Below are 288,358 nucleotides of genomic sequence, written 5' to 3'. Positions count from 1 at the left end.
GTTACAAAACAAAACAGAACTCCTTGAGTATTATCCAGAAACTGACCATTTCCTTCAGCATAGCACATCCAGAATATAACACGGCATGTGAATTACACCACTGCTACGCTAGTAGAAGGTCAGCAGTTTTCCAGGAGGGTTACAGGAATTGAGATCAACAAAACATTTACAGCCTGTTTTCAAAACAAACAGAAATGAATGAGGGGTGTTCTGTTCCACTGGTGCCTCAGCACTGCACATTGTGTTATGATTTGCTGTGCACATTATTGTCTGTTCTATTGATTTTTAATTGAGGAAACATTTCTTAAGTGTTCACAAACCTTTGAGTAAAAAACTAAAGAAATAAATTAAGCCAGACCCTGAGTGAGTGCCACAGTAAATTAGTGAAGCCGGTGTGTGCACATGGTATATTTTTCCCCCCAGAATTTAATTAAAAAGAATGAGCTGGGGCTCAGTGCTGATTCACTGGCACTGATGCAAAGTCTGAGCATCTGTTTCCCTTTCTGGATCCTCACTGGGGCACATGTTTTTATTGATAGACAGAACCACACATTTTTATTCAGGAAGAACAGCCGTCCTGGTACTGTGCAGCAAAAATCTTCCCTACTTCACTGGTGTGTTGCTATAAATTATTGATTTGGGTTGGAAATACTTTCTTTCAGCTAAAATCAATAAATAATATCATACCAAAGAACTGCTTAGCTGCTTTGTTTTCTTTCACATCTTTCAGTTACTACCTTATTTTTCTCTATCTTCTTTAAACCAGTTTTATTAAACTCCTCCTGCACAACTGTAGACATTTAAGAATAGTGTCTCAGATGTAAGATGACATGTGCATAAACAATGTCCTGTACACTACAGTCCCGAATTATTCTTTGAAATGATAATCAGAGATGAGGAAAAGCAAAAAAAACCAACTCCCAGCGCCTCCCATAGCCCTGTTGGAGGTGAGATTGACACGACTGTCATGACAGACTTAGGTTTGCCTGTCCTGTAGGCTTGAGGAATGGAAGAGAGGGATGCAGTTTGGGGGCTAACATTATTGTCTTTAGATGGAAGCTTTGAGACAGACTTCATTCAGTGTTGTTCATTATTGGGTGATTGTCATCTATTGCACTGACATGACATTTCCTTGAATAATGGCTTGGTTGCTTCACTGTGATTTTCCTGCAGGTGTTGTGGCTAGGCAGCCTTTTAAGGCTCAATATTTACCTGGGGTTCAGAAATCAGAGTAGGAGTTAAAAAAATGTGAGGTCAGAATGGGGAAAAGGAAAGACGTGATTAGCAATACACTGCTTGAAATCTGAGCGAGAACGAGTCTGAAATCTGTTGAGTATTCTTAAGAAGAAAAATAAAAATAAAGAATCTCACAGAACAATTGAGTTCCAGCAAAATTCACTTAGCTGAGCAGACCTTTAAAAAATTTACCAACTAAATGATTATCTCATTATTATGCAGTACAGCAGTATGTTTATTTTCTCTGGAGTCCTTAAGAGAACGCATTCCTCAAGACAGCTGAAAGAACCCAAAATAGGTTGGTCATGTTGTGCTGAGAAACTCATAATTCTGAGTTTTGTGGTCAAAGGGGACTTAACAACCTACAGAGAGGCGATTATGGAGGATCAGCTAGCAGTCCCTGTATCAAATTTATGGAAGTAGGGCCTGTCAATAAGAACAACGCAGTAAAATGGAGTATTCTGAAGCGTACTGAGGTGTCCAGCTGGGAACTTGTACCACCAAAACCCAGTTTCCACTTCACTATCATGAAAAGCTTTGCATTATCAGGTGTGCTGTTTCAATAAGTTATGTATGCCATTTGTCCACTGCGTGGAGTCCTTAAAAGGAATTTTGCTGCATATTTTACTAGGTAAGTTTTCCATTTTTAAAAGGATGCCCTAAATTTGAGTGCTGACAGATTGGAGTCTCCTGATTAACAGATTTCCACTATGTTGGAAAAAGGCAAAAAATGTATTTTTTCCTATTTATTATTTGTGTAATCAAAATTGTAGACCCTTTATGTGCCTTTTAGATATTTTTATATTGATTTGTGTTTCAAATTCAGCTGTATGTTTCGGGCTGATAATAGCCTTTGTTTCAAAAACAGATGAAAAGAAAATGATGTACCAAGTGTAGACTAGAAAGGTAATATCTCATATCTAAGAAAAAATGATTATATCATCTTGGTATCATTCACAATCATTCAGAAACGCAGGAAAAAGCTATTAGTGTTAAGTCAGACTGTGTGTTTACTGGTATGAGTGTATTATTCTTTTATTTTGCAAATCTTAGGGAGATAGTAGGAGGGGGAAATTATTTTCTCAGATTATGATAATGCAGGAAACTTTTCTTGTGTTTTGTATAAATATTAATAGGAAAAATCCAGTAATGTGGATTTGGAACAGAGTGAAGATAATAATTTTGCATCATCTACTCTTCTAGTTTTTAATAGAGTATCTGGCTAGGCTGCATAGGTAATTTCCTTTCATATTAAATTAAGAGGCTTTATAAACAGTCCTTGCTGTATTTTGGGGTGGCACATCTCAATCTCTAGGCAATAAATTACCCAAAGTGCTTAAACGATTTTGACCAGGTTGGGTTTGATTTATGTTTGCATATGAAATCTTTCATTGTCAATTTCATCAATAGCATTGTAACTGCTGGAATTTTTTAAAAATACGCATCAATACAACCTGTTAAAAAATGATTTAATGAAATTTGAGATAGTGCTAAAACATATACAGTTTGGTACTTTTAATGATGGTTTTGTCTGAAATGTTCTTTTGCTATTCCACAGCAATGCCACATCTGTCCTTCCTCCTCTCCTTACTCCCTACAAACAGTAAATCCCATTTCTATCGATGTGTCATCTTTTTGTCCCTTTCCCTGACAGTGAGCCTTCTTCTAGTTAATGCACATGTTCACCTAAGTCAGTATCCCCTTGACCTCTCTCTTTTAACAGCCTTTAAGATCTGACTAGCTGCCTTGCAAAACTTTGGGGAAGGTTTTCCTAAACAGGAGGTAAAACGGTCTGTGGGTGTGTACACTTCTGTCCTCCACAAGCTGATTGAAGAGCACTGTAGTGTGTTACTTTGTGGGAATAGCTTGACCTGGAATGTGAATTGGGCACTAGACACTGCTGAAGTTTATGAGCCTCCTGTCCTGTAAGTAGATCCACATGGACAGATCCCTGCAACTGCTCAAAGCTCCCATCAGATAAGTCCTGTTATCCATGTGGGTTTTCCTGCAGCATCAAAGCTTTAGACAGAAAATGATGGTGCTTTAGGTATCTGAGTTGTGGATGTGTATATCTGATCTAGGGCCATCTTAGGCTGCAGTGGTTTTAGTGAAATAGGTATATCCAGGGTGCAGTCCATCTGTCCAGAAGGAGACCTCAAATTATCATCTTAAATAATGAATTATGCTGTCGAAATATTTACTGCTTTCCACTGCATATAAAGTATCCCCAATCTGTCTCACTTAGAGAAAGATACCTGCATTTGATCAGGTGAACCCAGGCACAGAGCCCCAGACAGGGAAATAGCTTTTTCTTACTCTCACCCTTCCTCTTTCAGGCTCCAGATGCTTGAAGCCATCTGCAAGCACTGGGAAGGTCCCATCAGCCTGGCACTGTACCTTTCCGATGCAGAAGCCCAGCAATTCCTTCGCTACGCTCAGGGCTCAGAAGTCCTGATGAGCCGCCACAATGTTGGTTACCACATCGTGTACAAGGAGGGGCAGTTCTACCCTGTGAACCTGCTCAGGAATGTGGCCATGAAGCACATCAGCACACCATACATGTTTCTGTCTGACATCGACTTCCTGCCCATGTATGGACTCTACGAGTACCTCAGGTAATGGACTGTGAGGGAATTCCCACTGTCACCTGTGATTTGAGCCTCTCCACACCCCACTCTTCTCACATACTCCCAAAACAAAGCAGTTTGAGCAGATCTGGAAACGGCAGCTTATAAATATTTGAGGTGTTACAATGCCCAGCAAGGCACAAGAGCTTTTGGAGTAGAAGAAGGGACTGTAACTGGAAAGTAAAGCAAAATGGTTATGAAAGAAAAAACCCAGGTCTGAATGTGAGCCTCGATAGCCATTAGAATAATCCCCTCAACGCAGCAGGAGAGCCAATTTGAAAGTTGAACTGGGTTAAGTATTATTAAATGTCCAAGAGCATCGTTCATTAGCAGAGATGTGAACCAGGCAGTTTCTCTAAACACTTCTGGTTCTTAATGTCCGTGACGGAAAAACATGCAGAGCATTACTGAACTTGTTGTCTGTGTGACACATTCTTAAACCAGTTCCTTATCTTGAAAAGAGGGTGATGAGTCTAACCAGCTCAAAAATATGACTGCAGTGCCAGCGCCTGTCAAGGCAAAATAATTGTTCTAAGGAAACTGGGAGGAGTAACATCAATGTGTATTGTATCATACTGCATGTGAGCAGGTTGGGCTGAGCAAACTACAGACTTCTGATCCATTAATTGGGCTTTTTTTTAATGAAGACCTTTTTCCCCTGCAGAGGCTGGTCATCTGAGGCCAAAGCATAGAGCAAGGAGGACACCCTGTGGCCAGACAGGAGGATGTCAGTTCCTTTATCCTGACCAGTTTTGCTTTTCATCTCTGTTCTAATTTGGTAAAAGTTGATCGAAGTGTTCCAGTGAGGGCCTGCCTGTAGGTGTTCCCTGTCAGTTCATAAACCTGGGGCTTTGGAATGTAAAGGAAAATATGCCTTCTGGTATCATAAACTTATGGAGGAGTTTCTTTGTTTCAGGCTTAACTCAGTAAGACGTGTACAGGGCCAAATTTAGTATGAAGAGGGGTGCAGTACCTCTCCTATGAGGAAGGGATGAGAGAGTTGAGGGTGTTCAGCCTGGAGAAGTGAAGGCTCCAGGGAGACCTTGTTAATGGCTTTCCAGTACATAAAGGGGGCTTATAAAAAAGATGGGGGCGAACTTTTTTGGCAGGACCTGTTGAGATAGGACAAGGGGGAGTGGTTTTAAACTAAAAGAGGGTAGATTTAGATGATGCACAAGGAGTAATTTTTTTGCCATGAGGGTGGCAAAGTACTGGTATAGGTTGCCCAGACAGGTGGTGGGTACCCCATCCCTGCAAACATTCAAGGTCAGGCTGGATGAGGCTCTGAGCAACCTGATCTAGTTGAAGATGTCCCTGCTCACTGCAGGGAGGATGGACTAGGTGACCTTTTGAGGTGCCTTCCAACCCAAAGCATTCTATGGCTTTCAAGATGCTGAATTTCAAAGTTGTATCATTGAAGTATTAGCATGCTGTGTCAGCTTGTTTCCCTCTTACTTTGTTGAAGGCTTTTCAGCTTGTGCTATGAGCACTCCAGAATTATTCTGTCCATTGCACACGTTAGCTGTCTCTAGATACATGGAGGAAGAATTGTTCTTCATTCCTCTCTTCTTCTGTGTCAGTGTTGCATACTGGTACATTTCTTCAGATCGGTGCTGGACACAGTAAGGATGGCAGCTGTTGATACAGGCATTTAGTGCTAAAAAAGGAACTTGTTCTTCCATGCTGCTTCACAGTGCACAGATGGGAGCCAGCAATGAAAGGGAGAGAAGACAGAATGAAGTACCACCATTTACTTGAGATACTACAACCACAGAAATAATTCTCATAGGGCGATATTGTGTTACAGAACTAAATGCACCATGCTGCCACCATTGGTGATGCTTCAGGAGAAAAAAGAGATTCTCTCTGAGAGCTGTTGCATCTGAGACTTTGTGTCACTCTGCCAGCCTTCTTTAAGGCCCATACCACCTTAGCTCTGACTGTGAGTCTCTCTTGCCTGGGAATATTGAAGTTGCTAATCTGCTACTACCAGCTCTTTAAAAAATTATTGGATTTTTTTTTTTTTTTTTTTGCACGTGGACTAGAGGCTTTTGTTGCTTTTTCAGTAATGATTTTTCTAAGCAAAGTAGCAGGGAGGTGAGATTATTTTAAATATGGATACCCTGTGTCTTTCTGCATTGACTGTTCCCACTGCCTCTGCAAACAGCTGATTAGTGCTATCTGTCTGAATGGCAGCAATTGTTTGTTAGAGAGACATAAAACATTTTCATCCTCATTTCCTCAGATAGAACAACCATAAACAAACAGAGATAGTGTGGTATTTCAGGCATCACTTTGTACAGGATAAGCCAGGCAAGTCCCTCTCAATGAAAGTTTGCTGATTTACATATACTACATATTGTGTCTCTGCAGATAATGTATTCTCAGAAAGAAAGGAATTTTGAAAAATATTTTCAACATATTTTGGAGGTGTCATACGTGGAAGGTTACAACAGTTTTGAAGGAGAAGCTGATGGATCTAGTGGTTACCTATCCCTTTATTTATCTGTTGCTTTGCACTTAGATTTGCATTAATTGAGCTTTTTCACAGCTGCTAAGTAAAACCATTTCAGGGTTTTTATCTGCATTAAACATCCTTTTAGTCCTGCCTTAGTCTTCTGTGAAGTACAAAAGGAAAGAAATGTATCATGCTAAGATTTCCTGTTTACTGTAGTTATTAAGGTTGTCTTGTCATTGCCCCAAAGGTAAAGGCTCCTTTTAGTTGCTGCAGGTAAGGTGTTTGGGTCATCCTACAGTGACTTCTAACATAAAACAGCCAGACAGGCTGCTCATCTACAGGTGTCACAGCTAGCACTGAAGTTCTTTCCTGACACATTTGTGTGAAAAGTGCCCTTGGCTTCCAGTGACACATTGAGCATGAAGTGGGACCCGGCATCCAGTCTCCATCCACAGGTTTTATACCTGTCCCCTACAACACTGTGCAGTAGTTCTGCTTATTTTTCAGCATCTCAGCAAGGGAGATAGTTCAGATTATGCCTATTGGGGTTTTTTTGTTGGTTGCCTTTATAGTCTATGAATTCATTGCTTTTGCAGAGAAGAGCATTCTAATGAATTTGACAGTGGGCTGACAACTCTCCAGTTCTTACCACAAGCTCAGTGATTGCCATATTTGTTACCTCCAACCAACCACTTACCGAGTCCTGATGGTGGAAGCAAATTTGAGTTAATGGACTCTTCTTTTTTTTCTTTTACTTACTGAATGCAGTGCTTTAGGATTAGGTTGCTGACTTTTCTGTGTCAGAGCTTCTCTATCCTCCAGAAGTGGGAATGATATTAGTATCTACTTCCATGAGGATGAGAATTCTGTGTTAATTTTTGAAAAGAACTATGCAGATGAGAAGATTGATATCAACATGCTGGAGTTCATTCAACCCGTGAGGAGACTCCTGTGATTTAAGATTCATTTCTTCACTGCTTTGTGAAAAATACGGTTGATTAGATTTAAAATTTAACCCAACCTTCAGTGTGTCAGAATGACACACATCGGATCTGAACACAAAGGTACCTGGGAAATGGTTTCCTGGACAACACTAGCACAAAGAGAGCTCTTCATAGTCATAAATCCTTGTTTTGGGGCTTGGGGGAAAAGGACAGAAAAAGAAGGTGGATACTGAATCCAGAAAACAGCCCTCATAAGGATAGTGCTACATGGTTTACCCAGTGCTAGCTTGCAAAATACAGAAACATATTCCCTACATTGTGATCTGCATATCTGGCAACACCAACAGTGAAAATATTTCTATTCCTAAAGTGTAACAGAACCAGTCAACCAGCAAATAGCACTTCCACTCAAAACAGGAGAAAAAGTCACCCCATAGAAAATGAGAAGGTAGATTTGCTTCCTGTGGGAACAAGTTAGATTTTCAGCTGTTTGTCCAAGGAACAGACCACCAGCCAAGCTATCAGAAGAAAATGGAAGGCATTTTTTTCTCTACCAAGTCCTCCCTGCCATTATCACAGTTTAAATGGCCTCTCTTGTCCTTTGTCACTCAGGTTCAACATCTGGATGTCAGCACTGATTCCTTCTTCCCTTTGCATCAGTCGTGTATGTCACCAAGTCCACATCAAGGGCAGGTGATTCTACTCAGAGATCAGTGCTGCTGGGCTTCTTGTCTGAGCGTGTCTCAACTCCCAGCTCTGCTTTGGAGAGCCCCTCCGCTTTGACCTTACCACCTGTGCTGGTTGGGGCTGAGCAGGAGTTCCTTTCCCCACAGCATCCCCCACAGTGCTGTGCTTTGCATTGGTAGCTGGAAAGGTGTTGGTAACACCCCAGTGTTCTGGCTGCTGCTGAGCAGTGCTGGCACAGCATCAGCGCTGTCTCTCCATCAGTGTGCCCCCCATGTGGGAGTGGGCAAGATCTTGGGAGGGGGCACAACTAATACAGCTGAGCCAAACTGAGTAGAGGGAAAATCCATGCCATATGATGTCAGCTCAGATATAACAGCTAAAAAAAGGAGGAGGAAGGCAGGGCACTGGTTATTTAGAATGTTTGCCTTCTGGAGCAGCCACTACATGTGCTGAAGCCCAACTTTCCTGGAAGTGGCCAGACATCACTTGATGGGAAGGAGAAAATAAAATGTTTTATTCTTCTCTTTGTTGGTGCACACTCAACCTTTGAGTTTTGCTTTAGTAAACTGCCCTATTGCAACATATGAGTTGTTTCCCATCTTATTTTCTCTCCCCTATCCAGCAGAGAAGGAGTGCTGAGAGTGGCTTGGTGGGCATTTGGTGTCCAGCCAAGGTCAACCCACCACACTAACATGCACCTCAGATGCTCACATGTCTCTTGAAAATATTTCTGCAGAGAATACCCTGCTACTTTATTTCACTTTGGAAGTATCCCCACCAGTACTTTGTGTTTGACTGTATGCACTTCAAGCATCCGGTTTCCAGGCCTCTGTTTCTCTTCACTTACCTCACTTTTCATTTTGACCTTTGACAGTGCAAGTGATTTCAAGCTCTTCTATCGGTTTGTTCCCTCTGCCTTTTGATTTCTTCATGAAGGTACTATCATTTATTCCTTCCAATAGTTGCCAGGCATTGACAACTGTACGAAATTTGCAGGTGATGAGAACAGCAAGGGAGTGTGCAGAAAGGATTGCTCGTATCAACAGCATTTTTATGATTATATCCCATATCTTAGAGAAGTCACGTTCAACACTAGTTTCAACACAGGTTGCTCTGTCTGACAGTTTCTGCTGCTACTTGTGCTTGATAGCTGTGCCTGCTTCAGCTTTGGTCAGCTTCAGACTGTAAACTTTGGTGGGCAGGATTGTTTCCTACTCTTGGACAGTGCCAAGCACAGCAAGGCCCTGAATTTTGCCTGGGCCTTTTGAGCTCTCCATAAAACAAAGTTATAGTAACAGCCATAAATGGAAGCTGCTGTTTCCTTGCAGAGCCCAAAGGATGAGCATCACTACAAATGTTACCTGCTCCTTCCTAGAACTGAATCCCCAAAGCTGTACTGCTCAAGGCTGATAGATTGCACAGAGACCAGAAAGCCTTCGATTTTGGAAAAGAAACTATATTAGTATCCCCTGCTCTCAGAGAAGTGTGAAAGGGAAGGAACATTTAAAAGCATCATAGAGACTGGCACTGCTGGCACTGCTGAACAACTCTGGAAGGTCACAAATGCTGATTGTGAAGGAGTCATCTATTGACGTACAGGTATCTTGGCCTTTAGTGATGGTGAGGGAGAAGCTAGTGAAGAAAGTACAAAACCAATTATGATAAGATGCTGTTAGAATCCTTCAGTTGTGAAAAGTTAACTGGAATGTGTCAGGGGCTCTTCAAACAATGCAAACTTTGCAGTAAGGAGCTGAGAACAGATTGCTTTTTATAGAACAGGCCTATAGGGTGGTATGAATTCCCTAAAATTCAGATTTCATTAAGTAGTCATGCTCGTGTTCTTTTTCTCTGACAGCAGTATAAATGAATTCTAGGTATTCTGGGCCTAGAAAAATGGTTTGTTTCGTCCTTCTGTTATTAGGACAGTGATCCCAATTCCTTCAACTTAAAAGGCTGTAGAGAGTTTGCTGCTTGTCAACATTGTCCTTGATTGCTTGTTGCAGTAACATAAAAGTCAGGACAGTGAATCCTGTTAAGGGGAACTGACTTTGACAGGGAGAGAGAGACATATTTCTGGTATGAAATATGGAGATAATGAAAGGAAAATTGAGACAGAGTTATTTCTAATGACAGGCATAGTAAGATTCAGTTGGGGGATGGAAAAGTAACTTCTTTTTCTTTGAGTTTTAGTTTGTTAGGAAATAATAGGCTGAACACCTCTGGCAGGCAGGATGAGAGGTTGCTGAGCTGCTCCTCTGCTGCAACAGTCGTCCCAAGGCCCCTTCCTGGAAAAGAGCCCTGCTGTGTGAAATGCGTTTGTGCACACACACGCACGCACCGAAACAGTCTCTGCACTGGACAACTTGCAGCGCAAGGAAGGAAAAAGAGAGGTGTCCCAGTCCATCCAGTGTACAGCTCTTCTCTGCTGCCAACACTCTCTGTCAGGGCAGCATTGATCAGTCAGACACACAGGCCCATTAGGAATTCTGTTCCTCTCCCTGCTCTTAGAGCAGCGGACCAAAAAGAGAAGAAAATTTGAAGCACCTGTAGGAAAAGATATGGGCCATAGTTATATTTGCAGTATCTAACTGCCCATTTTCTGCACTTTATTTTGAAAAGCCCGGTGATTTGTTCAGTTGAAAATTTTCCTGCTTTTGTTTGTTGTTTCTCTTTGCCAGGAAGTCTGTCATCCAGCTAGACCTAGCTAACACCAAGAAAGCTCTGATTGTACCTGCCTTTGAGACTCTACGCTACCGCCTCTCCTTCCCCAAGTCAAAAGCAGAGCTGTTATCTATGTTGGACATGGGAACCCTCTTTACATTCAGGTAATGGAAAGTACTCTTGAGCCTGTGGTCATTATCTCTGTTTTTTTATGTTCTTCTCTCTCACTGTCAGCTGCATTAAGAAACTTTTTGGAATTTTTTTCCCTTTTCATAGAGAGGCAGTGAACAGAATCACATGGATATATTCTGTCTGTAAGCTCAGCATTTTATCTCATATTACAGTCCTCTACTGAAGGACTTCACTTGTTAAATCAAATTTGTTTTATTTTCATCATTTTTTTATTGTGCTTCAAAATCAGCATGACCGTTACACTCAAGTGCGTGTAATTTACTTTTTGGCTGCCAAATACTGTCTGGGTAGCTGTGTCTTATTATGTGACTAAAAGCAATGTATCTCTGCTCATTGGTTCTCTTCCTTACTGGAAAAACAAATGCAGGCTTGTCTTATGCTCTTTTAAAGTGTGAAACAGCTGCTTAAATACCTAGAGTTCCTCCATGCAGAGGTAAGAGAGTACTCTGACTAGAGGCTAAGAAGCAGAGAACACCTAAATTTGGAGCTCCTCTCTGAAGCAGACTCCTTTTGTGGCTGTGAACAAGTCACTTCTATTACCTGCCAGACTCTTCAGTTTTAAAATGCAGCTACCAGGGGTTAGCCATCTCTTGGGTATGTGTGGTAAGGTCTGATTAGCAGACATTTGTAAAGCATCTCAGTGATGGGAAGAGTACAATATGGCCTTATGATGTTGCACAGAGAGGGGGCTTAGGAGACCTGCGTTCTCTTCTCAGCTCCACTGCTGCCCTGCTGAGAGGTGCTACACGAATCACTTTGCTTTCTTACATCTCTGTTCTCCATCTCTGAAATACAGGTAACAATGTTCACCTCTCCTTTTTGTGGTATTTTGAGATCTAGAGATAAAAGCCATGAAAAAGCTAGGCATTATCCATGGCTGGAGGAGCTCAATATCATACCTCTCCCATCCTTCTCTTACTTTAGAGCTTTCCTCACACTTTTCCCATTCCCTATATTACACATCTCTCTTGTTGCAGCAGCCACCCTTCCCTCATATGGTTGCATGCACATGTCATAGCAGACATGACTGAGTCTGGAAAACATAATTCTGACCAGTGTCAGAATTCTGCCAGTGACTGCCTTAAATAGAAACTTGAGGCGACGGAGAGAGGCATGCCTCTGGAAAATTACTTGAGGATACTGATAGAGCAAGCACCTTTCCCTCTGCCATCATTCTTTAACAGTCAAAAGACATAAAAATTAACAAGACATCTGTTGGTAGAAAATAGTTGTCTCTCCCGTAGTTTAGAGAACAAGTCCTTCTGGTGGAAAATGACACCCTCAGGATTTTCAGATGTTGCATTCCACCAGTATTCAGCTGCACAGTGGTGGCCTTCCACTCCAGATTTCATCTTCAAGCTATACAGCATGTTGGTGTGTTATGTACACAGCTGGATTTGCAAATCCTTTCTCAAGTCTCACTCAGGCAAAAATGTCTTCAACGTCAGTGGGAGTTTTTCCAAAGCAAGGTTAAATAAGAATTGAAGGACATGCAGTCTGTAAGTGGTGTACGTATTAATGTAGGATACATTTTACAATTTGTTTGTTTTGGCTCATTTCGTTGCTCAAATCTATCAACAGCCACAAAGCAGCTGCGATCTGGGCTGAGAATTTCCACTTGCACCTTCAAGGTGCTTTAATAACGCTGCAATTTGACGCTGAGCAGGTGGGAGTGAGCTGGGGAGGACTGCTGTGACAGTGATTGCTGAGAGTGCCTGCAGCATCCCACTCCCTCACACCACACCATAGATTCCAATCTTTCCCTCACTGAAATTGCTTTTGTCACCTCTTTTCGAAATGGTGACCTTTTTTACCTCTGGGCAGCTAAGAAGTACACAACGGCTCTCAATTACATCCCTCAGTCACCAGCAGAAGAAAAGAGAAGACAAGTGAGCATCTGTGGCTGGCAAGGTGTGCTGTGTGAAACCCTCTGCCACAGCGGGGGCTCTGTGCTGGCTTGCTGGCTCCCTTGGCAGCTGGTGGCTGGGTGTGTGCTGCTGAGGATGTGCCTGCTCAGGGCCTGGGTAAGAGCTGATGAGCCACAAATGTATTGCCCACACACATCCAGGCACAGGAGAAACCGCATCATCATATTGAGAAAACATAAAAAGCAACAACTGATTAAGTAATTAACTGATTGCATCCACAATCCAGCAAAATGTTTAAGCATCTGAGAACAGAACTGGGAAAGTTCTTCCTTCACCAAATCGTCTTTCTCACTGAAGCAGGAAGCTTAGGGGGACAAGGCCAGGAGGAAGAACACTCTGAGAAGAATAACTACTTCATTTTGCTAGCTTTAGCAAAGTTTGCTATAGTTTTGACATTTTATTTAAAATAAAAGCGATCAGTAACACAAATAAAATGAAACATTGGATCCAAAGTGGAGGAGGAAGGCATGTGGTGTGTTCCAGTTGTTTTCCATGAACCGTGGGAAAGAAACTCGTTGTGATTTTAGGGAGATTGAATTACTTGGTTTGGATTTGTCAAAATAGCCAGTGTAGTGAAAAATATGTTGTTCACAATTTTCGCAAAGTTCTCCAGGGACTCAGTCAGATTGAGTGTGGCCTTAAAATTCAGTGTGTATTTATGTCTTGAGTGAAAAGGGCCTGAGCAGAAAATTACATTTATTCATTTGTCCTGTGAGATGGAAGACCAGTATACACAGTGAGCCTCTTCTCACAACTGCATCACCGATAGTAAAGTCTGTTGGAAATGACTCGTCCTTTAATGGGAGCTTCCTCTCTATGGACCTCCACGTCCATAGTGGAGGCACCATAGTGGTGCCTGCTTATCTTTCTTTGCAGTACAGTTTGTGTAATTAGCCATTGACCAAGACCTAGTTCCAGCAGATTATCTGTGTGTGAACCCATATATACTGTATGTACAGATATGTATGTAATCCGATAATCCTCGCACAAGTCTTGTTTTCAGTCTAATTACTCTTCTGGCACTACTGTGTGCACACCTCATTTGAGCATCCTGTACTCATTTACCTCTTTGTCCAGACCGTAGCCGTCCTTTTGCCTTTCTCTTTCCTTCCACTCACATCAATCACTCTGAAGAGGCAAGTAAATAATCTCTTGTTACTCAGTTTTGTACAATCAAGTCTACTCCTTCCTTTCCGCTTTGTTTTGTCCCTGCAATCCCAGTTCCATATTTTCCCTTAATTGTCTCTTCCCAATTACTTATTTTTCCTTGCTAGTTTGCTCTCTTGACTCACAGAGGTTATACTTGAGCTGCTATAGGTGCTTACACTGCTATCTCCAAAAAGGGTGGAAAGAAATTGAATTCTTTTTATGGTTAGTATCCTGTTACCCCTGTTTAAATCAGTGGGAGAGTGTTACTAAAATAACAGCAGCATTTGGCTGTTTCTCTTCAGGAATCTCTCAATTTACCAAAGTTTGTATGGGGCTTTGAAGATACAAATCACTTCATAAGTGTTTAGCAGTCATTATTATTATTAGCATAATTAATTTCAAAATGCCGGAGGTAGGATTTTAGAAGATACAGCACCTTCCACAATCCTATATAATTTTAAACCCCATATTGTGACTGCTGGAGTTTTTTTTTTCCAGCATAGATAGCTGCACACTAGTGACTGGGTAGGTTAGCCACTCATCTCCAAAAGAGGCCAAGAATAGGGATAGATTTTTGGTGATGATTCCAAAGGGCATTAAGGATTATAAGCATCTTTGTGAATCTGGCACTGCTTTCTAATAATCTCTGGAGAATTATTTCACTGCCAGTTTTTTTAATACAGAAGGGTTTTGTTTTTCCTGGTCCCCAGGCGAGATACCTGAAAGTGATGCAACCTGTTTACAGTTTTGAAGTGCAGCATACAAAGGACCGTACATTACTTGTGACCCTAGTGCCATCCTAATAATTCAGTCTTCCTGCACTGCCCTGAACAGGGAGTCAGGAAAGCTGAACACCTCTGATTCTGCTGTTACAAGCCATACAAATATGTCCAAATGAAAACTCCTAGGCTATGATTTTATATTCCTGTTTTTAGCAGTGGCTTAGAATGTTATGAGAATTTCTGGGATGGAAACATTACGTCATGTTGTAATTTTGCAATATTTGATGCTCAAATCCCTTCACTTTCAGCATGTGAGTCATCCCTCTGAATTCAATGTACCTTACTTTACAAATTGGCAGGACATTGGTTTTGTCCCTTCTGCTGCATATCTATCTCAGCGTTGTAATACAGATACCTGCTATGCCTTTGGTTCGTTAATTAATCTGTGAATCTGCAGAAAGAGCTTGTCTCATTGATTTTTGGAGAAGTGGTAAAATAAGTGGGCGAGAGAGTCATTGACCCTGGCACTAATGGGGTGCATTCAAGCTGTGCTAGGAAGAGACCTGCTGTGACCTAAACAAGATTAACAAAATATAAAAGGATCTTTTTCTGTAAATCAAATTGATTATGTTTCTGAGGATCACAGGAGTACTTCCCACAATGTAGAATTTATAGCAGAAAGCCTTTATGTAATATTGTACTTATTAAGGTAATTATGCATCTTGGTTCCTGCCGTAGTAATAACTGTAATTAATAAAACGGAACATCTATCCAGAGCTGCAGGTGTCTCTCATGCAAATTACAAAATTGCCTATAAAACAGATCGTGAATATCACCATGGTGGGGAAATAGCTAATTTTAAGGACCTTGTCTGAGCTGCAGATTTCCACACCAATTTTAGAGCACCAACCGATGCAGCTGCTTGGTTGCTAGGAATAAGACACAGCACTTGCAGTGCAGATGAACTGACAGGGTACTGTGTAATTGTTTCGCACATTAGCATGAGGTACTGTCTTCACACTATCCTTCACCAACTAGGTGTGTTTAAGCATTGAGCTCTGGGAGGCGTGCTGGAAATAGTTCTAGAAATTGCCTCCAACGGCAGGCATCATCCTGAAAATGATGATGTGAGCTGTAACCTCATGTCCTTATTTTTGAACATTTCATCTAGCAGGTAATATTTTGTTGCCTCGCCAGGATGTTTTCTATCTAATTGCCTCCCCACATCCCTGCCGTTTATATCTGTTTCAGGTACCACGTCTGGACGAAAGGGCACGCGCCAACAAATTTTGCCAAGTGGCGAACAGCCACCACCCCCTACCGCGTGGAGTGGGAAGCAGACTTTGAGCCATACGTCGTCGTGAGGAAGGACTGCCCGGAGTATGACAGGCGCTTTGTTGGATTTGGCTGGAACAAAGTAGCTCACATCATGGAACTGGATGCACAGGTGAGGAGATGACACGCGAGTATCTCACCCAGGGCTCTGCAGCAGGGTTGTTACGAGATCTGTGTCCTGTACGAAGGTGTCGTGCTTTGTATCACCAGAGTGTTCATCTGGCCTTGCTGAGCTCCTTAATGAGTGCTTCTTCAGTTGGGAACACTCAGTTGAATGCTTGTCAAGTATTAAATGAAGAACCCAAGTCTGAGTTAATTTATTTGTCAGTTCTAAGAAATTCATTGTTTTGCAGAGGCACAACCCTGTACTGCTCACCTCCTGACCAGAGCACTGCAGCAGTTGTTGCCAATCCCATCACTTATTAGGGAGCGTGTAGACCTTGCTGGATTTTTTTCAGTTAAATAGAGGTTTATGAGTCCCGAATGCTAATTTAGAATTTGAAAACCAATCTTGAGTTGAATTCAAGGCAAGCATCTTTAATTTCTGGCTGGGATTTACAGCACATTTCTACAAAGCCAAAGTCTTTACATTTCCAAAGTCTGGGGCTGTGGAGCAGACCCTAAATGATCCAGGTACTTGAACCTTGGGCTACCTGCTTCTTGGATCTGTGACTTGGGATGAAGCTGCTGGGCAGAATTTATGAGAATAAGGATGCAGAGAAAGCTCAGGAGTCCCAGACTGGCACCAGAGCTCTCAGAGTTGCCAAGGTCCTTCCTGCCAAGCTAGATCTTTGAGGCTGGCAGTGACTATGGCTCCATGGGAGCCCAATGCTGCTGCTCACTGAAATGGCAGGATTTGCATCGCCCTGCTGTTCTTGGATGGGGAGCTACCCACTGTCCTAATCAGCAAGGTCTGGGTCATGGCATTTCTTTTTAGTTTGGGTTTGTTGTAGTTTTTTTCAGTTTGGTTTCAAACCCAGTGTTTGAACTAGTAGCATATCATGCTAACCAGAAAAATAGGTTTTGATGATCTGTATCCTCCTGTGATAGCTTCTGCTGTGAATCCAGAACACAGAGGATCCTTCTCTGCTCAAGTCTTACCAGCTTATGTGAAACACAGCAGCGCAAGGCTGAGAGCAAGTTAGTGGGAGACTGTGTCTCTGGGGTGTGGCCTACAGTGTATTTGTGTGCAGGCATTTATGGGAGGAATATTTTCTGCCTCTGCTTACAAAACCACATGGTCACCTTGGGCTGGCAGCCGCTGTTTGCCCTCTGTTTGCCGAGGGCATTCCCAACGAATTTGTACCTACTTGTGTTGAGAAAAAATTATTACAGACTAGAAAAAAAGTATCCGTTATATTAATGTTAATAATCCGGTGCTCTGTTATAGCACTGTAATTTTCCAGTGCATTTTCCAAGCACTAATCAATTAACCATCAGTTGTGGAGAGTGCCAGGATAATGGTTTATTATTTGTTAATATGGGTAACAAGGCTTATGTTCCCAGTGGCAGCTCTTATGTAGCACTCAGGATTTAACTCTTCTGTTCAGAGGTATCTGCCCAGCACAGAGATTCACACATGGGAAATGGAAACATTTTTCAATGTTGATCATAGCACAATTATTTTAAATGACCATTAGGTTGGAATTAACTCTAGAAAATTGTTTTTCTTGCTCTTCCAGCCTTGAATACATTATCACATTCAAAAGAAGTTTCATTTTCCTCTGTAGCAGCATGGATATTGGCAGGTTCTCCCACAAAATGAGCCTGGAGGAGACATGGGATGGCACAGCTACTTCCCCTGTGGCATTCCTGTGCTTTGGGGTGTGCACAGATCAGGTTGCTGCCAGCTGCTGGGCTGGCTTCATTACCAGCAGGCAGAGCAGCTTCTCAGTTATTTCACTGCTCCTCACAACTGCAGAGTCTGTCGAGAGGTCTGTTGCAGACCCCTTTCCAAGAGCTGTGCCACTACTGTCCCTCAGAGCAGGACATGGCATGGAGATAATCGTCACTGTGGTGCTGGGAGCATGCGGGCGTCCGCTGAGCTGGATGCTGTGCAAATACACAGATAATGCCAGTCTCCATCTAAAGAATTGGTCATGCAGCAGGTGGGAACAGAGGTGCATTGCCTTCTCAACAAAAGTTTCCATGTCGTAGGGAGAGGTCATTAGGAAACCTTTCCCTACTTTTCCAGTGACTATGGAACTAGACCATGAGCATCCCATTTTCCAGGACCCTAGCCCAGTATATTTCAAAGGGGATTATTAGCGGCAGAATCACAATTTTTTTTAAGACTTTTTGTGCCTGAAGGCCGTTCAGAGGGATGGGAATGCTGCTGTGCTCTACAGTTTGTGCTGCAGAGTGTAGGCAGTCCCTGACCTGCAATATTACCGACTTGAGATGCAAACAGAGAACAAAGAAAAGATTGTATGAGGGGGATGCATCTTCCTCTGCAGCTCCAGCCCGTAGTTTTAAGGTCTCTTGGAGACATTTTCTGTAGTTTGTAGTTTATAGCTCTCCTCACTCCATGGTGCCAGCCTTTGTTTTTGCATTTGGTTCCCCATTAGTCCTAAGCATCTTCCAGCTAAACAAATTCTGCCTGTGAGCATCAGACCATTTTCCTCTTGCTGTACATTTTTCACTCCAGACAGAAGCTCAGAGGACCCCCTTCCCATGTATGACAACACTGTAAATTGGCACAAAGATTTACCACTTTAGCACTGTCAGGGAACAGGCACTCATAAGGAGGAAGGAGCTGCATCTGCACTCAGCTATCCAGCACATGCTGCTGCTTCATGGGTGTCTCTGGGGAGGCACTGCAGCCTGAACTATACTTTGGGCTCACCAGTACCGCTGCCTGAGTTGCAAAATGGTTCCACATTGCCCCTGTTCATTTCTTGTCCATCCTAATTGGCTTCATTTTTGGCTCTATAGCTCAAATATTTGTTTTCTGGTAGCATTGTAACCCAGCAGCTTTCAGTCTCCTCTGGCTTCATCACAGGTGGTTAGGTAAAAAAAGACTTGCAGGTGAAACACTCAGGTTTACCAGCACAAACACAAGTGTGTTTTTTCCCCATAAATCTCTTTCCCTACTGAAATATTTAGAAGTATTCTGCCTCTGCTGCAGATACTCTTTGTCTCTGCACAGACTCCTAAATCTACAAGTGACAGGACCTGGCAAACCAGGGGAAGTTAGGCACCTCTTCCTGTAACGCCAGCAGCAGCTGTAGACAGAAACTGTGTGAGAAAATAGGAAATTTTCCTGTGGAGGCTTCAAAGTTTCTTTGTAATTTGCATCCAATACAACTCAGGTTTTTTGAAATTCCATATGAAAAAAGGAATGCTTGGCTACAGAATAATGAGGTTCACATTCCTTACCCAGTTCCTTGCAGAAGATACCTGTTTGTTGCATATCCTACACTAATGAACTTTCAGCTTGTAATAGGAATCAGGCTTTTTCTGGCTTTGCTCTAATGATCATACACTTACCTATAAAAATTGAAAGAATCTAACAGGAATAATTGAGACTTCAAGTAGCCATCATTTTTTTAACAAAAAAAATTGTCAAAGAACTTGGTCAGATACAAACAGAATTAGTGAAGTGGTTTTACAGGAGGAGGAGAGTTAGCACAGTATCTCAAACTTTGTGAAGGAGATCTTAATTTGCGTAAAACCATCTCAAAGCATATGGAATTAGCAGCTTCATTTTCACACATCGCCTATAAATGATATCATATTCTCCCCTTATTTCAGGTTTATAAATAGTTTTGGACAGTTTTCTCTCTGTAAGTATATTAGTCTATAGGTAAAGCAACATATGCCGTGCAGTTTTGCCTTTGTAAATGTGGCTTATTCCAGGATCCCAAGCAAGATAATTTGTAGGGGCAAAGCCGTGTTTTTGCATGGACACTTGAGACTTACGCTGTGTAGTCACAGCTGTGTTGTTGCAAGCACACTGCTGAAGAATCTGTGTGGCAGACATGGCTTCAGGCGTGCCTTTGGTACCATTTCCCCATTATTTGGCTTATGTGGAGTAAAATATTTTAAAACGGTTGGGTTTTTTTACCATGAGGATAGTAAAACACTGGGGGAGTTATCCAGAGGGGTGGTGGATGCCCCATCCCTGGAAAACACGCAAAGTGAGGTTGGATAGGGATCTGACAACTTGATCTAGTTGAAGATGTCCCTGCTCGCTGCAGGGAGGTTGGTCTAGATTATCTTTAAAGGTGCCTTCCAACCCAAACAATTCTATGATTTTTCAAAAAGAGAAAGTAGATCTTTCACAAAACCAAGAAAAAGCTGCTTGAAAGAAAAAGGCAGCTTATTTGAGATCCCTGATGGGTTTGTTGTTCCTGAGACACAAACTGTGCTGTTACATGGTGGAGCACGTTTGACTGTGGAGGTGCAGGAGGGCTGGGATCCGCCTCACAGCCCTGTCTTTGTCCCACAGGAGTACGAGTTCACGGTGCTGCCCAACGCCTACATGATCCACATGCCGCACGCGCCCAGCTTCGACATCACCAAGTTCCGCTCCAACAAGCAATACCGCATCTGTCTCAAGACGCTCAAGGAGGAGTTCCAGCAGGACATGTCGCGCCACTACGGCTTCGCAGCCCTCAAATATCTCACGGCCGAGAACAACAGTTAGCACCATGGAGCCCGTGTGTGGCCAACAGGGACACCGAGGCAAGAGCCGCTCAGCGTCTGGGGCCCGGTCTTCAAACTCCAAACTGAGAAATACTTTCTGGTTTTATATCATACTTGGCAGTTCTAACAGTAGAAATTTGAAGTGACATGTCTTCGGACTATGCTCATTCATCCCTTCCCTGACTACCCCAGGCCTGTCAGCTTTAGCATTCGTGAGGTGTTTGCGAGTGGGGCCGGCCGGGCGCCCTCCAAGCCACCGAAGGTGGGGACTGGGCAGGGGCTGGGATTGCACTCCGCTCTCTTGACTGCAGAGCACAGACAGACCTTCAGAATATAGGATTTCATGTTGCTATTTAATAATTTGACATGCTTTTTATCTGTAAAGGAAGATCTTCGGGTCGCTGTCCTGTGAATTTCAAATCTGCACTACTCTAAAAGGGAACTTTCACCTGTGAACTTTCACAGGGGCCCTGTTAACATGGATGACCTTGTTAATGCAGGATGAGCCAAAGGTCTGAATTAGCCTTGAAAACACAGGGGACGCTTATACAATACTGCACTCCTGAGAAGGTGTGTTACTGATTCAGTTGTATACATGATATCGGTTGGTCTTTTATTCTCAAATTAATTGTTTTATCAGGAAAATCCCCTATATCCCATCCTGCCTTTGCCCCACTCCTAAATGCTGCTCCTTTCCTTGCCAAGGAAATATCTCCCTTGTGTTTCTTTGCCATCTTCAGTTTGGTGGTCCAGTGAAGAAGATCAGTAGCTCTGCCAGAAAGTGAACAAAACTTGTCGGTTTAAGGTCTGTTTTCATCAGAGCAACTTGTTCACATGTGTCTCATAAGATAAAGGGCCCAGCTCTAACTCTTTATCTTTTTTAGGCAAGAATTGGATTTTACCTATAAGGCACATTGTACCAGGGGAATACTGATTTGTAGGCTCATTTCAGTGCTGCCCATCCGTGAAGGCACTGGGCCTTAGGCTTTAAGTGGACTTCTTTGCTGAACAGGGAATATAAACTAGTAAAAAGGCAACTAGCGTCCTTGGTGCTCTCCTGCTGCCTGCTGCAAGGTCTCAGAACTACTTCGTTAAAGGAGTTTATAATTAAAAGGAGCAGAACTGTTAGGAATAAACTCCCCATTGGACGGGGAGAAAAGAATATGTTGGGAATCTGAGTGAGTGTTTGCTTGAACGTGGACTGGTCAAGTTCACAGCATCGGTACACACAGGAGTTCGCTGGAGGGCGAACAGGAACCTAACAAGCAAAATGCAGAAAACAAGACACTGGACTTTTTGCCATTTTCTTTATCTTCAATATTAATGTTGTGTTTACATGGGAGGAAGAGATGAGGTGCACTACCCCTTGCAGGGCTATTTGTAATTTCTGTTGCAATGTTAATAGAGAAAGCAGAAACAACTCAGTGAGAAATGTGTCTGTCTCCCTACCCCAAACCCCAAGCAACCCCGTGTACCAATACCACTGCCTGAGCTGGGAAATGGATCTACATTGTGTTCTGCTCACGTTTTTCCATTTTGTTTTTCAGCCACTGGACCTTCTACTTTCCTCCCCACCTCATCCCTCTAGAGCTTGGTTTTATTTCTAACCTGACATTTTGTGAGAGCTTTCTGTTACGGTGGAAACCACGCAGTTAAACCAGACATTTAAACTACAAATATCAGTTCATCATTCTGTGTATATATAAGAAAAGCCAAAAAAGGCAATATCTTTGACAAGAAATAAAAAGGGGCGGGAGGCTGTGTGTAGTTTTCACTTTTTCCCCTGGGAGTGTTGGCTGCATAAGAATATATCACTGCATAATTTTCCAAAGAGCTTTTTTTTTTCTTCTTAATGGCTTTATGTAAAGATTTACATAAAAAGCTGGAGAGAGCTGGGAAGAAGTGAAATTAGTGCTCAGTTCTGGCTAAGATACATTCTTTTAAAAACATCAAAGTCTTAACTCCCCAGGTCCTGTATTACCATTAAAGGCACAGGTCACTGTGCTGATTGAGAATGAGAAGAACCCTGCAGCACAGAGACTGTTGATTAATTAGTGTGCAGAAAGATCCCAAAAGCTGACCTAAGAGAGGCTGACACTCATCGTACCTACATAAAATCTCCAGTCAGAACTTCAGTGTGGCCACCATTATGCTCCATATGTGTTAAAGATTTTCATTTCCAGATGTACATTTCCCCTTGGCTTAACAGCGTTGCCCAAGGATGGGCTGGATTGCCCTACAGCAGCATAACCTGTACATTATTTGGCTGTACCATTATCAGCATTCTCCTCATGATTCTCTTCTCAGTGGTCACATGATGAGGATGGGGAAGCAGGGAGGTAATAATTTGCTACTTGCCTGACTATACAGTGAGTCTTGGGACCTCCTGGGTAGGCTTAGGTGTGCTGGCTGGTGTAACCAGCTCAGAGATTGGTAGTAGGTACACAGAGTCCCTTTTTTGGTCCTTATAGACACTGTACTGACTTGTATCTGTCATGTCATGTTTGTGCTTCATAATTCGAGAGGTGTGGGGCTTGGGGGTTTTTAGCACATTTCAAACAATTTACCTGATAGCAAGTTAGGATTACTCATCTGTCTGTAACTGCCAGGGCTCCTCCAACACCGTGAAAAAATCCACCACCAACAACAAAAAAAATCCCTGACTCAGTTATAACACTGACTGTCTTCCAGTCCTCTGCTGTAGTAAGTATTTGCTAGGAACTTTGTTACTTAATTCTCAGTTTCCTCCTGAAATCTTCCAGAAATAGCAGATAAACTTGGTGACTTATTGCCTTTGATTTATTGATTTGTTCCACCAACTTCTCTCTTGAGTCTTCAATCTATGACCTCTCCTTATCTTTGATATTTGGAAAGTGTGAGTCTCTCATTTAGATACCACTCCAGCACCCTCTCGGTGAAGACTGATGCAAATAAATCATTTAGATTCTTGGCAATGTCCTTACTGTCTTTAATTGTTTCTTCTACTTGTTTGGGGTGGCCTGCCGGTTATCTCCACTTTCTGCTTTTGGTGTACTGAGCAAATGTTCATTTTCACTTTTAACTTCCTACTGTTTACTCTTCAGATTCCCTCTTAGCGTCCTCAAACTCCATCTTAACTATTACATACTTTCCTTTCAGCTTTACACAGTTTTATTTCCATTCTCTGAAGGTTTCCTATTTGGCCTGAATAACTTACAAAATTTCCCATTTAGTCATAGCAACATTTCCTTGTCTTTGTCTTCCATTCATCCAAGGGGTACCATACTCCACGGCTATGAATCAGCCCATTCTGTTTTAATCTGAGGATCTCAGTTTTTCTATTCCTTTTATTTAGAACCACTGATTCTTTAAAAAGAAAAAGAGGTTTTTGTTTTTAAATTTACATTGAATATCACCCTACTAGGTTTTGAGGGTATTTTTCTCTTTAACCTTTCTAAATGCTCACCTTTTCTTAATCAGGGGATTAGAAATAAAATATTACAAAAATTGGGCTCTTATCTTGACACATTTTGTTCTGTGTCTCCCTTTTCCCTCTCCACTACAAAACATTGACATTTAGGAGTCATTGCAAACTTTTCAAGTCCCAAAGCCTGAACTATGTATTTTCCAGCACCTTCTGACATCCCACCACATTTCAGACATAATTATTATTCCAAATAATAACCTGCTGCCTGGCACCTAGTCCTCCTATTTTTGTTTTCATGCTTCTCCCTATGATGTAACAGGCTCTGCAAGTTCAAGTTTTGGGCAAAACACTTACTTAATACCTTGTCATAAGCTTCTGATATGTTTCCATGATTTTTCCCTATTTTCGTAATAGAAAGATATACACACACACACATATGTATATATGTATACACGCCTTCAAAAGTTTGGCTATAGTTTCCATCCTATCATTTTCTAGCTAAGGATCATCTACCATTTGCCTACCTGGCAGACCTAGAAAATGTCTTTGTTTATCCTGGGTAGTTCTTAGTATCTGTCAGGTTTTTTTTCCTAGTAGTTCCTTCTAGCCTTGCTAGTTTCCTATGTGCACAGTCTGGTCCCACTTCACAATTTGCTGTTATTTTTCTGTTTGTAATCATCATCTTGGACTCCATGGCATAAAGGAATTAGCAGCTGTACCTGCAGTTCCATCGCCTTAGACTGAATATGACATATGCTCCCATTACTCCTGAAGTACTGATTTTTTATCTGGTTGGCTTCATGTGTTTTGTTGGTAAATCGTAAGCTGCATTTTCCTTTTACTGCAACAAGCAGAGGCACTTTGTAGTGTTATTTGCAGTAGCTGTTGCAGCGGAGTAAACCCTGTGTTAGAGGGAAAAGCACAAAAACCTCGTCAGAATCATAGCTGCTGTTTCTCTCCACAGGGGAAAATAAGGCCCTAGCACAGCTGAGCAGTTTTATAAATGCCCTGCACAAAGCACATTGCACATTATTTTCTAGTAGGCGTAATCATACATCGTCCAATTAAGTATGAAAAATACATTTTTAATGTTCTCATTTTTATGTGCAGTTCTACCCAAAAGATAATGCATTTCCTTCTCTGTCTTGCCAGTTTCCCCCATTACTCCAGCCTGCCTAATAGCCCCATCTGTTTTCGGCTGAGAAAGATTAATGACCAGAAGCACTGGGAGTCCTGGCAAATCAGCAGAGATATTACTCTTAGGCATTGCTCAGGACATTCCTTCCTACTCTGCCAGATACTGTATGGGTGTTCCTCAGGTTTCAGGGCAGCAGCAGCAGAACACAGCAAGCTCAGCAAGTGGGGTGGGTGTCATTATTTATGAACTTCAGCCAGGTCTAACACATTTAGTGGTGGGAGTGCTAGAAAGAGAATGCATCATTGTTAGCTCAAAACATATTTCAATGTTAGGGAAAAAAAACCAGCTGAGTTTCTGCAACTCCACTAAGTGAGACTGGAATAAATAAGTCACTAGTTGACAATGTCAGCCAATAATCAGGTATTTCCACTGCAGTATTGAAAATGCAGAAACATTGATAGCTCAATGAAGTCATTTTTACAGTAGTAATTAATAATGTATATTTAGATGGTGTGTTTACATCCAAACACTTAGGTGTATTGGGGATTATTTGAAGATTGTTACTTTGTTGCACGATATAAAATTGCTTGGGAAAGCTGCTGCTGGCTGTGCACAGCAAATTATGGCTCAGGAAATGCTTACAAACCTGGATTTAGAAAAACCTTGCTTTTATAGGAGTTTGGTTGTATCAGCAGTTATACATTCCCAAAACAGAACACAAAGTCCTTGAGAATTTCAAAAGGAGCTATGTATGCATCAGATGGCTGGAACATTTTCCTCTTACCCCTGCTTGGCAGTTGGGGTTTGTTTACAGAGTAGAATTATGGTGATGAGTTGAAAATAATAATCTGGGAATTAAAAAGCCAGCCAAATATTTATTTATATGTTCAGTCATATGAACATATTTGTTCAGACATGTTAGTGAATGCTTCAGTGGAAGTGTTAGCTCATTGAGGGTGTCAGGATGCAAACAATCTGAAGCCCAGGCTAAGAGTTGGATATCTGTTCAGTCATTTTGTGTAGTTTCCCCTCATATGGTGAGGACAGCTTCCTCACTCCCAGCAAGTTGCTGTTTCTGTAGGGTTAAAGTGTCTTAAACCTCTGCAATGTGAATTTGTGGAAGTCACTGCACAGGTAGCAAAGGCTGCATTTGAGAGCTCCATGGTCCATCGCCACAAGACACAAGATTTCATTCCAAATGAAACAGTTCTGACCTGAGGGTAATTGTCTGACCAGGGATTTAGACACCCTGCCCTCACCAGATATGTTCAAGAGGAGGTCCCCAAATACGTTAATACGTCAAGTAATTCAAGCCAAGCTTAGCCTATTTCTGAGTGTTATGGCAATATAATTGTGACTTGACAGATGTGTGAATTTTCAGCATTAACCATTATATCACAAGGCTTGTGATAAGGCTGCAGAATCAATCACGTGGAAGTTAAAGGATCTGAAATTTCAAGTTGCTGGTGTAGCTGGTGATTTGCTCATGCAACTTCTTTCTGTCCTCTCACACATACGTAGTAGGACGTAGTCTGTACACAATTCTTTGTTCAAGTTTTTTTGGAGGAATTCTCTCATTCTAAGCGCAGAGTGGATGATATGTGGGTGGATGAAGCAGCTGGTTGATACTTCTTTTTACTTCTCCTTTCATTGAGTTTTTCATAATATAGCAGCCTTGATTTTGAGCAAAGACAGACTTTTTTCCCCCCCAAAGGATAGGTATAAACTGTGATTTAGGAAAATCAATTATCCCCCGTGCTCTCAGGCTTTCTGAGCAGAACACGTGCAGTTCCGTTCTACAGGCTTTTCTCATGTGGAGGGGATCCTATGAAGCTGATGGAAATAACACATCCAGAGGCCTTGTGGCACTCACCCCCAGCCTACAAATTCTAGCAGCTGAACTTGCAAGAGTGATGAATCCCAGCTGTGTCCAAGTATGTCTGCTCCATCACTGGGAGCACTCTAAAGACTGTCAGCAGTCTGTCAGGTAAGCAAAGAAAAATGGAGTAAATGATTGGAGGTGGGTGTATGATGGGTTTGTTTTAAGTAGCCAGATTTTCAGAGGAATGATGAAGACCTAAGCATTTTGAAGTCTCTCGCAAGATCTGTTCATAGGATATGCTGGACTAAGCTCATTATGGGTTTGTGGCCTTTCTTACCCACCACTGGCCAGTGTGGCCCACCTGCAGTAAATTATATGGATTGTAAAATTCTTGGAAGTCAGTACTGAGATTAAACCGTTCTCAGCTCAAAGATGTTTAATTTGTTTCAGTTCTTTGGATTCCCACACTGATCCTTTGGTGCTTTTCAGAAAAAGGAAAGAAAGAAAAAAGATAATAACAGCTTGATAACAGTAGGAGTCTTGACTATCCAGCCTTTCTTAAATTGTCAGCACCGAGGTCAATGGTCGGGGCAAAGCTAGAGTTAGTGAGGTTCATAGAATTTCTTCTTTTGATCTGCCTGTGGAACTCTTTGTTCCAGTGGTGCTCTCCAGTGATGCTAAAAGGGAAGGAAGAGCTGTCCAGCGCAGATTGATCCATGAACTCCCCATCCAGTCAGACCTAACCACCAGCAGCAGGAAAGAAGCAGCACCACTGCTTTTGACTGTTTTTTAGATGGCAGTAGTGAGTTCAGTATGAAATCTGTTATTCTGATGATAGACTTTGCTGAGCTTTTCTGCATTTTAGATGTACACTTGCTGTGAGTGACAGAGGCCCCTTGGGTTTAGGAAAAGATGGGATTCAGCAGCTTGCTGGTGCAGAATGAGAACAAGAGATGTGTGTATTTTCCCTTGACACCTTGCCCGGTGTTCACTAATTATATTAGCACCAATTAATCCAGCTGACCTGAGACTCAGTGTTCAGGCCAGGCAGTAAGCTTCTGCTGTCTGTGTTGATAAGAGAATAGACAGATAAGTGAAATTATGTTTTCTGTCCATAACATCTATGAATATTTCCATATGGGTTCAAATGGCTCACGGAGAGTTTACATTTTGTATTTCTCACTGTTAAGGCTTATTCAAAGAACAGCAAAGGCAATTAGAAAAAAAAAAAAGCTACTGAGTACTGTGAGGACCCACAAGGATTTAACATTCTCAGAGTCATCAATATAGAGTATCCACCAAGTTAACCTGCCAGCTTTTGTCATGAATGCAGAGAATACAGGCACTATCATCATCTTCCTGTTTACACTTCATAGAGCAAAACAAAGGCATGTACTAAAAACAGCTCTGTGAATCAGATCACCCAAGACACAAATACTCTCTAAATTTTATTGCTTTCATTTCCATTTTCATAAGTGAAATTAAAAGTTTGCAAAATATTTTTTTTTTATTCATAGTGTTCAATTGAGATATTTATATTCACAGCTGAACATGAGCCAGCAGTGCCCTGGCAGCCAGGAGGGCCAGGCGTGTCCTGGGGGACATCAGGCACAGGATCACCAGCCGGGCAAGGGAGGGGATTGTCCTGCTCTGCTCTGCACTGGGGCAGCCTCACCTCGGGTGCTGGGGGCAGTTTTGGGTGCCAGAATATAAGAAGGATCTAAAGCTGTTAGAGACCATCCAGAAAGATGCTGAAGGGTTTAGAGGTGAAGCCATAGAAGATATGGCTGAGATCATTTGGCTTCTTCAGCCTGGAGAAGAAGAAACTTGAGGGGAGACCTCAGTGCAGTCTGTAACTTCCTCATGAAGGGAAGAGGAGGGGCAGACACTGATCTCTTCTCTGTGGTGCCCAGTGACAGGACCCCAGGGCATGGCCTAAAGATGTGTCAGGGGAGGTTTAGGGTGGATATGAGTAAAAGGTTCTTCACCAGAGGGTGGTTGGGCACTGGAACAAGTGTCCCAGGGAAGTGCTCACAGCACCAAACCTGACAGCGTTCAGCAAGCATTTGGACAATGCTCTCGGGCACATGGTGTGATTCTTGGGGCTGTCCTGTGCAGGGCCAGGAGCTGGGCTCTCTAATCCTTGTGGGTCCTTTCCAACTCAGGACATTCTGTGATTCTACTCTATTTATTTTAATATGTTGCAGCTTTCTTCTGCATCTGTCAGACTTGAAAACATTACAGCATTGTCTGTGGAGGAGAACAGAACTGAGGGGTTGTTGAGTTGTCCTCCATGTTAGTGTAGAGAAAATATTTCCTGTAGCCTGGGGGTTTTTTTATTCCTTTGTGCTATCACAGGCTTTATTTCTATCTTAGCAGTGTCTCTTCCAGTAAGTATGAAAGTCTACTGGTTTACACTAGACCACTGCATGAGTTTATTACTGGAGCAATGTTTCTCACAGGGCACCTGAGCCTCCACACAAATTTATTCTGCAGGGTTTTTTTTCAATTTTAATCTTCAATCTTATACCTGAGAAAAACCTCATCATTTTAAAGCTGTAAAAACAGGTTCACTATGTTTTGTTTTATTTTTAACATACTCAGTTTGTTCAGACTTTTCTGTCTACTACACCCGTAGACCCTCCAGGAAAATACTGTTTTGAGCGGAAGAGAGCCATTCTAAATAGTCCAGTGAGGCCAGAATCAGAAGCTTTTAAGAGGGTTAGCAATCTACTCAAGCCAGAAATTTTAGAACAGGTTTCTAATATTTACAAAGTTCCCCCTATTTCTGTAGGGTTCAGTTTCAGGATCCCTCTTCAGCCAGCCCATTCTTGGGTTTTCCACTTTTTCTCCATGTTACCATCTGCTGCAGCCCTATATCCATGTTTGTATCAGCCTTAGGCTGGTGTTGACAGGTATTTTAAAGACAATATAGATAACTTCCACACTGCTGAGATCTGATTATAACTATTACACAGAGAAAAGACATCTCTCCATTGCTGTCTCCCTTAAACTATCAAAAACATGTTAAATAAAAAAAAGAGGAAAAAAAATCCTTGGGCTGCTGGAGGAGAGGGGAGGAGAAGAATTAGGCCTCTAATGCCATTAATGCCAAAATGAGACTTGATCCATATCTCCCTAGGGTATGCAAAACCTGATGAAGGGTAGCACCAAAGTGCTCTGAATGCCAAATAAATCTCACAGTGCCAGAATCCTTAGTTCTTAGGTGCCCAGCTGGAACCATTCAGGCCCTGATTCAGCCCATGCAACTTGGCAGCTGTCTGACACCCATGGTGTGGGAGTTGTTCAGAGGGTCATGGAATCACTTAGGTTGGAAGAGAAATCTACAATCATCAAGTCCAGCCATAAACCTAACACTGCCAAGTCCACCACAAACCATGTCCCGTAGTGCCACTTCTGCACGTCTTTTAAATTCCTCTGGGGATGGTGACATTTCCCTGGGCAGCCTGTTCTGGTGATTGACATCCCTCGCAGCCCCCTTTGTTTCCTTTGAGAGTCAGTGGAGTGAGGAGGACTTCAGAAGAGGGCATTTCAGTTCACCTCAGCACCGCATCACCCTTTGCTCTGTGGATAGTAGAAAAGGTTACAGTGCTGGTGGTGCTTCAGGTGTATACACATAACATGGGACAAATCTGGGCCAGTGAGCATCAGTTTTAGAGCTACCACCTACTCAGTTAAGATTGTAGGTGTCAAAATCCCCTGGAAACTAAGCAGTAAGTGCTACAAGGCCTTATACCCAATATTAGCTGACAAACTTGAGAACAACAATCCATATGAAGGAAAAGGTGTGGGTGGATCAGCCACAGGAGGGGGGTGATTTGTGGACTCCAGAGACTGTGCTGAATGTTGTGACAGACAGTTTGTGCTAACAGCCAGGAAAGCACTCATTTTCAGCACAGAACCTGTGGGCTTCATAATGGTGGTTAAAATATTACCCCCAGCACTGCTGGTTGGGTTGTGCGAGGTTTGTTGATGTGTCAGCCAGCACAGGTAAGAAATTGTGAGAAAGAAGGGTTTTTCTCATGAGTTTCTTCTCAAAACTCAAACCTCATTCTTTTTCTCTCATGGCCAAGGTGATTCTACATTCTCCAGGGGAAAACAGGAATGCTGTGACCTTTAGGGTGAGCTATGCGTGAAACAAGGCTTGTCATTTTCTTGCAAGGCTTGTGGCACTGAAGGTTTTGGATCTCCAACTCACCACCTTGCATTTCCCCAATGTATTATCTGACTGGTTGTCCTTCTGCTTCAGCTAATACTGAAACTCTTCTGTTTCTCTCCACAGCTTGGGGAAAGATTTTTAAGTAGTGTTTCAGGAAAGAGAAAAGAAAAATGTTTCATCTTTCCTTATGCTGCCCCATCTCCCAAGCACCTCCCCCTCCAGACTGAGGCAATTTGCATTTAACACAAACCAATTAATTTACACATATACTTCAGTCCGTGTGTAAGTTTTCTAGGTGACAGTTTTATCGGGGAAAATGCTGTTTAGATTGTGTGTGCAAAGTAAATGGCTTGTAAATATTAAAAAAAAAAAAAAAAAGTTAATTTTCAATTGTGCAATAAAATTGTGAAATAATCCTCTCAATTCCTTTCCAGCGTCTGACTTGACACATGCTGGTTTTAAGAGGACACTGTTGTTTCTTCAGATGGGAACAAAGAGAGAGAGGTCATGAGCTGTTTTGCTTTCAACTTTAAGCTTTTTATTACTTTTTAGTTTTGCATTGTCATTCCCTTTAAGTTGTTTTATTCCTCCAACCCTGGTTCAATCAGACACATACAAGTCTGTTCCCCCTGAAGACAGGTGAGTCATCATCTGCTCAGAGTTAATCATGTTTATCTGCTTTACTTGACCTTGACCTTCTTCCTGCTGGTGTCTTTCTGTAACCGAAGACAAAACTTTGGCAGGTGGGGGCAATTTATTCAGTTCCTATGTAAGTATGAGAACCAGCAGATGGGTGCTCTACGATGGATGACAGCTCACCACCACTGTGGCAGCAAATCCATCTAACAGGTTAGCATTGCAAAGGCTTTATCTGCTATGTGGCAGCATGGATTTTACATTATATAGGAGTCTTTCTCTTGGCAATAGAAAAAAACTAACCAAAAACCAGGAGTCTTCACTTTTCTATTACTTAACCCTTGCTGATGAGTTTTTCAGGTGCTCAGAGCTGCAACTGCCCCTCCCCTAATATAACTTACAGCTGGTATATCCTTTAGCAGTAATAAGCAGAACCATGCAGCTGTAGCTCTCTCCCTTCCAGCTTCCTTTCTACTTGGTGGCCTACAGCCTCTCTGCAGAACTTCATTATCAAGAAAGGAGATGGGGGCAAGAATGGGATGAAAGGTCAGCTGTATAATCCTTTGTGGTTTGTGTTGGTCTTCTTTTAAACCAAAATTCAAAGTAGATTCTACTATAAAAGCATGTTTGCTGAGGATGACAACACAGAATTTAAATTCATAGGGATGTCATAAAAAATTGGGTGGCCCTGGATGTAGGATATGGAGCCTCTCTGAAAGACTGAATAGAGTATGAAGAAAAATTAGTGTAAGTGGGGAAGGTAGCTGAATTTTTTGGGTGCTTTTGGATAATTACAGAATCAAGTAGATTTTTTTTTGTGGTGCATGAATAGGTTGGGAGTCCAGCAGGAGTTCGAAAAAGAGGGCTTTGGATTCATTATCAGAAACATAAATACTTGGAAAAGTATATATACATATAAATAGGTGGAAAAAGAATTCACAGAGAAGGAAGATGAAGGACTGGAAATGTACAAGTGGGAGTTTTATAAGCTGAACTCTGCAATCATTGCAGAGAAAAAGAAAAACCTGCAGGTGTAGCCCCCTTAAATTCCCTGACTTTGCAGCAAGGCAAAGCTGGCTTGCACTGGGAAATGAATGATTGAGCAGGTGCAGGAAGTGAATGGCATTAACTGTGTAAATAGCAGCCGCTTTTCAATAATCAGGCTCCCAGAAGGGATCCTCTGCCTATGCCATTTCCATATTACCCACAACCCTTCCAATCCATCCACCTCTGACGAATCAGAAATAAAGAACAGTGCTTCCTTTAGGATTTATATTAAATATTAATACTCCAGGACAGGTGCAGTAGGGCAGATTACAGTGTGTTTAGCCTGGGCTCAAAAGTTACATTTCATCAGAAGGGGGAAGTTGAGTTCCCTAGATTGAAGTAGTGATGGGGCATTCTGTGCCAAGTCTCTTCCAGGCTTTCTCTCTCTGTGTGATTTCTGATGATCTTTGTGTAACTACATTCATCTTTAAGCTGGTTTAAAAGAGGAGTTAGCTGGTGACTGGAAAGGACAGACAGATGCAGGATGTGTGTGTGCTTGCTGCCTCGGGGTATGTTATGCTGCTCAAGAGCCAGGTGCAAGGCTGGAGATGTTGATGAGAATTTTGCCACACATTTAGCCATTAAAGTGGCGTGAAAGAGGGTTATGTATCTCCCTAATTTGCCACTTGAGTTTCCATCTCAGGTTTCCACAGCCCAAATCTGATTACAGTTCCTTCATTTTCCTGCCACACAACAGCACAGTCAGTGATTTCCCTCCTTTCTCCCCCTGCCCAAATTATACCTCAAGAATAACTTGCATGATGGTAGTCACATGCTCTACCTTGACCTGTAGAGTAAGGTACCCAGTGCCTGTGTGGAAAACAAAAATCAAAACCTTATTCACATGTCAAAATGTGGGTTTCGTAACCCAGATGCTGGGATGTCCTGAAAACTTGAGCCTCAGTAATTTTGTGTTTGAGCATAAATAAAAGCATAGTTTATTCACAGCAAAGCCAAAAAGAGGATGTCAGTTGTACAAACGCAAATACTGCCTGTGATGAAACCACAGCTATCAGCTGTTCACTGAATAGCCTTTGTATACCAGGAGAGAAATAGCATTTTTCTGACATTCACCCCCCAGTCTGGCTCCAGAGCTGGCAATTTCAGGTGGAAAATGGCAACAACCCCTCAGAGTTCTTGTTTTAGGCTTTTGCTGATACGGCACCTTCAGTTATGTTTGGTTCTGATTTTGAAGGTTAATTTTGCAATTATAACTGCTGTACACATTTTGTTGAACAAAAGCCACTGTTTAGAAGTGGCCACCAGAGAGAAGATTGAACAACTCTAATGGGTTCAATTCATCCTCTGCTTCAGGGCATAACAACATTTCTTAGAAGCAATTGTTCCTCTTTCCTGAACTGCATAGGAAAGTGTGAGAATCCATATACAGTTGCCTCTCCTTTATCATGCCCTTGGATTTTACTTACACTGGAGAGCTCCCATGTATTTCTGAGAAGAGCTCTTTCATGTTGTTTTCAGGGAGCAGCCCACCTGTTAAGACCCTGTTAGTCTCATCACTGCTCCTAGAGAGACCCAAGTCCTTGTCCTTTCTTCACCTGGTTACTCTTTCTCATTTCTGGGGGAGCACATGTACACACCCACACATCTGCTCATTACCTTCTGAGCTTGAGCAATGTTTGCAACAAGTGGGAAACCTTTACTTAGGTTTGTGGTGAAGAAATTGGGGGATCTGTACTACTGCTATACCTTACTGATGTGCTGTTTTGTAGTAATCCAGAGGAAGTTTGTCAAGTCGGGTTCATCTGTCAGGATTGCCTGGACAAACCATAAGGGAATCTTAAAGGAACAAAGCAACATTGAGGCACTCACAGGCAAACCACTGATTCAGACTGCAGGCTCATCATAGGTCTGTCAGTCCTCAAAGGATCAGGTAAAAGAAACATTGATGAGATGCTCCCCTAACACAAATCAGTCAGCTCAGTTCCAAAATAACTAAACAGTCATAATAGTATATGAGCATCACACTCAGAGGGCTGCCACAGTGCTCCATCAAACAGCAGAGACATCTTTCAAGGACCAGAAATCTCACTTTGTAGTGACAGCATTTATTTATTCATCTGTTAAAATTTTTTTTGAACCTAACGCTGCCTATTCTCAAGCCTTAAGTAACATTCTTCCTTGGAGCTCATTTCTTGTTTTAGTGACACTGCTTTCAGCCTTTCTTCACTTTTTTTTTATTTTTCCATTATGCAGTGGCTCTGCAGGTAGTGAGTCTGTGTGCTCTCATATGGGTAAGCTGGAAGCCTACAAACCACAGGACATTTCAAGCTGGGGAGAACTGCCACAGCAAATTCCTCCTAGCTCTCTGTGTGCTATTGCGCTCACAGAGGTGATTTTTGCACGATATCCTCCGAGGTGCTCCAGGCTGGCAGAGAGTTTGGGAAATCTTGGGTTATTTCAGTGAGGCTCCATGGTTTCCTTAGGATTACTCAGAAGGGAGAGAGCAGAGGCACAGAGACACAGCAGAGGCACAGTGTCCCCACACTGAACCCATTAACACAGCAGCATCATGCTTTTCTCTTCAGCACAGATGGGGGGGTTGGTACCATACGTTGAAGCAGTTTGTGGATCAGAACTTCTTTCTCTTTCGGGGAATTGTCTTGCTGTAGGAACGTCTGCCAATGTGTGATCTGGCTTAATTTCATTGTATTCCCCCTGCAGAGAGGGCAGTTTTTTTCTGAGCAATAGAAACAGTCCACCAGCTCTGTTGATTGCAGTTGAGCATGAGGCATAGGACCTTAATGTCAAACATCCTTTAAAATAACAAGATGCTTAATTTTCAGCTGGAGCCTTTAAAAGTCGTTCTGCTGCAGTGCTACAGCTACTCCCCTCAGCTACAACACGACACAGCAGAGACCCAGCAGTTCATCTGCCCTTCCCAGGCACACTGAGAAGCAGCCACAGCCCTGACCCTGAGCTGAGTGGCTGCTTTCTTCACATCTCTGGCTGTCAGGAAAGGCAGGAACCAGGAGCTGGAGGCCCCTTTCAGCTCAGTGTCTCGAGTTCTCTGGTTATTTAGCACATCTGAAACTTTGTGAAATGTCTGTTTCACGAGAAACAGATTTGAATTGGATGGTTCATTGATTTGATTAAGAAAAATGATTAGTATGGCAGTGAAACCATGTCAGTCAAAGATTTTTAACCTAGCTGTTCTGTGGAAAAAAAAATTGAATGGGGTTCTACTGCAGATTCCAGCAGTCGGTGCAGTTTGCTTTACAAGCTGTTGTGAAGCTGAAGGCACAGGAACTGGAGCATTTGGTTATTGACAGGAAAAATATTTCAGCCTGTGTCACATCTCTGCTTGACTTTGACTAGAAGAGAGAGGTGCAGGGCTGTGTATGTTCATGTGTTGTGACAAGATGAGAAATGCATGACTGGATCTCCTTTTGGGGCAGAGATGCCATGCCAAATTTTCCAGGAAGCAGTGGTCTGCTGACTGCCAAGATGGGAGTATTGTGGAGGGGGACTTTGTAGGTACTTTCATTCCTGTACATATCCCAACTGCAGAGTTCAGGAGATGGGATCAAGGTGAGAAGAAGCAAATACTGAAACCCTATGCTAAAGGCTGTAATATTTGGTGTCCTCTGAACATTCAGCCTTTGCGTAGAGTCCTTGATGTAGGAAAGAGGGCTTAGCCCATTTTAGAGCCGAGTTATCTGAAACAAGTTGAGGTTGTGGCCTGTAAATGTGTCAATAACTAGAAAAAGTCTAACTAGCTGTGCCTCAGTTATACTAAAAATCTATATTTGACATGGGTGAAGTGTTCCTAAAGTTATCTCCAGGCTGTTCTACATTCTAGAAAAAGCAGTCTTTGCCAATGGGTTACTGAGTTTTTTCAGCCTGGTTGCTTTCTCTTCACCCTCCAGAAAAGATTGGTGAGAAAGGTAAGGAAATGGGAGGAAGGAAATGGGTAAGGGGCTCGTCCAGCAGCCTCACCAGACACCTGAGGGTATGAAGCCCCTGTTCCTGTGGGCCAGCCTCTGCTGAGCAGTTGGTGCAATGAAGTGGTTAATGGATCGTACTTCACCTGGAGGCCAGAGACAAGTGGAGTAGTGCAGGGGTCTTTCCTGACGTTGCCTTGTTTAACAGCTTTATCAGTGACTTGGAGGAGGTGACAAGGTGCATGTTCATCCTAAGTACAGCTCCCTTGTCTCTAGGAGAAGCTTGTAAAGGAGCCAAGCTCTTCTCAGAGAGAAGAGAGTGGCACTGGAACAGGCTGCACAGAGAAGTTGTGGATGCCTCATCACTGGAACTGTTCAGGACCAGGTTGGATGGGGCTTTGAGCAACCTAGTCTAGTTGAAGGTGTCCCAAACCACGGCAGGGGGGTTTGAACTAGAACTAAACACCTTTTAAGCTCCTTTCCAACCCAATTATTTGATTAATTTAAACTCATTCAACCCATAGAGAAATTCCTGCAACTCTCACCCATAACAGCCTTGCTCTGCCCAAGCACCTGCCTGAACTGCTTCCTTGTTGGCACCTCAGTCCCGACTCCTTCTGGGAGTCCAGCAAGTCCAGGCACTCCCCTGCTCTTTCAAGTGCTCTCCCTGCACACCAGCACTGCTGCCCTTGTCTCTCTTAGCTGTGCTCTGTTCCTATCACTACATAAAGCAGTCCATCTTGCCGTGGCCTGAAGTCTCTGGTCATACATAGGCAGTGTTTTCTTATGTAATGCCTGAAAACCCTTGCAACAGTACAAAATTTGACTGCTTTGCTTTGGGGAAAAAGTGACGGGAGAGGCAACAGCCTGAAGGAGTGACCATGGCTGTAGCTCCGAGGTGAGTTCACACCCACCTCTGTTCTGTGCCCTGTTAGCTGGGACTGCAGTTCTGCATGGCACCTTTCTGGAAGGCGTTAAGGATGTCAAGCTGCGCAGCCCAGTGTCAAGGGCTCAACCAGGCATACTTTGAAGTACAGAGAAATCATGCAGCACAAAACTGCTTATCATTTACCTGCCTCATAGCTGAAAGGCAGCAGATGATAGCTCAGACCATTGTGCATAGCAAGTGGTTCAGGAAAGCCAATTGCACAGCTGTGAGGCTGATGAAAAATAAAAGGGTTTTGTATTGAATGGGCCAGACAGGTCCTTCCAGGTCTCTGTTTCCCCACGCCATAGCACACAGAGCTGCTCAGGGCTGCATCAGTAAAAGAGCAAGCGCAAATCAGTGCTAGAGTGCCACAGGTCTGCAAAGGGGAAATATCCTATTTAATTCACAGTTTTCAGACAGTGTTGGGACCCCGGCTGGCAGACAGGGCCACCCTGTTTGCATTTGGAGTGGTGTGTACGTAGGCTGGCATTGCCCTCTGCTGGCTGCTGCCCCGAGTGGGTGATGATGGGCATACGGGGAGACTTTGCCCGCTTTCTTGTTCTGCTCTTCAGTCTCTCCTTCCCTCTTTATGATACGTAGCCTAACAGCAGTTGTGCTTTCCTGCTCCTCTGGTGGCAGCTGGGCAGGGTCCAACTTCACCCCATTGTAGATGACACTTTTTCCCACTTATTTTTCTCCTGTGGGAATAGTAGTGGCCTTGACTTCCTCTTCTCTCTCTCAATATGAAAGTTATTGACCCTCTGTGTAAGGAACATCATTGGTACTGTCCTAGAAACTGTGTGGAAGTGCTAGCAAGTGTTTTTAACAAGTCATCTAGCAAATTTTAACCATTGCAGTGTAAAATGCTGGATGAACAGGGCAGGAGCCCTGTGGAGGGAAAGAATCCAGAAGCTGAAAGCTTTTTCTGTTTTACTTACAGTGTACTGATTAATGATTTTTCTGCTCTTGCCTAAGTTCCTGGGACACTACTCCCTGATGGGCACAGGCCCATTGCCTTTAGAGGCATCATGTTAAATAAGAACAAAGCTCACATCCCCAGCAATCCTAAGAAGACTCTTTAGTGCTCTTTCCATATTGCATTTCAGACACTGCATTTTTCTGTTTCTGCACTGCTTTCAGCTTAGCTTCCCTTCCATGGTTGTCTGTGTGACATGGGTGCCTGCAGAATCAGATGGAAGATTCCTCTCATGCTAATCAGGAATGAGCAGTGTTATTTTGCACTTACAAAGATGCTTGGCAACAACAACAAAAATATAGATGGTAAATCATGTAGAACTTGAGAAGCTGCTGCCCTGAAACTTTACTCTGAAGGGTCATCAGTAGAGTGATGCTAATCTAGTCTGAAAACAGCTGTTCCTCAGGGAACAGAAAATAATGCTGTTGGAGAAATCATGAGTATGGGTTTTTTTTTGGTTTTATCTGAAACTTTATTTGCCTGTTTTACATTTGGGGTTGGTTTTTGTTTTCAGCAAAGACAACAGTTTGGTCTGGAGTCACACTTCAGTGCTCACACTTATGATATGCATTGCTGTGTTCACTCTGAGAGCAAGGGGGAGAAGGAGGGAAAACAAGTTATGGTTAATTATAGCCACTGTTCTGCCACTAGAGACTCCTGGAGAGTATCAGTCACCTTCCTGAGTACCTCATAGCAGTTACAACTGGTTTAACAACTCAAACAAGGTGAACGTCTGTATCAGGCAGTGAAATCTCTGAGGGCGCATTGGAAACGCTTGGAAGAGGGTCAGGAATATGTCAGGCTGACGTTATGGTTGCAGATAAGGTTAACCGAGAGACATCCTTAGCAAAGGACCCAAGGACTGAACATCTGTTCCTCTGGGAGTGTGGGCCTGCTTTCTCTCAAGTAACTGGTAGCTTGGGAAGCCCAGCCTGGAGCGTGGAGGTGGCGAAATGAACTTCAGAGCTTTTGTGCTTGTGCCCGATGGTTCACAGAGCATAACGCTTCCTTCTCTTCCCGTTTACTCAGGCCAGAGGACAGAAGTTCTGACGTTAAGGCCTTTGAGAGTTGTACCCACCAGGGGGTGGCAGTCCCATACCAGTCGCCTTTGGAGAATTCCATGCCGGGATGAGGAGGATGTTAACCAGAGCAGTTTGTGCTGCTGCTTCTTGTGGTGGAAGCAAAGGAGAAGAAAAAGTTTTGCCAGCCAAAAGTTGTTCCTTTGAGAACAACTAGTCTGGAGCCTTGTTTTGTGGGAATAAGAAAGTACTTAGAAATGGGGTTCAAGATGTGCTGACCAGGGAAGTCTTTGCAGAGCCTTGTCTCAGTTTCTTCTCTCTGAAAAAGAAAAGGGGATCAGGTTCAGTCCCTCTGCCTATCGGTGTGTCTTACATGCTTTGAGGCACAGGGACAGCACACCTCTCTAGGTCATGGTGTCTCAAGCTCTTTACATCATTTACATCTCGGTTGATTGGATTATCAGCAGACACCATAAAGCCACGGGTACTTTAAGCAGTGATTGCAACATCTTTTGCACAGGTTATTGAGGAAATGCTCTGGAGGAAATGGAGCCAATTGGGATTTTCAACGAGCCAAATTAACAAATTCCAGTCTCCACAGCCAGACCAGACCAGTATATAGCACAGCTGTGTTAGCTTGTACAATCGGCAGAAATTTTGCTCATGGTTGAAAGACACGAGTTCTGCAGTGGGCTTGGCTGAAGGACATATAAGAATGGGAATGTAAATATGCTTTGTGGTGCTCTCTAGTGACTTGCATGCCTAGAGTAAGTAAGCTGAGGTAAGACAGGCTGTGAATCTAAATTGCATTTTTGGTTCTGGACAATTCTGTGTGTGGCCCAGTGTAATCAATGTTTTATCTCAGACCCAGTTTGCTTTCTCTGCCTGCACAAAAGTCAGTACCCTTCTAAAAAAAGGAATGTTTAATTCTATGTGAAACAACCTGATGTTTTTAACTGAGGTTTCCACTTCATTTATCACAGTGGGCTCTCTATCACTCTGTCCTGGCAGAGAACATCATTTCAGGAAGACAAAGTTGTCTTAGGAAGGCATGTCCTTTTGCTCCAAATGCTGTAGTTAAATGTCACCTCTGGAAACATTGTAATTCAAGTTAGGGGGCTATCTGGGAATTTTTGTGAGAATTTGATTTGTTTAAATCTGTATTTGTGCCCATAATCTCAGATCCTAGCATTGCCCTTTCAAAATGCCAAATGCAACAGCTTGGATCATTAGCACACTTTGAATCCTGTTACTTGGGTCGTGCAAATGTGACTCTTGTCCTTTAGACAGGCACTTTCATGCTGTGGGGAGAACAGGGCAGGGAAGAGAGGATAATATTTAAAATACCATAGGACAATTCTGATCTCATGTACAATGTTGTAAGTCCGATGAAACCTAATAGACCTATCCCAAGCTTAATTGACATGAAAAATTTGCTTGGGTGTGAGAGGTTTATCACTAACCCATTTCTCTCTTTGAAGTTTCATTTCCCCTGCAATATATCTTATCAAGTTTGCTCACTACACACTCGACTTTGAGTTGTATTTCTTCTCCAGGAGCCTAACTTTCCTCTGGGTAATTCCATACAGAAATCTTATTGAGGAGGAAGAAGAGGCAGAGCTCTGGGCAGCCTCCTTGTAGTTTGCACAGGCTGCACGATTGCAAGGGCTGCAGGTAGATGCTTCATTAAGCTCCCTGGTAATCACAAACCCTCTTGGCCTCTGCTATCTGTTGTTTCTTCCTCTCTTAGTTTGCATCTTCCCTCAGTTTCATAATGCAGTTTGTAATCAAAGTTATGCTAATCTGTTGCCTCAGTTCTTGCCATTTAAATTGGTTTTTAACAGAAGATATTGGGCTGTGGAAGTGGAAGGACATTAACGGGGCTCTTGCAGAGATGACAGGAAAATAACACAGTAAAGATTAAATGCATATGAGGAAAAGAGAGGAGATAGGTTTTTTGAGGAAAAACTGGAAGCATGTGTGAGGAAAAAGCAAAGAGAAAAAGGAGGCAGGACAACCAGAAGGGATGAAAGGAGAGGAGTAGAAGAAGAAATATAGAAATCAATAAGCAGTGGTATGGGATGCCACAAACATGGCAAAACAAGTGATCCAATAGAAGGAAAAGCAGCATCAGGATGAGTTAGTAAAAAACAAATTCTAACCAAGTTGAATGCCAAAGTGCTACCAGTCATTGTATCTAACTCTACTGAATGTTGTGTTGCTTTCTGTAGGTGTAACGTATCCAGGGTGGATACTTCCTGCATCATTTTTTATCACACATCCTGAATACTTAATTCTTTGTCTGTAGAAAAGTTTGGGGATTGTGGCTGTTTAGGCTTTTGGCCAGCTCTGCTCTCAGCCCCACGAGTGAGTCTGTCCCCTTTGTATGTACGTGGTGCCTTGTATGTGTGTGTTGACAGAGGGAGAGCATTTGCTCTGCTGCTGCCATACACTGTCCTGAAATGACTTGTCATGGTTGCAGAGTACCTTGTAACACACTGCTCAAGCCCAGAGAGTTGTGGTGAATGGACTTAAATCCAGTGATGAGGGTTGTTCCCCAGGGCTCAGTTTTAGGACCAATCCAGTTTAATACCTTCATCGATGATCAGGACAAGGGGATCAAGTATACCCTCAGTCAGTTTGAAGATGACATCAGGTTGGATGGGAGTGTTGACCTGCTGGAGGGTAGGAAAGTGTTACAGAGGGATCTGGACAGGTTGGATTGATGGGATGAGGCCAGTTGTGTGAAGTTCAGCAAGGTGAAGTGCCAAATCCTGTACTTGGGTCACAACAACCCCATGCACAGGCTGGGGCAAGAGTGGCTGGAAAGATGCCCAGCAGGAAAGGACCTAGTGGTGCTGGTTGACAGCAGCTGAACATGAGCCAGTGTGTGCCTAGGTGGCCAAGAAGGCCAATGGCATCCTGGCCTGTACCAGAAATAATGTGGCCAGCAGGACCAGGGCAGGGATTGTCCCCCTGTACTCAGCATTGGTGAGGCCGCACTTCAAATCCTGTGTCCAGCTCTGGGCCCCTCACTACAAGGGCGACACTGAGGTGCTGGAGTGTGTCCAGAGAAGGGCAATGGAGCTGGGGAAGGATCTGGAGCACAAGTCCTGTGAGGAGCTGCTGCGGGAGCTGGGGGTGTTCAGCCTGGAGAAAAGGAGGCTCAGGGGAGACCTGATCACTCTCCACAGCTCCCTGAAAGGAAGCTGTAGCCAGGTGGGGACTGGCCTCTTCTCTCAGGCAAGTAGTGACAGGACCAGGGAAAGTGGCTGGAAGTTGCACTGGGGAGGTTCAAGTTTAGGAAAATTAGGAAAAATTCTGCACTGAAAGAGTGGTTAAACACTGGAACAGGCTCACCAGGGAAGTGATAAGGTCACCATCCTTGGAAGTGCTCAAAAAATGAGTAGACATGGCACTTCACAATTTGGTTTAGTTGGTGTGGTAGTATTCAAAGGTTGAACTTCATTATTCTGGAGGTTTTTTCTTGCCTTAATGATTCTGTGATTGTACATGCAAATAGAGACGTCAAACTAAAATTCTAGCTATACCCTTAGTTTTGAAAATCTCCAGCTTTCAAATGCTTGAATTTGCAGCCTTGATAGTTTTAACATAGACTTTTCTCTGTGATTGTAAATAATACTTTGCATTTCTCTGATGTGTTATGCCCAAGAATTTGATAGTGTTCTATAAACATTTTTTGTGATTAGTCATGACAGTGGCCTTTTGAATTAAGAAACTATTACCATTATTTCAGCTTTTGAAATGAATACATGTGGAGATCATACTTTACTGAGCATCAAACAAAACGTTGGTAGATCAGAACTGAGAGTCTCTTAACTTCTACATCCTGACCTGTGTTTTGACCTTCATCCACACTTCTTTTTCAGCTGAAAAAATCCTTTTTATGATCACAGAATTGCTTTTGTGACTCTGCCTAAGGCCATCTCTCATCCACAGTAAGTCTGAACAGGATGTTCATTAACCATCTCCAGTCAGCCTGGGGTTCACAGCAAAGGGTCAGATGAATAGTTTATGAATAATAAAATGGTTTGGAAAAGTTTGGATAATGCAAGTGATGTCTTTTTTAAGAGCTATCTGAATTACTAATGACAGCATCATTAAATTCTTGTTACCTGAGTTTGAATTTGATCTCCTTGAAATAGTTTCTTATGTGTCCATAGTAAAGGTCTTCTGTGCATCATGTTGCCTTTTGATTGAGCAGTCTCTGCCTGTTGGTAAGCTAATTACCTACATTTTCATCCTGCCTGGTAAACAGATCTCCCCTTGTTCTTACTGCAGTTCATGCCTCGCTTGTTTTCTGGTAGACTGCTTTATTTCTGCTGTCAAGCTATAAAGGCCTCTTGCTATAAAGGCAAGAAATAATAAGCGTTAAAAACAAGCACAGACTGAAACTTTATAGTCCTTTGGATCTCTGCAGACAAAATACTTCATTAATTCAGAGCAAACAAATCTTCATTCTGTCTGCACTCACTCACCTTTTCGCTCTGTTCCTCTCTCTATGGCCTCACATCTTACTTTTACTGGTTCCAATTTCCTAAGAGGTATCTATAGTTTTTCCATCTCTAAATGCCTTCACAGAGCTTTTTCAGACCACTTTCCTTGGCTGTCTCCCAGCACAGATCTTTCTCCTCTCTAGACCCAGCCAGCTTGGTTGGGCACCATCCCTGGAACACAGGGCAGGGTTTGAAGCCCCTTTGAGGAGCCAGTGGTGGTAGCAGCAGCAAAAAGAACTGGGCTTCATGTCCTGTGCTTTTGGCTAGCATGAATAATTGGAGTGTGTGTCACCTCAGCCCCCAACCAACAGCAGCCCTGCACCAGTTACAAACTGCTTTGTCCAAATTACTCCTCCCTCACACCTCCTCAGAAACAGACCTTTCCTGACATCCTGTCTCTTCCCTCCTCTTTGCATCGTCTATCATGTGAACTGGACTGATAGATAGGCTGATGGTGTAAAGCAGCCTTTGCTGAAATAAGGGGTAGATTGAGGTGTAAAACCTGGTGTCAGGATCATATTTCTACCTATGTGCTTTGGAGCTTCTGTCTTTGCTTGGTGATGAACGGCATGAGGAGGCAATAGGAGGTGTGGGAAGCCCCACTGCTTTCATTAGGGGGAGAATGCTTAGTGTGCAGTAAATTTCTCATATTTCCGACTCATTCTGGAGCACGTTTGCCAAGATTTAAGAGTTATAGGCCCGTAAGTCAAATATCTTGCGAAATAGGTGTTATTATTATCCCATTTTTCACCAGAGCTTGTAAGTAGGTCCCCATATATCTTTGGGTCACTGTGCAGCACAGATTTCTTCCATGTTCTGTTCCTTATGTCAATTAAATTCCAGCAGGGAGGTGATGTATGAATGTTATTCATCAAAGTAATCACATCCAGAGCCTGGTGACGGTGCTTCCATGGAAGTTGTGTCACAGATAAAGCCTGCCAGGTGATGTCATCAGAACTTACTCTGGCTGTGCCCAGCAGCTCCTACAGGCAGCCCTACAGCTGCTTCATCACAGCAGAGATCAGCAGCTATCATGTGAGACACATGGCCTACACTGAGTGCTGTAGGTCCCTTCCAAATGACCTTCTACTCTACTCTTCCGTTGTGAGTGTGGTTGGCCACTGGAACAGATTGCCCAGAGAGGTGGTAGAGTCTCTACCCTTTGAGATGCTCAAAACACAATCAAGCATGGCCCTGAGAAAGTTTTCTGCTCTAGTCTGGGTGGGGAGGCTAAACAAAACCATCTGCAGAGGCACCTTCCAAACTTAGCGGCTCTGCCCTTCTGTGGGTCATGCAGAGCTCTTGGGCTGGGGTCTGGCTGCAGATTTCTTCTATTAAGGGTGAAGCAACCTTAAAACTGCTTTGATTTTCTTAGAAATGGGAGACAGCAGTGTTGTCCTTCAACACAGTCTTTGCTTGCTTTAGGTAGTTCTGTGTTTCTAATGTTAGATGAAAGCTTATGGCCCAGCATAGGCACGGATCTACTGATCTTTAGTGAAGGTGCTGAGGGGTTTTTCTGTACTGTTATGGCTGGTGTGGAAATATCCATCTTCACTGGCATGGTGTGCTTCTCTGAACTTTGTGCCTGACACAAGGTCACATAAAGAGGGGAAAACGCTCAGTCAGATCTTCTATGTGCTCATGGGCTTTTTAGCAGGTTGTGAGCTGAATATCAAGTTAGTTCCTGCTGTACTCTCTGCTACTATCCCAAAACAGCACCACAGTTTTTTCTAGGTGCAGTGACTTTTTCAGATGCCTTTTAGCATTTTTCTACTGTACCAGCTCTCTGAGAGACCCAAGACAGGTAAAATGGCTTCATGATGAAGACATGTGAAAAAGAAGTGCTTGCATTACCATAGCACTGTATCATCTTGTCTCATCTGATAGCCTTCAGCCAACAGGCGGTACCACTTGATCAGCTGGTTAAATACTCTCTTTCAAGCCTACGCTACCCAAAGTGAGTTGTTAAAAGACAGAAGAAATGAGAGACAGCCTGATGCCTGCTGTTCTGGTGGGGGATAGGGTGGGTTTCCTCCCAGCCTGGCCACTACCCACTTTCCCAAGCGGTGGCCTGTGAGTGTTGATGCCATTTTGCTCTCATTGACTTGGTAATACAATGTCACTTCCTGTATGGACTCCCCAAGGCACTTTCAGGCCAGCATTCCAGCTGGGGATAGGCAGGTACGAGCATGTTCCAGCCGGATTCTCCCTTTGCCCCCATCTGCAAATGCAGTGCCAAGGGCACTGTGGGGTGTGCACAGGAGCAACCCTTGCCCACACACACCTTCTGGGTCTTCCCTACTGAAGGGTTAAAGAGCAGGACTGAAAACCTGTCCTGAAACAGGGGCTGTGTTTCCTGACATCCAAGAAGGGCCATAGTCATCCCTTAGACATAAGAGTCTGAGCAGCACTTTGCTAGGGCACGGTATCCAAAAATGGCTGTCTAAAGTCAAGCTTCTCAGGGTGTGCTTAGGCATCAAAAAAAGGGTCTTTTTTTAAAAACAAATGTAGAATACTCAATCTGATGTCTTCGTAAGCCAGGCACCAGAATGAAAAATAAGTTTTGAAATAACACCATGGTGTGTAAAGCTCTCTTACAGGCTGAGGTGAAAAAATAAATTGAGGTTAACAAGAGAAGTCAGCAAAGGGGGAGGCAGGAAATTAAACCTTACCATTCTCAGCACTTATTTAGAGAAAAAAATTAATAGCATTTTGGTTTTGAAGCAAACATATTTCACAGTGGTTCCTATCAGCTATCGGCCACAGATATATTGCTTTGTCAGAAAGCTGGCAAGCATCGACACAAAGAGCCCAGATGGGAATGCAGAGATGGAAAAATAAGCAAAATGTATTCTGGCTTGGATCTTAAGTATGTGTAAGGTATACCCTGGTATCTAGTTATAGGCTGTGCAGGAGGTAACAGCTATGGTTAAGGTTTCTTGACATTCTTATCTGCATGTCTTCTGTTGCTTTCAGCATCAATAAATTGTTTAAGCTGCTGTTTTCCATAGTGGGTACCTGCGTCTGGCTGAATATACTCCTGACAGAATCAGCCCAACTATTTCAACTCCTTTGCAGAAGAGTAGGGGAGGCAATCCTGGACCTGTACTTTGCAATCCTATAGAAACATCTGCAGGATTTGGGTTTTTTTTTTCAGTTTTGGGGTTTGGGGTTTTTTTCAATCTGAATTTAAAGATATACCCTTATTACTTTTGATGTTACAGTTACTGAAGTAGTCCTGCTTTTTACCACAGTTTAATACTAAAAGAGGGCTCCCAGCATAATCGTGGTGCAGACACATGATCCCTGCCAGTGTGGAGGTGAAAGCCATGCTAGTGCCTGTCAAGAAGCCAAAGATGGAGTCATGAGCTCCCATTCCATAATCTGTCTTCCTCCTGTCTCGAGTTTGGAGACAGCCACTGGGCTCAGCTCTCACACTGGCACCATCCAGAATATCTGTGCTCCTCCCAGTCTGACTGTGCTGGGATCCTGCCCTTGCTGATCACAATGGCTGACACTGAAGGGCTCCTTGCAGGCTCTAGCAGGGAGGCCAGTCTGACTCAAGGCAGGTCAAAGTGTGGCTGTGGTGTTACCCTGGTAGTTCAATAATTTTGGAATGTTTCTTACAAAAACCTGATGAACCAGGGAGAGTGCTTCTAGTGCAGAATCTGCAGATGACACTGAAAAGAAATGAAAAATTTATATTCATTGTTAAAGGTGAGGAAACACCGTTTATTTTTATATTCCTTAAATATATACGTCCACAGAATGAAAATGTCTTTGGAGAGACAATATAAAGAGTAAAGGACCTGATTTCTTCTTTGTGGGGAGAGTAAGGGCCAGAGTAAGAGTGCTGGTAGCTGACTGTACAAAATGTCAGTGCCAGAAAAGGGTAAACCACTGAGAGGGGAAAAGTGACAGAGAGCTCCAATGTATGCACACAAAACCTGCTTGGTTCTGCACTGAGACACAAAGTGAGGCAAATGCCTGCACCCTTCACCCTTTTCTTGGCTCAAGCATTACTGAGAGAAGCTGGGCATTATTGTCCCTGGGTGATAGGAGAACACCATATGTAAGCAACTAAGTGTGAAAACTTTGTTTCCAGTACCGTGCAGGGTCGTGTAATTATAGAGCAGTATGTTTTCTTCAGCTCAAGAAGGCTTGTATGTGAAATACTCACAGCTATAAAAGGCAAAGGCAGGGGGGACTAAAGAGCCTGTTGTGTGGAGTGCTTTGGATGCAGGAAAAGGTAACTTGTTTGAGTGCTTATAACTAAATATGAACTGCAAATACTAAGTATTAGGTGAGGTGCAGTTTCTTACTTTGTATCAGCATCTGCTTTTTTGGTTTTCCTCAAGAGGGATAGGATGAGGAATACAAGTAGCTGTTAAAGGGGAAAAGTTGAGGCTTTAAAAACAATAGCAGCCATGTGGTCTTCATACTGAATTTGCATTAAATGGCCACATTATGAAAGGGAGTTGCTCCTTTTGACAAAACTACCTGGGTTTTGGTGTCAGGATCTGGTATGAGAATCCCACTTATATTCAAGCCCTTGTCTTGACAAGGGAGATCTTGGGTCTAGGAGAACCATTTATGGCTCTGGAAGCCAGGGCAGGGTCCAGGAGTAACATTCCAGTGCTGATCTCCCTCAAATGAACACCCAGTTTTTATGAAGCTTAGTTTAGTCTAGAGCCTGTCTGTGACGCTGGTGAGTAATTGCTTGTCAAACCTCTTTCTGCAGGGCTTCCTGTCTACTCTGTGTTAGGCTTCCTTCCCTGTCTGGAAGGAGGTGGAGGATGCTCACTTAGCAAGAGGACACAAACTGCTTCTGTAGGTCTCAGAACCTGTAACTAATGAAAGCCTGGGTTTCCTAGACACCACTAGATGGTGCCTCCGGATCGTGATTGCTGGGAAGGCAGTGATGCTAATCCAGGGAAACGAGCTGTGTGGCCAGCAGGCTGAGGGAGGGGATTCTGCCCCTCTATTCTGCTCTGGTGAGACCCCACCTGCAGTGCTGCATCCAGCTCTGGGGCCCCCAACATAAAAAGAACGTGGTCCTGGGGGAGAAGGTCCAGAGGAGAGCAATGAGGATGATCAGAGGGCTGGAGCACCTCTCCTGTGAGGAAAGGCTGAGAGTTGGGATTGTTCAAACTGCAGAAGGGAGAATCTGGGGAGATACTATAGCGGCCTTTCAGTACTTTAGGGACTGGTAAAAAAGATGGGGACAAACATTTTGGGAGGACCTGTTGCAATAGGACAAGAGACAATAGTTTTAAGCTAAAAGAGGGTAAATTTATGAAAGGAATCCTCTTTTTACAATGAGGGTGGTAAAACACTGCAATAGGTTGCTCAAAGAGGTGGATGGATGTCCCATCCCCGAAAACATTCAAGGCCAGGTGGGAGGGGGCTCTGAGCATCAGATCTTGTTGAAGATGTCCCTGTTCATTGCAGGGCAGGGCTGGACTACATTACTTTTGAAGGTCCCTTCCAACCCAAACTGTTCTGTGATTGTATGGAGGTGAGTGGGGTGAATTGCTCAGCTGATGGCTGGGGCAAAGGGCTTGGCCCTGCCTGGGCTGCACGGGCAGGCAACAAGTGAGCACCTGGACAGGCAGAGCTGTCCCTTGGAAAGGCCAGTGGAAATTGCTTTGTTTTCTTCCTTAAAAGATGCTGAGGCATTAACTTCTGTTATGTGTGCTTCCCCAAATCAGAAAAGATGCTGTAGAGAGAAGAGAGAACTGTTGATTCTGTGTAAACTGTGGGGTTTTTTTCCTTTCAGCATAGAAGGAAATTCAGTAGCTCATACTTGCAAGAAGACCGTGCAATTAGGTGAATCACAGGGGCAGAAGTGATCCCTGGATCTTGTGGCTTGTTAGTGATCTGAAGGACTTAAATTATTCCATTAATAAGCCAGATGTAGGGAGAAGCATATCCAAAAGAGCTGGGATACACATATGTATGTAGTAACAATATTAGCTAAAACAATGAAAGCAAAAAAATTAGGAACATCACCTCCATCAGGAAAAAAAACCCCAACCTACTTCTGAGCATCTTAAACATCACCCTACACATTTTTTAAATTTTAAAATAATATTTTTATTTCCTGCACCCATAATCTTCCATCATAGTATGTGTTTTGTCCTTAAAAAATTCAAGGCCTAGAATCTTTCTTTGTTAAAATAAATAATAAAATTGAGGTCAGAGTAGCCCAGACTTGTGTCTTGGATGCCTATTACACATCTGACCTTCTGGCTGTGAGTTTACTTTCCTACAGTCACTGTCCCCTTCTCCTCTGTGGCACCGTTGCCAGCTTGTGTTGTCTTCAGTAGTGGAGGAAGCAGGGATGTGGAAGTGGAAGAGTGTGGAACTGGAGGAGCTGCATTGCCCTCTGATTTGCGGCTCATATCAGGTCTGCACCTGCCTGAGGACTGGTGTATTGTCAGAAATACCTCTTAAATGCTTGAAGGACAGATTCTGGCTTGTGCAAGTCTGGGCTTACCTATATCAATGAGTATATTCAAAGATTAGGAATAAAGCCAGACTGGGGCCTGTCATTGACAAGTATATCTGCAAAACATAAGTATTTGACCATGGTCTCACTGCACCAGGGCTCAGCTCTGTTCTGGATCTCGACTTATTTTTTCCTTCTCCTTTTCTTCTCTGGTGCTTACTCTCCTGCTATTGTAATCATGCTGCTAAAACAAGTGTGTGTTCTGCTGGGGGATGAAAGCCTCTGTTCCAGACACGTCATGCTCTGCCACTGTGTTTCAGTGCTGTGGTTTATGCCAAGGCTGGTGGGGAGGAGAAGCCAGGTCTAGAAGCCCTGGAGGGAAGGGTGTGCTCTTTCCTGCAGTACACATGCAAAGACAGGATGTTGCTATGTTTAGCTTGGGTTCCTCTTGGCAATAAAACGTTTTCCATAAAATATTTTACACAAACTTCAGGTGGAATGTTGCAAACCCATCCACAATACTGTAATTCCAATAAAAGCATAGTGAAAGGTCAATCTACTGTGTAGCACGCTGGGAACATACAATGTGAAAATGCATAAAGCTCTGAAAATCAGTTGGTTTGGGCAGTGAGAGGCAATCCTGCAATTAACAAGCCAGTAAAATGATAACCTGTAAAACAGTAATGCTGTCACCTCTCAAGTCCCTGAATGCTTTCATTTCATCAGTCTATGTTTCCTACATTTCAGAAAGGGTAATTGGTGGTGGAGGAGGTCTGGAAAGGTTCAGAAAATGTTCGAGGTAAATTCAGGAAAACGTATGCAGCAAAATCCACACTTAGTGTGCTTATATGAAAAAGGATTAATATGCTGTTGGAGTCTGCAAAGTGAGGAGTCCACTGCTAGATGGCTCTCTAACCCAAGAGAAAATCATGATGCAGAGTGGTTGGCACCTGAAGTGAGACAAAGTCTAAAAATCGAGTTCCAGCTCCCAGCAGTGAGGATAATTGGTTAATGGGGTGACTAATTGCAGGGAGGGCATGAGGTCTGTGACTTAAATCTTGATTAAAATCCTGGCTCTCACTCTCAAAGTGCTTTGCATCCCAAAGACTGGGCTTGGGCTGGATGCAGAAATTTCCACAGACGTTTTAGGTCTGCTCTGCAGAGGGCGAACTTCAGCCTCTGAAATAAAGCGATTCTAGAAGAACGACTTCAAAGGTGGTAAGAAATGTGGTTGTGTAGACCACTGAGTAGGAATAAGGGATTATGTGACATGGATGAGGCTGAGATGGGGTAAATGAGCTTTGCCCTGTGACACCAGCCACTAAAAGTGTGTGCACAGGGGTGTTCCCTGGAGCTGCTAACGCAGAGGAGGCAGTGCAAGGTTTCTGCTGTGCCTTGTTGGTTGTGCACGGGCATCCACTGGCTGCAGGAGGTCAGCTTAAGATCCCCACTCTGGATTACAGGCCTGCACCATCTCTGACTCTGGTCTTTCACAGAACATGAAGTACCAAAGGGACCTGCTGTCATCTGTGGTCTGATGTGTCATTACAGGTTGGCACTGTTCTCTCTCCATTGCAATGCCAAGTATTATTTTGGGAGCTCACTGGTTTGGATACCTATTTATGGTAGGACACTTACATCTCTCCATGCACCTCGAGGGCTATGTTGATGCCCAGTCCTACACAACTGTAGTCAGTGATCTGTTTTCATCCACATTTTCTTCCTTTCTGGAGTTCAGAGCTCCTTGCTTGCCTCAGATAGGTATCTGTAGCTGAGTTTGCACACCTCTGGTTATAAATAAATGTCATGGCATATCCCAGAGAGGTTGTATTGGCTTGCAAAGAGTGGTGGGATTTACTGATCAGGCTTTTTTATACAGCTGCTTTCCTCAGACTAGAAATGGAGGCAGGGTTTCTCATGCAGAGTTGTGGTGGTGTTTGGAAAAATCAGCTGGAATGAAAGGAAGCTATTGCAGTCTATGCCACTTTGAGGGATATCATCTGAGGTTCCCTGAAAAACTGTCCTCTTGGCTCTGCTGGCAGCAATTCAGAGCATCTGCCTGCTGAACATGGCTCAGTCTGGCTTGCTCAGAGTCCTACTGTGTTTCTGCAGCCCATTCTCTGTTACACTCTGTGGCTAAACCAGACAACTTTTGTAGGGAACTTTGAGGCCTAATAGATGCATCCATGTAGGATGTTACTCTGAAGAACACCAAGTTCAGAGAGGAATGGAAGGGATGACTGTGATAGGTGCAGGGCCTGCTTTGGGTGATGGAGTGATGAAGCACTCAGGATTGAGTGGTGCTCCCATCGAATAGAACCCTGTAATTGTTGCAGGAGAGCTCCGCTCTGCAGTTGTGAGCAAGTGACGTGATACTTCCAGACTTCTTTAAAATTCCTACTCCCAAAATAACCTCTGAAGCGTTTCCTTTGCAGGTGTACTACCTTGACTGCCCTCCCATGTAATTTTCAGAGACCTGAGCAGTTTGTCCAGCTGTTGACAGCTAGATGATCTCAGCTGTTAGAATTCCTTGAGAGACATAGCAAAGACGTGCAGCTGTCTGCTGAAGCTGCTCTGAAGGCTAGCTGGGATCTTTGGAGAAACTGAGAACCCCTGGCCCTTCAGCTAAGCATAAGTGACCACAAAAGACCTGTTGTGATGCAATAACCACTACATTAAATGGATTTTTCTCTGGCATGTCCTGCAGAATAACAGATACAATGACCAGACACCTGAGATGTGAACTGCATTGCTTCTTTCTGATGATAATTACCAATAGTATCCTGGGCTGCATCAAAAGTGCAGCTGGCAGGTTGAGGGAAGGGATTCCTTCCCTCTGCTTTGCTCTGGTGACACCCCAGAGTGCTGCATCCAACTTTAGAAGGACATGGACCTGCTCAAATGAGCCCAGAGAAAGGCCATGAAGATGATCAGAGGGATGGAACACCTCTCCTATGAGGAAGGGCTGAGAGAATTGCAGTTGTTAGCCTGGAGAAGAGAAGGCTCTAGGGAGAACTTACAGCACCTTCCAGTACCTAAAGGGAACTACAAGCGAGCTGAAAAGGAACATTTTAGAAGGGCGTGTAATGATAGGACAAGGGAAATGGCTTTAAACTGAAAGAGGGTTGTTTCAGGTTAGATAATAGGAAGAAATTCTTTACTGTGAGGATGCTGAGGCACTGGAACAGGCTTTCCAGAGAAGTTGTGGATGCCCCATTCCTGAAGTGTTGGATTGGGCTTTGAGGAATCTGGTCTAGTTGAAGATGTTCCTGCTCATGGTGGGGGGGTTGGAACTAGATCAGCTTTAAAGTCCCTTCCAACCCATCCTGTGATGGTTTAAAATTTGCCACAACAATGTTTCTAAGCCTCTCTAGCTTCCAGATGATGTAAGCCTTATCTATTTGCTCACAGGAGTATTCAGTGGATATCTTTTATATTTAAATATCACACACACACTCTCTCCATTGAGTTTATGAACAAGCCCAGCTTCTGAACCATTTGTAGGCTTCATCCATCTGCAAAACACCTCGTTGGAGAGACTCTGCTCTCTCCATGGTATGAATAATGCAGAAGAATTGCTCTGTTGAAGCTGGCTTCATTGTTAGTTTAAGCTGAACATGAATAATTGAACACATTTTCTTTTCAGGGACAAGAACAGCTGCCATCTAAGCTGTTTAACCCCATTTGCCTTCTCACATTTCTCCTTAAACTTGCTAAAGCCCCTCTGCTTAGCCATGCCATATAGGAATGCATCAAATTCATTTGGGGTTTTTTATTTGCTTGAGGTTGTGTCACAAGTGATCTGCTATGCTCGTTAAGCAGGCCTAAACGAGGGCTAGTTACAATTATTGTGTGTGTACACCCGTCGTCTCCAGCTTTAACCCTTTGGTTGCTGCCTTCCCACAGGACTTCTACAGCAGGGTGCTGGGCAGCTAGTAAGCACCTCCAGAAAGCTGAACCTTCAGTATCATTAAGAGGTGTCAACAGATTAAATATTTAAGCAGCTGATGTGGAAAATATGGAGCTAATAGCCTGTCAGTTTAGCCTTCAAAGCTATTACAGACTTCCCCATGGAGTGTAGGCACCATGGTCCTATCAAGTGAAGGAAGAAAACCCCTGATGCCTCTTCCTGTGTATTTTTTTTTAATAGAACTTGTCCATTTGAAATCATGGGAGCAGGCCTGTTGAACTGAACACATCTGTTCATTGAGAAATTCGGTGTTTGTAGTTATCTATTCTGAAACAAAATTGTTTATGCAGGGGTAGCATGATATTCTGATTAGATGGGGAAACCTGAAGGGAGGAGGGATTTTTTTTCTGGAGCCTGATCCAGGTGCATTAGGAAGTCAAAAAGGACCTGTAAAATGTTCATTCTAAGAACAGTGCAAGAGCATTCAAAGTAGCCATGTCATAAAACTTCAATCTTTCAAAATGCTTCATAATTGCCCAATTATATTCCCTTTGATATAGTAATTTCATCTAGATGCTTGCAAATGCTATACATCACAAGTGTCTACAACCTTGGGAGTGTACTATGCATTATAATAAGCATATATTAAGACATGTTCATATGTCTTAACTTTTTCCTCAGAAGTCTTTTTTCTTCTTGTTTAATAAATCCCTCTTAACTTGTGTTTATGAAGCATTTATTTCAGTGCAAATTTCCTCTTTATTTTTTTTAAAAAGTCAGCACAGATTTTTTTTTTTCTACTTTCAACATATTTCACTCCATAATAGAGGCTTTGTCCAGCAAGAAATGCACTATGGTATGAATGGGTAATTAAATTCATAAAACCATGATTTGCATATAAAAGTTTTACCTAGTGTTAGTGAGGGAGCTGTTCTGCATATTACGTGTGCTGACTAAATTATACCCTATTTTTCACATACTTAAAGCAATGGAGTTTGATAAGAAAGTAGTCAACTACAGTTTTTTAAACTGTCCCTGAAATAGTTTTCCTGAAGGAAGCCAGGGAAGGTGGATGTGGGTGGGTCTTCATCCTTAGAGAAATGCACTTCTAGGAAGAAAATGTTTTATGTTTCGGGTACCATAGGTTGTATGGATTCTGTGGAACTGCTGGCACATATCATGGCAGGAGGCAGACTGCTGTGTGGTGTTACAAGAAGCAGAAAGAGCTCTGTGCAACTGGCTGTGCAGTGGGTGTTGGAGCAAAGCTGGAATGTCTCTCAACCTGCCTGTTCCTTGTGTCTTACACTGCTCTTCAAAACTGCAGAGTCTCTTGGCAAAGGTTCCTTTCCCTGCAGCTGTGAAGTTGGCTCTCACCTTCCAGCTTCCAGATTGGATGTGTTTTAGTGGTGTCATGGTTCTGACCCTGTGAAATTATTAGTACAGCATGAGATTTCTGCTTTTAAAAAAATCTGAATTCCTGAACAAATGTGCTTCAGGGTAAGAACTAGGAGAAAATAGCAGGGGACCTGGGATGATCTGGGACCCAGTACCTGTGACTGGGGATTCAACCTTCTGCATGTGACCTGTGCTTTGCTGGTGGCATGGCCATGGTGCATGCGGGTACTGCTGACGTACCCGGAGTTACCAAAGCTGACTACAACCACACAGGAAAGATCCTGCGTGTGATGTTCACTTTATACTCAACAGGGCTCTGGTGAGAAGAGCCAAGCTCACAGCTTCCTCTGCAGGAGGCTCCAAAGGACTGTGGCTCCTATCTGTAACATTTTTGAAAGGAGTCTAGAAAAGGCTCATTTTCCCACTGAAAGATTTTTGTTTTCCACCAGTGAGGAAGAATCACAAAAACCTCGAAAACTGATGGAGCCATTAATTGAACATACTGGCTTAAAGCTTTTAAAAAAGATGTCTGTCCAAAGCCTTTTCTGTGGAGGTGCCTTAGCCTTATCCTGACTTAAAAGTTTCAGCTAGTTTCCAGTAACCCATTTACTGAAAGCAGTAAACTAGCTGAGCAAAAGCAGTTAGGAATTTTGTGAGAAAGATAAAACTTAAATGTGAACACTTTGGTCCTAACTTCTGAATAGTAAACAGCCCCAATGAGACCAGGGCAATTTGCCTCTTCAGCAGTGTGCCAGTGAGGCAGAGAGATAAGTGTAATTCAGCTGGGCATGTTGCAGGTCCAAAAGTGATTTTCAGCCCACGCTGGCTGAGCTGTCTCTCCAACTCTTGCTGAAAGGTCCCTCTTATTTCTTTTGTTTCCTTTTTTTTTTTTTTTTTTTTTTAGGTAGTAGTAGGCAATGCAAAAATGTGTTTTTGCTGATCTTCAGAAAGTGCTCAAGTTGCTACTTGCTAGTCAGTAAATTGGCAGGAAGTGAATGAAACAGCAGAAGCCATCTCACATAATATAAAAAGATGGGCTCCCAAAGCACTAGGGAAGCAGTCATTGCCACAAGCCAGGGTATGAGAAAAGTTCTTCCCATGGCTGTTTCTTTGTTCTCTCTTTAAATGTGAGGTTATGCTTTTTTGATGTATAATGCCTGTTTCTACTCTTTGGCTTCCATTTGTGTTTAACAGGCTAGTTCAGTTCAGCTGGGGGGAAGCCACCTGAAGGCATTGCTGCTGCAGGTTGGATAAGGTAAGAACTCCTTCACAGTTCATCTCTTTTCCACTAGATGGGAAAAGTCTCAGAAAGCCCAGTCTGATAAAGGGGTCAGAGGTAACAGCTGGACTGTTCAGCAAGAGAAGTTTTTGAATTTTGGATGTGGTCTTTTGGACAAAGTAGTAGTAAACATGGTACATTCATTTTTCACAGGCTGCATGTGGCTCAGTGTTTGGTTGCCTGTCCGTGGCTGTACAGCAGGTCTGGTGTGACCAGCACTAATATGCGGTAGCTAAATTGCAGGAAGGAGATGCCACAAGTTGAAAGGATAAATCTCTGGATATTCTGAAGGTGTTCAAGACCTCTCTAATCTTTCTGATTGGATGAGAACAGTGTTTAACAGCAAGAAAACTTTAGCTTTCCTTATGAAAAACCTTCTAGGCTGAGCTGTGCTCTAGCAGGGAGGCAGCAGTATGCAGGGAGCTATGTTTGTAGGCCAGGTGAAAACATCTGTTTGCAGCTGAGTTGACTCCTTCAGAAGAAAGTCCTACTGAGACTCATGAATGCAGTGCCGGAGTATCTCACTTTACAGGCCTCTCAGTTACGTAGCGGGGGCTCTGAGTGGCAATGCAGAAAGCAAACTGGACACTAATGTGGGATATGACATGAACAGGCTTTCTGTCTCCAGAACTGCCCTTTAAAGCTCTCTGTGATGTCCTCTCGTATGGGTGGAAGGGGACAAAAAGTGAACAGCAGGGCCTCCAGATCTGCTGCGCTGAGAGCTGCACCAAACTGCTTGGTACCAGTGGCAGAGCTCTGACAGACTGATCTGACACTGCTCTCCCATGGCAGGCTCAATCTCAGGAGTGAATGATGATGATAATCAGCCCCTCGCCCTCATACTGCTTGGACCACCATTTGAAGTGTGGGCATTTCGCCAGGAAGGGTTTGGTAAGAGCTCAGCTTAAACTCCTAAGGCCAGCCTTGCATCACTTAGTCTGAAATCCTTTTCCTTACAGGCTGTTGGGCTTCACTGCTCTAAGCTCAGACAATACACTGAATATCAACTGGTGAAAACAGTTTTTATCTGCGACTTTGAGCTACTCAACCTCATAAACAATGGGTTTTACACTTGGATTTGCAAACAGGATTACCAGGGAACTGCTTTGCCTTATCCATGCTCTCAGTAGCTGCTCATGAGGCTGTTTTCCTTTTATTTGGAAAGGTTGGCCTCCAAAGATGACCGTCTTTTTAAAGGCCATGCCTCCAACATTTCATTTCTTTCCTTCCACCATGCTCTACAAAAATCAGTGGATTAAAGTCTGCAGATGTATTTAAACATGTGCCTTGATGCAAAGTGCATGAATGCCCTGGCAAGAGGTAGGCTTTGCTAATGAAGCCTTTCACACTGACCCAAGTGTGAGTCAAAGAATTTTCCTCATGCCTGATTTTTCTCTGAGTTGATAGAAGTCATCTAGAACCAGCAGAAGCAAGCCAGGCTGCTGAAACCAAAATTAGAACATTATCTCTTTCTGATTCATTAGGGGAGGGAGGCACAGAAATTATTGACCTGTGTGTCTCCTCATTACAGCTAAATGTCTATGTTTTCGTGACATTCAGCAGCTCATTCCTCATGGCAGCAGCAAGCTCTGACTCCCATGGTGTTAGAAAGGAGGCAGCTCTGTGAAGTCTGCTCAGTGCTAATTTAATGAGGTGCAGCTCAGTTGTGCAGTACAGGCCTTCAATCACAGTGAGAGGCGAGGAATCCCCTGAAGGCAAGCTGGGGGAGTCTGGCTCTGGCAGTGGCATACTTCCAGCTGGGAGATTAATTTTCTCTGATGGGTTCCATGAAGACAAATGAACCAAAATAAGTAAATATATATTGCCTGTTTGGCAACACATTTATCAATAGGTGTGATTTCCATTGCAAACCCAATGAAAGAAAGACTAGAATCTTTTTTTCTAGAATTTTTTTTCTACCCTGCTCCCCTTTTCCCATCAGTGGTGCAAAAGTGTTTTGTCCTGGGTGGGGGGAGAGAGGAGTTATCAATTTCCTTCTTGTCATTCTATTGAAAAGTCAGGCACAGGTAGACCTTGACAGTGATACTTAAACAGTAGCTTTGAAGTATGGAGATTGCCCATTTTTAGCTGCTCTGTCTGGGTGCATGTGTAGAACACTGTTCTCCTCTACTCTCTCAGTTCTTGTAGCACCCCTGGATGTAGGCATGCTCTCTTCTTCCCCTTCCCAGCAAGAGCTAGCCCTCCACACACCCTGTTCCTCCTGGCTAGCTTGACTCTGGTCATGACATAGGCAGCAGCTCTGTCTGTTCTGCTAATCCTGGCATGTTTGCTGCGCTCTCCCATTCTGGCTTGTCCCACCAGTGGTCAGCAAAATATACCCTAACTGCAAATAGTGTCTAAAAATGTGGGACTGTGTAACATGTGATATTAATCCCTGTCATCCACAGTTTATATTTGTATTCCCATAGTACTAAATTACCACCCAGACTGGGAAATATGCAGTCAATGCAATACGGCAGCACAAGCTGGGAGGAAGAGCTGATGCACCTCTGGCCTCCAAGGGTGAAGCTTTAGGTGGCTGCAGAAACCAATTGCCCAAAGCCAAAGGGTATCCCGAGTGCTGTAGCAAACTGGAATTCTCTCCTCAGGCACTCAGCTCTGTGTCCTGCTGTCTTACTGTGCTGAGAGGGTCTCACTGCCTGGAGATGTGTACTTCAGGTGAGCCTGATGGTGTTTGATTTCCCCTTCAGGGACTCAGTGTGGGAACTGATGAAGAAAGAAAGAGAAGGACGTTGTACCCTGCAAATGAGAAGTCAGATTCTCAGAAGCATAGAGGGACTTAGAAGCATCCGTACAAAATGAGTCTGACTAAAGTGAAGTTCAGAATTTAGTTAATATGTCTAATTTGAAATCCATGAAAATGTAACTTAGTGCCCAATACTTGGAGAGTGGGTGAGATTGGGAAACTTTCAAAAATCTGAGAAATACATTTTCCTTTTTTTTTTTTTTTTTTGACATGTTCTGTTTATCTGATTTGCACATCTCTTTCAAGGAACTTGATCTGAAGATTTATCTTGATCTGAGTATCTAAAGCTCAGAGCAGAGGAGGTACCTGGCACTGAAATGCTCAGTAGCTCCCTCTGAAAAAGGAGTTTCTAAACAACATCTTCTGGGGGAGCTTCAATTTAAGGAAAAGGTACAGCATATTATTTTGATTTGTAAAAGCAGCAGTAGGAAAAAAAGTTAATCACAGTCTCAAAACCTTCTATGGCCCTCAAAAACTTTCTACTTGTTTTATTACAGCAAATTCTGCTCACACCCAGCTGTTGTATCTTCAATGAAGTCCAGCTGACCTGGATTATCTAGCTGATGTGACTGACCTAGAGTTTCAATAACTCATTTGAAGATCACTTTATTAGTCCTCGCTCTAGATTTTTAAGATTTGATTAATAACATAGTTTCAGGGAGAGCATGCTTTTAGGTAATGTTTTCTCACCTAGCTGTGGGAGTAGAGTATGGAGATCTCACAATTTGCACAATTTTCTATACCCTCTCTAGCAAAAGAGAGTAATTAAACTCCTTGTAGTAATTGAATTAGGCCAGGATTCAGTCTTTTAATCAAACTGGTACCCTAACCGTGCCCACAGAGTCCACCAGAATGCATTAATGTAGTATTTTCTTCAGTTTCTTCATCATTAATGACAATATCAAACATATGCTGAAGCATTTCTGCCCTCTGTCATGTTTCAGAACAGTAAAAGAAGTTTAGAAAATATTGCATAAAGATACAGAAAATTTTCCAGCCTAGAGCCTGTGAGAATAATTGTCTAGTCTGTGAAATTTATTTTTCTACTTAAAATTGGAATGCAGCCAATTTTCTTCAGGCCTTTTGCAATTTAAATTTTTATATGTGTGTGTGCAGCCCCACATAAGCTCTATTTTTCTGTCTTCTGGGCAGCTTACTAATGATGCTTCTGCAAAGATAACATTAATCTCTCTGCATATAGCTCTAAAATGGAACACCAACACATTGTGCTGTGACAGCAGCTTTGTTTCCCCTCTTGGGGAAGGTAAAAAATGCCCTTGCCTGAATTCAAAATTCAACGTGTATTTTATTAGATCTCCTTTTGACACAAAGTTCCTCTGGGTTTTGTATGCGACTGTTGCTAATCTTCTGTAAAAGTCTTGCAAATAAACAGATATGGAGCTTTTTTGTTTTTCAAATTCCCCCTGATTTTGGTGTGACACTGTTGGGCAAGTGATGCTCCAAGACTAGACCAAAAAAAAAAAAAAAAAAAAAAAAAAGAAGAAGAAATCAGCCCGAGCCTTCTTAAAAGACATGCACATCAGCAGCATGAAGTGATTTCCTGAAGGACAAAAATGCCTTCACTGCTGGTGGTCCCTGCCGTGCACGTAGCTCTTGTCAAGTATGGTGAGGTTTCTCTGGAAATGCCCTGACTGTGCTGATGAGACTCCAACCTGCCCTCCAGGTAGTGGCTAAGTTCTCCATATTTCTTGCAAGTAAGTTATAGTAAACTGCTGAACTGCCATGGGATTGAAGGTTTTGTCAGATCTCTCATCCCATTTGCTCAATTATGCTATTTGACCATATTGCTTTGCAGGTTAATAGAAAGGCACATAGTCTGAAAGCAGTTCTTCAGAAAAGCAAATCTTTTAGAAGTATTTAGAAGTATTTTTGGTCTCCACTTCAGTGGATGGCAGCTTATTGTGCTGTGTTGTGGTACATAATGAGGAGCTATTCCTGTGGCTAGGCTGGTGCCTTCAGTTCAGTAGGCTCCCTCAGAGAATGTCCTTCTGTCCTAATAATTACCTTCATTAGTCTGTTCGAGAGCTTAAAACATTTGTGTGGTCTAATTTCAGACTGCACATTGCTCATTCAGTGCAATTTCTTAAGTATATGAATTGGTACTTGTGATGGAAGGTTAATTGTTCCTCTCTAGTGAATGAGCCAAGGTTTAAAAATACAGGCCAGACTGTCAAAACAAGTGGGTCTTTTTTTTTTCTTTGAAGAATGCTAACAAAAAAAAAAGAGATTGAGACACCAAAGAAATTCTAGAGCACTTCAGTGTGCTCTTTAACTGTTTTCCTGGGAATTAATTGGTTCTGAAGGCCTTTTGACTTAGATATCACCCATCCACTGAGTAGATTATATTAGTTGCTTTCCTTCTTTTTTTTAAAGCTCATGTTATCACTTTGTTCAGAAGTAGTACCTCTATGACTACACATGCCTTAATTGCCTTTATCTTTTTTATACTGCTTATCCTTGAGTGGACTTAAAACCCTGGCAACTTTTCACAGCTGTGGTGGTGAAGTATTCTTCACCTCCCTGCCTCTACATTGTAGCTGTTAAAGGGTCTTACTAAACCTGGCGACTGCGTTCATATTTCATCTGCTTTTTCTCTCCTTACTTACTCCCTAACACCTTTATTGCTAGTGTCAAAACTCTAGGACTTCTTGTAGTCTTCCTGACCAAAAAAAAAACCTCACAGGTTGCTGTCTTTTAGGAAGAAGCACCACTTGGTTCATGTGTGTGCTCATCTGTGGGAAGGCAGCTGCTTGTCGAGGACCTTTGACTGACTCACCTTTGTTCCCCCACCCAAAGTGGGGAAGCTGCTTCATGGGGTGCTACCTGAAGCCAAATCCTCACTTCTGTCCATCAAATTTGGGAGTCCTTTGCCCTACTCTGTTTTAACATTACCCATGAGTGTTTAAGATATTGAAAGAAAGGTATTAAGAAAGGTCTTAATCAAAATCCAAAAATTGCCGTTTTCTTTAGTATGAGCTTATTTCAGGGCTAACACAGCTGAATTTGAGGTTCAGCACCATTGGTAACTTCAGCTAACAATTTTCTAAAGAGTTTGCTAATTGCTAGGGTGAGCAAGATAAGGCGGAGGGCCCCTTTAAGATCCCTGCATTTTTATGATCTTCAACGTGAATGAAGCCCTGCCATGTGAAATAATCAGCATGTAAGTTTCAAAGTTCGATTTAAACATAGAGGATTTCCAAGACAACTTCAATAAAAATTATATAAAGCTCCTTTAATGCTTTTTGCTTGACATTTCATCATATCCAATCTCCTTGTCCATCGAAAACTTGAACAGGAAAAACACTTATTCAACATCAAATAGGTCCAAAAGAAAATTTTGGCTATTTTAATGGAAATCTTTTTCTTTAGGGCTTCTGAACTTATCTGAAATGCAGACATGCCTTATGGGAGCAGCAAAAGAGGTGTTTCATGACAACATACCTCCTGAGTGGATTGAGTGTCTTGGCCAAATTGATTCAGTGAGGCACATTAAAGATGTCCTACCCTGACAAAGTGTTGAAGCTGTTCCTTTTGAGAGGGAATATATCTGGCTTAGATCTTGAATCAATGATCTTGGATTTCTTTATTGGCCATCCAGTCTATACATTTGGCAGAACCCTTTGCAGTGGTTGAGGAAAACTCTTTAAAGTGATGTCTGTGAGCTGCTTCTGATCCAGGAAAAGAAGGTATAATGTATGTTGTGTTAAAACTGACTTAATGCAAATTTTGTAGATTTGTCACTTCTGATCTCAGCCTACAGACTTTGTCAGGCATTTAGCATCAGTCAAAAGGAATTTGCTGTAGAACATATCTATGTGTTTTAATGACAATTTAAGAAACATAGCCAAGCTATGCTTTTCCTCTTCCCTGAATATTGTGGATAGAGGGAGCGGAGGAAATATCCTTTATTCCTCTAGCCAAGCAGTTTTGATTTTAGAGTTGAGACTGCATCATGTATCTTTTGCCAACTTCATGCTGTGCTAATATAATTTACCAAGCGCACAATGCTAAGGAAGAACAATACAATCCAGAAGAAAATCAGCTCTTTTCTCGTTTCTGCAAAAGAAGTTGCAAAGCACAGTTTATTTCAAAATGAAATTAAAAGTCATTTAGTTCTGTTCCTTCAAGCAACAAATTAATTACAGGAGAAAGAGGTAATTGTACAACAGGATTACCCTTTGCTTCTGTAGACAGAAGAGCAGCAAATCAGGATGACAGAAATGCTGTGAGGAAAATGGTAGGAGAGTCAGCAGATGACCCTTTTTCCTACCAATGCATTTGCATTAGCGTGATCTCATAATTCTCTTTTGTTGGATGGAATTATATCACACAGTGCTGGCCCGGGATTTGTTCATGCTTCTCTCTGTAAGAGAGGTGGGGAATGACCTCAGACACATAACAGAGTAAGACCTAACTTCCTGCAGGAACTGCCTCGCCCTTCTTGCTACTGAGATGTGAATTCCTCAAAGGCGGGCAAGCAGTTTACATGGTTTATTTAATGCATCGTACTTCAGGGGAAGCTATCTTAGCCTAGTTTTAGGTGGTGGGTCATTTTCTTAAGTGAAGAATGAAAAATAATATCTGCTGCAACTTTATCCTTCCTAGTGTTATAAGGATTGCCTTGCCAGTGGCAGGGCTTGAACCAAGGCCGTGGGGCCCTGCAGTCTAGTTTTGCCAGAAGACCATTGAGGTGTAGCAAGTGACCTATTCAACCTACCACTTTTCCCACAGCAGGGAACTACATGGGTTAATAATGGATTTGTATGGATTTGGTTTTTTTGTTTAACTGTAAAACGCTCTGGTCAATGAGGTCTTGTTTCAAGTGAGAGCTGTGTCTGTTGAATACCCACACACCCTCCAGGCACAGTGCAAATGGCACAGGACAGCTGTTGAGGAATATTTAATCCACCCCATCTCTGCTGCCCAGCTCACACTGAGTATTTTCTTCTAGTACATTATGGACTGCTCTTCTGTTGCAGTACTGTGGGAACTGAAATATCCAGATGGCTCAGAACAGCAGGGATCAGCCTTGTGGAGACATTCTGAGGGTAGGAGCAGGAGAGTTATCTGTATGCATGCCTAAACAACAAACAGCCAAGATATTGCTTCTTGAGGGATTCAGTGACCTACTAAGGGCAGCGCTGCCTTCATGAGGGAACAGGATGGTCAGGGAAGGGGTGATGGCTGTTTAGGCAGGCTTCCTTCTCCGTTAGCTGCAACCTGCTCACCAAGTGTTGGAGTGTACCAGAGCACTTCACCAACAGGGCTGAAATAAACCTTTACTTCAGACACGGTGATGCAGCTTTAGTTTAACATTCAGTGGTCCCTATCCAAACCTATAGACTTCTGTAAGCCCCCCTGCCCACTTTTGCCCTTTTATGAGAAACCTTCTTCACTGTTTCCCCAGCTGCAAAGGGGAAAAAGGGCAGAGAATTACTGTACTCCTTTTCCATGGCATTGCCCTTCAATCTCTAAATGTGTTAAATGTTTCAGACTAATTGAAGTACTCATAGCACTTGTTGTTCAATGTACGTACATGAATGCTTACCTCACATCAGTGTATATGTTGGACTAAATCTTGGCTGAACCTCAGCACTTTCAGCTAATGGCTAGGCATATTTTATGATCTTTAAAGGACTGTTGGAAAAATGGCCATGCTGCAGAAATGCCAGTTTGTTCTATGCATGTCAGCTGTTCGTTCACCTCGCAGCTCTTTCCTGAGCTGTGGATTAGACATTTGGTGCGCAGCAACGGGGACTCTCCGAATAGCGTGTCAGAATTGATGACTGCCTGGCAGCCTGCTGCAATCTCTCCTCTGGAAAAATTACCAACTGTTCCCCTCTGTTGACGTGAAAAATACATCCTTTCAGCTTTAACAGCTATAAACTGGGGCTGTCCTTGTGTCAGGCACGTTCAGACTCAAGAGCCGGTGACAGGACAGGGTTGATAGAGGCGGCAACCATCTTGCCATCTGTCATTTCTGATGTAAACCCTCTCCGTTTGGTGGCAGCCCTGTGTGATGTTAAACTCCATGACCAAAGAGCAGAATTAGGCTGGCTTTTTTCTGTGTACCTGGAAGGTGATTTGAAAGCTTTTTCTTGGCACAAAGATCAAGTGGCGCACAACATATTAGTAGAGCTGCTCCAGAAATAGCTTCCATCCCTGGAAAGCTTAAACATTTAAAAATTAGCCTCTCCCTTGGGCCACAGAGGCAGAAATGTACTGAGAGAAAACTCTTTCTGAAAGTCTTCAAATTAGAGATGCTGAAATCTTTTGATCAGAAATTACATCTTTCATTCTGACATAGGAAAATTAAAGGGTTGTCACTTCAAGTCTTCCTATATACAAGATTGAAAAATTGTACTTTCAAACTCTTCTGAGAATTTTCTGTACTGTTAATGCAAGACTGTTGCTTCTATCGAGGCTTCAACCTAAATTTCAGTTGTTAAAAATCCCCAAGTTCCTAATGTTTTGACATACTGCATGTAAAAATTCAGAAACCATTTAGGATCAAGATTAAGACTGTTGCCAGGAAGAAGTAGAAAGCCTTTAAAGCTCCCTTCCAACCCAAACTATTCTATGATTCCATGATTTTTCTGTTATAGGTGGGGGTTTTTTAGGTTTATGCTCTGTGAAGTGGATTGGAGAAGCAAGGGGATTTTTTTTTTTTTTTTGAATGTGCTGTAATGATAACTATAGTGAGACAATTAGAGATTCATTGTGGATTAAATTCCAGGCTGACTTTTCACAGTATCATTTCTAACCTTATTGCTCCAGAACTGCTCCTCATTTACAGCTAATGATATCAGATCAGGAAAAGTTGTTAGATAATCTCAGGGCTTACCGTTCTTTTTTCAGGGTTGAAGTGTGATTTTGAAAGTTCATAGAAGCCTCAGAGCTAGGATACCAATAACAAGCTGAACATCATCTGACATTCATGAAAACATCTGCATTGTTTACAAATAAGGGCAGAGATCTCTTCCTGGAACGAGGTAGAAAAGTGCCAAACCCTGTGGTGTATGCCCAAGTAAGTTGTGGAAGACGTCGGGAAAGGGAAAGGATACAAAGGTGCAAATCTGACCCTTGTATCCTTGCAAGCCCGAGCTGGTGAGTGTGCTGCAGCCCTCTGTTGTGGGAACAAAACTTGCCACTGTCACCAGTCTCCACACCAGAAAAGTTGCAGACAAGAATGGCAATGGCAATTGTTCTAACTGTTGTCTGATCTTACCTGTTGGCTTTGCTACAGTACATTCATAATCCAGAATAGTACAGAAAAGCCTCGTTAGTACAGTTTTAAAATGTTATACAGAAAATTGTGTATGTGAGGGGAGAAGGGTGTAATGAGCTGCCAGAGTCCTCTGGTTTTCTCCAGGAGGGCTGTGCTGTTTCTAGTGGCTATTTACTCCTCTCTTTTAGCTATAGGTGCATGGCGTTGGTAGCTTTTTCTTTCTTAGTCTTGGGCCCCTGTTTGGTTTATTTTTTAATCATTCTTTCATGCTCTCTTTTAATTGTTTTCTCTAAAACTTCTCCTACCTGAACAATGGGAACTCACACTTCCAAAGTAGCCATGTAATGTTCATTTGCTGGTGTTCTCTGGGGACTTGGTGCAGGAAAAGCTGAGGAACACCCTGCACTGCCAGTGGCTCTTCACAAGGGAACCATGCTCTGTGTTCAGCAGAAACCCAGAGGCTGTTGGTCACAGGCAGCCATGTGCACAGTTATTCAGCTTGTTCTTGCTTGTTCAAGTAGAGTCATATGTCTTGCCTTGTAGTCTTGATGCTGAAACAGATTCAAGCTGTAAAAGCCTTTTGATGTCAAAGCAAGGTGACAGCCGAAGTTCTACCAGCACTGTATTTCAGCTGTGTTGTTACCTGAAAATGGCTTGCAGACCAGGAAATATTTAGAGGAGTCTGAATGAAATAAAGTGAGAGTTGAAGTGTTTGGATTAAAGGAGGTGAATTAGGCAGCCAGAGGAATTGAGCTGCTCACCCAATATGTTGGCAGCAATAAACTTACTGAGTATTGCATGTTGCAGGCAGCAAAGTGCAGCTGCCCTGCCTGCTGGCAGGAGGGGCAAGGGCAGCAGAGCTGTGTTCCTGTTTGGAGCAAAGTGAACCCTCAGGGGCTCTGCAGTCATCTGTGAGAGTGTCTATACATCAACAAGGCTCTTTGCTTACGCTGCTTGTGTCTGGTTACCTTGCATGCTGCAGGACAGGGCGGTGAGTTGGAGCGCAGTGCCTCTCACCTAAGTGACAAGTCCTGCACAGGAAGCCTTGTGTGTGCAGGATTAGGGGAGCAGGCTACTGACAGCATAGAGGTGGGGAAGGGCACACACAACACATAGAAAAAACTCTTTGTTTCTCCTCTAAACGAAAGTGAAAATAAACCAAGGTTGAGTGATGGTTGGTTTCCTTGTTGCTAGAACATCCTAAAATAAGCTTACACTGGGACAAGTCCAGACAATTCCTGAGACCCTGTGCTGTCGGAACAATACAAAGTCTCTAGCCTTTAAGTCACAGCAGGAAAAATCACATTTATTGGGTGTTACAGCAAATCTTTGTCTCATGTCTGATGGGAAAAATATCCCTTGTGATGTAAGTATACTGCTCAGCATCAGCATTGCTCTCTAACAGGACCTTCTCTGTAATCTAGTCAAACAGGCTTAGTGTTTCTTTTATATCAACTCAGTCAGGCCTCATTATTTCTGCTTATAAAACTCTTTCAAGCTCGAACATAAAAGTGATTTCTATGTTTGCACACCCCATTTGCAATTGCCTTATTACACCCACTCATCTTTTCCTTTTTTCCTAACACTGGCTGCAATGCAACTTCCATGGCCAGAGAATAAATGTTTAGCAGTAGCTTAGGTGCACATCAAAATTACTTTTTGAACGACCCCGGACCTTCAATTATATCAAGTCCTTCTTCTTGTGTGCTGGGAGCACTGCAAATCAAAGGACTAATCTGTTTTCACAAACAATGCTTACCATGAGTGGCAAAATGACATTGTGTGGCAGGAACTAACTGTTAATGAAAGAGCTTTGTGCGATACAAAGAGAAGCAAATGCTTGGTGTGTTCTGCTATACCCAGCTTGGACTGCACCCACACAACAAAACCAGTCCAAAGACTGGAGGAATAGTAAGACTTGAAGTGCTGTCACCTTCATGTGTGAATCTTGGCAAGGGAAACCTTGCCATTTGACACAAGGCAGGAGGCTGGTTGGGTGAATGATGTGAGCTGATTCATGACAAACAGAATATCTTTTTCATCAACCAGTAACGAGACTCCTAAAGATCCGTGGTCATTGCCATGAGCCAGGATAGACACTGGTAGCTTCAAGCTATCAATATTAAGGACACAGTGAGTGAGAGCTGCTGTGGCTGTGCTCAGGGCTGTGCTACCCAAGGAAAGTGCACAACACCTAAGGGAGAGAAAATGTGCATTGTGAGAGGTGGGTGGGACAGCAGCACAGTTCCTCAGGAAGACAACTACAGTACTTCAAAAACTGCTTGGAAAAGGAGACTAACCAGCAGCTTGGGCTGCAAGATCTGGATTCAGTGATTCACAGGATCAAACATCTGTGTGGCTGTGGATAACCTGTGCTTAGCCTGCCCTTTCTTCTGTTAGACTCCGCTTTGCTTTGTTTGTTTTTCTGCCTATCTTAGTGCCTGGGAGAGGCAGGAACTTGGACAATTTCATGTGGTCATTTAAAATACTTCTGTCATGCTGTGTGAAGCGTGATGATGGTACTGCTGGCCCAGAAAAGACGGTGTTCAGTAAAAAGAAGTTGAGATTTGGCCCCTCACCTCTGTCCATCTGACTTGTCCATGCCTGCTTGCCAGCAGGCAGATGCCTGGAGCCTCAGACTTGTCAAGAAATTCCCCTGCTTGCACATCCTCGAGAGATCAATAGAGCCTCAACATAAAGCAATTACAGCAAATTGGAAGAAAAACCCTGACAGTAAGTCAACAACAGTTGGGAGTGGGGGAGGAGGAAATCCAAGTTATAAAAGTATAAGGAGGGGGTGGGATGGGGTTGCCTGCTGGTATTACAAATAGCAAATGATGATATGACTGGAAAGCTTTGTTTTGGGTACTAATGTGACTGGGCTTGAATGCTTGAATAACCCTTAGACAAGTGTTTCATAATCCTTTTCCAAGACCCTGCTCTGTAAACATGACTTGAAACTGCTCAGACGAGCCTCCTGGTTGACTTTGAAAGCTGTTGATATTCTTCCATGTCTTTATTGAAGTAAATAGCCTTACATGAGGCCAGGTTTTATGTTTACAACAGTCCTACACAAAAAGCTTCTTTTCATTATCCTGTGGCTGAATTCCCAATTCAACAAAACAGTTACACTCTGAAGTGTTTGGCCAAGTCTCAACTTAAACTGGCCTGGAAGAGCATGAGTTCAAAGCAGTTAGGAAAGCCATCGTGCACCTTTGGGCTCAGGGGATTGAACTCCTCATTGATTGATTGATTGACCATTGTATGACCGATAGATCAAAAACTTGGCTTGCCTGTAGAATTGTGAGGATTATTCAGTTTGCCTTGCTTACAGTTACCTTCTTTGAGTGCCCTTGATCTGCTTTCTTGTGTGACAAGGAAATTTATTGACTGGCTTCATGGCAAAAGCCACATCTCGATTACACATGGGAGGCACCAGTTAAAGGGAAGTTCATTAGTAGGTGCATTTATGGATCCCACCCAACTTGAGATATGCTACAATTATAGCTACAATAGTCTCAGCTTTGTAGTGATGAAGAAGCCATCCTAGAAGGGAGGTACATGTGCTATTACATATGATGGAACCAGAGAATGTTCTAATTCTTCCTATTTCTCATCGAACTGCCAAAGCTTTTGTCTGTAACGAAAACACATGCGTTAAGTTTCCTTTGTCTGTGTTACCGTGACAGTCTAGCATCACTGATGACAAATGGAAGCAAGATGGCATTTGCATTAGTAACAGATTTAATTACATTTTTTCTGATGTCTGAAGACAATACCTTGAAGCACCTTGTCACGTAAGAATTTTTCCCTTCCTTCCTCTTCGGTGGCCTTTTTCTGCAATACTTCTCTTGATAAACTGGTAAATTTGCTGGATGGAAGCTCATTGGCTCCTGCTGCTCATTCTCCTGATATAAAATTGAGTTTTTGCTTTAGTGTGATAAACATCAGGCAGGTCTTCTCTCACCAGCTTTCTCCCACTGCAGCTCCATTGATTTACAACTCAGTAGTTACCTTAATTTAGAGCATGAGAGAAGCTTTTGAAACTACAGATTAAAATCTGGACTTGGTTGACTTCTCCATTCTTTCTGAATAGCTGTTTTCTCTTGCATATAGTTTTCTGTGAGGTCATTTCAGTTCAGGCTTTCTGAAAAACAGCTAAAACTCTGAAAGTCTGTCAGTACTTGTGTAGCAGTCAAAGACAGCATTGTTGTTTCAGTTAAAAAAGCACAGACCCCAGTGGCCTTTACCAATGACTTCTCTGTCCTGTTCTTGGGGTACCCATAGAATGTCACCATAAATCAAAAGGTGACTGCACTTTGTTATTGCTACAGACCCTACCAGAAAAATTTTGGTTGAAAGACTTCATGTAAAGCATTTCTGTTCTTTATCCATGAGGCAACAACAGTTGCTTTGCTGTTAGGCCTTAGTAGTGGTTTGTCAGCTAGAGCTGGTCACTGCAAGAGCTGGGAAAGTATATGCATATTCTCATCAGCATTTTATTTTGGTCATGGTGACTGCAAAAGAAGCTTTAGCAATGGTAGTTGTAGCTGCAGTCCAGTGGCAACAATTTGGCACGCTGATAAAAGGGTCACTTGGGCCAGCACACCTGAGACAGCTGTGTAGGTACTTGTAGCACAGTTACATCCAGTTTAATGAATTATACATGTCCAGGAGTTTTCCTGGGTACTGAGGCCAGCTGGCCTGGAGTGGCCTAATTCTGTGACAGTAAATACTGCTGGACTATAAAACAGCATGGCTTGTACAATCTGCCTGTTGGGAACACTCCCAGCAATGCCCTCATCTCTACCCAGGCACAGGGATGGCTGGTGAGTATCCTAGTGCAGTTTCCAGGCAAGCTGGATGTACAAATATCCTCCCCTCAGGTCAGAAAGGTCCTGCCTGTGCCCCACTTACCTCATCACAACTGACCTGCTCTGATTATGGAACATCTGCACAGGGCTACCTGTGCCTCCACTGCAGCCCTGGAAATGGGGATCCCAAACATTCGTGAATATTGAACTGCAGTTATTTCTTGAGATGAAAAAACTGTATTCATTTTGAAAAATGTTGCACTGTGAATTGTTTTCTCAGCTAAATTAAAATTTTAAAAGCAAGAGAAAGAAGAAGCATGGTGTGATGTAACTGACAGAAATACACACTGAGAACTGAATGGTGTTTCCCAAAATATATTGTGCTTGAAAGAAGAACAGAGAATAGGGGGATGCTAGGAACCAGGCTCTGGAATATCTTGCTTTCTTCTGCAGTTGGTGTTGTTCCCCCTTTGTGTGACAAAGCCTCATGTCAATGAGTGAGTGAGAGATCCACTCCCCCTGCCATCTGCTCTCCTGTGTGAGTAATTAGAAGGAGGAAACTGGCCCAGCTCGGGAAGAGAAGGAAGCAGAGAGCAGGCTAATATGGGGAGAAAAATATCCCATCAAAACTAGCGGCAGGCTGGGAGGAGGGAGAAGGAGGAAGATGAATTTCCAGCCTTAGGCAAGCGCAGCCTGCAGTGAATGAGGCTGTTCACAAAACAACCTGCAGTGCTTGGAGTGGGAGAGCTGTGAGGGAAGGGAGCAGCGCTCTGGTTCCCGGAAATGCTGTCCTCACACACGCTTGGGTGAGCACTGCCGAGGATGCTGGAGTTCTCTAGGCTGTCACTGCAGCTCAGGATTTCTCTGTGTGGTCTTTGAGGTACCCTGCACTGGCCAAGCAGGAGGACTGAAGATGTGATCCCCTTCAGAGCAAACCTGCTGTCAGTGTGCCCTGTTTTTACCATCTGAGTATCTCAGTCTTGCATTTAGTTGATCCAGTTCCTTTTGCAGTTACCATTCTCATGTCATCCTTTATTTCTCAGTGCAAGAGACTTGTATGCCACATAGCCTTGTGGGAAATCCAGAAACAAATACCAAAAACACCCTCCCTAACATAACTGTCTAATGTTGACTGTTCACACAGAGGGCAATATTAGGAGCATTGTGGGGTGTCTGACCTTCCACCTGTAGCTCTGGTTTGTGTTCTGTGGCTTCACATCTAAACAATGAATCTTTATCACCTGCATCTCTTAATGTAAAACCATGATTCTTTTGAGGAAACCTAGAACCACAGAAATGCAAGAAAGAACACAGATGTTCTTCTTGTGCTTCCAGTGAAAAGATTTGCAGACCATTTTACAGGAAACTAAGGAAGGCAATCACTATTCCAGCACTGGATTCTGCAAAATTCCTCAGGCTAGCTAGTCCTGCAAGTATATAGTCAGCAATTTCATAGCCTAAACTCAGTATTATGGCTTTTTCCCAGTAAACCTTTAAATGGAAATGTGAAAAGTAGCACTGAGTGAGTTCTTCTTGGCCATCAGCCAGGACAGGGCACAGCTACCGAGGCACGTTACTGCCGTTGTATGTAGTACATCATATACGAGGTACAGACTGTGCCATGTCCTCTGGTCTCAGAGCTGTGGTAACAGGCAGGGAATGCAAGACTGAAGACATTGGGCTGTGGGAAAGGCTGTTGTTATCTCTTGTTTGAGGGGAGATCTTTGGATGTGATGAATGCTGGGATGCTTGGATGTGCAGGATGCTGCTCCGTGCTGCTTTGTCTCTAGGAGCTATTCCACTGCAAGAGAAGAACCTCACCTCCACTTGTGCATGCCAGGCAAGAAAATGCTTGTGTTCACTTTCCATCCTCTAGTAATGACGTTTTCACCACTTCCCTCAGTCACGCACCTTCTGTATTTAAACACACACACCTCCTGCCCATGCACGCGCACACAGTTTTACCACACGCCATTTGGGAGCCTTGCTTCAGCAGGGAGGTTTCATAGCAGGGTTTCTTTGGTGTTTCAGGGGATTTTTAATTCTGTAATTGCCCCCTTGATGGCAAAACTTTCCTCCAAGTCTGCAACTGCCTTTTTCATGTGTGACATACCTGTCTTGGAACAAGTTGTGCAATTCTGTGTATGTATCCACTCTTGCTAGCCATGGTTGATGTGTCTTTATTTTTATTTTGTTCCCTTTGCGTAAGGCTGGAGCAGTTTTTTATCAAAATAAAAGACTCCTAGAAGTTGCCTCATTACAATTCTTTTCTTCTGCAATAACACACTCCAGCTGAATTTCTTATCTTTTTGTTTGGTAGTAATGGGGCCCACTTTGGCCATCACCAAAGCAGAATGTACATATTTTATCTTCTCTCTCACCTTTACCTCACCCTTGTGGTTTCTGGTGATTATTTGAACTTTTATATCATGCAGTAATTAATGTGCTGTAATAAATTAATTCTTGGCTTTCTTTCTTCCTTCATTAATGCAGGAAATGCTTTGTAGTTCAAAGAGGTTATATGTCTGCCAGATTTCACACAACTCATTAAAAAGGAGCTTTAAATACAGCAAACAAATCAACCCTCAACTCACACAACATGGAAGGAATATGGAAAAGTGTGGTGGCTCTACTTTCGTATGAATCTCACCCTTTTGCAGAGGTAAGATTATAGTTTTCCTTAGTGACATTCTCAAGATTTGACTTTTTCTTTATTTTTTATTTGTGATGTACGTACTAGAATCAGAGATCTTTAATTCAGGGCACAGGCTGCTCTGCCCTCACTTCTATAAAATCTAAAAAAAAAGGAAGGTAATTGTCATAGGTTAGCGACCGAACCTGCGACAGTAATGTGTTTTTTTCTCTGTCCTTCCTTGAAGAAGAAGGTGTTCTGTTTTGGTTTTCTCCTTCTTAACAACTGGCAGTACATAATCTGGGACAGTATCTGTCTGTTTAGTGACCACAGTGAACTTCCTTGTATTGTAGTGGTTTGAAAGCCTGGAGGACTCAAAGATATGTTAGAAGTCCTTAAAATATAGAGGCTTCATCCACCCACAGTGGTTCCTGTTGATCTTTTTAACTTTTGCTACAGTAAAGGATCCTTGGGTGTTTTCCTTCTCTCTTTAGTAAGAGCAGACAGAAGACTTCTCTGAGGTTCTGTGTCTGTTGAATTTCACATATTGTTTTGTTTGAGTAAACAGACCCCATGGAGAAGAAGTCTCAGTACAAATAAATTGTTGCAGCTCTTTTCTGAAAATATAAATCTCTGTGTTTTACTGGTAGTGCTTAGCATGTAGCTGCACTGGGAGGATATTGCAAGGTGTTTCTGAAATTCTGCTCCAAGTCCAATGCTGACTAATGGAATGGGAATCTTTTTGTCATTGTGTCATTTAGACAGGAAGTCATTTAAGCAGCTGCAGAAGTAGAAAGAATTAAGAAATAGGGAAGACCCCATGGTAGAGACCTGTGCCAAGTCTAACTGAGCTGTAGATACAAAAAATCTTCTCCTGTTCAGGAGACAGGATTACTGTGTGATTCTGCTTAAGTGTATTTGTGGGATGGTACTGGTGAAAACCAGTGAAAATTTATGATTTATCATTACCCCTCACTCACAAGCTTTATAGACACCACACATAGCCCATTTTTTACTACTGAGGCTGTAGACAATATTAATTTGCAGCAGTCCCTAAAGCCAGAGCTGCTGCCTTATGGGAACATGGAAGTGTACTTGCATGGCACAGAGCACCGTTCTGCAGACACAGAGCTGGGGCTGCAGCAGCACCAGAACCAGGAATACCTGGATTGCACCAGTGTGCCCTTCTATCTAAGGGGGCTGGCCCTGCTTCTCACACAATAACTCAGCTGGAATGAGATGCAGACCTGAAGGCACCCCCACAGGGTTCTGAGTGTTTCAAAGACGTAGCCTAAGAAATGTTAGGGATGACTGATTTACTCAATCCCAGACAAATTATCCTCAATGAAGAACAGGTTATTTCCCAAATAACTGTGAAGTCACACTCTTTATAATAACCCACAGGAGACACCAAAGGTACTGAGAGGGAATAGTGGTCAATATCTGTGCTGTTCTGCTGTGTCATTTGGTCCTAGCCATTCTCTCTGGTGCTGTAGCAAACACCCAGCTCTCTAAGATTCCTTCCAGCCTGCTGCCACAGTCTCCTTCTCCTTTGACATGCTCAGAGAAAGTCATTTAACCAGCAGTGTTTAGAAATGTGTTCATATTTTGACTCTCATTATCAGTCAGCTAGTAATTCTAAATTAAAATGTGATTTTCTGTCCACGTTTTCTGTGTTTAGTTTCACAGCCTTAAGAGTATTTGATTCCCATACCCCTGCTAAATGACCTGTATTTAAATGCAGTCATTTCTTGCCCACTGCAGACTGCTATTTGAAATACTCCCCTAGGATCGGCACTCATGAAAGAATTTATTCCCTCATCTTTCTTCCACACAGAACAACTTTAACCACTTCAAACAAGAGGAATCTGCATGGCTACACCAGATTCCTTCCACATCACCTGCCTGCCACTCTACTTGTTCACCATCCACTCCCTTCACAGTTTTCCCCCCGGTCCCTTGTATTCCCCCTCCTCATTGCTCTTGCCTCAGCCTGCCTATTCCAACACCCTGGGGTTTGGGACAATGTCAAATCTGCTCCAGTCCAGAGCCCAGCTGGGCCACCATGGCTGCGGTTGCTGCACAGGAGTACATAGTTGAGGTTTTTGTATCATGCAGAAAAATTTGTCCATACATCCTACCACCCATTTCTTTCCAGGAAATCCTTTCATACCTTGTTTTCTTATTCAAGACATTTCTCTCTACAGCCAGTAAAGGGACAGACCATTTTAAAAAACAGCAATGTTTGATTGCCAGTAGTCATAATTCCATCCACACCCTTCTCAGAATAATAGCAGGGACACCTTGAGATTAAAAAGCTGAAATGAACACCTAATTAAACAGCTGTTTTGTTTTCTACTAAATTCGAAAAAAAAATTTTGAAGGAGGAAAAGGACAAGTCAGCAAAATATTTGTTCCTAAATCCTGCTTTCCTTAATCACTCTAAGCTTCCATTTTCTACTCCAAAACCTGCAAATTTACCATTGGGATTTTGTAATAGAATACTGCTTTGTATTTCAAACCTCAGCAGAAAAGACAGTGAGCCAAAATGTGACCTTGGATGTGACAGGAAAAAGCAAAAAACAATCAGGAAAAAAACTGGCTACCTGTATTGCACTGCTAAAGAACTGAAGGAGAAACCTGCTTCTCATGGCTGATGCAAGGGGTAAACTTGAGGACTGGATGCAGTTGTTTAAGAAGGTCTCAAAGAACAACAGGACCCAGAGTGGGACCTTTGCAGTTGTGAAATTATTTTGTTGCTAGTAAAACTCAACCTTGGTTGAGGTATAGGTGGAGGAGGAAAGCACTTCTCCTTTCCACTGAGAGCCATATGTGAGTCTGTTCAGGACCAGCTCATTTACATCAGTAGTAATTAATGTTTGTGAGCTATGCAGAAATAGCAGGTGGCTGCTCAAAAGGGCTGGGAGGGAAGGAGTATTCCTGGGGGAACTGTGAAAATTCCCAAGATATGTGGGATACTTGCTTAAGTGGATATGTGAACTGTGACTTCAGAGTCTGTAGCTAATGCTGTTAGGTAGAATGGCCTCAGGGTACAGCCTTTATCAGATTAGGCAGCACAATAGAAAATAGAAATGGAAAACTTTGCTTGGAAAAGATGGCTTTTCTGGCATGATATATGGAGGTGGGATATAAACTAGATTTTGGAGTGCCTTAATAAGTCTCAAAAATATGCTTGAAATACTATGAAGCATCGAGAATTCAGTGGGATTACAGGAAATGAAAAGTGATACTGAAGTTGGTGAAACAGAAAGTTTCAACTCTTGTCTTTCTTTCTGGATTCAGTCATACAGGAAAAGACTTTGCAAATTAAGCTTGTTTTGAAAGTAAGGTCATAGGTGTGTGTATCCAATCTTCCAGGTATTTTTTTATCTGACTTTATACCTCTGGTTACTTCATGCCACCGTTTTTAAAACTAAATTACATTTTAAAATACTAATAGTTCCAACCATCAGATCCCAAAGTGGGGGCGTTATTCATATACTTGAGATTTATCCCTCAATTACTAGCCCTGTGGAAAGGAAGCTAGATAGACAGCTAGATAGATAGACCTGGGAGAACAAGACAGCTGCTCTCACATCAAGCAGGCCAAAGGATTTCATTTCCATTTCACTTTCTAGTGGTTGATCTCACTTAGACCTCATCTAAAAGTCTCTGAGCTGTTATGAGCAAGCACATTTCTGGTGAAAAATGTGGTGTTTCTCTTGCATTAACCCTATGGGGCACACTGTTAAGTCAGTGCTGTAAACATGTGGCCCTGGCCAGCTACAGCGATGATCCTCAGCTCTATGGGGTATCTGTTACTGGGAAATCTGCTGCACAGGCTGGAGCCTTCCGTGCCTGAGCTCCTTAAACTACTGATCTGTGGAATTGATGGAGGGCAACTGAGCCACAGAAAAAGCTCAGAAGCAAGTTTCAGGTCTGTGAAGGCATTTATTTTGGTAATTATGGATATACATCACTTGCCCCACGACCAGTGCTCATGCAAAGCAAGGTTTCAAAGCGAGATGTTGCCTCCAAAGCCAAGGCCACTTTGCCCTGGAGCATTTTGTGGGAAAGAAAACCCAAACTTGTGTAGTGTCCTACAAGGTGGTTTCCTCCAGCATGCTCTCTGGTCCTTTTTGTAGTTGCCTGGCAACCAGGGAAGGGAGGAGGAGGAGGAGAATGTGAGAGCATGAAGGCATCTGAAGAAGCAGTTTATCTGTAGCAAACCAGTCAGCCAGATCAGGTCTTGTTTCTCTTGAGCTACTCCATTGCAAGAGGTCATTCCTACCGGCCCTCCTTGGATGGCTGTCTGCCAAAGGTGAGGACCATGATTCTGCTTTAATTTTATATGAGTTTCATCCCAGTATGAATCCTTTGGCAGTGCCAGAACTCTTCTTCTCCAGTGGGAATAAGTCAGGTAAGAAAAGAGTTTTGATCCTTGCACAGAGCTTCCCTGTGTTGTATTAGGTACACTCTGTGATTGAGCAGTGTCCCTTGGCTTAGAGGAAGCCAAAGAAGAATTCAGCTCAGTTGTCCCTTATCAACGTGATCTTTAACCTCAGATCTTGTACATGATATTTTCCTTACCCGTCAAAAGGGCTAGAAACTCTAGAAGATGAAGTAGGTTTTTTGATTCAAGAAAGTAAAGAAACAGAAAAGCAGACCTTTCCATCTCCAATTAAATATGTCCAGTGCAGGATTTGTTGTTTGGATGAAACTAATCTTAGAGGCAGCAGGAATGTAGGAGAACGAAGCCAAACCTGTGCTCTGTGAGCTACAAGCTACTGACTGAGTGTCACTTTCTGATGAGTGTCTTGGCCATCAGTCGTCCATTCAGTCTTGGCCCAGCATTGCAGAGTCTCCATACAGTAGAACAATTTCTGTAGGAAGTGTAACGATAGTCTCTCCTCTGAATAGCTGACAAAATCTTGGTGCAGTTACTTTCTGCCCTGGGGAGGACCCAGAGGTGAATCTCCTGTTGGCTTTGTTCAGGTTTGGGCCCTCTGCTTCCTGCATCCTAAATGAGTACTATAACCTTTGGGTTATTGCCTATGCTGACATGGAGTTAGGGCAGGTCTCTCTCTTTACTGATCTTTGGGAGGGGAAAACCTGTACCACCAGTAAACAGGAACACTACTTTTGCTTTGGAAAACAGCCTAAAAATGGTGCAAAATATGCAAAATATGGCTCTTTTTTTTTTTCCTTTGCAAAACTTGGTGAAAAAGTGATGTATTTTTGAAGTTGATTAAAGCTATTAAATAGATTCTCACTCAAAGAGCCTCATGGAAAAAAATTGGTATCTGTGCTTTCTTGTGTAAGAATAGCATAGTGGGATAAAACATGCCTTTTTAAGGCCTCATTGCTACTGTCTTTGAGAAAGCAAGAATTCACTGCAATGAATAAGCTAATTATAGAAAAATGTTACTGAATCATGGGATCCTTTGGGTTGGAAAAGGCCTCTAGGATCAATTCCAGCCATTAGCCTCACACCGCCAAGTCCACCGCTGAACCGTGTCCCTAAGCACCACACATATACGTCTTTTAAATACCTCTGGGGGTGGTGACTCAATGGCTTCCGTGGGCAACGCGTTCCAGTGCTTGACAACCCTTTCAGTGAGGAATCTTTTTTTCCTAATACCCAATCTAAACCTCTTCTAGTGCATACAACTTGAGCCAATTTCCTTTTGTCCTATTTCTTGTCACTTGAGAGAAGTGACCAATCCCCACCTGGCTGCAGCCTCCTTTCAGGCAGTTGAAGAGAGTGATAAGGTCTCCCTTGAGCCTCCTTTTCTCCAGGCTAAAGCAGCCCCAGCTCCCTCAGCTGCTCCTCACCTTTACTTACTGAAGGAAGTAAAGAATGCCAGTAGAAAACTTACTTGCTTTTCTTTCCCTAGATTAAGACATGATACGTAGAAGTTCCTGAAAAGTTTATTTAAATAAGTCACAATTGCTGAAGAATGAAAAATTATTTTATTTAAGAACATGTTTAAGATAACAAAACATGTTTTCAGTGGCATGGTAATACCCTTTTATAGAGACCACCATACACATATGCAGTAGCTGTGAAGCCCCAGAGCAATGCCTCAATCTGACTAGGTGTAATAAATTCAGCTTGTCCCAAAGGCATGCCACTTCAGAAAATAGCATCCCAGACACTTCTAAGGAGCCCACTCCTCTTCTGCTATGCATTGCTCTATTCTTTCTATCACCCTGTTCTCTGTTCCTCAGGTTCCTCAGATTTATTTCTGCAGAACCTGCCCCTCAAATTCCTCTGCTCCTGCCATCCCACGAGCACATTTGCCAAACTGACATCTGCTAAAGAGGCTGTCACGATATTAAAAAAAAAAAAAAAAAAAGCTCACTTCAACCTCTTGTCTCTGCCACATATTGTGGGTCCAAAAGAAGCCTACATGGCTTGTGTGCAGCCCAGCCTCCTCCTGCTGCTACAATGTGAACACCTAAAAAATGTTTTGTGCAAGACTTTGGCAAAATAGCAGGGAGGAATAGCCAGTCTCATTTCCAAGTAGATAACGAATTAAAGCCTTGTTTTCTAGTCAGTTATAATTAATCAGACATTGGACACTATTAGCAACCTGTGTATGTGATACCCAGGCACCGGGAAGACGACACTCTGACTCAAGGTGTTGAAATATTGCCACAACATCCCAGTAAGGCAGACTGACAATCAATTTTGGGGCTCAAAAGATGAACAGGATGTCAGATATGGGAACATTTGAAAATACCTAGTTTTTATTAGTGGAGTTTTGTCATCATTTCTTGAACCTTTGGATCCCTATAGTATGTGTGCTTTTTCTTGGCAAGTATCCTACTTGGAGCGTAATGCTCACTACAATACAATCATTTATCTATCCTTTAATTTCTCAGTCACTTCTGATTTTCATTGCTAAACACAGTTCTTCATCTGGGCATGAAGAGGGGGGAAGAGAAACTTCTGCAATTTACTCCATTTGTCTGTGTGACTATTTTTCCCTAATTTTGGATGTGCTCCTACTTACTGCTGCTACCCTCCAAAAGGGGTTTATGCCCAGTTAGGCATCATTTCAAAGGAGAACACCAAAACTTCCACTGGCAATAAACTGATCAAAAATAATTATGAGGAAGGAGAGATCTTCTATGAACACTACAAAACTTTCTGGAATTTTTGCAAAGTAATGTTCTTTGTTTTCAGCCAAGAGTACCGCAGCTATTACAATTGAGAACCAAAAGACTCCACTGAAAAATTTCTATTCAAATAATGATTTTCTTAGAAGGCTTGCAACAGAAAGAATGTTCAGCTAAAAGAAAAAAAAAATTAGAGAACCAGCTTTGATGGAAAATATTCAACAATCCTATGAAAGATTTAATTCCTCTCAAAAGAACTGTAGTGTAGTAGCCTGTCTTCCATTTGCTTAGTTTGTCAGTTTCCTCTGACACCACTGATCCTGTCATTTTTTTGCTTTATCTCATTTCTTGGGGTTGGCAAAAGACTTTGCTCAGTTTATTCCAACTTCCAGAGGGTTTCCACCAGAGGTGGCAAGGACCCTTCTTCTTTCTCCTCCCCTCCCTCTCCTCTGTGGAAGTTGTCACTCATCTTTGCTGCACCACGGAGTCAGGATCTGCCTCTCTCTTCAGTGCCTGTCTGCAGTGAAGCCCCTGCCCCTTCTTCCACCCTGCCTCATGTGTGTTCCTGTAGGAGTGCTGCCACCTCTGTGATTGCTCTGTGGACCTCACAGCTGAGTACCTCTCACCAGGATGAAACTCACATTAGTGCTGGGAGGGCTGGTTTGTTCCCTCTCTAGCCAAGCTCTGCTCCCAATTATTAAAGCCTTTGGTAGGGAGGCTTTGATGCTAGGAATTAACTTGAAAGGAATTTGATAACCAAGGGCCATATTCATGATGCAGAGGTCTCCACTGAAGAGCGCTCCCCAGCATCTCCTGAATTTTGAGCAGATTCTCCAGTTGTCATGGCAACAGCCTAATTTGCTCTCATTTTGTGGTTTAAGTAAGCATCATGTAAAAGCTCCTCAATAAATGATGCTGAAACATCCTGAGCTTTGGTAGTGACATTGGGCAACTTGCCACATGGCTTAGTTTAATTGCTCTGAAGCTACCACCAAGTGCATAATTCAGTGTTTCCTTTAACACAAAAGCTCTTAAAAGTTGGGATGGCTGCAAGGGAAGGAGGAGGAGGAAAAAAGCAGCTGCCATTCTTCAGAAGTGAAGCATCTTCAGGAGCAAGAGGGCAGTTTTGTCCCTTTTTGTGGCAAAGAAGTCCATAACAGAGAAAGACAAAAACTTGGTTGAGACTCTTACCTTTTCACGCTTTAGATCACTTTGAACTTGGTGGGAAGGGCAAAAGCATCCACTGTTCTTGTACTCTATTCTCCTAGGGAAAGCAGCATGGCTCGATCTCACTTTTGGACTGAGACAGAGGTAGATAGCCCAGCAATTTAGGAGGTGGCAATCCCTATGCATTGTCCCAGCTTCCTGCTAGTCTTTCAGTATAAAGGCAGTGCCTAAAGAGAGACACTGCCTTTAGGAAAGCTTCTGGTCTGTCACCAGTGATCTGCCTTTGTAGCTTTGCTGGTACGTGGGTTTAACTTCACCCTGGTGTCCTTACTGGCTCTGGAGGCAGAACTGAGGCTACCCAGCCTGCCAGGCCTGGGAGAGGAGCCAGACTGAGAGCTGGTGTGGGAGTTGCTTCAAGGAGTTTGGGCTCTAGTGCAAATTTGAACCTCTCATCGTTGTGGTAGTACATATATAGACTTTACTGAGTAAATATTAGCACACGGGAAGCAGAGTGCAAAGGGTGTTCTTGGACTCTGTGGGAAGAATTGCAGCTCATCCTGCCTGTTTATTTTTCAGTTATGGTGGAATGATACAGCTGTTTGTAAATACCGTGCCCACAAACATGTATTGAAAGCAGTAGCTTTCAGTATTGCAGTGAATTGTCATTAAAAAACCCTGTTGGCTGCTTGGTCTGTTCTGAGGGTACAAAAGGGTTGTTGTCCCGCTGAGTTCCTCCACTTCCGCCATTCCTCCCATAACAATAAAACTCTTTAGGTAACTGAGGCAGCCTGAGGTTGCTGTTGAGGGAACCTGCAATGCTCTGTAACTCTTCAAACAAAGCATCACCTGAAGAAAAAGAGCAGTGTTAATTTTGGGACCAAGTACTTCTTAGGAAACACAAGTATAGATAGTTGTCACTGCAAATTTCTAGTCAGGAATAAAAAAAAAGCCAAAACAGAACAGTTTAGTCATTTGGTCTGGGGGAAGACTGCCACATTGGTGTGGGATTTTTTGTATAGGGATTCAAACTCCCACAGCGGACATGTGAAATCACAGTCCCTGGGTAGTGTGTCTATGAACCTTTCCCTTTCAGAAACCATGGACTTGCATCCTCTGGGTGTCTAAACTGATGGGATGACAGCACAGTTGCTTTACAGAGGATACTGTGATACAAGGCAGACTCTCCCTTTTCCTCCTGATCTGCTTGTCTTGTCACTCCCTTCTCCAAAACAGCTTCATTCTTTTCTCACTTACTGCATTTAGGGAAGAGGCAAAGTGTTTGATGTGCTGCAGTATCACTTTGCCTGGACAGAAATCTCTGCATCCACTGAGATGGTAATGACCATTCACAAGGGAAATACTGTATTGTGGGCTGAGGATGGAGGTGCAACAATAAAATGGGAATGCCATGGCTTAGGGGGAGGAGGACAAGAGGGGTGGAATGGGAAATACAAGAGGGTAACCTAAGGTCTCCTTTTCAGGAGTGACAGACAGATTCTGGTTTCTTTACCCACCTCTCTGATAAAAGCCTGACGGTGGGGGTGAAGTCTGTGACACCGGAGCCTGCACACCCTTGTTGTTTTACTAAATTATTCATTCCTGTTCCTGTGATAATATAGTTATAAGGAGGAGCCTAATTGAATTTACTGTCTGGCATTGGCCAATAGGGCGATAAGGATCCGGCAGAATGGGATGACGGTGAATCCTGCTGGTGTGCTGTGAATGTGAAGCAGGACGGACTGGCAGTTTGTGTGCAGGAGGGAAAGCGAATCAGTCCAGGGCCCCTGGATTAGCAGAATAAAGAAAGGAAAGGTAAGGGAGCGGGAGGGAATGGGATTTGCCTGAATCCTGTACTGACCCTGTGCTGAAAAGATGTTTTTGTTTGTAGGAAAGCACTCTGCAGGCAATGTTTTCCTGCGGGGTTTGGAGGGAACAGGAATGCATGTGGTGGCACTTGCTCAGTGCATGTAGGCTGTGCCTTTGTCTTTATACGTGCTGCAGGGCTATATAACGCTGCATGTTCACTGAGTGTGTCTGTACAGAGATTCCTGTGGTTTGTGGGATCCAGCAGCAGCATATGGAGCCTGTGCAGCATAAATGTAACGAGGGGAGTCCAGAGGGAGGAATTACCTCATGGGCAGAGTGGGGGAAACAGTAGTGCTTTCTGGTTTGATTGGAAATGAAAACGCCGAGGCTCTTAGTGAGCTGTTTGCAAACAAAACAGAGCAAGTGTGTGTGCATCTGTCCGTGTATGTACTGGATCTGCAGTGAGATGTTAAAATGGGAAAGAGGAGATCAGACTGGAGTGTTAGGCATCACAGGTGGAGATAAATTGCAGGCAATCTGTGTAATCAGATTCTTCAACATGGAGAATGCAAGTGAGTACGAAAGTGGATTAATCCTATCTGCTGAGCTGGCTACACCTGGAAAGGGGGAGATGGGCTGGGAATCAGGACAGGTAATGTGACTGGTTAGAGAAATTGATGCTCAAACCATCCTGCCTGCTGTGCCTGCTGCTAAAGTGGTAGCTTATTGAGTTTCTTCCACAGATTTGTTATTTCCCTTTCAGTGATGCAAAGAAAAGGTGAGCACCTCTGAGGATCAGGTTAGAGCCCACAAATTAGTGTTACCTGGAAGAACAGGACCACATCAAGCAAATTAGCCTTTGCCCTTCCTTTTGTTTCACTGCCTTTGCTCTGATAGCAAGTGACTGCTGAACAGACAGGGCAGATGGGGGAAGATGGATTACAAATGTGGCAAGTGGCGTTAAGCCATGCAGACAGCGAATGTCGTTTGCAGTGATGATGTTATAATCACACTTCTTCAGCTTACATCTTTGCAAGCCTGTAAGACAAGGCTGTCCCGAACTGGGATAACCTTATCCCAGTCACTAACTGGAGCAGGAATCACAGCTCACTGTGTAAGGCACTAAAATTTTTAGCTGTTTCTCATAGGGTTTCACCCCCTCATTCTTTTCAAGCTGGGATCCAGAGGAAAGTGTTGTTGAGACAAAGACGTTGCTCACCTGTGGATATCTCATCTCTGTTGGAAACTCATTCTCATGGTGAGTGTGGGGGGAGATACACTTTTTCTGCTTGCTCAGAAAGCAACAGCCAGAGGCTCACTCCTAAAAGAGAAATAAGGCAGAAAGCCCCATAGGAAGAAGCAGCAAAATGGCTTATTTGGGATTAGCCAAACCGTTTTGCCCATATAAGTTCTCCTTCCTCTGTGACACCAAATTTCTTACATCAGGGGTCAGGTTTTCTCTACCCAAACTTCTTTCCTTCCTGTGGTTTTCTCACGTGGCCTGAAGATGAAGAAAATGACTGATATGCCCATCAGAGAGCACCTCCTTGCTCATGTCTATGCTCTGCCCATGGCATCTCCTGGAGCCTGAGTTGTGCTCCTCAGTGGTGGGCTGAGTCTGACCCCCTCTGTCTCACAGCTTGTGCATGCACCCCAAGTGAGACCAAAGGGATACTCACTTGGTAAAAGTAGGAAAAGGTTCCGCCTTGCAGAGGATGTTTGCATTTGGTGATAAAAAAAGGCAATGTGTTGCAGATTCCCATAGGATAGATGCAGGCTCTCCTCATCTCACCTGGAATAGCTGACTAAAAAATGGATCTAACACAGGGCATATGGTCATAGTTGACCATATAGTTTGACTCCAGCTTTCAAAGCACCCACAGCAACAGAGTGAGCTAAGAAATGAGGAAAACAAGCCTGGCCATCTGAGAATAAATTCCCCAGTATAGTAAAATTCTTTCCTTTTTCCCCAGAAACAGAGGAATGTTTAAATAACTTGCTTATTCACACACTGCAAAAAGCTGTACAGCTCCCAGGTGCAGAGCAGGAGGTTCTCCCTTTCTAAAGAGTGGGCAGATACTCATCACCCCTGGAGAGTCCCCCTCTCTGCACATCAAAGGAAGTCATCTTTGGGAGTCTTCCCTGGGAGGTGCACGCAGGGAATTGGCAGGAGAAGCATCTCTCTGACGCTGCAGCAGCAGCAGCCTGGTGTTGGCTTGCAGCAGTTACTGCTGGTTGGCTGCCTACATTGTTTGCTTCTACCCTCAGAGTCAACAGGGAGGCTCAGGAATGGGCAAAATGCCAGCGTATTCCCAGGGAAGCTGACGTCATTGCCAATTCACTGGTGCCAGACACCGTGCTGGAAACCTGAGGTCGCTTTTTGCCATTAATTGCTCAGATGATTAATTCATGCAATGATATCATTTTCTTGGGTGGAGGTTAGGAGGTTATGTACTCTAGTAATGAGAGGCGTGATGGGATGCAAAACTTGCGCTCCTCACTGATGTTAACACTGATTACAACAACCTGGTCACTGCGTGCTCCACATCATCCTTCCTCCTCCAGAAAGGGTACCTTTCTTCTTGGGTTTTTCAGAGGGGCTGAGGGGGAGGTGACATAGGATGTGTGAGCAAGTGTTCTTATGGGATTTGCAGTATTGCAAATTCTACACGAGAGGACTGAACCGTAATGCCCTTAACTTTCACAACTACTCTGCAACAAGGATTTTTGCTTTAATTATTTTAATGTTAACTATTTCATTTATGTCGTTTACATTGCACTTTCCAACAAGAAAAACAGTATTATCCTCATTAAAAATTAAAAAAAAAAAAAAGAAAAAGAGAAAGAAGTGAGTTTGTTTCCTATTGCACAGTGACTGGTGTGTTGTACCATGGTGTTCTCCCCTCAGATGGTCCTGCTCTGTCTATAGGGCTGTAGGATCAGTTTTTAGTTGGTATGGAAATTCCACAGAATGTCAGGTTTTGCAGTAAATATTCTAGGATATTTAATTCTTTTTGGATGTTTTTAGGCTAAAGATCCCCTTCCTGTCTCTCTAATAGCTAAGCAAATAAGCCTAGAATTCCCAGGTGGGCATTACAAAGAGCTGTCCTGGCCCAGAAACAATTAATAGCTGATAAAGTTGCAGCAACTCGATCTTATAATCTATTGGTAGGTGAAAGTGCTAACTTGAAATGTCAAACAAACCACCCAAGGCATTTTCAGAGCTGTTGTAAGAGCATTTTGTGCTCTTACAACAAGTAAGTTGATGTCACTGCTCAAGTGATGTCACTGCTCTGCCACATGTATCCCTCCCTCTCACTCATTCCAGTGTTGTTCTTCTCACTTCAGGCCTCTGTGGTTTTGGCTGATTTGTGTCCCCAGAGGTGTACAAAGCCCTGGATCATAATTTTTCAAACACACTTGGTAAGACCAAGTGGAAATCTTCCAATTTCTAAATAGGCCTTTTATTTATGGGATAAAATGGTTTCCTTTCTGTTTAAGCAGTGGGGAAGCCATGCTCTCTCTCCATTCTGGATAATTCTTCACTTCCTCCCATCCTTTGTGATTCGTTGTGATATTCTCCTACCTCATCTAGAGATTTGAAAATGTCAAGGAGCTTTTTTGAATGCTGATAAATAACAGAGATTTGATTAGCAACTGTAGCAGATCATTTACCAGTCCAGTACTGTAGACTCATATATATTTATAATGCAGTTATCAAGGAAAATGAAGTGATTATGCAGAACCAATGATGTCTGTATTAATGGCTATCAGATTCCAGACACTCATCTCTTGTCTGTTTAATGAGGAATAATTCTTCTGTGTCTGGGCAGATCAAAAGCTAAAGCAAGGGTGCATTTTGGCTCTGCTGCCTTTAGCAGATTACACTGGCCACAAGAAAGGTGGCCCAGGGCATGTGCTTGCAATTTAGACCCTGCCCATAAAGGGGAGAAAAACTAATGACAAGGCCTTGGAGAAGTAGGAGGAAGAGTCTGTGGTGTGGCCTTGGGGTAGAAATTATCTTTTGTCCTGGTGGCAGCCTTCCACTGCAAAGGGCTGAATTCTGCATTGCCAGCAGAGTGACAGGAAGGGGAAGAAAAGATTGTCTGCTTCTCAGGATGGTCTGTGATGAGCTGGCATGGGGAGAGGGGGAAAAACTGAATTGGATGGGGTAGGAAAGACCCTTTTTCTAGGTTTCCTGAAACTGGGAGTATTACCTTCATATCACATTGAGAGAGTAACTACAGTCGTTTTTAAAAGCACATTAAATTTTTCTCTAAATTATCAGACTGGGATATGTACAAGACAGAGAACTGCTGTGCTGTGTCATACTCCAGCCTGAAGAACACAAACAGCATTATTTTCCTGTGTGTCTGAAAAAGAAATCAGAGTCCATGTTAAAGGGAGGAAAAAGGTAGGACAAAGGTAGGGCTGAAGAGCCATGTGAAAAGCTGGACAAAATAAGAGAGAGGGGTGTGCCTTTCTTTGGAAGAAGGAAATTTTGGATTCTACCAAGCTATACGGGTTTTGGTTGATTTATTTCCTGCTTTCAGCATGAGCCAGAGCCAACACTTCTTCCCTGTATGCTTCAACTGGGAACTGTGGGAAAGCATTGGCTTCCTTGTTTCTTCTCATACACAGGAGCAAACATACACATACCAACTCATTTTAAAAGATGGCAAACAGTGTCTGCAGCCAGGTCTTCATGGCTTGAAATGGCTGTTTGCTGAGCTCCCTCGAGTTTAAAAAGTGTGCTACTTCAAGCCCTATGTTTTAATTTACAATTTAATGTTATGTATCATTGACAATGGCACAAGAGGGAAATAGTATTTTAACTTGCTGGTTCTAGCCCTTTAAAACCACAAAGCCATTTAAGAAAAGATACTAATTGACCACTTTTTGGTAAAAGACATAGCTAAAGCCGCTCACATTATTTGTAGTCAAATAAGGAGTTTACTGATTCCCATCCAAGTGAATGGAGAAAGTCCCACTCCTCTGCGACTCAGGACTTCCAAGCCTGCTGGAAAAAACCAGCCAGAAATGCTTACATCATCCATTTTATGTAGCCAATGCAAAATATTTTTAACCTAGAAGGACTGGTAGGCTTTCACCAGCACTAAATTAAGTTTATAAGCAAACACAAGCATATTTACGTAGAGCTATTAGAAAAGCAAAACCAATAGCAGCAGAACATTCAGCTCCATGATGATTCAGACCCTTAAAATCTGTTGTTTAAAATATAGTAACACTCCTTTTTTAGATAAAATGTATTATTTTTAATATAGGGTATTCTGGTCCTGTGTGGCTGTGTTCTTTTCTAAAATACAATGAACACATCCGTTATGCCATCATCTTTCTCCCCCACTTTTGTCTGTACTTCGCTGGGTTTACAGTAGGGCTGAACAGCCCTGTAGTGCACTGCAGCCCAGGAACATGTCAAAGACATTCTTGGCTGCAGAAACACTTTTTCCTGACTGCAGAGCAAGCTGATAAACTCCAGAGGACGATGCTAGAAAATACAGCTCCTTCTTGGAGAAGGAAAATCAGGAGTTTTCTCATCCAACTTACCAGCACAGCGCAGTTGTTTATAACCACTGCTGTGACAGTGAACAATAAAATGGAAATCTGGGATAAAGAATGATCATATGGTGCCAGAGGTGATGGTACCATGAGTCACCACACACACTTCTGATGCACTGTGCCCATCACTGGCAGCTGCCGGGGGCTGTGGACACAGCATGTGGGCAGGGAAACACACTTGGCACACGGCTGTTTGCTGAAGTGGGCTTGACAAAACCTAACGATGTGACAAGCTAGGAAGCATTTATTCTTTTTTTAGCCCCAAAGTTTTTTGGTTTGCTGCTTAAAGATGAGATTCAGTGCTGGTATTTCCCTTTATGTGCGCTAAAGCATTGATTGCACTTTGGAAAGACAGACGGGTTGGATGAAACACTGCGCTCCCTCCAGCAGCTCAAGGCTGCTGTATTTAGCTTGATGCTTCTATCTAAAATAGGCCTGTGTGTATTTAGTTATCTTTTGAGCAGGCTTTCTTACTTCAGCAGCCTTGTGAAGTTTCTTTTAGCAGGAGAGAGAGGAGTAGGCGAGCTAGGGGGTCGCTGCTTTGTAATAAAACTGAAAGAGGCTGACAGGAATTCACACGAAGGTTACCTTGGTTTACTCTGGGCAACCTTAATAATTCAGCAGAGCCTTTCAGTCAGGGCTTCCCACACTGTTCCCCACAGGGTCAGTTTCGCTTATGAGAGTTTCTTGAGGCCATTCAAGGCACCAGCTACTGAGAAACACAAGGCATAGGAGAGGATGGTGCCTGTCAAGAGCTAGAGCTGAGAGTTCCTATTAATGTGCAGGGAGGCTTTTCCAGGGAAGATTCTTTGATGTCTCTGACTCTTGGTCACAGTTCACGGGCCTCTGGCTTTACATGTCATGCTTCTTTCTTGAAGGGAAGTGCCACCTCTTTCTTTTGCTGAGCCCCGTGGTCAGACTGTCCCCTCCTTAGGCTGACCCTCAGAGCAGAACAGTGCATGTAGCCACCCAGGGCAGACTCAGACCTTGTGAAGTCACAGCTGACATCTCCCACAAAAGTCATGCCGGACGTGCAAGATCGTCTGCCTTCCACCATCTTCAGGAAGGCAGAGGGATCACTTCTAAATCCCAAAGATTTTTTTTTATTTCAGAGAGAATCCTTTAGAAATTGATGAGAATTTTGCTGGAGCTAGAAGGGAAGGAATTGACTCTGCTTTCTGAGATAGTTTCCGGTTAAATAAGTAGCATTGCTACAGTTTTTCCGTAGGCCCTGTTCCACTAATGGAAGCAATAGCTGATTGCTTCACACAGTGCTGTAAGACCAGTATATTTTCCAAGAACAGAGTAGGTGGTGAAGAATAAATAGACTCTTTAGCTGTCTAAATTACTAAGTGCATGTTTTCATGTTTAGTGATAGGGCATCAAAGGCTATGGGTGGGTAAGGAAAACCCTGATTTTTTAAAGAGAGCACAGCACATGCCTATTTCATGGTATGGGCAGGGGTAGCACCTGGTGGGGGAGGTGAAATAATAATAATAGAACCATTGCTTGTCTTGGGTTGGAAGAGACCTTTAAAGATCACCTAGTTCTAACTCCCCCACACCATGGGCAGGGACACCTTCTGCTAGGTCAGGTTGCTCAGGGTCCTATTCAATAATCATCAGAAATAACTAACAAACCAGCTGCCATCTCCTGCACTGCTTGGCGATATTTCTTATCCAAATTTCAGGGCAAAATCAGCTCAGGTAGGATTGCTGCCAGGCACTGCCTAGCCCTGCAGATGATGCACTGTCAGCAGCTGCTGCTCAAGATCTAGCTGCCCAGGAGAGAGCTTCTGGTTTGCAGCATGAACATCTGAGCTCTCCTGGGATGCTTAAGCAAGTGTCATGTGGTCATGCAGTCCTCGCTGAAGTTGGGAGAAAACACTGTTTTCTTCACTCAGGCTTTTAGGGAACTGTTGCTTTGCTCTTGCTGCAGGGACTTTGGCTTAGCTACACAACTGGTTTGGACCAGCTGGTGAGTATTTACAAACTAGCCTTGGAGTTGTTTTTTCAATCAGAAATTATAAACTCATGACGGGAGGAGATGGGAGAAACTACACAAGCTGCAGTAGTGGGAGGACAAGCTCAGTAATCCTACTCTTCAAATTCATTTGATTTTTACAAGTGCTATGCAGTGCTTTAGTGCTAATTGAAGAGATCCAAAGCAATTATCCTCTTTCAGAAATGAGACACTAACGATGGAGAGCTGAAGCAAGACAAGAGCAAGTGATTAAGCTGATGATAGTGAAGGACTTCTATACATTTGTTATCATGCAGTTTACATTATTTGTGTTTGCAATTTGGCCCTCTCTTGTCCTGGTTTTACATTTTTATTCCAATATGAAGAGATTTAACCAGGGTTTCTTATGCAACTCTTAGGAAAACACATGTGGATGTGCAGGGCCCGCCAGGAACATGTGAAGGTGATTCAATACTTTGATGAAGTTCAGTGATGATACCAGATTTTATAACCCCATCATTGGGACATGTTTGGTTACTGTTTTTGCACTGAAGTAGATAAGAAAGGGGACAGAACTCCTTGTGTCTAACCTGGCTTACTTATAAAAGATCATTCATACACTACTTTTGTACACATTATCTTCTTCTGGGCATCAACAACTTTTTTTTGCTGTAATCAGCTCTGAAAGTGGGCTCCAGTGAGATTAGCAGTACTCACTTGAGTGGAGAGCTCTGTGTATCCTTCTATGTTAACAAGTAATAGGTTTTTCAGGTAGATTTAATTTTGAACAGTTGCTGTACTTACACTGTCTATTACTGAACACCTCTGCAATCTGTATTTATATCACTGCACAGATCAGTCTCTCTCAAACGTGACCCAATGTAGCCTTTCCATGCTTTGTTTATATAGTTAGTGACTTGCTTAAAGTCCTTTAGAAATAAACAGAGAAAGGAACTGGTCTTTCGGTCCACAAAACCCAAAGGTTAGTTTTCCTTTGTGTGCAGTCTTGAGTAATGTTTCATGTGTTTTAGAGAACTGACTGCTGTACTGCAACATGCAGGAATATCAGCTCTACCCTTCCACTCAAACCTGTGGAAAACACTGCATATGCGTCAGCACAGGCAGATTTTGACTCGTCATCTTAAGAGGAAGAGGCCAGGGTGAGTGCCTCTGCAAAGCTGCAGGGAATAAACACTTCCTCAGCCTGCTTTATTTAACAGCTGTCCATCCATGCCAGCCACCGAAATCTTGAAGCTAGGAAGTCATACTCTGGAGTTTGGTTTGGTTTGGGTTTTTAACCAGTTCTGTGCCTCCATAGTGATGACAAAGAGATGCAGTTGTTATCAGGTGGCAAGAAAGTTTCAAACTTTCTGACCTTTATGATCCTGAGAGCACAAGCACTCTGTCAGGGCAAGAGCTGGAAATAAACCTAGCAGAGCAAGGCAGCCCTCCAGCTGTTATTCAGATCTCTGTGCAGTTTGTTTTGGATTCTTCAGCTGATCTTGCAGTCTACTCTTGGGCACATCTTTTTGTTCTGTAAGTGCATATCCAGAGTAAAAGTGGCTTTTGTCTGTAAGCTTCAGTCATGTGGGACAGCACTACTTAGGTCTGACAATACATTTGTATACTGTCCTGGAGGGAGTAGGAATACTTTGCAATGCTGCTTCTATCATTACCTGTATCATTGTGTAAATACCCAAGTAGTGACTGCCCCCCTGTCCCGCTAGTCAGGACACAGATGTGGAAAGGAGTGCTCCAGTGTGGCTCTCAGATAACATCTCTGTGAGGTTTTTAGGATGTCCCCATTTCTGCTCTGCCTGCTGCAATGCTTGTGCTCTCTGTAACCACTTATTCACACCATGCTTGTGTGTGTACCCAGCAAGAGCTCACATCAATACGTGCGGCTTGAGCTCCTCTCGCAGCACTCTGCTGAGGCTGCCCAGCTGCAGAGCTGCTACATGCTCCTCTTCTCCTCTTCTCCTTCCTTCTCTCTTTTCCTTGAGAAAGAACTTCTCAAAGCACAGAAGGAGAACCTAAAATAGCTGTGCAGATTCATCCTTCGTGTTCCCTGTTACAAAACTTTTCTGAGTGCCACCTTTTTCCTCCAAGAATGCTTTTTCATTTTTTCCCCCACTCATGGTGGCTACATACTCTCCAGGTCTTGAAAGGTTTAGTGGTCGGTTTCCTAAATAAGGCTGACCACTTCTGTAACCCTTGAAAGCTTTGTAATTCAGCTATTGATCAGCAGGGGAAGCAGAGCTCTCGAAGCTGCCCATGCTGGGCTCAGAGGTGCAGCATGGAGGTGTATCAGCTGAGCCTTGCAATATCTCTGCACTCTGAAAAATACAGCTTGTCTTCTGAAATGGGAAACCGAGGCACTGACACTGCGTGACCTTTCCCCAGACTGATGGCAGAAGACTCTGTTAAAATCATGCTGTGCTTTATTTCCATCTCTGGGCACAGCCCACTAGCCTGATCTCTGAGAACTTTGTCTGGGTCCAGGATCTAATCCAGTTCCCACACTCACATATTGTATGTTCTGATGCTTTTTTGTCAAAGCCTAGTATCCCATGTTTGGAGCCAGTTATGGAGGGCTCCTACACCATACAACTTCAGTACAAAGACTGGATAGGCAAGCAGGCAGAACTGGGAGAGAAGACAACTAGATAAAGGAGGGTTAGTGAAATAAGGTGGTGATATAATTTATCACTAGCTTTTTAAAAGCTACTTTCTGATTTTAGAAGTGCACCTCTGGTGATGCAACTCTTTGTCAACACAGTGTCCCTACAGAGACAACATAAATTCATAAATGGCATTCAAAACCTATCCAGATCCTTTATTATAAGGGAGCTAAGCACCTACCCCCTGACTGTCCTGCAGAGCTTCTTGTGGGCCCCACAAATACATTTGGCTTGCATCTCCAGCCTGCAGCCATGCTAGAGCAGGATCTTATGGACATTTATGAGGTTGCAGCAGGAAAGCAGGCACTAGCAAGGTCACGAAGACTGGAGTGCTCAGTCCAGCTCTAGGATAGGGGATTGTACACTTACTGGGGTGAGAAGTGTGTGGATACATGGTGGGAGCAAAAGGGACATGTTCCTCAAGCCCACACATCTTTTCATGTGTCTCCATGTGATGAATACTAAAGATGCAAAAAAGTGAAGAAAAACATCTCCCACATAAGTTCAGCATGGTTTGAGTTGGCTATCACAGAGCTTGAGACAGACCCCTGCAGTGCTCCAGTTGAAGGTCTACCAATCCTCATTTTCTCTGTCTCTTTGGCAGGAATAGTCCAGCCAGTCAATCTCCCACCACTTCTACATCACGTGAAAGAATTGGCATCAAGCTGTCTTACAGCTGTGTCAGAAATCTTGTCAATCATGCCCAGAGTGCAGTAAAACATTGTCTTTCTCTTCCATCATCAAACTAAATCAGTAAGCGAGCTCAAATTCTTGGCTTAGTATTTTTTGCTACATGAGGTGGGCAAGTATGGTTAGAAAGCAAATGAACTACACAAAGGCAAATTACAGGTCTTATTTCTCCAGGTATCTGCTGTTCACACCATCAGGTTAAGTAAATCTCAAGTACATGATAAGGGGTTCCTTGCCATATGGGGAAAATCTGGGAAACTGGAATATGGTGGTGCCTGGAATGATGCAAGGGGAAGAAATGAGGCAGATGCAAATGGCAGAAAAGCTTAGATGGAATATATTAGTATTGCAGAGGGTTTAGAGGATTTTAGATATTTGAAGGAAGACTTTTTAACCCCTAGAAGCACAGAACATTTGGGAAAGAAATTGAATTTTTTTGGCATCTTAAAATGAATTAGAAGCGTAGATGCAAGAATTATGAAGTTGTGTTTGAAGATTTGTTATTTGGAAATATGCAACAGATTTTTGTCTTATAAACATATCAAAAGTAATATAATTTGTGCTCCAAACAGAAGATCCTTCTTATCATTATCAGTTAACTAATAATTATCTATTTCATGTATATGATAATCTCTTACTTAATTGTTTCTTCCTGTTTCACAGCCTGTAGCACTTTTTTTTCCCACAGCATATCTAGTTTACTCTATGGTAATGAAATATTTTGTTTACAAGCATTTTTAATAATCAGTCTATTGTGGCAGAACTGGAATAGAATAGAAAGAAAATGGCACAGAAATGAGGAGGTGTTTGTGATCACAATCAAGACATGAGCCCCATTAGCACTGGGCAAGCTGCTGCAGTTTCCTCTGAGACTCTGGGAGTTGTCAGTCCCTGAGGCACCTCTTATCTGGATAAGCCCTAATGCATATTGGCAGGCCCTACATATTAAATACACCCAGCTTCTTGATTTTATTCAGATCAGCACTCTTCAAAGCAGCACGCCTCTCAGCTGAAGGAAATCCCTGCTCTATTAATGGCGTGTCTGGTGCCACTTTCACTCTTATCACCATGAAATCAGGACTTGTACAGTTGCTGCAGGACGCTTGGAGCATGTCTCACAACACACAACATGAACTGCATCAGATCCAAGACTGGGAAGGAAAAAGACAGGGCCTTCCGAGCCCTGATTGCTTCCTTCTTGCAAGTTCATCTACTTAATACGCAGAGCATTTACCTCTACAAATTCTCTGGTTTGTACTGCTGTCTCCAGCTTTCCTTTACTACCACTGTGAGGAGCCACTTTGGCATGTGTGTAACTATCAGCCTTAATGGAATCATTAGTGTCGCTATTGCTTGGGGTAGGAATGACCACCGTACTCTTGGGAAACAAGAAATGGAGCCAGGATGCAAACTCAACTGACTTTCAGATGGAGATGGCTCTGTGGCAGTCAAGGATTAGACACACTGCCTGCTCCAGTTGAGCTGGGTCTGGCTTTGATGATAAGCAATTATTGATGTTGAACAGAGGCCATGAAAGGCTTCCATAAGCTCATTGACAAGAGCCTATTACCACTGAGACAGCACCACAGCTATTAGGTGCCAGTAGGATTTCCAAAGTGAGACTAAAATGAGGAAGTAATACATTGTTTCCAAGAAGTAGCACATCGTAATTTGTTCTTGGGGGATATTAAAGCCAGAGAGTATTATCATAATAGTCAGATTTATTTTTCACTAGAAAATTTTTCACTATTGTTCATGGCTTTGGTCATCTTCCCTTGCAATCTACGTGAAAGTCTGATGATCTTACAGCAACATTTTGTCACTTCAGATTGTTTTTCCCCATCTTCTTTTCCTCACTTGCCATTATGAAATTATAGGTAAAAGAGGAAGCAGACTAATTCATTAGCTGTGCAAATGAGGGTGTAGCTCTTGGGAAGTGGTCCCATCTGCACTTGGTTTGATATGCACACCCCCACTATCTTCAGGAGATAAGGCAACCCCCCTACCACAAAACTGATACGTAGGAAGCCCTGGCAGCTTTGCGAAAGGAAGATACAAATAAGATTTGTGAAACCCAGACTTCCAGTTAAATAGCCACCCAAGCAAGCAGAGAGGATTTTTTTAAGCTCTACAGGAATGCAGCAATAAGAGGATGGAATTATTGCACCTTTATATGTTTCAGTGGCTTAATGAAGCATGTTGAACATTGTGATTATCTTCTGACAAAGAGATGTCCTGCCATCTCTGACAATCTCTCTGTTTGAACAGAGAAATCGAATGCTCAAGAGACTGACTTCTTGTGAAAATCCACGGCAGGGTGGGTGGAACTAGATGATCTTTAAGATCCTTTCCAGCCCAGGCCATTCTCTGATTCTGGTGATCTGCTGTCTAACACATAGCAGGAGGCTTGGGCTCTGTGTAGGATTATTGTCCTGATAACTGTTTCTGCTCCCCTGCCCTGGCACTCCCTCCAGCTGCAGGCCCCTGACTTCTTGCAACTGCCACAAAAGACACCCTATGGCTCTGCTGGTGTCAGTGGAATTTGTGCTGTAGTTTTACATACTCTGGAAAATTTAAACCAGCGTCTACATTAGGGCTGTGTCCTGTTGCTGGTGTTTGGGAAAGCTGTCTGCAAACTGAAAACCAGCATGGAAACTCTGCTTCCCTCTGTTCTTTCGGCTGGCATACAGTCTTTTCAACTCTTATGCTTTTTGTAGGTGCTTCAGGTTTACAAAACGTGGAATATTTGGTGGGGTATCCTTTTCCTTTTCTTATTCTAACCCGTATTTTTGTAATTTCCTGATTTATGGAATTTCAGCTGTTGCTGAAAAATACCAAGAAATGTTTAAACATGTGAACCTCTTGAATCCAGGACTGTAGCAATTGAATCAAAAATCTAACAAAAATTCTAATCAATTTCAGAACAATTTGCTTTATTTTATTTTCCATTCTTCCCAAGAAATGCCAAGTTATGCCAAGCTTAGGAATGCTGAAGCCATTCAGGGTGAAACACTGAAAGCTTGACAGTAATAAATAATCTCTTGCTTTCCTCTTTTTCAAAATGTACTAGAAATGTGGGAAATACACTTTTTAAAAATATGCTCTATGTGGAAAGCCGTCCAGCTGGATTTTGAGTTTCCTAATACAGCTGCCCCTCCGCAGAAACTGACTCCCACGTTATGTCAGTATGCCTGAAGGCAGACAGGGATCCATGTGAATGTATTAAAACTTGAATGCATGCTGAAGGCTGTCTGCAAAATGCATGTGAGGGGTGTAAGTCAATGGTTGTTGCCAGGTGAGGAGCATCCCCTCACCTTCCCACCCACCATGGGGCAGAAGGAAGTGTGCAGTCCCTTATGGTGAGGTGGGGGGATAATCCCTCCGCATTGTTTTTCCATCCTGCTGCCCCCAGCATTGCTCTGTTGAGGCTGTCATGAGCAGCAATCAGATGCAGGCTGGCATGGCCGTGTCAGTTCATTACCTGACAGCATGAGATAACAAGCTCAGGGGAAATCTAAGCACAGTTAATCGCTATCAGCCAGCTGAGCTGGGTTCCCTCCGGACGCTACCACACATCAGAAAATAACCCCACAAGAGGTTTAAGTGAACATTTTGTTCTTGTTTTCTAACACATGTCAACAGGTTTTCTGAGATAACTTGCATCTCCGTGGAGTATATCCTTGAGAGAGAGAAGGTAGGTGCCTGGCTGCTGTCAGTGTGCTGAGTGAGTAGATTGCGTATCCTCCCTTGCTCTTCCAAAAATATCAGCCGGGAAGTTTAACTGCATGTTAGTAAGGGGCTGACAGTGCCAGCCTCTTGACTGTTGTTTTCAAGGTCAGCTCTAATTGACCTTCCTCTTGCCTCATTTAGTTGCTCACATTATTCCCTTCTGATTCCCTGATGGTGCTCACATTGTTGGGATTTCTGTGTGTTCCCGCATTGTCTTCTGGTTAAGCTGATTCCTCCTTACTTCCTCCCTTTCTGCTTGTGCCTTCTCCTCCTCCTCCTCTCCCCATCTCTCTTGCCTGCTCTCTTTCCTCAGGACTCACTCATTCTCCTGTGCTTTTCCTCACCCCGCAGTACAGACCAGATCCCCAGCCTGCAGCTCCATGGTCCCAATGCTGTTTTCCCAGCTAGCTTTCAGGAGCAGCTGTTTCACTCAGCAGCAGATGACTCCTGCACTGTGAGAAGCAGCTGCTTGTCTTGCAACTTGAGGAACTCCACAGGAGCTGTTGCCTGGTCTGGAAGCAGCCCATGGGCTGTATTTCCAGCTGTGCAGGGAGCTCCCTTCCTGCAGGCAAGTTTGTGCCTGGCACTGCATTAAGTAGGTGATGAGTCTCCATGTGAGCCAAAGGAACACTGGTGTACACAGGGAGCGTACAGCTTGATGGTGTAGAGCCAGCAGCTCTCCTGCCTGTGGCTCTGGAGCGACAAAATACCACTCAGCAGATCTGTCTTGCTTCTGATGGAGGTGTAGGCTCCTGGCTTTGTTAAATTTGCAGCCAGGCTCACTTGCTATGGTAGGATCTGTACGTGCACTGGGTGGATGCTGTGCTGCACGAAAGCTACAGAGCCAGATTTGGCCTGACAGGCTGAGCCCTCAGGAAGTCCACAGAGAGTTTCAAGCAGTAAGAAAATGAGGTCCTAACCTACTCAGCCTGTGCCTGGATGAAAACGCCTACTTCTGAAAGTTAAATAACAGTGAGTGATGCAGAAGCAGAATATGAGGTTTTCCAGTGAGCAAAGCAGGGCAAACTGCTGGCAGAAAACCTGCTGGTAGTTTGCACTACTCCCATTGCAGAGATGATCTCCTCTGTGGCAACACTAATGGCAGCTGGCAAATCAATCCAGCGAAGCCACCAACAACTTCATTAAAAAAAAAAAAAATATATATATATATATAAAATCTATTTTAATTACGTTAGCCAGATAATTAGAAAAATGTATGTAATGAGCAGAGGACAGTCTGTGCCGTCACTCCGAGATACCCAAAGCTGAAGGTCCTGACAGGAACCCCAGAGTGGAGCCAGGCATTACTCTCTGCTGCAGCAGTGTCGTCCTGTTTGATTTCAACCTCTGCGTGCTTTGCCAGAGGGAGATTTCCCTGTGACATCAGTGCTTAGGTTTCCTCTCCCTCCTTCCCAAGCCAACGGCATGCAGCCCAGTCTTAGCAGATAGTGGAGGCTGTGCCAGCCACAGAGGGAAAGGCCAGACTAAGTGCCACATCCCAAACTCTCTAGACAAGAGAACTTTGCCAGCTCCCAGCATCTCCTGGGCAACATCATCTACTACAAAATCCCTGGTGGAAAAAAATGACAGGTCACTGCAAATATTGTTGTTTAAAAGGCTCCAGGAGGAGAGTGGTCATGGCCTTGCACTAAGTATGATAAATTATTTAGTGTGAGCACTGACCACAATTTGGGAAGCCCCGCGGCAGAGGAAACCTGTGTGCCTTCCATGCACGTCATGGGATACTTTGGCCCTACCCAGCCTTGGGACACCCTAGCTCATGAGTGTCCATGCTGTTCTTCCCTCACTGCAGGGCACAGCAGAGACATTTGCCCATTTATTTACTTGCTGGTGCTTTGCAAGGTACCCATGTTCATTTGGAGAGTGCAAATCTCTCAGAGGAGGAAGCAGCTATGCAAGCACCTGGCAGTGGGGGAGAAACACCTTCACGAACATGCAAGTCCTTATGGACCCTGTCCCAAGGATAGTGGCTGGTGACAAGAGCCTTGTCCAGCCTCTATGGCTGGGGGCAGGTTCCCTCCCGTGGCTAAGAGCTGCCACAGCAGGAACCAGCAGCTCTGTGATGTTGTGCAAGTCGTGCAAAGAGCAGGTGTCTTGTGCTACAGATGCTTCTCCCAAGCCCAGTATCAAATTTATGCCCTACATCTTGCCAGTTAACACCAAGGCCTACAAAAGAGTACACGCCTAACTGCTGTACACAGTAATGGAATACTCATTTGGACCCCTTCTGATAGTAGACAAATCTCTGGGATGCTCTTCTTTAACCAGGACTGCACCTATTCTTGAGTGAACTGTCACTCAAGGGAGGGGATTTTTCTTTTTTGTGTTATGCAAGGAGAAAGCACAGGTTCCTGAGCAGAGGACAGTGCAGCACATTTTTACCCAGTCTGTGGTATATAAACCCCCTAAAACCTTTGTAGGCTGTATCACCCAGGTCATCCTGGACAGGTAACAGTGGACGGCTCTGTGCTGGCCCTCACCGTTCCTGCAGTAGGACAAGTGTTGTGTGGGTGTCTATATGAGGTGAGTAGCAAGCTCATAGTTCATGGGCACTCTCCATTACCTGCTTTTTGGAACAATTGCTGCAGAACCAGTCAGTGCTACTAAAGTGCTCCCTGGTGTGTGTCTGCTGACGTTGTGCAGTCACCGGGTGCGCCAGGAGCAGGCGGGAAGTCAGCACAATACCCCGAGATACGTTATCGACTGTAAATGTGGCAGGAAGTCATTAAAGATTTCCTGAGCCGTTCCCTGGGAAAAGACCACCTCCAGGCTCCAGCAAAGCCAGAGGACTTGCACTGCCAGGGCTTAGAAATCAAAAGAAAAATTACTCTAATGAGCCAATGTCAGCAGCTCCAGCAGGGAGCCCTGTGCTCCAGATGGATCCTATGCCCATGGAGTCGGGGTGGTGATGGATGATGAGATCTGGGGACGTGTGCCAAGGGGCTCTTTGTAGCTTGCTCATCTGAGCCTCCCTAAGGGTTTGGGGGCTACGAGAGGTACGAACATGGACAGTCTGAATCCTTTGTGTGTAAAGTTTTGTAAATCCCTGTAGGTGAAAAATGAGAGCTTATTTTAAGAAAGCTGTTTGGTTGCACCATGAGCTCTCACCCACAGCTCCAGGAGGGAGATTCACAATGAGCTCTCTTAGACAACTGGGAAAAGACAGTTTTCTGCCATCAGGAGGCAATCAGAGTTTGGGACAAGAGGGTGAGAAGTAAGGGAGACAGAACCAGGTGAAGGCAAGCAGCTCCAGTATTTGTAGGGGGTCATTCAAAGAGACTTGAAGTCGGTCGGGCATAATTTAAACAATGATACCAAGAATGCATGTGGCTCATCTCACTTGATGTATGGAATAACTCTCATTTTTGTTGCTGCAAATATGTATGTCTTGAAAAATATGTATGTTTTACCACCAATAATTTTGTTTTGGTTTTCCCCTAAATGTCACCAACCAAGACTTAAAGGTTGTCTTAGCAGATAAAAATTTCTTGGGAAATCACTGTGGAAGTCTGTTTTCTGGGATGTCCTAGAGGTGAAAATTTTTTAAACCATGAGATTATTTAACTGCTGAAATACTTAGTATTCTGGGTAAAAACAAAGTCATCACACCATGGTCAAGGGAGAAGAGTCAAATACTTATATTTTGCAATGTTCATTTTCTCACTTGAAGAGATGAACAGAATAAAGAGATCTTTCTTATTAAAACAAAGTAAACAAACAAAAAACTCCCATAAACACCAACAAGAGAGGAAAAAATGCGTCAAGATTAGACAGCCAAGCTTCTAGCGTGGAATACTGCGTAGCAGCCAGCAGTCATTTCTTCTCTTGTTGATTAACATACCTGTCTAAGAGACCAAAAGGGGTTTTCTTATCTCAGTCTCACAGTATATATCTGACATGTATGTCTTTGGTTCTCTTCCCACAGGAGAGAAAGAAAAAAAAGCTGAAAAAGTTAGACATATTTCTCCAGCAGGATTTCAAGGGAGAAAGCCTGCCTGCCTGGACTGTAAGGAGGTACCCAAAGGGACACAGGGACATCCTCCAGGACTGGTAACAGCACTGCTCAGCCTTGCTCTTGCTGAGGAAGTTTCCGCACAATACTGCAACCATGAATTTCCTCCGGCGGCGTCTCTCAGACAGTAGTTTCGTGGCAAACCTGCCCAATGGCTACATGATGGACTTGCAGCGCCCTGACAGCTCCACGAGCTCCCCAGTTTCTCCCGCCATGGAGAGGAAGCATCTGCAGCCACCCCAACCCCCGCACTCTTCCTCTACCGGCAGCAGCATCTTCAGCTCCATCTCCAGCGCCATGAAGCAAACCACGCAAGCAGCTGCAGGGCTGATGGATCACTCGGCCGGCCCCACGCCCCCCATGGCACAGAAACCCAAGATCCTCCTGGTGATCGATGACGCGCACACGGACTGGTGAGTCATCAGTGATCCCCCACTGAGTTCAGCTGCACATTCTCAGGGATCTGGGAATCACGGATAATCTGCAGGGGGTGCACAGATACTCTGACATCTGAGTCACCAGCTCTGGCCCCAGGCTGGTGTCTGTCAGATGACTTGCATGAACGGCAGAGTGGGTTTTTTCATAACTTTCTCGGTAAAAAATGTTCATTTGGTATTCATTGACCAGCTTCTTCATAACTTTAATATATGAACACGTTTGGGAGGTTCTTGGCTCAGCAGGCTTAGCCAAGCTGTCATATCTAGCAATGATCCTAAGAGATAACAGCTGAAGGTGTATTAATGATGTGGTTCAGGACCTTAATCCACTGTGCTGACTCTAAAAATTAAAAGTGACTCAATCTCTCCAGCTGTCCATCTCTCTTGAGCTTTTCTCTGTATGTAAATTTATACATAAATTATGGTAAGATAACCAAGCTTCCTACTACCTGTCAAGGGCCCTTCACCTGCTGAGCATAGCAACAACTATTGCCAAAGGAATCTCAGGCTCAGCTAAGCCTCAAATTTGTCTTGTTCATGCAGGTCTCTTTACACACAAAAGTTTGGAAGTTTGTTTCCTATGACATTGGGTAGCACAGTACACTTTCCAAAGGGTAGGACAGTTGTAGTCTTCTGAAATGCTAGAGAAATGACTTACTGCTTTTTGTATGCTCCTTTTCGAAGTCAGCTGGTTTAGAAAGCTTTAGGCAACCTGTCTGAGAGTCTTATCTGGGGGAAAAAATCCAGAGAATATGTTGAGGAGATGCTCTTGCTTCATCTGCCAGCTTGTCGCAAGACAAAAGAAGGAAAGAGTAGCGTAGGTAAGGGGGCAGCATTGAAGACTTCAAAATTAAAGAAGCTGGGTTACTGGGTCTTGGCCAAGGCAGATTAGTTTATTTTTCTTTTCATCCCACACCACTCTTCGGTACAGCTGTCACCTTTGGTCTTCTCTGTTTAACTAGAAGAGTGGGGACAAGGTGAGACCTACCTTTTTAGGTGTATCTCCACAAATCAAGAGCTTAGCTCTTACCTAAAAAGAGACCACAACTGAGTACAAGTAGGTCAGGCATCTTCAACCAACTTGAAGTAAGAGAGGGAAAACAGTGGGATTTTTCTCAAAGCAAGAACAACGTCTTAACCGAGTGGGAAAGTCCCTGATAAGGTTGTCACCATGAATGTTTCCCTGGCCTAGTGTCTTTCATCACAGTAGCAGCCCCTCAGTGCCAGCTCGTTCAGTCGGCAACACCAGTCTTGCTCAAGCAGACCTGATCTCTCTTTCCTGGGCGCACCACGAGCCTCCCGCAGGCTGATGCTCACTAACCGCTGGCTCTGTGAAGTGCTTTTGCAGTTCCTTGGAGATGCTGCCAGGTGGCAGTCCCTTAACACAGCATCCTCGGTCTGGGATGGGAGTGCCTTTGTTGCACAGCTCTCGCATCTGGGGCTTAGCCAGCACTGTGTAGCGCAAACACTGCGATCAGAGAGGAAAGCCCCAGCTCAAAGGCCGGTCTAGTTTTCCCTTGAGATTAATGGTGTTGAGGGTAGTCGGGGCAGGGGAAAGGACAAGGAGGGGTTGGACCCTGCTGCAGTGTTTTCGTGTTTTAAAATACACATACTTCATTTGAATCCCTGCCTTTACATCTCCCAGCTGCGGTTCTGTCATGCAGACTTTGTGGTCTGTGAGCTGTGCTTGCTGAGGGAGCAGCAGCTGGGATATATAAAGAGGAAGTATGGCTACCCATGCTGTCCTCACTCCTCCACTCCTGTAAGCACTCCATGCATCCTGCTGTCTTGGCTATCCCTCTCCTGTCTATAACTGAGCAGTTTCTAGGAACTATGGGATACCCCTTTCATTTATCCCAGCTCTCTGACTCAACCCACAAGTTTGCAGGTATCAAATGCTGCTTGCAAAGGCTCCCTGCCTTTACTTTCTCTAAGGCTGTGAGGACACTGAACAAAATTAGTGTATGAATTCATTATCATACCCTGATGTATGTATGACATGAAAAACAAGGAAAGAACATTACTAACCCTTCCCTGCCATGGCTCTTTGCAGCATGAACAGAAATACATGTCTGGAAACTTCCCCAGATTAAAGGCAGCAGTACATGGTCCATTCTGAGAGAACATACCAATGCAACCACTCCAGCGGGCCAGGAGTGCTTCTTGCTGGTTGATTTTTGTGTCTCCAGGAAACTCAGTGAGACCCTTGAGAGCAGCACTGAAGAGCAGTGGCTCCATGGCTCCATGGATGTTTACTTTTGGTAAGGTACTTCTGAGCAATGCTAGCCACCTTCGTGGTCTCAGCCAGGGTGTTATGTGAGTTCAGGCTGAGCAGCCTCAGGAAGCAGTGTTTGCCTTGTGAGAGCCCAGCTGACGAAGCTGATTATCCAGGGATTCTGACTATCCACTCTGCATCATGTACAGAAACAGTCCCGACTTTGGAAAGTGAACAACAGCACATTGTTACTTCTGTGCTGGTGATTCTGGGTTTGGAAGGAGCATCATGTTTGTAATGTGTTTCATCTCTGCCTGCTCTGGTCTTTCTACTTGTGAAACCTTTGTATTTGGTTTCCAAGAAACACTTTCCTCCTCCTTTTGAAATAGTTTACTAAAAATATCCCCAAGAAATAACTACTGAAGTGCTGCCCTTATTTTAAGGGTGGGGGCTTCCACAGTGCCTCCTCCCCGAGAGCGAGTTACACAGAGTTTACAACAAGGACCAGCTTGTTCACGGACAGGAAGAGTGAGAGACAGAGGAATCTGCCATTTGATTTCTCTTCTCTAAATGAAAACACTATCTCAGAATTGGAGACTGTAGCAATATGGCCAAGCCAGACATTAATTTATCATCACTGTTTGTATTACAGCAAAGGGTTGCAATTGTGGATTAGGTTGAGGTGTTGCGCAAGTGCGTGACGAAATGCTTTAACAACCCAAACAGGCAAGTGCAAGTAGAACACACTTCAAAGTGACAAATGGCAGTCTTTTCTGTTTCTGAGGAGCTACTATGTCTCTGATGGTACAGTACAGCACTCGATTTCTCTCAGAGGTCTGAAGGAAAGAAAGAGCATGCATGGGAATCTACAGCCTGTCTTCCACTGTAAAATCCTTGCCGTTCTTGACATGCAATCTGCTCTGGTTTATTCCAAAGGCAAAGCACTACAAAAACTGTGTGAGTCCCACGGAATATGATCAGCTGCTTTCTGCATTAGCAGCAGTAAAAGAAAGGTACATTCTATTAAAAACAAGGGAACTCACCCAGCTTTCTGTTAAAGTGGCAACATTCTGACAAATTTTCCATTCTCCTCAAAGACACAGCTCTAGACATTTCAAGGAAGCACGCAGTGAATTGCCTTGTGTAGGATGTGCACGAGAGGAAAATGCTATCTATACAGCTCTCTTGTGCTCTTGGCTTTGACAGGCAGCCCTCAGAGGCATGCACAGCAGTGAATGTACCTGTGCATCAACACACCAGGGAAAAGCTTGGCTCCTCTTCTGTCGTTACTGGCACATTTCTCAGCTGGGGAGCCTGCACCTGGAGAATGAGGCTCCTTCTGATGGGCTGGGAGTATCTGTGCCTTGGGAGGCTTCCAAAAACGCATCCACATCTCACCTAAAGCAGTTGCCAGAAAAAATGGAGCTCAGACATGAGTACACGTGCATGTGTTAAACACACAGCAAAAGGGAGCAGGACCATGAGGAAAGGAGACAGCAGAACTCCAGGTGGTGGCACGTGGGCCAGCTCTGGCAGCCTGACCTCAGCCAGGAGGAAAGCATCCCACCTCTGGCAACCTCCTCACCCACCACGCTATTAAGAAAATTATGCTCTTGCTGGATTGAATTTCTCAGCAGATCAAACAGGATTTTTTACTGTGAATTATTAACCCCTGTCCTCTGTGAAAGTGCTCAGCTTTCCAGCCTAATGCCTCCTGTTTAAACAGCTTATGGGGGAAGTGATCAAGCACAGCTAAGGCTCCTATTAGCCACACATGCTAAAAGAGTCGCTTTCCGGACCAGACAGCATAACAAAGTTGTTCTTGTTGCATTTGCTGGGTATCTAAGTTACATTTGTGAAACAGCTCATGTGGCTTTTCAAAGCCATTGCTGTGTTTTGTCCAAGTTTCAGGCTGTTTCAAGAGCTCACAGTGCTGTGTTTGGTGCCTTGCCCAAAATACACGTGCCCTGTATGCAGCAGCTCCACACACGAGGACTGTGACATGCTTCTCCAAAAAATAAGTCACAGAGGATGTTTTAGGAGACACAAAACTGCATTGTTTTTTCTCCCCTTTATAATTTGCGGCCAAATCTGCCTGAACATCCTGTCTCCAAAAATTTTAAGATCAAGGAAGAGAAAAACTGTGATTAACACTGAATGAAATCCTCTTAATGCATTTGAAATGGTTCTTTGTATAACAATAACGCCATGATTCAGGTCTAATTATGGACTGATTTGACAGGATTACTGTTTTATACTGGTCAAAAGAAATGATCAACTTCTTTTAAAAAGAAAATGATTTTTACTTCTGAAACATGAAAATATTGAGCCCTAAATATGTCACTTGCCTAAAAATGTGACTGGTCAAATAATACCCTGATACTGAATTTTATTAGCAAGGGAGTTCCTAAATCCTAGGTCTTTTTCAAGGAATTCCTTTTAAAAATATTCAATGAGTGTCATGAGTCATTTCATGCTTTCAGTAGGCTGAAGGTGATGTACTAAGGCTCCCATTAGGAAGAATATTTCTGCACCTAGCTCTTTTAAACATAATGGTAAGTTTTGGAGTTCAAGCTTGAATTTAGGAATTTGCTGGTTAAATTGCAAAGTTTTGTCTATATTTCCTGATAAGAAATCCCAAATCATCTAACATGGTGGTGACTGAAAATAGATTATTATGGATTATGTTTTTTTACACAGTGGTGACCTTTTAATATTTCACAAGTTCCGTGCAACAGTGCAGCAATAATTTGAAAAAACATACATGTAAAATTTACGTTTTCACAAATCTGGTTTAAAAGCCGTCATATTTTCATCCTTTAGCCTTGTCTACCCAGGACCGAATATTTTTGTTCCTATACTTCTTGCCAAGTTCCACTTTTTGAGAAGTGGAAAGCAGAAAGTGGGGGCAAGCTTGTGTTAAAGGAGTGTGTGTGTTTGTGCACATATGCATGCCTGGAAGCAGCATGGAGAGTTTCTGTATTCCCTAGAATACAGACATAGGGGTGAGAGGGAGGCAAGGCTGTCAAAAGTTTTCAAGAAATTGCATTTATCACATCACTTTCCAATCTGTTTTAGGTATATCACCGTCGTGTCTGTCTGTATTTTTATCCTGCGTACGTAAAGTATCTTGGGATCTAGTCCCCCTAAATGAAAGGTGATACAGAAATGTAAAGGATTAGTATCATTACAAAAATAGACACAAAGAATATGGAAAACATTCCCCACCAGGTTATAACTGTGCTAATGCAAGTCAAATCTGGGTCCTTAATTACTTTACCAGAGTTCCTATAAATGCATAGAATTTAACCTCAGAATGTCCTGCCTAGTCCTGTACATGTTAAAAAAAAAACAACAAACCCAACCCTCAGATACATTTCTCAGAGTTTGTGAGCCAGATTTCTTCTGCCTGGAAGTCCACAGCCCTGCCCCACTGTTGGTCCAAGTTAGGCCAGTTCTCCTGCTCCTCAAATTGAAGGAGAACTGAAGCAGCTGGAAAAAAATATTGCAAAATTCTCAACAAAAAATGATACCCCTTGCAAACAGCTCCAGGCCATATTATTTAGATTTAGCAATGTGGAAATGTTCCAGCAATGCACTGTTTTGATAACACACAAAATCAAATTGCTGCCTCATGTTGTACTTAATGCAGTACCCCACCTCCACCCCCTACCCTCCTACCCCCAGCTCTTTGTGGGCAGGAGGAATGTGACCACAGTACAGCCTGGGTGGGGGACCAGACCTACAGCAAAGTGTCCTTCCTATTCTGACAGCTCGGAGAAGCACAAAAAGCTGTGCCCAAAAGCAATAGCACTGCACTAACTAGTGCTTCTTCTCTTGGTGGGGGGATGGCTTTGATTACCCCTGTTTGATGAGCAGGAGGTGGCACAGGAAGATGCTGGGAGGCCAGTATTGTGTGGGACTCCACAATTCCTTGAATACAAAGAGTGGCCTGAATAGTTGTGTGTGCGATCCTTAAAGTGCTGCTGGCTTGCCAAGCCAGGTCTCCCTGGAAAACAGGCCTTCAGAAAGGGAGGGCTCACTAAAGAAGATTTTAAAAACCCTTCTCCTTTGCTGCCTCAAAGCTTCCCTTTCCATGTGCATTCAAGCCAAGAAAATCCTCCCAGCCCTGTAGGGTGGGACCTCAGATCTCATCAAGGACCTCACCAGAGGACTTCCTTTGTCCAAAAATCCCTAACCCATACTGCCATCAGAGCACAGCACAACCCCCTTCAGGTGAGGCGTTCCTTCCCTTGATGTGATCCCATAACTAATAATGTTTCAGGGGTGGTTTTACAGTAACCAGAGTGGGCTGGGTTTTGTGGTTCTTCCCAGAAGGCAACAAAAGAAGTCTGTTCCCACAGCCCAGCTGAGGACACTGAGGACACACCTGCAGCACTGCACAGCTGGCATTCTGTTCGATGGCCACAGCAAGTCAGGTGGTGACAGCACCGGGAGCAAGGTGATCTCGCCCCGGGGAGAACAGGGCTGGTCACAGCACTGCTGTGCCCCGGTGATGAAGCTGAAACTTCTATGGAGCTCCTGCCAAAGTATCAGGGTGTTTAGGGTTACCTTTTGACCCAACACAAACCTGAGGTTTACCCATTCGTCCCTCCCTGTTGGTATGTACAATGTAAATACCTTTACTTTCTTTGTGCACTTGCCTCTGGTCCATTTAACTTTTAATTCAAACCTTGTTTCCTGAGGTGTCAAAGCACACATCCATCACTCTTATTCACCATCCTGACACCCCCACCCCTTGCCCCAAGGTACTCTTGCAGAGTAAGTATTAACTACCAACCAGTCCATCCCACAGCTGAACACTGCGTAAAGGTCTCTGGGCCAAAGCAGATGTGGACAAAAGCTCCAGCAGCTTGCAGACCTCAGCATTTATGGAGTGATTTTTCCCATCCCTATGCTCTGGGCAGTCAGGACTTGACCATCTCAAAATTCTTACTAGGTACAGCTGAGAATTTCTGAAGTGGGGAAAGTGGTGGAGGGGGTGAGAACTGGCTCCTGAAAGGAAAACCTTCCTTATTTCCACCCTCGAAATAAAAGGGCACAAATGCATCTCTCCTCCCCCTTCCCCTCTCTGCTGCCCTTATAGCATGTAGGGGCTGGGGGGGTCGGGGCATTCCAGCAGCTGCTGGCCAGTATCCTGGAAACTGCCTCCTTTTTCCCAGTCCCAGCCCCTTTTATGAAGGAGACAATGCGGACATACAGTGAGCGCCTTGTGCATCACTTGGGCCCCCAGGCCCTTTGACATGGGGATTTTGTGCAGTGCCTCACCATCTCCCCACCCTCCCCAAGGTGCCCCCACAGCCAAACCAGGGGGCTTCAGCCTTGCCTTTTCCTGCATTATCCAGAAAGAAATTACATGCCTTATTTTCCCAAGGGCTTGAGAGAAGTATGTGTAATGTGATACCAGGGAAATAATTCAGATAATTCCAGAATTTATCCATGGATGCCTTTTGGTTTGTTTATCCAGGTCTCTTCTTACCATTTCTCTCCTTCTTTCTTCCACCCACTCCCTTGCCTACCTCTCCCCAAGAGTCCCACGCATTTCTCTCTTCATCGTGTGTTGCTCTGGCCCCTCCACAGGGTTGGAAAGGCTGCTTCCTGCTCCAGATAAGAAGTGGTTTCCATCCAAAGCATCACCTGGCTTTCTTTGCTTGCTGTGTCTTCATCCAGAGGCACAAGCTAAGTCAGAGGATTTGGAGGAATTTACCACTACAATATCCTGGTGTCCTTCTTTTTCATGCTCTCAGTGAAGAGAGCCCATTTTTGGGTTGAAGGTACAAGCCAGCTCTTGAGTTCGTAGCTCAAGGCCTCTGTTGAACAGTGATACAGATGTGAGTCTGGGTTTACTCACATCACAGGGGATTTGGACTCAGGCTTATTAGTTCTCTGAAGAATGGCTTCCCAGTTTCCAAGACAGCATTCCAATATTTGCTGTATCAGTTCCACTGAGGTCTCTCCTAGGAAGATCTGAAAATCTGTGAATTAGCCTGAGGTAGGTAATTGGATGTGAATTGATCACTTATTATTCCCTGCTGCTGTTAAAGGTACACTCCATATCTGACAGAAAACTGTTGTATATGCTTCCTCCAGCCATGGCAATTGAGGCAGACTGGGGCTGGTTTACAGAATATCTCTGCAAAATGATCTTCTATCCTTTCCAGATTACTTCATAAGAAGAGGCATTGGGTTTCTTATGTCCCTGTAGTCATGTCAGAGCTGAGGCAGAAAGTGAAAGTTATGTTTGTCTGATGCCTTTGCACCCAGAAAATATGTCCTTTTCCAGAGCATGCAGCTTCTTCATCAGAAGGAGAGAGGGGTTCAAGGCAAGCTTCTTTCCTACAAGCCAGGGCAGACCTTTGGCTGTTTGTCATGGTGCTTCCTCCCTCCCAGTCCTTGGGGCCGCATTTAAATGGATTGCCTAGCTCTATAAATCCCACCCAGGAACTGTTCTTGAGCATGGCCCTGCAGTTTTCTTCAGTCAAAACATGCTTACATGCTAATTCACTGAGATCACAGCAACCGCACCACCCCATCTGCACCCTGCCTAGCCAAATCATAGCTCTGTGTTCTGCTGAGCTCAACATCTGACATGCTTTAAAATAAAGGGGTGGCCAGCCAAGCAGTGGTCAGTGCTGCTGGCTGCCTGGGAGAGATGGTGGGTCTGTGTGGCAAGTGGCTTGCCCAATGTCCCAAGCTGGGGACAGTGAGCCCTCCTGGGGCAATGAGCTGCTCCTCTCATTGCTGCTGGCTGGCTGTGCTGGAGGTGAGTGGGAACACTTCCAAGGCTCCCCAGAAAGGTTTTTCTCTGGTCTTCTGGGCACCGCTCCTCTGCTGCACTACAAGCTGCCTAGGTAACTCTGCAGCAGTCAGGTCCTAGGCAGAGGTCTTGAGGAGACTTGCTCAGGTGGTTTTGGGGCAGAGAGCATCCACAAATGTCTTGTACAGCCATGAGACTGCCAGAAACATCCATATTTCTTTCTCGTGCATCCCCACCACAGCAGCGTGATCTTCCTTTCCTCTGTCTCATGACCACTGTAAGGACCACAAACCATTTCATACATGGGGCAGAACTGACCAAAAGAGTCTCTCTCTCCTGCAAGAGGTATGATGCTTCCACAGCATCAGCAATGATTCCAGCTTGCTTAAAATTTGAGGGGCTCCAGGAGGATGCTAAGGCCATTTGTCATTTAAACATGATACCCTCTACTGTCCACGGGCTCCGAAACCTGAGGTGAGAGTTGAAACCATCTCTCATCCATTTCAGAGACATTTCAGTAAGAAGTGTTTTATTCTTACCCTGGGCTGTGTCAAAATGATGTGATCAAAATATTTGGCTGCAAATTGCTTAGCACCTGTAGTCTTCAGAGACACTCAGAGCAGGTTCAGCTTCTGGGGGGGCTGTCTTGGAAAGAAAGGGATATATTGTGCTGTTGGAGGAAAATTCTTGGGACATTGGATGAGACAACCTGTGTGGAAAGGGGGATAGGATGGAGAGGTCACACAGTGCCTAAGCTGAGGTCCCTTGCACTACTCCAACAACTCCTAATGCTGGATGCACCCTCTGTGTGACCATCCATGGACACAGCCAGTACTGTAGAGAGGAGAAAGAGGATTTTGTAACCGTGTGGAGGCCAATTTCCTGGACCAGGCAGTGGAAGCCTCTTTGCTCCATCTGAACCAGGCTGAAGACTGTTGTGCTTCATTGCAAGCTGAAGCCAAGCATCACCAAGGAGCTTGCAACCAGCTGGTCGGCAAAGAGGAGAGGCCATAGAGGGAGGAAGTGTGTTTCATAAATGCGGGTAAGGAATATATATTATGAGCATGCTGGGAATAAAAACAAACTTGTACCAGGGAATAGTGCGCCTCAAATTTCAGACCAGTTCCTGTGAGCCCTCTGAAAGCTAATTGCAGTTTTTAAGAAGTCACTGGTTGCAGCAATATCCCCAATGTTTAGGAGTGAGGAATATTGCCAGACCCTCTAGAGCCATGCCTCCAGAAATCTAATGGAATTATTAAGTGCATTTAGAGTTCCTGTTTATTGTTAGAGGCGTGATGTGTTAGCTTGTCTGCTGAGTTGCTTTTGTTCATGCAACGCTCATAAATCCAAAATAAAAAGGAAAAGTAGCCAGAGATCTGCTTTTTATACCAAACAGGGGTTGTTTGAGTCACCTGGTCTTGGTTACACCTGGCTGCTACATTGTCCCTCACCTATGCAGAAGTTTTATTTGCACCATGCTGATGGATGGGCTGGCTGGGAAGGGAAGTGTGATGCAGCATTCAGATATACTTGTAAGAATTAAGCACAAAGCTTTTGACATTTTGAATGTATTTTTCTATTATAATGAAAAATGTTGACTTTGTTTTGAGCCAGAATGACAAAACAACTTTTTTATTTACACATCACGTTTCTGGGGGAGGGGAGCATTCAGATAAAAGCTGGTGTGTTTCAGCCATGGGGGAAATTGCCTTCCTACTGTCTCTCCTTTTTTTATTGGAACAAATAGACACATAGTAAAAATGTGAGCCAGCTTTTTTTTTTTTTTGCTTATACTATAAAATAGGGAGCAAAGCCGGCTTCCCCTCATTTTCCTTTACTTCTTTATTCTGTCCTGTCTTTGCCAATTGGAAACAGAACCCAGAGTTACTTTGTCTCTGGAAACAGCTCTTGCGGGACTAAACTGTTTTCAATGCTTTCCAAATAGAAGAGCCCTTTGGAGCCTACATGGCCTTCTGAAGTTTACAGGGGAGGAGGACTGACAAAATAAATTCATATTTTCTTCTGTCAAGCTTGTTTGGTGAGAGGAAGAACTGGGGAGAAATATTCACAGGGAAATTTATACTGGCAATTTCCCCACTGACTAATCAATATAAAGGGAATTATACACAAATATGAATACAAAAAGCTAGAACTGCCTGTCCTTTTCCTCTCTTTTCTTCTCCAACACTACCGTCAGCCTTCCCCTCACAGGAACAACCTTCTAGAAGTGCTTTGGTGTCTGCATCATGTGGGGAGATAGGAACAGAGCTGGTGGAAGGTGTATGTTCTTCTCACAGCAGTGTTCAACCCCAAAGCAAACAAGGTTTCTCAGTTCAGGAGTTCATCCTTCATCAGTGATACTGTAGAGATGCAGATATGGTTTCTCTAAATCAACAGCAAGAAGAAACAAAAGCGGAAAGCAGCTCTGTAGTGAGACAGCATGAGAACAGGCTTCACGAGTACTTCAGCTGTGATGATAAAGCTCCTTGCTCAACATCAGAAGTTCCCAGTGCTGTGCCATATGTTGCTCCTTTTACAGAATAAAGATTGAGTATTAAATGAGATCTAGCAAGGAATCATTGATTAGAGTTGTTCCCTGGAAAAGATTAGGAGAACATTTGGTTTTCAGTTTGAAAATTAAATGAAAAAGTAACAAGCCTTGAAGGAACGTTCCAATGTGGTTTTCATCTGGCTTGGCAGGTTTCTCCTGGAGAACAGAAAGCTAAAAGAAGATAGGAATTAGAAAAACATGCTGTGACCCGGATAGAAATTCTTCAGCAAAAAGGGAAACACAGAAGCAAAACAGTATGTAATGAAAGCCAAAAATCTTATTTAACCATGTTTGTCTCTCTTGCTTCTTCTGCAGGGCCAAATATTTCCAGGGGAAGAAGGTGAATGGAGAATTTGATATCCGAGTGGAACAGGTCAGTGACAAGTGAATTTCTCTCTAAGGAATGCATGTGGACAGGGCTAAGGAGAGGTAATCTGTCCCAGGAACAGTAATGAGGCTCATAGCCTGTATTCTGATGGGCACTGGACACATCCTGTTTCCCTGTTAGCCTTGTTAGACATTCATTTCAGCTGAAAACTCTTCATGTTGGGGTCTGTCCCCTGCTCTGTGTGCTGGTGCAGTGTCTGTCAAACAAAAGTCCCATATTGACTGAGACTGGATGCTGTTGCCAAAGTAGAAATTATTATTAACAATCATCATCTGCAGACACCCGACTTGAAAGCAGGCATAAGAAGAGAGAGATGTAGAGGTAAGGTGGTGATCCTGAAGGAATCATATGCTTATTTTATACTCATTAGGGCCATAATAATGTTTGGGTGGATAAAGAAATCTGAATGTTGTTTGAATGACCTGATATTTTCTGTTTTTATAAAGCTGTTGATTCTGCATCGTGTATGTAAAGATTATTAATGCAGTGGTTTTGAAGACTTTCTCAGGACCCACTGCCCTCGAAAAGGTTTCTTCTCTTTTCAAAGGGGTCCTGTCCTGTTGTCTATGACTGTTCATGAGTGCACATGTTCTTATCAAAGTGCTTCTGGGACAGATTTTTCATTTTTATTGATGTCATACTTGTCAGTCTGGGTGGTATTAGCAAGAATAATTCTTCCTGGCATTTCTTCATCAAAGTCCTTATTTTGTTCGCTGCTTTAGCAGTTATCCTAAAAGAGTACAGGAAAAATTTAAAAAAAATTTAAATCATGCTTCTCACTTAGAAGATCCAACTGTCTCCATCACTCAAAGCAGGGCCAGCTTCAAAGTTAGACCAGATACTCTTCAAAATGACCTGTTAGTTCTTTCCTAAACCTCCCAGCTCTACCTTTCCCCTCATACTCCTTCTCCTCAAATGTTACTGCACTTGAGGTCCTTATAAAGGAACTGCCTTCAAATGGTCGGTGAGCGCAGAAGGTCAGAAGTGGACTCTGGTTCCCTGCTGGGAGATCAAGTTGAGACCCTTGTCACCACCACAAGGTAGCTTATCCCATTTCCCCACGGACTCCTGTAGGGAGATTTTCCCAGTCTACCTCTTGAAATCCTTCACATAGGCTGAATATCCATGTTTGAGATGAGGCAACAGATTGCTCCAAGCCAAGACCATGATGTGATTCTGCTGGTGAGGACCATGGCCAGGCCCCTGCAGCTTTCATTAAATGCCCACACAGGGACTGCTTCTTTGCCCAAGGGAATGAAGCCCCCAGTGGGCTGGAGAGTTGAGGAACAGAAAACAAGGATCCTGGCTGTTTCCACCTTTCCCCTCCCTGCCACCCAAATCAGGCAGCCCAGCCTCTGTTTGGTGGGCAGGGAGCTGCTCTTGACTCCTCCAGACCTCAGAAGGAGAACAAATGATGACTTTTCCCAGCTGGATCAATCTGTCCAGGGAAACACAGAAGCTGCATTGTCATGGGCAGTCCTTGAATCTGACCCCAGGGCTCTCCTGTGTATTGTTTAGGTGAAGAGGAAGGCACTGCTTCCTTCAAACTCTGGCTTTTTGTCCCCTTCTTTGTTTGGCCATCCATCCTTGCTCAGTATTTCTTGATATTTAATTTTTCTTCATTACTGCAACCCTGTTCGTCTGGAGCCTTCCTAACTTCTTCACCCTCTTCCTCAAGCAGTCCAGGAGCCTAAACTGTTGTGGGAATGAGTCCCCTGAGGCAGAATGCTGACCCTCTCTACCTAAAAAAAAAATATTCTTCCACAGTTTTCTTATGAAAAAGGAAAAAACAAAGGGGAATAACTGTTCATCAGTATGGTCCACATCTTTCTCTTTGAGTTCCCAGCTTACCAGTCTTCACTCCTGTAACTCTCCCCTGAATGGGACACAGACTGGGCCATGGAGCACAAGCCTTAACCTGGCTGTTCAGTTCTGAATAACCTCTTCATCAGAGAGCTTGACTCTTGGGCACCTCTTGGACCATTTGGTCTGCTTAGTAAGTTAATTCAGTTTTTCATTTTTCCATTTGATCCTGGTTCAGATAACCACACATTATTAACTCAGCCAGAAATACAGTTTGCCCCAGGAACTTTTTTTAGGTTTTATAGGAGAAAAACCACTTTTGATCTGAAAAGCTAAATAACAAAGAAGTTTGAATGGCAGAAAGCAATGAAAGGAAATATCCAAATGTTAAATACTCTTGAAAAACCACATTGGGAAAAAGCCACTGCCTTATTTTTACTGACCATGCTAACTCTTTTGCCATTCTTCCAGGATGTTCTGTAGCTGGTCTGAAGTTTTTCTCCTCCTCTTTCATATCCATCTTTGTTACATCTTAATTCTTTCTTAGCAAGCCATTTTAGCAATCTGTGGGGGAAGCAGAACAGGATAGTAGGTGATATTTTCTTGAAAGTCATGACATCACTTATTTGTAATGGAGCAGGAGTGCTGAAAGCAGCACTGTCTCTCCCTCCCTCAGCAGCGGGAAGTCAGTTATCTAATCTGGTTGTACACCCTACCAGCTCTCCAGGCTGCCTCCCCCCTCCTCTGAGGAATGCAGGACATGTGTGATCCTGCTGTCCTGCTCTGTCTGTCCCCCACACCCAGCCCTGTGGAAAGCATTGGCTCATTTCAGCTGAATTTGAGAAACAGGCAGATGTTTCAAGATGCTAAGTTTCTGCAAGAGGTGAATTCAGTCCATTTTAGACACTGGGTAATACACAGGGAAGAGACTGTTAAATGCCATCCTGCTGCTCAGGGAGCTGCTTCTGCAAGTCTCAGCCTGTAGGAAAATAGGTTTTATGGACTCTCAAATAAGGTTTTCTGGTTCTTTAGCACTGAATGAATTGCATGACCTCGATAACAACCCCAGGCCCTTGTTCTTCACATCCATTACCCCCAGGAAGAGATAGGGGTTACTGTGGGCAGCACCTGCTAAGGTGCTGGATAAGGAGAGGGCTGGCAGGGACACTGTGGCAGGTACACCACTCTCCTGTTGTCCATTAAAATGAAAGTGAAGTCTGACTTTGTTTCCACCTTTGTTTCTTCTCTTCTAATCTTCAGTGTAACACTGAAACCATATTTATTAATGTGCTTTAAAGGCTGCAGGATTTATTATTGTCCACCATTTAGTGAAACCAGGCAGGCAGTCCTATTGCCTTCTTTCTGCTGGATGCAAGGAGAGAGGTGAAAGGCTTTGGTGGTGTAAAGCCAGTCCAAGTGTTCTCCTGAGCCATGGCCCCTTTTTCTTTGGAAGCAGTTTGGATTAAGTTTTGGTTATTTGCATATTTTTCCACTTCTATAGCAATGATTGTCTTTCGTGAGACTGATGGAAACACTGATCCAAAAGTGAAAATCTATTTGACCTATTCCCGTTAAAACCCTGATGGTTTAAGTTTTACTCAGTCTGGGTAAAGCCCTAAGCTTTAAGGAACAGCTGAGTCTAAAAATACTATCTCTATTTTATGCTAAAAATAAGCTGCTTAGATTTTGATCCACGTTGCTGCTTTTACTTGCCTGGTGATGTCTAGCTTTCAGAACTGCAGTGTACGCATCTCCAGTTCTTTCCTCTAGAAATACAAATACTAAAAAAGTTCTTTCCAAAATGAAAAGCAGAAGTTTGAATAAATGGCTCGAAGGCTAAGGTGAACTTAAAGAATAATCTTAACATGCCACAGGAGTGGACCACATTGCTTTTAGTCTCTCACAGAAAGAGTTTTTCTTCCATCTCCTCAGTTCTTCATTGGCCAGAGGACAGGAGGCATTAGGAACCACAGTACACTGAGGAAGAGGAAGAATTACACTATAGGCCTTATGCCCTGTCAAATCGTTTCCTTCATTAGAGAGAAACTAATTCAGCACCTCTTTTCCCACCCTCTCTGCGCTGTCCCATCTTGTGTGCTCTAAGGATTCCTGGGGTTTCCCATACAGATCATAACATACCTCATGTGGGGGTCTTCTTGGGCATTAGACATGCCCCAAGCCCAAGGTGAATGCCTTGTGGCCATGCATCCCCAGCACAGCCACAGACGAGCAGAAGAGGGCAACAGAGATGGGGCTGAGACCTGGACAACCACAGACCCATCAGACAGGATAGTAGGTGACGCTGACGGTGGGGGGCAGATGAGTGGGACACTTGACACCTGTCTGGGAGAGTGATGTCCACAAAGCAGGAGGTGTGCAGAGCAGGGGCATTGGGATGGCCATGGAGACCTGGCTTATGAGAGGAGACTGACAGAGTTGAGTTTGTTTTTGCTGCCATAACAGAGGATAAAGGAGACATCAGTGCTTTTAGTAAATACCCTGGTGCAAGAAACGGTTTCATGACATGGTGCCAGGCCGTATGGCTCTAATGGGCTGTTCCAGCCCTGTGCCCTGCATGGCCCAGTGGGAGACACAGCAGACAAGAGCAAGCAGCACCTCTTAGAGAGAGTCCACCACCTTCAGGGTACCTTTCCTGCAGGTATTTCCCAAAGGAATTTGAATATGTTCAGAGACATTTTTCCTGACACTGGCTAATGATGGTGGAGTGGGGTGAAAATTGTGACAGGGGAGCCATGAGGCCAGAAGGTCCATCTACACTTTTATTCCTGTTTGTTCACCCGTCTCCTTCCCACCATTTCCTGCTGTGATGAGGTGGGTCCGTCTGTCCGTCTGACACACATTCTTCTTGCACAGCTCATTCACTTGTTCCCACTGTTCAGTTTATTTTCAGGGAATGATTATTCAGTGAACTCCTATGTACATGCTTCTGGAAAAGTCTTGTGGTATAGATTATGACTCCATTGGCAGCATTGTCAGGAAAAAAGTTGTACTTGGCAGTCACAGAAGATAATTGTAATACAAATCATGAATTCCAGCTCCTTTGTATTTCCCGCCCTAAAGAGGTATTTTCATGTGTGGCGTAAAATGGTCCTTTCAAAAGGTAGTCTGACAGGTCTGTGTGTGATGAAAGGAAAATTAGCCTCTTGTCAAACAACTGTATAATTTTTGTTCGTTATATGTTTAGGGCTTGGGTTTTTTTCCAACTGAATGCCAGAAAGCAGTTCAATAACAGCAACAGCAGTTCTCCTAGCTTTGCCACATGCAAGCATTCAGAAACCATGAATAAAGGAACCTGGAGAACTAGCAAGAATGACTCTAAAGTCATTATTTTCTTAAATTAAAAAAAATACTCTCTTCTTTTTTTTTTTTTTTAATTTTCATTGGCTTTTGGAGGTTTACAGAGTTTATGGTTTTGAGCCATTTCCTGGGATCAAAATATTTAGAAATGCGCTTTTTCTAAACCTCAGATTTTCAGACAGTCACATAACTTCTGAAATGAAAATTCAAGAGACAATTCTGAATGTCACCAGAGCTGATGCACCAAAAGGTGTTCACGCAGGGGAAGGCATCTGGACCTTCAGCACCAGCATTGTCTCTGGGAGAATGCATCCTAGCTTCAGGACTTGTGAAGAGCACTTGTGGAAGCTGCTGTTGAAGCCACAAAGCAGCATTCCCATCACAGATGGACTCTCTCCATTCTTTTCTCCCAGAGATCAATCCTGGTACTGGGGGCAGGTAGGGAGCAGGGTGCCTCCCCAAGGAAAAATGTCTCAGGAAGAGACATGGGGAATCAGGATGTGTAATCTCCAGTGCTGCATGCTTGTGCACCAAGCATGCATAGCCCCAACCCTCATCCCATTGGCACCCGTACTATCTGCCCACCATTCTGCCTGTGCAGGATTTAGGGATTGCTTACTTTCCCCTTGAGATGCTTGCAATGGTTGGAGTGAAATGTGCTGCTTTAGGAATGCAGCCTGATCTGGGCTCTTCCTTGTACATATTGGAAGATCCACCAAAAAATAAGGCATGAAATCCACTGAGGAATGCATGTGATTTGATTATACAGTAGCAACTCCTCAGCCCAAGTGCCTAAGCCATGGCATGGACCAGGCTAGTCAGCAGCCTAGACAAAACAACACAAGGATTACAGTGGATCTCAGCCAGAATGTGAGCTAGAAAGCAGTCACACTGCTGCATGTATGACAAATCCATACTCAAACATATGGTTGGCAGTATTGCAAATGAAGGGAGTTGTGGACTTTCCAGAGAGAATCCTGGTGACAGCAACAACTCTGATCAATTCACTGAAAAACGTCATCTACGAGAAAATCTTACAAGAATGGGGCTAGTTTTGTCTAGGAAAAAAAAAATGGAAGAAGGATGTGCAAGTCTTTCAGGAATAAGCCTTTGGGTTCTGCAGGAAGACATAATGGACACAAAATAATTGCTGTCTTAAAAGGTAAAGGGAGAGATTTAGGTTGGGCATTGGGAAAATTTTCTGTGGTTATTAAGGTACAGACTGCCTGAGGAGGTTCCTCATCTATGGAAGACAGAAGAGGTTATGTAGTATCTGCACGCAGAGGCAGAGATGGTAATGCCTTAGGAAAGAGGGAAAGACTGTGTGATGTCTTGAAGTCCTTCCAACACAACTTTCTGTTATTCTATGAAGAATGCTTAAAATACACCTTGAACATGTGCTTCCCTTGAATCACTAACAGGCATAGCTACCAAGCCAGGCATTTCTACCATTTCATGATTTAAAATGGCAAAATCATCCTTGTTTTAATATCACGAAACAGAAACAGACACTCTAAAATAGCTCACCAAAAAGATCTCCAGCACACAGAGAACACTGATGGAAACTGAGAGTACCTTAAGGTTTAGTCCAGATGATCTGGAGAGTTCTCTGATTCTTAACACCTGAAGTAGGCATTTTTGACAAAACTATGATCAAAGTAGCTGTGGGCATCATCTCATATCTGAGCCTCACAGAGGTATGAAATATTTCTACTCCCACAGTCTGTGTTACATTATTCTTCAAGACAGATTGTGTCACATTTGTCACACATGGTTTGCTCTTGCCCTGAATGTTTTTGCAGCCACTGGCACTGTTTCAAAGCGAGTATAAAACACCACCAGGCTAATGCAGTGCCTTCTTCTGTTCCATGATTCCTAATGCAAATGACTCTGCAAGGCCAGGGGGAGCTGGGCTCTCCTGTTTTATGCATAGTTACCTGTCACTGTATCTGCATGGGCTGCTTTCAAAAACCTCTTTGTCTGCAAGGTAAACTCAGCCTGGAGATGATCTCAGAGCTGAAATCCCAGCCAAGGGAAGTCATCAGGCTACAAAACCCACAAAGTTAAAAATACAGGGAGCACTGGAAAATCAACAGGAAACAATTTCTGCTGACTGAAGGTTTTAGCCTTCTTCCAAACGCCAGCTAGCAGCAGCCTGTTGGATGGGACAAAGCAGCTACATGAAAGCAGCAGCATTCCTTAACTTTGTCTGTTAAAGCAGAAGTGAATGCCAGGAAAAGGTCAGGATTGCCCCTCAGCTCTGATTGTAGATCTGGGTGTTTTGGGGGTGAGATAGCTGAATCCCCCAGACCCTCTCTACACTTCTCTCTCCTTGCCAGGGTTCCCTGGACAATGGTTGCCAAAGAGGATTTCTCCTTTTCTTCTGGCTCTTGACATTAGCAGGGCCTGAAATTGGTCCTGGCAGTTTGGCATGAAGTACTCACCAGCTCGGGGGGTTCTCAGGCCTGTTTGCAGGTCAGGTGTCTGAGCACAGCTTTGTTTGGCCTGACTTCTTCAGGGAAACGCCTGTCACACCAACTTAGTTAGACTGTAAGTGCCCCTCATCGAATGAAGATTGTCCGTTTTCACCCCCAGCAAAGAGGAGTGTTAAGCTCTTTACTACAAACCATTATGGAAAAAAAATTATGGTAGAAAAGCATAAAAATCATGAAAACACAGACCTAAAACTTCCCTTTCTTGCGCTGGTGTTCACATCAGATAGTGCATTCCTCAGCAGCAGAAGCTGGAGGTCCAGCTCTACAGCACTCTGCTTTCAGAGCAGGACATCTCTGAGGCATGTGGAGACACAGAGGTGGGAAAAACATCCTTTCATCTCCCCGATCCACACAACCTCTGGAGCTAACGTGTAAACTAGCAAGCGTGCCTTGACCCAGTGGGGAGATCACTGATGGTGCCCAAGCATCTGATCTTATTGAATTTGTCCAAGGTGGACTCCTCTCTCCCTAGATCTCCTGAGATTTTTTGAATGTATAAAAGGCAGGTGCCTTTTAGGGGTACATGTTCTCTTATCTCTGATCTGATAGGGTCACTGAAGAAGCGTGGCTGTGGCCAAGGCAACACAGCGCAATCTCTCATGAGTAAAACCCAGGCAGTCACCTGAACCACTGCCAATCCCTCCCTTTGAGTGTGTCTGTGTGTGTATGTGTTTGTGTTTGAAGTAGCGTTTATTTCTTGGCAACAGGAATTTTCCCCCTCTTTTCATTGTAATTAGGAGTTACAATGATGTAAGATCGTGTAAGGGTGTTGCTTTAAAAAGTTTACGCAGGGCCACAGACATGAAATCTCATTACATCATTGGGTCACCAGTCCGCAGCCATTGCTTTAAAATTACATGGATTTTAAAAGAAGAAAGTTGGAAATTATTTTTTCATTTGTCATCTGGCCTTTGAGCCTTTACAGGTGCACTAGTTCTCCATTGGCAAGTTTTTTCCATGAGTTCATGAGGACAAAACATGCTTTTTTTTTTTTTCCCCCTGCCTTTTTTTGCCTTTTTTTAATGTATAAAAGTTGTTCCTGGCACTATCTTTTGGTTCCAGGTAATAGAAGTAGCAGAAGAACATTAAACAGTACAAGGATCTCAATAAAATCATAAGTGTTAGCAGCACCATCTGAATGTTTTGGTAATAGATAGCTACTGGTTAGAAGATGATTTTACTTCTGCCCAGTCCTCATCATACTAAGTCAGAAAAAATGTCTGAAAAAGGAAGGGGAAAAAAACTGCTCAAAGGGAGAAGACTATATTTTCTGCCTCAACAAATTAAACCTGTTTGTTTATATTTATATTTATATCACAGGCACTAATTTAATATCAGATTTTGAATCTGCATCATGTTAGAAAGGGAGGATCTGCATGGCACTAGGATATTCTAGTCCAAGGTTTACTCATTTGCTCATCAAGACCAGAGTTAGGATTTGAAGCACAAGACTAACTCTGATCAGGTAATCCTGCCATCCTCCTACTGAGAGTGGCCTGAGACCACCAAGCCTTGCTAGCTCTCCAGTCAGGATTATCACATCTCTCACCCAGCCAGTCACTCTGATTTGTGTCCTGACCTTCACTGACGACTTCTGCAGTCACAATCACCCCTGTGCCTTTTGCTCCCCACGGCTGAAATATCCCTTGCCAACCTTTCCAGCCTTGTAAGTCGTGCCTCTTTTAAAATACAAAGTGTTTTAATGATTGAGCAGCTCTGTTTATAGCCTGCCCAGCTTTGCTAACTCTTTAATAGTAAAAATCTTAATAAGCAAATCACATCAGGTGACCTCTGCTTATCACCTTCCTGCAACATAATGAGGTTTAAAAAGGTTTAAATCTTTTGTATTAGATTTATAGCTAGCCAGTGGCACAGCAGCCAACTCAGAAATAATTCTAAATTGATGTCTCCAAGTGGAAACTTGGAATTTGAATTCAAATGACCTTACCTCTTTTTATTAATATTATTATTATTCTTTCCTGTGTGCATTTTTCAGCTTGCTCATTCTTAATTCCTTCAGTACTCATTACTGCAATAAGCCTAATCCTGTATACTTTTACACCTCGAGTGTGGGAGCCATAAATACTTCTGCAGTCTCTCAGGGCAAACCAGCTATAATTGGATCTCCAGTTGCCTCACAGAAAGGAAAAAAATATTGAAAAAAGAAGGAAAGGCACATTCCAGACAAAGAAAACTCTGCGTCTGTGTTCATGTGTTTGTGTCTCTGCCGCCCCTGAGTAACACTTTGTCCTTTTGCTCCACTCCAGGCTGAGTTCTCCGAGTTGAACCTGGCTGCTTACGTCATGGGTGGCTGCATGGTGGACATGCAGGTCATGAGGAACGGCACCAAGGTGGTCAGGTGAGGAGCACCAGTTGGCCTTGAAAACTGGGCTGTCTGGATCAATACTGGGGCAAGCAGGTTGGCCTCAGGGGGTGACAAGTATCTGAGTCAGGGCAGCGTAGTCCTGTTGGCTCCAAGGATTCTTGGAAGTGGTGAAAAGACTGGCCTGACTGGTGGGTTTGTATCAGGTCTCAGGTGCACATTATGCCGTGCAGTCGTTGTTTTCAGTCAAGACCCTTCATGCAACAGCAAATGCCTCCTTCTCAGGTTCTTTTTAGCCTCCAGACTCCCAATAAAAGGGATAACAGATCTTCTCCCTTGGTTTTTCTTGCTTCTCTGTCAACTCACCTTCATTTTAAACAGTGGCTCTAATTCACTAGCCTGCCTGACTTAGACCCTGATCCCATTGGACTACCCTCGCAATAGCCACTAAGCCCAGATGACCAGACCAAGAGCAGCCCTGAGAAGAAGGACTTGGTGGTGTTGGGGGGACGAGAGGCTTGACATAAGCCAGCAGTATGCTCTCACAGCCCTGAAAGCCAACCACGTCCTGGGTTGCATCCAAAGCAGCGTGGCCAGCAGGGCAAGGGAGGGCATTCTGCCCCTCTGCTCCACTCTGGTGAGACCCCACCTGCAGTGCTGCAGCCAGCTCTGGGGCACCCAGTATAAGAAGGACACGGACCTGTTAGAGCAAGTCCAAAGGGGGGCCATGATAATCGTCAGGGGGCTGAAGCACCTCTCCTGTGAAGATAGGCTGAGAGAGTTAGCATCGTTCAGCCTAGAGATGAGAAGGCTCCAGGGAGACCTTACAGGACCTTCAAGTACCTAAAGGGAACTACAACAGAGTTTTGCAAGGGCATGTAGTGATAGGACAAGGGGGAATGGCTTTAAACTGAATGAGGGTAGATTTTTTTCCTCTATTGTGAGGGTGGTGAGGCATGGGAACAGGTTGCCCAGAGAAGGTGTGGATGCCCCATCCTTGGCTGTGTTCAGCACTAGATGGTGCTTTGAACAACCTGGTCTATTGTGAGGTGTCCCTGCTCATGACAAGGGGGTTGGAACTAGATGACCTTTAAGGTCCCTTCCAATACAAACTATTCTATGATTCTGTGATCCTGATGCTTGCAGCCTGATTTGCTCCTGAAATACCACTTCTTTTTTTGTGAGAGACTCCCAGTGCTCTGGCTTTGCCCTGTGGTATATCTCAGAGGTAATACCCGTCTCTGCTTGGTGGGGATTTCTGTCCTACTAGCATTACTTTGTAATTGCAGTCATTGCAAGCAGCCTTTTCCCGAGCAATGCTTCTCCAATCACACATCCAATTCACTTTCCAGAAGCATTGCTCCCCCTCTTTCAAGCACCAGAGTGCCAGTAATCTGGAGCTAATGTGAGATGCATTTTTACAAGTTCTATGTGAAGAGTAGTGTACATTGTCACATGTGTGTATGATGCCTCTGTTTACACAGCACCAATATTACCTTCCACCCCATTATTCCCAAGCCTTCATCTTTATGAGCTCCTGTTGTTACAACTCTACATTTCATCTTTGATACAATAGCTTTTCTTTGTTTGTGTTGAAATCTTACTGCTGTTCCAAATTAATTTTTCTAGCTGCCCTGCTTCTCTGTGTACAATTCCTTTGCACTATTTGGTGTATTCAGCATCTTTGAGTTTAATACTCTTGACACATTTAATCAATGCTTTTGTCTGTTTGCAACTAGTTCAAAATTAGAGATAGGCACACATAATGTAGCATGCAGTGCTATTCTTGAAAGGGATTCTTAGAACAGCTGAAAAACTGTGATTTTGAGCATGGTGGCCTCAGTTTAATTTCTCAATATGTCATTTCCAGTCCAAACAGTGCAAAGCAAAACATGTCACTGTCAATTAGCTATGACTGTGGTCCATCAATTCATTTCAGGTCCTGACATCTCTCTTAGTACATCCACAAGGCATTTGTTCTTTGGTAAAATGTCACGAGCCTCTGCTAAAAACCTTTAAAGTTGTGTCTGTTACATGCATTTGCTTTCTCCTGTGCCACAAATGTCTGTTTCTGAGTGAAACAAAGCATTGTGTCCCATGAACCAGCCGCTGGAGCGTTCATCAGACAGTGTGCTGTGCTAATGCACTCTTGTGTTTGCTTGCTCATGATGCTGGAAGGTTTCCCAAGAACCATTTCCTAGGTTGATCACATCTTCATTTTCCTTCCTGTGTCTTTCCTCCCAAAGCCATTCATACATCTGGCAGAAAGATCTTGAGCTATTAAACTGAAACTGAAGACAAAATTTATTTCGCAAAACTGTCTGGGGCATGGTGTTCATGTTTCTGCTCACAGTGAATACACAGGTATTCCAGCTAGCATTTTTGCATGGATATTTATATATGAAATACGTGGGGTTTTGAATGTCATTAGCTCAGGGTTTTTTGTTTTCATATCTGCATGTTTAAGGACACATTTGCCTTGTGGGAAGTGGATTTGGTAAATACACACTTGTCTGGATACGCAATTTATATAGCATATGCTACATGCCATAGTCCTTGCAAGCAGCAAATATTTGTTTGCAGCCTGTGCTGATGTGCCCCTGTTGTGCCCAGCTCAGTGAGTTTAAGAACTCAGGTGACCCAACTTCCACAGCCACTCCTAGCAATACTCTAGAAGGTATAGAAATTAAAACTCTTCTTCACTTTAGAAAGCGAATTGTGGAACTGAGCTGTGCAGAGGCACCTCAACCCATCCACATGGATGCAGCTGCTTCCCACTCCCTTCAAGTCCCACTATCCCACTCACAGCCATGTCCTGCCTGGCCACAGACACACTTCAGAGTGCCCAGCCACAGGGAGACCCCTTCAACTCACGTGTGCACCAACACTGCTGCTGCTGTCATTTTTTTTCCATCACTTATTAGGCCTCTGTTAATTATTAAGCAAAATATTCATTCCAAAATCGGAATGCTTCTAGATGGTGAAATATAATACTCATCTTGTTTTTTTAATACCCAGAGTCATGGAAATCCCACTGACAATTTATAGGAAGGTAAATACAACATCATCTTGCTAACAAGCACATTTGGGATGCCCCCCTGCAGGAGCCCTGCCTGCTTCACATTCCTCTTCAAAGGGAGAGCAATAGAATGTAGCAGTTTAGTGGAAAGACAGTGAAAATACTACAGACAAGTCGACTGAAATCACCAAAATAATAAATTTCTTAAGAGCAACAACTAATATTCATATTCATATTCAACAACCACTGGGCTGTCCTCTCCAATTTGACATTACATTTACTGATAAGCTATCTAACAATTTATTAGCCTATAAAATTTTGTCATTTTGGAGCAGGTCTCCTAGTTCTGTCTTTAAGCTGTAAATACCGTATCGCCCATGTAAAGCAAAGTTTAAACCAAAGCCTTTTTCTGCTGTTTGCGTAATCCCTCCTGACACCTTGGAGTTAAGGCATTTTTTCAGACCCCATGTCAACTGATTTGAACTGCCCTGGGAAAAAATTGTGGTTCTTTTACCTAAGAATTCTTAAATTCCCTAAGAAGGTATAACAGTCCTTAAAGCCTTCCATTTACCACTTGCATCAGGAAAGTTAAAAAAAAAAAAAAGATGCTTTAGAAATATTATTGGCAATTACAGAAAGCAAAGACATGGACATATACATGACTCCTAAGCCACAATTAAGTTACCAAACAATCTTATTGAAGCCAGGCATTACTTTGCTTGCCTGATTTTTAAAACAAGCATGGCTCCAAGAATTTAATTTTACAGTAACAGTGTTCTGGGTCTCCAACTTCTCTTTTTTAGCTACTAAGTTCTGCACATCTGTAGGAGGGGGTGGAGAATTTGAGGTAGTGTCAGCAAAATCTGCTACTGGAGACAGAGGCTATCATCTAACAAATGTAAAAAACTGCATCTGTGTTTTCTGTGCCAGTTTTACCATGGTTTGTGAAGGCTCCATCAGCCTGTTCAGCACATTTCCTTCAGACAGAGAGCTGGCCATGAAGTGCCTTGTGCAGTCTCTAGCAAGCACTTTCCTGTGTTTGCGCCCTGTGACCCTTGCCCTGACTGAGGACACCAGTGGGATGAGCTGGGCACCAGGAGCAGTATTGGGCTCAGCCAGGGCTGGTGGGGTGGGGGATGTCCCACACATTGGTCCTTATTACCCCAGCACTTATTTGGAAAAAATTGGCATCAGACCTTCTCCACTGAAGAATTAAATATGGGAAGCAGGAGGTAGTGTTTATTCATCTCAAAGGATCCCTCACCAGCTTAGACAGCAGCTCTTACAGCAGGGAAAAGGTGGGTGCAGTAGCTGGAGTGCTAAAGAGTGTGTAAAAACAAATGTGGGTTTATGCCTACTTTTAAAACACTTGGGTGGATTCTTCATCTTCCTCCCAGTGCACACACAACTTCCCTCTGGACAGGTCTACACACACAAACAGAAGGATACAGTGAACCATCTGCAGTCTAATTTACTCTAGAAAGCTCTTGGACTGTGTCACTTTTACTGGGGTTAGGTGTGAGGAATGGGATTTTTATTTTCACATTTCTCTGAAGGGCCCTTCCTGTCAATATTTTGGCAGTGTAAAGAGGCTGTCAGTGTTGGCACTGCACCCACTTTGAGGTGCATTTATGCTTTCAGGATATTATAAAAGTATTTAAGTAGAAATGAAAATTTGGGCTGTATCTGCTTCTGACAGCAACATTTCGACTCCCAAACTATGATCCCAGGTTCTGTATTAGATTAAATTCAGTACTCTGCTTGACTTTTGGATTTCACAAGACTTCAGCTATTAATTCCAGTAGATATGGGAATAAGGTGGGGATATGTTGAAAATCTGGACAGCTCTTTTATCTGGGGAATACTAGTGTCTTTGGGAGCATTTCAGACCTTTAAGGATATAAATTAATCATGCACCAGACTGCTCTCATCTCCTGTCTCCCTGTAGAGAGGTTTCTTTTGCTACTGGGGCCAATCATCCAGGAGAGAAAGCACATTCTCCTGTTTGCATCGGACCTGTCAGAGTGGTGGCCATAGCACTTACAGTGTGGTGTGCAGGTTCAATGAAACCCCACAGGACAGACAACAGCTGATGGACCAGGAGATGCCCAGGGTCTGAAGTGGGGAGGACCCTGTGTGGAGAAATGGCCCTGGCAAGTGTAGAGGAGTGTCCAAAATGACAGCAAAGAGGAGCAGCACCAAGGACAAAGCCTAGCTGTGAGGAAGGATCTTTGCTGTGGAATGATGTTTGGTCCTACAGGCCTTGCCCGAATTTGGTCTGTCTGTGTAAGGTGTGTGTCTCTCCCTGCTCACCCTGGGTGATGTGCCCTTGCTACTCACAGCCATGCTGGGGTCAGTGAATTCTCCAGTTTGTCCACACAAGCCCATCCATTCCTGTAACACTGACATTCCCGTTGCTTCCAGCTGATTCAGTGCTTCTACAGTGCTCTGGTGACAACAGGACAGCAACCTGTTGAATCACCATCCCAAAAATCCCTGAAAGTGCTTTTTTCCTGAAGCATATTTTTACACTGCAAGCTGCAGTACAGTCACAGCATGAGGAAGCAAATCCTTTCACACAAGAGAAGCAGAGAAGAAGCTGGCCAGCCCACAGGTGTTTCCCTGCTATTCAGAGCTTGCAGACTCCAGGAGACATGTAGTCTGACTAAAAAATACGTGCCTGCTCCAGGATGCAAGATTCTTTAAAGTGAGGACACTGTCCTCTGCCCACTGCATCTTTTCCCATCCCAGTAGGTTCACTCACCCCAAAGGTCCATTAGCAAGCAGCTGCCTGAAAAGGGCATGGAGGTTTTCTATCCTACAGAGGCCATGCTTTCTCACCACACAGCAGTTGCACGTCGCTAGAAGGATGTTTTCTTGTCTCCACAGGACTATTTGTTCACAAGAGTTGGTGGTTTCTTGCAGTTCTTCTACAGAGACAATGTCCAGGAAGACCATGGGAGTAGCCACTGTTCCTGGACACTGATGTAGGAAGTATTGGTAGGCAGTAGGTCACTTGGTCACTTTCCAGCTTCTCATGTTCCAGGAGGGTTGTGCCAAAGACAAACTGCAGCCTCTGTCTAATCCCTGTCTTTTTAAATTTAACTCTTGACCTAATTAGGGTCTTTTTTTGGATGTCTTTTTCTAGTTATTGTTGTTTGGGGGGTGGGGTTGGGATGTAGTTTTTGTTGGTTGGTTGGTTGTTTTGCTAATTCCAAACCAAATTTCTGCAATTTTCTGTGAAGTTGCAGATAGGAGAAAAAAAATGGCAGAAACTGATTGGGAAAGTTTATGGTTCTAGCAGCCAGATGGAAAAATATGTTGAGCTCATGGTTCTCCCAAGTTTCACAGAAAGTGCCACATGGTGGAGTACAATATGTGCTATGTATTTAACACTAAGAAACATTTGGGCAATATTTTTTCTATTGATGGCATGGCAATCCATAAATGTAATGGAGAAGTGTGTGTAACAGCCTGTAAGCTTTTGAAAATTCAGTTTAGGCAAGAGACCAATGTGCCAAATGACCACTTTCCTCACTGAAATACCCTGCAGAGACAATGAGCTGGGGCGAGACGTCTAACAGGGTACACCCTGGCAAGCTGCAGTTACATATGAAGCAATTTAACACCTCTAGTAAACATTTATAAACTGAGAAATTATTCCCATATGGGGGATGATCTAACATTGTTTTTCACTAGTATCTCCCCCCTCTTCACCTGTCTGTCCCTGTCCTCTTTTTTTTTTTTTTTTTTTTGGAGGAGCAGGAAGTACAAAAGAGAAGAGACAGTGGGGTGTGATTATTTATGTATTTATTCTCAGTTACTTCCACCTCAGCTCCTGCTGCTAAACAGCTGCTTGGAGGCCTGCCTCTCCCTGCAGGGTTTGCTGATGTCCCAGATGAATAATGTCCCCCTTCACCTCCCTGGCAGCTGGCACCCAGCCGACGTGCAGGCAGGATGCTGACAGTTATTGGGAAAACACTTGGCATGCAGACAGCTGCCAGAAAGCAAAAGTCACTCCAAGCAGACCAGGGTGGGGAGCATCTCAGATACTAAACTATTTGCCTGACCCTTTTTTGCATTTACAGTAATTCTTTCCAAAAAGGAATGAGATGCCAGGGCCTAGAACATTCAATAATTAGTTAATCCAGGATTAAATACACGAATGATTTAAAAACTGTGTACATTGCTTCAGTCTTGATCAGCTTTCTTTTTTTATCAGTTCTGCCATAGTTTGTCTCCTTTCCATGTGGGTTTTTACTAAGGCTTCTTCCAGGGAATGGCAATCATCCTAATGTCACTTCAAAGTTAGGCCTGCAATGAGCATGGTGTTGGGCCAGATGGTTTCCAAAGATCCTCTCCAACCTAAATTACTCTATGACTTTATTCTGTGATGTTGGAAAGTATTTGGATCACCTTCTGTAAAAGCTTTGGATCACAAGCCTTTAGAAGGCAAGTTGATGTTGGCAGGTGTGGTTGTTCCTACTTTCAGGCTTTGTCCAAGTCCACATGCTTTTCCTTGTCAGTGTTGATCAGTTTAGAAGTAAAATATATGGCAGACTTTTTAGACTGCCAGAGTACAGTTCAGAGAGTATGGGACATGATTCAATGGTTAGTTGAGCATTGATCTGTGGCTGAGAAGCAAATCAGAGCATCTTCCAGGGTGTCCTCATCTGCCTACAGTGGTATTGTTCCTGCTACAACTGTGACTCCTGGCTCCTGCTGCTTTTGCTGCACTGATCTCCCACACCCCCCATGTATTTTACCCAGCCATTCTCTACTACAATGTTCAAAAAAAACCCCTGCTTCTCTCCTCCAGCCTACTAAAGAGAGATTATTCTTTATTCTATGTTGCTTTCTTTTTTCTCTAAAACGAGCTCTGTGTTATCTTATTTATATAAGCAGTCACATTCGTTCTTTCTTTGAGTAACTTCAGCAGGGTTTATTTCTTTCTCTGGAAAATATGACGAGGTTTTGACTGAAATGACATTTTTTTCCTTGGCAAATTTTCCGCTTTGCTAAAACATCAAACAGAATGTTAAGTCTAACACCGTGATAGGGGAAAATGTCATCAATTCCCTATTAATTTTCAGTAATGTAAAAACAATGCCATTAACACCCAAGCAAAGCACAAAAAGAATTTGTTCCTATTTGTAAATGCCATTTTCTGTTAGGTGTCAGACACCTGAGGCACTGCATATTTGGAGGAATTTTGCACTTCTTGAGCAAAAGTTGCAGCCACTTATGGCTTGGACTTGTGCCTCAGAAGCTTCCCTGAAGGCTTCGTTAACTGCAAGTAACGCAAAACTTACTGTATCATGTTGCTTAATTATGCACTTCTCTTCTTCTCTGTGTCATGCCAGATAGGAAAGGCTTTGGAAGGGAACTTAGTCAAAACATCTTGATCACTGGGAAGTATCTGAAAGCTGAATGAAGTCTCCTTGAATAATGGAGGGTAGCCAGAACCTGAAGTGAGGATGTTGTCTTCAGTGTCCTGGGAAGATCTTTTTCTATTGGCATGAAGAGCAAAGTGTCTTCTAAGACTGTCAGTCTTCTAAAAAGAGAGCAGGAGAGCCCATCCTTCTCCAACAACACCAGGAAAAAGCTCTCTCACCCATCATGGTGCTGGGGTATAAAGCACCCTTTGGCTGCAAATGGTTATTCACAGTGGAAGGGGTCGTTAAGAGGTATTTTGACAATCATAGAACTGGTTAGGAAAGATCTCTAAAGCATTGGTCCCACCATTAACGAGCACTGCCATTTTCACCACTAAATCACAGCCCTAAGTGCCATATCCACACCCCCTTTGAACAACTCAAGGGACGGTGACTCAATCACTTCCCTGGGAAGCCTCTTTCGATGATTCTTTTCCATAAAGAAATTTTTCCTGATATCCACTAACCCTCCCCTGGCACAACCTGAGGCCATTCCCTCGTGTCCTACACCTTGTTACCTGGGAGAGGAGGCCACTACAACACGCTCCAGCACCTCAATGTCTTACTTTCAGTGAGGGAGCCAAAACTAAACACAGGATTTGAGGTGTGACCTCACCAGTGCACAGTACAGGGGGACAATCTAATGTGTTGATCACACTCTTTCTGATACAAATAATCTATGCTTGTGTGTTCTTTCTTCATGCCCTCGAATCTCTTTGTGCTTCAGTGAGAAAAGCTGAAGGACTGTAAGCAAGCCAGAGTTATGCCTATATGCAGAAATAAGAAATAGGCAGTCTCTTTAAGGCATGAAACCTCCTAGCAGGATGTGCTGTCATCATCTTCTCTACCACAAAGCAGGCTGGGGACCTGCTTTCTGTACAGAAATGTTATTGATTGTTATTCCTTTTGCTGCTGGTCTCCATTTCTCTGTTACAGGCTCTGGTGTTCTTCAGCTGATGTTTATTCTCAGCTAGTCCCAGGCCTGGCACTCCACTGCCTTGCTCTCTGTATCCATGGGAACATTCACATTGTTCCATGGCTCAAAACAGGGATTCAGTGTCCACCTTCACTTTAGAGATTCACTCCTCATCTGCTGCATGAGAGAGTGCCCTCCCTTCCTAGAGAACACAGAGTTTGAGAATAGGCTTTTCTACATTAATTCTGTGCCCTTGTGTCCATCATATAAGTGGAGAAACTCTTTCTCTGCCAGGATCTGAAAAGACAAGAGCTTTTTCCCTGAGCTTTTGGCTGGCAGAAGTAAAGCCAACGAAGGCAGTTTCCCAGCCACTCTGTGTCCTCCCCCTGAAGCTGGCTGTGCTCATTTTCATCCTTCCTCCCCACCACAGCATCACATCTCCATCCAGGGTGTTGGGGCAGATGTTCAAGGGGAAAATACCACTGCTTCACCTGGAGAATGATCTGAACCATTACTGTGCAACCCCAGTAGGTGCTGTCCCATGAGTCCAGTCTGGGATTGTAACAAGGACCATTTTTTTCTTCATACGCTCAGAAAGCTGGATGAGGAGAGACACACCCATAGCTCCTGCCTCTCCAGGCACCACAACTGTTCAGTAACTCAGCACAGATATCAAGCCCTGGTCATAAGTAGCTGGTAAATCCTTCTTGAGGACCTGTGCCCACCTGCAGGGTACTTTCTACGCAGCAAGTCCAGCAGAACAGAGCAGCTCCAACTTTCCAAGATGTGTATTCACTTGCTGTTTCTCAGCGGGGGTCACCACTTGCCTCATGCCCATTGACACCAGGGAGGTCCATAAATCAGCTGCACAGCGATAGCACAGCCCTCATGATGCTCATTCTGCATCTCGCTGCTGCAGGAAAGCACCACCTTTGGTGCCAAGTACATTAGGGAACATGCCTAGGTTAAAATAAAACTCCATGGGAGGGAATCACAACATTTCTAAAGCTTGGCCTCTTTCATCACAAAAGCTGAGCATGATCCTCACCATGTCTCAAGCGGGCGATAACAAAAGTCCAAGGCCAACAAACAAAATGAACAGCTTTAAAACAACAAAGCTGTGCTGGGGTTTGTGTACAGTGTTTGTTGCCACAATCTGGCCCAGAGTCACCATCTCACATTTCCCTTCCAGAATGATGGAAATATAAATAGGGGCTATAAACCCAAAGTATTTCCAGCTCATACATCCAAAGGACAGAAATTATAGTCTCTTAGCAAGGAAAATGTTCGAGGGTAGTGAGGTAATGGGACCTGGTTACAGAGCTCATTTCTCTGAAAATCTTTAATACAGCATGGAAATTTTTCAGTGTCCTTGATGCAACCTCTGCTAACATATAAAATAATCCCCTCTTTCAGTGGAAAAGCCCCTTCCTTAGAGAATGAACTGCTGAGCCCCATTTTGGGAACCATTTCTTTCCAGCTGCTGCTTCCAGATATTTTTGAATGGCTCCGAAGACAGCGCGTCAGCAAGGAATGAAATCTGGCTGCTTGAAAGATAATCCATTGCCTGTTGGCTTACCTAGAAAGGGCCTCACTTTTCTGTGCATTAGCTGAGGGCTGCTGCTGTTGAACCATAGGAGTCCGAGCTCCAGTCTTGCTAAATAATATTCTGGAAGTCCAAGCCATGAGTCACAGCAGCATATGAGGGGCTCTGCTCCTTTGATTAATTACATTACCGTGCCTGCCCTTTGCTTGTTGACTCACAGCCGTGAGAGCCTGGGATGTGCTGCCTATGTAGTAAACTGATTAAAGGGGGAATGTGGGTCAGTGTATGGATGTGTACGAGAGCTTTCTGAAATCCCTTATGATCTTCCCACCCACTGGGCATTGCTTCAATATGGAGCTCAATCGTCAGGAAACAAACTTGCTCCCTCATCTGCGTTGCACATTGCAACGAGCTTGCCAAGTACGGCCAAGCTTTTAGAAAGAAAAGAGAATTCCCCCCCCCAGTGAATTTATGACCCTTGGCTCTGCTTGTGGCTTGTTCCTGTGCATGCCTGAGCGACATGGAAACTGTAGAAAATCTGCTTGGCCTGTTTCTATGCTCTCACACTTGCATCTACATTGGATTTTTCCTTTTTTAATGACTAGGGGGTTTTGTTGGGTTTGTTACCTTATAACACGAGCAACACATGATGAGAGGCCCAGAGAAGAGCAACATGTGTTAGTGAAAAGAAAGGGGAAGGATGGAAAAGAAACGAGGAGTGGTTAGAAGTGCTTCTGAGCATTTGAAACTAAAACATCACTCTCCTCATCTCTTCCAGGTCCTTCAAGCCAGATTTCGTCCTGATCCGGCAGCACGCCTACAGCATGGCATTGGGAGAAGACTTCCGCAGCCTCATCATCGGCCTCCAGTACGGCGGCATCCACTCGGTCAACTCCCTCTACTCCATCTACAACTTCTGCAGCAAGCCCTGGGTGGTAAGTGATGATCCGGCTCTGCTGCAAGTCAGCTCTGCAGAGGAGATCTCTGCTACTGATAAAACACCAAGGTTGCCTTCCAGGCTGTTTCAAAGGAGTTGGTCTCTTTAGGTTAAAATCTAAGCAACCTTAGGAATCCAGGTGGGAGTTCTTGGGGGAAAAACCTATCAGCACTACCAGCCTCTTTATCAGCCTCTAGTGGTATCAAGGTGTTATTTCTTCACCCTGAGCAGGACATTTCCCTTGTCCCAGACTCTAAGGGATCACCAACAGCTGGCAGGGTAGCAACACCTAGGTTTCTTGTACCTAGGTTTCTTGTCCTTGGGAAGGATCCACAGTGGAGAAGTTCATGGAGGACTGTCTCCCCTGGGAGGGATCCCACTCTGGAGCAGGGGAAGAGTGTGAGGAGTCCTCCCCCTGAGGAGGAAGGATCAGTAGAGACAACATGTGATGAACAGACAAAAACCACCATTCCCAATCCTCCTGCACCGCTGGCCGGGAGGAGGTAGAGAAAATCAGTCCAGTTAGGGTCAAACCACCACAGATGTAGAGTTTTTCAAAGTCCCAGAATGAAATACAACATTATCATGAAGTGTTGGTTCATTGAACCTGAAACATTGCACCTTGGAAAGACCTAGGCTGAGTCAGCTCCTGATGAGGACAGGACAGTGTTCTGATATTTTGCACTGGAAGCTGCCTTCACCTGTTCTTTAAATTCTGTCAAGTTCACAGGAGAATCTCAGAAAACTTTGAAAAATATTATCATTGGCTTTTCTCAGCCCCAAATCAAAGTGTGTAGTAATTCCCCAGACCATTTCTCTGAGCAGCTCCAAGGCAGCTGAAGCTGCAGAAGCAGGAGGGCTGGGGAGATAAGTTGGCCTTGAGCCACAAGAGTAAGGCTGGTCATTGCAGTAGCTGCAGGAGGAAGTCAGATGCTGATACCATTTTGGAGTTGGCATATGGGTTTTCCAAGCAGTTTCGTCCCAAAGTGCCTTCTCTGATTACTGATGCTTCCAGAATGGAAATTTCCCTGCATTCTTCTAGGTTCAAAGCAGGAAACTAAAACTATATGGATGTGAGGAGATGGGATTTTGCAATATGACCCCATGGAAAACTTTTAGACGCATTTTCAGGAATTCCCTTACTCATTGCACAAATTTAGCTTGGAGTAAGATGGAATGCTTATAGAAAATGATATCTTCCTCATCACCTAATTAAGTGGAGTTTTATGGTTGTTTTTTTCCCTTGGAATAATTATCCTAGAGGTCCTCAGTGTGTTGCTTGGTAGGTCAAGTTCAGATGAGGTCTGTAGTGACTCAGACATTTATTTCCATGATTGGGCAGTGTTGGATTTAAGTAATTTCTTACTAAAATGGTACAAGTGTAATAAACAGAGTCTTTTCAGTTTTCACCCCTTTTTATAACATTTGTGGGGTTTGTTGAGACCAAAAGCAAGATCCTGTCTTTTCCAAAAATGTTGCAGTGCAACAATGACAGTGGTGAGAGCAACCTCAAACAACCTCACTTTGCCATCATTGTATAGGTGGTTAATGTCCATTTGACCTCAGTTTCCATCTGATTTTCCAGTTCCAGGCTCAGTACCACACCTTCACATTGGTTCTGACAGCTGGTCCTAGACACAAGTGCATTGACCCTGGTGACCAGACAAAAAGCCTCCACAGTTACACTGCCTTTTGAAGACAGTCATGTAGTCCATTCCATCTGATTTTGGGGTCAAGTCAGTCAGGGCTTAGCTGACGCTTTGCAACTTATGCCTTGTAATTATGTTTCTGATGGTGTGAAGGGGCCTCAAGATGTGAAAGGCCTATTTTTAGGCATCTGAAATAAAAGAAAACAAACAAACTTAGCACTTAAAAGAAAAAAAAAAAAGCAGTGCTGGAAAGGCAGTGTGGGAGAACTTGGCTCTGCCAGCAGCTTGGCTTAAGTTACTCTGGGTCTGGTTGTGCCATGCTTTCCTCACAGGGAATACAGCTGGCACAGACAATCTTTCCAGAGGAGTCAAGGAAACCGTTTGCAAACACTTTAAACAGGTTTTCAGAATGCCTCCTTTCCCTGCTGCCCCTGCACACACATCACCCCCAAACCAGTGACTGTAATGTGCTCAGCAATCTAAGATTGCATCTAATGTGCAATGCTCAGAGGGTATTGAAGCTCTTGTAGAGATTGCAGTGGGATATTTGGGGGCAAAAATCTTCACTGGCAGCACAATCAGAAAATTTTGTTTTTGTGATAGCTGGGAAGCAAGAGATAGGGACACTTTGGTGCACGTTCCACTTTGATTGCAAAACAGGCATCTCGAAATAAGGGATCTGCATAACAGAGATTACTGGAAGCTTTTTGGATCTAGAGAACAGTTGAGATGCATGAAGAAATGAAATGAAATACCCCTGGAAAATGTGTTTTTCACTCTCATTTTTTATTTTCCCCAAAAATGGTTCCATTTCATAGAAATGTTTATGATTTTGTGGAGGGGAATGAAATTGAGACTGTTTTTCTTTGGCAATTTGCAACCACGTTTTATTCTCAGCAACTCTAATTACAATCAGCTGAGTTTGGATTTGGGTTTACTCAAACATGCAGCCCCATTTTTTAATGACATTTGCCAGGTTTCTAGTTCTGCAGTGCACAAACTTCTTCAAAGATTAAAACGGGCACAGTTTGAATCAGATGTTTCTGAGAGGGAAAAAAAAAGAATATTCAGGGGGTCTCACACCCTGAGAGAAACATCTAAGAAATCTGAGTTTTAAGATGGTCCCAGAACTGTTGAGAAATAATACTACAAGCACACTAAGCACATTGCTTCAACCACTAATAATAATTTTTGTGTTAGAATTCTAACACAATTCTAACTCTAATTCTAAGTTACAATCCAAAATACAGTGGGAAGAATGCTCAGAGCAGTACTCACTGCATGCAGGTAATGTCTGTAATTGCAAAGCAACTTCTGCATCTGTAAGGCAGCAGGAAACATGAAGTTTTTCTGACAGTCACCTCCTGAGTCCAAGGACTCCCAGCCAAACTGTTATTGACTGCCAAGGGACATAGGCTCCCTGATCACCTAGGCACTTTCAAAATATGCAAAAGGCCTTAAGGTCCTCTGAATGGACCTTTCTGTTTCTCTGTAAAGACTCCCTGCATGTAACTCTGATCTCCAGCCAGTCAAAGGTATTCCACTTGCCTACTTGTTCCAGGTACCTAAAACCAGGCTGCCTTGCCCCGTGTCTTATCTGTGGTCTGGATGCAATCTCGCTAAAACCAGTGGAACCACAGAAAGCAAGAACTGCTGCCAGAATGTGGAAGGTGTGGTTATACCTAGCAGAGCTGCTGACAGCAGCATTCCTACCCATCTGCACTGGGAGATGTTACTCGAGCTCTGTTATCAGATATCTCAGAGGCTGCTGCACCACGTAATGTGGGAGTCTCTTTGTCAACATCCTGTCCCTAACAACTGGTAAAAAAAGGAAAAATGGGAGGGGACTGTCCCATGAGGGGCAATACCAAAGTCAGACCTTTCTGCAGGCTTGGCCCAGTGACGAGGCTCCCAGATGTCTGAATCTCTCATCTGAAACACTCGCTATTTCAGCAACAGCCAAGAGCTGTGTGCTTCAAAAGGAAGCCCAAGGAACAAGTCAGAACATTGTCTATCAGCTGCACAGTTGTTCCAGTTATTTTGTTTGAGCTGTTTTCCCAGGATAAATGTACATTTCTTCAACATCACAGTGTCCATGGCTCACCAGAGCTGCATGCACACACAGCAAGGGGCACGGGCTGTTCTCAACCAGAGTGTTTTTCCTTCTCTCCCCTGTCTCTGTCTCATTGTGTTTAACTTTTAAGCCCTGTTTGCTCACCTTGCTAGTCAAAACAGGGCTTTATTTTTCTTTTCTAGAATGTGCAGGGCTAGTGCAAGTAGTTAAGAGAAGCAAGCTGTCCTCCTTCCACAACATCAATACTCTCCTTGCCAACAATAATTATTCCACATGGGGAGTTTTTCCTCTTATCTGCTGATGCATGTGAGGGTGGTGGTGGTGTTAGTGATGGGATATGCCGCCTCTTGATGTTTCCTGGATTTTCTTTAAATGCTGTGTTTTGAACTATGAGATTAGGAAAAGGATTCTTTGCATTTGCCTGCAAATCTGCTGGCAGCTGCCCCTTCAGCATTTGGCCTGGGTCTGGCACACACCTTGCAGCCTAATTTTTTTTCACAGTGACTGCATGCCAAGATTTAACTCTCAAAGGGGCATTTCTTCTCCACCAGCAAATGAAGTTTCAACTTCTTATGCAGCAATGCTTTTGCTTAGACTAGCCCAGTACCAGGAGAGGAGCCTTAACAGGGCTACTCCGCAGAAAACACCCTCAATATCCTCTCTCTATCTGCAATGTAACCTTGGTGTTGTGATTTGGTGCCTTTACTGGCTCCAGCTCTTGCCCAGAAGTGCTCAGAATATGCAAGATTAAGTAGCTAATGCTGTTGGGAAGAAAGGGAGCTTGCTTTTCTTTCCCTTCTTCCCTAGGTGTCTGTTTTCTTCCCTTAATCTGTGTGTTACTTCCCTTAGGGGCCACAGGGATCTCCTTCAAGCTTAATACATCCCTACCTTTGATGAGGAACTTGAGAAGCTCATGCAAAGGACTTGCAATCTGTCCTAACTTGGCCCAGGCTGGAGACCTTTATTAATTAACTTGATTTTACCAAATTCTGGGGGGCTTGGAAACTGAATTCAGTTTATAAACTATTTTGTGAATAGGACTCAATCAATGGGGAACTCAGTCCTACCTTCCAGCACAGCAGGAACCAATCCCCAAACATTTTATTCTCTTATGCAGCTGCCAGTCCAACCACTTCACCAACAGCTGTGCCAATTCAGAGCTGTCTGTGGTAACAGGGCCGTGTCTCTTCAGAGAGTGAGCAGGGTGGCTAAATGCCTGACATTATAGACTCTAAGCTTCTCCTGAGATCTGAGAGGTTTCTGGGATATTCTTTGGTATATCACCTCTGCTTCAGAAACATTTTCTGTCCTGGTTATTAAGTTTCTCTCTTATAGTTTTGATTTTTTTCTCCAGGTGATGAATGATGGATCAAACAGGGAGGCTGCAGACAACATACAGAATAGTCTGCTTGCTTCACAGATGGCTGAAGCAGAGCAGGAATTTGCTGTGCTGTGTAACACTTCTGTTGGGGTTTTGGAACCTGAACAGAAATCAAAACTCAGTGCTACCATGGGGAGCTTTGTGTCTGGTTGGGCACAACCCAGAATGCTGAAAGGGTTTATAATGGTGATGATAGTGGTGATGGTGGTGAATTGCATGCTGATGGGTGGGGACAACGACAAATGCTCCTCCTTGTGTGTGAAATACCGGGGCGGTTGCTGTCCCCGTTGATGTTCCATGCTGCTCTCTCTAGACACTGCCCTCACAGACTGGTGCCTCCCTCAGACCTCATGGTAGGTGGGACAGGGACAGGCAGATGTCCTTTCTCCTGTCATTCATGAAGGGCTGTTGGGGGCCCTTGGTTCACAATAAATGTCAGTTATGATTAACTCCTACTTCCTTGGGCTGGGACTCAGACCAGGTAGCACAGGCCATTCCCTCTGCTCATCACTGTCCCTCAGCAATTCTCCTGCCCTCCAGCACAAAGTGCCTTGCTTGGATTTGGCTGTGGGGAAGAGATCCAAGGGACAGCTTTGGTTTATTCGGTCTCTAACAGCGAGCGGTGGCACTGATTTCCTGGCTCTATCCTCTGCTAAGAAAGGCTCCTCTCCCCAGCTGAATTTGGAAAGCAAATCTTGTTCAGAGTAGAGATGTAAGTAAACCCAAACTGATTCTCTTCTGGCTCTTGAATCCCTTCTATGCTCTCTTAGTCCAAGGTTTGTGTACATAGGCTGGCTTGGCCATGGATAAATAATGCAGCTTTGTATTTTTTTGCTGCTCTCAGGTCAAGAAAGCAAGGTGGCAAAGACATAATTTATGTTTCTCTCACCTCCTTCACCACTATCAGAACATTTTGCAAGCACATGCCTGTTGCACAATAAGTCACTGACATCCACTGTGTCTGTTTTTTGTTCCCCCTCCCTCACCCCAAGTTCTCTCAGCTCATTAAAATCTTCAACTCGCTGGGTCCTGAGAAGTTCCCCCTCGTGGAGCAAACGTTCTTCCCAAGCCATAAGCAGATGGTGAGTAACTTTGCTTTCTTCTGATGCCAGTATGGATGGGGTAGAAACAACAGATGCAAGCTGGACACAGGAAATGGTGGTGGGAATGCTGGGAAGAGTCTAAATTTTACTTACAGAGAAATACTAGTTAAAAAGTGCTATGCAAAAGGCACTGCTTGGGAACCTCTTTCCTTTCTTGCCCAGCCCTCCCCTAGGTCATGTAAGGACCCTGAAAAAATGTACAAAGAGGCTCAAAGGTTCAACACTAAAGCAGAACTCCATTGTAAAACAGTCAACAAAAAGCTCATCCCTTAGAGCAAAGAATCACTCTATTCAGATAAAGTGGATTTTCTCTACTCCTGGAATTGTTTAAAATACGTTGACAATTTGGGACGTGTCCTGAGAGATGTTTGTTTCACAATATTAGTTTGCTTGGTCTATCACGTGCTCACCATCCATGAAACATTTATCAGCCTGAAGGAACTCAGGGTAACTTGGAGTTCTTGAAAGAGTTTGCTTCAGCTTCTCATGTTTTCTTTGCACAGTGCTCTGGGGCCTGGTCTTTCTGTCAACAGCTAAACACTCAGTGTCCTGTGTGGCTGCTGGGCACTGTACCAAACTCTTAGGGCACCTTCCAAAGGAATCTGCATAGGTGCCTTTAGTCCTGGAGAACATGGCAAAGAGAGGGGCTCTGTTTAAAGCTGGTCATGGCTCTTGTTTTTCCTGCGTTAAAAGGAAGACTAGTCCTTTGTGAATTTTTGCTCCCAACTTACATCCATGAATTAGTGGCGCTTCCTACATGGCTGAGGCTTCGATGAAACCCTGTATGAACCATGACCCCCTGTGTGACCACTGGCTGGCTGAGCTAATTAACCAGGCTTGACTGTGAACCCAAGCAGCATTGCCAGCCTGAACATGAGGGTTGTTGAGATGCCAAACTAAGGCTCAAAAATATTCAAACCCCTCTTTTTTCACACACTTGTTGCAACACTGTGGGCCAACCACAACGCATAACAGGGTGTAGGTTCCTGATCATGCAGGTTCTTGTGCAAAATCCCACTGCTGCCTGCTAGGTACTCAAATACTTTGAAATGCCAGACCTTCACCTCTCTGTTCCAATACTCTGCTCTCTACCTGTGCTAGGTAGACTACAGCACTTCTATGCTTCACAGGCACATGGTGGAGGTAAGTACAGTCATGAAGTTGTATTATCATTTAAGACATAAAGAAATGGATAGTCCTTAAACAATGGGACCATTTGTTGCACAGTTCTATGATGAATTAGTTGATTGTGCCTGTTGCATTTAATTCCTAATGATTTATGAAGAAGGTTTTGTGACATAAGTAATGTTTCAGGACAGTTGTGACTTTGATCACCACTTCAGGAATGGTAGTTCTGGAAGACTTGATAAAGGTTATCATTGCAAATAAGTTAGCTAGCACTTTTAGCAAGATCTTCTTGTCTGGAAATCTGATTCTTGGTTCCTCGGATGTAGATGTATTTGGTGCCAGCATAGTAGTAATACTGATCTTAATTTCACTTATTTTCCATCTGTATGACTAAACACCTACTTGGAGATGCTATTACTTACTTCCAAAAGGGTACAGGAAGCCTTTTAAACCGTAGGTAATCTCATATGAACACACACACTACTGCTGACATGGAAGCCTGAGTAATCTGGTTTAAATCAGTCACTTTTCAACAATTTACAGAAGCAACAATCCACTTGGGCAAATTCAGGTCAGCCCTTCCCAGGTGGACAGGTCTGCCTCACGGAATGAATCTACACAACTTCTAAATATCTTTTCTGGGAGCATCTTCTCAACACCCTGGGCTGTGAGAGTCTGAGAGGTCAAGCTTACACCAAGCAAGCTGCACTGCAGTCATCACCAAACACCTGCGAAAGTTGCTTGCCCACAGTGCCTCAGCTTCTCCATCTGTCAGACAGGAATATACTGATCCCCTTTTACCACTCTTCTTTTCCTTCTCCTGGAGGCATTTCCAAGCTGGACCAGTGAGCACTCGTAAAACACACTGTGGTCCTTTGATGGCTCAACCCCTGGAAGTGTTTATAACAAGTGTTATGGTTTTACCTCTCTGCAATGTCATACACTTCAAGCACTTAAGTTCTCACACAGGAGACCCTCACCCTTCTATATCCAAAATTTTCCAGAGTCTACTTTCTAAACCTTTGGGTTAAACAGAAGAAGAATTCAAAAATCTGTTTCATTCTTTCATCTGTGTAGACACTAGATTTTCCAAGAGTAAAAGTGAGATACAGGAATTATCTAACAGTAGGTCCATTTTTGTGAGCATTTTAATTTAGCTGAAAATGCTTTTTCTGAAACTTCTTTCTCATAAGAACTGGGCATTTTTAATCAGCCTTAAACAGTAAGCCTAAAGAGAGGACACAAGATTCTGACATTTCATAGCAAAAAAGATGAACCCCTCTTCCTTTTGCCATGGGCATGCACCTTCCAGACCTCCCCATAATGATCAGTTTTCTGGAAATAAGAGCAATCTGGCACGTGTTCTTCCAAGGACCTACTGGTGCTACAGCCAGCCCTTGCTCTGTACTGACCTCCTATGGCAAATTAACAACTGGGAATCATTAACTTCAAAAGGGCTTTTTCACCTCTCCTGAGCTTATGACCACAGTAACAATTCTCAGAGAGACCAACCTCTTAAAAAGAGGGGGGGATTCCTGGAGGGATCTTTGCCAAAGTGCCAGATTTGCCAGAGGTGGAATATCTACTTTGGGACCAATAAAATGGTATCAGGAAGGGGAAGGAAATTAATAAATCCAGTTGCAAATCCATTTGTGTGCATTTGAAGTCGACAGAAACTAATATAAGTGAAGCAGAGACAGAATGTCTGTGATAGAAATAAAACCACTTTACTGTTTAGAATAAAAGGACACTATAAAAAGTGAACATTATGCAACATTACCTTAAAAGACAATATACATTCACTGAATATAAAATTTATAAATAACATGGAGGAAAACTGTAAACAGTGCTAGAAAATTTAGCAACAAATACATTCCTTCTGGACAAGATTTTTCACATGGGTTTGGTTCTCTCCCCAAGTTTTCATGACTATCAGGAACAGCAGAGTGGCTCTATGAAGGAAGGACAGTGTCAGAGAGAAGGAGAAGCCAGTACAAGCAAAACAGCAGCAAATGTTTAGTGGGTTTTTATGTTTTTTCTCAAGACTGGTAGCCCCAAAAGTCACTTATTCTAAAAGACAAAAACCTTTTGCAGGTCCCTAAATTTTGTTCTGTCCTTCTAAGCTGTAAGTATTTTCAGAGACATCTGCAAGGATGGAGGCTTGTTCTCATGGAGGCCTTTACTTTCAACAGTCTTTACTGTAAAAAACACAACAGTATGTTTCCCATCACTGTGAGGTAGCATTTCACTCTGACAAGTATGAATGGGATACAATGACAGATTTATGTTTTAGAATAGTCCTACATAAAGGGCCATGTAACTCTTCAAACCATAAATTTAGACCTAAAAATGGCACTTTTTTCCCATACTGAGGACCTTATTCAAGGAACTCCATGCACAGATCTCCTGCTCTCTAGCCCCTCCATTTTGGAAAAGGAACATAGAATCTAATCTTTCAGAAACCTTCAATATGTATTTTTGTCATTTTAAAGGGGAAAACACTCTCAAGCAAGTAATGAAAAAATATGCATAAGTAAGAAACTGAACAGCTTCAGTCTAGAAATTAGTTCACACTTTAAAAAGTACTTTTAATAATGTTGGTGTGTCTAAAATATGGTGGCAGGGTGTGTGTGTGTAATCCTGAACATGTCCATTGGCAGGCAGAAGTGACTTAGCAAGGCAGAAGAAAGGAGAGCAGACAGAAAGGAAGAAGTCTTTGAGTCTGATTTAGAGCCTGTTCAATCCATGTAATGGCTTCCACTTCAGGAGTGCCTTCAGGCAGGTCTTTAATGCAAGCACAAGCTGAAGCTTAGCCCAAGAAATGCATGTCCCTGATAGCATGCACAGAAACAAAATAAAGAAGCTTCCCAAAAGAAATGTATTTTCACTGGATTCTTCCCCCTCCTTTCGGCTCCGCATTTTGAACAGCCTTAACAACTGTTTCTTTACACAGCAAGGGCAAAGATTTGCCACCAAACCTCCACCCCTGCCAGTCTAGCTGTCTGCATCTCAGAAATATTTTACTGTCTGCAAAATAAAGTGGGAATATGCTTCATTTTCTGGTAATGCATCTGCTGTTTTGTTTTGTTTACAAAGCACATAGCTACATGATATCCTACTTAGGACAGAAGTCCTCATAGTATTAGAACACAAATATTTTCACAATAATTTGAGTGCAATACTGTGATGTCTCAGCTAGCTAAATGAATCAGTGACAGGTAAAATATGCAGAGCTGCAGTTCAATGAAAATTCAAATCAACACTTTACTGCATCAAGGGGCATTTTCATTTAGCCTTCCAAAGCTGTGAGAAGTGGCTGCAGCTCAGAGACACTGGCCACCTTGAGCTTGAGGAGGGCCACAGCCTGCAATGCCAACTCCAAGCAATGCAAACACTGAGGGCAGCTCCATTCTGCCCTCAGTGACCCTCACAGGTTTTGTCAGCCATGCACAACTCGAACAGAGATTGTTCCACTGGGCCCAAAGCCCAAACCCATATTTTGCCAAAAGGAACAACATTCTGAACCACTACCTGCTCCTGTGATGGGTGTCATGAAGCACCCTACTCTCCCTCTCATCTCCAACCCATAATTTAGGAGTAGTCACAGGGAAGAGGACTCTAAGAAGTGTTCCAAGTCTAAATCACAGGAAAATCCAACAGACTTTCAATGTGTTTTGTGCTGCATTGCCACTCAGAGCTGCTGGGAAAAAAATACACGCAGCAGACTTAGGCATCTCTTACAGCAACTCTCTGAAAATGCCCTCTAAAGTTCATGCTAAAAATGAAGCTTTTTGCTGTAACAAGTCATTAGCAAATGGGGCATTTCAGAGGGTGCACGTCTGGCAGAGCTCTGGTAGCACACAAGGAACATAAAAACACACCAGAGCCCATCTCAGACACCCTTTCTTTTCTATTTGGCAAAGATGTGCTAAACAATCCTCCAGTAACCGAGGTCACTGACTGTAAAATGCTGTATTGTCCCAAGCTGGAATCACTGCAACAACTTTTTCCTGTTGGTGGCAGCTCTGCTTTCTAAGTGGAATGAACGGAAGATATATGGAAACTTAAGATAAATAATCATAATAATACAAAAATGAAGTTAAGCACAATCTTCTCCCTGCCCAGCCCTCCCCATCCAAGACTCAGTCACCCATTTTGTCAGCACCCCTTCTTCACCATCATTAAAACTTAAAATACTTTTATTTGATAAGAAAAATTATATTATAGTTTTCTTAATAATAATAAAAAAAATCAAAATAGAATGAAAAAAAAAACTTCTCCAGTCAACAGCAAAGCACAAGACAGTAAGGCTTCTCCTCCCACATGACTGCAGGATATGGTATGAGCACATGCACAGGGCTATGCCTAACAGTGCCTAGAGGGAAACACAGCACTTGACACAGAAGGAATCCTCCGGGCAGTTGAAAATTTTATGATCCCAGACAACAGTTATTAGGAGACCACTTTTCCTTGCCTAGCCCACACACACACTTCCTTTCACTATATAAACAAATGCAGCTATTGTAGCTGCAGGGGAGGAACCGTGGTGCAAGGAGTTACAGAGGAAACAATGACTGTAGCCACTACTGCAGATACACTGGAGCTTCAAAATCTTAAAAGCAACTCACTGACTCGGAATGTCAATATTTCTGTCTTTAAAACACAATCAAACCATTCTTTTGTTTATAACACCAAAAAAATTCCACGTCCTGTCAAAAATAGCTTATGTCATTATGCGTATATACATCTTAGTTCAGCAAAACACTATTTTGGCAATTTTTTTTTTTTTTTTTTACAATAAATGTTCTAGCAAGTCTCCCCTTTCCCTCTTGCACGTGATTGATTTACAGTTGTTATTTTTGCACCTGTTTGATTTAAGGTGTTCACAAGCTGGTTTTGCTGTTGAAGCTGAGCTGCAAAAATTTCAGGGGCCAATGCTGCTCAAAACGGGATGGCACAACCCTTTATATGCTCTGCTGTAATTGCATTTACCTCCCTGAAAATAGGAGATGGGGTTTTTGTTTTTGAAACAACAACAACAACAAAAATACTAAATACTCTCTCTTTTTTTCTGGGGAAAGTCAGAACTTCAAATGTGCTGTTGCATTCACATTGTGACTGAATTAGCAAGGACAGTCAGTCAACAATGCTTTTACCAGATGATGTGGTCAGACACACCAGGTAAAGTCTCCCACTGCTGGAGTCAATCACATTGCCAATCTCTCCTATAGAGGAGAATTTCTTTTGGATGTTATTTTGTCCAGAGTTTAGGCTGGATTTCTTTTCATTTTGCTTCATTTGCTTGATTAATCTGATTAATGAAATCTGTTTCCCTTGAAATAGATTTGTCTAAGTATTTTCAGCACTTAGTGCATGAGGAGGGGTGATGGGAAGCCAGCGCATAGAAGAATACAGTGCCTAATTGGCATAGTTTTTAGATTTTTGTTTTCCTAAAAAAATAGAGATTATATTGCTACAGCTAATGATACATGTAAGAGAGCAAGAGCTCCATCTTTTTTTTTTTTTCCTTTTTTTTCCCTCCCATTTTTCCCTCTGGTGTGCAAAAGTAAGCTCCCAAACGTCTGATCAAAATGAGTGGTATCAAAAAATGGAAAAGGTGATTACAAATTCAGTAAGGTAGCACAGACTTTTTTCTTTCCTTTCCTTTTTTTTTTTCCTTTTCTTTTTTAAGTGTTCGAAGTGCTAGAATTTGCATGAAAATAGGCACTAATTTCATTGTCATCATCACGATCTGGTAAGAGTTAGTGTCCAAAGGAAGATCAGCCACAAGTAAGGGAGAGGGGAGATAAGGAAAGGGATAGCTGCTCAGGGATCTGTGGCATTGATTATCGTCTTGTCTGGAGGTGCCCATCCTCTGTACCAACTGCAGTAGCCTTCCACCCTCTGGATGCAGGCATAGTGCTTTGCTTGATATCCCGAGTGGCCGAAGTTGGAGAGCATGTCTGTCCAAATGCACTCATTCTTGGAGGTGGCAAAGCAGGGCAAATAGTAGCAGGGCCTAATCTGCAATTGGAAAGAGAATTCAGGTAAGTCTACATGTAAAAACAACATTATATAAAATGTCTTTTTAACAGAGACAAGTGATTGAAAATTCCACTCCCTCAAACCTTGCTTACTAATCCAAACTTCAGCCTCAGTTCTGTAAGCACGTAAGCATGTGCTTAGCTTCACACACACAGCTAATTCTGTAGTCAAAAGGGCTTTTCAGGTGCAGAAAAGTTGAACTTACGTCTATGTTTTTGCAGGCCTGAGGCCATGTGAAAAAGTCTTAGTTCCAGTGCCAGGCTGTGGGGTTTTAAGTACTCAAAATGTTTACACAGGAAAAAAGCTGGACATATCTTGCCAAGCCTTTGGTACCTGATTTCATTCACCTGCAAATGATTCTGCACAGATTCTGAAAGTCTTCCCCAATCCCAATTAACTCCAACAGGGTATTAAAAGCATAGACTCTGCACTTTTATTTGATTATCTCTTCTTTGGTCTCAACACTAAAAATGAACTTTACTTTTTCTCTGTAAAAATTGTTGTCCTCCATTTCTCTTCCTGGCTGTTCTCTAGCATCATCAAGTATTACCAGCCAGGGGAGACAGAATGGGCTTGAATGTCTGATGCCACCTTAGAGACACACATACCTTGCAGCCACAGCCCAGGTGATAACGATGGTTCAGTCCTTTGCGCTGGGACAGAGTCAGCCGGTCCCATTTCTCATACCAGTTGCACAGGCCAGTGTAAACCTTCCCCTCATACACCCGGCCTTGAAAACAGACACATGGTCACAAGTTAGCACTTCTCAGCTCAAGCACTTCTCTCGTTTCCTGAGATGGCTAATGCTCTCAATATGTTTGGCTTCAGCCACTGCTCAGCAAATGTTTTCTTTTTATTAACTGGTTCAGGAATCTCTGGCCAGCAAGATAACAGCACTTCTGAAAGTCAGAAGGTGTTGTGCTGGCTCTAAGCACCACCAGCAACATGCAGGTTAGTAATGCTGTCAAGCTCCTCTTAACAACAGAGAAAATGAGCTGACACCCTCACTAGAAACAAGACTTGGCAACTGTCACATGTCCATCCCCCTGCATCCCCCCATCTCAGCAGCCTGCGTTTCTCCAGCTCATTCCAAAAACCATCTTCCATTTCTGACACAGCCCAGTAGCACCCAGCTCCCTGTGACAGACATGCCAGCTCAGGTATAAATTGAGAGCCATGGACTTTCACACAACATACTTCTCACAGCATGCCAGGGTGTAGGATACACTTTTGGAAAGAGAGGGACATCTAGGGAGTGAAATGACTCTCAGCATTGTAGAGTACCGAACACCAGAATACTGTTGGCCATCTTAACACTTAGGAAATTGTGTACAGAGCTGTCCACACCACTGCCCATGTCCTTAGCAGGTGCATGTATAGGATAGAAAACTTATGGAGAAGTACATGGTCCTTTACCTGTAATCAGATATTGGTACTTGTTGACCTCCAGCTTGACTCCACAAAGACTCTCAGAGGCTTCTGTGTAGATGTACTGAACGTGTGGCATTATCTGGAAGCCCCTATACATCTAGAGAAAGAATAAAAATGCTTTCAGTCATCTTAAGAGAACAAATTTCACTTAAGGTTCTTTACAATCTACATTCCTAGTTTGTGGTAGTAAGCAATAAATTTTCTGGTTTTTACAAGAGTGAAGGAATAATGACACTGGCTGGACTCATGGAAGCCTCCCCACCAGATCTGCTGGTAAAGCAGAAAAACCACCTGCTAACGAGCCATTGCAATTCAGCACAGAGACCAGTTTTTCCCATTCGTATTAGTTCCAGTGGCACTAAGTGAACAAAGCACCAATGTTGCAAGCTCTGCCAACATCCTGAATTTTTTTTTCCCTTATAAAGGTCATAATTAGAGAGAAATAAAATTAGTTCAAGCTTGGAATCTTTCTCCTCTATGCGATTTACACAATTTCTTCCAAACTAAGAGGTTTTTCTTTTAAACAATTACCCTATTTTCCAGTGTTGCTGCCGTAAGAGTTTCAAACCTTTGGCGCTTGATCTAAGTCATCAAGTCAGACACCTCCTCCTCAAACGCGTAGCACACACAGCTCCTGCTGACCTCAGCAAGGACTTAATGTGTCTCTAACTCAATGAATGCAGACATTGAATTCTACACCATCTTCTAAAATTAGTCCCGTACTGATGGGCACCGTAAAGAAAATATCATGTATACATAATTCCTCTGCACTCCTCCTCCTTCTTCATAATCTTTCTTCCAGCTCAGTTTAATCGAAACATGAGCCCACAGATGCACTGGCAGTTGGATTCAGTCAGAAATTAGCACATGTCCCCATCTGACCTGGCCTTACTGCTGCAATTTAGAGAAACTCATGGCCACCTGTTAGCAGCATAAAGAAGTCTTTGCATAGCAATGAAACAACCATTGCATGTGTACATTGGACCCATTAAACATATCCTATTTTTGAGACACATAGGATTATTTCCCTGAGAATTTCATCTTTAAAATTTGTCTTTTCAAAGCATTCAGTCACTCTTTTTTCCCCGCCAACTCCATGAATGGCCAATATTTAGAAGTTAAAGAAGAAACAATAGAAGTCAGAGAAAACCAGTTTCCTGGCATTTCCCAGCCTATCCTTTTCTCTCTCAGCTTTACTGATAGCACATTCACATTTGGCTTAGCAGTAAATATTAATGTGAGGCAAAAGACGACCAAAAAATCCCAAACAATCCCAGAGCTATAAATCCTTGCCTCTGTGTCACCTAAGCTGTAGTATTCTTCTCCAGGCTGCATTCTATTTCTTGAAGTCCCCTATTACCCCCAGGGTATTTCATCATTCCCCCACCTCCTTTAAAAACAACAAATCTTTTTCTTTCTGAAAGAACATGTTAATTTAACAGATTTTATGCTAGGCCCAAATACTTCCTATAAAACCATAAAAAGCTACTACTAACTCTGCTATGCTGAGAGGCCAAATTTTATTTTTGGAGCATCTACGGAATGTCAGCCAGGTGATTTTTTTTCTCCTTAGATAGATTCCCTTAATTAGCATGATCTTGTAACAGTATCACAACTCAGTAACAGCACTGCTGGGTACAGTAAAAGACATGCTAAAGAGTTTGCATTTTCCAGCCTTTCTTCTACACCCAGCTAATAGGCAAGGCCATTATTTTTTTTTAATTAATCACAGTGTATTAACAAAAAATCATAGATCATGCTTGAAATATGACATTGTGTCCATAAGTGGCCAAAGTCTTTCAATGGATATGGAAGAAGTGAATTTCACCTAATCTCTGCTTTATCTCTGCAATTTTCTTGGTATCAGATGACCCACTCAGATTTTCCAATCCAGTCAACATAGCTTGAGACCTAGATTCTGGCACAAGAATCCAGTCTGTCCTTGGATGAGTTATTTAGCCCTCAGCACACTTTTGTTTCTTGCCTCCCAAGGGTACTGTGAGGGAAGGCACATAGAATAAAGGTCACGTGTTCAGACCCCATCCTAGTGGGTGTCACACCAAGAAGCTCAGATAACAGTATCTAAGCAGATAAGACTAGCTAAGGTAACAGCTGGGGCTGCCCAGTCCCTCCAAGCAGTGCGTTATCAACACTGCAGAGGGCTGCACACTGTGCATGGCAGTGCAAGGGATCTGTCACTCGCAGTGCTGAGCTCCCAGTCATGTTGGACTAATTAAGAATCTGTGTGACAAGGTCTGCACGTGGGCAGGCACACTTGGAGCCCTTTCTTCCTCTTGCCCACAGGGCTATGAGCTACACTAATCATTCCTCTGGGAAGCTGCTCAGGTCCTTCCTACAGGACTGTTACAGTCATCACTTCGAGCATCTTCGGAGCCATCAAGCTCAACATGACTGCCTATGAAGTAGCCAGTGATGCTGAACTGGGGATTGCTTTTCAGCTCCTGGACCTAATTTCCTGTTCACATTACCATTAGGGACACCACTGCCAGGGCTGCTAAAGGAAGCATGCTCAGCCTCTCAAAAAGCACTGCCACTCAGCCCTCAGTGACCCACATGGATGGCAGCCACTGTCACACCGACTGAACCCATGCTGGGGCAGACAGGGCCTGCCACACCCTCTGATGACTGAACAAAATTCACCAGGACCTCGGTTCTCTTGGAAGGAAAAAGAAAGTTTGGCAAGGGGGAATCTTCTACAGATGCCTGCTGTCAAAACAAAAAAACCAATACCTTGAGCATTATTTTTGGATACACAAAGTGTCTTGGAAGTGCTGTTAGACCAGTCAGAAGAAACCCAACCAAAAAGCTAGCCTGTCTCCTAACTGCTACCCTCAGAGTTCTCCTGTCCCCACAAATGTGTATTTTTGGAAGCATAATAACAGGGAACAAAGTATTAGCAAACATGACATGGTGATGTCTGCTAGTGCTGCTCTATTTCCATCTGTGTCAGCATTCCCCTTAGCAGCCCCCATACTGCCTCAGAAATGCACAGGCAAATCCTGTGGTGGTTCCTGCTGCTTAAGTGACTTCACCCTGTAAAATTGTTCATGATGTTCCTCCCTCTATCCCTCCCATGTGAGGTTGCACTAGATACCAAGAGCTGGGAGTCACACTTTGCCTAACCTTCAGCTACCTAAAATATAGGCAATTCACAGGAATTAGGCATCCTCTCTAGTCAAATGCCAAGAACAGACACCTCCAGAACAACTCAGCCTATCCTAAAACAGCTGTCTACAACTTGTGGGCTGAATGACACTTTGGTGGTTCCTCTCTCTATCCATTGACAATGAAGAGAGCAGGAAAGACTCAACACCTCATTTTAGTCTGTCTAAAATTAAACTAAATTAATCCTACCCCACTTCTTTCCTCTTGGGACTATCACATTTCCCCCCATAGACTCATTTTACAGATAAACAACAAACCAAGGAAAGTCTCCTTGCTTCTGGCAGCCTGTGCAGGGTGCTGCCATGGTCAACCAGGACTGTGTGTGCTCATGGAGGAGAAATATCTTATCTCCTTGTTTCCTTTGCAGTTTCCTGAAATAGGCTTGGGCCATTCTCAGAATGCACTGCAGGATCACAGAACACATAGGGGTTAGATCAGTCCTGAGCAGATTTATGACACGTGATCTCAAAGTATTCTTATATTATTTGAGAAAGCAGTGGGCAGAGGCAGAGGTTGCTTGGAAAAGCACAAGGCCTCTTCAGACAACAAACCTGAACACTAGAAAGCCTGGCACTGTTCTGTCCCTGTGGGCTGACCTTGTGCTCCAGTTTAGGCCCCAAGCTGGTTTAGTTGTGAAATGCAGCAATGAGTTCAGTGAGGAATGTTACTGAGATCAAGAATCTAACCCGGCAAACTCCAAGCAGCCTGTGAAAGAACTACGGAGATTGTTTTCTGCCCTTTGAGGCTTTCAATGCTTTCCACAGGCAATTCAGCACACACTGATAGACTAAATGGCTTGTTTATTTTTCACCTGCAGGTGCAGAAGGGTTTATGTAGACTGACATGTTAGTTTTATCTTCAGAGTTGTTCCCATGCAGCTGTGCAGAGCCATAGGCCTCCTTTCAGCAGGCGGACAGTCAGCTTTCATTGGAGCAAACAAGGGAGAAATTTGCTACATCACTCTGAACTCCCCCACTGTATGGATCTAAATCCCTCTTTATACTGAAGTCTCTAAGCTCAGCAGAAAGACAGCAGGGTTTCCAAAGAAGACACTTGGTTTGTTTGTTTGTTTATGAAGAACTATGGCCTCCGGACATTCCAGTCCTACTGAGCACTTTGCTTCAGGTTCCTTCATGCCAAAGGTCACAGTTAAACATCCAGTGCAACATCCCACCAGCCCACCATCTAAGCAGACATAAGGGCAGTTTGACCAACACAAGATTTCCTCTTTAAAATCCCACTTGGTTTTGTTGGACACATAGCTTCCTAACAAAACACTGTGGAAATGCTCCTGCAGAAAGGCCCTGTGCTGCAGAATAACCCAATGAAAACAGCCAGGACAGGCTCAGGTGTCTTATTTATTTAGAAAAGGGGCAGTGTTATTGTTGGTAAAGGGTAGTACTTAATTTTGGGGACTACCATTATTCTAGATCACTGCTGCACCCTGTTCATGGTCGTATGTTAGACGGGAAGCATCAAACTCTTGGCACGGAGAAGGAGGGAAAGTAATGGTACTGGACAGATCAGGATGAAATCAGAAAGAGAAGGTGATGAAGCCACTGCAGCACGTGGGCACTGAGTAGTTTTGTGAAGCAGGGTACACTTGCAGTGCTGTGAGAGTGACAAAACTGGAGAAGAACAGCATGGAGTGCTGCAAACCTGATGAGGCCAACAAAAGCCAAAAAAAACCAAAAAAAGTGGCAGTGTTGTCTCATTATTGCCAATACAACCAGTTGCTTATTTTTCTTTGTAAAAAATATGTATTTCCTTTGGATCTTACAGAGAAATTTTTAAGGTTAAGGAAGTCAGTAAGCCCAGCACCTCACGCCCTCCTACTCGAAGCGCAGGCATTCCACTCTTGTGGAAGAGCCATGCCAGGACCAGATTTGGCTACCTACATGGTTTTGTGACAGCTTATGAAACAGGCTTTGCGTCTCCTCCTCCCCGCTTTCGTGCTTAGCTATAAACTGCCTTATAAAGAGAGTTACTGTTACAAGGCAGGCAAGTGACTGGTTTTTTCTGAACCTTTACTTTGTCTAATATGTTTCAGATTTCTGCAGTCTCTGCCAAGCTTTTCCATTCCCTTTCTTTTTTTTTTTTTTTTTCCTAAAGACATAAACCAGTCTTATGACTGGAATGGCATTGCCAAGAAAAACAATCTAGGGCTAATTTTTAGCATTACATAACAAAGGGGCAGTTTAAGAAAAAAAAACAAGTGCAAAGCAGCAGGTTGGGTGCAGTTCGTGCAGCAAAGAACTAGAGCTCTGAAGAAAGGAACCAAAGAAATCAAGCAACTGGTGTGGTTCTACCTCTTTTCATCTCTGAATCAATATTTTACAACTCTTCTGAGCTGACAATATTTAAAAGCTACAGTGCTCCGCTTAGCTTTATATAAAGACTTCATTGTATGATTTTCATTTGTTTTGTACATGGAAAAAAATGCTGTAATCCTAACTGGTGGTCACAAAGAAAGCAAGGAAAGAAGAGAAACAAGCACTCTCCCAAGGCTAGCAGACCCCCTACCATAATTTCCTTCTTGGATTTAATGAAAGTGCTGCATGGCAAAGCTGGCATTTCCAGTCCAATACTGTGCATGTTGAACACAAAACATGACTTGAGTACCTAGAGAAGATCATCTGCCATCTTTTACTACCAGAAATTTTAAAATAATGGAAGAATTCAGGTATTCAGCATTGTATGTCAGGAATGACCTCTTCCTGCTCCTTTCCCCACTTCAGGGAAATGTCTACCAATTGCTGGTTTCCTTCCATTCAGTATGGCCACTACAAAAAACTGCAGTGCTGATAAGTATGCAAAGTGTTTGTTACTAAGTGTTAATTAGATTCCTTACCATATATACTAGCCCATGGGAAATGTCTGCAAACATACCTTCATCTGCTTGACTGTGTACCGCATCGTTCCAAATGGTCCATCTTTCATGAGCTTCTTCCCCACCACTTTAGCTCGGATCACTGTCATAAGAGAGGAAAAAACAACAAATTGTAGACAACTTTTCACAACATTAATGTTATACCCCCCACTTAAAAAAAAAACCCACAAAATTGTTTAGATAAACTATCCTGTAAAATAAACAAAACTCCAGGTTAACCTTCCTCTCAATTTATTCTAAGCCTCACACACAGTGAAGGCATGTATAATGGGATGCCAAAGCAGGTATTTGTTTAGAGGAATCCAGTTCTGTGTGAAGAATAAGAACAAGCATTATTTGTGGTTAAATCTCAGCGAAATCTGCAGAGCAGACTGTAGCTGGGACCAAGACAGATTAAAATCTTTGCACCAAGCCAGTGGGATGAAGTTTGTAATGCCTTAACTCCCAACATACAGGATGATGTTCAACAGGGTACTACTTTTAAATTGTTCTTTGTGGGCCCAATAAAACTTTTCTTTCCCAATAAACACAACAACACAGTACAGTGCACTGGAACATCCCGTATCTGGGGATTTCACTACAACTGCCACCTTTGAGGTACCACAAAACTAACAAATGGTCCCTTGAACAAACAGCTGCTGTGCAAAACCAGATTATTCAGCAACCATCAAGTGCCCAGTGAAAGCTGCCAGGCCAGCCAGAAGTCACCTGGAAGACAAAATAAGCTGACCCATCAGATCTTGTGTCCACTGCACTGCATTCCCTCATCAGTGTGTGGTCTGTGCCATAGGCACCTCCACGGTACCACAGATGCACCATAGCAATGTCAACTGAGCCCAAGCCATCATATGTAAGGATTTTGAGGTCCCATAGATAAGGATTTTTTTTAATCTAGTGGGCAGTTTACAGTCAGTGCTTAATGAAGGGTTCTCTTGCTCACCTATTTTTGGGGCATTCCACATACACAAAAAAGAAAATTAAAAAAACTGTTCTATCAATCCTCTTTGAAAAAGTTCTACAACCACCTGCTCATCTCAGTAGAGGAGCAAAGCTTAGGGACAGGGCAGGCATTACCCATTTTAATCCATCACAGAAAACCAACAAAAAGCAGGGAGGCATAGAAGGGAGACAAAGAAGTGGAAGCAGGAAAACAGAATGAGTTATTTGCATTACAGCACTATCTAACAGCAGCAACAAAGTTCAGGCATACGTTTTGCTGACATATAGGACATTAAACAAGCCTCTTGTTGCGTCATAGTTTATTTAGGTTTCAAACATCTGTAGAAACCCACCGGAAGAAATGGGAAAAAGAGAAGGCCAAAGTTTTTTTTTACTACCTAGATCCAACTAGGGAGGCAACAAGCTTGTCCTAGCTTTCTGAATAATCAGAAGAACAGATTTAAAGGAACAGATAGGTCTGGTTTTACACACCAGTTCCTGAACCTTGTTCCACGAGGGTGATGTGAAATGAAGACAAATCCACTCTGCTCTGATTTATAACCTGTGCTTCAGCCAGACGTGTCAAAGAAATTTTAAACTAGGTAAGACAGTCCTGGCTTTGATTCAAAGAACCAACAAAACTTTCATTCATTGAGTGTAAAACTTAATTTTTTTTTAAACTTCTATTTCCCAATGGCAGTAAAAGCAGTTTTATTGATTCTTCTGTTTAACAAGTTGTTCTAACTTCAATTTACTCTTATCTTCAATATTTAGTAGCTATATTGAACCGTGCGCTTGAGGACTGCAAATATCTTTAAAGAACTAGCTTCCTCCACCTGCTGACCCCAACCACCACAACCACCAACAAAGCTACAGAAACCAGACTGTACCAAGAGTCAGTGAGAAAGAACACAATTCCCTTAAGACTTTGTGAATTCTGGGACAGCTCACTAAGACTGGAGTCTATAGCAGAGAGTGTCCAAAGTCTTATCTTCATCTGCTGATACACTGAAATTGAAAAAACTGGTGCTTGCCCAACACATCTAAAACCAACAAAGAAATCTTTTATCTTATTGACAATGATAAGAAATACACTAAAAGGCAGTATTACAAAATGGTAATGTTTCCAAACCAGAACACAGTTAGCATCTAAGATGACAAGCACATTCTCAGTTGCTGACAAAATACCTAAATAAATTTTTTTTCCTGTATTGCCCTGCTAGCTTGTCACCCCTTTGACTTCTAGTTAGGGTAGCACAGCCATTTCAAACAGAAGCTTTGATTTACAACAGCTTCACTAAATATTCAAAATGCGTATCTCCACTAGCACGTGAGAGCATTCCAATTTCAACTAATGATACCCTTGCAAACAAGTAGAAGGGTCTGTAGTTTCCTATTATTGTTCCCCAGTAAAGTTGGAAAAGAACAGCTATCCTAGCAAATTCACTTAGAAAAGCCAGGACAAACCTTAGTGTGAGCTGTCACTTCAAACCTTTTGTAAATGGGTCAAGCTCTCTGTTTTTCAGAGAAGTTGCCTTTATCACCCCAATGGTAACTTTTCTAGCTAAGTTGTTTTCTTTAATGAAGAGCCAGAAGTGAACAAAGAACCCACCCTGCAAATTTTTTCCCATATTAAAGGGAAAATCAAGCTGTTAGCCAAGAAGCAGGGGATATTCCAAGGTAAGTCTATCACCTGTAATCCCATCCCTGAGTATTAGATGCCTCTGAGCCACTGGAGAGAAAAGCTGGATGGGCAGGACTGCTCAGAGGTTGCTGTTGCATGTGCAGCTTCAACCCCCTAAGGCTCCACACACAAGAGCCACTTGCACACCTTGCAAGCGCAGAGCTCCGAGCTGCACATCTGCAGCCACGTGTTTCCCAGTCCCTCTCTTTGCTCCTTCAAAGCACCATTCCCCAGTTATATGGCCACTCTTCACACCTGGCCAGAAAATAAAGACCCTTGCTCCTGACTGAGCAGGGGCCATGCATACTTGTCAGAAGAACTTTTCAGCCTCTGCAAATTATCTGAAATTTACAGCATTTCTGTTGCAAATTCAGTCCATGTTAAGTTAATGAAGCTGACTGTTTACTGCTGCAGACTCCTACTTCTTGAGCAGAATGAGGCAAAAGGTGCTGTGACTGCTCTCCTGAGCTCCTCCCTTCTCCTTGAAACTCTATTACAGTCCTGCTATTACTGATGGGAAACTTTATCCCACACAAGTGGTCACCAAAATAGCTGCATATTTTTAAACCGCAATTCCTTTGAAGCACTGCCTATGAAAATACTCCAAGATGAATGTTTCTCAGTACTTTGGGGTTTCAGGTCGGGTCACTTTGTGGGACTAGAGCAGTTGGCAAGGTCTCATGAGTGATTTGTAATTATTTATGAAAAACTAAATTAGACAAGGATATAAATCTTGATAAGCATGGCAGTCATGCCATGATACAAAGAGGAGAAAACATATGTACTGCTTCTCAACATTTGACATGATTAAAAAATTGAGGGAGAAAACGTCCCCTCATGAAAGGAAGGAAACTAGGCATTTAGTTGATACTCTTAAAAAAAAATGAAAATAATAACCTGCTGTGTTTGAGGATTCAAGAAATTCATCTAAGAATGTATCACAAATTATTAATGTATTTACCTCTTTTCCCTGTCTTTTTGTGGTTTTTGTTTGGGTTTTTTTTTAATGTAAACTAGCACGGTAGTTAGGAAAACAGAGATTTGCCAGGACTAGTATAGTGACAGCAGCTACTGATTTGTGTTTCCCTGGCATCCCTAGGGTGGTACAAACTGTCTGCAGGCGCATGTATACACATAAATACGGCAAAAATTGCCTACATATTTTCCAAATGTCACTAGATGAAGTCCTATAAAGGCAAACAAATCAGAATGGGCATAGGAGAAAAAGGACATTTATGACATTTTATTTGCCCATATGCATACATGTCTAACTGAAGTACTCTTTAACTTATCACTTACTCTGTAGCCATTTTCTCAAGGATTCATAGGGAGAATAGGCCTAAAGGCAAGACCTGAAGCAGAAGAGGACACTGACTTTACATCTGAGATGCAAGAAGGCATTCTTTTCACGAGTCAAGGAGCAGAAAAACAGGGAATGAGAGATGAAGACATGCACTTGGCAAGCTGAGGAAACAACACGGTGAAAAGACTTGTAGCTACCAACCAATTTCATCCAGGCACACAGTAACTACTACATGTATGGTAGCTCTTTCTCCCAGCTGAAAAGCAAAGGCATCAAATGTCCTGGTTCAATCCAGCCCGTGTCCTTTATAGGGGCCAGCCACTAGATGGTGACCCTGTCCCAAATCTTACCTTCCCCTGATGAGAGGGCAGCGGTACAGACCCAGGCTAACACCGCCAATCCCAGCTGCTTGCTCAACTGCACCATGAGAACCAGATGCTTTCATGCAAGTGGGCTGGTTGTCATCCATAAACAGCATTTTAAATGGAGGCACACCCTTCAGAGACCGGGATTTGCTCCAAACCCATTTTCCCTCGTGACCAATTACCATGAACAGCTCAGGAGGGTAACAACTGCTACACTTCTTATTATTGTTTCAAGGATTTATTTTACTGGTGTGCAATATGAGTATTTTCAAGTGAGAGCTTTGGCTGAGATGCATTCTCACTGCTTTTAAGTGAGTGAAGGATGTGGAGGACTCATGTTGTTTACTAATGGAGACTCACGGGACAAGTTATTCTCCCGGGCCATTCTCTGACATTCAAATAGTGGCTAAATAAAATATATAGGGAGCAGCAATGTGACTGGGAGGCTGAAGAAAAGCTCCTTCTGCCCTGAGGCCACTGGCTACACCAACATTTAAAAACGCTGCTTTAACACCAGACACGTGACATGCCAAGGAGGATGGTGGCCATTTTATTCATCCAAAGACTATACAAGGGCTCACTTCCAAGAGCAATTTACTGAGACCTTTTTACCAGCCTTACTAGCAGCTCTCTCATTTGATCTGCCTCACAGGAATTCCCTTCTGTGCTGGTACATGCTGGAGGGCTCACATCACACAGGGCTAAGGCAGCTGGTATGGTTAAGACCCCTGAGTATACCTAGCACACTACTGAAATATTAATGCCGATTATGGGGGTGTCTCCTAATGTGGTCAAGGCAGGATGCTTTTACACACAGATTTTCTAGTACTGGTGCTGCTGGTGCTGCTAAGATGGAATTGCTGTCTCCCTTGCTCGCTCACTCGCTCTCACAAGATGCATTCCTTTTCCCACTCCCCTGGCTGATCTGTTAGCAATTACTACCGACACTCTTGGCTGCCCTAAAACCAGAGGACCATAACTAAAGGTGGATTGTGTCCTTTGAACTGGAAGTATGGCTCAACTGTATGCAGCCTCTTGGGAGGCTCTATTAAACTGTCTGGCGGCTGCAGGCTTCTATGAGCAGCAAGTAGCTGGTGCCTGCTTTAGTAGGGGGAAGAGATAGAAGCCCTTCACCCATTCCTCCACTTCCACAGCAAAGCAGATTGGAGAGGGAAATACAGATTACAGCAGGGGATTTATGAAGAGGGAAAAAACCAGAAGCCTCCAGTCTGTTAGATGATCTGCTAGTACTGAAAGTCACCTCCTCCATAGCCAAAATAGAATTCTTTTACAAATCAGTGTTGAATTTGAAGGCTTCTTGCAAAGCACAAGAAGGCTGAAAAAACACCATAGAGGAGCTTTCTTTTGCCTCATTCCATCATGACCTTCAACCAAAGCCAAAAAAGGCAAAACAAACCTCTTTTGCTTTGTCTTTGAAGAAGTCAAATCCAGCTGTGCTGGTACACAGGATCACCAAAGAACTTCATCAAGGAAGCAAAAAAAAGGTAGTGAAGTAAGAGGTTCACTGCTGGATGCCTTCCTTTTATACCCTGACCAACAAACTAGTTCCCATTACTGGCAGTCCAAATCTTGACTTCTTGCCTTTTCAAAGTGCTCCCAGGAATACTAACTGAGAAAGAGCACCTTCTCAACACCATTCACCTCTGCCAGTCAGTTGCCACATAAATATCACATTGTGAAGGACTTGTGTTTACATCAGCAAGTGTGTTGGTAGCTAACAATAAAAGTCTAAGTAAAAACAGGAAAGCGAGACACAGATAACTTTCCTTCCCATGTTCTAACCAGAATTATGACATTTACTGTTGGCCTTTGTTGTACAGATCCAAAAAAACTTTCCCTGTCTGTGGCATGGCAAGCCTTTTTGAAGGCCACCCAAAAAAAAGTGGAAGGCAATTAAATGGGTTTGCCCAGGCCTAAGCTCTGTATAAAACAACTGATCACAATTACACTCGCTAAATATTAACCACATTTCCCATCCCTGCAGATTTCCTTGCCACTGACAGTCGGCACAACATGCTCTGCTGCTTGATTTCTAACACTGCAAAATAAGGAGTGATACAAATTTTTCATACAAGGCTTTGATTGTGTCACACCTTTCATCACCTCGCACAGTATAAACTGCTCTAGAAGGGCTTTACTTGGGAGAAAGTTAATCCTCCCAACAAGACCATAAATTAAAGAAACAAGGTTGCATAAAACAAGCAAGCATAACTTGGTTAGTGCTTGTCATTTCACCTGTAGCTTATTAACTCGATACAACCTTTCTGATGGCAGTAGTATCAAGCATTTTTCTCCCTCCTGATATGGCGCACCTCACCCTACGGAAGTTAAAGTACTCTTTGAAATACATTAGAATCAGAGAGAAACAAGAGATCTCTGTTAGACAAAAACCTGCAAATTCTCTCCTGGACATTTCTTTCAGGTTCCTCCTATATGCAACTTGGTTAACGACTCTTCAACTGCCCAGCACCGCCCCTGCATTTAACTCCCGATGTTAGCTTCCTTACTTCCCCATCATACACACTGCTGGGGACACAGAGGGAAGACTGAATGGAGAAGGAAGAATGGATGGATCTAAAATGCATTTATATCCATTTAGAATATCCCAGTAGAATCTCTTGGATCCATATGTAGATGTTAGTACGTGTAAAAACTAGCTTCAGGAAATACCTCATGAAAAACACAAAGCTAAAGGAAGAAAAGAAGAAAAAAACCCACTGCCTATTGTTATCAGCTATTACACCTACTAAACTCAGTGAAGCCAGGTAGACATAAGAGATTAGCTAGATCAAGCACAGAGTTGAGTTCCTGGAGTTACATGCATTGCTGGGTTAGTCTCACAGCTTGCATCAATGAAACATTCTAGGTTTGCTATAGATCTAAGCAGAGACACTGCAAACTACATAATGAGCATGGCTACAGCATTGAGAACCCTCTGGTAAAATAAAAAGAGAAAACAGTGTCATTCCTGCCAACTAGACATATCTCTCTCTCTTTTGGAGGGCTTTTTTTTCTTTTTAACTTTCCTCCTATATCTTTTAATTAGTCACTGGAAACTGAATTCAGGCTAAAGGCAAAAAGCAGTAGGCAAGAATCAGAGAAAAGGAAGGAAAAATTATAGAAGTGGAGGGAGGGGAAGGGAGTGCCTCATGTACAGAGCACAGCAAAGGTATCTCGCATCTCTCTCCAAGGAGTATTTTCAGCAGAGCGCATTTTGCCTCGTTCTGTGTCTCTGACAACTGCCAAAGGCAGAAATGCTTTCAGCCAAGGTTAGCAGTGTTGGAAAGATAGTTGTCAAAACCAACACACAAAAGCACTTCCAAAGCCAGCTTACAACAGTGGATAAAAATAACAAGCATATGACTCAAAGCAATACTCAGCTCAAAACACCTTTTCCGTTTCCTTTTGTCTACATAAGATTGGTGCAACAGAGCAAGATTTAGTTCAGCCCTCTCTTCCAGATCAAGTACTTCTTGACAAAGTACATAGAGGACCAGGGAAAGTCAGGCTGAGACAAGGCTTTGGTTTCCCACAGTTCTTTGGAATTGTTCAAAGGAGCCACAGGTCTAAGCTTTCCACTCAGAGAATATGGCTGAGCTGATGTGAGACCAATTAGGGGCAAATGGAAACCATATGTGATTTTAATGAAACAAGAAGCTGGTGCACATAACTTACTGCTGCAGGAGCATTTACTGCCTGAAAGGAATGTGCATCTGGCATTGATCGTTTCCCAACCCATCAAGTGAGCAGTAACATGGAAAGCAAATTGGAGCATATGATGAGAGATGAATTGCCTAAAGAGTACAGTTAGGGGAGCAGCCTCTGCAAGGAGAAAACATGTCCTTTGCCTGTGATTTAGTGATGCAGTTGTGAGGCTGATCTTCCATTTCCACAGATCATGATGATAAACTGCAAGAATGAGTGCTAAAGTGATTAAAATGGATCAAGTGATATTTTTAAGAACCTACTACAATCACAGAAGTCCCATTCTGATTCACATGGAGCAGACTTTTTCTCTCTTGAGGTCATGGGTACTCCTTTAAAAGCAAAGTACTATTGAGACTAAACAAGGGTAATATACAGTCCTCAAATGACATTGCTTTCCAGTGAACAACAAAATGGGTACACAATGAGATTTCAGGTTGAAGAGGCAGTGTAGACACACCCTTTTGAATTTTCTTCTATTTTTTTTACTTACTATTAATTACTCAGGAAGTTTCAGTTCTGCTGAGAAAGGGAAGTCCCCAGTCTGCAAATCTATAGATAAGTTGCTTTACTGGGCTATGGTCATTTCTTCTGTAGGCTGTTGTGTTGCAAGCTGATACCAGGTTTCAGAACAAACCCACTGTCTACACTAAGCAGCCATGAGATGGCTCACATACATCAAAAGAGGAGGTGAGGGCAGATGCTCTGATCCAGCACTTGACCAGTGAATGCCCAGGGTTTGAACCTGGTAGGTGTTACTTTGCATTTCAAGTAACAATGAGACTTCTGCAAAACCAGACACATAGAACTGGCATGTCTTTTTTCCTTAGTGCTAGACTTCCCCTGGGGTATAACCAGAGTTAACAAGCATCATAAATTCATCAGTGTATTTTTCAAGGATGCAATAGAAAAACTTTTGAACCAAATCTGCCAATTTATTAGTCTTTCATAACCCACTGTGCAATCCACAAACCCACTGGGCACCAGATCCACACAGTTCAACAGGAGGCAGAGGAGGAGGAAAGACAGTCCTGCTAAAGAGAACATCTGGAGGCTGCTCTCATCTATGCATTAGAAATAGGGCATCTCTGACAGCCCATGTAAGCCTTTCAAAAGAGGGATTATCAAAAGCCACAGGCCTGGACACTCCCTGCTTCATCAGGTTACTTCAGAGGACTCTCCTTGCTTCAGCACCTTGCCCATCTGGGATGGGTGCCAGCGTTCTGCGAGGAGGCTGCACTCCACTGATCACATGGTTTATGCTCAATTTTGCACGTAGGAGCTAGAGAGGAAGAACTGTTTGGGAACATGTATAGATTTCAAGGGTACTGGGTGGGCCTGCAAATTCCTTCCTGCATTACAAAACTTGCACTAAACTGACAGGCTAAGCAGCTGTCCACACCACAGAGGTATACATATTTAACCAGGTCAGGCCTACATGTGCTGCTCTGCTGCTCCTATTTGCACTAGGCCTGACAGCACCTAATATTTGGTCTGCCAGACCCTGGAACTAAACCTGCCTTCAAACAATTTCCCCAGTGAAAAGAGTATCTTTGCCCACCATTCTCAAGATGTCATCAATTGTTCTGAAGTTGCCAGCATCTGCAGACTGTTCACATACAGTGGACATGTCCATGACACAGTTCTGGTCACATCATAATGCTTAAGGAATTTACTAATTGCCCATTTTATTAATGTCTGTTATGTAATCACAGTAATTACTACAATGCAGCTGATCTTAGATTCATGAAGAATTTTACCCTGGAGTCTGAGCACCACGTAAACCCTTAGGTGTAGCACTCAGATCCTGATTCACTGTTCATTAAAAAGGTAGAAAACCTCCCTGAGTCCTGAATGAGCCTCACATACCACAGTTCCCAGCAGCCTACAGGTCAAGGTCAGGCAATTTGGGCAATCTGCCCACCTATCCAGAACTTTCCAGAAGTCCATGTAGTGCCCTGTCATAACTGCATTCCAAAGCATCATCCCTCATATTTGACCTTAGAAGGTCTGAAGAACTCAGTGTTGATTTGTTGTGTAAATCAGGTTTTAAAAAAAAAAAAAAAAAAAAAAAAAAGTGATATGAGACATCTCATGAAAGAGGTAATGAGAAGGCCTGGAACTCTGAAAACATCTACAAGCAACAACTCTTTACATGAGTAACACAAATACTGCACATTGTACATCCTCTGGCCCCGAAGGATTTTCCCAGTGCAGTGACACAGCACTGACTGCAGAAAAGGTAGAGAGCCAATGGCCAGTCACCTTTCTTCTTCAAGCAGTTTGCTCAAACTCCCTGACTGTCCTACTGACAGACTAGCCTAAGGTATTCCATAGAAATTGCAGTGGAGAGAGAAACAGTATAACCATCTCAGTCTTCCACTACCCACACTGCCTTCATATGTACTTTCATCAAAATTTCATGTCCATGAACAACCCACTATACCATAATCAAAATGGATTTCTAGAGGGAGTGTATCATTACCTGGATGTTTATATGCATCCTTGGTGCTGTCAATGACCTATTAATGAGTTATGACTCTTAGCCAGACTTCTGTAAGCACAGAGACTACACTGAATGATTAAGAGTGCCTGTCTACCACCAACTGTTGACTCTTTTTTTGCACAACAAATTATTTATACAAATTAAAGAATAACCCATGTTGTTTTATTCTTAGACAGTATTGGTAAGAAGTGCTTACAACTTTTTAAATGTTTAAATGGAAATGCTCAAGTCTGATCCTATGCATCTGATGGAGATTCACTTAAAGTGAACATACCAATCTCTTATCTCATCTGTGCTACTGGAGTTTGAGAGCTTCTGGAAGAATTCTTACTGAAAACTTCCATAAATTTCCAATTCGAGGGAGGCAAGCTTGCATTCCCATATCACTTCTTAGGTGTCCTTGTAACTTTTTAGAAAAAACCTAAAGGTCACAAGATATGGTTGGATAATCATTTCACAGCTGCCCTGGCGCAGTGATGGCTATTTTTTGAATGCTCTAAGGCCCATTAACTGTTTGGGAGGCAGAAGTTCTCTGGATACTGCAGTGCTGAATGTTTACAGAGAAGGGTAATCATTTCCAGGGTATCCACTGAGCCTGACTGCTTCCTGCCTGTCTAGGTCTCCTCAGACACTGCTGTAACAGGACTATTTTGGCAAGGTAATGAACCACCCTCTCAAGAGCCAGCTTTTCAGGGCTGGAGTTAAGCTTGCACCTGGCACACAGGTGTAAGCTTGTTTAAACATTGACAGGGAGGGAACTAACAGAAATACAAGGGGAAATACCTCGTCTCAGTCCACTGGCAGTGACACAATCACAAAGCAAACTTGTTTGTTCATTAATGCAGCAAACCCAAGGAGAATAGTCCACTGACAAGGACTGGAGCAAACTAAGGAAATCTAGATTTGTCTTGTAAAGGGAATTCTCAGCATTCAGGAAAAGCTAGATTCGTGTTTTAAAGAGAATTCTCAGCATCAGAAAAAGCTAACTATAAACCTCGAAGGACTAATGAACTGGAATCTCTGCCAGCTTGAGAGGTAGTGTGTAACCTGATCAAAATCAGCACTTCCAGAAGGGGAGGCTGTTACTGTTAAGCCATCAGGCATGTATTTGGAAAGGCTTTTTCCTGACAGGGATCATGGCTTTATTTAAGTCACAAATTTCTAAGGAAAATATTGACTTCAGCAAAATTGTTTCCTCATTTTTTTTTCTCAGAAAAAATTCAACCTATTTTGATCCTTCATCAGCAATTCTCTTCAGTTGCACTTGAAGTCTTAATGTTGATGTGAAAGGACACCTTCATTCAAATTGGACATTTTGAATTAATCCTTCAAAACACTAGATTCAGATGCATCTGAATCACTTTTCCCAGAAAATGCCATGCTGAAAACTCCAATACTATCATTTTCCCTCACATTTCAGATGGAATAAATTTCCGCCATTTCAAAATTCTTCATGAAACAGAAATTCTGTTTCAAAAAAGTCACCAAGTTTCTAGCATTCTCTTTCATTGTATAAATCAGGTGACAACAACAATCTCTAATAACAGAAGCAAGACTAATTCCATTTTTCTCCTCATTTTTCAGACATGGCAAGTAAATGTATACCAATGAGAGCTGCAGGTGCTGAGAACTTGCATAATTTCAAAATGTAAGCCATTATCCCCTATGATCTCAGAGTATCCAAACTAAAATCAGCATTCAAGATCAGTCTTTTAATTCACTGTGCCAATAAAAGTCTGTCAACACTGCAGACTGTAAATGAACATAGACCCACAAGAGCTATTTTTTAAAAGCAACTTAGGATACCACAGACACTAATTTAACCTGTTCCTCAAGTAAAACATTGGCCTGCTGAGTGCTCGTACTTTGAGCCTGCAGGCAAGTCAGAAAGTCAACTCCGTGACAAATGCCTTCCTACTCTCTTTTTCCTTTCTGGCTGTTTCCAACATTTTGAAGCAGTATTGTTTGATTACAGGCTGCTTCCTGAAGCTGCTTCCTTCAACTGCCTGCCGAACCCAGCTGGAATCTTCCTACTGATTTTAACTGGAGTGGGATCAGGCCCTAAATAATTAGTGGAGGAATCCCTTGACTTACAAACTGAACAGCTGTCTTTGGCTTTCCGAAAGAAAAGTTATTCCTGCAGCTGTTTTCCCCTAAGTGCCATATCGCTCCGAACTGTTACAGGACTGGAGGGAGGGGGAGAAGGTGGAATCTTAACAACCCATTAAAAAGGAGTATGGGCCATTGCGCAGCAGCTCTTTCTGTTCGACTCAGAAAGGGTCACTGCTGCCAGGCTCAGACAGCCCTAAGGGCACGGGAAAAGTCGTCTTCTTGTTTTCACATCTCATTCACGCGATGGATAACGAGGGGGAGGGAGGAATCAGATTTTGGGTTAATTAGCACCATGAACAGACAGCTGCATTGTCATTAGAAGTTCAAGAAGTCACCAGGGTCATCACCGAACCGCAAGATGTACACACATGCACACGAGGCACACGTCTAAGCCTGGGCTTTGGCAGCCTTGCTCCGGCTCTGATTGTCCCCTACCCCAGGATACACTTTGAGTCAAGAACACTGAACTGTTGTAGCTCTGAGGAGAAGGCAGAAACATAAAGGTACTCCCTCTGAATAGCAGTTGTTCATCCCCTTGGAACTGCTTAATTTCACACGCAATATACCAGCTAAGAATAGTTACACAGCTTTTTTCCCCTGAGAAAAATCAGAGGTGTGGCTTACCAATGTATAGTTTCATGTTCACTTCTAATACTCTGTGGGATAAGCAGAACCCCAGTTAACAAAACCATGCTGTTGGTGCACACAGTTTCCTTCCACAGCTTCCTTCCACAAGCAAGGAAGCTGGGGAAGTGCAAGTGCACATTAGCAAACTCAGAAATGAGCATGTATAAATAATAATGAAAAGATAAAACCTCTAAAATGTCAAGGACTGCTATTAATAAGATTTGGAACAGTGTTAGCCTCAGAGAGTCACAAGTTGGCTTAAAAACAAAAACAACAAATTATCCAACTATGCAAAACAGCCACAGATTACATTCTCATTGCCTCAGATTGCAGTAACATTTTCTGTTAAGGGATTTTAAGGAAAACACAACAAGACAATTAAGGATTCCCCTGCCACCTTCCAAACAGGGCAGAGAAGAAATATAATCTTGAATAGCTGAAACATTACTGCTTCTGCAGAAAGCAGACTGGCATTGTCTAGTTCTGTTGGCTTTAGCTTTGCTACCTATATATTCCAAAACCAAAATGGATCTGAAACCACCATCATTATAGGGAAATCTCACCAAAATGTAGTTTTGTTTTTCTGGGTAAAAGCATTACAGATCCTGCTTGCTCTTGCTATTACATTGGCAGGCAAACATGCAGCTAGCTCATGAGTGTATAGTTCCATTCAGTGCCTGGTCTTTGGCAAGGGAATTACCCTGGGAATACAGAAACAAGATTTATTTTATTTTATTTTATTTAACACCTGTTGATCCCGGTGTACAATGATTGTCCACATTACTGAATTTCAGTATGTTTATGACAACACAGCACATTGCAGCAACTCTAGCAGAGATGTTCACATGAGGAAAAAAAGTAGAATAAAGAGGTACAGTCCAAAATTCAGTGGGGAAATTACATTCATCAGCATTTTGGTTCTAATTGCCCAAGTTAAGATGAGTACTGCAAGGGAACCAAGTGGGCTAAGCAGTTCATCCTAGAAAATGCCTCTGAATTCTTTCCCTCCCACTCAAGACCTGGATATCTTTTTGAACCAAAACTGCCTTTGCCATATTTTAACAGTGCAACCTAGCGATGCTTCCTCAAAGTACCACCACAGTATTTCAGTAACAACTTTTGTCGATCTTTCCTTGTTGGTCCACATATATATTAAGGAGTAGGTGCTGGAAGGAACCCAGCCATGTGCTTGACCTTATGAGGGTTTGATGAACACAGAAGCTGCACAAAAATGTGAACCCCAGGGTGTGCCAAGACAACTACCACCTCAGAATCCTGTTCTGTCCTCTCTCCTTCTTTCTGTCAAAACAGCAATCAGGATGTGAGCAGGCAATGTCAAATTCAGAAGAGAAGAGCTTTGAACAGCACAAAGGACAAAGTTTACGTCAATAGCCCAAGCTGCCATACTGCATAAAGGACAAACAGGAAAGCAGTTTCTGAGACAGGAGGGAAAGAAAGACCCGGTGCTTTCCTTTATCCAGCTCTTCCAACAGCCATTAGTACTAGAGGAAATTGGTGTGAGAGAAGGGCATGCAGAAACAAACACGAGATCTTGCACTGACAGGAAGGAACCTATTGGCTTGAAAACTTTCCGGTACTAGTGAAAGCTTTGTTTCCCATACAGCCAAATACACCAGACAAGTGCGGTCTGATTCTCTCAATCTACACCATTTCTTCAATCAATTTAAACATGCCATTGGAATAAAGGCTGGCAAGGACCTGCTTCCCACCCTGTTGGCCTCCCATTCAAACAGAAAAAGAGGAAACCAGAACACACTGGCAAACTCAAGAGACAGCTGTAATTTAGAATGCATGTGGGAGGTAGATTAGACACTCATCCTGATAAAGAAAAATAGACTCCAGAGTTGAAGTATGACTCTAAAGAGTTTTGGAAGGAACTTAAAACTCCATGGATTGAATCCATCTCTAATAATGAGGAATTAAGATGATAGCCTGAGAAGGGAGCTTTGGGAAAGTCAGAGTATCCCATATTAGGCTTCTGGGAAGCATATTTTATCAGTATCAGGACTCCAGCCTCGCTGGATGATGCAAATGACTCACTACCATAGGTTCTGTTGCAGTGTGTTTGTTCCAAAGTAAAGGTGTTGAAGGCAAAATACTGATAAGGATCACTGGCTATTTGCCACCTGAGCTAGCTGAGCTTCTCTCTGAATGCCTTAAAACCTTCCTGTGATAATTTAGGGTCTCTTAAAGTACACCTAGAAGTTCTATCTGATATTATAAAATCTTCTATTTCTGTGCTTCTCTGTAAAGCTGCAAACTGTTACACAGTGGGGGAAAGCAGGACAGCTGCTTAATTCTATTGAAAATATACTGTCTGTAGAGAAGATGGAAAGAGACTTATTGAAGTCTCTTTCTTTATCTTGATCCTCTAAGGAAATAACCAACTAAATCCTTAATCCCCAACCCCTTGGGGAACAAAAAAAAGGAAAAAATAAAGAAGGGACAGGTGCTGCTCTTCATATTTAAAAAAGTAAAACAAAGAGCTTAAGAACTCATCCTGCCCTCACCCCAGCACAATCCTTTGCAATACTGAAGTTCTTGCACAGGAACTGCAGCTCTTGTCTTCCCACACTTCTCTGGGTTTGTGATTTTTGCCCTGCAGGATGCTAAGGGAGGGCTGGGTATTTTGTGGCTATTGAAGTATTGTACATGATGGCTATTAAAGTGCCCCAGGGATCACTTTGCTCTTTTATTTCCTCTTGGACTGATCCACCTCGCCAAAGCATTTAAGATATTCAGTATTGCAAGTGCTATACTTTTGCATGCAGTGTGGTCTCTCAACTAGTTCCATCTTTCCCCCACCCTACATTCTCCCAAATACCAGAATTCTTTCAGCTGTCAGCTCTGCACCATATGTAGCACATTATCTATTGGAAGAAATAATTTCCTTAGAAACAGACCCATATATCCTAATCCAGAGGTGAGCATGATAAACAAGGAGGATGTTTCACTCTTCCAGAAATTTAAAGCAGGGGACCCAGCAATCTCACACTTCACAGAGTAAAGCAGAGGACCCAGCAGTCAGTCACTTCACAAGAGCTGGTCTAAAAGCTCTTTCATACTGTCACCTCAGACCCCTTTTATCTGCAATGTGCATTTCTCTGGACCTATGAAAGGCAGGCAGGATATTTATAGCAGCATCAGAGGAGGCAGGAAGTAGGGAACTGGGGTGGGTGATTGGAAAGGGTATAAAGGGCTTGGAGCACGGGGGTCAGCCTGGAACTCCATCCCCCAAAAGAACAGAGCTGAAGGAGAAGTGTCTGGGGAATAGTTGGTTTTCCACTGATGTCCCCTGGCTCACTCCTCCTGTACCTGCTCCCTTTCCAACACCAGCTATTTCCTGTCTTTCAAAGTTAAGTGGAAGTTTTCCATTCCGTGGTTTTCCGGTCTTGGTACAAGCAAGAACATTTTTCCCTTACATTTTAACTGTTTGGAGACCAACAACAAAACCTACTCGCTGGAGGGAGAGCTTCCTATTTACAGCTGATCCATGAAATTTGAGAGGGCTGATTAAACAGCAGAGGAGCAAGATCTTTGCTTGTTCGTGTATTCACTGAGCATGAGAGATTGAACTTGTTGTCTGAACAAATGCTCCAGTGCCCCTCTATAGAAAATTAACAGACTAACATAATGCCAGCAGGCCTCCCTGCTGACTTCACTGCAGTAACACCCAATACTGAGGGAAACATGGAGAAAAGGAAACAGATGTTGAAGTCTCCATACTGTAATTACAATGCAGCATGAGGGAGTTAAAATTCAAGTCCTTCATTCTAGGCCAGCAGGAGCCTGGGTCATTTTGAATATAGCCCTGTGAAACAGAAGTACTCCTGTTTCCTATGTGCTGTTGTGTGACTTTTTTTTTTAAATGAATCAGTGGGGAGCAAGAACTAATAATGTGTTACCTTCATGCTGTTGCACCTGGTGTAGCCATTGCTACCTGCTCAAGTTTTGTGCAAAGTTGGTACAATTTATAGCTGCTTTGCCAAAGTACCAGTGATCATGCAGGCCAGCAGAAAGCTGGGCCTTTTTATGTCAAAACTGAGGAATTAAGAAAGGAAGAATCTATGAAGTCTCTTTTTCTTCCTTGGGCCCTTTAACATACCTTTTTTTACCTCCCCAGTAAACTGGTTCTAAACTCTGATGAACCAGCAGGATTACAGAGCTCTGACACTTTAGAAACAGACAGGTAGCTACGGAAGATTGTAGGCATTTTTATTAGTGTGCATGTTGCCTGGGATCAGTAACAATTTGTTGAACAATATGCACACCCTCCTTTGATCTCCCGAAGAGGTTACTACTTCAGGTATCTCAAAAGTACCTTTAGACAGCATGTTATATATGACAGCATGTTATATATGGCTTCATTTCATTTGCTTCTCCTGCTGCTCAGTGTGAATCATTTTCCAGCTAAGCAGTATTTTCCTTATAACTCACCTGGCAAAATCAAAGACCAAGCCCTGCACACACACCCATACAACCTGCATTTCTTGAAGGGCTATTTGAAGGAACTTTGCATTCATCTGAATGGAGGAAGACAACAGCTTGGCTAGAGTCCAGATAGACTAAAGGGTATGTGCTCTGTCCATGGCCACTCCACACAGCCAGGTTTTTTCAAAGCCTAAGCCTTGATTGCCAGTCAGAAATAAACATGTTACAGGCTGTTAGAGATCAGTCAATAGAACATCAGATCGTTTTATGTGGGTTCTCCTACTTAAGTGTTCCCTGAAGCCCAAGTATATACTTACTCTCCTGGATGGATAATTTCCACCTTAGGCATGTCCCACATAGTTCCCATAGCTCCAGATGGGGTGGCCTGCCATGTGTCACAGCTAGTGACTCCTCCTAGCTTGACCAGCCTGTACTAGTTCTTCACTGCAGCTCCCACACTGCACCTCCACTTTCTCCAGGAATCCTTCTCTCCTCATTATACTCTGAGATAGTCTCTGGAGGGCCTTTGCCACTCCTGCAGCTCCTAAATACCTTCTCCTGTTTCCACTGGGCCTATTGCTGTGGCCATTCTCTTCCCCAACCTGTAATAATGACAGAAGTTTTCAAAGCTGAGCCTGCTGACACAGACCTCTAGTTCCCCACAGCCCAAGACCATACCCCTAAGTTGACAATGGCCTCCCCACTCCCCAAGCACTGCTCTCTGCTGGTTCTTGGCACATTTCTGCCCAAGGAGGGACACCCCAAACCACCTCCTTTCTTCCTAAAGTAAAAATGAGATTCTAAATCACAGGCAAACTGCAGCTGATTTTTACAAGGCTTGATATAATTTTTTGTACATGCACCTCTCTGCTGTTTAACTTGAGTTTTATTGTCTGTATACTGTTTCTAAGGGCTCAAATTGCCCTTTAGAAAGGTCTTACATAAACACTAACAGGAATTTGGACTATTCATAGTCAACATTAATTTTAGCACCACGCAACTCAAGAGACTTCTGACTTGCTTCCAGAAAACTCCCACAATCTTTTCTAGCAGGCAGAAATTTTGGATAAATAAAGTAATCAGGGTTATGTGAAATTACTTGCATTTTTATGTTATTAGACACTGTCAGTTAATGCACTACATCTTCAGTCTGGTCACTCCAGAGAACTACTTCACATTACAGTAGAATGTTAACTTTGTTTTGACAATAGCTTTTCAGCTCTCTAGTGTTTGTAACATTCCTCTTAGAAACCTGAAACGATCAAGTCAAATCCAACCCTGATACAAGGTGGTGAAATACTGGTGAGACAAGTGGCAATGCACCTGCCTTACACAGAGCATGAGGCTTATGAGGCAGGTTCAGTACTTCCTCTCCATATTCATTACTAGGGCAGATTTTAGATCTTGTATAAGAGGGTGTAAATCCATTTAACCCACCTTGGTCTCATTTACCTCAGGTCCAGCACCAGCCTAATACTTTCAAATAGGAGAAACTTGAAGTTCACATTGGTTAACATTCTTTTCTCAAGCTATTCCAAAGCAGACCCAGTTTAGCCCTAGTTTTAAATAAGGCCCTAGGCCACTATGGGCAAATAGCACTGGTAGTCATGTCACTGGTGGGCAGAGAAGTGATAAAGCCCCAGCAGTGTGCATCCCTCCCATGAGCTCTGAGTACTTCTACACAGAAGGTTACCAAATAGGTTGACCTTCAGCTGAGCAATTTGCAAAGTGTTCAGTGCCACAAAGCTGAGGAAAAGTTGAAACAGTCTTGCAATAGTTTCAAATGTAGTCAGCTGCTCTGATCAGCCTTGTCTCAGAGAAGTCTATGTAAGGACAGTTAACTTAAAGAGTAGTAACAGTCCAATAAAGTTCTGCCAGTAAAATTTCAAGTGTCACATGTGGATGTTGTTCAGAGGTTTAGATGAGCTACTGTAGGCCTTTAATGAACTCTGCATTTACTTAACTAATTGGTGCTTGAAAGCGCAATTTTCCTCTCATCTTCTACACTACTATCATTTTACCAGTATAATTTAATTTCAATTTATATTATCATGAAAGACAGAATCATACCCTGAAAGTCTAGAGCAATAAGCAGGACATTAGAGCAAAAGCCTCTTCATCTTGAAATGAAAAAAAAAAAAAGCCATAATTATAGGGAAACTCAAACACACGCACTGCTGACATTGTTAGGACTGAAAGTAAGTTCCTTAGCTTAGTCAGTCTGGTTCAGAGCTGGCAAACCGGGCATGCCTGGTCTTGCCTGTTAACTCAAACCAAGCTGTCCTTTCAGGTTTACCCATTCTTACAAACTCCCAGACAGCATCTGGTGGAAGTTTCCTTTAATTCCAAGACCTCCTGCCCAGACCAAATGGGCTCCTTCTGTGATGCATGCTTGGTTGGGGTACATAAGAGCACCACATGGTATTGGAGCTGTGAGGAAAGAGAAGTATGATCTTAGACAGCATTGTTATGTCATAAAACTAAGTTTCCATCTTAATGGTTTTAACACCCAACTTAGGGCAAGGTGACTCAGTGAGTGCTCCTACTAAAAATTCTTGGCCCCACCCACCCTGGCTGGGATTGCACTTGAGTACAGAGATCCATTTCATCAGACGCAACTCAGTTGCCATATCCAAGAAACTTGGAAAGTGCAGGACTAACTGTATTAGTGTCTTGGAATGAGGGAAGTCCACTGATGAAGATGAGAATGAATTTGTCACCCTGTGCCACTTCTCCTATGGTCAAACAATCAAATGTGCTCATCCTGAAAAAGCAACATGAATAAGGCAGGTCCTTCCCAAACCCAGATGAAAAACACCAGTACTGCGTATGGCTGGACATAACTATGTTCCCACCAGCCCACTTCTGTCCAGAAACATCAGAGGAGCAATTGGCAGGTGAAGAGTTCTAAAGAGCACATGGGAAACCAGTGAAAATAAGAAGGGAAGAAATGTACATAAAGCAGGAGCTCCAAGGCTTAAGGTTAGAACATCTGGCTCTCTGCTGGCTCAGAGGCCTTGCTGGAGATACTTCCTGCAGGAAATCTTGAGTGAGCATATGCAATAATAAAAAGATAAAACATTCTGCACTACATCTTCCAAACAGTAGTTTCCACTACTTTTATTTTTTAATACATACATTTGGAGAAGTGACAAACTCCAGATCCCACTACTCTTATAAGGACTAAAATTGCAAATAACCACACAAAAAAAAACAACAAAGAAGCAACTTCTATTTCTACTTCTACTAAATAGGACAATTCAGCTGCGAGTGACCATCCTTCAGTCAGGAGACATGACCAGTCACAAGGAACACCCTCTTTCAACAAAGTTTTTACCAGGGACATTGGAATTCTGTAAAAGTTAAACAAATCTCCTCAATTTCTTCCCACATAAAATGAAATTTGAAGTACTTTTTTTATTATTTTTTGAAGCTTTACGGGATGCTTCTCAGATTTCCTGCTTCTAAAATGCCTCCAAGGGAAGTCCAGTCTAAAAATAAAATCACATCATTACTTCCTCAACAAAAGTCTGATTCCAAAGTGGATATACTTTTGCAACCATTACCACAACATGAAACAAAAAAAAAATTGCTTTAAATTAATCTCAACCCTAAAGATTGGTATAATTAATTGGAGATGGTTTATTATAAAACTTTTAAAACAGTCTGGGAGACCTTACCTGTCTACCTTAAAGGCTAAGACAGCACATTCAATGTCACTACAACAAACTAAGGAAAGCATGTTCAAAATCTCACACGTGATCAAGTGTTCTGCACATCTCTTTTAGCTTATGAGTGAGAAGGTGGAATGACCAACTCAAGAAGAGCAGTGAAAGAGCAGGTTATCAATTAGATTTGTCTAAATCTTAGACTCCAAGCCAAACAAATTCATGAGTTTCCTCCTTCTTTACTGCTTCTTCCTTGCTCTTCTCTCACATTCTCAGTTCAAAGGATGGGAACCACTGCAGGTGTTGTGGGCTCAGTGCTCTGGGTATAGGAGGATGGAATAAAGAATGGCTTCGCCAGCACCAAGGGACCCTTAAGAACTTACCTTCACCTCCCCAAAGCTCGTCAACTCCATCTTACCGAGAGTGAGGTTATTTAGAACAGAGAGGAGCACTACCCACTGGCATCCTTCCTGATACAGGTATTTCTTCTCCCAAAAGAAACCATACAAAGAAATGTTACTTTGAGCTTCTTTGAACTTAGGTAAGAGACATCTAATAGTGCCATAGCTGTTCTCTAAAGTATATGCACAAGATAGAAGTAAGACAGCTGTGGAGTGAACAAAGTGCTTTATCACTTGCAGACTGGTTTGTCAAATTGCAGTCTGCAATTTCACATATTTTCGTCCCTGTTTTTTTTTTTTGGTTTTTTTTTTGGTTTTTTTTTTTTTTGTTGAAAGGAGATGTGGGGCAGAGGGGGCCAAGCAGGAGGTGTTTTCCAAACCTGTGAATTCAACATTCAGCAGCCAAGCTCAAAAGTTCCTGCTGTTCGTGCAAAAAAAGGACAAACAAGTCCCTTTCATGTCAGCTATGTCCAGCTGGAAATGTCACAGCTTTGTCACAAAAGAACAAAGCATGCCTGGTGTCTGTTCTTTCAAAAGGTCTCTTAATTCAAACAAAAGAAAAATATTCACATCTGGAAGGGGTCGTAGGCAGAGGGCGGGAGTGGAGGAAGCGAAGTTCAGATGGCAAACCATAGCAGTTGCTGTTTGTCCAATTATGGTACTGCCTCTTCTGGCACTTACTGATCCCGTTAAAGAAAGAAAGCCAAGAGTTAAAACAGCAATTTTATTACTGATTGACCCCACAGGGCCAGACAAGACACACCTCTTCACTTTTGCTCCATTCATCAAGCTGGAACACTCAGGCTGAGTGAAAAGATCCCTTGTGATCAGTCTAGCAGTAGTACCTCTTTTCTCCCCTCCCTCCTTTTTTAAATTAAAAAGGTATATATTGTTATTTATGACGTTCAAGATTCCTTCAAAGACCACACCCTTCACTTTCAAAGGATGCACATATTGAAATCCTTCCCTTTCCAATGGGTTTATTTGACCATCTGTTTCTGTAAAGATTAAAACCTTCTAATAACTGCAGGGTTGGGAGGCTGTATCAGAACTGAGCCACTGGAAAATGAAAAATTAAATGTCCAGTGAGATCAGATTAAAGGAGAAGAGAATGAACTTGAGAGTAGGACTTCACTGGTTAAGCACGAAACACCAACAGTAGAAGTTTGCATTACAGTCCTCAACTAAAAGTTTTCTCCTTCTTCAAAATCCAGTGCTTCTGAAGATGAAAAGCCTCTCCTAGGCTGCCACCTAGCTAGTTAATTTCTTATATTGTTTTAGGAGCTGTTTTTAAAGCCTCTTTTGCTCCAGCCCTTACTGCACTGACTCCTCCCTTTAGAGCTGGTATTTTGTCAGAAGTTTCAAGAGCGATAAAAACTTGCTGCCAAGTCCCTTTCTTCCCCACAATGTGTTTTATAACCCAGCATGTAGTTTAGTCTGTCTAAACACTGCACTAGTACACTGCCATCAGTTTCCATGGAGATAATTAACTCCTCCAAAGCCAGAAAGCTTTAGGGTGCTTTTTGTCCTTTCCACATATGAAGAACATGACAGCATTTACTAAAATCAGCCTGCAGAAATATCATATTTTCCACATAGTTCTAGCAAATGTAAGGATTAACTTTTGCTTCAACCCATCAGAGACCTGCAGTCTTAACCAAACTTGCATTCAAGTAATTTACTGCAATGGTTTTCTCTTTCCCCTCAAGCTTCTCCTCCTTTGCATTGCTGTGATGTCTGAAGGCATGACAGCCCCAGAGATGTCAACTTTTTGAACTACTTTGTCTCAGAGCAAAGCCAAGGCTTGAGATATAGTGAAGAGCCCAGAAGAGAGAAAGGAAAGATGAAGGAGAATACTTTGAACTCAACCAGAAATCAGAGTAGGAAACAGAAAAACTTTGTGCCCTAAAGTTTAGGAGCACTGTTACATGAAACTTCATCGTTTACTCCTAGTCACTTTTGCATCTAGTAAAAATACAGTCAGCGTATATTCATTACAAAAACGTATTTAATACCATCTTAAAAAGTTGAATTGAACTGAAATTACCCTAATCTATTATAGCATGACCTAACCAGAGTAAGAAAGCAGTTCTTCTCCCTAAATGCAACTAATGAAGGCCACATGCTGCCATCAGCTTTTGCTGTGGAAAAACAGTTTCCCAGTCTCATTTCCACAGAAAGGACAATCTCCCTGGCAGTTGCCACTTAGGTGGTACACTTGTTGATCCAAACTATGAAAATGGCAACAGAAGTTTGAATACTTTAGTTTCCTGGAAGAATTTCCCCACTATAAAACTATTTTATAAATGTTTTCCAGGGTTTCATCACTGAAGCAAACTGTAACCTTCCTACCACTTTTAATAGGGAATGGGTTTTTTGGCATTCAGGAGCAGATACACTATATAAACTACACATGAATAACCAGGCACAACTGCAGTTTCTGTAGAAGAACTGAAGGCAAGAGGTAGATCTTTTGCCACTAACCTTGGCTAACTTGAAAAGGCTGCTGGCAGCATTCACAGCAATGGGTGTTCTGCTGCAGTGAGAATTATTTTCTATTTGACTTCCATAGCAGTTGCCAGGAGGATTTCTTTGCAGACTCTACTCGGAGTCAGCACCATGTGGGTACCAGCAGTGCTGTGCTACTAAGACAACCTTCAGAGAAGACAGGAGACTTCACTTGTGCGTCCACTCACCACTGCTGAAGTGACAGCCTGTATTTACCATTACATGGACATGTGTCCATTAGTAGCTCAAAGGACACCACTAATTGGTTTCATATACTTTGCCAAGGAAGAGTTACCAAGCAGCAACCGTATTTTGTTACCCACCCTTGGCTACAAGCAAGCCAACAAACTTGTGAACAGAGTCTCTATTACCTCCTCCCCAAAGATTTTTTGGTGCTGTCCTTGTCCCCTACCTAAAGTTAGTGTAACGATGCACCCTAGGGATGCTGAAACCCATAGTGGAAAACATCAGTCAGGATCCAATGAAAGTGTTTCAACTTTCCCGAACGCATGCAGGTTTGCGTACCTCCCACAGCAGCAAAGACCGCAGCGCAGCACGCAGAAAGCCTGGAGACACTTGGTACCTGCTTCTCCAGCCCTTCCCAGCGTTACAGGCACAGCACCACAAGCCTGTGTGAGCCGCACCTCCAACACCAGCCGCCACGGGCCGTTTCCTGGCTCGGGAGAACCCATCCTAATCCTGCCTCCTACTTCTTGTCACCAAGTTGAGGAGGAAATTTTGGCAGCCTACACCTCCAATTGTGTTTCTGTCCCGCTGTAGGAAACATGCCACTCTGACAATTACTGATTTCTTTAAGGCACTTCTGGGTGAGGCTGCTGCGGGACAGGGCTTGGGAGGGCTGGGCGGGGGTCCGCCACCACACGCCTCTCCTCTTACCGACCCAGGCGCCTGCGGCAGCGACGGAGCCAAACCCGCTCTTGGAAAGTCAGGTCTCCGCTCTCCGGTGTGACCCGATCGCCCGTGACTCGCGGGACGGTGCTGCCTTGCGGTGACAGCCGGGCTGCTGCCCGCACCCCTCGGGGTCCCGGGAACTTTGTGGTTCCCCCGAACCCTCCGGGCCCGGGCGGCTGCGGGGCGGCGGCACTTACCGATGTCGGAGTTGCAGAAAGCGTCCTGCGGATGGATGGGGACGCAAGTGCAAGCCTCCACCACCAAGTCCCGCAGGCTCCAGCTGCACAGGAACACGACGAGGAAGCTCAGCCACGCCGTCATACTGCCCCCGAGGTGCCTCCTCACTTCTGCGGAGCGGGAGGCGGCTACTGCTGTGTTCGCCTGACTTTATTCTTGCTCCCTAACAGCCCGTGCGCCGCGGCTGCCTGCGCTGTCTCTGTCTCCCTGGCTAGCTCTGCAGCGCAGCCTCGCTCGGCGGGACGGTGCGGGCGCTGAGGGGCGCTCAGGGGAGCCGAGGTGCGGCGCGGTGCGGGCGGAGTGGGGCCGGCGCGCGGAGTTATACCCGGCTCGCGGCGCTCGCGCTCCGGGGGCGCCGCCGCGCGCGGCCAATGGCAGCCCCGCATTACCTCATCGGCGCGAGCGCGGGGCGGGGCCGCGCCCGCCGCGCCTTGTAGGGAATAGAGCGGGCGCGCGGCGGGCGGGGGCACGGCCCGGGCACGGCCCCGGCCCCGGCTCTGGCCCCGGCTCTGGCTCTTGTCCCGGCCCTGGCCCCGGCTCCGGCTCTGGCTCTTGTCGCAGCCCTGGCCCGCTCCGATCCGATCCGCGCCCGGTGCCGCGGGACGGGGTAAACCTCGCTCCGTGCCAGCTGTAGCTCCCTTGTACCGCCGAGTGTCCGCCCCAGGCTGTCACAGCCTCCGCCGCCCCGCGCCGCTACTCAGGGCACCTGGAAAACGTACGCGGGGCTTGCGGTTCGCTTGGAAATCTTGGGCTGTTTCCCTTCGATCCATCTGCGCTGTGTGCAAACTGACTTTAAACTGGAGGCGATGGCACTTTATTCACTCTATTCCAAAGAGCTTTCAGACAGCGATCAGAAAATGCACCAGTGCGGTGTGCTGCTTCTTTAGCGCTTCCAACAGGCAGTAGAAAGAGGATGGGGGAAAAGAAGGACAAGACCTATCTGAACTGTAAACCAGGATTTTGCCCTGGATGTTTTTAATCCTGCTCGAATGCTCCTTCTCCATCACCCAGCAATTCCCCTTCTCTGACCTTTCAGTCAGAAAGGGGTCATAAACTGCTAAAACCAAGCTGGAAAGAGCAGTTTTGTATCCAACCTGGGCACTCCCAACATTTAATCTCAAAGTATATTTTAGCAGAGCAGCTTTAGTGGAATTTATAGAAATGTCCTGTTTGTTTTGTTTTCCTTTATCCCCTTTCAGAGCCATAAATTTCTATCAGCTGTAGAAATGTAAATGTTATAGAAGAGCTGGGACTGTAAGGAAAGAGATTGCCAGCTGCATGATACAGACAGCCTTATTATCCTCCAAAGGGGACTGAGGGGTGATTAATCACAGTATCAAGCCAGTGTATATAATGTCAGAGTACTTTCCACTGGGTTTACAAGACTTAAGCACATCTAGTTATAAATTATGCTGGTATTAAAGGCCAGGGACCAGCTGTCCTAAATTTCTATATAGTCAGCTAAGTCTTTAGATTTACAATTCTGCTCCATCTGGGTGAAGCACAGCCTGCCTACACCTTTTCTTTAATCATACCATCCATATAAAATTAAAATCTCCTGTCTTATGGAAGCACAGGCTTTTATTTGGAGCATCGGTAGGCAAAAGCTTCAAGATGGGTGTTGTCAGTAGGGATCAAGGTTACAATGCCAGCAGAGGAAAACACAAGTTCCTATCCTCGCCGTGACACAGACAACCTGTGTGACAGCTTTGCCTCACTGTGTCATAGGATAATAGTGATGGGAGCTGCTCAGGAATGTGTGTTAGTGAACACACTGAAAAAATCGGATGGTGTTGAGGTGCTAACGGGTCCTGTAAATGTGTATGAGACAGGGTATTAAACAGGTCGTTCAGTTTAGATATGTCAGTGTCTCAATCGCTGGGCCCAAATTGCAATACGAGGAACCCTATGTAAAACATCTTTTAGGTACTTGGACTGTCTGCTCAAGGTACTGCAAGTGAAGCTGGATCCATCAGGTTGGGTGGACTGTCGTTTCAGTCTCACTGGGTGTTCTCACACAGAACAACTCCACTGACCTCAGCAGAGTAACACGGAATAAAAATGAGGTGTGTCTGACACTCATTTTTTGTTTGTTGTTGTAAAACGTTTGATACCCACCAACATCATGGTAGACCTGGCCTATCAACATCTCAGATCAATATCTGAGAAAAGTGAAATTCTGCCAGAATCTGACACTGGTGTAAATAAGGGAGAGTTTGGCCCACACACAACTAGATTATAATCACAGCTCCTGCACCACCTCCCTTCGCTCTCTGGCCAAAGTAACTCCCCTGAGTATGTTTCTTCATTCCTATAATAGCACCTTTCCTGTGTGTTCCGAGGACTAACAAGCTAAATGCTTTGTAATAAGCTTTTAAGCTGTTGGGTGCTGTGTAAATGCTGAGTGTCTATGATACACAGATGCAGGACACATTCAGAGGAGACTGAAAAACAAATCTTCTCGATTTCTGAAATGGGAGGAGAAGGGGCCTACAAATTACTGAAGTTCCACAGGGCCCTCCACGGTATGGAAGTAGCTTGTTTACAGTGAGGTAGACCAAGCTTGTTAAAATGACACCAAGTTTGTGCTGGTTGCAGGAACTAGTTCACTTTTCGGATATAATCCAGAGAAGTAATCAGATGGAAAGGAGTGACACAGCTTGATCCAAGGGCTGGGCACATCTCTTTGGAAGGGATGGGGTGCAGGTTGTCTGTATGGCAAGGCTTACCACTATCTTCTATACCGCTGTTTGGGAGGTGATCCAGAAATTATTTTAGTGCTTGTATTATCATTGCCCGGAGTAGTAACGCCTGTGTTTGGTCACGGCTTAGCTGATTCACCTGCTTTTTTTACACTTAGATATTCTTTTTCAAAGAGATGAACTTCTCTACAGTAGTAGGGATGCAGTTTTTCCAACCAGGACTGGATGATGTACAATAAGAACAATATTTATTTGCCACTTGAAGAGTAAACTTCATGCACAGAAACCAGAGTGCGTTATTTTTGTAAAGTACAGGTAAGTCATACTCAGGAAAGTTCAGTCTGGCCAGTGGCCTGCTCAAGGCCTTTGTTAAATAGTTTAACCTGCTTATACACTCATTTTATCATCTGTAAATAGAGATATTCTATGTTATCCTCTGATAATATCCATTACATATTCAATATTACCCTCTCCCCTTTAAGATCTGCCAGCAAAGTGAGCTCTGAAAGAGCCAGGCAAGAATTCTGAGTGTTTATTTATATGAGAAAATATGGATAATCATGTCAGAGCAACAGAGAAAGTCAATGAAGGAACTGAAAGGAGACTTCTCTTTGAATTCCTGTTCTATGCTCTGTCTGCATGGGAAAAACTGCAAAGGGAAAAAAATAAAGTAAAAACTATCATTCCGCTCCTTTGCTCAGATAAAACTTTAAGCCTTATATGGCCATAAAAAAGGTAGCATTGAAAGAACGAGAAAATAGAGACCTCGATCTTCATATGAGAAAATTCGGGTTCACATTTGGTTAATGTCACCAAATAAAGAAATCTATGCTATTCTCGTCCTCCATCAAGAAACACACTGCTGAATACAATTAAGGATCTCTCTGCCTTACCGAGCAGCCATACAACTTCATGCTGTGATCTTGTCGGATCCCGCAAGCCAAGCATGACCGGGCTGGGTCAATAGTTGGTGTGAAAATTCCCAGGGAAAGCCATGTCCCAGAGGTGTTGTTGACCGGGAAAAGTGTCCTCCTCCTCTCCCTCCTGCAGGAATGTGCGCGGCAGTGCTAGGGGGCAGTGCACTGCAAGAGATGGTTCCGACCTTCGCAGATGGAGCCAGCTCCTTTGCAAAACCTAAAGAACCGATTATTTGGAAAAGGAAACATGTTCAGCTGGGTGTCTTATTTAAATTTCAGGACCGAGAACTACCTTCTGCTTTCACAGATACTCACATTAGTTTATATCAGGAGTACGTTAACATCATCATTTTTCTTCCACAAGACCATCCTGGAACCAGGGGCAGAGACTGAGATATGAACTAAAGGCATGTTCACTTGCCTTCTGATCACATTTCACTGTGAGGGATGCCGGCTGCTTCAGTACAGAAGGGCTTCATCAAACTACAGCAACTGCTGGCAAATAAAACCACACACCAGGGTGGAGGGTTGAGAGAAAGTGAGAGAGAGAGAGAGAGAGAGAGAGAGAGAGACCCGACTACCACCAGAGAAAAATACCCTGACAAATGTCCCATGTAGTGGTTGGTAACACTCCAGTTCTAGATCCTATTAATTCCACCATTGTATCAGTGAACTCTACATGCTATTTAAAATGAGAAGACTCCTTCTTCAAAAGTGTCTTTGATTCTATAAATAAGTACCAAAAAAATTCATTTGATCTCTTTCTGTGAGGTTGCAAAGGAATTATGTCACCTTCCTGTCTGCAAGCCAGACATAGGTAACACTCCATCCCATTCCCAAGCTTTTCGTTGGAGGTACACCATTAAATCTTCATCAGCTCTAACATTTCTATACTGTGTTCAGTCCTCAAGGATCCTTTACAGATTGTGCCCACTGAGAGCACCAAGCCTGGAGCAGACTGTAGGCACCATGTGTTTCCAGGAATATTACATTATAAAGGGCTGTGGAATATGAAATCACCCTCACAGTAGTGTGGGGATCCTCCAGTCAGGCTCTGATGTGGCATCAGCTGCAGAAGAGTAACCAGGAAATATCTTTTAACAGCCTTATCAAGCTGAAAATGTTTTCTGCACATGACCATGCTCTTTGGCCCAAATCCAGCAAAACACTAAGGCACATGTTCAACTTTAAGCACACAAGATGCTCTACTGAAGTCAACAGAACCATTTACATACACAAAGTTAAATATAAGCTTAAGTGCATTTCTGGACCAGGGCCAAAGGGCTCAGTACCATGCAGGGTTCAAAACAGGGGGCTGTGATTAGATGGTCTGACAGAATCTGGGAGGGAAGGACACGACGTGATTTGCTTGGTTCTACCTGCCTATGCCTCATTCCAAGCAATTAATTTTCTCTCATTTTTGTTTAAAATAAGTCTTTCCATTTCTCTTGTTTTGCTTTCCTGCTGGTGTAGCCATTTCCAAATTGAAGTTTTGATTTTCTTTTTTAAACCCTTCTAAACTGCATCAATAGCATTAAGTGACTGAACAAAGAGATTTCAACTAGATGAAGTGCTTCAAATGGTAATAAGAGCTGGTGTTCCCAGAGCTTTGGAGGCTGCACTAAATACAGAAGAGAGTGAGAGCAATTGAAAATCACTTTTCTGTTGTTCCTTTGTATGAAGTGGTTTCTGGCTTATGCAATGCACAGTAATTAAAATGACTGGAATGCCTCACATTTTTAAGAGAGCTTTAAGGCAGCTCTGTGGCATTGCAGCCAGCAGAGTTCATGAGCAGATTCATGGCTGCAATCGAGGTTTGACGTTTTTATCCGCGTAATTTGAAGAAGACAATATCTCTGTAAACGCCTTTGAGGGGAGTTTGAGGAAGAAGGGGTAGACACAGAAAAGCAGTAACATCTGCTCCCTGCATCAGCTCCTTGAGCAGCTATGGGGCAAGTCTTCCTTTTGATGAGACAAGAGCCTAACAGTTAATGTGGTTGTCAGAGATTTCATTGTCTTCTCTCACTTTAGCTTTAATGTCCTGCTCAAATTCAAGTGCGGGACAGCACTTACACATTCTCTATCTCTCACTGTAATCAGAATCTTGTAGTTCCTCCTCCAAGGTGGAACTGCACAGGAAATGTCTCTACCTGTGAGAGAGGGTTTGCATCTGAGTACTGGCCATTGTGGCTGCTGTATATTTGTGGGGTTGTGTATTTGTGTGTATTTGTGGGGTTGCAAGCAGCTCCCTGACGTTTAGCAGAGAGCCTGGCAGACTGGCATGTCTCTCTGCTCACAACTGGTTGCCCTCCCTGTGATGAGGTTTGCTCTGCTTGGCAGGGGTGAGGGACTATCTTGGTGCTTTTCAGTCTCCCTGGCAGAGTCTAGAATTTCATTTTCATCTTTTCCAGTTTTTTTTTACTGAGGGTGGCTGACCACTGGTTTTCTCTCAAGACCTGGCCTGGCTTTTCACAGTGCTGATTGGCCACAGAGGAGCAGTAGAGCTGAATACAGCCTCACTCGGAAGGGGAGCTGATTGACCTGAAGACATAGCCTTTTTTGCATGTTGAGCAATTAGATCCTTCTTCCTTCATCTCTCTGCCTCTCACCAGCCTTCTGAAGTCATGAACTGAGCCTGCTTCCTCATCTCCCAGCATAACCTTTCTCTCCTTCTCATCAGAGGGCACTGTCAGGATACAGCTGCCTCAACAACCCTGTGTGAGTATAGGGAGGTAGAGGAAGATCCCAGGCTGGAGGCAGTAATCCTGTATCTCTTAGACCATCCTGAGGCTATCAGAGCTGCAGTCCCTCCATATGCCAGTCCCTAGGATGTGTCACTGGTTTTAAAGCATGTTGGAATCCCCTGAAATCTCCGTACTTGTGAAAAGCAGAAAGAGCAGCACCAGGGGGCTGGCATTCCCTCTTTTTGTTTCTTTAATGAGCCTAGAGGTAGTATTGGGCTGTCAGGTGTGAAAGAAGGGTCTTTTCTTTACCTGCAGAACAAGTGTGAGTGCAGGAAAAGTTGCTGTCTTGAGTTGCTTCTCCCTGCACAGCCTTCAGAAGCTTGCTGTAATAATTAGCCAGTGTCTTCATTCTCATAGTGCAGGTGTTACCAGTCTCTCACCTGAAACTGCAAATTAAGGTATTAGTTACAAGGACAGTCTCTAATGACAAGGAGAGTGTCCCAGCAGGGAATGAACTCAGTGATTCCTGTCATGCATGCCAGCACACGATGTCAAAAGTGAGAAGCAGTTCCTCTGTGTGGAAATCCCAACAGGGGTTGTTGCCTCGGCATAGGATTTTTTTATAAATCCAAACTGACTTTTTCAATGCTTTTCTTCCTGTGTTCCCAAATCAATGCTGTATTCTAAACAGTAGCTGACTGCTCACTTACATCATGCCCTTCCCTCAGACTCACAGTCCCAGCCAGGAGAAGCCGGGGAATTTCCGATGCAAGATTTCAAGGACAGATCTCTTTCTTCTCTAGAGCAAAAGGCAGCACTTCAGTTTCCTCACTCCTTTGGAATTTTTCTCCATAAATTTTGGCATACGGTGTGAGACAAAAAATGAGGGGATGGTAGATCTGCAGTCTAAGGCGAGGACTTTTACTTGTTTATTGTCTTGCTCTTCCCAAGTGAAGAGTAACGCATTCCTCAAAGGAACTTTTCAGGTCAGTAGTGTGAGTTCCACACCTAATGTATTAATGTCAGGAGTGAAAAAAATTAGCGTTTGATTTAGCACAGATGTGTGAAAATAGTATTCTTTCTCCACTGAAGACAGAGGTAACAATCCACAGCCTCTCTTCCCCTTTCCTTTCATCTGACAGCCTCTATCCCTTAGCTGTGCCTTTCTGTGGGCTTCTGAGGGGTGTTTCAGTGAGAACTACCCAGAGCTGGCAGGAACCAGGAAGGCGTAGTCTGTACGTGCAGATTACATACCAGGAGTTGAACTATGAAGGTACCAAAGCTTGACCATGTGCTATGAGCAAGAAAACACCTCTCTGTACTTTTGCTCTTAGTAGCTGTGCCACCAAATCTCACACAGAGTGTTGACCAGGTGTTTGGCATTATCCCAAGTGCCCTACTGTGGGATCCTGGACTGCTCCAAAGCAGTGCTTCTTCACAAGAGGTTGAAGAGGTACTGAACACTTCTAGCAGGAGCAGGTGTCCAATAGTAGCTTAGCACAGCACATTCTGTCTTCTCCCTCTCCTCTTCTCTCCCTCTCCTCTTTCTCTCCCTCTGCCTGCTCTCCTCTCCTCTCCAAGGTAGCTGCAAGAAGAGATTGAACTCTCACCACACAAGCCAGGGAGGCAGAAGGGTTCTCCCTAGACACCTAGCTGAGGTCCGTGAGGAAAGTGCTCTCAAAGTTATGCAATGCATGGGAGGAATCTACAGTTTTAATCATGGGATAATTAATGGAAAACAATAAACACAGGGCTGAGCAACAGCAGTTTCTACCAACAGAGATATGACTATCCAGCAGACTTTCCCCAGCACCTGACAGTACAAAAGAGAGTAGATAGACAAGCATTTTATGTGCTTTGGTTTAAGCTGTGTCTTTATGTTCCCTAGATTACAGCACAGCATTTTTTAACCAAAATCTTGCTTCCTTTTCCCTCAGTTCATGTTCAGCAGAACGACCACAAGACCAGTGAGTGGAATGGGAAGGCAGGGGTGGATGTTTGCTCAATGTCAACAAATCCTTCGTGCAGCTAGGACAGAAGGCACCCATCTGGTCTCCCTTTCCTCACAGGACAGCTGAAGGCATTTCAATTCTCCCTCCCAGTTTTGAGATTGAATGAGCTTTTTCTGGAGAAAACCTTCTCCCATTGATATTTACATGAAGTTATTTTTGTGCCAAAGAAGCATGATCATCAAGAAGAGCACAGTCTGCCTCATGAAAAGAGAAGGAGCAAGCTGAGAAGGGAATTTTTTACTTCATTTGATTTTCCCATCCAGAATAGAACTTCACCTTTGAACATCACATATAATGGCAATTTAGCCTGGAGAGGCTGACATAGCATAATCTGTGTATGAATGTAAACAATAGCACTACCAAGAGCTGGCTGGAGAAAACCAATACTCACTCTTAGTGAATGCAAGAGCATTTCTTCCTCCTCCTGCTCCTCCAGAACCTACCTCCTTATCTTAGACAGGGTCTCCAAGTCCCTTAAGGTGTTTCCACAAGTATCAATGCAATTACTTTTAACAATATTTTTATTCTTTTTTCCCTGAAATTATAATCTGAAGGATTAGGCAGTCATAGTCCTTTGGTCTTATTTTGAGAAAAGGCTTTTGAAAATAGGAAGGAGAAAATAGGAGAACCTGGTGCTGCCAAAAAAACCCAGTTTATTCCATCCGGCATTTCTGGGAAGAAGGAGGGAGGGCAGCTTTTAAAGCCATGTCTCTGGCTGCATGTAAGAGATAGTTCTCAAAGGATTCCCTTAATCAGATTCTGTAGAAGATGGGCTGTCCCTTTGCAATTCACTCCATGTCTTATTCTAAGGCCATGTGCTCTGGTCGCATGAAGATTTACAGTCTCAAATTTACTGGCCTCAGAGAATCTGAAAGAATTATGCAAGAAATCATGTTCCATCATAACTGAGGCCTCACACAGCCATGCTTCCTAAAGACTGCTTCTAACTCGATATATGGCCCCTCTAGGGCTTTGTAAGCCCTGCTGGGGAAGAAGGAAGGGGAGGAAAAAGGGGAGCTGCTGATCATTGCCATATGTGAGAAGCATCCCTGTCTGCACGTGGGTGTGACGTCTGTGTTGTCACAGAGGCCGAGGTCTGCGGAGCCCCCCTGTTTCCTGTTTCCAGTCAGAATCTTGCTGCTGGAGCAGGAATCCCATATCACTCTGTACTGCAGTTACAAAAGAGGAAAGTTATGGCCATTGGAGGGGGAAGGGGCGGGGGAAATCCTCTTAAATAGCTATGTAGGATGTCTGGGCAGGGATGCAAGCCAGGAGTCTTCAGAGGCAGTAGAATAAGTGGGAGTTTAGCAAACAACCATTTTCTTCCTTTGACTAGTGCTCCTCAGAGACCTCAGCACTCCAGTTCTCATAGTTAATTTTAGCTATTTGTGGTTGGCCTGTTCCTAATGTTCCTTTCCTATCTCTCTCACACACACTGAACCTTGGGATACTCTCTGTGGGCTGACAGATGACGTGAAAACCTCTAATCTGCAGGTCAAATATCAAAAAATGAAGTGGGATCATGAAACTGGAAGCATAATTTGCTTTTTTTCCAAATAAGGGAGATCTATTCATATTAGAAGTTCTTAGCATACCAAGTTTATGAGGTTTTTTTAAAAGTATATGAGGGGAATGACTTACTCTTTAAAATTTTATGGTAACCACCAAAGATGTCCCATGGACACTGCCTTTCCTTTGCAGACTATGACTGATATGCTTTCATTATTTTTTGGCGCTGCTCTTTGTTAGAAAAACCAAAACCACATTGTCCCAAACACTGTACTGATACATAACAGGCAGGGTGAGTCCCTGCCAAAGGGCATCGAGTACATGTTAGAGAGGGTTTAAAATGAACATAGTGGCAATAAATGGGCCATGACAGGAGTGAAGGAGCTGGCAGCATGTGGCATTCGGACTGCAGATATCACCTTCATGGAACTCTGAGTCTTACCTGCTTTACACTCCTGTGGTGAATTGATGTCAACGCTTTATCGACCGTGAAGTTTGCTATACAGTTTGTGATGAGTCTGATGTCCAGAGGCACCACAGGGTACAAAAGAAAGGTAAAAGGGTAGGGATGACTCCTCCTGTCTCAACCAAATTTTCCCAGAAACATGAGCAACAGGTGGCTCTTTTTCTTCCCCAAAATTTTTCCTGGATTCCCTGTCCTGATTGCCCCTCCTCTTCACATACAAATCTGTAGGGGATGCTCTGCAGGCACAGAGTGTATGCTCTGAGTGATGGAGGTGTGTGACTGTGGACAATAAAAGGGCATATGGACCCTGAAGGCATCTGGAAGAGATGCTGGCTCGGCTCTGCTCTGCTCGAAAATTTAGTTCAGGGCCTGGAAATCAAGTCACTGACCTTATTTTCAGCTGATTGATTTAAAAAGTCTTAGAGTTGGGTGAGGAATCCTGAGAAGCTGATTCGGAGGAGAAAAAAAGTAGTTATTATGTCTCTCAAGGATAGAAAAGTAGTGTTCCTTGAGCTGACAGAGGCCAGATTTACATTATTAATTAGACAGACACCTCTGGTTTTGTGTTGGACCAGATATAAAAGACTGACTAGGGTATCGTGGACAAGACTGCCTGTAGCACCCTGTTCTGGCTGGCAGGAAGCAGTAAGTCTGCACATAAAACAGACCTCATGAGCTGCTTTCCTGGGAGCTCTGCTGGCTGCTGAAGGTCCCTTAGTTTTTCAGAGGTGTTGGCAGTTTGTTTGACTTTCAGACAGAGGTAAGTCCTGCTAAAAGTGAAGGAATGAATGGGGGGAACCTCCCCCACACACACCCCATCTACAGGTTGTCCTAATAATCCCTGAACAGATGGACCTGGTCATGTGTGCCCTTGAAACTCTATCTGTTTTGGAGGAGTAGTGGGTGTGGTGCTGTGGGCATGGACAGATATATGTGTTGCCTTTCACAGAGAAGCTCACTGTCCTCCAAAGACTGAGTATCAACAAAATTCTTCCTGTGGGGACTTCCAGTTCTGCCCGAGCCAGCTGTAAATTCCTTTGAGGCTGAGACTAAGAAAATTGGAATCCTGGGAGGGCTTTGGTACAGTCCCAAAACCATTTCCACTGAACCTTCCCAAAAATATGGTTTCTCTGACCCAGGAATGTGAGCTGTGTAACAATGCAAAGCTGAAGCCCTAGACCGCTGGAATTAACCAGTATTAGCTCATTGTGTCTTTGCGCTCTGTCTGTCTCAGCTAATCTGAAAATCACTGTCCCTCTGGGAGACAGACTTTGTTCCATTTTTGTGTAGCACCTGGCACGATGGGGATGTTAATATTGGAGTGAGGTGCTACCTCTATATAAAAAAAAAAAAAAATTCGTGGGACCCCTAGTTTCTCTCTTTGCTGCTTTTGAGTTGATTATTTAGGAGTAAATAATCATAAAGCATCTGAATGAGTGCAGCAGAGCTAACGGCTGCTTCAGCCAGGAAATGCCTGAGGAGCAGGGAAAACAGACTGGAGTATAAATTGCCGTAGCACAGTAGAACAGAAGCCATGAGCTGGTACAGACTGGCTGATGCAGGAGACATCAGAAAAGTAGTTACGTACACAGAGAACTCCTCCACTGGTCCCAACAAACCTGGAACAAAACTACATTTGCTCTACAGCAGGTGAAGGTCCAGTCCTCCAAACTCAGGACAGCTGGCCATCCTGACCACCGGACCTACCAGCTGCCTCCTAACTTGCCAGACCTTCTGCTTTTGCATTCTGTCCCTCACCATCTGTTTGTCCTTTTTATGGGAGAAGTCCCTTCCAGTTGTCACCCTGTTCATGAACCAGTTGAAATATTTGCCTCCCCTACTGTGACAAGTTTCCTTCACATTTTTTGTGCTTCCTTGCACGATACAATTTCTTTTCTGAGCGAACATTTGCAGCCTTCCCCTTTTAAACACAGAGGTTCTGGAGTGACATAACACCTCTTGGAGCAAATGCATTCCCTAAAAGCCTTCCCCATGATTCTGAGGCCCCAGTTGTCAACACTCTTTCTTCCAAGGATAGAGAATGTAATCCAGGCCTCCCTCCCTTGCCTGTGGTTTCTCCATCACAGTAAAGTCACTGGTGAGCAGCCAGAATAGCCACCAGCATGCCAGGAAGGGCATGTCAAGGTTGGGAAGGAAGAGTGGCTGCACCACATTGTGTACCAGGCATGCTTAGTTGGCAGATGGTCCCTAAGGGACTGCTGGATGCTGGAGTATATTTAGGGCAGCTTCTGGGCTACTTGAGCTCACACTGACAGAGGTAAGGCAAAATCATGCTGCTGCACCAAACTCCTAGGGACTGTCATTCTTCCCACCACTTGTGAGCAAGGCCTGAGCAGAGAATTTAGTCCCACATCACACCACTACACACAGCAACTTCTCTGCCTCTTCCTATCTGCCGAAGTAGCATGGTGGCAGTTCTAGTGAAAAATTTCTTCTGGAATGAGGAAAAAGACAGATAAAGAAGAGCCCCACAGACTGACATAAATAATCTTATTAACTTGTGCTCCCATGAAACACACACAAACACAGAAGCAGGGAAGGCTGTCAGGGCTGTTCCCAGCTCTAAAGCAGCCCTTTGGCAGGACTAGACTGGTTGGTTTTTTTCTCCCCAGATGAGAGGCTGGTCAACACCACCCCTAAACTCACCTCCACCCCCAAACAGCTGTTTTGCCAAAGGGTGGAGAAGCAGACCTCCTGACTGAGGGTGGAGCAGTTTGAGGGGGAGGAAAGCAGTGACTTCACTTTTTATTAAGTAATAGCAGAGCGGGGTGTGCGTCACTCTGAAAAACAAGACTTTGGGTGGGGGCAAAGTCTCTCTGCAGCATCTTATGCATGGAGCCTTCCTCTTTGTGGGAAATGAGCAGAATACACCATTCTGAAGAGGGAATTCAGAAAATCAAAGATGTAGTAGGTTGAGCACCTCATAATCTTACTTAAGGGGATCCAAGAAGAGCATCAAGGTGAAAAGGTTTATAATGGTGAAGGTTGTTTGGGCTAGACTTTAGGAAACACTTTGCTCCAGCAAAGATAGAGAAACATGGGAATAGATCGAGTCCCTGTGAAAAAAGCAGCATGTGGGGGTCAGCTTTCATGGGGGGCAGATAGCACTGAGTCTAGGTACGCATACCAGGGCAGTGATGGCAGAATAGACAAAGGTGTCTTTGTGATCACAGAGAGTTACCTGCAAGGGGACTGCTGTTCTTAGGTTGGAGACAGCCTCTTCCCACCCTGTGTTAGTGAGCAGGTATCACAAGATCTGAACCTGTCTCCCCAAAGAATCCTTTCCCTGCAGCTGACTCTGTCAGGGATGTATGGACAGCCTCAGGCCAGTCTGTTGCATTCTCACTGCCAGATTCAGTTGGCTTCTGCCAGTCCTGTCTACTGCTGAAAGAGTCTCTCAGGCTTGAGAGCAGTCTGGAATGTTAGACATCATTCCAGGCTGTTCTGAGCAACACAAGAGTAAGAAGCAGTCTTGGACTCCAAAGGCTTCAAATGTAACAAATATTTTCATACTGCTGGTGCTGTTCATACTGCTCTGAAAGTGCAATTGCCAGAATGGCCATCAGAACAGAAGCTGTTTCACAGGTGGCTGTGGGCCAGCTGTAAAAGGCCTTCCCAAAGGCTCTGTGCAATGCTTATGGCATCATCAGAGTGTACCTCTGGCCCCACTTAGAGTGGGGACATAACCAAAGGCACTTATTTCCTCTCCTAGGCCTCCCAGGCGGAACTTAGAATACCTTGGCAGTGTCCTAGAGAGACATGGCAGTGTGGGGGCACACCCACCTCATTCCTCTGGCTAGCACAGGGAACCACAGTGCAGGCAACAGTGCTGGCATGTCCTTCACTTGTTGGGTATTTACCCAGGGTCTTGCCTGGGCATGTTTGACCTTAGAAGGTCAGGCTGTTGGGTTTAGACCCATGCTGCCACTCATATGAGGTATTTTATATCCAGTTTCTACACACCTTTCCATACCGCAACCACACATGGTGAGCATGTCTCCGATGCAGTCAAGAATTCAGACTCTCCTTAGGGGAGCTCTAAAAGCTGCCAGGCTGCCAAGGGCTCAGGCCCTTTTTGTTTTTCCTGTATATAAACTGAAACCCCAGTTTTGTGATACCAACCTCCCAATGGCTCCTCATGCAGACTTTCACTAGAGGCTCCTTAAGTCTGCAAAGAGCTCAAGCACACGCAATAAGCAGCTTTCCTCACTCCTGCCTCAATTATACGAGAAGGGAAGAATAAAAAATTAAGGAAGGAATAATTGTACCCTTCCTGCCAGACTGACTGACAGCAGCAAGGGCAGTTCAATTTCATTAATAAACAGAATTTTGTGTTCCAACTTCCAACCTGAGAAAAATAAATTAACTGAGTGTTCAGAGAGCCCTACTTCCTTGCTCACAAATCATAAATGGCTTAGCAGAACACCACTGTTCTGGAAATAAAGAAGAAAAGGACAAAGGAGCATAAACAAAATAACAGGCATCCACCAGCTCCCAAAATGATACTTGCCAAAGCCCTTTCTCTTTGCTTGCTGGCACAGCTGCTAGAGCAGACCATTGCTCCCCTGCTCTGGAAACACTCCACTCACAGCTGACAGTTCAAGGGGACTGCCACACACCTGCTGAGTAGCAAAGTCTTCCTCAAGCTGGAGCTGAGATAGGGTAGGAACCCCTGACCAGTCCCTGTGGGTTGCTGCTTCTTGCAGCTATTCTAACTCCTTTAGCAGCTCCTCTTAAGTGGCTCCAGCTAAGCATCTCCCACCACCTGCAGTTAAGCTCTCCTAATCCTCACTGGGTCCTGGCTTTTTGTTGCTCAAAGACAACGTCTTCAACAGACTTTCCTGGTCCTCTAGTTTGCTATATTTTTATCAGCCAAGACTGCAAACCATTACACGAATCTAAGAGTGGTCATCTACTATGGCATAGCTAGTCCCAGCTTTTCACACTTGGTCATCCTCATTATCCTCATTTTTATCAGGATAATGGTGATGTTGTTTTCTTACACAAATCCTCCCATATGTGCTAGCATATGTTGATCAGTATTAGGCCCACCTCTAGGCTTTTTCAGCTCTTTTCTCTCCAGCTGAGGCCAGTAGAGCAATTCTGTCCCTATAGCTCTCCATCCCTCTGGGCCTCCTTTTGGTCAGCCCAAAACAGGAAGGAAAACACAGTGTCCAAGTTAGTTTCTTGTACCTTGCAGTCAGCCTGAGCCTCTCATTAGGATTCACTAAAAAATAGGAGTTGTCCTATATAAGCCTCAGGGCAGTCCTCTGTTTATAACAATTTAAGATCCTACTGCCATATCTGTGCCCCAGACAAATGAACTCAGAAAGGCGAAGGGATGCTAGTGAGTTTGTGAGTTCAACGCTTCTCCACCCCTTCCCTGTTTTCTTAGAGCAGGCACTATTCCCTCCTCAAACCAGGGAATTAGTAACACTAATGGGGGAATGTGTCGCCCCTGCATGCTGAGTATGACTCAGAGTCAAAATACAGCCTTAGCAGCTGAGAGCAACAATGAGTTGTGCTCAGCTTTTTTTGGCTGCACCATCACTGGAGCCCAGAACAAGGGCAGTGATGTCATGGCCATAGGCTTATTGTGTGAGTATCATATCCAACACTATAAGCTCTCTGTGATCTATTACTTCCACATTCACATAACTTGGGGCATATATACACACAAATAGTTGCCAGAGCCAAGAGTAAGTCATTTGGAACAGATTATTTTATTTCAGGCTTTTAACAAGAATGCTTGTCAGTCCCAACAGGCTTATTCTGGAGAGGTAGTGCCTAGCTCAGTACTGAGCTATATAATTTAGTCAAGACCTCAGCTATAAAGACAGAAGTTTGGAATGTAGAAATGGGCAGACAAGAATCCTGCTAAGAAATAGCTTACATTTTCCTGACAATTAGCCATTGTTGCAAGTATTTATATAAATGAAGAGTTAGAAAAAGTTCTGCAGCAAAGAACAAAATTACTCCCAACCATTTTCAAGAAAATTACTTTGTAGCATTTTGTGCACTTGTATTTGAACAAGACTTTTCTCCATTAGCCTCTGAGTGGAGTGGGGGATTGTTCCCTCTTTTCAGAAATGTGCAGTGTGTATGAAGTGATCTGTCAAAGGAGCCAGTACAGGAGGGGGTGTGGAGCTGAGCATACAGTGGCAGTGTAATCAGAGGCCAGCCCCTGGGTCACGCAGGCAAGCTCGAACTCGCTGTAACCTGCCTGGAGCGCGTGCTGATAACCGGGGCTGTGGAGTTCACAGACAAGCTGTTAGCAAGCATCCTCAGCCCGGGAACTGCACAGGGCTGGAGCCTGCTCTGGGTCTGAGCAGCCCACACTGCTGTTAAACCCAGCTCAGGTAATCTGAACTTCGCATGGATGGGGCTGCAGAAGCTGCTGTCTGCAGGGACAGCTGTGCCAAGAGTGGCAGCTCCCTGCTTTATAAAACTCTTCCATAATGTATTGCCAGGTGCCTCAGGTGACAAGGCCTGCCTGTGTCCCGTGTTATGGGCCCCTTTCATCATTTGCTGGGTTAAGGCAGGATTCCTCTGCTCAGAAAAACAGGGGAAGCCCTGAGAATTCATAACACAGAATCTTATCTCAAGGGAAAAGACAGAGGCATGTGTGTAGAGGCTTGTTGAACTACGCATTCCTCTAATAGTTTCCCAAAGCTGAGCACCAGTGGGACAGTCACACACTTTGCTGCATGTTCCCAACAGGCTGGAGCCTTTATCTGCTGGGCAGGCTGGTGCTGGAGCGCTGCCAGTCTCCCTGGAGAGCAGCTGTGGCCCCTCAGTTCCTGTGCCTCTGCACTGGGCAGCAGATTGGCGGAAGCTGGTGCAAAGCTGCCTGTCCGATTAAATTTGTTATTTTGCAAAAGGATTTAGCTTTGTTTGTTGGTTATTACTAAAGAAAAAATCCTAAGCTGGTGCTTTAACCTGTTTTAAACCTTTCACAGGGTGAAAGAATCTGGTTCCTTTCCTTCCAAGTTGTAAACAAGGAGCAGAAAGCTAAGAGAGGGCAGAGAAAACAAAAAAGTTTTAAAATACTATTTTTCTTACATTCTTTTTATTTTCCAATCAAAAATTATTTTAAAAATTCCAGTACTAAAAGGCTTCCCCATCAGAAGGGTTGCTGAACTTTGCTTCTGAAAAAAATCTGACAACAGGTTGTCAGCCACCATCTCAGACATACTCCAGCTCCCACACATACCTGCTGTCTCTCCAGGGATGTGCTAGTAAGCCCATCCAGAAGGGTTTGTAGATTATAAAGATGATGAGAGATGTTCATGCTTCATAATTTTTCCTGTACAAAAAAAGCAAAGGAAGCCAAATCAAGTAAACCACTTATTGCAAGAAAATCTGTCTATATGCAAGATTCACTCTGGCTTAATTGAGCTTGTGGCTGACTATTAGTTAAAACAAGACATTTTCAGTTGAGAAGGTTGTAGGTCAGCAGGGACTGGTAGGCTACAAATGAAGATGACTGTAAATGTATTGTTTGAGTGCAAAAACTACATTCAAATACTACTGTAGTCGCAAAGCCAGGAATTGCCCATGAATAGTGCCCGTACAAGGGTTGACACTGAAGTTTTAATATCTTTCCTCTGAGTCATGCAATGTAGATCATTTGTTTCACAGGATTCCTGTCACAGAATTCCAGCAATTAAAAAAATAAACATACTTTGCTTTGTCCTTCTGTTCAATGGATGAACTTAGATCTTCTCTAGTACATAGGATTTAAACAAAGTTCTAAGAGCAGAATGACTAAAACCCCTTTTGAGATCATGGCATTCAGCAAGATATCATATCTAACTGTTTCAGAAACATCAACAGATTTGTTTTCACAGCAGTAGAGTAGATATTATGTGTTTTGTAAATGAGAGGCTGCCTGCTGAAAGTGCAGAATCAGAAGACTTGTGTACTTGATATGGAATGACAAGGACATGGATTTTCAGTTTCTACCATGCTGCAGCGCTTTATATTCAAAGTCCAGGTGCAGTTGCAAGTGTTCATTCCCTTTTGCAAATTGGTTGTGGCTCATTGCAGCACTCAGGGGCTGCAATGCCAGCTTAAATAGCCTCCACCCTGGTCAGCAGAGCCCTTGCCTTCCCACCCCAGCCCGACAGTGAATCTCAACACTCGCACACTTTCAGTTTGGGGCCTGTTCTGCAAATAGGATCAGGGAATCAGTTCATAATAAAAATAACCCTTCTTGGCCTCAGAGCACAGTCTGGGACTGGAAGCTATGTCAGGCTCACAGAAAGCAATGGATAGCCTTATCACAGTCACCCATGGGGAATCTGGCTAACTTGCCCAGCATCATACTGGATAACAGGAACACTGGCCAGCTCTGCAGGGCAGCAGTCCATCCCTTCAGTCCCGTGATGACTCTTGCTCCCTCTGCAGTCCCTTTTCCTCTGGTGACCACTGCCATCTACTTTGCACAATGCATGAGGCAGGGGGTAGTCCTGAGAGCCCTTCTGAGGCTTTCACAGCCGTGAGTAGCCGTCAGGTGATGCTCAAATGTTGTCCAGGTAGCTTTCATCCTGGATTTCCTAGGTTTCTAAGCACTTGACTCCACAACCATTACAAATTTTTTATGCAGGCATTTTGTGTACAATATACAGCACATGTAGATGTTATTCTAGGGACATGGTTTAGTGATGGACTTGGCAGTGTTAGGTTAATGGCTGGACTTGATCTTAGAGGTCTTCTCCCACCTATGATCTTCCATGATTCTATATGTCCTCATTTAAAGTAACCTGAAGCATTAGAAGAATGAGTAAGGGAGGAGATGGGTATCTGGACAGTGCTGAGGACCAGAACCAATGCTTTCTTCTTGTTCTTTAGATTATTTGGAGATAAAGGAGCTTAGAGGGATTGCCAGCAAAGGTTCCTCACTCTGAGAACCTGGCTGTTGCTGTAAACTGCAGAGCTGAACTACCTGTTGGTTCCTTGCAGAAAAGCTGCCACATACAAAGTGCTGCTACTATTGGAAGCAAATGGTTACTGTGATGTCCAGCACAGGCTCCTTCCTAACCCAGGACTACTGCAAATATGTCAGAGTCTCTGTTGGACACACAGAGCATGCATGACAGGCTTTTCTTCATGTCACTGCCTAGCAAAATCTTGGTTTTGATCACTCATAGGGAGAAATACAGAAAAGTGACAGTTCCTCTGCAAGTATTGCCATCACTGGGATGGTCTGTCTAGCTCCCCTCCAGTAGGACCCACTCCCAGACATAAGCTGGAGAAGTCTCAAGGCCTTTCTGACATCTTCATGACACATGGGACATCCTCATGTCTCCTGCTACCTTTCCTTTAACCATTTCAGCAGAGGATGGGGCAGCAGCGTCAGCCACTTCACTTATACTCTTGTGCACTAAGATAATTTCACCAGATCATTGTATCTGCTTTAGTGACAATCTGTGTAACTAAAATGGTGCAGAGCCAACTACTGAAGGGGCTAAAACCTGGCACAGGACTAGCTCTTGTGACATTCACTAAAATAACAAACTCAAACTTCAGCTGGGTCATCCTTAAAATAATCTCTTTTGTTTCTTTCACTACACCTGATCCAAGCTCCTCATTCCCAGTTTTTAGACTCAGAATATCTGTGCCTTCCTGCTCCCAGTACTACTTCAGTCTACCATTATTTTCTTAGAAGTACCTTCCAAGGCTTACACTTCTGTCTTCGTGCTGCACTGCTTCCTTCTCTCCCACTCCAGAATTTATGGGGCAGACTCAGACACGGCCATCTAGCTACCCTCAGGGTCTCATGCAGCAGAAAGTCGTTGTGGGGCACACTGTACTGAGCAAAGTGACAGCAACCCACTTCCCACTTTCTGGAAGATTATCAGCAGTTCACAGAGGGGATGCACAACTAAAATAATCCAGCAACGTGCCAATCCCACTTACTCTGAGCCATGGCACTTCTTCAAAATAAATAATCTTATTGGGTGGCAGCTGCACCATTAAAGGTGTATTATCATGCATGAAGGATTTTTCATGCTTTTTCTACCTGAAACAGGCAGCTCTTATTTCCCATACAATTGCAGCCTTCTCATTCTCTTTTCCAGAGGCTCCTTAAAAGCCCTGACCAACAGTTTTCCACAGTTTGATATGTCATGCCCACAGCTCAGATTTTCTTGTACAGTCTGCAAGATACTGAAAGGCAAGCTTGATACTTGGGTTTTCTGTAATGACCTCCCCAAAGATATTTCTGAGTTAATAACCATAAAGATAATAATGCAAATAGCAGGAATAATGGTAACTACAAGGTGAGTGGTAAAATTACTCTTGAAATGAGCCTTAAATTTGAATAAAATGTAGTAATATCCCTTCTGGAGAAGCCAGGAGCACTCTCCTCTTGCAGGATGAAAGGAGCTAAGGAATGTGCTGGCTGGCACTGAATCCCTGTCCTCTTGGGCCTTTAATGGGTTTCCTGCTCCTGGAGGTTCAAAGAGCAATTACAGTCTCCAGCAAAAGTACAGCAAATGGAAAACAGATTCTCTGGCTTTCACTAAAATGCCAAGAAAATAACTAATGAAAAGATGGAGGCCTCAAAGTCACCTCATTGCAGCAGTTGACTGAGCTGAAGGGAAATCTCCCTCTGTTCATCCCCGAGGCCAGAGGTAGTCCCTGCCGTGGGCAGTGGGTGTTGGGAACCCAGTTTGCAGACCGATCTCCCTGAGGAGGCTCATGTTAGTGGAGAGAGGTGATATCAGACAGCTGGAAACTGCCTCTGGGCTCCAGCTCCTTCACCTCTTTGTTGGGCGTTTGGTTTTGTGCCTTTGAATTGGCTTTTGGAGAGGAACAAAAGCAAGGTCAGGGTAACTTCCTTCACTGCAGCAAGTCATCATAAATATGGAGGTACATATCCAGTACAAGGCAGCTGGATAAGCAGAGATAGGGGCTAACAGAGGAACCAGCCATGGCTACCATCAGCCTGGTAACGAATCGGCTTGCTCAGGCCAAACAGCCACCTGCCTGGTGCAGGGGAGGAGAGTTGTGAAGACAAGTGATGGAATATGGAGAGAAAACACCCTTAAACTGAGGATAACCCTTCCAGAGAGCTGCCTGGATATATGTAGCACAGGAGGTTAGTACATCAAGAGGGACTAGAGACACAAGTGCTGTGAGCTGCATGCTCATCTCCTGTGAGGACCTGCACAGACACATAAGGTGGGCTCCAACAGGGTGGAACCACACAGGAATTTCCTCAGGGGGCTGCACAGCCAAGTGCCTAAGACTAAAAATGAAATCCACAGATACAGCAGGACTGGATTTAGGACCAGCAGAGCACGTGTTTTTTTCCAGATCAGAGCTATGATATAATAAAAAATATGTATAGCCCAGGAATTAGTAATTAGTGGAAGTTAATGTAGGTACATGTTCCGCATAAAAGGCAGCCTTGCACAGTTTTCTCTTACTCCTGGCATTCACACGACCAGTAACTCCTGCAGCATTAGCACACCATAGCACTGCTGTGTTGTGAGAGAGGCTTCTTTTCCCTGAGAAGAGCTATTGCTCTACCAATAGATTTCTTGCTTGGTATCCAATAAACTCTGCCACACAGGGAAGACTGAATAAGTCTGTCTGAAGTGAAAAGCCCTCCAAGTTGCTTTGCATCACATTTCATTTCCACCTCAGATTACTTGAGATTAAATCCTACCGTGGGTGGCAGGGAGAAATAGCTAATAAGTCTGAGCATCAGCAATAATAACAACTTTGTGCTCAAACAAGGATGCTCAGTATCCAGTGACAGTACAAGTAGGTCACCCAGCCAGCTTAGCAACAGGAGGAACTTCTCCATTAGGACTCAGTTCTGGCACTGTTCAGTCTATGGCACTCACCTGGGATGTAGCTCAGCCCTGCAGTTCCGCAGGTGTAGAGAGGAAAATGTATCCTCATAATTAGTCAGTAGTGATGAAATAATTGCTAAGGATTTCTTTGGTCATCTTATATTACAAATTGATGCTTCCTCTAGTTTTCCTTACTGTCTACAAAGGAAGAAGTAATGCATTCTCTCCTAACCATATGGATGTGTAATTCCCCTTAACCTAACAGGAACCAAAGAGAAATTGAATGCTAAGGAGGACTGGTAAGGAATGAATGAATGAATGAATAAAAGGCCCCCTTATAACAGTTCTGACCCGGATGTGTGAGGTGATCTTAATCCCTGACCGCCTGCTAACAAATATGGACTACAGGCAGAGAGTTTGGATATGAAATATCCAAATCCAGAGCCAGTCACATTTGGAGAGTAAATGGGTTTTTTTGGTCCCATCTTTTCACACCAGGAAGAACAACTTGCAGTCAAAACAAAATTAAAGATTATTGATTTAATTTGTTCACCTTTTGAAACTCTTTCAATCTGTCTGGGGAGGGGAAATAAGTCTTTCGTAATTAAATGTTATGACAGAAGGCCAGGTAACTTTTCCTAGAAGAAGATGTTTTGACTTAACGTGTTTGGACAACACAAGGCAAAAGTAGCCTTTTCTCACTGCAGTTTGTTGGGTCTGTAGACATTAGCTAGCAGTATCAGCTCACTGTCTCTACTGCAGGCCTCATCCCCTTCCTTGAACTGCACAGTCAATCTAAATTTCAATTTCTGTAGGCAAGGAAAGAAGCAATAGCAGAACAGGAAGGGAAAAACAACAATTTTGAAGCTTCCCATACAACAGAGACACACTATCTGCCATAAATGCCTAATTCCAATTTGAACGCGGTCTTTCCTTTATCAACCCCCTACTGTTGCAAACAGTCTTTTTGGAGAACCTCTATTAATTAATTTAGGAAAAAATACTCTCAGTGCTGCTTTAGAAATGCCTAGAAATGGTAAAACTCTGCTATCTTCTGGGCTCTTCAATGCCAAGGTTGGAACCAAGGATTTCTAGATGGTTTAAGAATCAGCTGGACCACAAGACTGAGAAGGTAGTGATGATCAAAGACTTAGCATCTGCTCACACCTAGTAATAAATGGTGTGCACAAGAGATTGATCCTGTGGTCCATATGCATCAACAACAACCTGGAAAACACACATGCACCCTTAGCATATCACTGGAAGATGCAAAATTATGACAACTGACACAACAAATGACATCTTCAACTGAGAGGCACCTCAAAGACATAAGGATTGTAGCAATAGAAACCTCATGAAGTCCAGTAGACAGAAATGCAAAGTTCCTCACCTGAGCTGGAATGACTCCCTGCATCCCTACACGCTGGGAGGGAACTGGACAAGATACTGAAAGTCAGCGGGTTACAGTGGATTTCAGACTGGATGAACTGATCATGCATTGGCACCACAAGGCAGCTGTGTTCTGCACTATCTTAGGAGCAGCATGGCTGGCAGATCTAGAAAAGTTCTTTTCCCTGGTGCCTGACACTGATGAGGCTGCATAGGCCACGCTGTCCAGTCTGGAACATGCCCATTGCAGAGGCATGGGAGGAAGCTGGAGAGTGTCCAGCAGAAGTCTACCACTCTGACCAGAAGTGGTCAGAGGCCTGGAGCACTTGATTGGCAAGGGTGTGTTGAGGCAGGTGAAGGGAAGGCTGATCAAACAGCCTGCAACTGCCTGAAGGGTAATTACAAACACAACAGATCCACATTTTCCTCAGCAGCATCAGGTGATACAACATTGAACGAGAGCCACAGGAGCTGGACATTAAGAAGGAAATTCCTATTAAGGTAGCACAGCATTAGAACAGAGGGGCCACAGAGGTCACAGAATATCCAATTTAGGCAGTTTTCAGGACACAGCTATTCAGAGTTAGGACTGGCCAGATGATGTACTGGCAATAGTACTTCTGTGAATAATTGTGGGTGGACTAGACGACTTCTACAGCTGTTCCAATCACAATATCTATTGTTCTGTGATTCTTTACAGTCACTAGTCAGTGATTTTGACAAGGGGATTTCCCAAAGTTCACTGCACAGATAGAGTTATTTCCTAGCAGGCTTAGATCATTGCATGCCTGACAGATATTTTTCCTCTAAAATATGGTGAGCAGCATTGTAGTTAGATTTCCTCACGCTGAGCAGCATGATTCCCATTCATTATTCTGACTCTAAGTCAGTCACAGATCATACTTGTATAGAACTTGAGTTTGAGATGGGTGCTCTTTGGGACTAATATTGGCATCATCTGCACAATCAGCCTCTTCTCGAATCAGTCCTTGGTCAGAGAGGACCTCACCAGGCAGTAACAGGGGATTTTAAATCTTACTAATCTTAAGTGAGGTTTTGAGAGTAAGCTCAGACCATTCTTGATGGTCAGAGACACCTTTTGGATTTTCTCTTTAGTTCTGAGAAGCTATAAAGGTATTTTCAGAGGTATTCAGCCACAATAAAGAGATGTTGCCACAAAAATCCTGAAAGCAAAGGATCAATTGACTTCAAATAATACACTGTCACATAAAAATACTCTGAAGGCCCATGCCTGTGTCCCAGATACATGTACACCATACCTATGCAAGAAAAGGCACTTATTCGTGTGACAGCAATACAAGAATCATTCCTTGCTATGACAGCTAAAGTGGGAATGCCAGGTCCTCTTTTTAGCAGTGTAGTCTCTTTGTCACAGAGTAGTATCCTAAGAGAGTCCTGGCTACAGACACACAACAATGACAAACAGCCGAAGTCTAAATCTGGTAACAGCAGCCCACATTTCAGTCAATGACCCTTTAGTTGAAGAGGCTGACTGGTTCCAAGGAAAAGTAAAACACTCAAAGTGTTGCATTTTTACAAAGAATGCAATACTTTTACTCCACTGTTTATGACTAATGTATCACAAGGAGTCGGAGCTGCTAGTTAATTTGTAATAGTATTTGTGAATCAGAAGAGGAACAGCCTTGTGGTTACAGCTGGACTGACATTCAGGATGTCTGGGTCCAATTCCTAGTCTAGCATAGATTTTCCTTTGTAAACTTTGGCAGGCTGCATAATCTCTCATCCTCGGTTCCTTGCCTGCAAATTTTTTCCTCCCCTTGGCTTTTTGGCTGTCTGATCCATTTTAGTTGTGAAGTGTTTCTGTAGTTTCTGACATCCAGAAAAGTACAGAGTAACATGTATGATGTAACAAATTATGCTTTGAGCTGCAAATATCTCTAAAACAGACTAAAGGCTGGTGTTGTTTGCTTCAAATAGCTAACGAACACACTTGAAGAAACCAGCCTGGACAAGTGAATAGTTAGCAAACAGGAACTACATTCAAAAGTAATTGTTTATAATGAATTCTGTTAAATACCTGCTGCTACTGTTACTTTTGAAACCAGTACCAGCACAGACATATTTACTACCATTTCATGCCAACCCGTTTTTAAGTGATGGTACATGTTTCCATTGGTATTTCTGTCACCTGTACTGTATTAAAAAAACAAGTATTTGAGGTTTTTTCTGATCATCAAATGTGAAGCAAGAGTTTTACGTTTGACATTTTAAAATATTCTTTACAAATTGCAACATTCAAGTGCTTATCAGTGATGTCTCCCAGGGATGATACCTCTATCTTTCAACATAAAAAATAGTTTTAAAATTGAACCTACTGCTGATTAGGTTGCTCTGCAGCCTGAAATTTTCAGGGGTTGATTGAAATGTCAAGAAAATACAAAAACAAATGTGGACATAATTATCTCTATCTTAACTGTCATATTCCAGAAGAACTCTCTTGGCACCAGGAGGTCTAGATTTAAAGAAATAAAATCAAGAATAAGCAAGTAACATTTTATTCACTTGGCTCTTTGGACCTCAGAATGGGAACACGGATCTCAGGGTGATAGAACTAAAACTTATTTTTTATTCTACCAGCAGAGCTCTGTACCCTTACAGACATGCCAAAAGCTGTCCCCCCAATAGAGTAAAGCACAAATATAAATACAGAACAGGGGTTTTCAAAATTCAAAAACAATGGCAGACTAATGTATGTGCCTGGAATCAAAGAGAGAAGGTAGATACCTACAGAATTAGATACAAAGATGCCAAGAGAAAAATTCTGGCAAAGAAAAGCTTCTGGTTTCCTATCAGAAATGCAATAATCAGGGTAAAATCCATGTACAGGTCATATGAGTTTTTCATACTAAGCAGGAAAAGACAGGATCCACAAAGTCCAGAAATGCAGTCAGGTGAGCCCTCATTGAAAACAGTCTTTGTGCATGCCAGGCATCTTTCATTCTGAACTGGGGGAAGCCATAGGTTGGAGTTACTGGGACAGTGTCTGTTCTGGGAAACAGCACAAGCTGGAAAGTTCTCCAACAGTCCTAAAGGGCAGCAAAAACAGAGAATGAAGTGGGGCTTTGACCCCTAGAGGAGATAACGTGACCCGAGTGGAAAACAGCTGCATATGCATTAACTCTGCCTGCAACACAGAGAAGGATCCCAGCAGAGGTCATTGTGCGCAGCAAATTGCAGCTCTTCATTATATACAGCTCTGAATGCAGTACTCTGCCCATGTAGTTATAAGCCACAAAGCCTGAGGGACAAAGGAACAAGCCCCTGGGGAAGCTTTGCAAAACTAGAGGTAGGAGGTGATGGACTCAATGAGTTTCCTAAGACTTGCTGTGCTACAGTGAGAAAGGCTTGCAGAGATTTTGGACAAGCATGCTGAACTCTGAAAAAGCATTACAGGGCCTCTACAATTTTCCAGAATTTACCAGAATCTGAGGCCCTATCAGTTGGCCACTCTTCTACACCTTATGAGCTGATGAAGACTTTTTCCCCTGAAGCCTTTGAAAGCCATTAAGAAAGTAAATATTCCCTGTAAGTACCATTCTCCCCTTTCCTTAGTTGTGTTTAGAAATAAAGCAGATTCTCCTAGCAAAAAATGTTTGAAGAGAAGCTAAGGTTGTATGATCCTTCTGCACGATCCTAGGCTAGCAGCAGAATGATACAGCTCAGTTTTGAGGTTCTAACAAACACCAGGTTTGTTAGAACTGAATCTGCCACCTCAAAACATGGGAAAACAAGAACTGATGGGCTCATCTGAGGTCTCAGCCTCCCTGCTGCCATATGGCACACCTAACAACTTACCAAAACAGCATTGTAGGATAAAATAATGTACTATAAGAACAATGAGGTGGAAGGGCTAGATTAATCAGTTAGACCTTTCCTGTAACACAGCCATCATTTCAAGCTCTCTCAGTTCTTGGTGAAGCAGCTGCCAGTGTTGTTTTAGAGACACAATTTGCAGTTTCTGCTGGCCTGTGCCCAGGACTGTCACAGCTGGATAGCAAGGCCTGACCCCTGCTTCCTCAGGCCACACAGCACCTCCAGGCCACTAAAACCAGTCCATTTTAGCCCATTAACCATCCCTACAGGTTACTTCAGCAGGCCACCTGCACTGACTTTGACAGCCACTTTTGGTCATCAGTAACACCTGTATTTTAACAGGAATGTGCACAGTTTAGACACACACTCCATTCTGTCCAAAGAAAGGGTTTTTTAAAACAGTATGTTCTAATCCATCTTTTAGACTGGATTTTCGCTTCCCTAAAGTACAGCTATTGCCTAAGATGAAGGTATTCAAGCTCTTACTGTGCATGTTTAGGTACCACTGGTTTTTCCAGCCTGTGGCACATAATTAAAAGCCACAATATCCCTCCCTTTTATAATTGAAACGTTTCTTTTTAAACTTCATGATAAAACCTGAAGTGCCAACTGAACAGACTCAAGCCTACCCATGAATCCCTTTCTGTCACATCCCAAGACGATGAGAGGGGATACTGTCCTCACCATACCACACATTTTCTCAGCAGAAGGATCTTCATCCCCTTCAAACTTGAGCTATTCAGCTGACAAGGAAAAGCCTGCTTCAGTAGTTAAAAGCTTGTACAGTGATGGTGTTACAACATCTATAAACCAAAGAAAACTCCTTCCTGTTAATCTCTGCCATGGACGGTAACAAGGGTGGTTACATTACATGATATTTACTTGCTGGGAAACAGGCAGAGGACACGCACGGATAAGCTTTTCACAGAGCTTATACACAGCTTCTGTGCTTGTGCCAGCTTTTGGAAACCGCTCACCAGGGCTGGCTTCGAGCAGGAGAGACCTTACTTCCATCATTCCCAGGATGATCATTTTTGTCCCACATCTGATTTCTCACACATCGGAATGTCATAGAAGATAAACAGATACAGCAGAGGACCACGGTGGGAAACAGGCTCACCCAGCTCGTGAGGAGCCACCAGAAGTCAGCCTGTGTCAAGGCAGCATTGTTTTGACTCAGACTGAAGTACACTGTGGCAGTCTGGTCAGGGCCATGCCTTCATCCTGCCTTGAATGTAAACATGCATGAGGCTTCTTTTACCACATGTTTTGGGAAGCATCAACAGCTCTTGGCAAGCAACAGGAAAGCAATGACTGAGAGGCTGCTGGCATGCTCCTTTAGCTGATGTCATCTTACAGTCAGACTAGAGCTCTGGGTGCATGCACTTAGTCACACATACACAGAGCTACCAGTCACCAAACTTTTGTTATGGCTAAAAAATTAAATTAGTTATGTTTGGCTGGGGAGTTCTCCCTCCCTCTCAGAATCATTGCAGTGCTTTCTTGCTCCAAGTGGCAAGGCAGCTGCTCCCTCAGAGCACCCACCATCCAAACACCAGGATAAATCTGTCAGGGAGCAGCAGGAGCAGGGCTGCTCCTGAAAGGGAGGTGAGCCAGGAGCCAAGGGGGAGCCTTACTAGCCAGGTCTCAGTCCCACTTTGCCAGAGAGAGGAGAGCCAGACAAACCCAGAGCTGATGGTTAGGTCCAACCAAAAATTCAGGTCAAAATGCAGTACAGTGGTGATGGGACAAGTACTGAGGCCAAGTCAGAAAGTCAAGGAAAAGGATCAGATGCAGTGCTCACCAGGCATGTCCATAGCGACAAAAAGCAAGCCATGAAGCTAAACCATAAGTTTAGATCCAGTTCAACAGGCTTCATAACCAGACAGGAGCAGAGCCATAGCTGGACAGGAGAGCAGTGCTCCTCCAGTACAGATCAAGCAAGCAATGAATACCCGGTGGTGAGCTTAAATAGAGCTCCTGTGCCCATGGGTGTGAGCTCCAGGTGAGGTGTCTCAGGGTCATTGGGGCCATTAGTGAGCTCAGGGCTCTGAAACAAACAGAGGCTTCATTTTATTTTGCGTGTCAGATAATAATCTGAGGAACAGGATCAGGCTGAGAACTGTAGGTATCTTGGGAAATTCCAGAATCAGGGTTGATTGTACAACTTTCTTTGCTTCCCTTATGCTTATGCATCTGTTCTCCAGTCCTTGATTACTGGATCACATACTGACTTTTTTTCCACTAGTTTTCGGCATCATTTAACACCCAGTTCTGACTGAATGGCCCGTTACCTCCTCATAAGTTTTGGTCCACTGTTCTGACACTATTCAAATGCTGTCCTGAGGTGAGAATGATTCTTTTACTCCTAGGCATTTCAGTGGTTCTCATTGCTAAAGTTTCATAAATAATAGACAGTTCACATTCAAAACATCCCTTCCAGCTAAGGGGAGACTGTGAGACCTTCATATAGATGGAAATTTGAGCTAGTAAGGGATTATGTTCAGTAATATTTCAGTATTTTAAGTGAGATACCTGAGATTTTGGGGTTCTTTTTTGTCTGTGTAGCACTGTATCGAATTTTATATAATCACAGAGAAGTTTCAACTGACTTCAGCAGCAACAATGACTACCTGGCACTTGGATTAGTAAAGATAAGGGCTGTTGGATCACAGAGTCTGACTTCCTCTGTTTTACAGACCTATATATATTTTAACTAAGTTATCCCTGTAATTAGTTAAATACTTCAGGATTATCCAAGGAGTGAAGCAAGTAGCTAGGAAGGCAGTTAGTCTCAATTTGAAGATCTGAAGAGATAAAGAACTGATGATTTACTTGAGTTGATTTTCGGGGGATGATTAATTACTCTTACTGTTAGAGCTTTATGCCAAATTCCTCATATGAATCTGCCTAGCTTCATCTCACAGACATAGGTGCTTACTTTTCTTTTCTCCACTGGATTATAGATTCTTTTTGCATCTGGTATTTATTCTCCAGGAACATATTTGTAACCTGTTTTCCAGTCACATTTTTTAAAGTTTGGTAGGCAACTCACTAATGGACATGTTCTTCAGCTCTTATATAATGTCAGTTCTTCCTTTACACAACAATTTTTAAGACTTTCTTCTTTTTCTATATGTAAACACGAGTCCAAGATCTCGCTCTCTGGAGTTAACTACAGCAAGATTGAAAAATTTTCAAGTTAGTTTACAGTGTCCAAAACTAAGAAGGCCAAAAATTGAGAGGCAGAACATTAATTCCTACAGAGAACTGTGATTTAAAGGATTTTCTCAGAATTTCATTTGGACTTTTTGGCACAGTTAGGGACAGAATTCAATTCCCTAAGATGTCTTTCAGCTGCCTAAATCATCAGAGTGCCCTTTTTTTTTCAGCTACTCCCTGACACATAATTTATGCATTTTCTGACTTTGGAAGAAATGAAGCAGGGGTCCTGCAAACAACCTCTTCCTTAAGTCCAGATTTAGCCTTGGAACAGGTCTACTTGGTGGACCTTTCTGAAGGGGACCTGTGGAAAAAATAGCTCACAGTCATGTAATTAAATGCTGATTCATACAGCTTATGTACAAGGAAGGAAAACGGAGTTTATGTTTCCTAAAGTTTGGGTGCTTAACTTTTTAAGAACTTTTACAAGGTTCTTTTCACATGATATATGGGCAGGGCAATCCCTAGGCTTACCACAAATCACACCGGAAAAAAGAATTCCCTCTGGCAGCTGTATATTGGTACATGCATGACTCACCAAGGTTGGCACTTTGACCTGCACTTCATGAAGAGCAGGCATGTGTTTGCATTCATCACCTGTGGCCATACAGACATCTTTGCAAATATTTTCTGCTAAGAGAGAACTGGTAACAATCAGGACATTTAAAATCCACTCTGGACTCTGAAGGGAAAAGGTCATGTTGGAGACGGGCTTTCCTTCCCCATTCCCTCGAGTTCATCTGTATCTGCATTCTGGGTCTGGCCTATCCTGGCTCCTTAGGCAAACCCCATTCTCCTCATGTAGTTGGGTTTAATATCTGTCCTATTCTTCCCTGTCTAAACATGGTGTCCACTAAGTCCTGATGTTTGTCACTAGTGCCACTGGCCTTGGCTGATCCATCCAGTGCCTTTATTCCTGGCTCTCTATCCATGCTGTCTCCCCTCTCTGACTTTGCCTACCTGCTTATTTCTTCTTTCAGACTCGCTCCCCAGATATCTGTTCACTCACAGAGCACCCCTTTATTTCAGACTCTCTCTCCAGCCCATCCCAGTCTTCAGTTTTCCTGTTGATCCGTGTGAGGTATCTGCCTTCCATAAGATCCTTGTCAACACCCTGCTGTTCCTTGGTCCATAATTCCTTGCCCAACTGCTCCTTGTCTTCCTCATCACTGCACATGAGATCACATCTCTGCTGTCTTTCCTCATAGACTCTTTATCCCACTGGTCCCCATGTACTCTGCTCTTGTCTCCCACCCATATTCTCACCCAGCCAGACCTTACTTCTAGTTTCCTCCTTCACAGCAGTCTTCAATCCCTGTGTCACCAGCTGACTTTCCATTGCAGCCTGGACAAGTCCACCCCTTCCCAGAGCTGATTCTTGTTTTTCCTGTGTTTAAACCATGGCTTTCACGGTAGCCCTGATGTTAGCCCAGCACAAGGAGTGTGGCATGCACAAAGAAAGGGACAGAGATGCAGAAACATCACCAAGCAGTAGCACATCCCATCAGCTCCTCGTGACCACAAATTGGTGTTTGTCTGCGTGACAGCTCTCACCATGCTGCAAATGTAGAGCAGTTTGCTTGCCTTTTACTGAAGGGTGAATTGCTGTGAATTACCCCATTTTATGGAAAGTAAGAATGAACAGGGATAATTGCTACGTATCAGTTCACACAAAGTAATATGCTTCCCTACATTTGTTTGTTCATGTTTCCACACCCACAGACTGCCTTGCTTCAGTCCAGCACTTGTAGCACTTGAGACTTGCAATTGCAGGGGAAGATCTCAGTGAGCCTCTGTACTTTAGAAACCTGCATAGCACAGGGAGACCTTTTGACACGCCTGGGGTAGATCTTTGGCAAGACTGTGTTTAGCAGGTGCTACCTGCAGGTACCAAAAGTTTGAAACTTGACCAAATTTGGCCAAATCTTTATAATTATTAAAAAATTCAGGGACTGCTACACTTCACTAGCTCTTTTCCTAGCTGAAGTTGTCAGATTCACAAGGAAGCAGTCACAGATATTCTTTACTATGGGCAAACCAACTTTTCCTTTGCTTGTCTGTCTGGCTTTATGTCTACTAAGCTTCCTGGCTTACTTGAAATATTCCATATATTCTTCTTAAGGGAGGCACTCAGAGTGGAATATTCCATCCTGAATGGTCACCAGAAGGCAAATCTTTCAAAAGGTAAACCAGTATCTTCTAGTAAGTTATGATCAGCCACAGAGACATCAGGTGATGGCAGGTCTGCATGGCACCTGCTTGTAGAGGACAGTGTTAAATGTGCATACCATCCACAGTGTATATATTGACACAGTGCAGTCTGATGGAAACAAAGAACAAATTGTAATTGCATCTCTACAATCTTCAATAGAAACATATGTGATGATGATGATGCTGATGATGATGATGCTAATAATAATAATAATATGGTGACCACATATATGCAAGCCCAGGACTGTTTTCAAGCAAGAGAGATTATTATATCTTAGTCTAGCATAAAGCTGGGCTGAGTGATAGGAAACATATGTTTCTTGGTACTTGTGCTTGCACAATGGTATAAAAAGAGTCCTGACATTCTGTAGGTCTCTGGACAATTCTGCTATTGATGTGTTGTGAGTCACTGCAAACAGACCATCGTATGTTTCTGAATCACTTCCTTCTCAAGGGGTTCTTCCACTTCTTCCAGAGATTGTATGCTGGGGAGGAATTCAGTGGGCTAAAGCCTTGGAGACCCATTCTAAATGCTTTCCCTTTCCCTTCCCTTCTGCAGAATGACTCAGACAGGGCATGACACCTTGAACCAATGTCACTATTCCCTTACTGGGATGGGAGAACCTTATGGGGAGTCCAGAAGGAAGTTTAATTCTGTATTTTATTTTAAGGACATTCCTTTTGTTTTACTTTGTTTATGTTGTCGTCATTTTACCCTTTATGGGGTTTTTTGGGGGGGAATGGGTTTAGAAGTTAGAAAATGGTGCTGTGATAAAACAAAGGTTGTTTCAGCTGTTATCAATACAGTTGCAATGCTTTGCCCCTCTGTCCCAAAAGTATTAAGGCTCAAACCAAGAAATGGTCCGTAGATATCTAAGAACCTCGGAAGCCTAATTAACTTTACAGCTGTTAATACTTGTAACTGGCTTCATTTAGATTCTCAGAACATTCATAGGTGCTTCTCTTAGATCTGTGCTGTTGATTTGTCGTTATTCTGATAACACAAGAGACTGTAAGCCTGGCAGAAGATAGCAGATAGGCCAGCACAGAATTAAAAGTTTTGTGTCATTTACAATGTCCCAAAAGTCCTGCTTTGCATAAAAAGTATTGTCAATAGACTGTTTTAATGCATTTTCATAAAGAAAAATATCTCAATTTAAGGGAAATGTATTCTTCTCCTAGTGTTTAAAATGCTCCTGCTTTCATTTGACATTTCCACTAGAAAATAGTGTCTTGATAACATTTTTTCACAGAGATAAGCCATTGTGAATTACTGAAACCTTGCATTTCAAGGGCCTTTTAGTTTGCTTTTCCCAAGTTATACTGGACTGATACATGATCTTTTGGCAAATCAGTATTGTGATGAAAGTACAATCAGTTTCTAAGTAATTGCAAAATTATTTTGACTTCAAGAGATGCTTATCCTGAATGCCAGCTAATGCAGTACTTCCTTGCTAAATGGCAGTAAACAGTAGTCCTGAATAAGCTGTGCCTGTTGTTCAGAAACTATTTAGAGCTATCACATCTGAAGGAGGTGCATTTCACTGGGGCCTGATTTTCAATCCATCAGTGCATAACAGGGCCTGTCATCAGGGCAGTTGTTGCTGCCACTTGCTCTCAGAAAGTGTCTTCAAAATACAGTTCTCCCTATGCACCTTCACCAACAAAAACATAGAATGCCAGATACATTTTTTTTTTCATAGATCATCTGCTTTGCTTTCATGTAGGAGTGGATGGTTCCAGGACTTCAGTTCTTAAGAGTTTGTTCTATCTCATCTGTTTCTTTGTAGATGTGCCAGGCTTTGGTTTGATCACTTTGTAACATTATAGGCATTCTTACCTCTTCAGATTTTTTCTCAAGGAGATCTTTGTTGCTGACAAACCACTCATCTTTTGCAAAATTATGTAATTTAACAATGCTAAATGCAGGTCACAGTTAATCTCCTTACATCCTTACTCTTTGCCACTGGGTGGTTTCTCATTTTGGTAATGCTTCCTACCGACCTGTTGTACTGAGTGTAAATTTGGACCAGGAATAAAATGTGTCATATTGTGTTCATCACAGATTCAGATCTGCTAAAACTGCAGTGCTGTGTTAGCAGCTAGCTTTGCCAGATGAGTAGACCTAGCAAAAATGGATATGATCACCTTTATGGCTACCTAGTAAGGTTGCCTCTGAAATAAATACCTCATTTCTCCAACATAAAGGAATTTATGCCAGACTGCATCAGCTGACCAACTGTTCCTATGCCATGGGAGTTTTCACTTGACTGGCCTGTGATTTCAGTAATTGTGACAAGCTGTAACAGGTTCCCTCTCCCTTGGAAGACATCCTCAAACTCTTTTTCAATTGTTTTGATCTTCTGCCTGTTTGGTGAGTTACCTCTTTAATGAAATTAAGGGAGGGGCATGTTTTTATTCGAGGATAATTTTTTTCTCTTGGTGTGATTATAAATCATACTTCTTCCAATTTGCTAATTGCCCATGAGTTTAGTCACAACTCTAATAGGAATTAGCTCACCACACTAAGTCCTGAGCTTCATTTGTTTATGGTCAATTGCCTGTAGTTTTACTTGCTATGCTAATGTGCCCATTCCTGGAAACACTTCACCAGCATCATGTTCAAGGCACAGGCATTTCATTTGCTTTTGAGAAGGTAGTCCTTTAATCCTCTGCAGCACTGCTCACTGGTCCCATGAAGTGTTGCCTGTAAACATGGTGCTATTTTCCTCTTTGTCCATGCTGGGCAGTGCCTTGGACAGCGACAGAAATTATTGTGGTCCTTGAAGGCTTTTTCCAAATACAAGCCATTGTCCTGACTTTTGGTGTTCGTAGATCTCTGTGCAGTTTATGAGGCAGCTCCATGCTCAATGTTCTGTTCTGTTGCCACTCTCTTGTCTGGTGATGGCATCCTCTGTGGTATGACAGCACTGTCTGTCTTGTGTAGCTTTGAGTATGAATTAGGTAATTTCCTTTGGCTGGCAAATTTTAATGGCATTTTCAAAAAATAACTCTGGCTCATCCAGTAGATTTTGACTGCTTTTTCTCAGGTTCAAAACCATGTTTGCTGTCTTCCTAAAGACTCAGCTCCTCAAGATCAAGGGGTTTGGCTTTTCAAACCCCTGACAATTCAAAACTCTGCTGCCCTTAGCCCCGGTTATCTTACTGCTTAATGACATATGGTTCACACGTTTCATTTTTACGTCGAAGCCAGTACTCTTCAAATTCCTGTGATGCAGCATCCTGGTGAGCTGCAGATGTCAGGCTTAATTCAAACCTATTAGAAGAATCCAGTAATTCAGAACCAGCTATTGTCAAAAATAAACCACCTCTGAGTGATGTAGAAGCATTCAGCGGAAGAGTCACCTAAGCATAATTTCCCATAATCACTGAGCAGTGGAGGCTGAAAGGACACAGAGCATCCACACTTCCACACACAGTCACTCCAGTTACCCCTCCCCAGCATCCAGCAAACCAGGCTCCTCCTGTTCCATGGCCCCCAATATCTTCTAGTAGACAACAAGACCTGTTTATATTTTTCAAGTTACGCTCCATACTTCCAGAGAGCATTAGCTCCAGTAAGGTGAAGGCTTCAGTGATGCCACTCTTCCACTCAGAGAATTTTCCTACCTTTTTTTTTTACCTATAGGAACCAGGGTGGTGCTCAAAATAAATTTCATTCAACCAAATGTAGGCATGTATCCTGTAGATGTGTATATTTGACCGGATCACCAGCACTGTCATCAGTGGGGAGGAATACTGGTATTACTGTGAAACAGCTGTTCTCAGCCTGAAGTACATGTTTCAAATAGTTTGGACAAACCAGGCTTTGAAACCTCCAACTGATCCCTACTGATATTAAACTTTGTCCAGACTGGCTGCTGCAGATATGAAAATGAGATTCATGGGTGTCTGATGTTGGGTGGCAACTACCTGATTGGAGGAGTGTGACAGAAACCTGCTTTATTCAGTTTCTCACTCCCAACCCTTCAGCCTGAGTAGCATAAACCTGGGCACAAGAATGTGATCTATCTAGAACTTATAAATGTCTTCAAGCTTTGACCATGGAAGAAAAGTAGAGTGCAACAGGGGCAGTTTCTCCTGGAAGGGATGCAGTGGCTGGAAGGATGTAGCCACCAGGTTCCAGTTTGCCAGGTTTCTGCTTCAAAGTGCAATTTTAGACATAATGCTGGGTGCATCAAATATTACTCATCTTTTCCTGACATTCCTCACAGACAAAAAAATCCTGTAAAATCACCCCAGTGAAAATCAAAGCAGGGTTTGTGTCATATTTGCAGCAATGTCACAGGAAGAGAGTGTTGTGCCTTTTCAGCTCTGCAGACAAAAGCCAGGGGTCTGCCAAATTGTCTAGTTTCACTTTGACTGTGGGAAAGGAGTTGCAGAAGAGAGCCCAAGTTAGTGGAGGCTGATCTACACACAAAACATGCAACGGGCAGGCTTGCAGTTGTTTGGCACGTGCTCTGGGCTGCCAAGGAGGGACATGATCCTTCCAGCCCAGCACCAGGCTCCAGCTGATCCCCCGCCATCCGCAGGGGCAGTTGCCGCAGGCTCAGCGCTCCCTGACAGGGGTGGTGATGTGGCTTTGCGCTGGCAGGGGTGTAGCTGCAGACATGGGCTGTGCTTGCATCATGCATTGCAAGAGTGGCTACCACAAGAGCTGCTGCCTTTTGACCCTCCCAGTGAATCTGTGCTGCCCAGGGCTACGTGGCACTAGGCTGGTAGGCAGCCCCTGCAAAATCATCTCTTGTGTGCCTGGGAATGCCATCCCCATTGATCACTTTCCAGCTGGCTTATATTGATTTAGCTTAATTCAATGCAAGTGTTTTGCATGTAGAAAAGGCTCTGTGAATGTTCCCATGAGGTCTAAATCAGTTCTTCTGTCTCTCTTGCTCTTTAAATCCTATTGTCACTCATGTGTAGCTTTCCTGCACTCAGTACATGCCTATTCCTGGGGGAAGTAATTGCCAGGGGCTTAATTTTAGAGAGGAATGCTCACCCTGCTGTCTGGGAATGAAGCCTGGCATAGCCGACTTCAAAGACTAGAGAGATTTGTTGCTGAGTTTAAAAGACATCTTTCCCTTGACTGGGATTTGCTATTGTATCCCTTTTGCTCTTATCTTCCCTTTCAGCATATGGGAGGGCTCAGGTGCTTTCCAGACTCTTTTCCATCTTTGGACCCTCTCAAATGCACTTGCAAAGGTGCTAGCAAATTCTCAGTTCTGCCTCTTGCCCTCTGCACATCACTGAGCTGACTGAGGATGTGGTGGATTTGATGGAATCTGTGCTTAAAGAATCCGTCGTTTGACTCTCTGTTTACACAGAGCCCTGGCATTCAGCACAGACCTAAAAGAAGGGTTATTTTTAATTCTGAAGAACTAGCACAGAAGGAGAGAGTTCTTTGCCTTCTTCCTTCACTTCACATAATAATTTTAGTCCTAATGAAGGACTCCACACCAAATATAATAGAAGGAAGAATTATTTTTCCTGTGTGCCTGTTGTTTTTCTAACAAACATATGTGTTTGTTTATTTTTAGATTATAAAATGCAATTATTGTGTTCTCTGAAGTACATAAGTAAAATTAAAAACACGTTGAGTTAACTTGATGCTTAATTTATGTTAATTAAACTATTCAATGGGAAGGATGTTCCTAGTTATGTTGCTTCAGTGGGATCTGGATTTTATTCTGGGCTCTGCCACAGATTGCCTATTTGATTCAAGGCAAGTCACTTAATCTCCCAGTGTTTCAGTTCTTCATTCCCCAAATGAAGATAATTCTCCTTCATCTTCTCTGTTTTGACTATAAATTCTTGAATCAGGGTGTGTTTTGCACAGTATTTAGCATAGTATACCCTGATTTATAACCGTATCTATTGATAACAGGTCAACTTGTCTCCAAGAAAAAACACCTCTGCAAGTTCTTCCCAATGCATGGATTTGCAAACAACTATACTTTCCACCACACCCAGACAGGCAATTTCAGAGCTCTGTCAGATCATGCTCAAAACTGAGTTTTCATCAGTGGAAATATGCTGATCTCAGGTTTCCAAATCCCAGGCTTTTACTCTGGAAGTGAAGAACTCAACCTCAAGAAGAGCTTAGCTCTTTCACTGCATCCTTAAACTTCGTCTAAGCTCAGGAGTGTGTGAAATCTCATCAGAAGTTTTACTACAGATCAGGTCCAGGCCTGTGGGTTAGGTAAGACAGAAACCGTGGCTTGAGCACACTTGGCTGGCACGCCTGGGAAAACTCTGTGTCGTGTGAATGGCTGAAGGACCTGCTTCACTCTGATGGTTTCTCACAGCTCCGCCTGTCAAATAATCAGTCTCAGAATAGCTTACACCAGGAGGATCTACTCCTGTACTTCCCTGGGATCTATCTAGCCAGGTAACTGTTAGGAAGAGTGATGATTTTCTGTCACAACTTGGTGTGTACTCATTTGTGCTGACCGTCTTCCCACTACACCTGCACTCATTTGCTTTCCTGTTTATTCACCAGGTGTGTTTTGCCTGGATGTTTTCATTATGGTTTTGTACAATGCCTAGTGCACTGACAACTTCAGCCCTAAGCTGGCAGCACTGAAGCAGCAGCTACCAGAGGAGCTGCCCTCTGTTTTCAGTCAGTGCTGGCTTTAGCTGAGTCATTTTCTCAAGCTGATTGAGTCCATTGAACCCTAGACCTAAGCCCTTATTTCTCCAAATCTGGGAACTCGGGCTACATTTGCAGCAAACAGGGTGAGCAGTAGCTAATGCATGATGGGATTATGCTTTTCTTTTATCACCTGACAGCACTCTGACAGACTGCTTTTCAACATCATCTGCAGTCACTACAAACCTCCCAAAAAAGGCCATGGTATCTGTGGGGCTTCCTCCCTTCTTGCTGCCTGTGTCTCCCTGAGCAGTGTAAAGGCCAGGTCAGCCCTATGATGTTTCTACCTGCAAAAAGTCCCAGTGTTGGCACACTTCTGACTAAAATTCCTTTCTTCACTTGACATATAGTACCATTCTTTGCAAATGTAACTGAGACACATCTAAGGTGAGGTTCACGATGTGAGCTCAGAGTGCCAGTGCTTTGACTGCCTGGCCAGCTGGGCTTGGGCTCCTATCTCACAGGAAAAGAAGAGTCCCAACCTTGCACTATTGCCAGAACACATGCTGGGTTTTGGCCCCACACTCCAAATGGACTTCCACTAAATGACACACTTCCCATAGCCAACCTGGCAAGCAAAGGCCCTGTCCCAAGCACGACCCAAAGGGCCAAAGTATCCATTCTCTGCTGGCTTTTGTGGTCGTGTTCACAGAGAGGAACTGGTGAGCAATAGCAGTAGCACTGATCATTTTTAATGTCATCTGAAGTCACTATAAACCCCATTCCTTACCAAAATTTCCTGCACAGTTTAAATCTACCCTCCTCATTGCTGGATATGTTTGCCCAACTGCATTTTAAGCTGTGTGATGCAACTCACCATGTCATGAATGACATGAACATGCAACAGACCTCTCTTGCTGGCTATTGCTTGGGGGAAAAGTTCTGGTCACCAGCTGACACTCCCAGGACAGATCAAACTAATGAGGCTGAAATAGAGGTCACTGAGGTTCAGAGCTGGTTCAGTTTGCACCTGGGCATTTAATTCTTCATGTTGCTGGCTCCCATCAATAAGCTGTAAGCAAAGGAGAGTGGTAGGAACCAAGGATCAGGGTGTCCATGGGCTTCTGCCTCCTGCAACACTTACACTGAATTAAAGCAAACAGCCCCTTTAATTAAAACCAATAGCCTCTGCTTCACTGCATTTAGGCAGCTCCCTAACAATTCACACCTATTCCATACAGCCATTTCTGTCTTCCTCCTGATTCACTGAAAAATTCCCGCTCACTCTTTCCGTAAACTCAGCATCCTGTCTCCTGTTGAGGTTACAAGCCAGATGTTAGCTTAGCCAGTGATTAATACCTTGAAAAGGTCGGCTTTGAATTTCACTGCCAAGTTCACCCACCTCTCTGGGCAACTCCTTATACATCCTCTCTTCCCTTCGTAACATATTTGCAGTTGAAAAATATTAAAACTGATATACTACTTTATATCTTGAAAGCACATTAAAAATAATCTTGGGTGTTGGGAAATGTTTTAAGGCTGTGCTTAGAGAAGAAGGACCTGTTTAATCCCCTTCTCACATGGATTGCTTGTAGCTCCAAAAATCTGATCTCTGGCTCTCTATGCAGTCCTGTGTACCACCTAATCACCTCTCAACCAGCCCAGTGGATCTAAAGAAGTGAATTCAATATAATTAATGTCATCTTTTGGTGGGGACACAGAAAGTTTACACCAAATTTTACAGACGAAGGCTCCTCATTCTCCCTCAGTCCCAAGCCAGACTTCATAACCTTGTGCAAGTAGTCTCACCACGTTAAAGATTAACACTGTCTTTGTCACACCCTGCACAGCTTAGCTTGTCCCAGTTCTGTCTGGGCTTCTATGTGTGCAGCATCACCAAAGAACCTCTGTTCCTCATCAACAAATGTTAGGTAATATTTGAGAGAATTTTATCTTAGATCCTCTCACATGGAGAAGTACAGTTAGGAGCAGGCAGATTTTGCCTGAGAGTGTTTTGTTTTCTTGTTTCTTTTGAAGTACAAGAGGAAATGTGGGAACCATTTCTAAATTGCCCATGCTCCAGAGTGACAGAAGAAACCCAGAAACAGATAAAGACTGACAGCTGGAACATATTGTGGTCCAAAGAAGCAATTAGCTTATGGCATTAAAGAATGAAATCACATATAGAAGAGATTCGTGTCTCCTGGCATTACTTGGCAACCTGGAAACTTTGGGGCAAATGAGGTCCGTGGTCCCAGGCCAGTGTGGCACGGACATGTGCCACCCTAGAAGGAAGAGTTTAAGAGTTAAGGGCCTTTCCTTAATGACCTCATCTGAGACCTCACAGATGTGTGGGAAGAGACAAGAGGGAGGAAGGGGTCAGCAGCTTCCCTCTCTCCCTGAGCTTTCCCAGCACTGCTCCGAATTCCTGAAAAAGCTTGCTTCTCCCTGCTGCGGGGACACTTCGAGGCAGCTTTGGTCCATGTCCCCCTGGGACCTTGCATCATAAGCTGGGTGAATGGCCACAGCCTCTCAGCTGTCCCCCTACTCTCAGTCAGCCTCAACTTTAGGCATGAAAGGCCATCCTCATAGGGATTGCTTAAAAGTTACATCACTGAGCAATAAAACAGTGAAAATACCTCAGGGTAGGAGAGGAATTTGAGATAAACATTCTTTACCAGATATTGCAAAAGAAAGCATGGGCTCATCAAAATGAATGAGCTAACTCCCGTTGCCCTCAGTGCTCTAACTCCAGCCCTTACGTGTGCGATGCCGTGCTGCCGCAGTGATGAGCTCAGGACAGCATTAGCAGCATGAAGTCAGACGGCTGGATTGGTGGATGCAATCACATTTCCTGCCCTGGTTACAGTTTTACCCTCCAAAGCCTCAATTTAATCAGTGGTTGTACTCATAGTGGGATTTGTTTCAGGAGGGATCCCGTTCACCACTCCCAGTTTCGGAGAGCTGGTTAATCCTTCTGTGGGGCAGGGTTCACACATCATGCCTCATAAACTCCCTGTGTGAGGGTTTAGGAAGAAAGAACAGGATTTGTCGTTAGCGCTCTGTGAGTGTGTCTTCACAGCAGGCACAGAGATACCCAACCAGATGGCTTCACTCCATTAACTTCTCAGAGGTGGAGACCAAGGTCCAAAAATACACAGCAGCAGCCAGATCCATGTAGGCCAACCCCATGCTCCCTCCCCAGAAAGGTATGGGAACAGAAACACCTAAACTGTCCCTGCATAGGCTATCTACATGTGGCTTTTTTGCCACATTCATCCAGCCCTACATTTTCCAGCTCCAGACTGGTCAGCCTGCATCATGATGTGCTTCATGAGCCTATCAACCCAGAGAATCTCCACGCAGTGTCCCACTGAGGTTATGGAAAAATTCACTCCGTACAAAGGATCAGAGCAGCGTTTGTGCTTTTGGGAACCCCTTCCACCAAGGACTATCATTAGCCTTGTGTGGTGCAGGATCAGTTTAAAATAACTTCACTTGGAGCGCTCCATGGAAATCCCCTGCCAGTCACCCTCCTCACGTGCTTTTTGTTCTGAGATTCAACAGGCCTCAAAGGGCAGTCTCAGAAGAGGCCACATCTGTACAGAGTTTGCTTTCATCCCCACAAGGGTTCCCAAACAATGCCAGTGCCAGCCGGAGGTTTGCTGAATAGTATGAGAACCAAAGACTTTCTTTGCCTTCTGTTCATCCATTAAAACCTTGTGAGTCAAAATTAAGAGGACAGGAGTGGGAGCTTTAGGAGGCTGTGGTTTCTCACAAATGCCTTAAGCTAAGTACTAATGAGAAAGTTAAAAAAAAAAAGAAGTCTGCAACCCATCACCAGAGCAATGCCACAATTAGAGACAAATCCAGTGTGCACTGCTTTACGTTTATGATGCAGACAAACTAATTTAACTAATTAGGGCTGTCTACAAAATGCATATGAAATAGTACTCTGTCCTCAAGGCCCAATATCAGAGATTCTTGCTACTGAAGTCCAAAAGTGCACAGATATATAGCAGGGACACCTGCTATTCTCTGAGCATGGAATTAGCCAAGCCACCTCTGCATGGGAAGTTTTGAATATTACCTTTATTGTCCCACCCACAACTGATGGATGAAAACCAATCAGTTGAGAAGTCTGCAAGGATTACTGTATACAAAACTCCCTTTGATTTCAGAATTTAATTTAAAAAAACCAAGAAAAAATGAAAAATCCAATTGGCTTTTCCCATTTGAAACTAATTTTTTACACATTAACTTAACTTTACAGTTTTTATGTAAGCCTAAACAGTTAAGGTATTATTTAGCTTCTTTGAGAAAGCAAACATTTTTCTTTGTCTGTGCAAAGGTTTGTTGTTGTTGTTTAAAAGGCACTCCCGCTCCCCTGAAATTTGGTCTGTGTATTTTGATAGCAGCAGTTTGTGCAGCACAGGAACTCTGCAGAGAAGTTCAGCTGCTGCATTACTGAGGTGCTGGCACTACCTCCACGAGAATTAAAGCCAAGACCACAATAGAAGACTTCAGCAACTAGTTCTGAAAAATAATTTAGTGGCATGAAGTTTGATGAGAAGAAAAGAGGTAGAATTGTATTAAAGAAAAAAGTTTTAAAAGAAACCCATGTTTCCAGACTAGTTTCAGACTTTGAATGTGCCTGGTTCTACCTCCAGCCAGAGTGCCTGGCATGAGCTCCTCTGCTGAACCCAATGCCCTTCTTTTGGGCACATCCATGTGGGTTTCTGCCCACATTCCAAAATCCTACCTGGATCCCACAACAGCCTCAGCACTTCATCTGGGAAAAAAACAAACGCCTTCCTGTACTGGGCGTGGACCAACTCACTAACATTTGTCTCATTTATCCCTGAGAAGTGGAGGTATTGCCTCACAGATGAAACCAGCTCAGGTCTCCACCTCTTTTTCCAGTAAAGGATGCACCCTTTCTCTCTAGACAAACAGAAGGAGTGGGCTCACAGAGACCACAGCATCCTTTGCCACTCCAGGATTGCCCAAGGTAAAGAAGAGGGTCTGTGTGTTACTCCAAAAGGAATTTCTCTGCTTCCTGCTTCTTGCCATTCCTGGCTGTTGCAGCCTGCGGTACATCAATGTGTGCTCAGCAGGGGAAAAATGCCGCTGGCCAAGGTGGTGGTTGTGAGATGAAAAAGGCTGATCCGCACAGTGGTTTCTTCTGTCTTCGTCTGAATGGTTTCACTTCAGGAGCCCCTTCCTTGTTACAGCTGGGAAAGATGTAAACAGAAGCCAGGCCCAGCTGAAAATAACTCTGCTTGTGTCCTGTGTGGAGCCTGCTTGATTTTCCTTCTGCTTTTTAGTCCTAGTATCAAACTAGGTTGTCTCTCAGCACTGAGTTTGCAGACAATTAGGAGCACAGGTCACCTACAGCTTCTTCCACTTCACTGGGAGCTCTAGTGGCTTTAGCAGGATTGTATCTTATCTCATGGAATGAGACACAAGAGGGAGACAAATACCCAAGTGGTGCCATTTTAAGCTCATGCCCTTGAAGCCTAGGCAGGAAAATATATTTCTCAGATCTTGAGTGATTCCAAAGTTTTGGATATTTACCTAAGCCAAAACTGAAATCTCAAAGATCCTCAAGAATGAAACATGGACAAATTAAGTGCATGTCAGGAAAACTTCCTTTTTGCAGTTTGAAAGCATTCCATGTCCCATTTGGATTGGGGAGGGGGGAAGAAGTTAATTAGTGCTCATTCACTGAATCATTGAAACATGATACTTCCACCTTTCAAAATATAAAATTTGCCCCCTGGGACCTCATTCTCTTTCCCAAGAAACGGCTGAATTTGGAGAGATTGTGAAATACAGCCCTTCCTACAGTTTTTGGCTCCTACTGAAAACATGTAATTTGAAAGTTCCCAAGAAATCTCAAAAGACACAGAGCTAATTCAAACATGGGATACAATGGCTGCCTTTCATGTCCTCAATGTCTCTGACATGAGCCAAAAATCAGTCTGGATAAACACAGAAGATTTTTATCTGGAGAAAGAAGCTTGAAACTGTGAAGCACAAGAATGAGGATGTAGGAAGAACAGAGCTCATACCCGGCCCCCACCTGCTCTAGGTGCCTACAAAAGATACCACAGCAAATTCGGGGTTAGGAAGAGCTGTTTCCAGTGTTAAATTGCATGTGCAGCCCACGGAGGAGGTAAATTCATGGAACAGGATTTACTCCCCACATTTATGTCCCAGAGCACAAAAAGTAGGGGATGTGTGCTTCACTCTAGGCCACGTTAGCAAAGTATGTGAATTCCTGCATGAGCCTAAGGGCTCAAAATGCTGAAAATATGATCTAGCTGTAAAATAGAACAAAATGAGCCATAGCTCAAACATTTCTCATGTGAGGCAACACCTGACTTTCCAGGTCAGCGGGCAAAAGAAATGTGGTGTAAGTATCTGTGGCTGTAAGCCAAAAAAGGACCCACTGTGAATTCAGTCTAAAAAAGGTAGTCAGTGGAAATTGTCATATGGGAATGGTATGACATCTGGCTGCACGAGGTAGACCATTTTTCTGTACAACCAAAGTGAAACACTGGTGTGGGAGCATACAAAGATAAAATGCAAGGTAAGGACTACTCTCCTGCCCAACCCAGTGAGACAGAGAGGCTACATTAACAGGGGCAAACCATACGGTGCCAGGGTCATTCTCTGGCAGCTCTGTCATGGCCCAACCACAGTAGTGCTATCAAGCTCTCCTAGCCTCCAGTGTTCTGTGAGGCATGGCTGCAGACTTATGCTGGTTCCATGTTGTGCTTGGGAGATGTTTGGGAGAAGGTTATTTATTCGTCTTGAGAAAGAATATGCCAGAGATTGGTCTAACAATTTAACAGTATAGGCAAATCAGGGCCAGTGTCCTTGCCATGTCATTGTTCTATCTACCAGTATAGATGTGGCCTGAGATGCCAGCTGCATTGTGATGCTTCCCATAATCCTCATTCTTCTTTATGTCCAAAGTCCCTCCTGAGGCTTTAATCAAGATTATTAACTGTGCTTTTAAAAAAGTATAAAAAATGGATCTTTCAAAGAAGTCCAACTGTGACTGCCTGGTCATCTGTGCTGCTATTTCTATTGCTTTCAGTGCTGAAGAATAGCAAGCAGGAAGGAGGCGGTGATTCATTGCCCAAGAGCTTTCAGGAGCCCAGAGAGTATTTCAAATGTTCCAGTATCCCATTGCCTGTACCAGGCAGCATCCATGGCTCGTTGCTGGTGCCAGCATCTGACATGGCAATGCCAGCCAAATATGCACGAGATCACTGGCAGTTACAACGGCGTGAGGTTTACAAGAAAACTTCGGAGCCATTTCTGTGGCAGGCAGATATTTCTCAATGAATGTACTAATAAGCCCAGGACCCGCTTCTTATTTTACATTGACATAACTGCACCGCTCTCAGATGTGCTACAGAAGGTTGGGAAATCACAAGTAAGCCCTTGGAGTCATGTGGGGGCCTCCCAGCTTTGTGGTCAGGGTATGTGGCTTCACTGTGTGTAAAAGCTGGGGGGAGATCCGTATGCACCTTGTCCTTTGGTGCATATGGAAAAGCACCTGCAGCAGACTGTGTGGTGAGATTAGAGACCAGCAGTAACAGGGGAATTATTAGCTTCAGTGAGACTTGTTGCAAAATGTTGTTCTTCTCTGTGAAGTTTCGGGAAGTTCTTTTCTCTCCAAAGAAACCCCATGCTGCCCATTTTGAAATCAGTATTCAGAGTTTTCCCCAAAAAGGGACGGTCAAGCCTGCCAAGGGAAGAGAGGTTTGTTGGCCAGTATCCTGTGAACCTCAGGGATTCTTGGAAGAGTGATAGCTTTGAAGATTGCAGCACAAATTCATAAAGCATTTTATTTCCCATCTGTCTTTTTCTTATATTTTTTACCATAGCTTAGATGCTACAGTTTTTCCAAAGGTAACCCCATGTCCATCAGTAACCCATCAAAATAAAATTCCTAGGGAGTTCCCTACCATGTTAACAACTGGTGTTCACCATCTCTTCCTTGGCAATGTGTTTACATGGGGGATGGAATTTTCTAATTAGAGAAAAATATAGCAAAAAGCAGACAATTCAGGTCAGGGGGAAAAGGAAACTCAAGAGTTTCTTCTTCTCTTTCACTGCATCCCATAAAAAATATTTGGAGAGTTTCTCAACATAAGGAGTTGGGAGAATGTATTCACTCTCCTAGCAAAAAAGGAAAGACAAGAAGCTTCCTTAAAGGCACCACTACAAAATATCTAAGTGAACATCATGCATTAAGGAATTATAGAAATTTTCTATGTAGTCATAGAACCTTTAAAAAACCTGCCCGTGATTTGATACGTGGTAATGGGGATTTATTGACCAGGACTGCTGGATATGTGTGAGAATACAAGCATACACATGTGCATACACATACTGCATTTTGGGATTTTTTGCTGAGCATCTGTTTGTCTGGATATGTTCATATCATTCTCACACTTGAAGCTCCAAAGGAATGAGAATAATATCAAATGCTTACACTCTTATTCTCCACTAGGGGAACCCAAACACGCCCTGTCTCAAATAAAGAAGTTACATAACATTAGAGGTGGAATCAATGACAAAATGTTCCGGATTGTGCTTACGCCTTTTTATTCACTTCCATGACCCATTCTAACCACAGCAAGTGTTAGGAGCCCTGAAACATTGGTTTGTGGTTTGTTTACTCGAGGATGTGGGGATTAAGTCATGCTGCTGTTGGGGTTTCTTTTTTTTTTATTTTATTTTTTGTTGTGTTTTTTAAAAGCAATGGGAGAATCAAAGGATATTTTTTTACCATCTGCTGCCATCTCATCCATCAACTGCCTCACTGCTTTGGGTCCCACCTGTACAATGCCGTCTTGATCCAGCTGTCATTGAACTCCTCCTGTCACAAGTATCTCATTGCTCTTCTCATCATAGCCCCTATCTCCTCCTTCTTCCTGAGACCTCTGGAGATACATACTCCTCCTCAGGATTTACTTGAGCTGACTTGAAAGCTGTCTCAAGGCCCTGTTTCCTCAGATAACGATTCTTTCTTCATTGTGCTCTAATTACAATACAGTAAACAATACACAGGTGTGTGTTTTACAGGAATCCATACCACGTGCAGCCCTGGTCTGGCCATGCCTGGCAAGGCTGGCAAGCAACCAATGCTGATCTTCAGCTCAAGTTTTTAGTAAGATAGTTCCATAAACACATTGACATCATATAATGACATCATTGTTTTCCTGTAGGTTTGAATCAGCTTGCTTGCTTTTACAGGAAATTATATGTTCACTGCTCCTTCAACTTAATTGACACCAGGGAAGTGCCACACACGTTACTTCCAACATTTAGCTTTCAAGTGCATGAACAACATTCCCATCATCCATTAGGTACCCACCCAAAACAGGCTTTGTCGTCATACAAGTAAAAGCAGCTAAATAAACATTAAAATCAGGTTTAGAGTGTAAAAGAAAAATTCAGAATATTACTTCTGGGGGAAGGATGAAGCCAAAAGTACAATACCTTGTGCTATGGGGCTTTCTGGCCTGGTTGAAAACACTGGATGCTATGGTAATACGATACCGATGCCAAGAGACCAAAGTTTTAATGACTCCATCTCCCACCACCTCAAATCCTTCCTAATATTATCCATGATGTAACTGCAGCCTGTGCTATTCATTTTAGCATTGATTAGAAGGGTTTTGCAGAAGAGAGAATAATACTAGAAACTGAAAGTTCATTGTATAAAACGAGCTAGATAATGTGAACTAATGCACAAAACTAAACATAACGGAAGGAAATCAAAAACGACATTCTGCTTTGTTCATGGACTACAGGACAGTACACAAAATCACAAACTTAAAATCAGCATCTCTCATGCTGATTGACAATTGAGGGTTTCAGTGAAACAAAAGTGTCAAAAGCATTGTATTCATGGTTTAGATCAGGTTTCATAGAACTATAAAATATTAAGGGGTTGGAAGGGACCTTAAAGATCACCTAGTTACACCCCCTCTGCCATGTTCAGGGACATCTCCCAGTAGACCAGGTTGCTCAAGGCCTTGTCCAACCTGGCTTTGAACTCTGCCTTTCTAAGATTCCTCCCTTCGGATCAATTTAGATCCAACTCTGTTCTACTGCTCCACCAGTAAAGAATAGAGAAAACATTCATAAATTTACAGGAAATGCTGAAGCCCTCATTATTTGTTGGAAAGGAGGGGCAGAGGGTAAAGTGGAAAGTGTCACAGTTTACAGCCACGTGTTTTCAAATAAAGGCTAATGTGTGCATACCAGCAGTCATTTTACACACCAGTGCCAAAACTGATAAACTGAAAAGTGGTCTTTGCAGTGACACTACACACAGAGCAGAGCCCTGAAAATCAGGGGCTAAAATGGTACACTTTGGGCCATCGGTGTTCTAAGTTGGAAATAACTTCATGACGCTCCCTTCACTACTACCAAAGAAGACTTGGTTGAGTTTCCTAGTTCAGGATTCAAAATGCTGTTTGACTCTTAACAGGCCTCTACATACATCAAGCTCTAGACATTTATGTAAACCTTGGCATCTCAAGGCTTTGTCACAACCTCTGGGAATACATTTGTAAGATTTTAATTCAAAGGGTTGAGTTATGAATATGAACTAACACCCTGCATATGATCACTGAGCTAGCTGTAGCACTACAGTCCCATCTCAAAACTTGCAGACCTCATCTATAACAGTCCTGTCAACAGTTCATGCACATTTTAAAATGATCAAAGTGTTTTTCACTATTTTTCCGAGAAAAAAAGAGCCCTTGCAACACATAGAAAGACACAGATACATATCTTTGCATGATTTCAGTAAAAACATGCTTTTCTTATTAAAATGTGGTGCTATTCTGTGATTATAATGATCTTCCTTTCCGGGAAATGTATGAGTCAGTATGTGTAAATACTCATCTCAGGGGTCTGCCCTTGTGGTGGCTCTGGCCACCCTCAGAACTTCTCACCACGTTTGTGTGTGAATTGCATCAGAGTTGTACGTATGATAGATTCTCCCTTCTTTCGGCTTCCCTATCCCTCTGGGTGCTTGCCAAGTATGCTGGCTGGCCACCTTATTAGCAACAAAAGTGGGACTTGAGTCCCAACCAGACTCTGGTGGAAGCTGGAGGTTCCCCCATTGACTGGAGTGGCGTTCAACTACTTCCACTGCATCAGCAAGGGCTTTCCAGCGGGTGGTTATGGACGCTGATTGCTTTAGTCCTGTGCACTATGGAGAGCTTTTGATTACACTTGACTTCCGCACAGGCTAAGGGCACTCCACTGTCACTAGATAAACTCCTTATATAATGCAGCTCTGTGTGTGTGCCATACTCTCTTGTTGGTTCCTCCATAAGGCAGGTTCATGTACACGGAAATTTGGTGGGCTTTCAGTGGCAGAGGCAGATTCCTGGCTAACCACGCACGAGCATTTCTCTGAAGCCACAGCTTTCCCAGAGAAGCTACCACATGTTCACAGTCTGGATCTGTCTCACCCCAAGCCCCAAGCACTGTGCCTAGGACAAGCCACGTGTGACCCCAACATGCTCTGACACCAGCTCGCCACCCCTACGTGGGATGAGACCAGCCTTAGTAAGAAAGCTGAGCTCGTTTCCACAAAGCAAAGAGAAAGGGAGACGTTTGCGCAGCACGTTGTCACTGCCGGTGGTACTTTCCAGACTAACAGTAAACTTGGGTTGTTTACTGGATCCCAAACTTTCTTTGCATGTATACAGGAAAACAGATGCTTCCCACTCCCGGGCCCCATGCCCAAGCAGGCTCCCTTTAGCAACACCATAGGCAGAGAACAAAAAACAGGGCAGCAGAGACATTGCTTCCTGCCTCGGTCCGCTTTGAGCTGGTGATAGAGCATTATCTATCCCGCACACTTCTGTGGCCTCCTTGCCAGGGTATCAGGCAGGCTCACAGCACGCAGTTTGCTTTTCCTGCGCCATTGGAACAGCTGCTGCCTCCGCTCCCAAACAGGGAACAGAGGCCGGGCCTTGCAAGCGCTTTGGTTAAACAGGGGGCATGGGGCAGGGATGAGAGAGCTGGGAAGCGAGCCACATCTCCCAGAGCCTGAGCAGGTGGGTGCCCCAACTACTAGGTTACCTTTCATCTTCCGGCATTAAAGGTCTGGCATGGTGCATCCATAGCCCTATCTTCAGTACTCCTCAGGTGCAGTCCCCCAAATGATTCATTTATGCCAGCATAAATTAAATTTCAGGCTCTTACAATGAATTAAAGAGGCAAAGGTGAAACAGAGCACAAACTCATGTGCCTGGACATATACTTAACCATTTGACTTCAGGATGGCCACTTATCAGTCTCCTGCCTCTTCTTCTGAAGCAGTTGTGCTGGTCGCTGCCTCTGCCAGGACTGTAATTTATTGTGCCCTTCTGCGGTCCCAAGATCTTTCAGCTTTCTGCCTGAAGAAAGTGACACAGGCTGCTTGAGGACGTGATGCACTCACTGTTCCCCTCTCCTGTGACATTTCTTTATATAAGCATCTGAATAGCAAAACATATCAGTGTTCATTACAAATTTTGTTATTTATAGTGAGCTGCCACAGATGGAGACTGCAGCACCATTCTATCTTTAGGGCGTAGTGCCTGCCTGTCCATACAGACAATTGGTAATTAGCACAAGAACAAGTTGTTTATCTATTCTCAAATAAATAGGAGAGCCATTTATCCATCCAAATTCAACTGCCTCCCTTTGCCAGATCTCCAGGTTAACTGCTTAATGAATAGAGCTCATTGCTTCAGGCACTTAAGTAAAGACAGAAGTGTCTTTAAAGGAAATGCAATATGGAATAAAAAATAACTAGTTACATACTGAACAAATAGCATTTAGATCACAAGAATCATGAGCGCAAGACAAGATAAAGATCACAGGGATGCCAAGCAGAGGTGTAGAAATGGACCAACCAGTACGTGGGGGAGATGTGGTGCATATATCCTAGTTACTCCCAACATGTGCACTTCCTACCAGTACAGCCACCCAGCTCTGAGCCCATCACTTCAGTGAATCCTTGCATGAACATGAAACTGGAGAAGAAAAGGCAGAGAGGGTACTTGCAGTTCTTCAAGTAAAATCCCACATGTGCTCTAAGATGACCTTGTATGCCTTGGGTGGCAGGACCCTGCCCAATGGAAACACCACACAAGCCAGGGAGAACATATGACTTTCTTTTCTATTTTTATTGCTGATTCCAACCCTTCTTTGTTTTCTTTTATTCACTATACCCACCCCTGAAAATAGAGAAGAACAGGCTTTATGAATAGATGGACTTTGTGAGTTGCACCTAAGGGTTGGCCCCACTTCCTTCTCTCCTTGTCCCCCCACCCTCCCCACTGATGGGAGGGGTACACTCACTATTAAGGCCAAAGCAGTCCGTGTGGAAAAGAACAAACAACCTTTGTCTTTCTCGCCATTCAGATGTTTTCAGCATCTGAAAGTTTCACTAACTCAAGCTTGCATGCGCAACTGTGTTTTACAAGCATATGAGTGTACACACATCCATATGTACAGGGTGGGAAAACTGCTACCATGCAGCAAAAGTGGGTCAGATCTGAGGAATTCTGCCAGGCCTCCATTTTCAATCATATGGGACCCAGTGAAGAGCTATTTGCTCACTGCCCTTCCATCCAGACAAACTTTATTTGGCCTTTTTATTCTCCAGTTTACAGCATCCAGGAGGGGGATAAAAGCAACTAAATAAAGAAAATTATTCCAAAAACAGTGGCTGGAAAAAATAACTAATGAAAAAGTCCTTCTTTTTTCTTTCAGCTCACAACTCCGAATTTTCCTGTAGTGGTCAAGCTGGGACATGCTCATGCTGGAATGGGGAAGGTAAGTAAAAGAAAATATATATATATATCTCTGGAAACAGATATATGTGTGGCACAGCATTCCTGTGATTACACATGGCATGTGGCCAGCCAGCAAAGGGGTTAAACCTCCCCACAACCTATCTGGGTCGCACTGGCTGTTCCTGTGGGAGAAAAGGCCTTTTTCCGCTGTCACGCACTTGGAGACAGGCAGTGGTATTGGGTTGGAGGCTGTCTGGGATGCGGGAAGGGGGGTTGGTGAAGCGTGGGGGGAAAGCTGGCTGGGCTGAAGTCATTAGGCTTGTCTTTTATACATTTTCTCCTCTCCTGAAAGTGGTAGTGTTGTTTATTCAAGCACCTGTAAAGTGCAGCTACACCCCGTAGCACTCACAATGAGGAGCTGTGGCGCTGGGCTTCTGGAGTGCATTATGATGACCTTATTCAAAAAACAGGAGCTCTTCAGTTATTTTTTTCCTCCTTGCAAGGAAGAACAAGACCTTACAAAGCAGAGTGGCTGGTTGCCTGCCAAGGAATCCTGAAAAACAGTTCACTACCCAGGACCTGTTTGTTTTTCCCAGGCTCTCTGGGGTGTTTATTCCCCCAGTGAATTAGCAGCCCCTGTTTCTTGGGGTGACTGGGCTCCCCTTTCAGTGAGGCATCACCAGCACATTCCTGCTGCACTTGAGTCTCCTCTTTCTTGCATCTATCTTTTCAAAAGGCATCCCCTATCTGTCTAAAACTTGATTTGCTCAGACGTATGAAATTCTGAGGTATCATCTCTAAATCCAATTGAGTGGTACATGAACTTCGTAACTGATACTGATAACTGCCTCTCACAGTGCCTCCCTAAAGCAGACAGACCTTCTCCTGGCCTCACACTTTGCCTGAAAAATATATATAGTTACACCAAATTTAAACTTGGTACAGTTTGTTTGCTTGTGCTCTGGAAACAGAAGCCCTTTCTGGCTTGCTGGATTGCACATGGAAGATCTAATAATCTTTCTTGCTTTGATTGCAATGTTCCCCTGTCTGGATGGTAGCTGCTGGGGAGGAAGTGGGCACAGATCCCTGTGCCAGTGGTGGAGTTGGCTTTCAGCATCAAGGAACAAACATGTAAATAAGCAGGAAATGTTGGTTAATATATTGGTGCTGCCTATGTTAAGCAGGCAGAGGTGTTATTGAATTAGAGTGCATGCAGACAGCCTAGAGGTGCTTGTAGGGAGCCACTAACTTGTTCCTAGGAAGGATTTCATTAGCAAAAACCAACCAGGACAAACCAGGAGGAAAACCTCTCCCCTGAGACCCTGCAAGCCCGCGTGTCTCTGACTGCTCTGCCATTTCACCTGTAATGCAGGTGTAATTTGTGTGTCTCATGCACCAAGGACCCTTAGAGGCTGCAGAAATGAGGGTAGAATCAGAGAAAAGTACTCCAAACTTAACAGCATTTCCAGACAAAACTCTCAGCAGAACATTTAACTATTGTTTTCTGCACCACACACCAGATCTTCTTCCACCTCTTACTTTCCCTCCCATTTTATTCTTTAATTATGTTGATTTTTGCTGTTACAAGTTACAGAGGAAGAGAGTTTCTATTCAGACTCCTGGCACAATTGTACTCAGCGGTACAAGGAGGGTATGTAGGAAGTCATTCCAGATAAAGATAGGCTAACAGCCAGCATCTTAGAAGAAAGAATTGATCTGAGGCCAAGTTTACTTTAGTCCATTATAAAATTAGTGACTACTAGCAAAGTCTGGATGTGCATTTGGGTACTGAGTTTCAACACTGCTCTGTTCAGTAGATGGGGAAGGTACAGGAAGCAAGGGCTGTTGACCTTATGGTTTTAGTTTGGGCGCTTATCCAGCCTGAAGGATAGTTGAGACTGATTAAATTTTCTTTCTTCAGTCTCACTGCATTTCATTGCACAGAGCAAAAAGAAAAGAGAGAAAGATAAAATAAAACAAAGAATAAATCAGTTGGTTTAAAACACAAGTAACAAGAATTTGTTTCCTGCTTTTTTTGAAACAGTAGGGTTCAAGCCCAAGTGGGACTGAAAAAAGAAACCACAGAAAATATCAGAAGAAATACAGTGAAGCAGAATTATGGGTATACTAGAAAAGTAACACCTACAGGTAAAAAAATCAAGCCTACGATAAAGTAATGCAGAAGAGGGAAGTTCCCAGGAGATATTATGGTGTTTTTAACCATCATAATGCAAAAGCAATAACCAGTGAGATTACAGAGAGCTAAATTATTTCTTTGCACTGGTCTTCAGAAGTAGAGATAATAGCAGGAAATAGCAGGTCTTTACCTATAAAATATACATAATATGAAAAGAAAGAGGTTTGCTTTTGGTTTGACGAATGCAACAAAGTACATGTTAATAAAGCACCTGCATCAGGTCATGTTTTGTATTAAAGCAGTGACTGGAGAAACAAAGGATAAAATAACCTTAGCCAAAGTACACATGTATTAAAATAGTACTTACTGCAACAAATGATGCCAAGATAGCAAGCCATGTATTTGTACCTGTAATTGGTGCTTCAAAGGATGTGAGCATTCGGGTTACAATGTTATTAACAACAGAAATTTTCAAGGAAGTACTTACATTTTTTTTTTTGCTATTAATGATAAAATCACATGTAATGGGAGGCACCAACACTTAAAAGAATGAGCAAAGATGGGAAGTCCAGGCACTGCTATTCTTTATTTGTCTGAGGCAGTGACCAGGAGCCAGAAAAAGTCTGGATGCAGAAATGCCTCTTTCCTGAAGAGCTCCACCATCTGCTTGCAGGGAGATTTGTGTCATTTCACAGTTGTCTTCAGTTTCTCTGTGTTACAGACCAGAGGAATTATAACGATTACCTGATACTTACTGCTAACTCATGTTCATCAGGTTCTTGGCAGTGCAAGTGCTGAGTGTTTAATTTTTTGCAATAATTGCTAGAAGGAGCATAATTATAATAACTTTCATTTTCACATATTGGTTTTTTGACAGAATTTTCACAAAATTCACTCACCACATTTTTTAATCAGAGGGCTGAACAAAGAATCCTCAAAGCTAAAATGAAAAATAACCACATTAGGACTTGTACAAAATAGGCTCTATTGACTGCCTTCCCCTTAAGCGTGGGTCATCACAACTGTCTTTAGCTTGGGAGAGGAACAGCTATTATTCAAGGTCAGAACCAAAAGGGGTGGCAGTATACCACTGGTGAAAGAAGGGCTCTTGCCAAATGATGTGTGCGTGTGAGGTGCACATGGAGATGGAGAAAACAAATTTGCAGTAAAAGGCATCTTTTGAAATTTCCATTGAGAAATGCACAAACAACAGCCCCTCTGTTGACTTGAACAGAGACACCAGTAATAGCCTTCACCCAGGAACAGACAATCTTCTAATCTAAAAACAGAACACATGCCCCTCCAGCCCCTCCCATGATCATCGTTATCCTCCTTCCAAAATTTGGAGTCACTTCATATTTCGGTGGCACTGGAAGATCATAACAAGTGCTCTCTGTGCTGCTGGCCCTGTGTAGTATCGGTACAAATAAAATATCTGTAGAAATACTGCATAGACAACTGTTTACAATGGAGTCAGCAGAGAAGGACCTTTCTCATGTTGTACTTAAGCTGCCCAGACTTACAGGCTCAACAGTACTCAAGGACTCTTCCAGGGAAACCGTGGATGGACACTGAGAGGAGATGTCTTTCCTTGTGCAGAACAGAACTGTTTTCTACCCAGCAGTTCCTTAGAGGTCAAGGCATTTTTAAGCATTGTGCAGTTTGAGCCTACCTACCCCAGAAGTGATTGTTGAACAGGGAGAGCACTGCAGTGAGAAAGGAATAACACTTCTTCCTGACTCCGGATCTCATAATGCCAGAGCCCATGGAAAAGAATAAAGCTCTGAGTGTGTTAGTATTTGCCATTTGTGTGCTAACATGACCCTAAAGTGCCCTAGGAACAGAGCCCAGTACTGCAAATTCACTCAAAGAGCCTCTTCACCTCTTCCTGATCAGATCATGAGAAGGAAACAACTGCCATATCTACAAAGAGAGTAAAACCAGTATCTGTTCACGTGACTTTGCATATATTTATATCAATTTTTTTTTTTTTTTTTTTTGCTACTCCTACTTTATTTTTAGACCTCTCGAATTAGGTCCGTTTAAGAGTCACCTCCTGTCCCCTCCTGCCCCATAATTATGAAAACACCTTCCCAGTACAAATCCTGGCTTAGATGAATTTATTACATTGTAGAAGAAAAACTTGTTGTTCATAATAATATGGTCAGAGTTATTTTCTCCCTTACTGGATGGGAAAGACTTCTCTGCTTCTTTTTTTCCCTGGTATAAATATAGCACAAACCAAACAGAGCCACTCTGTAATGTAAAAATACTGCAAGGTTTTTATCAGGAAGGACAGCTCGTCACCTTGTCTCTCTCGGGACTGGAAATAGAATGTTCCAAAAGTGAGAGCTTTGAAAATCCAGTGTGCTAAAGAGGAAAGGAAGGGGAAAGGGCTGCCTCAGTTTGTCAAGGAACAAATATTTTCTTTTAGAGAAGACAAATAATGACTTGACATGTAACATTCATGCACAACAGAGCAGCCCAATCACTGAATTCCCACTGACTCTTGAGTGAGGATGTTCCAAATGTCATGAAAATAGCAAAAACATCCACATTTCTTGCACATCAGTCTGAAATCTTTTGCTGGACACAGGAAACGGTGACTGACCCAGGGCACCAAGGATCAAAGCAGCCAGGACCTGGGCTCTGTTTTAGGAACATTCAATGAATTAAAGACAGCATCTGGGGAACTTCAGTGTGAGGATAATGAGGAAATGCAGACCCCAGTGTGACTTTACTATTTTGGGGTGGGTCAAAATTAGGCCTAAACTGATTGTGCGTCAGTTGGATTGGGTATTTTCTGAGAAGAGGAGTATAATTTGGGGTACAGAAAAGGAGAGATTCAGGAAACGGTCTGCACAGATCTGTTCCTGAAGATCCACTATCCCAAGATGGTAAGGTCTCTACAGAAAGGCTGAGAGCAGGTCAAGATAGACAAAAAATCTCAAGCTTTGTGTGGCCGCACCACTTCCTCTGGAGGAAAACACTCAGACCATGCATTTTCACAAGCCTCAGTTAGACACCACATTGCCAAGCCCAGCCCTGGCTCAGCGTTGGACACCCACCTTCCAGCCAAACCTGGCTCTAACCTCATTTTGGACACACAAAGTGCTTCTGCAAGTTATCTCCGAAGTGATGTGTGTGTAGTCTGTAGGGCAGAGTTAACCTCGAAGGCAGAGTTCAGACTGGGTGATGCTCAAGAAAGGCAAGGCTAGGGCAGCCCTAGCAGATTAAGATAATTATGGCACTTTGGCTAACCCGATTATTTTTTCATGTGGCCACATAATGAAAGCAAAAGGGGACTGTGGAGCAATACCTTGCAGTGCTCAGGCTAAAGATGAGGAAGGAGTGCCGTAGCTGTGGGACCCTGGCGTCCAGTAACATCTGGGATGTACAGGAGGCAGCAGATTAGGGAACTATGAGACAGAGGAAGCAGAAGTTTCTACCCAGATAGATCCCACCCTGAGGGAACCCATGCTCACACAGATCTCAGGTGTGGCTCAGACTGCCCAGGAAGTTGTTACACTGGGGTTTTAACACTGCCAGAACCCATCCAAAATCCTGCTTTGCAAAAAGGCCTCAAAAAAAGGTCTGCAGCAGGGTTGGGGCAGAATGTTTCCTCCAGACCTGCCCCCTGGACTGCTCTCCAGCCAAGGCCAGAAAGGTCAGTGCTTATTGGGCAGGCTGAGGACGCAAACAGGTACCAGACGCAGGTCATGCAGTATCAGCCTCTGAGATGCCACCACAGGGCAAAGGGATAGTCACATCTGTGTAAGCATGTCCCCAGCAATCCAGCCAGACTCCCCTTTTCAACAGGGAGCATGCTAGGGCATCACTGGTGCCTGTGTTAGAGAAGAGAGCCAGAAGGGAAGGAGAAATTATCCCAGGGAGCTTTCTTACTCAGAAAAGGCATTTGTCAACACACTGGCCCAAACCCTTCTTAACAGGTCACTAAAACACTACAGCAAACAGCAACTTACAGCTTCAGAATGAGTCTATTGCTGCTCAAACAGCCAGCACAGCTAAGCAAACAGGCTGCCAGGGCAGGGGCTGTGTTTGTACTCACTGTTTGCACTCCTCTATGCAGTTAATGGGATATAGCATTGATCCTAAGAAGGTTGCAAAATAAAAGGGAGAGAGGGGGAAAAATGGCTTCCTGTTGGTTTCTTTCCAACTTCTTTTATCAGTTTCGTGTATTGTCCAACCTGCCATTTTAGAAAACAGATTTGTCTCTTGTTAGGTAAATTGGTAACTTTGCTCTGGAATGATTTTTAAAAGTCCCTTCTTAAATAATGCCCTCTGGTGTCACACTACATCCACCCTGGCTTTGGTTATATGTCTGAGATTTTTTCTTCTGTTGGGAGAATGGATACCTTATTGACATCTAAAAGGGTTAAAAGGCAGGAGGAAATGAATTATACAAAATTTAAAAGTAGAAAGCTAATAAAATGATGGACTCAATAGATAAAGCAGGAAAATAAATCTCATTTGACTGTAACTTGAGCGCTTCCTGTTTATGAAGTAATAACTGTACCCTGGGATAAACTAGCATTAACCCAGAACACGGCTGTTATTTTGTCAAATTTGGCTGGCTCTAACAATTAACAAATGGTGGCTCAGATTTCAGATTTGGTGTGGTGATTATTTTGATGCCTGGTGGGAAATAAGTCTGTGATCTCTTAAAAGGGGATTTCTGTGAGTTGCTTCCTCTGAAAAGTGCATGGGAAGTACTCTGGTACAGGCCAGGGAAGATGCCAGAGCTGTTTCCTGAGGACTGTGCAGTGGTGTTGCACGGTGGGAGTAATTTTCTTCATTTTTCATTTCTTACTTTGTGTCCTTGGGGAGTCCCCCCTCTTCATTAACCCAGCCAAAAGTCCTCAGGGACATTAGAGAGAACACTCTCTATTGCTTTCTTCCTCTCCCCATGGGGAAGGGGTGGTGGAGAGGAGGGAGAAATGGGCCCTTCCTTTCCATAGCATGCTGTATTTTTGAGGAAAAGTCACATTTAACAAGATGAGCGCCTTTCTAGCGATATCAATATGGTCTAATTCCAGTCTGGAGGGGGAAGGTGCATCCTTTCCTTTGCTCTGGGACCAATGTTCCTGGGCTGAGGATGCAAACATTTCTGTTTGGGCCCAAAGACATCTGTTGCACAAGCACAGCACTTTGTTTCAAATCCCACAAATGTCCTTGTTCCAAGTAGGTCATTATATAATGGCTTTTGTATTTTGTCACTCCCAAAAGAGTCCGGGAGAATATGTTGTCACACCGTGTCAGTGCCGCCTGCCCTTGCAGTCCCTCCTTCGATCATCTCATCTGGGTGGGACTCTCTTGCTTGATGTCATTCAGCCCAGGGCAGCTCTTATCAGTGCAACAAAAATACTCAGCTCCAACACAGCCTGCATTGTTCCCTCTGGTATTTTGCAAGTCCAAGCTCTGGATTCCCTCTCCCATTCTCCCTGCTGCCTCCAGGGCATTCCTACCACCTCACCCCGCCCTGTACATCCCCACTCAGACAGAGAGGGAAACAACACAGCCTAGAGCAAGGCTGCTCCTCCTGGATGCCGTGTAATGGTTGCCTTACATATCCCCTTTGTGTTTGTTATTTCCTTTTTTTTTTTGTTAGTACCCTCCCTTCCCATAGATGACTGTCATCTCCCTCTGCTCCTTTCCTCAGCAGTTCCTGGATAGTGAGAGCACAGCCCTCACCACAGCAAAAGGGAGATGGACTAGGGGTATTTGGTGGTCAGCAACAGGAGAAGCAAAGAGAGTTCTTTTTCCTACTCAGGCATCTAGAAATGGTCACGGGTGAAACTGGTTGCACTTTTCACCTCCCCCACAACTGTTCAGTTTTTGAGAGCTTTTCTGCAACAGGATGTGGCCGAATCTTTGGCCAATGCGTAAACTGGCACTTACACAAAACCATCTAAACAGAGTAAAACAGGTTAGCTTGTCTGTTCCCTAGTGAAGATGGCTCCCACCCTCCCATGGCTGAAGGCAGATAAATAAAGCCACTTGTTTGTTCTTTGCAAAGAAACACCAAATACCATTGCATGTGCTTCCTTCAGCTGGCTCCACACAGTCTGGCATCACCCTCCATTAACCCACAGTGATGCAACTGGGAAACTCTTCTGGAGAAGACACTGATGGATTGTCACCTATCAGTGCACACTTAGCAAAGCAGGGTTGCAATCCCCAACTGTGGTCTCAAAGCATTACCAAAATACAAAGTGAGGGTAATAAAGTAAAGAAAGTCAGTCACTTGCTTATCCTTTTCATACAGTCTTGGTCTTTTTTCCACAAATTAATCCACCCTTCCTGCATATGTCCAGCCCTAAGGAACAAGACTTGTACAGGTTTCTCTGATGCACCAAACAAGTGTTTGCCAATACACTAAAGGCCATGGTTACAGGTATGAGTGAGGTGAAGTAGTCCACTATGTTCTTGCTACCTGCTTGCTCAGTTTTGCTTTCCCAAATCGATGAGCTTTTGCAGAGGTTTGATTATATCATTAGAACTGCTGTTTTGGTCCTTCTTCATTTCATTTGGTTTTTTTTAGTAAGATACAGAGCATTTCCCATAACTGGACACAGATCTGTGAAAAGCCATCTTCTCAGAAAAACTGTAGCTCATAAGTCAACTGCTCTTTCATTTCCAAGTGCGACTCAAGTCTAACACCCAGCCAGCTCTCCTACCCACGTGCCCATTGCCTCACACTCACACTAATCTCCCCAAGAGTCACAAACTCCCCCAGAGACATCCTTTTCCTTCAGAGCTTGTGTCCAGTCAAGAGACCTGCACCATTCCTCAAAGAATGTCTGGAGGAGGGTAATGTGAAACGCCAGGGAACTGAAGCCTAGAGGTGGCAGACAACCAGCTCTCATGTTGATTTCCTGGAATTGGTTTGTACTTCCTGACCACCCAAAATACTCTACTTTCATCCATCGCAACATGGGAAATAGCAGTTCCAAAGTTTGAATGAAGTAATGCCTCTTAAGAGATTGAATACTTTTCTGGAGCACCCTAAAAGCAAAGAGCATTAGCAAGAGCCATTTGGGCAGAGGTCTAGCTGCCTCTCTGGTGCCAGGTTTACTAGGGCTGGTGCATGAAGAAGGAGAATGGGATGGATTTACTCTGGGTTGGTTTGCTCTGGAGAACTTCTCTCTTTAAATCACAAAAGCGCTGCTCTGTCCTCAGCTGTGTGTATGCGAGGTATAACTAACATTGTGCTATTCAGGTGCAGAGATGACTTCTGTTCACAAAGTATTCATGTTCTTTTTGTTCTTGTCTCTTTTTCACTGGATTTTCATAATCAAGGTCAAAGTTGAGAACCAGCACGACTTTCGGGACATGGCCAGCATAGTAGCCATGGCAAAAACCTATGCCACCACCGAGCCATTCATTGACTCCAAATATGACATCCGAATCCAGAAAATTGGCAGCAACTACAAGGCTTACATGTGAGTGCATGGCTATGCCAGAGCGAGATGGGGACAAGACAGTGCTGTGGATGTGATTGAGTCGGTGTCTGCTCTGGGCAGGAGTAGGTAGCTGACTTAATTTCCTTGAAGAATAACCGTGCTGTTTTCCTCCCACCTCTGAACCCAGATTCTTCATCCACCAATCATCTTCTCCATTAGTCACTGTCAGGTCATTGTTTCTGGAATGTAAATCTCTGTCTGTCTGCTTCTGGGATTCAGTAAGTTCCCACTGTAATTACTGTGCTCTGCCATCACCTCTCCATCCTGTCGTTGAAGGGCTCATCTTTCCCAGCAAAATCCTCCAGTTCCAAGTATCCTCTCGTGGGAATTGAACCCATCCACTTTCCACCTGGGGGAAAAAATAAAAAAGATTGAGCCAGCTGCAACTCCTGGAGCCCTAGAGTGTCCAGGCCATAGCAGCATCCCATCCTTCAGCCCACAGCAGCAACCTATCCTCTCCCCAGCTGGAGATCACAGCACCACAGTCACACGAGGAGCACAGAGCGCCGGGTACAAACAGCCTCAGATGGGGCAGCACCCAGGGTTTCTGTGGGCATTTTGCATGTGCGCTCCTTGACACATACAAAGGATGGAGAGGAGGTGAGACATTTCTGAGGGTGCCCCAAAACTCCTCCCTGCCCTGTGGGGTAGTGAGGGAGGTGGCATGACAGCGATCTTCAACACTGGTATGTTTAAAAGTATTAAAAAGCATTCAGCCAAACTTCAGTAGTCACCACACTCAATTAGAGATGTAACCACATGAGTCAGTAAGACACCTGTTTCTTCTTACTACAAACCAGTAGATGAAAAAAGCCACACTGCACAGCTTCTCCAGAAGCTCCTTATCCAGCCACAGAATCCTGGACAGGTAGTCAGCTCCAGCAGTACATTCTTCAGGTCGCAAGGTAATTTGTATACGTTACCTAACACCTACAACACTGTGACTCTTGGGTCCATGTTTACAAACCTCCAGGCCGTAGTTCTGCTGAAACATAGTTAAACAAGATAATCAAATGTACACAGTCACGTTTTTTTCAGCTATAAGTGCCTAAAATTCCCAGGTGGATTCCTAACACAGAGATGTTTAAGAAAACTAGATAATGACTGAGTCACATTCTTCATGGGAAGGAAGGAAGGATGTGTGGGACACTTACCTACTTCATGTGATCTCAATGAGAGAAAATGTATTTTTAATTGAATCAGGTCAACAATAGCACAGTTGCCTAATATTATATTAACATCTCAGAGAGTCTAACTCAAATTGGCCAAAGGAAAGAAGGTTTAAAATATCAATTAAAATTCCCTATTCCTGCCAACACACCCAGCCTTGGCTCCAGAGCCTGCTCCCCAACTGCCTCTAACTGAAACAAAGGCCAAGTTAGCCTGACCATATTTTCTCCTCACTTATTATTTGCACTCACCATGCACTCATCCAGCGCAGGGATCAGAAATAACACCAGATGATTCAGGAAAGAAAGCAGTCACACTAAGACCTAATCCCACTTGGGAATATAGCTGCGCAAACAATTGTTTGATAAAGAAAAAATGTTTTCATATGTAAATGGTCATGAACAGAGAACACCTTAATGAGAAATGAAGCTCCTTAGCAAAGAAAGCAAACAGCAAGATTCACCCAGTAACTTGCCAACCCAGGAGGCTGACTTAGATTGAGAGAGCCATTTACGGATGTGAGCTTGGGAGAGTGGTATAGTCAGTCCCACCAGGGACTGTTCCTTCCACCCCAGCATTAGACAAAATAGGTTATTTCTATGGTATACATAAGTCCCTACTATGTCCAAGGACAGAGGTAAAAGCACCCAAAATATCAGAGCTCTTACTGATGTCCCAAATAGGAGACTCAAAACCATTAGTCATGCTAGCAAATCTCAGCCTTAAAGGCAATTCCAGCATCTGCAGTAGCATCATACTAAGTGACTTGCTTTGATCTGTGAGCCATGGAATCTATCCAGTAATTTTATACCTTCACCCACACTTATAGACTTTAAAAGCCCCTTTTCTTCTGAGAAAGACTGCACTGAAATTCTCCAGAATATGTTTACTTTGCACCAAGCATCTGCCAAGAGGGAGGATGCTGCAGGGTGACTCATGCATTCCTCCCTGCCCCAGATGTTCAATGCACTTCCTTCCAGCCCATGACCCAAGGCTTCAGTTCGGTTTCCCATTGGCTTCAGTGCAGTGACTCCAGATTTACACTGCTAACAAACTCCTACTTAGCCCATGCCTTGGGCCAGTCTGAAAACAGCAGATAAGCAGCGTATGATACATGCCTAGAATTCCACCAAGCGTATTTGACTGCCATTGTAATAGTGGTGAAGAGAAAACATGAAAACAGCTCATGTTGCAGGCAAAATTGGGGCAGAAATTATGCTTCCACTCTCACCCCAACTGGAGGCAAACAGGGGGATCATTTCCAGTTAAGACTCATGAAATGTTGTTCACTTTGAATTAAGCCAGCAGTTACTGACTTTCAGGCATGGGATATTCTTGCCACCAGCTCTTAGTTAGAGAGTAATACCCTTCCTTGTAGTTTCATGAGTGGGATTTCTGACCTTGTCACCTCCAGTGCAATACAATGTGATCTGTAGGGGACACCATATCAACTGTGTCTAAACTAGAGCTACTTTTAGACAGAAGCGGCCCAGATTAGAAGCGGTGAGTATAGGACACCAACAACTCTTGATCTGCTCATTTATTCAGTTATACTAAACAATGCTGAAGGTGTTGTGGTCACAAATCTGTTTAAGCAACTGTTCTCTAAAAGCCTGGGGTCCCTTCTTTTAAGACACTGACTGTACATTGTGTGGCCCCCTGATGCTTAGGATAGTTGGAAGCACTTTGACTTTCAGTCCCTGAAGGAAATGGGGTTTGAGGCAGAACATCCTTAGGAAAAATTTTTGTCTTCAGTCTCTTTTTTCACTTCATACAATACAAAAAAGAAAATCAAAAAGAAGCTGTATGAGGAGCAGTTGGGGTCACTTGATCTGTTTAACTTGGAGAACAGGAGACTGAGGGGCAACCTTATCACAGTCTACAGCTTCCTCACAAGGGGAAGAGCAGGGGCAGGCACTGATCTCTTCTCTCTGGTGACCAGTGACAGGACCCAAGGAAATGGCCTAAAGTTGTGCCAGGGGAGGTTTAGGTTGGATATCAGAAAAAGTTCTTCACCCAGAGGGTGGTTGGCACTGGAGCAGCTCCCCAGGGAAGTGTCACAGCACCAGCCTGACAGAGTTCAGCAGGCATTTGAGGCACATGGTGTGACTCTTCGGGATGGTGCTGTGCAGGGCCAGAAGTTGAGCTCGATGATGCTTTTGAGTCTATTCCAACTGAGAATATGCAGTGATTCTGTGATTCTGTAAGTTTGGGGGCACAGCTGACACCTGAACTGCTTGGACATGCTTGGAAGGGAGTGACATTGACTGTGGTGTAGGGTTTGGTGTCTGATCCAGTGGGCTTCAAATAAAACTCTACAGTTTCAAAGCAGCAAAGTTCCCCAACAGGAAAGTTAGGAATACTGCAGAGAGATATATTTTAAATCTTATGCCCAAAATTGGCTCGAGATGGATAGGCATAAACAAGTCCAACAAATCAGCCCAATGGCTTGAGCAGAGTTCTTATTTTGGGAGCTTTCCCATGTCAAATTTTCTTGTAAAACTGTCAAGCTGTGGTTTCCTTTTCTTAGGGACAACACAGCTGCTTACATTTGGTATGCCAGGTACATTTTCTAAACACCGATGTCAAATCATCATGTCACTAATGAGACTCCAGGAGTTTCCACCAGTACTAGTGGGATTTTGGATATCCCCTGCTGCTGCAGGGCAATTTTCTGTTAAAAATACATGTTAGCAAAGAGTGGTTCCTCCCGCTGCAGAACTGAAAAACATAATCCTAAGAATCCCATATCAAAAAAGAAAGAAAGGCTGAGGATTGAACACTGACCTTGCAGGCCATAAAGGGCTAATGAATGTCCAAGCTTGAGGAGGAATCCATTCTTTCGCTTAGAAAGTATGGAAGCAAAATGGATGCTGGGTGGAGGCAACAGGCCCAAAAGTCAACTAGATGGAAGCACAGTTATTCGACACAGTAAACATGCTTCTTTGGCCATTCACTCCACTCCTTTAAACATGGTTACAAACATAATTTAAATTTCACAGCAACTATACATACCAGTTTAGAGGAGAATTGCAACAAGCACTCCAGAGTGTCTCTCACAAGAGTAAAGGGGAACCTTAGGCAGTCAGCTGTAATGATCCAAGTTTATAGTCTAGCAGGACATCAGTATTACCACTGCTGAACATAGTTTTGCAAATTCAGTGTCTTTTGCAGATGATGCTGAAATTGTGAGAGAACTGGCAGCAAGGGCTCCCACAACCTCCATATTGAAGTGTTGGCTCATACCTCATACTCCTCTCATAAATCTCTACCTAAATCTTCTTCAGCATGGAGAGTCTCTCTGGATGTATCCTGTCAGCTTGCTGACTTGTCCGAGCGTGTACACTATGGAAGGGTTATCTGGAGTGTTGTCAGAGCAGGCTGTCCAAAGTCTGCCTTGGGCCTAAAGTCAAGAAAAGGAAAATTTTCACCCCGACAGTGATGGTGAAACCTAGAATTTTCCAGCAACAGTACATTCTTTGGAAATTAACTATGAGTTGCAGCTAATGAAACTCCGAAGATTTTGAAATAAGAAATTCTCTAAGTCCAAACACAGTGAGCCACCAACAGGTCAATGAAAAGCCAGTGAAAAGACAGTATGATAATATATCCTATGACATCAGTACCACTGAAATTGAATTGAAGTGGACCCAGAAGTACAATTGAAATCAAATTTAAGTAGACTCAGAATGTCAGAGCTGGTATTTTGTGACACTGCTCAGCAAATATTTGCCTAGAGAGTTTCTGTTCTGTGGATGGAGGATGCTACCCGTTGCAGAACACAAGGATGATTATTCTAGAGATCTTTTACACGCATTTCAGCTCCCCTAGGTCTGATGTATAAAGAAAGAAAGTACTCACAGAGCCTGATGTGTGCTCAAGATTCCTTGGAGGTTTCTCTGTCTAAATCCTCAGTCAGTTTTTCATGAGTCTGAACAACATACCCTGTATGGAGTGTTGTTCAGGAAGGATTTGGAAAGGCTTCTGGGAGGAAGAACCTCGCCTCATCCCCTCCTGTACAAGCACAGAGTCAAGAATGAGGACTACAGTATGCGGGAGGATGGGTCAGGAGTCTATTTTCATGTTCAGGTTGTGTTTTTGGTTTGTTTTCCTAGGAGGACTTCCATCTCTGGAAACTGGAAGGCAAACACAGGCTCTGCGATGCTAGAACAGATTGCAATGACAGAGAGGTAAGGAAGAGTGTTTCAAGACAGTATTAGCTATTCTTGGGTTAGAAGGGAGGAATTGTGTTTCCGGCTTTGGCTAATTGAGAGAACTGGTAAGTGAGGTCTCCTGGGAGGCTGGATAAAGAGTTTAAAAGACCGAGTGTTTTCTTAAAAAAATACTGAGGACACAAAGGCAAACTGTCCTATTTTGAAGAACAGACTGAAAGTACAGCTAGAAACCAACATTGCTAAATCATTAGATCTTTAGTGAATGTAACCACAGGAAACAAGACCAGCATGCTAGGTCAAGCACACCAGTACAAACATGTAGGGATAAAATCAGAAAGGTCAAAGCACAAAACACAAAGTTACATGAAGTTATTCTAAGTGCATTACTAATGAGAGGCAGACACAGAAAAGTGTTTTTCTTCTGCTTAACAGAGGAAAAAAACTGTCAGCTGAAGTGCTGAAAGCACTTTTTGCTTTAGGCTTACAAAAGTGGTCAGCTGTCTTAGCTAAGGTCTTCTCACTGCTGAACAGAGCAGGAAGAATTCCCTCATGCGTCTCACAGACTAAAATCTGCAGATGCTACTTCCATGTATTCAAATCACTGTGATATTTGCTATTATTGCAACTGCCTGACACAGGGGACTCATGGTAACATGCTTTGCTGTAAGTCCTATTCTGCAGAACTAACACTTGTTCTCATCACTTTTCTCCAACACACCTGAGTAGATTATTCATAGATTTATAGAATCCATAGATTACCTGTAGGCATTCATCCCTAGTGAATTTAAGATTTTTTCAGATTATACCTTCAATTTGTCAAGATCATGATTAATTCTTACTGTCCAGTTTTAGGTACCACATTTGAAGACAAATAGTAAGGAGCTGGAGAAAGTCCAAAGGACAATAAAAGGAACGTTCAGAGAAAACCTAATGAACTGTTGAGAAAAACATGCAACAATTCTATGTAGTTCTATGTAGTTTTCCACCTTTTTCAGTTAGCAGACCTCAGTAGAGGTGTAGACTAAAGCACAATGAATTCCTGCCTGCAGCACAGAGGCTCACTCTCCTTCATTAGCTGCTACAGACCTGGAAGAAGTTGCCCACAAGCTGAACACCACTTCATCCTAAAGATGAAAAAAACAAAAGACTATAGGATCTTTAAATATATGAAAGCCTGTTAATAGGCATTTCTCACTACTTACATTACAAGTATAATACTGTAAGAAATAAATTATAGCAGAAAAGGTTCCTTTGAATATTTCCTATATTTTCTTACAGTACAGATAGCATAGCACAGCAATTGATTCTCTGAAAGAGATGGCAAATCTCTGCCCTCTTTCAGACCAGATTAAAGAAATGTCTCCTCTTTGGAACAAGAGAATTGTGCAGGCAATCATCTAAGGTCCCTTCTGCACCTTTAGTTCTGTGAAACAGGGAAGCCAAGCCCCAAATCAGATGCTGAAGGCAACTCTGCAAGACCCTAGTAGTACTGAGGGAAGCGGACATGATGATGCATCCTGGCTGTTTATAACACAGCTGTAGCTAGAGACATGAAGTGTAGACATTACCTTATTGCAGTGTTGTAGGGCCAAAACTCAGATTCCTGCCAGCCTGCAACACTGCATTTTGAAGGTTTGTTTTGTAGACATAGTACCACAATTAACCACTCTAGCCTTACTCAGCCATAAATGCAATAAACCCTGTTGAAATCTCTGAGATGTCAGTGCAAGAAACAAGACAGGAATGTGCTCAAATGCTCTGATGAGTAGGAGCAACCTGAATTACCTACTGTACTGAACAGTAGTACAAGGGATTGACATGTTCAGGTAATGGAGAAATGACAGTAACCCTCTGAAAATGCAACACCTGGTGCATGTGCATAAATATGCTCTTCTTCCCCATAATACTCCTATTACACCCCAGCAGCTCTGATGCTCCCAGTGCTCACCTATGACCAACAAACACTGAAGATGTGTAGCTATCAGAGCCTCTGGCATGAACAATTTCCTGAGCCTGGCTGCTGAACCCAGACACCTAGAGATGCTCCTCAGGAGCACAGGTGGTTCCCACAATGGTGCCCCTGGATGCAGGGCCACAACAGTGCGTGAGGGGGGCTCTCTGTGCCTCCTGCCTGGCTCATGAAGTCCATAGTTCTCCTCCTCCTTATGCTACTGACTCCTCCTCATACACTGTCTTCCTTGGGGGTCCAGGGTGAACACACTTGGTCTCCTCATTAGGGATAAAAGAGCACCAGTAATCATATAAGTCATAATTTTGCTTCTTCCCAGAGACATAGTGTTCACACAAGTTGATCATTATATTGTAAAGCTATGGGGATTCTGGCTGGCTTCAAGGACGTAAATTTGTTCTTTAGCCAGAACAGCTCTTTCCCCAGTCCCTGTAGGGTCTGCAAAATGTCAGTGTTTTCATGAGACTGTGGCCTTCCCTCCCCTCTCTGCATCTTGTCATAGTCCTGCTTACAGATCTGCTGTTCTGAGATTATTATTTTTATTTAAATGGCTGGGACCACGGCACAGCTGCACAGGAAATAAAACCAGGCTGCCTCATTCCCTCCTCATTTGCACAGCAGGGGGATGTAGTCCCCCCATAATATGCCTCTTGTCATTCTCTCTCCTCCTCTGACACCAGGATAGCTAAGGGGGCACCAGCTCACATTCCCATCCTGGGATGGCTAGGGAAAAGGGCTGCAGCCTGTAGGTCTCCCTCTAACAAACAGTGCCTGGTCCACGTGATGAGACTGCCTGACTAGGAGCAACACCCAAGGGATAGAAGGAGGCAGGAGACTGTAAAAGGATAAAATTGAAAACAAATTGTAAAATGCAGGAGCCACTGCATTACAGATCAGAGAGGGGATGGCTACTCCTCACTAAATTTGACACTCATTTTCTGATCCTATTCCAGTCCTAATGTCCAGGACATCTTATCAGAAGAAAGCTGCCTGCATAATGGAGGGCTTTCAGGCAAAGCCAATACAAACGCTGAGGGGCCAACACTACTGGGAGATTAAATGAGCTAAATATTTATAGCTTGGCTGAATGACAACCAACTGGAGATCTGATGTAAATACCAAGGAGGGAAAGAAACATTTTAAGGTGGCTTTGAGGGCAGGATTGAATCAGTCTGAAATGAAGGGAACTTTAGGCAAGATTCTTTTTTCTTATTCCATCTCCTACACAAGAGAGGGAGTCAAGGACCTAGCAAAGCATATGAAGGACACCTTGTAATAAGGGCTCCCAAATCTCTTTGTGTTCCTGTGGGCAGTGGGGTGGGTGGCTGGTTTTGGTGGACTACCCAAGGACAGCTAATCCTAGGCCATGCTCTTGTGCTTTCTGCAGGTACAGACTCTGGGCAGATGCCTGTGCAGAAATGTTTGGAGGTCTTGATATCTGCGCTGTCAAAGCTGTCCACAGTAAAGATGGAAAAGACTATATCATTGAGGTGAGAGCATGGGCAACCTGAATGCCAGTCTCCTTTGGGAAGTATATCTGCAAGCACACTGCCTTGGAGTTCACATGCACCAGCGTACTCACTTACCCCTGCGTGCTCCTGCAGTCTCTGTTCCTCCGTGCCTACCCGTATCCTCAGGCCATGGCCCACTGATATGTAAGGAACTGATTCAGAGCCCCAGCCAAACTAGCAGATACACAGCAAGGTGTCAGGGTTGAAGTGCCTTCCTTTCCCAGTGTGGGCTGTGAAAGGAAATGGAGAGACATGAAGTGCTTGACCACCTCAGCAGATAATTCAGTTCATTAAAAACCTCAGTTTCTCTCTGAATGAACCTTTCTTCGGTCACTTCCAAACAAAAATCCTAGCTGTATCTAATTTAAAAGAGGAAAATAAATGGTGAGAGTGTAGCAAAAAGTTCACAAGCAACAGGAGAAACTTGATGAAACAAAAAAAACAGGTGTATTTTCTAAAATCTTTTTGCATTCACTACAGTAAGAGGCCATCAAGACAAAGCACCTCAGAGTTACTATGGGCAATGTGTATTACACCATTCTGTGTTCAGAGCTGGACAGACTGCGGCTCTGAGAGCTAAAGTGCAATGTGCTCCTTGCCAGGCCAGGAGGCAGATACGGAAGTGGGATAAATAGCACACTCAGGTCATCCTAACAGGGCAGAGAAGGAAAAGCTGGCCAGAAAATCAAACTGGAAACTGAAGAAATGCCCTGGAGGAGAGACAATCCGGCAAGTAAGCAAGCGCCTCTGTCAGTGTGTGACTTGAGGAGACACAACTTCTGACCTGCTGTAAACTCCACCAACACAGGCCAGCCGAGGAAGATGAGCAGAGCCAGCCTATTGGCTTCATGCAGGGGTGCTGACACACTGGAAAGCTATGTGTGGGAGAGCAGTCCCACCCGCTGAGGGTTGGGATGCTGATGAGAACCACATGAGCCCTCCAGTGACTGCACATTCCTGCATTATGTATCTGCTCTCCCCAGGGAGGGGAGCAGTGACCTGTCAAAGGCCATGTGATAGAAGCGTGCTGCCAGCAACCAAATGCTGGCAAGCCTCTGTCTTTTCCTGAATTGATGGAGCCTGGGCTAATGGGTCTGCTCCCGTATGCAATTCATCAGCACCTAGAGGAGCATCCCCCAGAGCAGACTGTTTCCCTGCTGTGCACTTTCAAATCTCTATGCCCCTGCAGCTGGGAAAGGAAGAGCAAGAAAGCAGCCTTGCTAGAGACAAGTGTAAGGACATTTGGATTGTGTCCACACATGGTTAGACGTGATATGTGGTTTTCATATCCCTGCATATATTCTTGCACATAAGCCTATGTACGTGCACACACAGCTAGTTCTGGGCTTAAAGATTATATGCCTCTGTCTGGGTATGCCTCTGGGTTTTCACATCTGCCACTGTGTGTGACTGACTGGTGAAGAGCACATCCGTACCCTAGCAGCCACCATCAGCTTGCACACAGAGAAAGGCACGCTCACGCTCCTCTCTCTGTGACCAAGGTAAACAGCAATGCATCTAATATGACACAAATCAGAAGAAACATGGTAGTTTCAGATGGGTCATGCTGAATTACCCCACTGGAGAACCTGACTGAGCAGGCCTGATATACCAACATCTAGCAGGCATTCAGATGCCAGGCTGATGGACATTGTTGGAAAAGGAGCATAGTGCAATATAAGGAGCAGACCAAAGCCAAACAGGCCCCTTTTTATGCAGATCTGAGGGAGACAAGTAATTAATTGCCTCCAGCCAACTTCCTGGGGTACTTTTCTTGTCTGAAACTGATCCCTTGTTTTGCTTTTTTCTTTTGATAGTGGGAGAAAAAAGTTATTTGACAGAGTGACAGTTGTATTTTCTTGGTAAGAAGGAACAGTGTGCTGTGACATTTTACAAGAAAGCATGCCTAAATAGGTTAAACAAACAAGGAATTTGCACAATGCAATTGCAGGCAGTAATTAATTTTCACAGGGCAAAGTAGTTCTTCAGGCAAGATTCACAGAGGTAGTGATGGGCAGTTCTGTGAACTGAGATTTATCACAGTGGTTTGTGGCAAACAAAATCAGATTAAGACAGATGGGTTATCAACAGCACCAGAGTAATCTTGCACACATGGTATTTGCTCTTACTTGAACTTCACCTTCTTTTCTTTTCCCATGGCAAACAGCAGGATCTGTTATGTTTCTGCCTTCAAAGCATTAGCACACTTACGTACTACTTTCATGGCTCATGTTGAAACAGATTGTGAATTTAACAGTAAATGCTGATAACTGTTTTTTCCTCTGCTTTAAAGAACTTTGTCACTTTGAGGAAATATTCAACATAAGTAGTCAGCACTCAATCAGAATTCCTCAAAATAATGCAAGTTCTCCACTGGTGTCAGCAGCCAGATTCTCAAAAGAGCTCAGCAACATGTAGGGTTTAATAATCTCCCCTCTCCCTCTTTATGGTCCATGTGATTTATTCTTCCTCCTGGAAGCATAAGATAAACCCTGACTGCCATACAGCTAAGCTGTGTTACTAGACATGCTCCTTGCTGCCCTGCAAGGAGCCCTGCTCATCCCTTCAGCACTGCCTACCATTCGTTTTGATATGTCCAATCGCTGGTTTCCTTCCTTCCTTCCTTCCTTCCTTAGAAATCACCTAAACACTCCACTCTTGCACATCAGAGTGTGAAAAAACAAACCCAGGCTTCATCATCAGAAAGGCACAGAGGGACAACCAGGGTGGTCTTTTCCTGAGTCTCTTCTCTGCCTGGGGACTTTTCCTTCACCCCTCACACACCTTATCAGGCAACAGCAGCTGCACAAGGAGCAGCCACTGACCTTGGGCAGCTATAAAGGCTGGGTCCATATGTGCTGACATCTTCTTGCCTTGCCCAGATGTTCTGTGATCACCCAGGAAGGCACGAGTGCAATCTGTCTGTAATTCACATATTCCTCTCAGCCAGCTGATTTATTCAGAATTAGCATTTGTATCTGCCCAATTCCAGACCAATTCACCCTTCCTGGAGGACAGGCATGCTGACATCTCATGATCTTTTCAGTGCAGTGGCAACCAGCTGTGTCATTTTACCCACAGAAATCACTGCCATTTTCAAAGGCCTTCTCTTGTGCATGTGATTGTTCACTCCTGTATTTTCTCTCTCCCACATCTCACATCCCCCTGGCAGACACTGCATATCAGGACAGCATATAGCCTCATCCTTGGTGCACCTTCACTGATTCAGGTGGAACTGCTCCAGGGTTCACTCCCTCTGGGGCCTTTGGTTTATAAAGCACCATCTTCCTCTTCAGCCACTGCAACCACAGAAATAGGAAAAAGCAGTCCTTGAGTTGGGGAAATCAGTTCTGGGGTTCTCAGCACAGGAAAAAAATGGACCTGTTGGAGCAGATTCAGAGGAGGGTCATGAAGATGGTTAGAGTGCTGGAGGTTGTTCAGCCGGGAGAAGAGAAGGATCTGGGGAGATCTTATAGCACCTTCCAGTGTGTAAAACGGGCCCATAAGAAAGACAGGGACAAACCTTTTAGCAGGGCCTGTTGCAACAGGAAAAATGATTATGATTTTAAACTAAAAGAGGGTACATTCAGATTATATATAAGGAAGAAATTTTTTACAGTGCAGATAGAGGTGGATGCCCCATCTGTGAAGACATTCAAGGTCAGGCTGGATAGGGCTCAGAGGAACCTGATCTAATTGAAGATGTCTCTGCTCATAGCAGGAGTACTGGACTGGATGGCCTTTAAAAGCGAGGTTCGGGCTGTTTTGACCAGAGCCGTGTCTCGGTGACTCCCAGGAGGGCGGGAGCCGGGAGCGCGGCTCGCCTGACTCTCGGCAGGGGAACGGCATCATCTAGTGGTCACACGGCATCATCTAGTGGTCACACGGGCCCCTCGCACCGTGCCGTGCAGGGACACGGAGACCTCTTCTCTCTCGGGATCTGTAATGGCCACATTTCCTTTTAAGACAGGAGTGGAGAGGAGGGAAACCTGTGCAGAAACCTGCTGGAGGGCCCCCAGGAGCCCCTGGCTAGTGAGACCCAGATGGGAATTGGCCATTCCCTGACACTGTTAGGAAGCATCACATTCCTCACGTCATCTCCCAACAGAAGAACAGCTAAATGGATAGTGGAAGGAAAAGCCGCGTTGTGTATTTTGCCAAACACTGACATACAATTTTCTAACCTTCGCCTTTTGCCCCCTGGGCCAAGTAGGCCATGGATATAAACATCAACCCACTCTCCAATGGTACCTTAGTTTAAACTTTCTAGGTAGCTTTTCTAGTGTTCAGAAAAGACACCTATAGAAATCAAACAAAACCATAATTCTGCAAGAAAAGAGCAGAATACAAACTCGGTGAACTCACCTCACTGATTTCCTCTACTTTAAATCTAAAAAAAGAGGGTGCAAAATTTTCCATTTCCCTCCAAGAGTGTTCTCTTGCAGCCTTGCCAGGGTGGAGTGCACTTCCGATTGTTATCTGAGTGTGAGTCAGTGCCTTTCTTGAGCAATTCAACCTTCAACTCTGCATTTCCAGGGATTTTAATGTTTGTTTTAAAAATAAAAGCAAAATAAAATAAACTCTTCCAACCCTGTTATTTTGGTACTATTATATTTACTCCAGCTGAATCTTAACTTCATCAGAGTACAGTTCTTCCTGTGGGATTTAGTTAATGTTTGCAAAGCACTTGATTTATGATGAACTGTTGAAAATTGTGTTTGGGGCTGCTATACAGCTGAGGGTCTGCTGTGCTTCCAGTATTATTGTTGTGAGGCCATTTCTTACCTCAAAGACCCTTTGACAGTTTTCCTTCCCCCATCCCCACGGTCTCACTTCCCAGTTTTCCCCAGCAGAGTTGTAGAACTTGCTTGGGAAGCAGTTGTATCACAGCATTATCAAGAAGACAAGCAGAGAATAAGTTTATTTTCCTGCACTTGGTGCTGGTTTGGTGACATCCTATTCATTACACATCTGTGGTGTTTATTTTCGCTCTCAGGGTGCAGTGCTTTGTGTTCATTAATCCCAAATGTCTCCTGGTTTCCTCCAGCTCTCATTGCTCTCATCTCCTCAGGATTCAGTACATGTTGTTTCTCTTCTCCTGGGGCCCTTTCAATTGCAATGTCACCCCGAAATACTGTGGGACAATGCCAGAGAGTCCTTATCCATCAGAGGCATCTCCTCAGGACATGTGAAGGAGAAAGTTTGTATTTAGTTGATTTAGAAACCTCCAGCCACCATAAGCCTTGGCTTGGCTCCCAAGCTGTGAAGGGAAGGAAGATGGAGAGTTGGGGGAAGTACGTGCTCTTTCCAAAAAATCCTAAGCGAAATCCCAAGCCTGGAAAAGTCAAGCATTTTTCAGCATGAGGAGAGTGGTGACTCCAGATGTTGGCAAGGATGTGGAGACACAAAACAGGTTAATATAAGAGGTGAGTTGAAACAGGCAGCAGGAAGCCACCTTACTAACTGTTGTTTTTTCTCCTGTGGCAGGTGATGGACAGCTCGATGCCCCTGATTGGGGAGCACATAGAAGAGGACAGACAGCTTATAGCTGATCTGGTTGTTTCCAAAATGACTCAGCTTGTCATCTCTGCTGGATCTACACCGTCACCGCTGAGGCCTTGGGTATGAGTGAATAGAGACCTTGTGACCAAGTTATTTCCCTGAACTTCTTTCTTTCACTCTCCTCGCTGAGTCTGTCACGCAGTCAGACATCCCAGAGAGTTGAACAGCCCCATATGGGAGTGTGGACAGACAGACTGATTCCTGCTCTTCCAAAGGAGACTCTCACAGACTCCTTGAAGTGGGCACCCCTAAGGAACCCATCTCTTTCCCTTACTCTCCTTCCAGATAAATGTGACATCACACCAGTAGCATGTCCATGCATCTAGACATTCTGATTTTCTAAATTCACATTGAAGACAGGCATTTTTAGAGGTTCTTCTAATGCCCAACTTCATTTCTGTCTAACAACATCCCTCAGGATAGGTTTCATTCCAGTTTTTACCTCTCTGTTCTCCTTTTGAGAACAGAAAGTGGGAATCTCCAGCAAGACTTGTTCCATTCCTTACGGCCATTTCTTCTTCAGAGATGTCCTTTGCCGCCTTCATCAGGGGGAGGCTTTACTAAGGCTGAACTCATGTATTTTGGATTTAAACTGACTCCTTAGTTCTTCTTGTGTACATCCATTTTGAGTATCAAATGCATCTAATCGTACTGCCACATTTCCCGGGGCAGTTCTGTGTAAATTAAACACCCCAGAACAAAACCTGAGTATCCAGGTGTACTTGCTACACCTCTTTCAGTATCTAACAGGGAGCCAAGTGTGAAGATTTGAGGACAACAAATCTGTACAACAGAAGATACAAGAGAGTAAAAAGGTTGAGGAACAAAACTGATTGCAACACACTGGTACAATTTTCATTTCCACTTGAGACAAAAAAATGGGAGAAGGCACTTTATGGTGCTCTGCCTTTGTCATATGACAATCCACTCCTGCTAAACCAGGTCCCAGCATGAAGGGTATTCGGAGAAGTGTATTTGGGTACTCCAAGTTTTAGCTAGAGTTAAGGAGTAAAACTTTTAATAGACACTGAAAATGCTTTGAGGCAGGGAAAGTGATACAGAAGAGATAGCATTTACAAAGTGGAATCAAGAACTACCATCTAAAATAGCCAAGATATATTGCATGAACTAAGAGCAAAGGGCAAGCCAGCAGAAACTGAGAACATGAATAGATGTGTCTGTTTTCCATGTCTGCAATACACTGGTACAGGATTGGACTGGATTACAGCTGACCTAAATTAGGGCCAAAGCAAGAATAAAACAAATCTTGAAGGGATACTATGTCAAATAGAAGAGTCAAATAAGAAAAAGATTCTGCATTGGGAATACAACCTAGAAATACCTGTATATATAATCAAGAAAACTAAACCCACAAACACGTTAACTAGAGTTTTACTATACAGAGAGAGAGAGCTTGGTTCCACAAACATAAAAAAAATTGCACATGCTACATTACTAACATAATGTTATAATAGTTAGAAGTGTCCAGAGAGAAATAATTAAATATGAGGCTGGTGAGATGCAGAACTAGAGCTATAGGGGAAGACTTCCACAGAAGGAATACAAAGAGCAATTCTGAATACAAAGACGGCAGTACTGAAAACATAGAAATATAAATCCTTGGATATCCTATGGGTATGAATAGAATACCTGTATGTATTATTGGACCTCTCTATACTAGTCTCTGGGCCGAGAAAAACTGAGAAATTATGAAACTGAGTGCACAGAATTGACAGAGATGGAAAAGTAACAAGTCACAACAATGTGAGACTTCAGCTATCAAGAAGCAAGTCAAATACCACAGTGGGACAGCAATTCAGAGGGAGGTAAAAACATCTTGACTTTGCCTTAAGAAACATCCAAGTACAAATTCAGAAAGTGAGTGTGTACCATTAGATGTCCAAGGGACAAATGTGATATCAAAAAGTAAGGGTATGACACAAGCAGTGAGAAAATTAATCAACTCCCTAGCAGTAAAACTGTATAGATGTTATCTGAGAGACCACTGTTTTCCAGAATGCATATATACATTTCTGATCTGCTCCTGAACCAAGAATGTGAGAAATAAACTTCTGGAGTTAAATTACAGAAAGGACATTCAAGACAAACAGGGTGAAAAAAAAACCTTTCAAATTTGGAAATCTGACATTTAAGAAGACCTTTATGTAGCATCATACGAATAATAAAATGAAATGTAAAAAGGACAGAAATTAATTTTGAGGAGCAGATAGAGGAAAGAATGAAACAAGTTCTTTGAGTTCATCAGAAAATGGAACTAGCTACCAAACAATTGGTGGGTTCTATGGATCATCCAGAATTAAGGGAGGAAAAGAAGACAACAGGGACAGTGTTTTGACTCTACAAAATGTAATTGCTGAGAGTGGGGAACTGCTTTACCTTGTAACACTTCTCCCTGATCAGAATGACACAGAAAAGAACAAAAACAGTCATTAAGTCAGCGATGACTGATATTTTAAAAAAATTATTAAGCTCCCAACTCCAGATGGCTACATCCAATGAACTGATTTTGGGAAGTGACTAAGCTGTCAAAAAAACCTGTGCAAAATCATTAGAAATAGTCACTGCTCCAGAGGATTGGTGTACAACAAATACAAAATATGTGGTTTGAAAGCTGTAAGAGTAATGTAGAAAAATTTAGCCAAGTAAGTCATAGACTTTATGAATTATCTCAAATGATAATTTAAAGAAGAATACAGAAGATTAAATAAATCAGCAGAAACCACAGCTAAGGGCATTTACCATATTATTTTTTTGCAAGGAAAGAAAAATGCCCCAATAATTTCCTTTCGATTCTTTTCCTTTCATTTCTTTGGAAATTCTTTCATGAAGTGGTAGATAACAGGCAATCAGTCAAAATGACGTAGCTAGTCAAAAAGCCTTAGGCAAGGTAACAGACAAGCTATGAAAGAAAGCATGGAGGGGCTAAAGGGTAAAGCTTTATTGTGTAGCAGAAGCTTACCTCAGATAAAGACATAGATATGAGATTTTAATTCTTGCAAACAGTTAGCAGAGGCTTCAAGGCTACTGAGCCTGGCTGTGTTGATAAATGGGTTGGTTGAGCCCAGGACAGGATGTTAATGACAAATTTGCTTTCATGCCTTCAACGTGAAACCCAGTTTCGTGGTTACACTGAGGTTCTTCCCTCGCTTCTCTGACCCACCACCAGACTTTCCCTTCACTGTGTCTCTTCCAAAGGCAGAAGACCTTGGGCTGGTCCTCACCCCTTCATCTCTCAGCCTCAAAACTCTGTTTTGCCTTTATCTCTGAGATGCCTTGGTTGACTGTAAGCAAAGTCTGTAGAGGTGAATATGAGATCCAATTCCCTTTCTTTGGCTGGTCTAGTCAGGATGTCTCACAGCATTCAGACAATATATTTCCATCAACACCAAGGCAAGGTTTAGTTCCCAAGCTATGTAGGGCTAGAAGCCATGAATGGAAAATTCTCGGATTTTCCTTCCTGTCCATTTGCAAGTCCCAGACAAATTGTGCAAAAAACGGACGGGCAACTTCATCACATCTTTGTTAGTCAGTTGAAACTAATTTCAATGTTTACAACTATGAAACATTTCTTCCCACTTCCAGAATCACTTAGCTCATTCTCCTGACCTTTCAGGAGCCTTGAAGACCCTTTTATCATGATGTTCTCCATGTAAATAATCCAGCATGTACCAGCCTATCTGTCTTCAGCTTCCCCTGTTTTCATAAACAATTTTGCAATAGGTTTACTCAGGCTTTTGTTAATTTTGGACCAGCCCTTTGCGCAGCAGTTCTGTGTTGCTTAATCTGTTTATTAAAATATCTGTCAAAAAGACTAAACAGCAAGAGAGAAGAAAGAGCAGATGGCACCAAATTATTTGCATTAGTCAGGACCAGGGATGGCAGTGAAGAACATCTGACAGAGCTATGTATGTTCAGTCACCACAACAGCAAATGAGACTCCATATGGAAGACTGAAGGATAAGCTAAGCTGGGGGTAGAGAGACAGCATAAACAATGTGCAGAACTTTCAAGTGGCACCAGCCATTCCCTTGAGAAATACTTTGTCACATACAGGCTAATGAAAACCATTGCTCAGCCTATGGTTGTGTTGACAAGGGAAAAGCAGGAAATTAGGATGCAGGAAAAATGAACTGGCAATGTATACAGAGAACCCAGATATTGCTTCATCTGGAAAAATGTAAGCAGACCCATCTCTGGCATCTGCAGGAGGAATTACAAAGCTGGGAAAGAGAAGTTGGTGATGAAAACAATTAGGGGCTTGGAAATATTCCCATGCAGGGACTGGAGGGATTCTAAAGTCTATTGGCTTTACAAAGGAGGTGAATGAGAGAGAGGGCAATGAAGGTTTACAAAATAATGAATGGCCTAGCATGGGCAGGTTGTGAGAACTAATCTCAAAACTCAGAACAAAGCAATGGAGACAAGAAATGGGAAAGACAGTGAGGCTGAAAGCTGAGCAAGACTCAAAGGGTCTGGATGTAAATATCTAAATAAAATATCTGGAACTGTTGCAAAGATTTTGTGGAGCAGATAATAAGCTTCATGTTTCAGGGCTGAAGCTGGCCCTTGCTTATTAGCAATCAAGAGGAGACCCCTTAGGGTACAGAGATGATTACTCCATAGACATTTCCATGGTTCATCCCTCCTTCCTTTGGAACATCTGGTGCTGGCAACTGTCCAAAATGGGAGATGGGACTAAGAGAACCCCTCAGGCCAGATACATTTGGTAATTCCTGATTGCCTAAAAAACATTCTAAACTGTAACTTCATTGTTATTCCCTGTGAGCAAACAACTTCTATGCTCTTTATTACTCACCTCTCCATTACGGTCCCATGAGATTTTACCAGCCAGATGCTGCATGTGTGTGAGTGTGTATTTAAGGAACACTTCATGACTCTACAGTTCCTGTATTACCTCAGGGCTTCTCTTTGGGGACTCTGTATTAACTGGATTGGCTTTTTTTCCTCCAGCCTCCACAAGTTCAGCCTGTGTCAATGAAATCTCAGACTGGACCTCCGCTTGGACAACTGTCACAACCACGGCCTCCTCCACAAGGTACAGTTCTCTGAGTCCCATGACAGTGATAACTCTGAGTCTTATCAGTTTGCCTTCCAAATAAAAGGAATCAGGATAAAGGTTTTGCTCATTTTCCAATTCACTGACAAGCAGGCAGCAAATTCAGTGTACTATTAAAGCAGATACTGTCATATCCCACAGCAGCTCAGAAAGTGGGATGATAATTTGATATAGATCCAGTTGATACCCCTGGTACAACTTGGCCCAGCCAAACAAGGCCACTTGAACTGGCACTGGAGCAGGATTCTGGGCTCAGAGTATATTGTGTTTGCACAAAGCTGTGGTGGCTACAAGTGTTAAGAAGTGATGGGAAGATGCTAGTGTTGTCAGGCTCGGAACAGACACCAGTGTTGCAATGCCAGGATCCTTGATCCATCTGTCCAGGAGTTCCCATGTCAGCAAGAGCACATACCCAGCTCCCCCTGACAGCAGAAGCAGGTTTGACTTACATGGCTTGGTCAGAACAACAGGTTTGGCTTATTGTCCTGATGTACACTGAAGCATAGGGCTACCCCGTGGGTGGGTAGCCAGGTCACACCAAACATTCAATTCATATAACTGATTAGACCCTCATTTTTGCCACCTTCCCTTCCTTTCTCCATTTCAACCTTCTACCAAATTAACACCCTCCTCTAATTATCTTTTTCTCATTGGTCACAGTTTTGCTGCATCCAAAATTAGCATTTCTGATACCAAACACATGTATGTAATCTTGGCATTCCATACTATCGATATGAGCTGTTGGCCTTGCAGGGTACTACTCCCCATCTGTCTCCAGTACTCCCGTTCAATTCTCAGTAAAGCTTTTTCTCACATAACTCCCCGGACCACCTGTGAAATCCAGACAGCCCTCACAACACTACCTGCAACTTTTGTCAGGTTCTCACAGTATTATCTGTCATGTCCAGCAATTTCTCATGTCACATCCAATTGTTTTCCACATCCTCTTCAGTTCTGAGAGTCTGCTACCAAAGCAGCTGAAGCCACCTGGTGATGGTTCTGGAACAGAGGTATGGATAGTGATAGGATGGAGTGCCTCACATCAAACTGCTGGGCCCGTGAAGGGACCGGTGGGGTCCCTTACTAAACCAGCAGGGTCAGCTTACATTTCCCACAGAGCTGGTTCTCCAGTGACTCTTCCTTCCCCAAGCAGGAAGCACTCACCAAGGATAAGAAATACCAGATACATGAAGGGTAAGGCAGGTTGAAGTGATTCCCTTTGGGGAGAGTGGAGGGACTTCTTCAGTGCTGAAGAAGGTAGAGAAATGGACAGCTCTAGAGAGGAGGGCATGACACCAATTTTAGGCCTGTAAAAGAGGGTTTGCCTTATTCTTCTCCATGAAGTTACTCTGAAGAGTCTCTCCTCTTAGTAAAACCTGTCCTTCTGTAGAGATGTTCTGTGCTTGTTGCCCACCACATGCACTTCCTCACATTTATCTCACATGTCCCTTTCAGGCGGACCACGCCAGCCACAAGCATCTCAGCCTCCACGAACAAACGCGCCCCCGCAGCAGCGGCTCTCTCCTCAAGGACAGCAGCCCCAGAGTCCCCAGTCCACTTCCCCTCAGCAGCAAAGGTCACCTGGATCTCCACAGCAAGTCCGATCAGCAGCTGGGTCCTCTCCAGTCCAGGCCTCCAAGGCAGGCGCGTTCCCTCCACAGCAGCCCAGGCCTCCTGCCCAAGGCCGGGCTCCCAGCCAGCCGAGCCCCACAGAAATGTCCAAGCAGCAAACCACCCCACACCCACACCTGAAGTAAGTGCTCTGACAAACTGCTAGGATCTGTAGGTATTAGAAAAAGGCTGTCCAAAAAGCACCCTGAGCTGACATGAAGAACATATCAGATGTTTCGAGGCCGTCTTCTGTATTGGCAGGGAAATTACTTACGGGTTTCCCACAACAGCCTCACCAAATGGCAACTGCATACTTCTAGGCAGATGTTTTCAGTAACACACACCAATTTGGACTAAGCCACTTGCCCATGCCCCATTCTGTCCCACCTCCCCCATTCCTGGATGTCTTAGCACAAGGAGATTTTCCATACCAACCTTTCCTTTTATCCTTGAATTTGTGTGATGAAACACAAAGCATGAGTAACCAGCTTTCAATTCCCATCTTCTCCTGCTGAGTCTGAACTGTTTTCCCTTTCAGCAAATCGCAGTCCCTGACAAACAGCTTCAGCATATCTGAGTCATCTCAGCGAGGAAATGCCACTGAAGATGAAGCAAAAGCTGAGACCATCCGCAACCTGAGGAAATCATTTGCTAGCCTGTTTTCTGATTAACAGTCCCTGCAGCTGGATCTGTGCTTTTGTCAGCCCTCACTCTACATTATGTCATACCTGATGTCATCCTGGAATATACTCAGTGAACCCAGCGATTTACAACTAACACCTGGGTAAAGGGAATTTAGAAAACTATAGTTGTTTTAATACAAAAAAAATATTCGAATAACCGTCTGAGAAGTGACTGTATAAAAGTGTCACTATTTCACTGGGTTTTGTGCATAATCAGAATCACATCTGTTCAAATGACTGAGTTGTAAAGCAAATTTTACTCTTGTTAACCCCTGTGGAGTCAAAACAGTTATGACAGTGCAAACTGGGTTTTATTTTGATTTGTATATAGTCAATACAATTGTTAACTTCCAATTACTGAATTATTGTTAAGGTTAAGCTAAAAAAAAATAAGGCTTCTTTCAGAAACACATGTGCAAAGGCAGAGTCAAGAATAAGTATCCATTGACCAACAAAGTGAGCATGCCTGAGCATGGAAATCCAGTGAAGTGTGGAATTTCATGGTACCAACTTCATAAAAAGTCACTTTTCAGAGAAAAACAATGTTCACGATAAATATGGTACCAGGCATCAGTAAGCACCAAAGATCACACGAGCAGGTCAGCCAGATGGACTGCTAGTTTGTTCCAGATCACTCTGCTCATAGCAGATAAAACATCTCTGTTTCACGCCTTGCATTTATGTCCCCTGTGTGTGATTCCCAAGTACTAAGAGAAAAATGTCATGTTCTAACCCAGTAGCCTCAGTTCAAAAATAACCTAAGAAGTGGGTCTTCCACACAAAAAACTTCTTCCCCTGCCTCTGAAAACACGAGTTCACATTCACAGTTCACACGAATTCCAGACAAAACCCAGCTAAACTCCAAGTGCTTTGGTGACTTGGTCACATCTGGCTGTGTATGTCCCTCAGGAACATGCTTAATTAATAGCAGAGCTGATGAAGTGCACATAGCTGTGTGCTGAGTGTTCCATAATACTGAATGGACAGGAGTGAAATCCTGTCTCCTGCCTTGAATTCCCACTGACTTTGCTGGGGTGAATGCAAAATGAATGCAAGGTGACAAACCTGAAACAGAATTGGAAAATTATGCTTTACAAGTACGATGACCTGGGTGCATCCAGAGACACCAAGCCACAGGAGGGCACCTTTGGGATTGTCCCAAGCAGGTAACAATCAGTATTAGTTCTCCCTGACCACTCCCAAGAATTATCCTTCCAGAGAAGACAGAGATGGATTTTGCTGGTGTGCTTTTCCTCTAAGCCTGCAGCACTGAACGAAGCTGTGTCTGTGTACATATACTGGAACTGGGACACGACAAAACCCACACAAACTACGTCCATGATTGAAAAAACTCACCCTGGATAAATCCACGTATTTATAGCTATTTATACCAGCTGAGAGCCTACCCCTGGGAGGTCTGTTTGTAACACATTTAATGCAGGTTCCAGTCCTCATCCCACCTCAACATACAGCTTTGAGGCCAGACTTGACTTTGTGCTTCCCTTGGCAACGTCACCGTGATGATACTTAGGAATGCCCAGGGAGGTCAGTAAGTTAAAAAAATATTTGAGCCAATGGCCCAGATCTTTGCTGCCACTTAAACAAGGAGATCCCCAAAGCAGCAAAAGCAACAGCTGCATTTGCCATCTTGGATCTCATGATTCACTGGTGGGAATAAAGCCAAACTAGGAAATCCTTCCTGCATAGTACCTGTAATGAACATCTAAATCCAATGAAGTCATCTGGACCTTGTATGACCTACCCCTGAGCAGGCCTTTGCACATATAATGGCAAGTAACAGCATAGCTTTTCCAGATTGGAAGTCCTCAAGAGACTCATCTGGATCAATGATTTATACCTCAAGTTCAGTATTACAGAACCACCTTACTCTCTGATGGTTTGTCTTCTGTTTCGGGTTTGTTGGGTTTTTTTTTTTCTCCTCAGTTCTGTGCTGTCCTTCAGGGTTTGACATGCAGTTTACAATGTAGCATCATAAATATATATCATCTGAGAAAAAAAACCACAGTCCCTGCTCTTTTGCAGTCTCCAGGAGCAATAAAAGAGTGAGAAATGGCCTTGAGCAAGCACTGTCCCACTGGCAAGAATAGCAGATTAACATGCTTCACATATATGGAGAAGAGGTAATACAACCCTGGCAGGAGAGGATTTCCTTCTGTAACACTTCCCTCAGCATGGTTTATGCCCTCCCCTACTAAATGGTCACCAGAGATGCAGAGACAGAAATGAAAGTTTACTGCAAGAATCCTCAATTGCTTTATCCCCTGAAACTCTACAACTCCCTTACCAACACAACATATACAAAAAAGGAATGGTGACTAGTACGACATGACCCCATAAATCAACAGCAGTCCATCACTGGAAGTGTAACAGCTGGGTCATTTGCTGAAGCTGCATTTGAACACAGCAGGGCTGTCCTCTGACAGACCACAGGAACAGGAGAGCACTGTCAGCTTTGATACCCAGCAGTGACTCAATCTCTTCATCTGCCTATAGCTCCCAGCTGTCATCTTTCAAGGGACAAGCAAACAGCATTGCATCTCCCCTCCTCCTGGCTTTAAGTTGCAGCATCAAGTACAAACAACAGGCACTCTCAGATTAATTTATTTAGTCCTAGTTCCTGAAAAAGCACCTTCAGTTCTATTCACAGAAGTGCTTTAAAACGCAGAATTGATTTCCAAAGTTAGAATGATGAAAATCGATGTTGTGTCCTGTAACTGTCCCAACAGTACACTTCAAGTCTACAGCTACGATGCTCACATACTAGATGTTGTGGCTAGCACAAGATTCACAAATGCATCAGCCCATATTCAAGTTACCGCCTTTGATGCTGGCTTTCTACTCCAAAACCCCTACACTCTAAACAAAAGAGGGAATACAAGGGGTATTTTCCTTTTGAATGGGAAGCTAAGGTATACCCAAGAGGCATTTAGGTACCTAAATATAACAGCAGGGGCAGTAAGAAAACAACAGAAAAATTGGTAGAGAGAAGCTACATTTAAATCACAGGGCACACATGTCCCACAGCACACCTTGGGATCTTTCTCACACAGATGTGAAAACTAAGCACCTGGTCAGAGCTTCTTTTGTCCTATTTGCTTTAATTTTCTTTGCATGGAAGCCAGGAAACATGAGTAGGTTTGTGTGTTTGGATTCACCCCATTCAGTAGCTCGGACACAGCTACGACACCCAATTGTATCCACCACCTGGAAAATTAGTTTACATTTCGCTATTTAGCTACAAACTGAGAACACCTTGACTTTCTTGTCATAGCTAGGTGTGGTATTTCAAGAGGAATGGAACACACCTTCCCAGGCAAGCTAAGGTCCAAAAGAACAGCAGTCCTACTTGTAAATGCAGTGGTATTTTACCATCTTCCACTAGTCACAAGCAGGTACGCGAGACCCCACACCTTGTGTACGGCTCAGTTGCTTCATCTGGTTAGCTTAAAGTTTCATGAATAAGATAAAACAATACACAGAAAAGCCAAGGATAATAGTTCCTTATTTCCAAGTGACTTAGTAGCAATCTTTACAGTGCTGCATACTGATGAACAGCACAGGTAAGGAATGCTCATCTTCAGGCATTTCATCTTTTGTGTTTTCTCTCTTGCAGTTTGCAACAGCAATGACAAATACACTTGACTTAGGCAAATAAACAAAGCAAGCAGCTAGTTTTCAAGTATTTCCTATGTTTTGTCTTCTAATTTTATACTGTTGGTCCTGAGATACTCACTTTATACCCTGTTTTATGAATAACAGGAACTCCTCTTTAAGGAACTTTACAGTTCCAGCTAAGTCAGGTTCCTTAATCTTTGGCTCACAATACCTTTACTACAATGTGAAGGACAACAAAAAAGGAAGAAATATCTTCAGGTCACTTTGTGATTGTCTTCACGGCAAAAAGGGACCAATTCCAGAGCAGCACACAGCTTGCCAGCAGGGCAAACCACGTGACTGTCATGGAGGCATTGGCAATGTGAGTACCACTGCCACCACAAAATTAACTTCTCACATGCATTACGTGATCACTGTTCCCAGAAATAGCTTGGGGAAAAAAGGAAAAGGATATTTCATGAATTATTTTATCAGTTAAAGCTCTATAATCTTATCTGAACATTATGCATTGCTGAAGCACTAATCACAAGGACAAAATTATGCAAGACAAGTGCAGTGTAGATTTCCCTTTTTTACAATCAGTGGAATATAAAGAATTGCTGTAAACTCTAAGAGGTCTGACTATACATTTCACTTGTGAAAATTCTTTTGGAACAAAGCAATTCAACCACTGAAGGCAAATGTTAAAAGTTAAGGCTAATCTTGGTAGTGAAGGAAAACTATTGCTGTGAAGTAGAAAAGGGAAGAAAGAAGCAATACAACTTTTGACAGCAAAATAAAGTATTATATTTTACTTCCACTGGCAAAACTTCCTGACCTTACTGAAGTCAGCTGATTTTATACAAAACAAGATGAACCACTGAAATATCACCTGAAAAAGCACATAAGTTTTACTGATTAAATAGCTTGTATTTAACAGGAAATGTCATTCCATTTCCAGGTGGAATTTCAAAAAAGTTTTAGAAAATAATATCAGTTGTCACAACAGTCATCAGTACCATTTACATTTATAGAAACAATTAGATCAATCATCTTAAAAAATACATAAGAAATTAAAAGTTCTAGCAAAGTTTAGTCATTCCAGTCTTCCTTTAACTGAGCTCCAGCATCAGCCTGCAGGTCTCATGAGGAGACTTTAACAGTGGTCTTGTTAGCTGCTCAATAGTTAATAAGACAACACTTGAAAGGTGCTCGTAACATGCTACAACACATTTCCTTTTGGCAAGATATAATCTGATACTTAAGTAATGGAATTAAACAGAATTTACTGAAGTCAGAATTCATTCTGCTTCTCATGTTGTTGTAATCCCATTTCCACTGCAACCAGGTCAGCCTATTTAATTCTTTAAGTAAGTCAGAGAGGGAGAAAAGATGCATTTTCACACCACTTTTAGTTCAAACAGAGTAAATGCAGTCATGTACTACAGATCCTTATTTGTAAAGTCAAGGAGAAAGTCAAAAGTTTTGCTGCTGATTCTTTGTAAAATTGCTCTGCTTCTGCTTAGACTTCTGAGTTGCACCGTAGCATGACTTTACTCAGTTGTTTGTAAAATGAATTTACTTGTGTTCTAATATTTCCATTATAAAGAAAATCCCTTTGCTGTGTTCTTTGTGCATTAAGTAACAATACAAAAACGCTTTTTACCTAATAAAGGAAAAAGGAAACAACTCCTTTAAAACTTTCCATGAACACACATCTACCGTAAGTGGCAGTATCCTGTTCTATGTGGTACACGGTAACTTTTTTGTTAATAAAGACTATTACTGAGTTGGGTAGATTTTAAACAAAACCTTTCATCCTGGCAATTTAGTAAAACTCTTCAAATAAGACAGACAAGTAGAGAGTTAGTATTTAAAGTGCTCTTTATCTGATGCAGTAAGGATTTGGCCAGTATCCTGGTCTCTAAGTAGCACTTCACAGACGATTAAGGGCAAGGAGGGGGGGAAGCAGAACAAACTGCTCTAAGTCGTAGCTCTGTGAGGAACAGACCTTAAGTGCCAGGTGGTACAGCACTACCAGAGCACAAAACAAACCCAGCCTCTGTAGTTGGGACATTACCATGCACACATGTTCTTGAGACAATCTGAAGGCAGATGTTAGTGCCTGGGATTTGCAATCAGTTAGAAAGCAAGCTCAGCAACTACAAAACTCCCTGCAGGAAAAAGCAGCGATCAAATGAATGCACGGCGAATGTCCATGGGGCGGCCCCGGCTGGGTCGAGGTGAAAACCTGTCACTGGGACCAACTCGTCCTGGAAGCGTGGGGTTTGCTCCAGGCAGGGAGCCAATTGGGTCAAAATGTGGTCTGAATGGAGGAAACTGACCTGGTGCTTCTCCCTGGCCAGGAATGAGTGAGTTAATTGGGTCTCCAACATATGGAAGCGTTGGTCTCTCATCATATTCTCCCCCAATGATCATTGGGGGATAGATTGGATTTGATGGGAATGGGTTGGGTGGAAAGGGATTAGGATAGAATGGGTTGGGATGAAAGGGGATTGGATGAGGTATAGGGGGCAGAAGCATCATGTGCCTCCATCTCAGGGCCTCCTTCTTCTGTTTCAACTTTTTCTTGTATAGCTGCAGACAGAAAAAAAGGCATTTTGAAGCTAAGTGTTCCAGCTTCAGCACCTGCATTCAGTTTTACAGCACTTTTCAAAAAAGCACTCCTCACCAGTCTGAAAACCCAGAGCAGCAATTCCCCTGCCCACCAAAGACCAGGCACAGCATCTTTGGAAGATCTCTTAACACACAATTTGAGCATGCACCATGTAACTTGTTGATGCTCCTTTAACCTGGTCTGACCAACATGCACACACAGAAAACCACACTTTGAAGCTAAACTTTAACTCAAAGTTACTGTCTCCCAAAGTCTATACTTAATTCTCAAACTAAGATTGATCTCAGAGAAATTCTATAAAAAAGCCACCTACTTCTTTCCAGTCTGTGTCACGAGGCCTTGCAATAGGATCTACAAAGAGAAGCAAAAAATTACAAAAAGCAACAGATCTTGTGCCACAGATACCTGCAGTTTGTCAGAACTCAAAGAATAACCAAGATACAAAAAACCACTTTGGGTCAATATGTCTTTTCATAAAGATAATGCATCTTAAAAAATATAAAGCTCCAGGTCCATTCAATAGGTAATCTACTTGCACACCCATTCAAAGTAAAGCATCATCTCCAAATGTTATTAAACAGAGAAATCCCAGAAACATTGTCCCTGCCTTTGCCTTCTGACCGCACTTCTCATGATTACCTCTGTTTCTTCACTCTCTTGTGAGAAATTGAAGCAGGAATGTATCTTCCCTCCACTTCCTAAAATATGCAGTAGCCAATACACCAAGGTAGCAAAGGAAACAGATGAAAACAAGGAAAGCCTGCACCACATAATGGGAAGAACCACATGGAGCAGCAGTAGTGGCTCAGAAGATTGCCAACAATTTTCCTTGGCAGAAAACTGTGCATCCTGCTGAATCACACCTGACCAGCTGTACTGGTTAGTATCACAAACAACTGCATTTACTCACAGTGTTTAAACATCATTATTGGTTGCCTGAGGAGCCTCTTATCAAAACCTGTCAGACCTAATCCCTCTGCTAACAGGGGAATGTAACCAGAAAAAGAGGTGTCTCGACATTACCTCGGAAATCCCGCAGATACATAAACCTCCAGAGAAGCTGGTCATTGGAAGCTGTGTAGAGATCACGGCAAACAGCAGAGAGAGAGATGAGGGAACGGACATCCAGAAGTCTGAAAATCCGAAGCTTGAGCTCAAGAGGAAGGACCACTAACCCAAACACATCTGGTAAGTTCAAAGCTAGAGAAAGAAGAAAGTAAGTTCAGAAAAAATAGAGTAAACTCAACACCACTGAGGTAGTGGTTCTATCTCTAAAGACCCTAAAAGAAAAAAGAACATAATCTTTCCCTTACATCCTCTCCCTTTGATGCCTGAGTTACATCACTTTTCTGAGCAACTACTGTGATATTGCAAAACAGATCTCTTACAACTCTAACTACACTTGTAAGGTGCACAAAATAGGGCAAATGACACTTTATACTGAGCACTACACCTAAGAAACATTCCACACACCAAAGTGTGCTTATAGGCTACAGAGCTAAGGAATAAGTAAAGAAAAAAAAAGACCTGCCCAACTTCATGAGCTTGCAAAAAACCAGAAATACAAGGCACATGACTCGCATAAAACCTTCATGCACTGAAGTCTAGAGGGAATTCCACTGAATTCAGAATACAGAGCTGAGACCTTTTATGGCAGTAACTATGCAGACAAAGCTTGGCTTCCTACTGCTTTACAAACACTGGGTTACTTCCCACCATCCTCTCCAAGCCCTCAATGACCAGTTCCTAATAAGACCACTCCTGAGGTCAGACTTCCAAATATGATGCTAAATAAATTTTTCTGTTTTGACAAAGAAATAGATCAAAACTCAAGAACTATTGCTACAAAATTACTGTAGTAGGATTTCCTCATCGTTATGCATGGAAAACAGCCACTCCATTTCCATCTCTGAAGTGAGACTAAAGCAATCAAAATTAAAACCATAATTATATTAACATTTTCTGAGTTACAAAGATTAATATTTTTGAGTTACAAAGATAATATTTTAATGCTAAATTTCTTTACCATGTATATATTACTTTGTGTTTACTCTTTATATGCCTATCACTGAACAGCTGTTTCTAACACTTTTCCTTCAAGCCTTTAGATAGACCCCCTTCCTTCCATCCTCAAAAATTAAGTACCATCTCTAATTGTAAATATTTTCTCTCACCTTGTCGGGCAGCAGCCAGGAGAGAGTAAACCAGCTGGTCTTTAAAGAGACGGGATAATTTCTGAAGATCTTTGTAAACACCTGCAACCTTCTCTATCAAAGAAGGGAGAGAAAAAGCTTAAATTCAAGAGATTATAATGCAAAAATTACATAAGAATTACAGTTTTCTTATTAGCACAACTTCAATCTGCCTGTGGTCTTGATGGGAGCAGCTCTGCTGCTAGAGTAACTATCCTGCAACAAGTCAATCATTGACAAACTAGAGGCCAGTTCCATGGTCAGGTTAAGCTTTCCCTTTGGCCTTAAAAAGCACAATTAAGGGAGAGACCTGAGTTCTCTGCAAAGAAACTGACTCTGAAGGTGTCAGAGCTTCCTTTGTCATATTTCAAAGCTCCTGCCCTACATAAACCTATGTTCTAAAAGCCTGCAAGCTTCATTTCTCTGACAGAAGTATTTTTCTTTTCTGTTCCCTGAAGAAAGAGGAGCCGGGAGACTTTACTGGTGTATTGGACACATTTCAGCACTCAGCTCTTCTACAGCCTTTCAATTAGACTTGTACATCAGTGACTACACAGAACATAGGAAACTGAGTCAGCCTGGACTGCCAATAAAGCAGCTCATATCCTTCTGAGAATGTAAGGGTGGTCAGGTCTGTGCTCACAAGGATCTACATCAATCTGCCCTTCTCTCCTCCCTCACTTTAGTCTTCCCTCTAATCCTGCCACTCTGGAGAAACCTATGTGGTCAGCACATGTTTCCTGACAAAAAGAATTTAACAACTATGGTGCCATAACAAGAGTGGAGGTACCATCAACTTCTGAAGTCCTGAGCTGCCAGGCAGAAAGGGGATATCACCCAGCACTGATGTCCCAGAGATTCACACATGTCCGTCTCCCGCACTTTCACATGTCGGAGGAAAATAACTTTAAGGGATAGGACTATGCAACTACACGAATTTATTGTTTAAAATAACAAACGCATCAGTCGAGGAGTGAGATTTTACAACACCTCTGAGTAATGGTGACTAGTGACAAGATTTAGGGTTACATCGTAATTTATAACTTTCTAATCCAATAGATACTTAAAATGACACTTTTAGATTAATGACCTATCACCTGTGGCACTTCTCACTGCAATGCAGCTATGTCTTGACCAATAACTTCTCATGTCACGTACACACAGTTGTCTCTCTTATACCATCTACATTCTTAAACTATATAAAATCACACTATTATATTTTAAAACCCTTCACCAAAACACCCAGTGTACAATTTTACTTATAATGATAGGAACACAAGTTTGTAATCCTTTTGCTTAAAGTCCACAAATCTCTGTCAATTAAGCCAGACCTAGTCTCTTCCAGGGTTGTAAATCAAAGCCTCCTTTAATTGCAGGAGTTTCTACTCCTCTGTCTCCCACACACACATGTGCTTAAGACCTCATAAATAACAGGCATATGGGCCGAAGGCTAAACTGAGCTTTGAGAGGTTCTTTCCTTACCTTGTTAATCCAAGAAATACAATTTGTGCTAATAACAAAGTATGAGTAAATGGCTACACTCCGAATTCCTCTTACCACAAGGTTACGACTAACCCAAATGGTAACCACATTTTTATTCTTTTTTGTTATTCTGTACCTATCTGGTGCTCTACTAAAGCATATTCTTACCCACTGTGTCACTTCTTTACTTTTCAATTTACTACTATGAGTATCATAGCTCAGACATACCTGGGTCCTGAAAGCAAACAAAGGATGATGGCAATAGCTGGATTCTCTTAACACTTTTAATCTCTTCATTGATTTTTAATGTTGCTACAAATATAAGAAAGAAAGACATTTCAGAATTTAAAATCCAGTGAGACAACAAAGACCACTTCATTACTGAAGTAATACACAGTCTGAAATTGTAAGTCTTGCAAATAACATAAAAGAAGCCAAAACATTGTAGCTGATGCAAATCTACTTCCTTCATGTCTGGCAATGTGTACCAAAGCTCCTGTGAAATTAGACAACAAACATATTTCTACAATATTGCAATGAAAAGGCCAGGTGAATCTCCTAAGGATTAATCTGTTACAACAACTGGGAAATAAACAGTTAACACAGAGACTAGAAATGCCAAGAGTATTCAGCATCAGGAAGTGGCAACTCCTGCACCTCAGCAACCCAAGTAATAAAGGTGTAGTTCAAAGCAGAGCACACAAAGGACACTTAAGTTTTCTCTTCCTAAACAATGGTGATACTTAGGAATGTGCATCCAGGATAAAGACATTACTGACTTACCATTAATAGCAATAAGCTCTCCCAGAGGCACACAAGTCAAACCAGCAGAACCTTCTCCACAAAGGGGATGTGTGTACTGTAGCTTATAAATACCATTCCCTCTCCATTTCTCTGGCATAGAGACTGCCTTGGCTTCTATCCCCTACAAATGCAAAGGGGTAACAAACACACTGTCATACTTCTGCAATGTGCCAATGCTGAGGGGTGAGAAAAGGATTAGAAGTTAGGAAATGGCAGAATGATGTTTGCAATTCAACTCTTAGGTCAGTCCTAATGCACATTATGACAGTGATTACGAATATGTCTGATTTTACACTATTTTCCCCAAAACTAACAACAAATCTAAGTGAAGTTCAGTAAATTTTTCGTCCTGATAGGAAAGGACGTTCAGTGAGCACTCACACCTATTTCTTTGAGACATATCCATCCATTCCAACATTCTGACAATTCCACATAACTAACTTGCTGCACAAAAAAAAAAAAAAAAAAAAGTTATTGTACCTTTTCTGTGAACTTACAGTATTTGACAGGGCTTTAGAATCATAGTTTGAAGTTAATTAGAAAATCTGAGTCAACTAACAGGTTGGCTTTCAATTTCAGCATGAAGAGGCTCAGATGGAATTTCAGAGGTACTGATACAGATACAATGTAACCACAAGTGAAAGTAGATTCTTTCTTTTCTCTTAAATCTGCAGGGCAATCATCCTTCCTACCTCCAAGCCTGCTCACTGACATAACCAAACTTCATCCCCAGTGGCAAATGTATTCTTTACACAGTATTTCAAATTAGGGGGATGCAATGAACTTAGCACATTTATTAAATTGGTATTGGTCAACCTGACACCCACATGTGCTTAGTAAGCCTCACTGCAAGAAAAAATACGAGAATCTAAACACCTGCCCAAGACCAAGTCTTTTTCTGCACATTCAGCCACATATTAGTAAACATAAAATGCAAATGCAAAGGGAAAAAGTGAATCCATACTTCGTACAGACATACTGCCATAGGTGCTCGAGTATGATACCTCTATAGATTAGTAGAACCAAAGACAAACATGACACTTAGCTGAATATGGAAGTAGAGGCAGTGCTTTGGCAGACCTAGGCCTCATTAAGCACCACTTGACAGGATAGCACTGAGACAACGCTGACTCTTAAGGCAGTACTTTGCGGAAGTGCTACAATCTAAGCACATCAGCACATGCTCAATAGTGTAAGGCAGGAGCAGGAGGTTCAGCTGGGTCTCTGTGAAGCTGAGGACCAAAACAAACACAGGTACAGGCCTCTTCTTCCACACCTAGAAGCTGCTCTATCTTTAGCCTGAAGACTTTCTGGTCAGGGAAATTAGAGAAGCTGATCCTTCAGCAGCCCCTGCAGCCAACTGATATATACAAAGGCAGAAGCAGATCCTCAGATGCATCTTGTATATTCCACAGCTTCCCCACACTGACCCAGAAATTGCTGTTTGGTGGTGCACCTACCTACCTGAGGTACATAGCCTGTTTCCATCATGAGAAGATGAACCAGAACGATCAAGGCATCAGTGGCACTGGTACAGTCAGCAGAAAGGTAGAGCATCTCTAAGGAATGGGGTATTTCACCATCAGCAGCTTCACTGCACAGCATGGGTTCAGAGGGATAGGAACCTGTACCTTCTTCCAGGTCAGCATCTTCTGGGACTAATCCAGAAGGAAATTCTAGGCTGGATCCTGCCTTCAGGGGAAAGCAAAACATATGTCAGAAATTACACCTCTATATACATCATCATTAAACATCTGTTTATTCCAGCCTGATTTCCCATACAAGTTGTACAGATTCACTATACCTCCATATTCTAGCATTCCAGATGGAGACTGGAACTATACATGTAGCCTTTGTATTTTTTAATCTTTATAATGCAAACCCTTCATGAAAGAGTGTTATTTTATTGCATATACTAACTAAAGACAAAGTGATCATAATATATTAAACCTTCATCTGAATTTTTGCAACATACACAGGAATAATTTAATCACTGTACTATCACCATTTATTTGAACTTAGCCAATATGCATGGCAAGTAACCAAAATGGTAACTTGGGCTGCCAACAAACACAACAGGCCTAAAAAGCAGGGGTGGGGAGAAATCAATCAATGGAGTACACCTGCTGCCACTTGAGGAGGGCTGTGGCTTCACTGTAGCTTCCTTTATTCTACCAAAATCATAGCCTGTTATTAGTAACTGACAAAACTACACAGACACTTTATTTAAAAGAAGTAGAATGAAACCTGTAAACAGATTTACCTAAGGGAAGGGTCAGGAAAGGGGGTAAGAAAAAGAGCCTATCTTCCGACAGTGCCTGTTGCATCTGCTCCTATCTAGAATCAGTTTCCTCAAGAAAATAGCACTGAGGCAGGTAAGAAATGTAATCCTTACTTCCTTAAGTGTATGTTCCAGCAAAAACATTTACTCCTGAAACACTTTGAGCTCTCTGAATTAGCTTCTGTGCCACAGTAAAATACAATGAATAGAGATGAATGTCCATTCAAATAACTGAATATATATCAGGCAAATATAAGGAGCCAAATATTCTGAAGAGATTATCTCCTATGTAGTACAGCAACTGACACAACAGGATACCTTCTTTTTTGCCCTGTGCTGTACAGGAAAATTCTCGTGTACTTACCCTCTCATCACTCTCTTGAACTTCCACCTGAGCCTTCTCATTGTTAGACTGCTCATTCTGCCCTTCTCCTTTTGGACTGTTGGCCTGACTTCTGTTGGGGGTCAAGGTGGACGGCTCATGACCATTCTGAAGTGGTGGAGGAGCAGAAGGAGGTGGAGGAGGAGGTAGGCTGGGTTGTCCATCTGGCTCTTCTAGTAGTAAGCAAATCAAATCACCAGAAACAATCCCGTACGAAGCTAAGGTCTTCTGATCCTCTGTGAGAGCATCTTTTCTGTTCAATGTTATTGAAAATGTGGTATCAGAACTGCAAAATAATTAAAAAAAACAAAAACGTAAGGAAACATGGTTGGCTGACCCTGGATAGCCACCCACTGGACATGGCAACTGGTACTTTGGTTTAGTTGATCTGGTAGTGATTGGTCGAAGATGGATTTGATGATTTTGGAGCTCCTTTCCAACCTTAATGGCTCTATAATTCTACAGTTAGAAATGCATACTGTATATTACAAGAGTATTGTGCCATGCAGCTTAATCCATTACTAATTACCTACATGTTAAAGAAATAGTGAAATAGATAGAGATAGAAAAAAGATTGTATGAAATTATTTCCCCACATTTCTTGCCAAGTACATTTTAAGTTGCTGTAGCTGCTTGGTAAATAAAACTTCATTTACAGAAATTGCTCATAAAACAGTTATGAAAGAAAGCAAACAAGTGCCCTTCAAAATAGAAGATATCACAGCTAGGAAAACGAGCTCTAAATAACTACTGCCTCAGATTATTTAAAAATAAATAGTGTTGAAGGCTCAACCACCTTGCTTTCCCATCGAGCTAAACATTAATTTCAAAGATCAGCAGCTGTCCTATAGAACGCTAGCTGCAAATGAGGGTAATAAAATAAGATGCTTCAGGCCAAAAAAAAAAAACCCAGAAATGAAACTGGTTAGCAGGGAAGCAGCTACCCAGTATCAGCTATAAAATACACCCACTGCAGCAAGACAAGCAGTAACTTCAGATTCCTCCTGCCCACACTGCTGTGTGAATCACCAGTGAAACACCAGCACGTCGGACCTAATTAAAGGTTTGTGATACAAACCCTTCAGCCACCATCAGAAAACGCTCCCCTTTTACAGGCGGTTCTTAAAGCGATTCTGCAGGCTTTACTCTCCTACGGAGGATGCCGTGAGTTGCCCACAGATAAAACGTTTATGAAACCGAAACCGAGATTCTCCAGGAAGCCGGAGAGAAGTGCAAAACTGAGACCCTACAGCATTCTGTAACATAAGTACCGCGCAGAAATCTCAGTCAGCTCTGGCCGAGCATTTCACAGCGGAGCACGCCCGAAGTTTTGCCTTCCCGTTCCGCAGCGCCCAGCCGGGAAGCAGCGCTGGTCCCGCGGCGGGGCAGGCGCTCCGCGAGCGATCCCCGCCACGCGCCGCAGCAGCGCCGCCCCGCCCGCAGGGGGCAGCACCGCGCCCGCGGGGCCGGGGGGCAGATCCCTCCCCCCGCACCGCGTGGTACGGCCCCGCCGACCCGGCCCGCGCACGGCCGGCATCACCTCCCCCCCCCCGGCACCCCCTCACGATGGTTCGCTCCGCTCGCTACCTGTACCCCCAGGCGGGCAGCAGGGCCAGGCGCAGCTGCGCGCGCAGCTCCCCCAGCGTTGGCTCCGCCCCCTGCACCTCCAGGGCTGCCGTTCGCTTCTGCAGCCGAACGCGGAGCTTCATGGCGGCAGCGGGACGGGGTGGCGTCTCCGCCCCCACTTCGCGCCCCGAGCGGGCCCCGCCGGGCAGCGGCGCCGGGAAAGGTGGCGGCGGGGCGCGGGCGCAAGGGCTGCCGGGCCGGGCCGTTGTTTTGGTTGTCGCGGCCCCGCCTCCGGGGCTCGCGGCACGCCCCCGATCGCTGTCTCGGCGTCCCGCGTTGTGGCCTGCGCGGCGGTGGCGGCCCCGCCCGGCCGCGATCGATGATTGGGCGCTCGGTTGTGCGCGGGAGGGGCCGCCCCCGCGCGCCCCCACAGGCGGTGCGGGAGCCGCCATTGCTGCCGGTGTGATTGCCTTGCGGCTCCTGCGCCTCATAACTGCTCCGTTCCTCCTCAGCTGCTTCCCTTGCGATGGATAAGCTACTGGCGGGTGTTATTCCTGTGCCCGGGCTGCCCAGCCCCGCGTGGCGAGGGTGGTTGGGCCGCTGCCCTCCTCGTCCTCAGTGTAGCACAGGGTGAGGCGATGTTCTGTAGCCAAACTGCCAGGGAGAGCCTGCCTGGGTGTTAAACTGTAGGCGAGGGTGGAAATGCACAAGGGGAAAGGCTGAAGGAGGATGCTTTCCCCGAGAGTGTTTAGTTTTATAAAGGGACCACATTTTTCTAGGCCAGACTGCTGAGTTACCACCTCACAGATAATGGTACAGCGACTGTGGGCAAAAAATCTCGCCAAATGTATGAAGTGGTACAAACTGAAGTTTACTGGCTTTAGTTCCTCTTCACGTGTCATAATTGGAAGAAAGCCCTTCCCACGTCTTGAACCTGGAAATGCACACTTGGCAGGAGTATAACGTTGAGTGGGGGAATAATGTAAAAAGCAAAAAAATTTTCAGGTTTTTGCTTTGTTTAATGAACTCCATTGAATTTTTAAAAGCAGTAAATTCAGAGGTAACTTGGAACAATGCATATTCTCTGAACTTGGTTTTCTTTCTCATGATAAAACCTGGCTTGCATCACATTCCTCCATACAAAGATTAATGCAAGAAAACTGGGGTACATTCTAGGAATATAATACTAAAAAATTAAGTGAAATCACAAGACCTAGCTTACAGAGCTACCACCAAGTACAAGTGCTTATTAGGGCCCTATGCACATTGCTTAACCCTGTAGAAACAGGCTTGCTGGCTTCTTTCAGCCCCTAGGGGCCCAATCAGAAAAAGGAGACTTGAAACTTCAAAAAACTCTTTATTCTGGGCTGCAGGTGAAATCTCCTTTATGCATCTTAACATGGCCATTGAAACTATCCCATTCATTTTGGAGTTGGCTGTCAGACATGTCTCAAACTGAAGGGCAGCCATCCTCTGTTTTCAACATGTCAATAAATTCCTCAGTGGACAGGAGAGGCTTGTACTGAAGGCGATGAAAGAAGGAGACTGCTGAGCTGGAACACCACTCGCTGAACAATGGAAGAGCTGATGCTCATTACAATCAGCTTGGTGTAACTTACGGGTCCTCACTGACAAACACTACAACAAGGGATTTCCTGAGAAGCTGCACCCTTTGCCACTACCGTTTTTGAAGGAGTGCTTATGCAGTCATCATCAAATGGGGCCACATCCTGGATAAATCCAGAAGAGTGGGTTGCTGCAGCAGGGGGGGATGCCAATGGAATTGGCAAAGAGGTAGAAAGGAGACATGTAAGGAGCACTGTGCTTCTCAGAAATTCTTTGCTCTCTCTTGAAGAGGGTTGAATCCAAAGTGAGTCATGCTGCTGCCTCAACACCATTACCATTTCCCTTTGGCCATGGATGTCCTGCTCTGTTTCATCCTTCAGAGTGAAGAGGTGACTGTCCCAGCCACCTCCTGTTATCCCACTGGCTCTGTGGCATCTTAGTTTGTGCTCCTTTGGAAGGGAGGGGGAGGCTTCCCTAGTATGTGGAATGCCCACGGCTGCAGGCATGGTGCTAACAGCAGAACCACCTTTTCAGTAGCTTGCACAAGCTGAAGTGATTGTGTGACATGAAGCGGTTCAGTTTCTCAGGAGCTGACTGTAGTCATTATTAGGTAACCAGCTACACCAGTTACAAGTGAGCATTTTTGCTGCCATTCTGTGAATTTTTCCTTTGAACTTTATGAGTCATGCTATAATGTAAGGTTTAGACACGTTTTCCACACAATGTAAGGTTTAGACACATTTTCCACACAGCAGGAAAATCTCCTAGGAAACAATTAGGATGAAAGGCTAAACCATTTTCCTCTGCTTTCAAGTCTGGCAAATTACAAATGACTCAACACCACCATTATTTTTTTCCCTCACACATCATTCTAGAAAAAAGGGCTGTTATTTGATGAGTTACAGGTTTTCTCCACCATTTTAATTTTGTCTCAGTCTGCAGGCAGGAGACTTTCAATAGCCATGTATGAAGTTGACCTCTGGCTGGGAAGGGCACTTGTCAAATTAATACAGGAAACCTGTGTGCTTAGAGGATTGGAAAAATGGTTGTGTACAGAAGAATTTTGACTTTCAGCATAGTTTGCTCTTATCAGAAATAGTGAATTATTTTTAAGTCTAATTTGTTAAGATAATACACAGTATGGTGATGAAAGCTTTTTGTCAGTAGCTTGGAACGGTTGTTGAAGACAATGTGGTTTCTCTACTCAGAGTACTTTATTGAGAATGTTTCTTTCCCTCGTGGTCAGTGTGAAACACAACCAATAAAACTTGTTTCACCAAAGCTGTAAAACACTGCTGAAAGCCCTAGTGGGTTCTGTTGAGGAATTTGAAATTTAAAGCTGTAGTCCTGTTGACCAAGTCCCATGGCAGAGGAGAGCTATAAAGTGTAAAGGTCTCTTTGGTTCAATTACATACCTAATAGATATTTTTTTCCTGAAAGATGAGTGTGGTAATAAAGCTGTGAGCCAGTGGAACTTTTCTGTTATTTTTCTTCATGTATTTGCCACTACAAATAATGTGGTTTATAATATGTATAAATAAATACATGTGTGTATATATTAACTTCTGATGGTCATATTTTGAATGACAAGAGTCACGCTGAAAGGTGGGATAAAGTGTGGAATGAGAAGGAGATGGGTATGAAGGCTGGAGTATCATCAGGAGATGAAGTGCCGAAGTCTGAAGTTCCATTTGAAGTGTGCCAATGGAGGAGGAGGTTCAAATAAAAGCCAGTGGAGAGAACGTGCTAAATCCTTGCAGCTTGCTGGTGGTCAGCTTTACTCCTAGAAGGTATTTTAAAGTGCTTTATGCTAGTGCTCTATACAGTGAGTGGAACTCTGCATTACACCATCTCAGGTTGGCTGGCTGCAGATGACCCTTAAACGGTGGCTGGAGTTTGCTCGTGTACCTCTTAACTTTTCTGTTTCTGAATAAAATCTTGATTGTATGGCACAAAAGACCTTCCAGCAGTTTTCCTGGAGTTTGCCCGATTGCTTCAGACGCTTTTAGGTGCCACTTTAGGTGCCACTTGGATTTGCATATTTTTAACAATACCAAATTGCTGGGAGTTTTGTGCTGAGCAAAAGTATTTGAAGTGACACACCAACGTCAGAGTTTGATATCTTCTCATTAGCAGACTAAAATCATGTTTCTCTGGGTAATAAAAAGAGGGTCATTTTCTTCTTAGGGAGATTACTGCATCTACCTCTTAGGAATCTGACAGGACTGCAATTTGTGTGACCCCAGGGTAGTGGCTGCCCAGGCTGAGAGTGCCTCATGCTACTGTCAGCTCCCTGAAAGGAGCGGAGTGGCTGTAGAAGAGAGTGATGAGTGAGCCAAACAACGGGGAGAAAAGCAGAGAAGAAACCTTAGAACAGACCTATGCAAATGATGGACTCAGCTCTGAATTTGGGCAGCTTCCAGACAAGTAATGCCTGCTGCATTCCTGTTCAGTGTCTCAGTATTTCTTACTCTTTCCTCATCCCTTGGCAACCAGCTTAAGTGCACCCCACAGTTCTTAGCTGTGAGGGCAGCGTGCAGGGCAGAGCCAGAACAAGGACACTGATTTTTGTTTTGCTAAATGGACTTTGATAGAAATGATCCTCATAGTCCTGGCTCGGGTACTAGGATAGGGCAGTTACAGAGGTCAGCAACATTAACTCAATGGATCAAAACAGGGACAATGTTTTTTTCCATCAGCTCGTCAGACAACTGCCTCCCAACATTGTTATCCATTGTTAGCAGATTCTGTGTAGGCACTACAGCTATGCTATTTATTTTGCAGCCTGGCGTAGATTAATAGTTCTCTGGCAACCCTGCTCCAAGGCCTTGAAAGCCTTTATGAAGGGCATCAGTAGTAAAGCCACACTTAGGAAAAGCTGTGGTAACATAAGGCTTTTGCAAAGCTGCTGAAAAATCAGGGAGTGTCCCAGACATAGTCACAGGTACAACCTGTGGGGTAGGGGCTGCCGTTTCCTCCTGGGAATTCTGTTTGAAGATTTCACTGAGCAAGATTGATGGCTGCCTCATGAGCTGGGAAGTGGATAGCATTACTTTCAACACAGAATGCAGGAAACCATGAACAGGAACTTATTGAAGTTTTTCTCATTCTGTGGGTATTTCCAGTAGTTGTGGAGAGAGATCATCTGCTTTTATGTCATTTAGCAAACTCCTGTCCGTGTCATTTGCTGTTTTATTTAAGCATTCCTGACAATATATCTCTTCTATCAACCATATAAGCTTTCTATTCCTTTTCCCTCAAGAGGTGATTTTCCATATGG

General features: G+C 43.4%; 4 protein-coding genes across 9 annotated transcripts in view; 2 read left to right on the top strand and 2 right to left on the bottom strand.

Moving 5' to 3' along the window:
* LARGE1 (LARGE xylosyl- and glucuronyltransferase 1) overlaps window positions 1-23,544 on the top strand; it is a 265,931-nt gene extending 242,387 nt beyond the window's left edge. For all 4 annotated transcript variants that reach the window (XM_042051231.1, XM_042051230.1, XM_042051233.1 and 1 more), the window contains 4 exons: window positions 3,573-3,851; window positions 10,631-10,777; window positions 15,856-16,051; window positions 20,390-23,544. In XM_042051231.1, coding sequence (XP_041907165.1) covers window positions 3,573-3,851; window positions 10,631-10,777; window positions 15,856-16,051; window positions 20,390-20,587 — 820 coding nt within the window. In that variant the 3' untranslated portion in view covers window positions 20,588-23,544. The remainder of the gene's footprint in view (window positions 1-3,572; window positions 3,852-10,630; window positions 10,778-15,855; window positions 16,052-20,389) is intronic.
* A 61,084-nt stretch (window positions 23,545-84,628) lies between these two features.
* On the top strand, window positions 84,629-273,856 carry SYN3 (synapsin III). Of its 2 annotated transcripts, XM_042050907.1 has the most exons (15): window positions 84,629-84,758; window positions 99,308-99,359; window positions 103,341-103,840; window positions 115,724-115,781; window positions 125,680-125,771; window positions 137,430-137,586; window positions 143,685-143,774; window positions 237,130-237,192; window positions 246,610-246,752; window positions 252,059-252,133; window positions 255,475-255,577; window positions 261,086-261,220; window positions 266,153-266,237; window positions 267,714-268,011; window positions 268,408-273,856. In XM_042050907.1, the coding sequence occupies exons 3-15, from the start codon at window positions 103,524-103,526 to the stop codon at window positions 268,538-268,540; spliced, it is 1,749 nt and encodes a 582-aa protein (XP_041906841.1). In that variant the 5' UTR covers window positions 84,629-84,758; window positions 99,308-99,359; window positions 103,341-103,523; the 3' UTR covers window positions 268,541-273,856. The 2 variants fall into 2 exon arrangements, with proteins under 2 accessions (XP_041906841.1, XP_041906840.1); XM_042050906.1 differs by lacking the exon at window positions 99,308-99,359.
* On the bottom strand, window positions 146,628-187,580 carry TIMP3 (TIMP metallopeptidase inhibitor 3). Of its 2 annotated transcripts, none has more exons than XM_042050909.1 (5): window positions 187,511-187,580; window positions 158,475-158,557; window positions 152,385-152,496; window positions 151,577-151,698; window positions 146,628-150,947 (listed from the first exon to the last, which is right to left on the bottom strand). In XM_042050909.1, the coding sequence occupies exons 1-5, from the start codon at window positions 187,563-187,565 to the stop codon at window positions 150,750-150,752; spliced, it is 570 nt and encodes a 189-aa protein (XP_041906843.1). In that variant the 5' UTR covers window positions 187,566-187,580; the 3' UTR covers window positions 146,628-150,749. The 2 variants fall into 2 exon arrangements, with proteins under 2 accessions (XP_041906843.1, XP_041906842.1); XM_042050908.1 differs by lacking the exon at window positions 187,511-187,580 and adding an exon at window positions 183,876-184,228.
* A 177-nt stretch (window positions 273,857-274,033) lies between the features above and the next one.
* On the bottom strand, window positions 274,034-283,786 carry FBXO7 (F-box protein 7). The gene is made up of 9 exons (XM_042050905.1): window positions 283,534-283,786; window positions 281,929-282,232; window positions 280,748-280,975; window positions 279,263-279,404; window positions 278,708-278,791; window positions 276,980-277,072; window positions 275,829-276,005; window positions 275,119-275,156; window positions 274,034-274,765 (listed from the first exon to the last, which is right to left on the bottom strand). The coding sequence occupies exons 1-9, from the start codon at window positions 283,653-283,655 to the stop codon at window positions 274,361-274,363; spliced, it is 1,593 nt and encodes a 530-aa protein (XP_041906839.1). The 5' UTR covers window positions 283,656-283,786; the 3' UTR covers window positions 274,034-274,360.
* Window positions 283,787-288,358: the final 4,572 nt, after the last annotated feature.

Source organism: Corvus kubaryi, unplaced genomic scaffold (genome assembly GCF_017639235.1).
Source record: "Corvus kubaryi isolate FWS band 111438036 unplaced genomic scaffold, C.kubaryi_AGA036_p1.0 74, whole genome shotgun sequence".
Lineage (NCBI taxonomy): Eukaryota > Metazoa > Chordata > Aves > Passeriformes > Corvidae > Corvus > Corvus kubaryi.
This window is presented reverse-complemented; position numbering and strand designations above follow the sequence as displayed.

Bases quoted from the DNA above. Each gene is read 5' to 3' on its own strand.
- TIMP3 (XM_042050908.1), bottom strand. From the start codon at position 183,999: ATGACGGCGTGGCTGAGCTTCCTCGTCGTGTTCCTGTGCAGCTGGAGC. The intron at 152,497-158,474 runs GTATGTTTGCAG...TTCTTTCTCTAG, and splicing joins ACACAGTCAAGCAGATGAAG to ATGTATAGGGGCTTCCAGAT. The intron at 150,948-151,576 runs GTATGTGTGTCT...TTCCAATTGCAG, and splicing joins ACCTGGGCTGTGGCTGCAAG to ATTAGGCCCTGCTACTATTT.
- FBXO7 (XM_042050905.1), bottom strand. From the start codon at position 283,655: ATGAAGCTCCGCGTTCGGCTGCAGAAGCGAACGGCAGCCCTGGAGGTG. The intron at 279,405-280,747 runs GTAGGTAGGTGC...TTGCATTTGTAG, and splicing joins AAACAGGCTATGTACCTCAG to GGGATAGAAGCCAAGGCAGT. The intron at 277,073-278,707 runs GTATGTCTGAGC...CTTCTTTGATAG, and splicing joins TGTTTGCTTTCAGGACCCAG to AGAAGGTTGCAGGTGTTTAC.
- SYN3 (XM_042050906.1), top strand. From the start codon at position 103,524: ATGAATTTCCTCCGGCGGCGTCTCTCAGACAGTAGTTTCGTGGCAAAC. The intron at 143,775-237,129 runs GTGAGTAACTTT...TTTTTCTTTCAG, and splicing joins TCCCAAGCCATAAGCAGATG to CTCACAACTCCGAATTTTCC. The intron at 237,193-246,609 runs GTAAGTAAAAGA...TTCATAATCAAG, and splicing joins CTCATGCTGGAATGGGGAAG to GTCAAAGTTGAGAACCAGCA.